Genomic DNA, 288,358 nt, shown 5'->3' on the forward strand with positions numbered 1-288,358 from the left:
TCATTAGATATCCATATTGTCTATATTACTGACTCAGTAATCCAGATATAGGCCAAAAATAGGTAAAAATCGAGGTTGTCCTTGTTTTTTACTCATATCTCAGCCATTTGTAGACCGATTTTGCTGATTTTAAATAGGAAACTTCTCGAAAGCATGTCCGACAGAATTATTAAATATTTGGATGCCGAAGATATCTGGGGTCTTCAGAAAATTTATTTCCACATGAAGGTGAAGGGTATAATAAACAAGATATTAGCAATTTGTAGTACGCACTATTTCCCATTGTTGCATGGAAGCCCTACTTTGTCTTTACTACAATTTAGCAAAGGCACAAACCAATATAATCAAAGTTGGCTACTATTGTCATCAAGCTTCCCTAGTGGCTAAACTACGGTGCACAATAGTCTAGAAACTTTTTGTTTGAAAATAATTCGGTATCTCGGGAACTATTGCAAATATCGTAACGAAATTTCACAAGGACCCCAATTCGACAACGAAACTACTTTTCTATAGAAAACTGTCTAGAGAAGACACTTTTCTATAGAAAACTGTCTAAAGAAGACACTTTTCTATAGATAACTGTCTAAAGAAGACACTTTTCTATAGAAAACTGTCTAAAGAAGACACTTTTCTATAGAAAACTGTCTAAAGAAGACACTTTTCTATAGAAAACTGTCTAAAGAAGACACTTTTCTATAGAAAACTGTCTAAAGAAGACACTTTTCTATAGAAAACTGTCTAAAGAAGACACTTTTCTATAGAAAACTGTCTAAAGAAGACACTTTTCTATAGAAAACTGTCTAAAGAAGACACTTTTCTATAGAAAACTGTCTAAAGAAGACACTTTTCTATAGAAAACTGTCTAAAGAAGACACTTTTCTATAGAAAACTGTCTAAAGAAGACACTTTTCTATAGAAAACTGTCTAAAGAAGACACTTTTCTATAGAAAACTGTCTAAAGAAGACACTTTTCTATAGAAAACTGTCTAAAGAAGACACTTTTCTATAGAAAACTGTCTAAAGAAGACACTTTTCTATAGAAAACTGTCTAAAGAAGACACTTTTCTATAGAAAACTGTCTAAAGAAGACACTTTTCTATAGAAAACTGTCTAAAGAAGACACTTTTCTATAGAAAACTGTCTAAAGAAGACACTTTTCTATAGAAAACTGTCTAAAGAAGACACTTTTCTATAGAAAACTGTCTAAAGAAGACACTTTTCTATAGAAAACTGTCTAAAGAAGACACTTTTCTATAGAAAACTGTCTAAAGAAGACACTTTTCTATAGAAAACTGTCTAAAGAAGACACTTTTCTATAGAAAACTGTCTAAAGAAGACACTTTTCTATAGAAAACTGTCTAAAGAAGACACTTTTCTATAGAAAACTGTCTAAAGAAGACACTTTTCTATAGAAAACTGTCTAAAGAAGACACTTTTCTATAGAAAACTGTCTAAAGAAGACACTTTTCTATAGAAAACTGTCTAAAGAAGACACTTTTCTATAGAAAACTGTCTAAAGAAGACACTTTTCTATAGAAAACTGTCTAAAGAAGACACTTTTCTATAGAAAACTGTCTAAAGAAGACACTTTTCTATAGAAAACTGTCTAAAGAAGACACTTTTCTATAGAAAACTGTCTAAAGAAGACACTTTTCTATAGAAAACTGTCTAAAGAAGACACTTTTCTATAGAAAACTGTCTAAAGAAGACACTTTTCTATAGAAAACTGTCTAAAGAAGACACTTTTCTATAGAAAACTGTCTAAAGAAGACACTTTTCTATAGAAAACTGTCTAAAGAAGACACTTTTCTATAGAAAACTGTCTAAAGAAGACACTTTTCTATAGAAAACTGTCTAAAGAAGACACTTTTCTATAGAAAACTTTCTAAAGAAGGCACTTTTCTATAGAAAACTTTCTAAAGAAGATTCTTTTTTATAGAAAACTGTCTAAAGAAGACACTTATCTATAGAAAATTGTCTAAAGAAGACACTTTTCCTTAGAAAAATTTCACTTTTCTATTGAAAACTGTCTACACTTCTCTATTGAACACTGTCTAATGAAGTCACTGTCTAATGATGACATTTTTCTAAAAAAAAAAAAAAACAGTTTAAAGATATTTTTCTATAGAAGACTTCTTTCTTATGGAATGAAATTTTCTATAGCAAACATGCCATCGAAAACACCTAAATAAATATTTTCTTAAAATACAAAATTATGTGCTCATTGGAAAACTCTTTAATTGTTTTATAAATTCTTGTAATGAACTGTCACTGGACATTATTCCTGGCTGCTGCTACTATGTGGTTTGCATTTTATTAAATTTCCAACAAAACAGTATCTATCCTATTCATTTAACAATATAAATACACACATTACTTCAACATTTATTAATATTTTTTTCTTGTATTTTAATTTATTTTATTTATTATTATCATCATTATAATAATAGTTTACAAATAGGATTTTCGTGTAATTAGTATATACTATTTAACTTGCACAATAAAAGTGTAATTTTAAAGAGGAGGGGATCATTTTGGGGGGAGGGCAATGAAAATTTTGTAAAATTTTCGTTTTATAACTAAAGTCAAATCATATTTCACAAATTAAAAAAAAAAACAAAGGAAAACAAAAATTTTACAAAATGAAAGACAAAAAATATTAATTAATTATATATAACACATTAAAAACATAATTCTTATTTCGTTTATACACATTAAGAACTAAAATACAGGTAAATGAAGACGAAAAAAAAGCATTTAAAATGAAATTATGATATAAAAAAGAAAATTTTCAAATAAAATGTTAAACAATTTTTAAAAATAAAACGTATACAACTAAATACTAAATATATGAATAAGAATTTTAAAAATTATAAGAAAAAATCGAAAATTGAATTAACGATTAAACTAAAAATTAAATTTAGAGACATGTATAAAGGGTATACAATCAGTTTTTACATAACAATTCTAAATAAATGTTTATAATCTTTAATTAAAATAAAAAATATATATATAATTATGTATTTTTGTTTACTATCACAACAAAATTGTTTTCGTCAAAAAAAAACAAGAGTTTGAGATATAAACTCTGAATTTAAGTAGTGCTCTGTTAGAATGAGGAGGTGATACTATTATTTCATCTATATTGTTTTTCGCCACTACGTTTATGCTCACGACTGTCGCCACGTTTGATGTACCAATTCTTATTGTCCTGATACTTTTGTTCATTTTCATTACGCAATTGCTCTCTATGCTTCATATACTTCTCTTGCCATTGACCGCTATTACGTTTTTGTTTATTGTAACGTTCCTTGGAGTGATTTTCTGGGGAATTTTCCTTGGAGTCATCAAAGTCTTTATTATAAAGCTCTTTTGAATAGTCTTTACGATATTGCTTTTCTTTGGAATTGTTGTTATATTTATCCGATTTCCATTCTTTCCGTTCTTTGGAATTGTCGCGGGAATTGTCGGGATTGTGATGGTGTTTTTTAAATTCGTTATTTGATTTATTTTCATCTTTGCCATAAGATTTTTTGTATTCTTTGTTGGTTTTAGAGCTGTCATCGTATTTCGAGTGTTTATGTGGTTTAGGGGTATAGGCGTCTTCTGTTGTCGTTTGGTATTTCTGATATTTTTCTGTTGGAGGAAGATTTTGTTTGTAGTCTTCTGTTGCTTGATAGATGGGTTTATTTTTAATGAATTCTTTTCGTTTTGCTTCCGTGGGCACCTGATCTGTGAAAACATCTTGTAATTGCTCAAAGGGATTGTCTTGGAAACCTTGTAATTCTTCTGCCACCTTCTCAAAGGTTTTAAAGGCTTCAGACTGCTCTTTAAGATCGTTTACAACATGGCCAAATTGGTCTACTATTGAGGGTTCATTGGAAGAAGATTGTTCCATGCACATATTGGCAATTTCCACAAAAGAGCCGTCCGGACATTTATAGGGCCTTCTTAAGTCTTGTTTGGTAATGTCTACCGGTTTGAGTGAATCGCCATTGCCAGTCCAGGCTTTAAAAGTTTTGCTGTCTTTATATTTAGCCTGTTTTTGTTGCTGTGTTTGCTGAGGATCATTGAGAGTAGACAAATATTTCACTTGTTTATTGAGTAAATCAATTTCGGCTCTCATTAAATTGTTTTGCAACTCCATGTCATTGACTTTTTGTTCCAACTCCCCTGGCGAACCAGAAGAGCTGCCCACACTGGCCAATGGCTGCCAGGTGGGGTGGACAATTTTACCTATTAAGGCCAATATGGCTAGACCCACACCCACATAGAAGATGCCTTGTAAACCGCGCTTTACAAGAGGCGCAAAACCGCTAGTAGTGGCTACAGTTTGTGAGGCTTTTTGTAAAGCCTGAGAGTCTGTTGCAGCTGTTGAAGATCTACGCCGTTGACGTAATTGCTGCTCAGCAATTGGTTCTGGAGTTTGTTGCACTACCAAAGGTGTTGTTGTTTCATTTTCCATTTCCTCTCTCAGTTTGTTTAAAATAGAATCATCCATGTGATCACTTAGAGAGAATTTAAAATTCAAGTCATGCAAATGATCTCTCAGATAAGGATGAGGCGATATACGGCCCACACTTTCGCTTTCACTTATAATGGAAATGCCATCAGAGAAATCATCATTGTTGCTATCATTTAGAGAACTATAAAGAAACAAGAAAAGATGTAATTAGAAATTAAGTAAAAATTGTGTTAAAATCTATATGAACAACTCACTCTTTTAATTGTATTTCTTGCTCATTTATCTTATCTTCCTCTTTGGAGTCTTCTTCCTCATCGTTATCACTATTTTTTAAAATTTCCACACGTTGTCCTTTCAATTCCTCATGTAGTTTATTAAGCTTTTCTTTGTCATTTACTAAAGTCCAGGTTTCAAAAGTATCAGAAGACTCGGTACTGGCCTCATCATCAGTTGTTGGTGTTAAAATATTTGTGGCAGCAGTTGTTGCTGTTGTAGGAGTTATTATTAAAGTTGCTAAATTAATTGGCTTGCTTGACTCCTCTGTGTCCTCCTTTTTTCTATCCATTCTGTTGTAATTGTTGGGGCTTTTGCAAATCCAAATGTATGTATTTTAAATCTAAAACAAAAACAGGAAATAAAAATGTTTATAAATAAATTGTTTACAAAAATAAAAGTATTATCTTATCTTATTATAAGTTATATATTTTAAATGTTAACTATTTATCATGACTACTCTACCTCTTAGATAATAAATAAAAAGATTAATAAATCTGTGTGATGATTTTGATGTTTGTGGCGAAATAATTTCTAGTTTAATGCAAAATTTATTTAAGATAATTTTTTGATTTTTGTTTTTAATATTTAAAGAATTTTCTTTGTTTCTTGTATGATTGTATTAAATACACGCAATTTTTCTTTGGCTTGTTGTGTTGTTTCCTTTGTCAACGTTTATCCACTGGGCCTAAAAATGTGTTGTTAGTTTATGATGTGTTCGTGTGGATGCCTTTTTTAAAAATAAAATTTTCAAAAAAGAAAAACACATTTTTATTATTTGTTGTTTTGTTTGTGGGAGGTATACAATATTTAAGAGATGCCAGATGCTACCTATTTATGAACAAAATATGAATGACGTATTATGATATATACCGTGTGACAAAAAATATTTGTGTTAACAGTGAGTGTGAACAAAAAAAATTCAGTTTTTAAAAATATTTATGACATTTTACCAAATATATGAGGAATATCAAAAAAATTTTAAGAATTTTACTAAAAATATTTTTCAAATCTTTTTATGTCAAGAACGCCATTTAGTAGTTGTATGCACCGATACTTAAGTATGCTAAAACTGTTCGCGTAAATAATTTTTATCATTGCGCACAAAAGTAAGGTGGGTTTTAAGTTGAAAATTTCAAAATTATTTTATAAAATTTAATCGTATTCTTACATCGGGATCTAAAATCAAAAAAATAATTAGATTTTTTTCACAATATAAATTATCATCTATCACGAAATTATTTACAGATATTTTATTACGACTTTTATTAAACATCTAAGGAAATAAATTGTAAAATATTGCAATTTTTTAAAAAAGTGCATAAAAGTTTTCAATTTTGAATAAACGTCCATTCGATTCGGAGGTGTCTTTTATAAGGAAATTGTATTTATGCGATATAATAGTCTAGCTCAAAGATATCTGTGAATGGCGTTCGAGAAAGCCATACATTTTCTAACGATTAACAACTGAATCGTTTATTTCAAAAAACAGTTAAGCAACAAAAATTCCAAAATTGAGTTATTGTGCGATAACTGTTTTATAAAGGTAAATGCATCGTTTAATTAAAAAAAGAAGTAAATACTGTCCCTATTATGGTGAAGCAAGCAAAATGAAGCAGATCAATAAAAGATTTACAAGCCCTAAATTTTTAAGCTTTAAACGATTATAACGTTAAGAGATGAAAGATTAGTAACTTAAGATTCTGGATTCACAGTTTTAATTTTTGATGGTCTACCGATGTGTCACTGAATTTCATAGTTTTGAAACCAAAATAAAATTACGAGATTACGATTTTCTCGTAATCTCTTACCACTATGGTGAATGGTATAAAAATAATAAATTCATTACTTTGCAGGTATTATAAAAACTCTGTTTTTAAATAATTTTATTTACCAAAATTCAGTAATCCTCGTTTGCTACAAAATTAGTAAATGAAATAGGTTTGCATTGTTCAATATTTTAAATGTTTTAATTATTTACACAAATATTATTAAATTCAAACCAACTTTTTTTCTCTAAACATTTAAAAAAATATTCAATATCTTTTTCTTTATTGCAATTGTCACTAAACTAAGTGCTTTGTTTTTGTTTAATAATTTCAATAAGAAATTTCTTAAGAGCCGACCGACAACATACGTGTACAATTTTTATATTGTTGACAATAAATACTTGCAAGTGTATTGCAAATGATTATTAGAAAAGATACATATGTAGATACTTATTCAGACAAAAATATTACGTGTACTTTAGACCTAAATAAAAGTATGATGCCTGCTCCTCCTGTTGTTTGTGTGTTTTTGCATTTTATTTGAGCCCCAATTAAATCGTAAATTGTGTATGAAACATACAAGTATTTCACAATTATGAAGAATTGTTGCATAGTGCAAGATTATTTGCAGGCTAATAAAGACAAAATGAGATTAAGATATTTGAATTTGAAAATTTTTGCAACGAATAATCGAATTAAATATAGAATATAAGATTTGTATAAATAAAAAAATAGACTTAGCACGTTTGCCACAATACTAACTTAGCACTTTTATATACCACAGTATAACTACTAGAAAAATCGAATTAATTGTAAATTATTGTTTTGTATTAATATCTAAATTTTCATAACAACTGGACTTAACATGTTTCACAACTAATCTAACGATATATATTTTTGAATATATTCTAAAATCCATTTAATCGTTTCAACAACAAACCGGTTATCGCTAGACACTAAAATGAAAATGCATTTATGCAGTTTATATTACACTCAATATGTATTTAAATCACAACACTTTGTGCGGTTTTTAAATTTAGCTGAAATTATTTACAAAAGAGACTGTACAAAAATATTAATAGACCATCAATAAATTGTCATAATGCCAATGTAGATACTAAAACCAACAAAACAATATTTAAATGTTTTAACAGAATGATTTACAGGTGAGATAAAATAAAAGGCATTTAAAAATTTTGGTTTTTATGGGATTTTTAGAAAAAACTTAAAGATTATTTCTATTTGAGATAACATGTTATATAGAGAGCCTCAAAAGTGAGTAAACACCTAATCATAATATATTAGGACATTATGACAATATGACCAAATACTAGACCGTGTGAATACCCCATATATATATAACAGTAAATGTCTTATATATTTAAAAAATGATCTGATCATTATGGGTATAATTGAATAGTGCTTCAAATACCTCTTATATGATATATAATATGAATTTATATGACAGTACATCTTAAAATCTTGATATACAGAAAAAGTGAATCTAGCGAAGCCGGTGTTTGATACACTCAAGAGTTTTAAGTCCCTGTGTCCAACGTTGGACCTTAATATACAGAAAATATGAATACTAACAGAACAAAAATTATGAAAATATAAAGTGTTACTGGGATGTTGATTTGTTCCAAAAGAAATTATCAAAATAAAATATTGAAATAACTGTTTTCCATATCGTTTTCCTACATATTTTTTTCTATTTCTGTCCTCTTGCTTGCAGAAGTTTAAAAGTTTCTATTTCTATAAATGTATTTTAATTAAACTTTTATTAATTCTTAAAAACGCTGAAATTTACTATATTTTAATAGTATACCTATCTAAATTTAGCTTAGAAATATACAGTGCCGGGCTTAAATATTCACACTACAGACAGATTAAATTTTAATTTCCATATTTTTTAAAGGACAACAACTTATTGAAATATATGAAAAAACTAAACATAAGATTAACTAATGTTTTGAAGTTCGATTTTAAGCGGCCAAAAATGAATGGGCCATTTTTTTTTTGTGACGTCAGCTCCAATATTTTGTCATTCTTGTAACAGGACTTCTTTAAGTAGAGTCTTACTAGTAATATGGTGCTTTCCTACACGTCTGCCCAATTCATCCCATATAGGTTTTATGGCATTAATGTCAGGTGATTGCGGAGGAGTCGGCAGAATATGGGAAACATGATGCACTTCCATATTCGGACATCATGGGCTTCAGATTTCTTGGACGGAATACTGTTCTCAGATGAGAGTATGTTTAATATTTTTCTATCGGCCGGCAGAGTAACTCTTTTGAAAACGGCCAAACACTGAATTGGAAAAGAACAATGTAGTAAACACTGTAAAACATGACGGAGGAGGGTCATGTTGCGGGGTTGTATGGCTGCATCTGGTGTAGGAAATTAATAATAATTAACTTAATCTGCCGAAGTTTTATTAACTGGGTAATAATTTTATATTGAATTATTTTAATCTACAATTTTACACACAACTGTTGTTAAAATGAACAACAATTTTCACATGACTTACTAGAACAACAACAAAAACAATTTGACAAAAATGAAACAGAACCCACAAAAGTCCTTGTGTAAATAGATCAAAAGACCTACAAATCAACACTTCTTTTGTGCTTTATTTTTATAATTACTTGTGTTTTTACAGTTAATTAACATTTCACTTTTTTCTCATTAAAAAATTGCAACAATAACAAAATTTATTTGTTGCTTTTTTTGTTTATTTTTCCATTTTCAACAGTTTGTTTTATTCCATTTAAAGACACTACTATCTACTTGTATTTATTATTATTGCGCAAAAAGAAAAACAGCGATAGTTTTTTTTATAAATTGTATTAATTATATTTTGAGCTTGTTGTGTATTACGCGAATTGTTTTAATAATAAAATTTAACCTACCATAAGCACTGAATACTGCTCAAAAACTACGTCAACTTTTTGTGCACAATTTATTTAACGACAACGACAGCCACAAACATTTAGAAAATGAAAAATGTTTTTATTTTCATCTTTTTCGTGTGTTTTTGCTATTTTTGTAGTGTTATTTTTTTTTTCTTTTGTGAATATGAAAAATGTGTAGGTGTGCGTTTGTTTGTTTTTTTTACTTGTTGTTTATTGTATAACTCTACACCAGTGATGTTCAAAAATAAAAATGAAGATGTATTGGTGAGAGAGCTACCCAGCAAACATAATGTCAAACACTTAAAATAAGAACAAAATAAAGAATGTTTAGATTTAGAATTTTTGCCAGATATAACCAATTTATTAAATGAATGTAATTTAAATTTTAAGGAAATAAAAGAATATACATTATACGGCAGAAATTATCTCAATTTTTTTTATTTATTTCTGACTTTGTTGTTTTGTGTTCAATTTTAATTGAAACGCGTGTGTTTGCTATGCTTCGTTCAAAGACCAACCAACAACAATGCTTAATGAATTTTCGAAAACTTTATACTCTTTTAAAGAGAATAAGAATATGTGTGTTGTTACTCAGCGCGAAAGCACAATGAAATGAACATCATTGCTCTACACACAGATGTTAAACATGGCATTGCCAGCTTGAAATTTGTTTGTAGTGGAGAGTTTTTTCAGTGTTGCTAGACGCAAAAAATTAGTTTGAGTAAAATATGTAGAAAAAAGTAAAGATTGAGGTAAATGTAGCTTTATAATGTGTAATTGTATGGATTTTAATAATAATTATTATTAAATATTAGGGTTTTCAATTAATCGGGTTTCTGGTTTAATCGGTTAATCGAGCAAATAATTAATCGGGTTCTAGATTTATTCGGTTAATTTAAAATTATTCGATTAACCGAATAATGTCTATTTTAATTTTAAATTGAAAATAAAACGAATTTTGTGTACAAAAACATAAAAAACAAACAAAACATAACAATTCAACCAAAAAATAATATCAAATATGATAATTTAGATCCTTTTTGTATACAAATTTGATTTTTTTTAGGATTTTAGTCAGATCTTCTGAAATAATCTTTTTAAAAAAGAATATAATTTAATTTTTTCCTTTTAAACGATTTTTTTCTTTAGATTTAATAAAACTACTTAGAAAAAATTCTCGCGCTGGTTGTAGATGTTGGAGAAATCGAAAGCATGATAAATAATATCCAATATCTCAGTTTTTTTTTAGTTTTTTCTAGCATATCAAATCTTTCGTTATACCATTGGTGTCATTTTTGGATTGTTTTATATATTGAATACTTTTGATATTTTCGTTTAGTTTCGTTAAGTTCTGTACATGTAAATGCAAACAAAGTTTCAAATACATGTAAATTAAAATTCGAAAAATATCTAATTTTAATTTGAAATTTGTATTTGAATTGAAATGGAAAAATAAATGCAAAAAAATATGTTGAAGTGTAAAAAAAAGGAATTTCGGTTAATCGGTTAATCGACACAAATTAATCGGTTTATTTGTTATTTGAAAATCGGCAATTTTAAATTATTCGAACAGTTAACCGTCCAAAATTAATCGGTTAACCGATTAACGGTTAATCGATTGAATACCCTATTAAATATTGAAAATAGCTAAAAAAAAATACTTTTAATAAAAAACATAAAAAACATATAAAAAATCAAGGAAAGAAATAGAAAATAAGCTAAATCCAAAAATTGGTATTTAAATATATATAACGAATATTCGGTATATAAAATTATCGAAAGTAATATTTTATTTAAAGAAATTATAAGGTACTGTAAATAATAGATAACAGATTCGTATTGACGTGCTCTTTCAGTTTTATTTTCTGACGGGAAAAATAAAACTCCTCAAATAAGTTTTTTTATGACGGCTATAAAAAAAACTCCTTTTTAAGAGTTTCATGCGAACTTTTATTTTAAGGTCGCAAAATAACTGTTATAAAATAAGATTAATGATATCACTTATAACCGTTACGGTCCCTCGAAATTATATTCAAAGTGCGTAATATTGATATTGATGTTTAGCAAATTCGTTTTTAAATTAAAACTTGTAAAAAGCCAAAAAATTATTTTTCAAGAAAAAATCTTTTAAAACTTGTCCATTTTTAATGTAATTTTTTTATTGTAACAAAGTTCTGAATACGTTGTTAAATCTCTACAAAATATTTTATTTATTTTTACACATTTTCTACCCACAAGTCTACAAAATTATTCTTCCTTTTCCCCCTTTTTTATAAATTCACTACTCGGCCATAATCGTATGATCAAATATTTGATTATTTTATTTACACAATAAATAAATTTGATAAATTTTATTATGGCATATCGAAATTTTATTTTATAAAAAGGGGATTTTGCATTTTATAAGTTACAGACAATCATCAATCGCATTGTTTTATTCTAAATCTATTATTTCATGTTGCTTATTTTCAAAAAGTACATTATTTTACCTTGAACTTATTTACTGTGTTTTATTTTAAATACAACAATCTAATTAATCATGCAGTTTATGATTTGATAAGAGATACGTCTGATATCAGTTATAAATAATTTTTGTATGTGCATATTTAATAGAGATAAAAAACTAAATAAATATTAAGTTTATTTAGCACATCATATAGTTGGGAATTAAACTTTGTGTAAATGAAACAGAATTTTGCATTATATAAATAAAATACCCCTAGTTTATTTAACTTAGCAGATATTTAAAATGAAGATAATAAAAATAAAGTTATATAGAGTTTATCAGTTACTTGAAGTAATGAAATAATTTAAAATAATATGAAATTAAACTTAAATACAAAAAAAAACTTATATACATATCTAATTATTATTTATTAGACTTACCCCCAGTAACACGAAGTCTGGTTATGTATTAACTAATAGTTATACTGACAGTTTTCATACAAACATAATTTTAACCGACAGTATAACTGTTAGTTAACGCCTAACCAGGCTTCGTGTTAATGGGGGTTAAAAGTAATGTTAATAATACCCCAAAACATTCTCTAAAATTTAAATATTTCATTATTGACATAACGCCACTGTTATCTATGTATGTAAATAAGTGGTTCGTGACTAAGATAAATTGAATGGCAACACTAGTTAAATACATCTTATATGATTTATGCTAAATCTATGGCAGCATCACAAATGGCAACATCCAAGCAGAGCAATATGGCCGAATGGATAAATTGTAATAGAATATAATAGTGGAGACAATTAGCAGTTATGCAAATTTGTGTATTCTACTTATCACAGTTGTACATTTTAGTAGTATTTTTGAAAAAAAAAATAAATAGGGAATAACGATTAGTTTTTTTATTTAGAAATATATGTACTACAGTGAGCAGAAAATGTAAAAGTAGAACTACAATAAAAGAAACCCAGTTTTATTAATATGTATATCGTTATACCAAAACTTTATTTAAAGTAAATAACAATGTAACAAAATTGTATTTCGAACATTGGAGATTTTTATTAGTAAATTGGGAGCAAACAAAAACCTATAATAATAATTATTATTATGTTTTATTATTAAGTGGATAATAAACATGCTTAAGTTTTAGTTGTTTTGTTTTTAAATTAGTTTAAACACAAAAATCATTATTAGTTAGTTAGTTAGTTATTTAGTTTTAAACTTAAAAGTAAACATAGCACTTGATTTTTTATATTGTTAAATTAAACTGTTTAATTGTAGTTTTGTTTGTTTTTTGTATTTTATTTTATTTATTAGTAACTATACTACTTTCTAGTGTTGCCCACTAAACGTGCCATTTTCAGCCTCAAATTCCTTAACAGTGTTGTACGTTTTAACTCACCATTTTGTTGTTGCTTCTCCATGATTCTTTGTACCTCGCCCGCCTCGGAGCCGCTCTCCCAGTCGAAAGCGGGACTTTGTCTTCGTACTGTGTTGGATGTGCAAATTTCTTGTATTTGTGGTTGTTGTGGTTTATTGTTGTGTTGTTGTAATTGTTGCAGAAAATGTTGCTGATGTTGTTGTTGTGTTGGTGTAGTTGCCCTTATAATGGGCGAATACTGACGTTGTTGTGTTGGAATGTTGTTGCTGTTTAGCTGCAATGGTGAATGTTGTGGTTGTGGTGTTTGCTGTAGCATCATTATTGTTGGTGTAGCACGATTTTGCTGTTGTTGTTGCTGCAGTTGTTGGGGACTTGACATCACATAAGACTGTTTGAGAGCGTAACGTGGACTAATCTGATCTGTTAGTAGTCCAGCCTGCTGGGTGTGTTGTAGTCTCTGATGTTGTGGTGTCCAATAGATTTGACTCACTTGTTGACTTGAACTACGATCAAGTATCAATGGAGTACTACGACCGTCGTGCAAACGGGGACGTATTATTTGATGCTGCTGCAGTTGTTGCGGTTGCTGGTGCATAACCGGTTCCCTCACCGTTATATAGCCATAAGAAGCACCAGGCATATTTTGCAGCTGATGTGGTCTTATGTATTGCGGCTGGGCGTACAACTCATTCTGTGGATAGGCTGTAATTATTTGTGCTGGTTGCAATTTGTCACCATCTACTAGTATGTATTGTGTGGGTGCTGGGGAAAAGGCACTTTCGGGTCTCTGTAAAGTTCCTTGTCTAATGTATACAGGTTTCAATTCTGGTTCTCTCCTCACCAAATATTGGGTTGGTTGGCCGCCAGCTGTTACTATAGAGCGTTGAGGAATTTCATACAATTCCGATTGATTGGATTGTAAACTGCCTCGTTTCACCACATGTGCATAAATGGGTGAATTGGTGTTGGGATCAGTTATAATTTCTTGGGCAATAGGAACAAAATGTCCACCCCCGGTGGCTGTTGGCAAGCTGTGCATACGTTGTGGCACCTGGGGAGCTGCATACATTCTAGAAGCCGGCCTTTGGTGTGTCTCTACGGATACATAAGAAACCGGTGAGAGATCTGTGGTTTGTTTCTCATATATAGATTGTAGAGGCGGATTTGGCTGGTTTGTGGGTGTTTTGTTGAGTGATTTACGACAAAACTCTTTAATTTTCTGCAATATTTCATCTCTAGTCAAGAGGCCGCCAATGCGTCTTGTTGGCTGTGTGGCCTCGTCTTGTTTTCTTCTCAATACCACCGGAGTTTCGGGAGTCTCACTTTCGTAGCCTCGTTTGGTATTGGCCTGACCTTGGATCATGCCATCCAAAACACTTTGGCAGCGTGTGGGAGTATTTTGCAATACTTGTTGTGTGTTTAAAGGTTCAGTGCCCACTATAGGTTTACCGTCTATAATTTTCACCTGTCTGTTGTTGGAACGTATAACTCCTGAAAAGGTATTGCGCTGAGGAGAACCTCGTGTAAAGCTGCCATCGTTTTGAGGTGCTAAACGTACTTGGGAGCCTCCTGGTAAATGTTCATAAATATTTTCCAATTGCTTATCGGTCATTTGAGGTTGGCCCATAGTACCTTGTTGCTGTTGTTGTTGCTGCTGCTGTTGCTGCTGCAACTTCTGTTGTTGCTGCATTACTCTGAAATACAACTCTTTATCGGTTTGCTCTTTAATGGCTCTTAGTTTCTCCCATTCTTGCTGATCTACATAGACTCCCAACTGTGAGGCTTTTTTGGGTATGGATGAAATGGGTGAAATAGTTTTGGTTTCCCCTAGTCTGGGTATTTGACCCTCTCTAATGGGAGTCGAAGTCATGACCGGACCCTCATTAACCGGAAATGAGGTTTCTCTCAAATTTTCCTTTGTTCGAGTACTAATGGGTGCTGGTGCCAATAAAGTATCTCCCGTTACACTATTAGATCTTTGCTGTTGCACACGGGCAGCGTTTCTTCTTAAAATCTCATTGCGATCCATGGACGATGATCGGGGAAATACCTGTTGCCGGTCAGCAGTTTGTGAAGTTCTTTTGGGTATCATACTCTGGCGTTCCAAAGAACGTCGGAAATTCGTATCATTCTTTTGCGTATTCTCTCTGGGTAGAGTGTATAAATTGTTATTAACTGTGGTAGGTCTTTCGCTTAGTACCGTCTTATGATTGGCTTCGTGCTTATTCATGCGCTCCCGCGAGAGTGTTCGCCGAGGAGGCTTGGCTATGGTCTTAATTTGCAATTCCTTACGTCTTAAGCCTGGGGTTAAAGTAGGATTATGGGCTTTATTGGCTGGGGGATTTTCAGTAGAACCATTGTTTTCATTATTTTCAGCATCGGTTAAAGCACTTGAAATGGATACGGAAAGATTATCCCCACTGGCATAACTTTTGCGAGATCTTTCCATTTGCTGTTTCAATTCCAAGGCCTCTGCCGGACTTAATAGATTGCCTGTTTTTGGTCGGCCATGGAAACTTTGACGTTCCAACACCACTCTTTTAATGGGTTTCAAAGAGCCATTTTCTTGATAATTATTGGGCTTATTAAAATCATACACTGATTTGGGATTGGGTAAAGGTTCTTTAGGTGTGGTTTTTCTTCTCGAAGCAAATATGCTATTGGCCAATAATCGCTGAAACACTGAAGGTTTGCGATTATTTTCCCCACCGTCTACACTATCCAGACCATGTGAGAAGTGTATACATTCTGGCTCAGCTTTAAAGCTGATCTGTTTAATAGCAGTGGCTTGCGGTTTGGTATACATGTTTTGGGCACCGTTGGGTATCTTTTTGGGTATTAAGGTTAGACCTTTTTTCTCTAGATATTCTTGAAATTCTTTCGACTTGATGGTATTGGTAAATGTACCTTGGGGTGGTGGAGAAGGTTCTCGACTTATGTTACCTTCCTCACTTTGGGGCATTTTATCTTCTTCGCTGCTTTTCAGTTGGCTCATCATATTATTGTCATCACTGGATTCACTTTTCGTTAAAGGTTCTTCGATTTCATCTAAATCATCATCTGATGAAATGTGCAATTTCTTGACTCTTTCATCAAACTTCTTGGCATTCTTGCTCACCTCCAGGGGATTATAAAGGCTGTCTTCGAGATCGGTGCCTGTTTTAATTTTCAAGTCAGATAGCTCAGGATAGTTGGGCTTGGAGCATTTCTTAAATGCCAAGGGCAGTTTGGGATGTTTAGGTTCGGATTGTCGATTTTTTAAATCTTTAAATCTATCGCGTTGATGATCTCGGGCTGGCTGTTGTAACTTCTTTGGTGGCTTTTTTAAAGCTATTTCTCTTAGTTCTTCAAATTTAATTCTGGCTAATACTGTGGGATCATAGACGAAATATGGATCGGGATTTTTAATGTACGTTTTGACGTACTTCGATTGTTTTAAGACCTCTTCTGTGGTAACAAACTCATCAGAGGGCGACTTGATGATGCCGTTACTCTTGCGATTATTAGCCTCGTTTTTCAAGCGTTCTCTTTCTTTCTCCTTTTCCCGTTCACGTTCTCTTAGCTGCTGGGTAACTGTTTTACGCACACTTAAGGTAGAACGTTTGGCTGGCACCGGAGGTGGAGTTTTCTTTTCCTTTCTCTTGGCGTTACCGTTACTCAAATAGCCGTTGGTTTTGAAGGGATTCTGTTGATCCACAATTGGTTCGCCGGTAATAAATTTGCGTATCTTCTCATCGTTCGGATCAAATGAAACCGATTTTTTCAATTTTGTCTTTACCTCTGGCTTGTTGCCACCGTCTTCCTCTTCTGTGGTATTAAATGAACGATCTGTGGCATCTGTATCACAGCCTTCATCCAGTGAACTGTTGCGCAAACAGCCGTTACTCTTGAGATTTGTTGTCTGCGATTCGTTGAATGAGTTGCGTTTATTTGTATCTAACGATTCTAGTGAAATACTTTTGAGGGGATCTTTAAATTTATTCGATAAATATTCGTTACTGCTCGTTTCTATAACCGTACATAATGATTCTGTGCTAACATCATTGCTGACTGGTTCTGACATGACGCTTCGAAGGTGTGTTGTAGAGAATTGAAAGTGTTGCTGGGAGATACCGATAGAAGTGGAAGTAGGGTTGCAGAAGGAGGAGCAGTTGAAGAGTTTGTTTGGCTTATAATGACGTGCATTGAATCTTCCAAATGTATTCGTATTTCCTGTGTGTGAGAAGCTGTAAAGAGTGGCAAAGAGTTAATTTAAGTTAATTTGAAAATGTGTTGATTATATGCAAGCATATGATGTGGAAATTATTGTAATAAAATTGTTTTTTTGTGCACAGTAGTTGGAGAGTGAGCAAAAGTATATTTGAGTTTACAAACAGAATGCTTTTGTTATTGGGAGGACACAAACATTTTCGACAAGGTATCGGACCATAACCGTTCCCAATCTATCAAAACATGGTTCTGTATGATCATACAAAATTTGAAGTGGCTCGAATTCGCTTTAGTTTGCCTTTTATCGAATTTTTTTAAATTTGTTTGATCGAAATGATTTGTTTCCTTCCTATTAGCTTTTCAAAATTTCAAATATTAGACTGGAATATTTTTGGGGGTAAAAAATCGTTTAACTGTTATGATTTTCCACAATTTCATTATATTCTTAATTTGGTACTACAAACTAAAACTGACAGATAATTTATACAATGTGTTCTTTCTTAGTTGTGAGCTTAATTGTGTAAAACGTTTTGGAACTATCTTCTCACCTCCAAAACCACTGTAACAACTAAAAGATTTTCCCGATATAAATCGCAAACTAAATGCAAAGAAAATAAATAATTTGAAAATATGTACAGATGTAAAAACAAAGAAAACTAAAGACAAAGAAGAAAATGAAAGAAAAAAAGCAAATAACTTACTTTAATATTGTTTCCTCTTAATTTCTTTTAACATGCCGTTATTCCATTTACCAATCATTACAATTATTAGCGGCGGTTGTTTTTATCTCCTCAAACAACAAAAACAATCATCATCAGCATCTGGTAAAGTTGTTGGAATAGTACAAGAATTGGTTGTTGCTTTAGTTGTAATAGCTGCTTGATCTATGAAACCATTCAAAATCTCTAACTGAGTTGTCCACAATTGATTGTCTGTAATGAGAAGTGGAAAAAAAGCGAATAAACGCAAGAAAACAAATTAATTTCGTTATATTAGGAATTCAATTTTCTTGTAGTAGTTGTGTTTTAATGTTGTTTTTCTTTTTTTATTATTGTTGTTATTTACATTGAGGTTTTATTTAAAAAAATCTATGAGCATAATTTTCATGTCTTTAAATAAAATTTACACTACATTACACTTTGTCACCACACAATTTCGGTTGCTTTGTAATAATGGGAGTTTTTACAATAAGTATACAAATTTAAGAAGACTATTACACAAATATGTAAATAAATTTATGTCATTGACTCTGTTAACAGATAATTTTTGTATAAAATCCTCAAAATGGAAATGAAAATCCTCAAAATTGGCAAAATCTTTTTGAAATAGTCCAAATATCGGAAAAAATACCGACCGCAAATAGCTGGGACATATGAAAAAACGAAGAGTACATCGATTTTTGATTTACTAACCCCCATTTTCTCAATATCTGGTTATTTTTTTTATCGTGACTAGGGTTTTTATCCCGGGAATTCCCGGTACAAATTTCCCGAGAATTTTGCCAATTTTTCACTACCCGATTCCCGGGATTTTTAGTCGGGAATCCCGGAAATTAAAAACTGACAAAAATTAATAGAAAACAAGTTAGAACTCTATTTTTTTCACCAAAAAACTGTGAAAAGTTTTTTACAGTTTTTTGCTTATATTTCGGCAATAATAGACCACTTACTATTATTATTTATTTGGGGTTTTTCATATGAAAATTTAAAAAGAGAATTCATTTTTTATAGAATTTATTTCTTATTGAATCATTCTAATTTCTTTAAATTTTGTTATTCAAATCCATAACAAAATAGCTTCAAAAATTTATTAAATTATTAAATTTTTCTTCAATTCAAATCTAGTACAAAAAGGCTTAAGACAATTTTTTCAATTAATTTTGTAAATGATTTGATTTAACAAAAATGTAATCATTCAAAGTTTGAATAAATTCTGTTATTAATTAATTTTAAAATGAATTCAGTTTAAACAAAGGCTTTGGAATGAATTCAAATTTTATTAATTAATTCGAAGCTCTGATATTTAATAATTATAAGTTTTTATATGAAATTTGGCTATAATATTCCTAATTTACAGTATTATTATATATTTCGGGAATAGCCGGGTACCCGGGAATGTAGAAAAAAATTTCCCGATTCCTGGGAATCAAAAAAGGTCGGGAAATTAAAAAACCTAATCGTGACGATAAACTAACAGTTCTCATACAAAAAAAAATGTTAATTGGAGGTTTATCGTTACGAAAAACGATAACCAGATATTGAGAAAATGGGGGTAAGTCAGGTACTTAGACAATATGGATGGATTAAACCCTTCATCTTCGTGCGAAGGGTATATCGTCCCCTCAATAAAACAATAGTGTATAAGCATATACAACATTATTTTTTTATTGCATAATAAGAATCTACATAACTGATTCTATATGTGGTCAACATTTGGTGAAATTCTACTTCTACAAAGTGGGTCAAAAGATCAATTGAAATATTACTTTTGATCCAGATGTCTATTAACACAAAAATTTTAAACTGAATTATTTCGAAATGGCAAAAAAATTATACACTATTGTTTTATTAAGGGGACGATATACAAGTTTGTCATTCCGTTTGTAATTTCCACAATATAATTTTCCGACCTTATATATATAATGTCCTGTGGTTCCTATTGGGAACAAAGGACCCGACCCTATAAATTATATATATTCTGGATCCTTATAGATAGCGGAGTCGATTAAGACATGTCCGTCTGTCTGTCTGTCTGTTGAAATCAACTTTCCGGAGCCCCAAAAAGTCTTACACACACTATTCATACATCAAAAAATCGAGAAAATCGGTCCAAAAATGGCTGAGATATAACAACAACCTCGATTTTTGACCTATATCTCGATTACTAAGTCATTAATATAGACAATATGGATATCTAATGATAGACATTTCTAAGACCTTTGCAACGACGAATATAAGACCATAGTAAGTTGGACCTATGGGTCAAAATCGAAAAAAATATTTTTTAACTCGAATTTTTTTTTTCACTAAAAGTTTTTTTTCGCTAAATATTAAAAAAAAAATAAAAAACAAAAAAAAAATTTTAAAATTTAAAAAAAAATATTTTTTAACCCGAATTTTTTTTCGCTAAATATTTAAAAAAAATTGAAAAAACAAAAAATTTTTTTAAATAAAAAAAAAATTTTGAAATTTAAAAAAATAATTCGAAAATTTTTTTTTCCAAAAAATTAAAAAGCAATTTTGGAAAAAAAAATTAATTTTGTTTACCTAAAAATATTTAAAATTTTTATTTTGAAGTATAATTTGGTGAAGGGTATAAAGATTCGGCACAGCCGAATATAGCTCTCTTGTTTAAAATTCAGTTCTACAATGGGTCAATAATTTCGGGAACTTAAATTGCCGTAATAAAGAGTCTTCCAAATTAGCGGCCATATTGCTGAAGCTATATCTGTATGCCAATCAATGGTAGAATCATTTTTAGAACTGAAATTCCTCTCCAAGACACCCTCCCGAAGAACAATTTGTAAAAACTACAAAAAATGGAAAAATTTGGATGATACAACTTATTTGAAAAAGAAATACATATCTTGAAAAATATCGTCTGTTATACTGGAATTTTCTTGTAATTCATTGCTAAAAAGCAGTAAAAGCAGATTACAGGAAGCTATTAAAGTTAATATTGTAATTAAAAATCTTTTTTGGATTTCCAAAATAAACTTAAAACCAATTATGTTAAGTATTACATTATTAATGAGCTTAAGAAGACCACACAAATGAGGCGAAACTAAATTATAAACTAAAATACGAAAAAAGCTTATGCCAGACTCAAAGAACTTCAAAAAAAATTTACCTAAAAACCAAACATTTCCTCATCTATAATCATCTGTAATGAAATACAAGCATCCTCTAATTAATTGGTCTACCGCAGTCTTACAAACGTTTAAAATTTCCCACAATTGAAGTTTTACAAAAACTTAATCTGAAAATAATTATTTTCCCTACTTTTTTTCTTCCAATATGTATAAAATTAGGTCACTCTACTACTAAGTACAAAAAATACTCAAATGATTTTTTTTGTAAAGCTTTGAAATAATTCTACAAAGAGTTAAAAAAATTTGTTTGGTTTTCTGTTTCCCCTGTTTATTAAGTTCAATTTTCAATATGACGATTCATGACGTAACAATAAATTTATAAGAATGAAATGGAAAAAATTTTTTCTTTCCCTGTTAAGAAAATTTTCACAGATTCTGGAGGCTTAAAATAATTAACACTTTCATGTCATGGTGTTAATTGTAGTAGTTTTGTGTTTAATATTTCACATACTCTGATTGTTGCCACCACAATTATATTTGTATCTATTTACATCATCAATAAAGACGACAAATAGTACTAGTTTTAAAAGAAATGCAAACATAAAATCATATTACTAGTAAAATAAATAAGTTTGATTCTTCTTTTGGTTTGGAAGCTCTATTATTTGGAGCTACAGTGGTGAATAAACCTTTAAAAGTGGATAATAAATTTATAATTTCAATGTGTTATTTAGATTTTCATACCTGATCTTCACTAAGGAATAAATTTTAAAACTGCAGTGGACTCTAAGGTTAAAACTGCAGTGGACTCTAAGAGTTTCGTACTTGTTGTACGAAACTCTTGCTAACCTTACCTACGAGGTGTCAACATGTCACCAACGATATATCAGAATCTTTGGATAGATATGAGATATATGAAGGGAGATTTTGCAATACAAATCACTGATCGTTGAAAATACCCTTCGACGATCATTTAATTCTTTGCTGTTTAGTGATCACTTTACTAACCACCTTTTCTTTAGTCTTAAAAACATTGTTTATTGTCATCTATTGGCATTTTGCTAAACAATTAAATTTTTGGGAAGTTATCGTTTATGTTTTGTTGCAAAACTTTGCCGTCAGGGTGCTCTGGTTAGATTAATATATTAATCTGAATATAGTGTAAATATCAGTTTTTTTAAGAGACTTTTACGCATTCAATAAAAAGGAACAGAGTGTTTATTGTTCATCAAATTCAGTGTTACTTTGCTATTTCGTTTTTTTCATAATTATTGTTAATGATAACCGCCACGGTGGTTAGTAAACTAACCACCCCACTCCACAAAAAACCTTGGGGTGGAATAGGGTGGTTTTTTATGTTTTGATTTATGTATTCTTACTTTTTATAATAAACTAACCTTATTTTAAACCTATACGCATAAAACCGTGACTGAAACAGTTAAACCAGACAACAATTTTTCAACAAATCAGAAAGAAAATAAATCCCAAACTAAATATGTAATTCATCATTTTGTCTGCTTGTTTCTAGTCAATATAAATTCATACAAAAATATGCATACAATACATATTTCATAATCCTAATGAGGCATTTAATAAGTTTTAGTTAACGAGATTTTTATATACAAAACATATTTGAATTATACGGACAAGATACTTGTAGTAAGAAACAACAGTTTCATATTTATGCTTTGTAATACTTTAAGATCTTGAATCAAAGGAACAAAAAAAAAAAAATAAACAACAGCAACTGATTAAAGTCAAAGATTATAAAATATTGTCTTAAGCCATTCAGTACATTTTGACTTCCCTCATTAAAGCTGAAGACAAATGAAGAGAGAACAAAAATTATGTTTGATGATGATGATTTATTACACACGCCTTAACTGGCTTACAAAAAAAAAATAAAAAAAAGAAACGTATAAAATTATATGTGAAATATTACGTGTAGAAGATCTATACATACTTAAAAATTTATATGAACAAAATGAATGATACAGACTGTCCAAAACAAATAGTTGCCTTTAAATAATGATCGAGTAAACGATTTAATAATACCTTCGAACATTTGAAGATCGCATTCTAAAATAACGAGCTGGATCTAGAAGATCAAAGAATATTTAAATCTAGAAATAATATACAAAATTTTAGAAAATAATTTCCCTTCTGTGTTTCTAAGAACTAAGTACTCAAGACTGTATACAGTATTGAGCAGGTATTATAAATTGTATTTTATTATGGTTATTATTTCTCCTAAAAAATTATTAAAATAATATTTGTGACAATTTAAAATATTAAAATCGACAGTTTTGAAAAACTTTTGCTTGACTACTTTAAATAAAGGGAGATTTTGGTATACATTTCACTGATCGTAGAAAATACCCTTTAACGATCATTTAAACCATGACAAAAATTTTTCAACAAATCAAAAAGAAAATAAATCCCAAACTAAAACTTTTATTTCCCATAAAAACTTCTTCATTAACAATCTTTATGCCAACATAAAATGGCAATAAAGAGTGTAGGTCAGGAAACTTCATTAAAAAGTCAACATTTATTTTTCTGATTATAAATGAAAACAGAAATAATAATAATACGAAAAAAAATAAACACTATCTTACGATATTTGTGCCAATATACTTAAGTTTAGTCGTGAGCTCAAATAATCGCACTTATCACACAAAACGCATTTATTTCATATGACGATCATATGAAATTCATTACATTTTCAAAGTCTCATTTCAGCAAAACGTGTGACATCATGAAGTGCAAACTCTACAAAAAAAAAATAAATTAAAAAACATACACACTTGATGATTAATTTCTAAAGAGGGTTAAATCAATATGGCAAATACTCAAACCATAGAGAAATACACATAGATCCGAAAGTATAAAAAAACTCAAACAAAAACATTACTCAAAATCATTACATGTAAAATCTTTTTCACATATTTCTGCTAATACATTCTCACCACTTAGATTTTTGACAACTGAGTTAGGTCTTTGACAGGAGAGTTTCCGATCCGTATGTATTTATCTATGACTCAAACATGGTAACATAGAGACGAGACGTAATTGTCAAAAACCTAAGTCTGTTGTCAAAAACCTAACTCTTGCAACAACAAAATACATACATGCTAGTCAATGTATTTTGTTATTGTATTAGACATATGATTTATTGTAATTTTCTTTGACAAATCGTAGTGTCTCGTCTCTATGTATAATTCTCTATGACTCAAACGTTCAAATATATTTCTCACATTTTACTTGCAAACTGATAAAAAAACATAATAATAATTCATATAAAATCGTATGATATCAATATTTATTTATAAACAATAGCAAAGCAGCCATACTGTCCTCAGTTTTCTGCGAATTGATAATAATTTGTATTGATTGAAAATACTTGTTTGTATAAAAATCAGATAAACAATAAATATTCTATAAAACAATCTTATCTATAGAGCGATAAGGATTTTGTATGTTATTTCTTTCATTTGCACAATAATTTGAACAACAGCCAATAAAATTTGGCAAATAAATAAATGTTGCATTAATGAATGGCAAACAAGGGTGTTGTAGCCGTTTTTATCACAAACAATTTATGTAACTTTATAGATCATTGATTGTAATCAGTGTCACAATATAATGCGTATTACAGGCGTATGTATTTAGATAATATTTTATGTATTTATTTAATAAATATATTCTTTCAAAATCTTTACAGATTTAAAAAACTTTTTTTCAAAATAAAAATCACTACGTTACCTTTCTTTTCAATGACTACTTCATACAAACTGAATTACTTAGAAGCAGTTTTGTATAGACTGACAAATGAGGCCATCAGCGCAAGAGTGGTGTAACCCACAATTTTTTTGTTGCTGTTCTGGTGTTACATACAGTCCTTACTCTACCAATATCAATACAAAAGTGGAGTAAGCTACCTTTTGTTATTCAAAAGCATATGGAGCTGAAAAAATCGTCTTTGCACTGAGCATAATATAACAATTTAATGTAGCAAAAGTGGTGTAAGTTGAATATACCACTAAATAACAATTTGATACAAATAGATTTGAAATATTTTTTTTTAAATCTGTTACCCCCATTAGCAATAAAAGCTTAACTTAGAGTTAATTGAAAAATTCACAGTTTAATAAGACATAAGTAGCAAAAATAATGAAACGTATGTATTTCAGTAAAAATTTTCAATATTATGACTTATAACACTGTAAATTTAATATTACATACGGAAAAATCGATATATGTACATTAGAGTTCATTTGTGACCAAGTAACTTCATTTGTTTTTCGGGTATCATAATTTTTCTGATATTTTTGCGTTCTTTTTTTTGAAAATTTTCACGCCTTGTGGTGGTTCAACTCACCTAAAGATACGGATATTGAGCACATTTTTCTGTAGAGCAAAAACGGTTGAATATATTATAAATATGATTTCACCAGTCGATTCTGCATCAAAAATTAATGCAATTGATATTTTTGAACCTTAAAAATAGTTCCAAACACATAACAGGGGTCGCAAATCTCATTAAAAGAATTTTAGAAAAAGGCATTTTAAGCTTATCAAAACCAATATACCAATATTTTCATTTTATCACAATCCATTAAAAAGTTATGTGGCTTTAAAAATGATTTGTTAAGGCAAACACCACAAGGAGTGAAAAAAGCCGCAAATCAAATTTTTGAAATTAACTATAATGTACATACATATTTCTAAAATCATTAATATCTCTATAAATAGGCGTTTAAATGGAAAAATTCTGTGATCACTCATATTGCTAATCATCTGAATTTTCTAAGAAAAACTCAAGATTTCTGACATCGTTAATAACTTTGTAAATAAGCGTTTAAATGGAAAAATAAGCTTAATCTGTGATCACTCTTATTTCTATTAAACATTTATATTTTCTATGAAAAACTTGATATTTCTTAAATCGTATATTACTTTGTAAACATGCGATTAATACAAATACAATAAATTAAAATTGTAAATAACTTTGTAAATATGCGTTTAAATGTAAAAATAACCTGAATCTTTTCGTTTGAAGACCAAGAATTGGATCCATGAAGATTGTTGTAAAACTCAGCAAGAGCTTGCAAAATTTGGGTGCTACTCAAGCAACAAAAGCAGGGAAATTGAGTACCATACTAATTGAAGCCGAGAGACCTTGAAAGAAGATTTTGCATGTCCGAAATGCTGCTTGACCTCTATAAAAGAATAAGAGATCGTGTGTGAAGCCCGCCCGACCCGCCGAATCGACACCAAAGCCAAATAAACATGGTGTTATGTATTTGGTGAAGCTAGAATTGGCTGAAAAATACCCAGAATATGCGCATAGACATGAAACCGTAATATTCCATCATGACAACGCTCGGCCATATGTTGCAATATTTGATTAAAACTATTTAGAGAAAAATGGTTGGGAAGCTTTGCATCACCCGCCTTATAGTTAAGATCTTGCCCCATCAGACTACTATTTCTGTTGATCGATGCAGAATGCTCTCTCCGGGATACGCTTCACTTCAGAACAGAATATCCGAAATTGAATTGATTCGTTTTGACCTCAAAAGAGCAGTTGTTTTGGTGCGGAATCTATATGTTGCCGGGTAGATGGATAATCGTTCAACCCTCGGAGGTATAGGGATTTTTGGCGCTAAACGGTATAACCAGGTCTGTGCAGACTTATATGGGATTTGTATGGAAATGTATAGTCAGATATCGTAAAAGTGTGTGTAAATTTTTTCATTCTAGGAAAAACAAAAATTTAACAACAAAAACACATTTTAATACATCTTAGGTAGCTACATACGCTATTTTATTTTAAAGTGATATACACCGGATAAACCGGTTAACCGTAAATCGACATTTCAAATAACCGGTTCGCAAAAAACCGACATTTCGAAGAAAAACCGGGTTTTCGGTTAACCGGTTTATAAACACTAGAACTGGTTATGTCGTTTGAACCAAAATATTTGAAAATCTGGATTAAACCGAATCCGGAACCACAATCGGTTTGATTTTTTCTCACTGTGCCCGGCGAATGTTGCTCCAGGAAGTCATGAAAGGATTTGTCTCTAACACGAAAAACAATAACGTTATACACACTTTTATATGCGAAAGGTAAATGGAAAAATAAGCTCAATCTGTGATCACTCATATTTTTATCCAAAATACGATATTTTTTTTATGAAAATCTCAACATGTATTAGTGAAAGTAGAGACCATACATAGTAACACTGCATCTTTAGTTTTTATACCCATCACCTTCGTGAGAAGGGTATATATAAGTTCGTCATTCCGTTTGTAATTTCTACATTTTTCATTTCCGACCCTATAAAGTATATATATATGGAGTCGATTAAGCCACGTCCGTCTGTCTGTCTGTCTGTTGAAATCAATTTTCTGAAGACCCAAGATATCTTTGGGATCCAAATCTTCAATAATTCTGTCAGACATGCTTTCGAGAAGTTTGCTATTTAAAATCAGCAAAATCGGTAAATAAATAACGGAGATATGAGCAAAAAACCGTTACAACCTCGATTTTTGACCTATTTTTGATCTATATCTGGATTACTAAGTCATTAATATAGACAATATGGATTGCAACGATGTAGATAAGGCTATAGTAAGTTGGACCTACAATGGGTCAAAATCGGGAAAAATATTTTTTAACCCAAATTTTTTTTTCATCAAAAAATTTTTTTTGTCATACATTTTTTTTCCAAAAAAAAAAAAACAAATTAAAAACTAAAAAATTAAAAAAAAAATTTTAAAAAAATTTGGAAAAAACTTTTTTAAAAAAAATTAAAAAACAATTTCAAAAAAAAGAATTTTGAAAAAAAATTAAATTTTGTTTACCTAAAAATATTTAAAAAAATGTATTTTAAAGTATAATTTGGTGAAAGGTATATAAGATTCGGCACATCCGAATATAGCTCTCTTACTTGTTCTTAATCGGATCAGACGTCCTTTAAATAGACCTTGAAATTTCAAAGGATTGAATTGGGAGATTTATTACCAAAATATATAGATTCTGAACCACTTTACATTGTTATAGATACATTTAATTACCTTTTAAACTTTAAATCCAATGAAACTGACTTTCATTGTTATGCTTTACTTTAACATTATCAGCTCAATTATGAATAAAAAATCCGCGGGAATTTTGTTCCCTTTTCCCATTTTGCCTATTCATATTCAATGTTGAAATTGGGAAAAGGGAAATTTCGGATTTTTTATTCATAATTGGGCTGTATATCTAGTAGGGTATTCGAATTATTCGATTTTTTTCTTGTTCGAATAAAACGAATAATTCGAATAAGAGATTTTAACTTGTTCGAATAATTCGATCACACGTTTAAAATTAATCGAATTATTCGAATAATTTAAATTTTTTTAAAAAAGTAAAGAATCAAGTTTTGATGTCGGTTTTTTAATATTTTATTGTTAAAGAAAAACAAAAAAATAACGTTAAAATTAACAATTCAAGTATTGATAATGTTAAAAAACATTCGAAAACAAAGTCCATCATTAAATTTTCATCAGAAATATTCAGATCAGATTAACTCCCGAACAATCTACAAAACAATTGACTAGCAAATCCTTTAGTTTCCGTTTTGGAGCTATGCTTTAAAAAATTTGAGCTAGTTGGACATGATCCTGAATTCAAATACAATATAAACGTATTAAGAATTTTTTATGTCGTTCATTAATTCGGGGTTTAAATTGAGTAACTAATTCTTTAGTAAATTAATTATTCACTATTTCTAAATTATTTATAACAAATTGTATTGTACATCAAGCTCTATCAACGTTGCCGAATCTTTGCTTAATAAAGTGGTCTTGGGGAATTACACAATAAAGGGAATCTGTCCAAAGTTTGATATCATTGTCAGTGAACGTGGCTGATTTGAAGTCAGGCAGTGCATTGACGCATTTACAAATAGGCAAAAAGTTTATTACCATGTTAGACAAAGATGTTCTAAATCATGTATATGACGAAGTCGTGCAACAAGATGTTAATTTGCAATATTTGTGTTTATCATCGATTTATTAAATATTTTGCAACACTTACGTACGCGGATAATAACATCACTTATATACATATATTTTAAGATCATGGCCTTCATCTATTTCAATGTAATCATTATAAATGTCATCCTTAATATCACATTCAACTCCACTTTAATCTAAGTTAATATTTTGATTATTAATTACGATTCGTCTAATATTTCGACAGCTAAATAACAAATATTTTATTCCGTACCTTTTATTTTCATTGGTTCAAGTCCTAAGTTAAAAATGTTTAAAGATTTGTTTTTAGAATTGTAACTTCTTGCAGTAATATTTATATATTTATAGAAGGAGCTATCGGAACATTCATCTACAGTGGTCGAAAGTCCCTTTGTCTTTAGTCATTTGTCGAATTTCAGAAACAATGCAATTTTTGTGAGTCATTATTACTTATTTAAATTTGAAATTATGAAAAATTTTAAGCAATTTAATAAATTTAAATATATATGAACATTTATTCGTTTTATTCGATTATTCTACATAAAATTGTTCGAATTATTCGTTATTCGAAAATGTCCATTTTTAAATTGTTCGAATAATTATTCGAAAGAAATTATTCGATTAATCGAACGATCATTAGTCGAATGAATACCCTAATATCTAGTTTACTTTGAAAAATTCAGTTCCAAAAATTGGGCATAATATAATTTAGTTTATGATAAGAATAGACAATTTTCATGGCAAGGGAGTTGAATTTTAAGCGAAAATTATATAACTTGAAAAAATATAGAGAAACATAATGAGGGTTTCCTTAGGCTCTTTCGAATTTATTCTATTTTTTTAATAGAATATTTGAATTTCCAAAACGGGCAACAATTTTAGATACTATTATGTGTTTCAAATCATTACTATTATTCTTTTACCAGCCCCAGACTTTATGGGCAAACTTCTTAGAAATACAAAAATTGGTTACAGTTTTTTGTTTTCTTGGGAATTAAGGGTTTTTATTGTAGACTTTACATTAGCACACCTAAGCCTTTATAACTATAATGCAGTTCAGTTCCAAAATTGGACCTAATATTAAAAAGTCATTGGCAAGGAAGTTGGAAAAATATACACTTTTTGCTTACCATTGTTTTCCGTAAAAATTCATTAAAGCAAAAATAATTTGCAGTGGTTTTTTTCACAACTTCAAAATGTTAATATGTAATTAAAATGAATGCATTTATTAAAACATTTTTTATAACAATTTTTTTGTTGGTTAAACCAAAATAATTGTGGTCTAAAAATTTTTAAATAATAGAAGAAAACTGAAAAAGAAAAAGCTGTTGCACATGCGCCTAACCAACTGAAAAATAAATTTTAATAACCGCACCAGTACAAAGTTGTAAGTAACTAACATTTGCCATATACGAATAGTGTACAATAGTTACTTAGTATTTGTGGTGCACTGGTGTTTTAAATTTGTTTATTGGTTAGAAAAAACTAAAAATAAAAGACTTTTGTTTGAATTTTCAGTTTAGCCATAATTTTCCGTTAAAAATGTTTATAATAAAGATCTCCAGAGAGAGAATATCAACAGCTACAAACAATTGAACGACCTTTCACTTATTGTTATAAAATGGTTTTAGTGGCTCCCCTGTTAGTTTATTTTTGGTTTGGAGTTTAGACTTTAGACTTTTTTTTTAAACCGTAATTCAGTAAAGCTATTAGTTTAGCTAGTTTTTTTTGTTGTTGTTGTTGCTTCCTTTTTTCGAGTGCATCCAGCAGATACATATAACGGTAATTTTTTTGTATTGTGGTTTAAAGATTAGGTTAGTCTCTTGTATAGTGGCTGTTGGTTGTTTCTGTAATTTCATTTAGTTTGGCTTGTGTTGTTGTTGTTTAAAATATGTAACATTCATTTGAGTGCATTTGCGCTGAAGTGCTGCAGATGAAAACTATAAAGCGCATCTTTCATCGGGTCGCTCGATTAAGTTAAACCGGTTTCAAAGTTCAAAACTACATACAATAGAATTATGTATAATAGAACACTGAGGTAAATAATGATCATGATCATCATTATTATGATCATTTGTTTATGTGGTAGAATGAAAAACCTAACTAAATTGCTTATTCAAGCATTTTTAGACTTAAATGCATAAACAAACATAGATACGAGATAGATAGATAGATAGATAGACGTAGTAGGTAAATGCTCTTTCAGTTAAGCTATTAGAAGTTAAAGTGAAGTAAAAATATTGTGGTTTTATGTTTAAATGTTATAAACGAAATGGAAAAAAAGAAATATGTATCTAGGTACATATAATAAAAATAGTAAGTTTACTTTCTTTAAACCACAAATGGAGAAAAAGGAGGCAAACAGTTATTGTTTTTGATACAGTACTTAATATATTAAGGGTATGCTCCTCCACATTTGCCCATGTTTCCGACAGCGCTTCTTCCTGAAAGTGACCTTTTCAAGTTTGGAAGTCAGAAATCTCATGAATTTTTTTAAAAACATTTAATTGCCATATATTAAAATTTATTACATAAAAATCGTGAAAATCAATCAAAAAATTATTTCCAAAGTTAAAATTCTAAAATAGGGAGAATCCATAACAAAACGGACAGAAAACTGCTATTTTCGGATTTGACATCTTCTATTTGAATGATATTTACCACACATATTACGGCTCCAAAGGCTTATATGAATTTATATGAAAAAATGTACTTTTAATAACGTTTTTCTTTATAACTTCTTAACTAATCGAGTCTCCATCGAAATTTTTTCGCACGAATATAGCAGAGAGTTTAGGTGTTCTCATACCGCATTCTTTATTAATTTCTAATACCGCGATCTTTGATATTTTTTACATTGAAATATATACTCCGAAAATTGACCTTTAACCTTTGGGAAGTAAACAATTTTATTCACACCATTTAAAGGACAATATCTTTGCCTTTAAAATGGAATCAATTATGCTGGTATTTGAGTAGTTTTAAAGTTAATTTTAGACAATTTTTAAAAAAAATTTCAATTTTCAAATCGCTAGATTTTTACATCGGAATGAGTTTCCATTGAAAAAGTCACTGATATAAGGAACATATTGGAAATATTATGTATGTGGTAACTGCTGTCCGTTTTCACATGGATCCTTCCAATACCCAAACTGGGATTATTGGAACATTGTACAAAATTAAACAAATTGTTTCATAAAAATCGATTTCTTATTGCAATAATATGGTTAAATATTGACATATTTCATTCCCAAATTATTATTTAAAATATTGTCGGAAAATGGGGAAATGTTAATGAGTCTTCTGCTTGAAATAATGAAATTGATTTTTTTTTTTATCAAAAATTTAATTTTTTAGAATTCCCAAAATGAAATTTAAAAATCCAACAATTTCCAATGCTCAAAAAAAAAACTATATTTTAAGTGCGACATTTATTACGATAATATAAAAAACTTTAAAAAAAATTATTCCTAAATTAAATATGAAAATACCCAAAATGGGATTTTACCAAAAAATTTATATTTTACAAAATATAAATGAGAGTTAAATGAGTCAATAAACTTGAATATTCTGCTTGAAATAAAGAAATAAATATTTTTTATGAATATAACGAAAAGTTTAGAATTTCTAAAATTAAATTTAAAAATCCCACAATTTCCAATGTTAAAAAAACTATATTTTAAGTGGAACAAATATTACGATGGGATTTTCTAAGCAAAAATTATTAAAAACATTAAAAAAAATGAATTCCTAAATTAAATATGAAAATCCCCAAAATCGAATTTTTGCAATGATCAAAAAAAAAAAATATATTTTAGTGGAAGATTTTTTACGATGGGATTATCTAAGCAAAAATTATTAAAAACATTAACAAAAATTAATTCCTAAATTAAATATGAAAATCCACAAAACTGTATTTTAAGAAGTAAGAAATGTTTTAAATTATTTAATTTTTACTAAAATTAAACAAAATCCGATTTCTTAATACAATAATATGGTTAAACATATAAATTATTTAATTTAATTTTTTATGAATATAACGAAATGTTTACAATTCCCAAAATGAAATTTAAAAATCCCAAAATTTCCAATGTTCAAAAAACTGTATTTTAAGTGGAACATTTATTACCATGGGATTTTCTAAGCAAAAAATTATTAAAAACAATCACAAAAATTAATTCCCAAATTAAATATGAAAATCTCCAAAATGGGATTTTTCCAATGTTCAAACAAATATATATTTTTAGTGGAACATTTATTACGATGGAATTTACAAGCAAAAATTATTAAAAACATTAAAAAAAATGAATTCCCAAATTAAATATGAAAATCCCCAAAATGGGATTTTCCAATGTTCAAAAAAACAATATTTTAAGTTCAACATTTATTACGATCGTAATTTCTAAGCAAAAATTATTAAAAATAGTCAAAAAAATTAATTCCCAAATTAAATACGAAAATCGCCAAAATGGGATTTTAAGAATTAAGAAAATACATACTTATGTAAATTAAAATATTTAATTTTTAATGAGTCTAGAATTTTCTGCTTGAAATAAAGAAATAAATATTTTATTTTTATAAAAAATTATTTTTTTTGTGAATATAACGAAAAGTTTTGAATTTCCAAAATAAAGTTAAAAAATCCCACAATTTCCAATGTTCAAAAAACTGTATTTTAAGTGGAACATTTATTACAATGGGATTTTCTAAGCAAAAATTAATAAAAACAATCACAAAAATTAATTCCCAAATTAAATATGAAAATCCCCAAAATCTGATTTTTGCAATGTGCAAAAAAATATATTTTTAGTGGAACATTTATTACGATGGCATTTTCTAAGCAAAAATTATTAAAAACATTAACAGAAATGAATTCCCAAATTAAATATGAAAATCCCCAAAATTTGATTTTTCCAATGTTCCAAAAACTATATTTTAAGTGGAAATTTTTTTACGATGGGATTTTCTAAGCAACAATTATTAAAAGCATTAACAATAATTAATTCCCAATTTAAAAATGAAAATCCCCAAAGTGGTATTTAATTTTTACTAAAATTAGATTTTTTTAATAAAATAACATGGTCAAATATTTAAGTTATTTAATTTAAAAATTGGAAATTAAATGGGGAATTAATTACTAAAATTAAACAAAATTCGATTTCTTAATAAAATAATAGGGTGATATATTTAAATTATTTAATTTCCAAATTAGGAATTAAATGGGGGGGAAGTGTTAAACGAATCAATCAACTAAAAAAATCTAATTTTTTAAGAATATAACGAATTCCCAAAATGAAATTTAAAAATCCCAAAATATCCAATGTTCAAAAAAACTATATTCTAAGCAAAAATTATTAAAAACGATCACAAAAATCAATTCCCAAATTAAATATGAAAATCCCCAAAATGTTATTTTAAGAAATTTAAAAAAAAAAAATATTAAAAGATATTTCATTTTTATTAAAATTAAACAAAATTCAATTTCTTAATAACATGGCTGAATATTGAAATTATGGGGAAGTTATAAATGAGTCAATAAACTAGAATCTTCTGCTTGAAATATTGAAATAAATAATTTATTTTCATAAAAAAGCTAATTTTTTGTAAAAAGTTTGGAATTCCCAAAATAAAATTTAAAAATCCCACAATTCCCAATGTTCAAAAAAACTATATTTTAAGTGGAACATTGGAGTTAAGCTAAATTATACGGAATGGAAAAGGTACTTTCTAATTTTATTAACGCTTTATTTTCACACTTGAATACCCTTAATACTGAATATTATTTCCATTCAAAGTTGCTTCATAAAAATGTCTGTATTGTTTTCCTCTCCTGTAAGTAAACTTCTGAAGTAGTTTTCTTAGGAATATTTTTATTTGTATCTGTATAACTTATGTTACCATTACCCACTCTAGTGTAAGTATTTTTTTTTTTAACAAATTTTGTAATTCATTTTCTTCGTCTCTTATTTTTTTTGTATATTTCATGCCAAAAATCATAAAAACAAATCTTTTTTTTTTTTTGTTAATTTTGTGAGTCTTTCAACAATGACATCACAATGTTCCAGGGAACATTGCAGTATTGTAAAATCCCTGTTAGATACATGTTCTTTTGGATGGTTGACTGGCTGGTTGGATGGATGAATCGGTTGGTTGTTTAGTTGAAGTGCATAAAAAGGATTTTGTTCACTTAAATAGTGGAACCAAATTGACTTTTCTTCACATTTTACAGTTTTATGGTGGATATTTTTACATGATGAGTTTTTGTTTTGGTTTTGTTTCATCATGTAGTTTTTAATTTTTTTAATGTTTCTACAACAACTTGTACTCTACAATTTTAAAGTTCAGATGTTGTAAAACTTTTTGAATATGTGTGTGGTCGTAAATTTGTTGTTCTTTTATTTTTGGTGTTTCAGTTAAGTTTTTTCAGTTAATTAAAGCTTTAGATAAGTTTTGTGACAAAAGCTACAAAATAAACATAATAGCCTGGGAAACTAATTTGGTGAAAAAGAGAAGTGATAATTGCGGCAGAAAAATAATGCTGGGAAATTATTTTCAAGTTAATTAATTAAAATAAAAAAAATAATAAATTTAATTAGATTAAAGTAGTTGGTAATGCAAATTATTATCATTATTTCTAAGCTAAAATTAATGCATAAGAAATAATTAGAATTTTTATTTTATACTTCTTGTGAGAAGAAAAGTGATTTTAGTTTAGTTTTAGCGCCATAAATGGGTTAAGGTTGATAATTTAATTTTTTTTGTTGCTAAAATCATTTTATCTTTTGACCACAAAGCAAATTTAACATGCACTACAATGCTTGAGTTATTTTTTTTACGATTTGATATGTAATGTAAACTTTTAACTTTATTTAATTTTTATTTTTGGCATTCAGTACATTTAAGGCTTTTTACAACCGTCTGCAATGACAACCAGACTAAGAAAACAAAACTGCTGGCTTAGCTGGATAAAGTGTAGAAAGCTTATTTCGTCATGGTTCTTGTTGTTTTTGTTTTCCTGTCATTATTTTCTTAATTTTACTGCAAATTTCATGACCATTGCACGCCCGTTTTTATAACAATAAAAAAACTAAAAAAACTTTATTTTATTTTTTTAAATACTACACACAATTTTTACTTATTGCAGAGTCAAGTCAAAATAAAAAAAAAATATATAAAGCACACAATAAACCCGAACATCATCAAATACTCTAAAACAGAACAGAAAAACAAAAAAATATTATGGGTGTGACTCACAGTCAGTATTGTTTTTGTTGTCTTCGTTTTTGCCAGTATTTACACTTAAATTTTGCTTACATTGGAAGCATAAAGGAGTTTTTTATTTGTTTATTTGGTCTTTTTTTTTTGGTATTTTTGCACGAAAGGTCTTTCAACTTCAACTTATTAAACATAATTGATTGAGACATGTATAGATTATGAAATTGGGATTATTGGCCCGAAAAATTCCGCCTATATTGACATTGCAATGCATTGGGGGAAATGTATAGTAAAAAGCTTTTTTTAATAGTAGTATTTTTAAACAGCATGACTAAACAAACTTTCCCTACAATAATTTGTAAAATGAGATTTTTTATTAATTACATGCTTTTAAAAGGTAAATAAGGTACCAAATAAAAATGTTGTTTATTTGCTGTATCACACAGTTATTTATACCTGTGTCACAACCTGTTGACATTTTCCACTGCGCCCAAAAAGCTGATGACACCCCCGAATATTTGATTAAACAAAAGCATAAAATCAAATTCTAAGAATAACTTTTCATTCTCCTACTAGTAATATTCAGTTTAATTAAAAACAGATTTTATATGCTCAAAACGTAAAGAGTTTTTAAAATTACTCTCTCCGAAGATGAATTCACCACTCCGTGCACTGAAAAAAGAAATTCATAATTGGAATGAATTTTGTAATAAATATTATTAATCGAACTTGACTTTTTTTTCCCAAACTTATTTCATTCAAAATAAGAACATGTTCATAAATATTATAAAATTTTACATGACGGAAATTTTTGCTTTTTTTACTTAATTTTTTTAATAAATTGCATTATAATTGTATTTTATAATGAATTAGTGCAAGAATATTTGCATAATAGCCATATATTGGCCAATATTTTAAGATAAAAAGGAGAATATCTGAAACTTAAAAATTATCATTAAACATAATAAAACGTTCATAAATATAAAAGCATTTCATCCTCTTAAATCAATTTAATCATTTTCGCGCTTTTTATATCATTTTGTAGCTGAAAATCATACAAAAAACTAAAAATTTTCCATGAAAAATTTCAAACATTTTTGAACAACATAAAAATAAAAATGTAATTGAAATTATATTTTTCAAGCCTTCTAGATTTTATTTCAAAACATAAAATATTAAAAAAATCATACTATTTAAGAAATTATTTATAAATGTTATGAATTGAAATCAATGAATTCATAAATACACAGAAAAAAGTTTCAACATAAATATTATGATTCGAATTCATTGATTTCAATTCATAACATTTATAAATAATTTCTTAAATAGTATGATTTTTTTAATATTTTATGTTTTGAAATAAAATCTAGAAGGCTTGAAAAATATAATTTCAATTTCATTTTTATTTTTATGTTGTTCAAAAATGTTTGAAATTTTTCATGGAAAATTTTTAGTTTTTTTATGATTTTCAGCTACAAAATGATATAAAAAGCGCGAAAATGATTAAATTGATTTAAGAGGATGAAATGCTTTTATATTTATGAATGTTTTGTTATGTTTAATGATAATTTTTAAGTTTCAGATATTCTCCTTTTTATCTTAAAATATTGGCCAATATATGGCTATTATGCAAATATTCTTGCACTAATTCATTATATAATACAATTATAATGCAATTTATTAAAAAAATTAAGTAAAAAAAGCAAAAATTTCCGTCATGTAAAATTTTATAATATTTATGAACATGTTCTTATTTTGAATGAAATAAGTTTGGGAAAAAAAAGTCAAGTTCGATTAATAATATTTATTACAAAATTCATTCCAATTATGAATTTTTTTTTTCTGTGTATTATATGTTGAAACTTTTTTCTGTGTGCGTTTTTTGTAAAACATTTTTTTTCATATCCTAATATTGGTATAAAATCAACTGATATACCTTGTCATTTACTATTAAAATTCAGTTCATTTATAACCTTATAAACTCGAAACTTTTAATTTTTGTTTTCGAAGTTTATGATTTTTTATAATTTCTTTATTTTAGCTTCAATGTATAAAAAAATACTCTCCTCGAAGAATAAACTACCAATCCGTGAGTTTTCTGTGACACATTTTTTTAATCCTAACAAGTATATTCCAAAATGTTAAGTTTACACACCTCAACCGCTTTTTCAGGCATCGAAAATTTATGACCTCTTAAATTTATTTTGATGTGGGAAAAATGGCCAATCCCTTCATGTTTGTATCTCCTATTGTTCTTGTTTAAAAAAATGCTTCTCCATATTTCTCCAAAGACTTCTGGAAAACAAATTGTACGATTACCAATTATTATTACCATTCTAAGTTACTGTATTGGCAGAAGAACGACAAGTCCGGGTTTTCCAAAGAAATGGTTCATTTTGACTTTAAAGGCCTTTTCACAACACTTTTTAATGCCTGTCTTACAAGAGTAAGGAGCAACTGTCGCATTTTGGAGCTCTTCAATCACTATCAGTTTTTGTTTTAATTTTTATAAAATTTTGATGGTAAATTTTTCTTAACACTTCAGAATATACAGTATCATTAATATTTTGGCTATAAAGTTATTTATAGTGCTGTAAAGTCAAAGGTTTATTCTTGTCATTTTAATATTAGAAAAATGTATTTTTTTTATTTTTGAATTGAAGTAGCCTGTTCTTTTTTCTTTAAAGTTTTTTTTTGCAAATTAGCACATGCTTTTATAAAACAGTTAGCAGTTAACCATTTCACGTAGTTATTACGGAGTTTTTGCTTGTTCTTTTTATATAAAAGTGAAGTGATTAGGAATTAGTTTTAAATCTATAGAAACTAAATTAAAAAAAGTTTGAAAGGCCAGAACAAATTAAAAGAGGCTATTAGAGGTTAAGTGTAAATTACATCTAACACTGTAAAGTATCAAGAGTAAGTACTATAAATTTCAGCTGCAATTATCTGCCATTCCAAGAACCAGAACGATTTCAGTCCCTTCATATTTTGCACATTTTTTTGTATTTTTTTGGTCAATTTCAAAAATAAAAATAAGTTTGAGAGTTATCTACGTCTATGCTGATTTGGTCAAACCATGTATTTGTATGTCGAAAATTTTTCAATGGATCATTTATATTATTTTTAATTATAAACCTAATTGAAGCCATTTTCAAAAATTAAATACTTTTATAACGTCAATGTTTATTTGGCCAACCCCTGTATGCAATTTCTATTATTTTTCGCGATGTATCAAGTGTGTTGTTCTTAAATGTACACCAAATTTCAGGTATTTACATGAATAACCTAATTTTACGATAATTTCAAAACGTCCTAAATTTGTACGACTATTTTTTCATTCACTTATGCTATTCTTCATTTTTGGACTAAATTTCATGCATTTACATGAATAAACCAATTTTTTCGATACTTTTAAAACGTCCATGATTGCTTGGCCAAACCCTGTATATGTAATCCCAAATTTTAATGACCAATTTTTTTTTCGATCACATACTTTATTCTTTATTTTTGGACTAAATTTCAGCCACTTACATGCAATTTATTTGATACTTTTAGAACGTTCAAGCTTTTTTGGCTAAACCCTGTATTTGAACATCAAAATATTTATCGATCGATCGGTTATGTTATTTTTAATACAAATACCAAATTTAAAACATTTTTATGAAGAAATAAAGAAGTTATTCCAAAATAATTGGCTCTGTATGTAATATTTATTGGAAGCTTTTTTTGAGCGAATGGCAAATTTAGCGGTAGCCTACTCAAAGAATTTGTTAACGCATAAGACGAAGCTATTAAAAAGCGTTTAATACCATTTTCAAATATATTCAGCCCTATTCCTTCCGAACGTGCGGATAATTTTTATGACGATATATGATGTATTTTCTGCTTAAGGGATGAACAGATGAGTGGTACGTTCCATACATATGCGGAGTAGTTGCCATTGGCAGTCGCAGACAGTCAGCGGTTACAAGAGGAGAGTCATTCGAGCTCCCACTAAATCCCGGGTTTGCCTGTGATGCTTGTATCATCATGGAGAGCAATTGCGCCAACCAAAAAAACCAATAACACAACCGACCACGGGCGGTATAACCCTATTAGCCGCATGTACTAAATTCCTGCAATTCCGGCAGCCCCAATACCAGGACCAGCCATTCTCCATGTAGGAGTTAAAAGGAAAAAATATAAAATATATATATTCCTAAAAACTGGTATCATTTCGAAACGATAACATAGTTTATATATTTTCTGTAAAATATCTTTAGGTCGAAATATTTTGGAATTGCCCTATATTGAAAGTAGGTAAGAATATATTTTCTATTAATCCCAAAATCACAGTCAATTTGTGAATATTCCATTATTTTCCTTTTATAAACAAAAAAAAGAAGAAAACGAGCTCTGCTTAATAACTACAGATGCAATGCAATTAAATATTTTAAATTAATTTTCAATACAACCTAAAATACAGTACAAAATAAATAAATTAAAATAGCATAGTGTGCCAAAAACCCAAATTCAAAATATTTAATTCGAACACAAAAGGAATTTAAATAAATTTAATCATCTAAGAAAAAAAAACAATTTTTAATTTCCTCTACCACAAACACATGCACAATAACAAAAACACACTTATACAATCATACACTCTTGTGGAGCAAGAAAACTTATACATATACAAGTGTTTGACATGAAAAACACTTTATCCACTAAAACGACAAATACACGATACGATACAATATAAAGGACCCCCTTGACATATGTAGGAAAAACTACGTACATCCAAACATACATACATACATAGATTGTATGAATAAATGCTTAAATAACAACAAATATTTTTCATTATTTATTTGTTTGTTGGGAAATTGTTCAACAAAACTTTTGTTTTGTTTAAATACATGAAATTATACCAGAACAAAATATATATGCCGGAAAAGAAATAAAAATAACAGCAACCACAAGTATTTTATAACAAAATATTATCTACTAGATACTCCTGGTACACAAATACAGAATGTGTGTTTTTGCAAAACAAAACAAAACATACAATAAAATAAAACAAAATCGTTTAAAATTCTTGTACAAATATATTCTCCAAAGACCTTTAGAGCCCGAAACTCGTTCAATGCTAGCTAGACGACAAAAAAGGCTAAATTGCTTTTTTTCATTGTATTGTAGTTATTTGGAGAACGAACGAATTTATAGAGAAGCGTTTGAAAAATAAATAATTCTAATGAAAAAAATGGGGTTGAAAAGCAAATCCCAAAAAACAAAATAATTGTGTCTTTTATTTTCTATTTGGGGTTTAAATATAAATGGGTGGATTGCATACTATTGGTATGACCATGAACATTGTAATGCAATCAATAGGAGGAAATATAGATGTGATTAAAATTATAGCAGTTGATTAAAAATGGAACAGAAAAATTGGGGATTTGCTAAGCATTAAACTTTAGCAGTTAAAGGAGAAGTAAATGTTCGACATAGTCACTTACGTGGGGTAAATTTTTCACGTTATAATTTTAGCATTTAATTTTACTAAAGAAATTTTTTTGTAATATTTTTTGGACTAATCGACATGAAGCTTTTTTGACTGATCGCCAAATTTGGGGGTAGCCAACTCAAAGAATCTTGCCTAGTACTAAGATGTGACGAACTTGATACACAAAAGAGTTATTGCACAGCATTCATACTTTCTTTAAAAAGATTCGGGTTTAGATCAGGGTTAGTCGTTCCGAAAATCAGCGAAACATGGTTGTCTGGAATAATGCTACATCTTCAAATGTTTTCCGCACAGACGATCTATCAGATATGTTCTGATGTGAACAACGACAACTTTTGCATTCAGAAATAAGGAATCATTATTTAATTTAACAAGTAAGAGATTTATATTCGGCTGTGCCGAATCTTATATACCCTTCAGCAAATTATACTTCAAAATAAAAATTTTAAATATTTTTCGGTAAACAAAATTTATTTTTTTCCAAAATTGTTTTTTTCATTTTTTGTAAAAAAAAAATTTTTCCAATTGTTTTTTTTATTTTTTTTTAATATTTATTGAAAAAAAATTTTTGGGAAAAAAAAATTCGGTTTAAAAAATATTTTTTCCGATTTTGACCCATTGTAGGTCCATTTTACTATGGTCTTATATACTACTTTGCAAAGATCTTTGAAATATCTATCATTAGATATCCATATTGTCTATATTAATGACTTTTTTTTTTTTTTTTTTTTATAAAATTTTTATTTATTTTCAATTATTAATCCATTACAATAGGTTACCTCAGCGCCAAAAGGCATTGTAGAGGCGAGTTGGCAAAATATATTAATTACAAAAATTTACAAAAAAATTACAAATATTTCTTATAAAAAAATAAAAAAAAATATTACAAATTGAGATCATTTATATCAAAAGTTCATTTATATGTTGTAAAATGTGTTCTATTAATAATTTTTTAAAAACTGAAATTCTATTTTCATCTTTTAAATTTTGTGGCATGTTATTGTACTCACGACTACCCATAAATTCTACACGCTGTTTAGTTTTTTCCAACCTGCACCAGGCTATTCGTAACTGTCCATTACTTCTTGTATTTATTGCATGGTCATTTCTCGTGAATTTAATAGTATGATATCCGATATTATGTAAGCATTTGAAAACATACAATAACAGCTGCATTTTATAAAGCCCATGTACAGGTAAGATAGTTTGGCATTTATCAACATATAATGAAATTGTTGGATATGATATTGGAAGATTATACACCACTTTGAGAGCTTTATTTTGCATTCGTTGAAGCGATTTCAAGTCATTACTTTTCTTATAGCCATATAAAATGGCTAAATAATTGAAATGGCTTTGAATTAAAGCATTGTAAATCATAAGTTTAGTTTCTTTATTAAACTTGTTTTTAAATTTATATAAAATTCCGACAGCTTGAGCAGTTTTTATTCTGAGATGATGTAAATGTTGGTCCCAAACAAGATTGCTCTGTATATTTATACCCAGGTATTTTACAGAGCTAACTTCAACAATTTCTCTACCTTCAATAAGTATTGAAAATTGATTATTATGCAAACTTGGCTTGAATCTTATCAATTTGGTTTTATTGGAATTTAAAACGAGTCTATTTGATTGAGCAAACATATATATTAAGGCAGCATCACGTTCCATGTACGCCTTTACCACTGTTTCGTGTTTGTATGGGTAAAATAAGCAAATGTCGTCAGCATACATGTATATTTTTCCAGTAAGATCAAGGTTATGTAAATCATTAATAAAAATTGTAAATAACAGTGGCCCTAGCACACTGCCCTGAGGAACTCCATGCAAAACAGGACGTAAAGAGCTTTTACAATCACCAATTTGAACAAATTGTTCCCGTTTGGCTAGATAACTTTTTAGTAAAAGCAGATCCTATCCATAAATGCCATAAAATGTTAGCTTTTGCAGCAAAATATCATGATCAATGAGATCAAATGCTTTGCTAAAATCATAAAAAATTCCAGCTACACCACTCTGCCCTTCATCCAAGCTTTTACAAATGAAATTTATAACATTTAAAACAGCTTCCTCAGTTCCACATCCTTTCCGAAAACCATATTGAAAATCGCTGAGTAAGTTGTTGCCATGCAAATACGATGAAATTTGGTTATATAAGATTCTTTCGAAAATATTATCAATTATGGATAATACAGCTATAGGCCTGTACATATCCGTTGATGACGCATTCTTTTCTTTGGGAATTGGAACTACTTTATGGATTTTCAATATATTCGGATAAATACTTTTATTTATCATATTATTAAAAATGGTTACTAAATAGGGTGTTAATTCATTTACACACTTTAATAAAACCTTTGGTGATATATTGTCATGACCACAACTTTTGTTCGGAGTCAACTTTAATATAATACCTCTCATTTCCTCTTGTGTTGTGTAATCAAAATTAAATCTTGTTTGGCACCGACCCAATGTTCTTAACGAATTAAAAGAATCCGTTGGCGAATATGGAATTTGTGATCTTAAAATCGATATCGATTGAACGAAAAAGTTGTTCAAAACTTCAGCTTTTTGCAAATCATCAGAAATTTGGTTGTCGTTGTCATCTTTTATGAGAATACATTGTTTTGAGGTTCTACCCAATGTTTCATTTATGAATTTCCAACTCTTTCTTGGATCTTGTTTCAAATCTTCTAAATTATTTTTGTAAAAATTGTTCATAGACTCTTTACATGCTTTTTTGATTACACAACTAATCCGCTTTAATATTTTCTTAATGTCTGCGTTATCTGATTTTATTTTTCTCAGCCTTAATAATTTCTTTTTATATATAATTAATTTTTTTAAATTTCCATTGATCCATGGCGTTATTTCATGTTTATAAGTCTTTTTTATTATTTTTTCAGTTGTAGAACTTCTAACAACATTATCTAAGCAGGAAATTAAAGTAGTTGTATCAGTGGATGGGTCACCCGTTTCATGCAGCAGTGGTAATTCAGCTTGGATATAGGCTTTGACACGTTCAAAATCACAATAAAGACGAGTTTCTTCCATGAACAGTTGGTTTTGTGTTTCTATTCCAATCCGACAAGAAATAATATTATGATCAGATAATTTGCATTCAACTGATTCTACATACGTATCACTATAAATGTTGCTATAAACGTGGTCAATAGATTTTCCACTTACAGGACGTGTTATCATATTATGGCAATTGATAAAATCGTAATTTGTAAGCAAATTAACGAGTTCTTCTGATCGCTGAAAATCCAAAACATCAATGTTACAATCGCCAACAAACAGACATGGACTACGGCCATAGCGAAGAAGCATATGTTCCAAAAATAACAAAAATCGATTGTTTTCACATTTAGGAGATTTGTAAAGACTTAAAAATTTAAGAGCCTTACCGTTGAACTTTACATTTTCTAACGATAAAATAATAGTATCCACATAATGTTGACTTTCACACATTTCAATTTTATATTTGTAACTATTGTGGATAAAAACAGAGGTTCCTCCATAGCCATCAGGTCTGCAACAATGTATGACATTATAGCCAGCAATATTGTACAGTTGAATTAAATCCTTTTCCAACCATGTTTCTTGAACTGCAACAATACTGGGTAGTCGAGGTAATTTTACAATTAAGCTTTTAAATTTATTAAATTTCTCAATTGAGGAAATACTTCGGATATTAATAGACGCAACATAAAAAAATGAACATGAAATACTGTTAAAATAGTTTTCAAAAGTTTTTAAATTATAAAAATATTGGTTTTTAATCATAATAAAAAAATAATAATTAGTATAAAATTGTAATAATTGATAAATACTTCATTATGGGGACACATAGACATCATCATCAACATCAACTAAAGCAGATTGCGATTTTCGGCCTCTCGGGTTATTTGTTGTAGCTTCTAGTAAAAAATTATCAACATCTTCTTCACTTCTAATAATTTTTGGCTTAGACAATTCACTTCGCTTGCAAAAAATTCTTCCACCAGTAGCATAAACAGCTCGATATCCAACATTCTTCAGGGTTTTAGCATAGTTTAACAAACTCAACGACTCTCTACTCAGAAAATCACTCACATAAACTGACGATTCTTTCTCCTTCAAATGGGGTTTAACTGACATCAACTTATCCTTTGCATTTTTTGAATTAAATTTAACGACAACAACTTTCTTTTCATCTTTTTTGACAGATGATTCAGTTCTCCTCTTTATAAAATATGCATCTTCAATGCTACTTGGCTGCAACTCAACACCAGCTTCTCTTGAAAGCTTCAAAATAGTTTCAACTGCAGATTGTTCATTTGGCGCAATTACACCACTTATTAAGCAATCATTTTTTACCCTCTGGTCATTTAGAAACTTGATAGATGTTTTCAGTGTTTGAACTTCAGATTTTAACATTTTGTTTTCTTTTACAACAACATCCAATTTCTTTTTGTTCTCAGCAACACCTTTAATTATTTCATCAAATTGCTTTGACATAAAGCTTAATGATTCTGTTAACTCAGTCAGCTGATCGAGCTTTTTTAACTCTGTTTTTATTTCGTTTAGCTCTTGTTTGATGGGACCACTATTGTTGTTGTTATGAGTATCACATTGATGACAAACAAATTCTTCTCTCTCATGCTTCAACAAGTATTCATATTTTGGTTTGTCTAATTGAGTACAAATTACATGGAAGTTTTTTTTACATCTATCGCATTGAATAAATTCTTCCTCTTCTTCCACATTTATGTTACATTGGCCACAAAGAACTTGATTAATTTTAAGGCTACGACGACCTTTTCCAGCCATTTTTCATAAATTTAGTACTTCACATAAACTTTTGATAATAATGCACAAAATATATTTTTTATTTAACTTATATTTATAATTAATTATAATTTTATAAAATATCTTTGTAAGGAGTTCAAAAAAATGACGTTTACGCTGTAGGGTTGCCAACTCGATTTTTCTTAGTAATCCAGATATAGGTCAAAAATAGGTAAAAAGAGGATGTTTATTCCTTATATCTCAGCCATTTGTGAACCGATTTTCTCGATTTTAAATAGCAACCGAGCCGGAAGAATTCCGGAGATATTGATGTATGAATTGTGTAGGTTATTTGGGGGCTTCAGAAAGATGATTTCAATCGACTTAATCGACTCCGCTATCTATAAGGATCCAGAATATATATACTTTATAGGGTCGAAAAATTATATTGTGGAAATTACAAACGGAATGACAAACTTTTATATACCCTTCTCACGATGGTGAAGGGTATAAAAAATTAAAAAAAAGATTTCTAGGAGGTAAAATTTACCACCATCTCTGTAGATAAAGGTTAAGTACTATAGGGATTTGACACTACCCTTCAGAAGTTTGTCATTACGTTTGTAATTAAGTAAAGGGTCTTCCAATAGGGACTTCCGAACTTTGACAGCTGTTAGCGGCCATATTGTTGAAGCCAAAACTGTGGAATTGGCTGTCATTTATTCAGTTTGTTTTGCCAAATCATCATGGAAGGATATGGGCACGCCAACAAACAAAATTGTAGAATTTGGAACGATACCAATCCACATGAGATCCAAGAGCGTCCCGAAAAAGTTACTGTTTTGTGTGGATTTTTGGCTGGCAGGGTCATCGGTCCATATTTCTTTGAGAACGATGTTGCCCAGGCCATCACCGTCAACGGCGAGCGCTATAGGTCGATGATTACCAACTTATTTTGCTCTCAATTTGATGGATGTTGTTTCAACAGGACAGCACTACATGCCACACAGCTCATGTCACATTGAATATTTTAAGAAAAAACGTAACCTTGGAGGTAATGTGTACTGGCCACCGAGATCGTGCTATTTGAACTCATTATACTGTTGTTTGTTAGATTTTCTTAAGTCTCTGGTCTATGCGAATAAGCCACAAACCATAGCGGAACTCAAAGCAAATATAACCCATGCCAAATCCAGCCTGTTTTATGCGCCAGAGTCATTAGAAATTCGGATTAGCGCCACCCAGCGAATTCGCGGTGGACATTTGCACGAGGTTATATTTCATACATAATGGCATTGATAGGCCTTTCAAATGAATAAAAAATGTCGATGATATCTCACTATGATTTGTTTTATTTAAATTTAAAGATATGTATATGAGGGCCGCAGTACAAAATGTACTTTTTCGAATTATTTTACAAATTAATTTTTTGGTATTTTTATAATATTTGGGTTGAAATCTTCTCGAAAAAATCGATTTTCAAAAAAGTACCTTTTGTTCTGCGGCTCCTCATATATTGAATTTCCAACATACAGACGTTGAAATTAACTTTCCGAAGCCCCCAAATAACTAATAAACATGATTGATACTTCAATGTATCGGGTATAGTCAAGGTTCGTATTTAAAATCGGCCCACAAATGGCTGCGTATGAACTGCCTGAATTTTTAAACAAAATATTTTTAGTTAAGCAAAAATATGTTTTCACCATAAAAGTATATTTTGTTGAAGGGTATATAAGATTCGGCACAGCCATGATTGCTATGATTTTGTCACATCTTCATGAATTCAATTTTACAATGTCTGTTTGATATCTCTCCATTTGTAAGTTAAAGTTAAAAACACATAAGTCAGACAAATTGGTTCACTAAACATAGTTTTTCTAATTTTATTCACAAATTTTATACCTATATAAGGTAAATTGTTTTTTTCAAAAAAAAATTTCTTTTTTCAATAATTTTTTTTAAATTTTTTTATATAACTTTTTACTTGCATTGTATATTATATAAACACACTTGTAAATCATTATAATTTTATTTTTTAAATTTATTTTTTCTTTTTCCAACTACCGCTATTTTAACAGCCTCCGCTGTATTCACAATGTAATCACTAACAGTACTGTTGAGTTTACGCTGAATTGTTGGCAATGTGTAGTAGACAAACTGACTGACATAAATTATGGTTATAAAATAACTACAATATTAATGAAAATGTCTAGTCAATGCGACACACTCTTAGACACAAACACACACATTCACTCACTCACATTTGCTTAAAGATTTTTACCACTTCCCCCTGCTTCGAGACTAAAAACATGTGGCGGCCTAAGGCTGTTTTTAACATTTTCTCTGTAAAACAATTCAAGCAAAAATTGCCTGAAAAGTCATACAATGTAATAAGGGTGAATTTTTAATGCTGCCACCAACAACTGCATGCAGCAAAAGCACCGTGCTAAATACATTAAATGCCAAAATTACCAAAACAACCCACGCACTACTAAACTCCAGAGTATTTTTGATTGTGATTTTCTGTATTTCGTTGCTAAAAGGAGTTTGTACAAAAATGAAACATACTTTTGGAAGGGAAATTCCTTTTTGCTTGACTACAAACTAAATGAGGGTAAACTGAAAAGTTCTTTAAAAATGTTTGATATAGAGGTGGGCTTCATTTCGTCCAGATTTCGTCTTTACAATATGTCAAACTTTTTTTTAGCTTTAAAGTGGAAACAAAAAATTCGTGCAGTAATCACTGCATTTTCATTTCAAAATAAAACTTCGAATAAAATCAGAGCCATTATGTATAAAACACATGTGTAGCAGCTCTTAAAAATGTTTCACATGAGCTGAATAATGAGAAAAAAATTGATCACACATCCTTAAGTAATGAATATCATCAAAACAGATACAGAGTACAAATCGACTGGTGACTATGGAATAAATCGTCTGTGATTTGGCGACTTCGGTCAAAATTTATCATGAGCGACTATTTATTTCGTAAAAAATATAGTCGCCAGTCGATTGGTATTCTGTATCTGTTTTCATAACAAATATATTTGATATATCAAATAACAACAAGTTGTCTGTAACATAAAAGTTGGCAAATGTCTAGTTTTTTTGAGATCACCCAATTTGGCCATTTCATATATGTGAATAACCCACAGACTCTTTTAAGCTCCCAAAGAGAATAACTTATTAGAAGAAGAATGATGATTGATCTTCTAAAATAGGGTAATAGTAGTGCTGGTAGAATTTGTCACATTCCACAATACAAATGTTTTGTAAACGATAACGAATCAAGGTTTTCAAGATGATGCTCCAAAGTATTTGAACGTTAAAATCTTATAAAATCCTCACATAATTCCAAAGAGCAGCCGAATGGTTGAAAAAGTTGACATGAAGATTGAACGAAACTAATCTCAAACAAGTAAGAGAGCTATATTCGGCTGTGCCGAATCTTATATACCCTTCACCAAATTATACTTTAAACATTTTTTTTTAATATTTTTAAGTACACAATTTAAAATTTTTTGAGATTGGTTTTTAATTTTTTTTAAAAAATTTTGTTTTAATTCTAAAATTTTCTTAAAATTTTTTGATGAAAAAAAACTCGGGTTAAAAAACATTTTTCCCGATTTTGACCCATTGTAGGTCCAACTTACTATAGCCTTATATACATCGTTGCAATGGACTTTGAAATATCTATCTATCATTTCTTTAAAAAAAATTCTTTTTCGAAATTGTTTATTAATTTTTAAAAAAATTTTTTTTTAATTTAAAATTTTTTTTTTTTTTGAAAAAGAAATTTTTAAAAAACAAAATTTTGATGAAAAAAAATTCTGGTTAAAAAATATTTTTTCCGATTTTGACCCATTGTAGGTCCAACTTACTATTATAGCCTTATATACATCGTTGCAATGGACTTTGAAATATCTATCATTAGATATTGTCTATATTAATGACTTAGTAATCCAGTTATAGATAAAAATAGGCCAAAAATCGAGGTTGTCCCGGTTTTTTCCTTATATCTCAGCCATTTGTGGGCCGATTTTGACGATTTTAAATAGCAATTGAGCCGGAAGAATTCCCGATATATTGATGTAAGTTATTTGGGGGCTACAGAAAGCTAATTTCAACATACAGACGGACATGGCTATATCGACTTCGCTTTATATAACGATTCAGAATATATATACTTTATAGGGTCGGAAAATTATATTTTGGAAATTACAAATGGAATGACAAACTTATATATACCCTTTACACTCATGGTGAAGGGTATAAAAATAAATATGGATTGTTTGGATATTAAAAAGATGCCCGCGTAGTAGATACAAGGACAATTTTTAATGAGATTGGGTCATAATTTTGCAACTATGAACCAAATACAGATCCATAACATCATAATAAAGACCATATAAGAATGCAAGAATAATTGATATTTGAAGGATTGAATGTTTGAATGTTTTTATGATTTTTTTAAGATCATGAAAATCATTATAGTCCGAATTAAATCTTAATTTTTTCAGAACCAAATCTATTATTCAGCCCAATCTCCAACAAACTGAAACTTTTAAATTGTGATCAATGAATAGATTTTAGGATTTTCATTATCTTAAAAAAATCGAATAATTTGTGGAGTTTACTCATTTTTGAGGATCTCTGTAGATACAGGTAACATTTTAAGCAGGGGCGTCGAATTTCCAACTGCTTGAGTTTTTACAAAATCTCTCAACGATTTTCTTCTGCATTTTCTTCAAACGAAAGTCATTACGATTTTTCAATACCACCGATTATTTTAAGATTTTAGCATGCTTACATTTTATAAAATTAATGGGAAACTACATTTTTCATTTGGGAGCAGGTAAAAATCACCATAAATGTGAAATTCCTAGCAAGTAAAAATCCGAATAAGGTGAAAATCAAATTGAATTAGCTTTTCAGACTGACCTCTACCATTCAAACACACAAACACTTACCCATACACATTAAATGCAGCAGACGTTTATTAAGTTTGAAAGAGAGCACACGTTTCAAACCAGGGGTGCATTTTATATTCGAACAAAATAACTTAGAGTGGGTGTGTGGGTGTGTGTAAGCGGATATTTCATCATCATAAAACAAATGTGAGTTTTTGTTAGTGTAAATACATGTTAAATTCAATTGATTTTGTTTTATTATTTTCTTACCTTCAGCACAAAGTACTAAATGTGTAATGTTGTGTTTTGGGAAAACTCCCTCCCTCAAGACTAGAGCAGAAAATTGAAATTTGCTAGACTAGAAATGTGTTGAAGATATTAAACCCGAAAAATGAGTTTGATTTTGGTAAAAGGCCTCCCCAAAAGACGCTAAAACTAAAATAAAGAAATATATTTTTGGGATTTAGCTTCATAAAAAAGACTTTACAGACAGTCATAGTACACCCACCATAATACGGCAAATTTACTAAAACACACAAAATGTTTCTTTTTTTCCCAATAAAATATTATAGACCTTGAAAAATTTTACAATCTCCACACAAATGCCTGGCTATTATGTGTGTGCATTTTTTTTCTTTTAAATTTGTGTCTGCAATATGTTTGAATTTTGGATTTTTCGTATTGGAAAATTTCCCTGAATTTTCTGGGGTGTGAGTTCTTTCATTTGCTTTTATGCATAAATAGTTTCCTTAGGATTTTGTTATGCTTATAAAAATCATATTAGGCATTAAGTTTTTCCAATGGTTATATGAATTTTACCCCATAAAATTATAGCAATTAGTTTTAGTTCATATTTATATGCATTTTGAGTTTTTCAAATGAATATAATTTAATTGCTTTTTGATAATCATGTATAATATGGCAAATTTATGTTTAATGACAGACATTTGTGAGCAATAAATATAAATAGAGTGTTAAGCATAGTTTTAATATGGAAATTAAAATCAGAATGGTGCATTTGCATTTGAAAAGTTCACACACAAGGTTGCTATATTTTTTCAAATATCAACTACTTAGTTGTCGTTAGTGTTTTATTAGTTTCATATTAACAGCAATAAAACAGATACCATCAGTGTCAGCATGATGACATTTCAGACTTTCAGTTTTATGCTTCGTTATGAGAACCTACTGAGGTTTTTGTATATTAGTTTCAACAAGACAAAATATGCATAATGGGAGTAGTACTGATTTATTCCCAATACTTGTTTCACAGAAATACAATCAGATATAAAGTAACTAATGTTAGACTTTGACTTTGCCATATAGTTGGTCAAATGTCAGTATTGCAGAGGCGACAGATTGTTAATTGTTACAAAAGGAGACAAAGTGAGGTCGATGTTAAAATTCCACTTTATTTTTTTTTTATTTTGTATGCCCTGTATGTATGTTCTATTCATAATGGTATTGGCCGCAGTAGAAACTAATGTATTTGAAGATTATAGAGAAGGATATAAGCTTTCAGACAAATAAACTTATAGCCACTTATGTTTGAACATAGGATGAGCATCAGGATGTTAAAACAGACCAGCAGTTGACCAAAATTTTAAAGCTAATCCTGTTTACAAATTTAGACCGATTTTGCTAAAATTATGACAATTTACCAATGAGCATATTACCAACATTTATTAATGAGCTGAATGAGAAAAATTAGTATAAAGTCAAGTTCCCTTTAACCGATTGAAAATCAAAATTTTTCCATTTATAAATCATTTTCACAGGAATTTTGGTCTATACACTGATTTTTAGTTGCTCAAAATATTGAAGACTTTTTTTTTGGAATAAATTGTACTGATATGTTGATTTGGAACTAGAGATCTTATTTAATAACATGTAAGAGAACTATATTCGGCTGTGCCGAATCTTATACATCATTCACCAAACTAAACTTAATTTTTTTTTCAAAATTGGTTTTGAAAATTGAAATTTTTTTAAAAAAAAAAAGTAAATTTTTTACTGCTACGGAAAGTTGATTTCAACATACAAACGGACATGGCTATATTGACTTTGCTATCTACAACGATCCAGAATATATATATGTACTTTGTGGGGTCGCAGATGAAAAATGTAGAAATTACAAACGAAATAATACTCATGGTGAAGGGTATAAAAAATCAAGATTTTTTCCATAATCAGATCTTCAATGTTTGCTCATAACTTGAGGGGTATTCCCATAAATAGTGATCCTCAAGATATTCTGCTGCCCAGCCTTTAATGACTCAATACTGAAACTTTTTGTTGCCAAACACTTAATGATAAGACATGTCTTTCTACTGCTGATTTGAGAGAGATCCATATATTTATTAACTCGATAGGTTAGCCATATACAAGGTAGCGCAAAAGTAATCCTCCTATCAGAAAATGCTATAAATTTTGCGATTGGCCCCTAATGTCAGTTCTGTTTTGACATTTGTGTAGTAAACACATGCGAAATACACGTTAATAAACAATGCTACGCTACACTGCTCCAGAACGCGGAATATTGACATCCTTAATCACCACCAAGAGGAAGATGATTTTTCATAAAAAAAAAATAATCATGAGTGATGAGGCCCATTTCCATCTTAGCGGGTACGTAAATAAGCAAAATTTATGCTTCTGGGGCACTGAAAATCCGCGTGTAACCCACGAAGAGCCATTACACCTGCTCAAAGTCACTGTATGGTGTGCTGTTTTCGTTGGAGGAGTCATCGGACCTTTTTTCTTCGAAGACGTCGCGGGCCAAACGGTTACTGTGAATGGTGAGCGCTACAGAGCAATGATCAACGAGTTCTTTTCGACGCAACTTGATGAATTTGGATTGGAAAACATGTGGTTCCAACAGGACGGTGCAACGGCACACACTGCACGTGCCACAACCGATATGCTGAAGGATGCATTTCCCGGGCGCCTAATCTCCCGTTTTGGCGATTTGCACTGGCCAGTAAGATCGCCTGATTTGACCGCTCCAGACTTCTTTTTGTGGGGCTCTTTTAAGTCGCGGGTTTATGTCAACAAGACTCAGACTCTTGCAGCTCTTAAAAACAATATCCGTCAAGAATGTGAGGACCTATCGCCGGAAGTTTTGGCCGAAGTGATGGAAAATGCCATAAAAAGAGCTCAAATGACAATCAACTGTGGCGGCGGCCATTTACATGACATCATATTCTCGACTTGATGTAAAAAAAATTAAAAGACCAAATAAAAATAATCCACAAGAAGAATCAAAGTTTTTCATTTTTTTTTTTAATTACAGCCAAAAAAAACATCGGAAGTTTACTTTTGCGCCACCTTGTATTTAAATAGATGGCGAATCTTAATGAATTTTTGTGGTTGGAATAACCACGGTTACAAGATTTGACAATTTATCGTAATTTTCGCGATTGACGATTTTGTCCCTAAATTTACAATTATTTTTGATCTTAATTTAAAGAATATAGGAAGGACATTTTAAAAAACAACAAAATTTTGATAATTTTCTATGTTTCTCCAATTTGTTTATCCCTTCCAAAAAATAAGATTTGAGGTTGAGGTCTTCAATATAGATATTTGTTTGTGAGATGATTTCATCGTTAGAGTTAAATCTCTTTCAAACCAGCCATTTCTTCAGGTTTGGCGACATGAAATAGTCACTTGGAGCTAAATCAGGAGAATAGGGCGGATGAAGGAGCAAATCGTAGCATAATTCATGGATTTTTGCCATGAAAACTGCACATGAGTGCACCCTTGCCTGATGAAAAAGAACTTTTTTCTTGGCCAAATGTTGTCGTTTTTTTCCTTCAAATCCTCGTTAAACCATTGACTGTTTTAGCCGCTTGAGGGTATTCAATATGGATTATGCCGCGTGCATCCCAAAAAACTGTATTGGTTGACAAACCCATTTTGGCCTTCTTTGTTGCCGATTCTCTACGAGAAATCCACTGTTTGGTCTCTGGTGTGTTGTGGTGGATCCACGGTTACGAAACGGCTTTACGGTTGAACAACGCCAAAAACTCCTGCGAAATTGTCACACGATTGCGTGTGAGGTCGATTGTGAGCAAATATCTGCAACCATCTTACAGAAAGCTTTCTCATACCCAAATGATCATTAAAAATTTAAACCACTGAGCCATGTGAGATACCTATGGTTTCCACAATCTCTCTGCACTTTCAATCTCCGATCGTCCAGCAACATATCGTGAATTTTTTCAATTGTTTCGGGTGTAGAGTCCTCAACTGGGCGTCCAGAACGTTCGGCATCTTCTGTGCTTGTTCGGCCACAATGAAATTAAGTAAACCACTTTTTTACCATTGAAATTGATGGTGCAGAGTTCCCATATTAATTATCCGGTTTAACCTTTGTTTGAGTGATGTTTTATTTTCCGTAAAAAATAATTCTTAATGATCAAACGAAATTCACTTTTTTCCAATTTCTCCTCAAGTCCACCGTGTGCTAACAATGGCTGTCAAATACAAACTAAATAACGCAGCTTGTTCAAATTTTGACAGGTGTCAACTGACAGATGCATGTTGACAGGAGATGTATTGCCCTTTCAGTTAAGAGGCGGGAAATTCAAAAAGTCAGGGTGTAATTGAACCGCTATTGTATGTTATCTATGGAAAATGGAGATTTTTCATATTTACGATTCTGAGAACTCACATCGATGATTTTTTCTTAAAAATTTTACGATTTTGTATCCAAATCATTCGGTATCTATGATCTTAACACTGGAACACAGATTTGGTGTAGCAGATCGTCCACGCTGAGATTAAGGCGATGGGAACAACGGAAACTACTTAAGCGACAAATATATTGAACTAATGAAATAGCTAATAAAAATGTCGAATATATAATGATTCTATATCAGCTAATAAATAACACATTTCTAGACTAATTCTAAGTAAGACAGGCGGTATGTAGTAGTCGTTGAAAAATATTTTATTCAATAATTGCGAGACATTACTAATTTATTTGGGATGTTATAACTGATGTCTTTGTTCTTGACAAATATTTGAGAAAATTATATGTATCATTCGATTTTAAGGACTTAGTTTTGAGTGTAAGCAAATTTGTAAAATAAAAACTATCTGTGAATACCACAATTATTGTTCATTTTTATTCTTAAACTTTTTAAATAATAAAAAATAATTTGATTTGCTTGTTTTCATACATAGACATTAAAAACTAGACTTAAATTGCTTTTCAACAACCCCCACACTACAAAGAGCCACAAAACGCAAATCAAACAACCCACAAAAGAATTACATTACTATCATTATTATTATTATTATTGGCTTGACCATGGTAATTATGCAAATTTCAAAATCATTTGTAAACTGAATAAACAAAATACATACAATATTATTTTCAAACTATGCTAATGCTAATATGTAATTCTAATAAAGAATAGAAAATTCGAATAACTATTGTTTGAAACATTTCTATAGAGAAATTCTAAAAGAATAAGAATTGATTTAGCAAAAATAGAAAAAAAAATAAACAAAGTAGACAACAATGACACCAAAAAATAAATTGCCAGACAACAAAAACCAAATTTATGAGTATAATTTACAATTTACATACAGTTTAGACATAGTCAGTCATATTGTTGGTATCATAATGACAATAATCATAATGAAACTACTAGCAGATTTACTTGTAGTAACTATGTATGAATATAAATACTTAATACCACTCATATGTTGTATTTATTATTTATTTATAATAATTTCGAATAAAAAAAAAATTCTATCTAAAAGATTTCTATTTTATGTGTGTTACAATGGCGCCATTATAAACATTGACTGCATTGTAAATCAATTTAAAACACACATTAAAATACTGAAAATTTTTATTTTTAACTCTTTCTATTTCAATATTTAAAACTCTTATGTTTTTTCTCTGGCTTGTTTTTCCAATGTATGGAGAAGTACCACAATTTATTGTATGTAAATGTCGATAGTTTTAAAGTTATTTTTTTTTGTTTTTTCTGCAATCAGTTTGTGTTCAATGGACAAAAAAAGTCATTGAAAAAATATTTACTGAAATGGAAACTCAGTAGGAGCAGTTTTAAGCAGTTGCTGAAATTGTATGTATCATCTGTAGAATTGCGTATGAATTGTATGAATTTGTTTAAAAATTTATATTGTTTTTTGTCACATACCCAAACTCTATTGAAACTGACACGATTTTACGATCGAATAAATTTTATCTTATTCTTTGGCGAAAATACATAGTTTTGTTTCTGTCTTTGAAAGCAAACAAAATGGTTTTTCTTGGCATAAAGTTTTACAAAAATTACACTGGAAAGGAAATGTCGGTGAAAAGCTAATACATAATGAAATCAAAATATCATGCAATAAGCTGTGAAAGATTTAAAAAGAGAACATATTACATATTTGTCCTAAGTATATTAAATATGTAAAATTCAAGTTAGATCTGAATTTGCCGCAATTTGTGCAGTATCAATATAAATAATTAACAAGTAAGAGAGCTATATTCGGCTGTGCCGATTTTTATATTCCCTTCACCAAAATATACTTTAAAATAAAAATTTTATATATTTTTAGGTAAACAAATTTTAATTTTTTTTCAAGTTGTTTTTTCGAAATTGTTTTTTAAAATTTTTTTTTAGTTTTAAAAAATTTTTTTTTTAGTTTTTAAATTTTTTTTTTAATATTTAGTGAAAAAAATTTTGGTGAAAAAAAAATTCGGGTTAAAAAATATTACGTCGTTGCACAGGTCTTTGAAATATCTATCATTAGATATCCATATTGTCTATATTAATGATTTAGTAATCCAGATATGGGTTAAAAAGTAAGTCAAAAATCGAGGTTGTCCTGGTTTTTTCCTTATATCTCAGCCATTTGTGGACCGATTTTCTCGATTTTAAATAGCAACCGAGCCGGAAGAATTTCGGAGATATTGATGTATCATTCGTGTATGTAAATTATTTGGGGGCTTCAGAAAGTTGATTTCAACACACAGACGGACAGACGGACATGGCTATATCGACTCCGCTATCTATAACGATTCAGAATATATATACTTTGTGGGGTCGCAAATGCAAAATGTAGAAATTACAAACGGAATGACAAACTTATATATACCCTTGCCACTCATGGTGAAGGGTATAATAAAAATATTTTGACAGTTGAGAATTTTAAATTAGTAAACATGGAGCATTACACGAAACAATGTACGAATCATTTCAAAAATAATGAAAATTTAGAGCAAAATCTAAAGAGAAACTAGCCTCCGTTTTGAATATAAATTTTGACACTAAATAGTCCAAATCGTCAAAGTGTCTGCTCCAAATCGTCCAAAAAGGCACTATTTTCCATAGATAACATATATTTTTAGTGAATTATTTGTCAAATTAAATTATAAAGTCTAATGCAATTTTAGCGAAAAGAACTAGATTAAGGTTTCTGTGCAAACGATGAATTGAAAAACAACTTGAACAAAAACGTAAACATTTTTCATAAAATTCGGCTCTTCGATTGAAGGAAACTTGAATTCAAGTCAAACATTAAAATGTTAATACATTTGAATTTAAGCCTTGAATTAAAATGAAATTCAAGTCGAAAAAATACATTAATTCCAGTTTTGAAATATACGTTAATTTAACCTTTGAATTAATGTGCAATTCAAGTCGTAAACAAAATACATAAAACAAATCAAACACAACATTAATCTTTGATTACATATTTTTATTTTGGAAAAATAAATTCACATATTTAAATTGGGATCGGAATATAAGTAGTTACATTTAATACTAAAATTTGTCTTTATTTCTGGTTTTCTGGGAACCTTTTTAATATCCACTTTAGATATTAAAAAGGTTCGGCAATTAGTGGCCTTTGGCTGGAGATGTTCGATTCTGTGTGATGTGCAAAAAATCAAATAATTTACTGAGAATCTTTTAGATTTTTTATTTGACTTGCGTATAATTTGCTAAGAGTCTTCCTTATAATTTTTAATTTTGCTTGATAATTGCGATTCTGATTCTTGTTACTTTTAGTTATTTGTTTGACAAAAACAGAAAATTTTAAAATTGTTCCATCAATTTATGACATGAAAAGTGTTTGCAAATGGAACTAAAATTCAAGTTGATTTCCAATTAAATTTCCAATACTTGAATTTAATTTTTTTGGTGGTTATTGGGTACAATTCCGTCTGTCTGTTGAAATCCACTTACAGAAGTCCCGAAATCCTGGAAAATAGATTTTTTACTTTTTTTTATATTTATCAGCATAGAAAACAAGTAGATAGGTAACTGAGAGCCAAAAACCTAATTCATGAGAATGTATTGCATGTATTTTGTTTTTGTATAACCCGTATGTGTGAAAAGAGAGTATTTTTTTCCGCTCTCCTTCCGTTCTATGCGTTTATTTTATGTTTATCAGGATTACTAAGTCATTAACATAGATATATAATGGATATACATTTCAAAGACCTTTCCAACGACGTATACAATATAGAAATTCTGACCAACAATGGGTTAAAATCGGGTTTGAATCTTTATGTTTAAGCATATTTTGGTGAAGGGTATGTAATGCTCAGACAAATATAACTCTACTACTTGTTTAAATTAAAAAACTTATTCTCAAATATAAAATAAAATAACAACAAAATAATTGTAAATTTGTATTGAAATCGTATAATCTGTTTGGTGCGGACAGAGCGTTAAACAATAAGCGTTAATAATAATAATTAAAAAAATCAGAATGAGACATTTCCTGGTCGTATACTCACTCATTTCGGTGATCAGAATTGGTCACCTAGATCGTGTGATTTAACTGCATTTGATTTAATTTTATAGGGTTATTTCGAAAGCCGAAAGTCTGTGAAATCAAGCTCATAACCCGAACATTGAAAGAGGAAATTCAATGCAGCATCAAGAAAATTCAGCGACATTAATGCTAAATGGTCATGGAAAATATCGAAAAAAGTGAGTATGTGCCAGCAAAGCCATGGAAGGCTACACCATACATAACCTACCCTTTAGGATTCAATATAAAATACTAATCCAAAGAAAATAAACTGTGTTTTCTATTTAATTTAAGCCTTGCGTAAGTTATGGGACACCCTTTATACACATTAAATACCGAAATGTAGTGTTAATGTACTACTATTGCAAGAGAAATTTAAAGAAAATAAATGTTTAAAAATTATAGAATTATACTTTGAAAATTTAAACAAAAATCATAGAAAACTGATAAAATGCCTAATAAATTGTATTTTCAGTTAGTATGAAATGCAAAAATCCAGTTTTAGAAGAAAATTTTAATGTTGAAAAAATTACCAAAATTGTACTGAAATATTGTTTAAATTTTTAAAATAAATCCCAATTATAACTTTTGAAGCCATGTATTTCAGGAACTTAAATACTGCTAAATTTGAAATAGTACCAAATTCTACGACAAGAGTTTCTTTAAATTTTATTGATTACTACCTATATAAAACCCTTATTATGAAATTTTTTTAAATTTAAGAAATAATGCCAAAATAGCACCAAAGATTAAAACACAAACACACCGACCATATTATATCCTACACTAAATAATTTTTTTTGGTGAGTGATTTTTGAGGAGGGAGCAATGGGATGGGAGCAATGCCCAATTATATATGAAACTTATTTTTATTAAATTTTATTTCGATTGCAATATTTTTATGAGATTTATGATAGTTAAAGTGAATTTTGGAAGTGGGCCTCATTGATAATTTTGTATTCCTGATATTTCTATGGTACTATTGTTAGCTGAATTTTAAAAAAGTACCTAAATGGTACCAAATTTTAATAAACTATTTTTTATTTATTCTAAACTAAATAAATACCAAGTATTTATACCCTACACCACCATAGTGGGAAGGGTATAATGCGTTTGTGCAGATGTTTGTAACGCCTAAAAATATTGGTCAAACACCCACCTTAAAGTATACCGATCGACTTAGAATCACTTTCTGAGTCGATGTAAACCTTGTGCGCAGAGTACAGGTCGCAATTTTGAAGATATTTCAATAAAATTTGGTACATATAATTTTTTCGGCCCAAGGATCATGCCTACTGAAATGCCTACTGTTGTTACCATCGGTCCATAATTAGTCATAGCTACCATAGAGACCCGCTTCCGAAAATCACTTTAACGTGCATAAATCGCTTAAAAATGTCGGTAGATACACCAAATTCAAAATAAATAACTTTCATACATACTTTCGTGTGATTTACACGACCTAATTTCATGGTGATCGGTCCATAATTGGTCATAGCCCTCATATAACTCCACTTCCGAAAATCACTCAAAAATATAAATTATTGAAATTTTAAAAGAAAAATGTTTTTGCTCTATTACTTTGTGTAGGGTATTATATGGTCGGGCTTGACCGACCATAATTTCTTACTTGTTTTGTTATATGAAAGTGTACATAGTACTAAATTTGGGAAAAATGGAACTTTTACTTAAATAAAAATCTATCAAAATGCTTGTTATATAGTATTTTAGAAACACTGATAATCCATTTATTACTATTCAAATAAGGTTTTTACTATAATTTTGCCTGAGTGTTGCTCAAACAATTTTCTCATTTGTTTTTCTAATGAAACTTCTTTATTTAGCAAAAAAACAAGAATTCTAAACAAAAGTTCAATTTCCTCTAAACAAAAGTTTACAAAATTTCTTTAGCTCAAATCAGTCAGTCCATCAGTTTTTAGCTGCAAACGGAAAAGGGAAATGAAGTTTTAAAATTGATGTTGTTGATTTGATACGTTCATATAGGCTTAATATTTATTTGAAGCTGAATGTTTGTTTCTACATATCATGTACATTTCAATGTATCTATTTATGTGAATCGCTTCATTTTATGATTTCTGCTTCGATTTCATTGCTTTAATTAAAATGTTATTACAATTATGAGGCATTATTAAATATGCCCGTTATGATGATGGTGATGATAATGATGATTATTATGTATTGTTTATATTACATACTGCATTATGATGCCATTACCAAAGAAAATTATACAAACAAATCATCGTCATCGTCATCATCATGCAGCAATCATAACAATGACATTTTATTTTCAAAACATACTTAAACTTATGCAGACATTTAAATGAAAACCAGATGGCAATAGTTTTGAGTTGTTTTTTTTTTTAATTGAAAACTATGATTTGTTTTTCAAGCAATAAACATAATAGAAAAAAGTATAAAGGCAGATTAAACGAATCTACTTTGATTAAATAAGAATTTAATTAAAGGACCCGAAACTGTATTCTCCTAAATCACTTTACACTAAACTGTGAATCCCCTACAACCATTAACATTAACTGTAATTTTATGTTAATCAATGGCCCCATACAAACTGTGTTTGCCAAAAATTAAAACCAATTTCTATACAAATTTCTTTTTCTTAGCCAAATCAATTACAATATTGACACATTTACATAACCTCAAACCTTAAGATACAAATTTAGCTTTGATTTTCTTTTTACCCACGATTTAAGGTGCAAAATTTTGTTAACTATTTCTAACCTATTGTACATATCAAACCATTTTCCCAAGCTTTTTCAATTCATTACAAACGTAATTTGTATTGATTGATGATTTGATGATGACGATGGCGACTTTGAAGACGATTACGTTGATAATGTATAAGTGATTGATTTTGTTCAATTAAGTTAATTAACTTATTTCACAGTATAGTAGTTTATTTTATTTACGCCATTTATAGTTTTGTTACACGCGATTTTTAATGTTATTTTTAGATATTTATTGACTTTGCTTTTTTCCAAAGAACACTCTAAGTGTCTTTTGTGTTATAAATGAATAATTTATATGGTCAATAAATTGCAAAATGTTAGATAAATAAATAAGCGATTATGTTTAAGTTTCGTTAAGACATGCATTAAAATGTGTTTGGTTTTAAATCGAATTTATTTTGTAGTTCAAAATTCTCGCTAAATTTCCAACTTTGAAAAAATTATTCGAATAATCGAGGAACAAATATATTTTTTATTCGAATGAATAAAATTTTTCAATTTATAATAAAAAATTATTCCGCTAACTGTTGATTAATAGAACGGTCGAAAAATTCTATGTTCAAATTATAATTAAACAATTAACAGAGCTCTATTCGGCTGATCTAAATCTGTTATACCCTTCAACAGAGTATACTTTAAAAAAAAAGATTGAAAATATTTTTCGGTGAAAAAAATTTCTGTGTGAAAATTTCTATTTATGTTTTTTTTATGAATATTTTTTAATTAAATTTTACAGATTTTTTTACAGAAATTTTATATAGATTTTTCTATTGAAAATGGAAAAATAACAAATTTTGAAAGTTGTTATCTGGAATCCCGCAATTCCCAAAAGAGTTTTGAAAAATCCCAAAAATTGGATTTTTATTTTTTATACCCTTTACCTTCGTGAGAAGGTGAAACATAATCCTTATAGATAGCGGAGTCGATTATGCCATGTCCGTCTGTCTGTTGAAATCGACTTTCCGAAGCCCCCAAACAACTTACATACACGATTCATACATTAATATCTCCGGAATTCTTCCGGCTCGGAGGAAGGAATAAGGAAAAAACAAGGACAACGTCGATTTTTGACCTATATCTGGAATACTAAGGCATTAATATAGACAATATAGAATCTAATGATAGATATTTCAAAGACCTTTGCAACGACGTATATAAGACCATAGTAAGTTGGATCTACAATGGATCAAAATCGGAAAAAAAAATTTTAACCAGAATTTTTTTTCACTAAAAGTTTTTTTAAATTTAAAAAAAATATTCGAATATTCCAAAAAATTATAAAAAAAAATTTTGTTTACCTAAAAATATTTAAAATTTTTATTTTGAAGTTTAATTTGGTGAAGGGTATATAAGATTCGGCACAGCCGAATATAGCTCTCTTACTTGTTTTACTATAATATCCATACCAGGGGCGGAGTTATCGAAACCCTTTTCAAAATAATTAGAAACATATTTGACCATCTTAAATAGGTTACTATATTTTGATATCGACTATGAGATTTGATAATTTTTGATCTGAAGTTGAATTTTAAATAAAAAATGGGCGTTTTTTGGATGGACCTCGATATTAAAAATTTTAAATTTTTTTTCATTTCGATTATTTGATGTAAAGTTTGCTTTCCACAAAGTACAAAAGCAGTACTTTTTTCAAAACACTAGCGAAAAATCGATTTTTTTTAATTTTTTAAATTCAAATGGATACAACTTTGGACTCAGTCATTATTATTAAACAATTCATTTTTTATTTAACAAATACATTTGTTGTTAGATAAATAAAAAAAATTAAAAAAATTGGGAAATATTAGGACCTTATCAAAAACGTGGAGTAGGGTGGTAAAAATTTTTGAAATCAGAACACAAACGAAGAAGTAGGATCGTTTTAAAAATTAAACATACCAGAGGTGTCCTACTTTGGGGACCCTGACCGGTGGTTCCATGAGGTACAAATTCAAAATTTAAACTCGACAACACATTCTATTTTTTTTCTATACCACTTGGCGACACCGATTGGGAATTGGACAAATATTTCGGGCAATGATGTCCTTATTAATCCTTAATGATTTTCGTGAATATTTATTTTAAGAATGCAAGTTTTCCCGAATAGAGCTTATTAAAAAATAATCTCTACATTACTGGTGTTCATAAATACCTTTTAAAATATGATATTTTATCGAATTTTCTTACCTGTAAGAAGAAAAAGAAAGAAAAAATTATTAATTATAATGAAATTAAAACAAATTAATATTATTTTTTTTTAAATATAAAAAATTCCAACAAATATATTTAGCCAGGGTTGTATTTTTGCAACCTTTACCACCATTTATAGTACAATTATTTTGATGATGAAAATGTCTAATCATCTTAATATACATATATACGAATTAATTTATGTCTGTTTATTTATTTGTTTATTTTTTTGTGACTTATAGGAGCCAAACCACTGGACCGATCCTCTTGAAATTTTTACTGTATGTTTATGGGCGTGGCACTTCCCATGAAAAGTAAATAGATATTATGGAATATCGGGTGAATCTGGTGAACTATTATTGTGAAAGCCGCAAAACTTCGCGGGATTTAAACTTGTTTGAAAATGGGCGGGACTGTATTAGTGGGCATGGTACCTATCATACAAAGTAAATAGTTATTTTCAAATATCTTGAGTACTATAATTGTGACTTCAAAGTGTACACGATTCAATTTCTTATCACTGCATGAGGTTTAACCAAAACTTGGAGGGGTCGGAATAGGGGTAGAGTCACCTACCATACAAATAATGTTTTTATTTCTAAATATCTTGAGAACTATAATTGCAAGATTATTCAAACAATTTGTTTGTACTTTCAATGGCAAAAGCATGGTTTAAAATAAAGAACTAACAAAAAACGGGTTAATATTTTGTTAATTTGTGCTTATTTTAAAAACATACATATATAAAACAGTATCTAAAAATCAAGAAATTCCTAAAATTTTGTTGTTTATAAAATGCAACAGAAGGACATAATGACTTCCTTTTATTTGTAAGTATTCGATTAATAAAATAACCATAATATTGCAGCAAATGCCTATCACTTTTATCACAAAATAAATCGTTTATTGTATAAATGTCCTAGTTTGCTAAAAAGTGACATATGTATGTATTTGTTAAATTTTTATATAAAATAAAAAGTCTCTTTTTATCCTTTATAAGTATATTTAACATTTTAATATCCCAGCAGTTTTAAAAGCCCTTTTAGACAGTCTAATAACATGGCTGACTCCAATTTATATATTTTTGAGTTATTTCACATAGAAATTGGTTACTTTATACATCCTAGGTAATCTAGCGTGAAGTCAATTGTCACTTTGGTGCCTCAAAGTAATCTAGAGTGTAGTCAGTTTAAATTTGTTTGGTCTAGTGTGAAGTCAATTGTCGCTTAGTAATCTAGGGTGTAGTCACAATTATTTTACCCATAAGAAGTAGTCTATTGGAGAATCAATTGCCAGAAAAATAATAATACATTTAAACAATATCCTTTAAAATACATATCCCTGAACTATGTTTGTTATAATTTTAATAATACACCATAATGTAAGGCTGCTATTCGAATTATGTTAATGCTATCGAATTATATTATTGCTCCTTGTAGTGTAAAGATAAGTCAATTGGTTACTTTATACATCCTAGGTAATCTAGCGTGAAGTGAATTGTCATTTTGGTGTCTGAAAGTAATCTAGAGTGCAGTCACTTAATTTTTTCTAGTGTGAAGTCAATTATCTCTTAATAATCTAGGAAGTAGTCACTTTAAACTTCACTTTAGTTTAGAAGTTATTTAACCCACCAGAAGTAGTCTACTGGAGGGTCAATATTCTTTAACCAGTGTTGAACGTAAATTATATGTAACACCAATATTCCAGGACAGTCACGCAGAACTGCTGGGATAGTATTTTTTTTTACAATTCATAGTAGTCGTAGTCGTACAACTTACGGATAAATTGTATTTATTTGTATATGATGTATTTATGTAACGTTCAACCCTTTTTTTCTGCTGTTTTACAATTGACAATTATAAACAATGTCAAAGTCTTGAGTTTCTTTTGAAATTTCCACCCACAGTTTAGACAATTCTTTTATTTTCTTTATGTATTTTTATTTATTTTTCCTTATTTTATGACATTTAGTATACAACTTATAAAGGGCACAATAAAATGTATGTATTTAACTATAACAGTTGAAAGCACAGTTACCAATACTTTATTTATTATTCTGTGTATACGAACAAAAAAAAACATAATTTAGAGTATGGAAAAAATAATGAAAAACACACTATTAAATCAACAAAATTGAATACAGTTTTACAAGGAATGTAATCATAAAGAATTATAAAAAAAATCACAATCTTGAAATCTAAACTTGAAAGCTTATCTATATTAATTTTTCCTTAATCGATTAAGCTTTCAAGTATTGTGACTATTGTTTTTAATATGACAGCTGTAGAAATAACATTCTAAAAGCTTCTTTATTGTTATTCAAAGTTTTGATGCTATAGCATCGAAAGCTTCAATATTTATTACCATTTATTTATTTTCAGGACTTTTATTAACTCAACTCCTTTAACACTCTGCTAATTGGGGAAATCCATAAACAACAACAGTTGGGTGTTTTGATTAAATTACTTGTGGCATGAAAACAAACAACAACTACAAAAACAAGACACGAATGAAATCAAATCGTACAACAAAAAAAAAACCAAAATGTATCATTCTTTTCTACTTGTTTAAACCAAAGGAGCACGTGGGCTTTTCAATTCCATTCTTTTCCCTGGTCTTTCATTCAATTTGTCAAAAATTTAACACAACAAAAGAGCTAGTCGTCGGTTGCATTGTAAATTACTGTGCAGCACACAACATACAACTGTTGCAGCTACATGAATGGTGGAGACATGGACAAATCTTAAGCGGGCATAGCATGCGCTTGAGCCATAATTGAGCAAGAACTGTGTGAGTGTGCGACCACCAACAATAACAAAACACTTGAGTTTGTTTTATGGGCCCCAGAATAATGGAACTACTACTACAATATATATTCTGATTGTTTTGTTCTTAATCTTACAAATTGTATGGAAAATATGATTGTTTTTATTTATTTATGAAGTATAATTTTTGTTTGTTTTTTTATCATTGTTCGGGGGTGCACTTAAGATTCATTAAAGCATACCTATACATACATATATAAATAATTCTTTAATGTAGTTTGTTTTTTGTTTATTATTGAAATTTATCATAAACAAATATCAAAATAAATTATTAAACACACAAACACAGAATATTATGGATTATTTTCAATATTAATGCAAACCTGACATCACATTTCGAATTCCTCATACATATTAGAATTATAAAAACTTGTTTATTTAACGTTCAAAGTTCATACAATTTTAAGACTAAAGAATTTTAATTTTTTAAATACTTTTTTGAATACACTTCTAACCAACTAACTCCAATATAACTCTATGCACTTTGGCAAAAATTTAGTTCTCCCACTGGAATTACCAAAAGTGTAACTCGTCCTTAACCCGCAAACTTTAAAAAGCTAAAAAAAAATTGTCGAATAATTTTTTTTAGGGTAATTATGACCCAATAAACTCAGAACAGCCATCAGAAACTAATTTGCAAATAATGTTTAAGAACCAGGTGTAAAAAGGTAAAGAGTGCCTCAGGGCATTGTTGCCGGTTTAGGTGTAAAAAACATTAAAAAAACGATTTTATTGATAAACGATGATACTCATAAAAACAAGTAAGAGAGCTATTTTCAGCTGTGCCGAATCTTATATACCCTTCACCAAATTATATACTTCAAAAAAAATTTTAAATATTTTTAGGCAAACAATTTTTTTTTCCAAAGTTTTTTTTTTAATTTTTTGGAAAAAAGAAATTTTTGGAATTGTTTTTTTATTTTTTTAAATTTAAATTTTTTTTTTAGTTTTCTAAATTTTTTTTTAATATTTAGCGAAAAAAAAAGTTTTGTGAAAAAAAAATCGGGTTTAAATTTTTTTTTACTGATTTTGACCATTGTAGTATCTATACTAATGACTTAGTAATCCAGATATAGGTCAAAAATCGAGGTTTGACCTATATATATATATACCCTTCTCACCAGTGTTGCCAATTTAGCCCTTTTTGGGCTAAATTTCGAACTTTTCAATCTTGTTTAGCCACAAAAAAATTAATTTAGCCTTTAGCCTTTTTTATTTTCATTTAGCCATTTTTATGACTAAATCAAAACTTATATATTTACTCTAACGATCTGAAATTTTTGCTGTTGAGAATTAGTAAAATTCCAAAAAATTGGAAGGGATATTATGACAAAAATCAACTAAAAATGTTGAACCAGTAAACAATTTAAGCACATACAAATTGTTGGAACCTGCCATACATTAAAAAAATGCCATAACTAATACAGAGAAAATGGAAGTTATTTGAATAAAAATTTTTAATAAATATGTTAATGTTTTACGCGCGGGTCCGGGCGTTTATAAATTCATATATAGGGTTAAAGAGAATAATTTTAACTTTATCTGGGCGATGTAAATATAGTACTTTAACAAATGTAGTATACCGTTTTCAAAGACTACAATCCAACCAATTTAGAAAGACAAATTCAGTTCATTATCGATAATAATTTAGCTATGATCATTTTGATCTGATCAAATATAGAAAATTAACTTTTTTCCAAATTTAAATTAAATATTTATGTTTACATATTTTGGCTACCTTAGTGTTGATATGTTTGCTAACTAATGGCAAAATTTATGTTTTTGCCAATGAAAATCAATTCTGTCCGGCGACGTGTATAAATTTTAGAATATTTTTTTTCTGCGTGAGAGGCAAATATGCCATATATTCACTTATCAAAATATTCTACATCGAAGTTATCACAAAGGATTACTTTATACATAATTTGTCTTTCATATAAAAAAATTTGCCTATGAGCATTTTGCAGGCCATGTGATAAATACGAGGCTTTAAAAACATCGGCATATGATATACGTGTGGCCCCATATTACGTTATTTTAAAGTTAAGGATCAACATACAGGAATAAATATTCTTATTTTCTTGCACTTGAACGTGTATTATATTCATACATTTTTGTTTGTCTATTCGGCATACCCAAATGTAACATTCTAAGTTGTTTTTTGTGTCAATGTATGTATTTTTTAATTAAAAATGTTAGCCCTTTTTAGCCCATTTTTAGCCTTTTTTCTAAGTATTTAGCCCTTTTTGTTCACCATGAATTGGCAACACAGCTTCTCACGAAGGTGAAGGGTATAACAATTTTTGGCATTTTAGCAGCATAAATGAAGATCGCATTTTGAGCAAACACACTTTGTTTGCAACTTTTTACATAGTTTGCACCATCTTTTTTGCATAACCAGATTGGAAAGTGGTCGATATTGTCATAACGGACATCATTCCTGGCTTCTTGTGGAGTATCAACTGATTATGAGTTAAGGTGGATAATTGAATTTGTCTGCGATCTCTATCTGCCATTTATATAATTTTTTATATATAACAAAATATATAAAAAAAGTAAAAAACTACTAAATATAACACGTTGATAAATTTAGCCGCAACAGTGCCCTTAGTTGGTGTTTCGTAATGCATGCCTTGAGGCACTCTTGGCATAGACAGCCAATCAATGTTCAATCAAAATTTTGAAGCTGCTCAAAAATGTTAAATTCGCTTTGGTTTGTATTTTATCGAGATTAAAATTTTAAAGAATGTTGTAAAATCGTTCAATTTAAATTGAATTCCGAGCCAATCGAACTGCTCATCTTTTGGAGCAAAGAACGAATCAAGAAAATTCGGATACTCTGTTCCAAAGTGAAGCGTATCCCAGAGAGAGAGAGAGAGTTCTGCATCGATCGAAACAAGTAGTAGTCGGACGGACACAGTCTGGACTATAAAGCGGGTGAGGCAAAACTTCCCAATTACTTCATTCTAAACTCTTTTTAACAGATATTGCAACATGTGGACGAGCGTTGTCATGGTGGAATATGAAGGTTTCATGTCTGATCACATATTCTGGGCGTTTTTCGGCCAATGCTCGCTTCAAACGAATAGATTTCTTCAAACCAAATACAGAGAATTACCTTAGTGCCATGGAATCATGGAATTTCGGCTGGTTGGCCGAACTTTACAAACTTATGCTTCGAGTTATTGTAATGAATTAATTTTGCATCACATGCAATGATTTTCTTTTATAGCGTTCAAGCATAATTTCGAACATGCAAAATCGTCTCAAGATCTTTCGGCTTCAATTCGTATGTTACCCAATTTCCTTGCTTTGGATGAATCCTACTTCTCGCAAATGTTTTGAAATTGCTGTTTTTACAATAATCTTCATGCAGTAATGCTACCAATACTTGGTCTTCAGAGTTTTTTGGCTACCCTGGGCGATCTTTGTCTTCCGCGTCAAAATCTTCAGCTTGTGCTTCAGCGGCTTATTTTTTTCAACGCTTTGTTGACACAAAATTCGACATTTTCGAAGTAAGAAAAACTTAGTTGTTTACACTATAATTTTCTAATTAACTAATAATAAATGATAGATATGTATCCTTCAAAAAGTCATATAAGTTATTAAAAACAAAAACCTCGTTCTAAAGATACGCCATCAATTATAAATCCCCCATTTAGTAGTCACAGACCCACATAACTATATATATTTTGGATCATCATAAGATTCTAAAACGATCTAGATATGTCCGTCCTTCCGTCTCAAAAAATAGTCTCTGTTAATAAGGTTTGTTTTTCGGTCCCCAAACAAATGTTCTCCGGGAATACTGTTTGAGCAGTCATAAATATGTTGATTATTCAACAATCCTGATAAAATTTTGTACAAAGTACTTTAAATAATTCTGTAAATTATGGCGAAAATCGGGCAACATTTGTCCCTATACAAGGTCCCCCTTAGAAAATGACTTGAACAGACAATTGTCTTAAAATAAGTAATATCGTGATGAAATTGGATATAAACAATTTTTATATGAAGTAAAATCTTTCTACCAACCTTTGCGACGATCGGTCTATAATTTATCCTACTCCACATAAACCAAACTAAAGCGAATTTGGAAATTCTGGAAAAATATCGAATTGGGAAGAGTAATGGTTCAAAAATATTTATAAAATAATTCATATAATAAACATTGTTTATTTAGAGATAAAATTAAGCATTAAAACAAATTCTTGTTTTTGTTTGTAACATTGCTTTTTGCATTCTCTTAGAAATCACTTAATTAAGCGTTTGTGTTTGTGGGTTTTTAAGAGTACACTGATGTTGTGCATCAAATTTAATGTAGTTGTTATTGTTTGCATACAGTTTTTTTTTTAAACAAGAGAAAAATGAAAGTGGTTTTTAGTTTTATTTTAGAAGAGCCTTTTTATTATCAGAGAAATTAAAAGTGATGATGATGATTATGTTTTGTTTTATTTACAAACAAATCTAAATGTGTGAAACATAAAAATAATATTATGAAAAAACTAATTAGAATAGCAAAATACTTTTTTAAACGAAAGGTAATCGTTTCGCACGTAATTAAAATTTTGCACAATTAAAAGTATTTTAAACCGGATATTAGGTGAGCGAAAAATGTTGTGTATTATTATATAGAAATGTTTATTTAACTAAAAATGTAATACAAAATCAAAAATTTTAGAGACTTTTAAAATTTTTGCAAAATTTTGTAGAGTTTATTTATAAAAATTTTGTAGAGTTTTATCTTAAGAATCTGGCGGTTATTGTTTAAAACTTTAGTTTTTTAATTAATATTTTCAAAGTTGTAAGCTTAATTCCTCATTTCAATTTCCCTAGCTTTTTTAATAACTCTAGGGAGCCCCACAATAAAATTATATAAAATCTCATTATGCCACTGTGACAGACATAATTATTGTTTATTATGGTAATTATATTTTCTAAAAATGTTTATAATGACAATTGTTTCTTCATTCATAAATACTCACATAATGTCACAGCAGTATGTGCTGTACAGAGTACACTCAGCCAAATACACATAAACAATTGTGTATTGTGGTTGTAGATAGATAGATAATAAACAAAAATACTAAAATTGACGTTTCGAAAATGACAATTAAAAAACATTGACTTTATGTAACTGACATTGAGTGTAATTGTTTAATAAAATAAATAAATAACAAACAAATAAAAATTTAATTTTTTGTTTGTTTTAAATATTATCTGTTATTACGTTACTGTATTATTTTTGTGAATGAAACTTAGTTGTTTCATTTTGTCTATTATCTTTAAAACAGGCGGTATTTAAGTTTTTCGGGGTAAAGGTAACATATTTTTGAGCAATTAAAAGTATCATGTAGTATGAATCACTTCTGATACATCAAGCTAATAACTACATTGTTATAAACATTAGAGAATAGACATAGATCGGAAAGTCACCTGTCAAAGACCTAACTCAGTTGTCAGAAACCTAAATGGTGAGAATATATTAGTAGAAAAAACTATGTGAAAACAAAAACTACTCTCGTATGTGTTATTATTTTGAGTAATTGTTTTGCTTGAGTTTTTTTTTTCTTGTTTCCGCTCTATGTTTCTCTATGGTAATAAACATAACAAACATCCTCAGAAATGAACATGATAAAGGCATGCGTGTCGCTAAGCCTTAGATCAGTGGTCGGCATAAAGAGAAATTGGAAATTATGAAATGCTGTTTCTTCCTCTGTTGTAATATAACCTCTTTGGGTTTTTTTAATGAACTTCGATGATATTCGTGTTGTTTACTGTTAAATAAGGATTATGCTCGGCACGTGTCCATACCGATCGCTATCCTAGATACAACGAATACATGAAAAATAAGCTAGGCGTGACGTGTTTTCATTTTATAATGCCCATAAACGGTATGACACACCTAAAAGTGCCATAGTGCTGAAAATACTGAAATAATATCTTTGAAAATGTCGAATTTTGTGCCAACATAGCTTCATATGAGGAAAGTTTTGAAAAAAATTGCCGCTGAAGCACACCGAAGCTTATGGTGAATATGTTCCATTGGTTTCAACGTGCGAGAGATGGTTTGTGAGGTTCAGAACTCGTGATTTTGACATGGAAGACAAAGGTCGACCAGACCGGTCAAAAAAGTTTGAAGACCAAGAATTGGAGCCATTATTCCATGAAGATTGCGAAACTCATCAAGAGCTCGCAAAATCATTGGGAGCTACACAAACATCAATTTCGAAATGTTTGCTAGCAGCTGGATTCAATCAAAAGCTGGGTAATTGGGTAAAATAGGAGACCTTGAAAGATGATTTTTCATGTCCGAAATGCAGCTTGAACGCTATAGAAAAATATCATTTTGCATCAAACCATTACTTGCGATGAAAAATGAATCCATTACGATAATCCGAAGTGTAAGAGATCGTATGTGACGCCCGGCCAACCTACCGAATCGACACCAAAGCAAAGATAAATCTCTGTGTTTGGTTTGAGTAAAATGGTCCTATCTATTATGAGCTGCTGAAATCTGGCCAGACCATCACAGGAACCTGTACCGAACGTAACTGATTCGAATTTGAAGCGAACATTGGCCGAAAAACTGCCAAAATATGTGGCCAGATATGAAACCTTGATATTCCATCATGATAACGCTCGCCCACATGTTGCAATTCCTGTTAAAAACTATTTAAAAATAACTATTTGATTCGATCGATGCTTAACAATGTCTCTGAAATATGCTTCACTTCAGTGCAGAGTATCCGAAATTGGATTGATTCGTTCTTGGACTCAAAAGATGAGCAGTTATTTTGGCTCGAAATCCATATGTTGCCAGAAAGATGGGAAAAGGTCATAGGTGACAGTGATCAATACTTTGATTAAGTTTATATTTTACTAAAGTTTCAAAATAACAACTAAAAACTTGAAAAATAAATTTTTTTATTTTTAAAATATTTCTACTAAAACTCGAAACTTTAAATGTGCAACCTTAAACGACATTAGATTTTTAAATCAAGGTGACAAATTTTAAATCTTGGGAGCAACGAAAAAGTGCAAATTAAGGGCCAAACAATGTCCATGGATGCTGACCATTTTCAGATTGTCAAAACTTTCATGAAGATTAAGACAATTCTAACTAAGCTGATCCAGAGGGGGCGAAATAGGAATTTTCATATAAAAAATTAAATGAAAAGAAAAGTGTAGAACAAATTTTAATTTTCCGCTCCCTCCAAATGGTTGATCTAGATCCGCGATTGCTAATATGAATATTAGAATATTCGATAAGGTTTATGAATTCAACAAGTTCTAACAATGGTATAGGTTGGATTTTTGTTTCGTTTAAAAAAAAATTTTGTCAAATGAACTCAAACATTATGATATACGACATTTCACGAACTTGGAAAAAGAGGGATACAATAAAAAATGCATTTAAATTAATAGAATTTGTTAGGGCATTTACAATTCGATATGGTTTTACATCTAATGAATTATATTTCTCTCTTCACATTGTTCAAAATTGAATATGATGACGATGCCCTTTTGGACTTAATACGAAATTTTAAAATATAATGATTTGTTTATGTGAAAGACCAACTATATCAGTGAATAGTTTAAATTTTACATAATTTTTGTGGGGGGACAATGTATTAAATATTTATTTTATAGTTTTCCGAAAAATAATAATAGTCAAAATAATCATTTACACTTCATGTATTTCATTACAAGTTGTATATTAAAATTTACCAAAACAAATGAACAAATAATGACTGTCTGTCTGTCGGAATATGAGTTGTGGGACATAAATACTGAAACGAATCTGTGTTGAGTTTTGTGTATTATTTTTTTTTCTCATTTTAATTCCCTTTGGTGGCATTTAACACAAATTTATTTTTAATTTCAGTTTTCAATTCAGTGTGTTAAAAATATAAACAAAATACATATTAACTTTCATATTTGGTGGTTTTTTGTTACAAGCTTTAAAGCCTCCAATTTCATTCAGCTTCAAATACAAATATTCATTCATTGATACGAATATTGGTACAAATAAGTATTTATGAGGCGTGTATTTAAGTATCTGTGTCTGTAAGTATGTATCTCTGTTTTCTGTATTGTAATCGATGAAAAGTACTTTGCTACTGCTATAGATCTTCTTAAATTGTTTGTTTTTTTTCTTTTATTTGTACATAAAATGTGTTTGTGTGTTTTTTTTTCTTCTTACCACACATTTTACATATAATTTTTCTTTGCTGCTATTGTTGTATATTAAAAATCGATAGTGCGGCAATTGTTGCGACCTATTTTTTATATGTATTTATTATTTGTTGTTGTTTCTGCTGTGTGTGTTTTTTTCCAAGTTGTTGTAATATGGTTTTTGACTTTGTTTCGGCTCGTTTAAATAACTATAACGTAAGTAAAATGTACTATAATTACATGCACATTAGTACGTGTTCGTACGTACTGTACTATAGTTTATTTTGTACTTTTAACTGAAATTTATTTTATAGATGTAATAGATGTTTTGTATTTCTAAGACTACAGCGCGTTGCTGATGTTGTTAAAAAGTGTTTAACAACTACAAAAGTTTTAAAATTGGGAAGAGTGACCAGCATTGGGCTCTTAATGAAAGGCAGTGACCGGCACTCATACCTGAACATGACCTGTAAACAACGAAGCTCGCAAAAATCATGAAATAAGAAATAAAAATCACAATCCAGAGCTAGTCAGATTACAACAGAGAAAAAAGTGCACAAAATGTTATCAGAATCTATATTCAAATTATATATTTATGCCGACCGCTGCTATAAGGCAGGTTCTTAAATATTACAATAAAATTGGGTATGAATAAAAAGGCATTTTTTGAAATTTGTAAACAAATAGTAGTGGCTGAAAGCCGTATCTGGAAAATTTGATGGCTGGAAATGTATTCGTTGGTCAGTTTTCTATAATATAATAAATATCATCAATAGGCTTCTCTTTAAAAAATGAGTCAAGAGATACGTATGTATTTTAGATATTAAATCCAATTATTGAAGAAAATTTAAGAATATAAAAAAAACTTGGAAAACTACCTAAGTGGGTTAGAAGTCTTGCTGAGTACATTATTCTAAAACAATTAAGAGAGCTATATTCGCTGTGCCGAATCTTATATACCCTTCACCAAATTATTTTTTAAAATACAAAATTTAAAAAAAAATTTCAAAATTGTTTATAAAAATTTCCAAAAAAAATCATTTTTTTTTCGAAATTGTTTTTTTTTAATTTTTTTTAAATTTATTAGTGAAAAAAAAATTTTTGGAAAAAAAAATTCAGATTAAAAAATATTTTTCCCGATTTTGACCCATTGTAGGTCTAAATTCCTATAACCTTATATACATTGTTGCAATGAAATTTGAAATATCTATCATTAGATTTCCATATTGTCTATATTAATGACTTAGTAATCCAGATATAGATCAAAAATAGGCCAAAAATCTAGGTTGTCCCGGTTTTTTCCTTATATCTCAGCCATTTGTTGGCCGATTTTCTCGATTTTAAATAGCAACCGAGTCGGAAGAATTCCCGATATATTGATGTATCAATCATATTTGTAAGTAATTTGGGGCTACGGAAAGTTGATTTCAACATACAGACGGACATATGGACATGGCTATGTCGACTTCGCTATCTATAACAATCCAGAATATATATACTTTGAGGGGTCGCAAATAAAAAATGTAGAAATTACAAACGGAATGAAAAACTTATATATATCCTTGCCAATCTTGGTGAAGGGTATCGACCTGTAACTCAGTCGATTTTTGTCTGACTTTAAATTTGTTTGGAAAGAAAACTGATAACGATTTAAAATGACGTACAGGGACATAAAGTCTAGAGTGGTCAAATCGGGCGGTCTTCCCGGCCTTTGCAAATTGTTAAAACGAAATATTAGGCTGCCCCAATATTCACTGATTTTAGTTTTGTATAGCTATGGCGTCCTCCAGAGCAGAAGGCTCAACGACAGTTGCATTATAAATACATCATGACTTTGCGTGGATGTAATGGAACTTAGTCAATGATAAAGGTAGTTTTAGTGCCCAGAAGAGCAAATTTATGTAACAATTTAGATGAATATACCCCTCGATGCTCATAATAAATGTTTACCGAAAATTGTCCTCTGCTACGTTGAGAAGAGAGTGAGTGTAGTTTGGATTCGAATGTCGGTTTGTCGTCTTGTATTCTGTTTCCATAGAATGATACATTGAAAGATACCTTGTAGAACAAATGCTTAAGAAATATTAGAAATTATATTAAAATCTTTAATCGAGACCTTTTCCTAAACATAATATTTATAGAGAAATTTTGAAAACAAGAATATCTGCGATCCTGATCATAGAATTGCTATGATCTACATAATATAAGAAATATCACTATTATGAATAGCATGTGAATAGATCAGATGGCGAAACACTTGGCTCTAAGCTAGGCTATTAGATTACTCGCCAATGTTTCACGGATGAGAAGGGACTTCAGAATTCTCAAATATTTTGGGGGAAATGTCGATTGGATGATATCGTTATTTGAAATTGTAGGATTATGCCAGTTAAAATTATCTGATGGATGGAATTCAAACATTTCCGAGTTTAATTTAAAAATATTCGCATTCAAGTCTAGTATCCATCGATTAAATTTTAAGATAGTCCTCTAATAATAAACCGATAGTATACTCCATAATTATTTAGCTTATCAAATACTTTAGATTATACAGAGAGCCATTTAAGTGTAATGCTGACATCCGATCCGGGAAATCAATTCTACACAAGCTAGTTTAGATGCTCCAATCATCAAGAATACGATATGGTAATTCGAAACGTTAAGAAATACATCCTAATTAAAATCTATTGCGAAAGAGAAGAGGCTAAGCCACTCTTATATCAGCAGCAGAAGTATTTACAATGAGGAGGAATTGTAGAAACTATATTAATAGGATCTACCGAAGATAACTACTTAGAATTGACGGTCGACGTACTACGCTTATCAGCGCTTAGATTCTGCTTTGGCTAGATGATGATTTGTTGTGGAAAATTTAGTTCCGTTGGTCCAATCTTCAAGAATACGATATAGTAATTTGAACCATGAAAAAAGACATCCTAATTAGAGTCCATTGCGAAAACTAAGAGGCTAAGTCACTCTTTTAATAGCAACAGAAATATTCACAATGAGGAAGAATTGGAGGATCTTTACTAATTGGAGCTTCTATTTTGATTCAGTTGGATGATCTATAGAGGATGACTGCTTAGACCTGACGGGTAGAAATACTACGCTCATCAACACTTCAATTCCGCTTTGGCTGGGTGATGATTTATTGTAGGCAGAAACGATATTTTAACTACTTTGCCACTGATCGGAATTTGGTAGGGGGTAGAAGAACTGGGTTATTCAGGTCTTCAATTCTGTATTGATGGGATATTTTATCGAGGATGGACTTTTTGTTAATACATACCAACAGGGAATCAAAATGGTTTGAAATGACAGGGAGTGAGTGAATCAGATTAGTACATCTCCATGTTAATACAATAACTCTAGGGAAGCACAATGGAAAAAGTAATGTACAGATCAAAATGTTACCTACATTTATCTACACAGTTATTCAGTACTTAACCAATAAGCACTAAAGCCTTAAAATTCAAGCACTTGAACATTTCGTTTCAAGTTGACTTGTATGGAAATATAATTTTATTTTAAACTTTAAAATTATTTGAAAAAATTAAGTATTTTTCAAACAAAAAAAGAAATGACTTGAATTTATGTTTCCTTTTTACTGGAGAATGCTATTGAAATAAAGTCTAATACAACTGTAATTCAATTGCTTGACTATATTTCAAGGCTTGAATTACACTTGCTTTCAACTTGAATTCCAGTAAAAATGCTTATTGGATACCCAAAGACTTAAAAATTCAAGCGCTTGAACATTTTGTTGGAAGTTGACTTGAATGCAAATTTAATTATGTTTTGAACTTGAAAATTATTTGAAAAAATTAAGTATTATTCAAACAAAAACATATGGCTTGAATTTATGTTTCCTTTTCACTGGAGCATGCTTTTGAAATAAAGTGTAATAATTCAATTGCTTGACTATAATTTAAGCCTTGAATTACACTTGATTTCAACTTCAGTTCCAGTAAAAATGGTTATTGGATAATTAGTTTAATTTCCCATAATAGTTAGGATATATTTATTGCTAAAAAATCTGGTCACCCTACAATTAACATACAATCTAATCTAATGAAGATTCAACTAATGGCTCCTCTTTAAGTTTGTGTTTTTTTTTTCACCAACATTTCTTTTCTTTTTGGTTGTAATTTTCCAAATGAGCAGCATACAAATGAATGACTGAATGAATGTAAGTAAGTAAATCAGTTGCTCATTTGTTAGTGGCGTATGGGCATATTTAAAATTTTTACTCGTATTTAGGTTGTTAAATCAAGCCACCGTAAGTTTACGTACAACACTGCTGCAGTGCACTACACATTTTGTGCGGTGTGTACGTGGATGCGTGTTTGTGTGTGTGGTTTATTAAGTACTTTCTTGCAACATTATGCTGCAGCAGTTGTCTATGAAAAAGCAATATAGTTTCTATTACTACACGTACTACAAACTACTTATACTGCTGCTGTTCATGTTACTTTGCCATGTGGCTGCATTGTATGTGCACCACCATTGAAACGTGATATATGGGGGTTTCTATTTTCATTCCCTTTCTCTCATAGCAATATAAAGTCTTAATAAATTTAACCACACTTTAGATGCAGTGATTTGGTTTTGTTTTCTTTATGATTTTATGTTTAAATATATGAATACTGCATATTGCATATTCGACATGTATGCTGCGTTGTATTAGTTTTTTTGTTACTAAATTAATAAATTATCAAGATAGTCATTTGATATATGGCTTCTTTACAAAATGACCGCAGTTCCATAATTCATTTTATTTAAGTTTTTTAAATGTTTATTTCCAAATATTGTTATTAGAATGTCTTTTTTAAATGATTGTTTATTTGACTTGCATGCATGTTTAGATTTTCATTTTATATCTCTATTGCTGTTGACAATTGTATCAAGATTTTAGTAAATTAATGGCTGTAGTACTTTTTAAACTATAAATTTTCAAAACAACATAAAATTTTGTGGTTGTAGGTTTATCATAAAATTGGCATCTTCGTTAGCATTTGTTGAAATGCAACCCTTTTATTAGTGACTAATTTATGGTGCTATCGATTTGTGTGTGCTGTTTTTGTCTTGCTGTTTGTCATTGAACTTTTGATTATAATTATATTATCGCTTGGCATCTGTCTGGAAAAAGAAATACAAAAAAATTCAGTTCTTTTGTCCAAGCAACTTTCATTATTCTAAAGTTCTTTTTGTATGTCAAAATGCATTTCATTTAATGTGATGTCATTTCCCCTAAACAGCTGTTGCAATGGAAGTCATATAATTTATTTCTTTACTGTAAAGGGAATTTGCAAAATGTTTTCTAATAAAATAGCGAAATATTCAACTTGCAGCGTTATATTGCATGTTAAAGTAATTTAATCATTTATTTAAAACCTTGAACTCTTGAACTTTTGGTTTTATTCAAATGCAAGTTTTCTAATATTTTAGGATAAAGTAGAGTTTTAGATTTAATAGCTTTTAAATGTGACCTTTGTTTGCCTTTTGGCCATTTTTCATTGAAATCTAATTTAAAAAGTTTAAGAGTTTTCAATAAAGTTTGATGTTATACATGTTTGCTTATGTATTTCCTTTTTGTTGGCTCTAAAATTTATTTTAATAGAAACTTTTCAAATCAATATTTGTCCAATTGGAGCATAAACTAAAAGGCTGGTTTGAGTTGTAATTTCAAAAATTATTAAAATAATGTGAACAATAAACTAGAAATTCTTGGAGTTAAATGTGAAACCTTAATGCTTTAAATAGAACTTACAACCTGACTTGTAATTGAATAATTCGCATCTTTCATTTGAAATAGAGTTAATAAATGTTTAAATTATGTTTATAACAACTTAAATGATTTGCCTCTTAAGATTTTATTTACTGAAATCGAGTTATTCCACACTTCAAACATGAGCAGAACACTTCCAACACAGTCTTGTGTCTTTACTAGCTTGTCTTTGCTAGCTTGCTTATTGTGTCTTAGCTAAATGAGTTTAAATCAGGGAAAGGCAACCTATACTATTGCATTTTACGACTGTATTAGTTATACACTCTCTCCGCTCTCACCACGAATCGGTGTTGCCAGTAAACTTTCGTCTCTTTTCCCCAATTAAAAATGTAAAATCTCATATTGTTCATCATACATCTTCAAAAGTTGGGACATTTTTTTTTCACTGGCAACGCTGATTCTTAAATTGTGCGATAAAAAACGATCAAACAACCTGCTTGTTTGAGTTCTCAAGCTAGACTGATTAAAAGTTGTTTATTTCTCTACAATGCGTGTGCACACGTACGTAAGAGAAGAGTAAATGAAAAACGCGGCGCCCATGTTTTGCCTTTCCCTGGTTTAAATACACAATGGCGTTGCTCAATGCATATTCACAGCTAAGCTCTTTGAACTTGACAGTTAATTAAATTTCAAATAACAAGATACTTAGAACACATTAAATACACTTGGCTCAAAATAACTGGTTTTGATCTTAGTGGAAATCTAGTATTTTATTACAAACTATTATAATACATTTTTCTTTTCAATCTCTTTAAATTATTCATTATAGTATTTTAACATCCAGATAATCTATGACTACTATTACCTACAGCTATGTTGGAAACTAATACTTATTTATTTTATTTAGCATCGAAATATTAGCATATTTAAACTAAACTTTCCAATATATTATAGTTAATATTTTAAACTAAAAAACCCCACAATGGGTTAATTTTATGCGTTTTCTTGCCCACTAAAACTGTTATCGATTTCAATTGTCTCCGTTTTATTGTTCCGATGATATCAATCACATAAAACAAATTTTATGACAACATTAAAATAAATCACTAGAAAATATAAAAGAAAAAAATCACTACAATAACAACTACACATTGTTGTCGTGTCAAAAGATCTGTTATTTATAAGTAGTTTGAAGTCTTAGAAAAAGATACAAACAACAAAAAAAAAACAAGAGATTAAACGTAAATACAACCCAAACATCACTGTAAAGTCACACATGGAGCTTGTTAAAATAAAAACTAGATATTTTTTTTTACAGAAATAAATGACTATTAATAAAAGTGATCATGAGACTTACACGACTTATAAGTGATCTCCCTACACTAGAGTGTTTAAACAAATCGGGTTTTTGGGTATTAATAGAAAGAATAGAATTATTTACAGACTTTATAGATGGTAGTTCGTAAATCAGAACTAACAAATTTGTATGAAGACGTTCATGAGGAGGATAGTTATGGGAGGATGAGTCTGAAATATTGGACAAACCGATCAAGTATTTAAATTCTAAATATATTTCAACGAAGCTCTCATAAATGAGTAAAAAAATGTTCAATAGTTGAAAGAAACACTCAATAGATTTAGATTGTTTGATGTGTTATTTATTTGTTGCCGTTTTTCCTCAAGGCTAACAAGTAATTATGAACAATTAAGTCTTTTCTTGGCTCTATGAATCCCTGATCTTGTTTGGATCTATACAATAAATCTTGGAAATGTTTTCGTGGCTGTTCCCCACAATAAAATTTCATAAGTCTGAATTGCTTTTAAAATTATTTTATATGGAATTTTTACAATTTTGCTTATAGGGTCCACATTTCCTTCGAGGCTGGGAAAATGCATTGGCGATAAATAGGGAACAAGGTGCTTTCCGATTTCTGAGAAAAGTCACCCTTTCGCCCAAAAAAACAGCAAAAATCTACAATTTTTTTAATCCTTAAATTGAAAATCGTTTATATTTGGATTCATAATTGATATTGCTCTGAAATCTTTTGTATATTATTGGAAATTTAGTTGTCTAATTAACTAAAAATCGAGTCCATTCCGTACAAAATTACTCCCTATATTTTTAAAAACCCGTACCAAGGTATGGCAAAATTTAAAAATTTTAATTTTTAAATGCCTGTAACTCGGAAATTATAAAAATCTTTGAAATCGGATGGGAATCATAAAATGGCATGTGTTTAACTTTCGCTACAAGTTTTAACTGTAGGTGTTAATAGATGTTTTAAGTTTATCATATGGTTGGTATTGATATCAATATTGACTGATATTAACATTAAGGTCCTAAATGTCCTGGTTTATCCGTTATACCAAATTAAATTTTTAGTCCTGGAAGCTTATCCTGATGCCCCCAATGATTTTTTTTTTAAATATTTTTTATTTTTGTATTTCCCTAATATGTTTCTAAGCATTCTAAATCATTTTTATTACAAAATTATAGTTTTTACAAATTTTATATGCAAAAAATCGAAGGCACTTTTAAAAAATAAAAATGTTGGATTCAAAAATCTATTTTCACACATTTTCAAATTGCTATCAATCGAACACGAATAGCGATAATTCAATGAAATAAATTGTAAACATCTCTAAATATATTCCAAAAATAGACCCAAAAACAATTTTTTAAAAATATTCATAAATGTCGAAGTTATATGCAAAAATCTAAAATGTATCCATATGGATACAATGTAGCGAAAGGGTTAAAAATTTTACATGTCGAAGGTAACCTACTTTGAGCCACCATAGCGCCGCCCCTGGAGCATTTTTAGGGTCTAAATTTATAAAAACTTTTGATTCTGCGACACTGTGCAGGTGTATATGAATTGAAAATGGTACTGTCGTTGTGGAGTTTACGGTATTAAGCCCGCGATGTCCTCAGTTACAGCATTTTGCGGCAGTAAGTAAGATATTCGTTCATTCTGGTAAATTATTATCTAAACGAAATAATCAACTTCTTCCCTACGCGAAATCTGTAACTTTCACCAACGAAGTCATTGTCAATACTCTTCACATCCTGAACGAATCTTGTCATCATAATCGATCGGATCGAAATTTCGAATTTGAATCACTCACAAATGTTGAGGATCCTCAAAATTGCCCTGCATTCACGCACAAATTGTGAAATAGAAACAAGATTTTCAAAACGATTACCGCTAGCACTTGGGGTATCTATAAAAACCCTTCTTGGTTATCTAAAAGACGATTGGTCGGTCAGTGGTGAATTACTTTGCAGTAACAAACCCAGTGGTGAGATATTCAAAACTGACAAAATGCTGCCTTAGGATCTGTCACATGCATGAAAATTACTAAGGAAGACCATCAACACTAGGAAGCGAAAGTTCTCCAAATTATGTTGACAAAACTGATCTTCCAGGGATGTCATCGTATCAACATCTTACAATTGGAGTCTCCCCATAGGCATGACAAGAAGGACTTTCGTATGTAAAAGGGGAACATATGGAGCTATGTGCAGAATCCATTGAATGGGAGCTAGTTATGGCATGTTCATAGTGACGCCATCGGGAAACCGCTGGAAAGACGTACTTAAAGAACCTGCATCGGAAAACAAGAGTAGTCTGGGATGGAGCAACGTTGTTCATAGATCGAACCATAGGGTACAACTAGAGGCGCAACTGAGAGTAAGCTGAGAGTAACAATAATTATTCTCTTCACACGTATTTGTGATATGTGAATTCAACATACTTGTGAGAGTATTAAACACATCAGAATACTTGGAATTTTAACTTTGATTTTCCGACTAAATAGAGACCGAACCACTTTATTACACTTCTACACAATATTTGGCAATTTTTTTGAATACATTGCAGGACACTTTTATTTCCAAAACATATTAATATGAAACAAAACATATTGCTCAAATGAAAAAAAATATTTTTTATTAATTTTTGACACTTAATTTTATTGTGGTAGAATTTAATTTATAGAACAGAGTTTCTATTTTCGGTATTGAAAATAGAACAAAATTTAAATAAATTAAAATTTATACATTTTTATAGAACTCTGTGTGTTTGGTGAAAATTAAAAAGGCACCAATACAACCTCAAAACTATGTACTAATACATTCTCACGACTTAGGTTTTTGGCAACAGACTTAGGTTTTTTCCCTCTCAGTAACGCTTCTATGGATATATTATTCTATGGATCGAACCATCTACAAATTATGCAAGGGTCCTCTTTCCAACCCCACATATTCAACACCCCAACCAACCCTACTTTAATTTGGCAAATGAATATATAGACTGACTCGGTAGAAGAACAATTCCATTGGCCTAACCTCAATGAAGAACCGCTTAGAAAATTCTATTCTGTGTTCTCGGAATTGATGGTATATCTATGAATATTGTTCTAAGATGACATACACAAGTAGAGATCAAGTGGATCCTGGACAGATTTCAGTATGCTCTCCTCGTGCATTGCAAAGGTCTTTTCTGATATGATTTGGGGGTTTCACTGTTTCCTCAGATAAAAATCCAATATGAAGTTGCTCAATATAATACTATCAGCCAAATTATGAAAAAAAATTCTCGGGAGTTTTTTCCCTTTTCTCATTATTCCTATACAAATTCTATGTTAAAAAAATGAAAAGGGACAAAACTCCCGGGGAATTTTTTTCATATATGGGCTGTATGTTCCTAAATCAAATAAAAATTGCATTGTGCGGGAAAGAGAAAGAAAGGCAGAAAAGACATCGATAATAAAATTTATTTTTATTTAACTCGTTCAGGAATAAAGTGTGGCCGACGATAAACAACCTATGTGCGAAGTGAAGTAAATACATCTTTAGGTACCCCATAAGAACCATATAGTATTAAAAGGCTTTTTATATCGACAAACCACTTTTCTGTATTTCAAAACTGTGTGTTACAAATCTGTTGACATCAACACTCCAACTGTTAATCCATGCGGTAGAGTACCGAAAACATGATTAATTATCAAGAATAGACATTAAAGAAAAAACTATATATAAAAAAATATAATTGAAATACAAAAAAAAAAAAAACTTGGAAAATCTGTGGGCGTTTAAAGTTAATCTATAGACAGCAGTTTTTTATTCTGACGTTTAACAATGATCATGAAAATGATATTTAAACTTGACATTTTACAAAACACAAACAGAATCAACTACTAAAAAAAGGCGCACATGTTTAATAGAACATTTAAATTTAAACAATGATTTATAGGGAGTTGGTTTAAAACATATTAACAAAATTAAGTATTTACATTTCTTGTGATGTGTGTATTTGATATTTTATTCATTTATATATTTAATCGTTTTTTTGTAAACATCTGTCCTAAATCAATATTTGTTGGTAAATGTCATGCCTTGTTTAAATATTCCTTGGCAGATAAACAACTGTTTATTTATATATATAAACAATTCAATAGTGTCATGCCATGGAAAATTGATATATAAACAATGATCTTTAGGGAGTATTTGGGTTTATTTAGGAAATACCCGCTGTGTTTTTTTTTTTGTGTACCTTTTCCAAACCCTGTTTATTATTTAAGGGCATAGCAGGAATGCTTTGCAAGTTTAGTTCAGTAGTGTTCATGACCTGTTTTAAAAGTTTAAATAAATGTGTTTGTTTTTTTTTCTATTCTGGTATTGTTAAAATAAAACTCAAATTATTTTAATTTTTCTTTATTTCATGTTTTATTTTCCTTTCGTAGAGGAAAACAAAAAACTTTCAATGAGAAAAACTTCCTGTTTAGTTCCGCAAAAAAACTTTTGCATTTTAAGAAATCATGAATGTTTGCTTGCGAATATGTGTGTTATTATTAAGGGAATTCATGTCATGAAGCTATGGCTTCCCATTAATTGGTAGAGGAGTGTTACTATATATGTAAATCGATTCGATAAAGATCTTTAATGGTTCAAATCGAAATACGGACTAAGCTTCAATACCAGATTTTGCTTTAGCAAGTACTTAAGAGAAACTGATTTGATTTGCTTCGCCGAAATGATAGTTATGCAACAACATAACGTTCGTTATCAACAGCTACACGAACGTTATGTTGTAAGTGTGCCAAGCATTATTTTGTAGCCTATGAATCTTCTCCTATTTTCAACTGAGAATGAGGTCCTCTATTTTAGACAGGAGTCAAAGAGACAATCAGCTATATGGCTACAAGCTGGAGATTGTTCACCTATGTCATAAAATACTCAGTATTCCGAGAAAATTATAATGACTAATTTTTCCATAATATTCATTTATTGATTTTTTTGGAAGAAAATGCCAAGTTTTCTATCAAATACTGTCCAATCACATTTCAATAAGAATAAATTTGGACAATCGAGTTTCTTGAATTTCGAATACTTTGGTTTCCAAATTTAAGAAGATGATTCTAAAACTGACAATATCGTATTGGTAATATAATTGGCAAGTACTAGAAAGTTTGAGGAAGAATTCACCATAATTTATAAGAAGAAATGTGGTAAATTAAGCTCTAATAATAGTTCCTTTTCCATCTCCCGATTGGGCTTTGAATATGCAGGAACATTTTGAATTAAACTCACTATAATTAGAGTTAAAACTGTAATCAACTATTTTATAGAGCAAAGGAAATATACCATTAGACTCAAAGTTATGGCAGCACGGTATCCAATAAACTTTGCATTGATTTGTGAAAGAATCATCTTTGAAAATAATGGCATGTTTCGACAGCAGATTCCCAGTATACAGTCTTTAAATACTACTGAATGAATGTATATGATATGGAGAGACATTCTAGTTTGACACCCAAATAATCTATGATTCTCATCCAGTGGTTGAGCTTGGAAACGAGATGCATTAGTGCACGATCAGGCAGTATGATTTAGGAAGGATTTTGTTCCGATATTCCAGGCATATTGTAATGAGATGGGGACATATAATCTATGTCAACTGTGATGAGATTTCACTGATTAGAAATGTGACTCGGATTATCGTCGCTGAGATTGCATGAGATCATTTCTTCATGGAAACTAATGGTACAATGATAGTTCTATTAGATAGAAGGCAAGACAAGGCCAAATAAGTGGCGCTTGTTAAAGATGTTGTTGGAATATTGTGTCATTGATTCCATAAAATTACTGCTATAGAAATTCTCGCAACGAAAAGAGTACGGAACCTAAGCACTTTGTAACTCTCCTGCTTTTGAGGAGCTTAGATTCGAGATGCTGAGATCAATAGATTTGTGTACGATCAGACAGTTTTATTGAGGAAGGATTTTCTTTTAATATTCCAGGAATACTTACTTTCGAAATGTGTATAAGATCGCGGAGATCGCATGAGATCATTTCTTCATGTAAACTAATGGTATAAGGATATATCTATTTGATTGCATAAGGCAAGGCGAAATAAGTGTCGCTTGTTGAAGATGATATTGAAATATTGGACCATAGGGTAACATAGAGACGAGACGTAATTGTCAAAATCCTAAGTCTGTTGTCAAAAACCTATCTCTTGCAACAAAAAAATACATGCTATTCAATGTATTTTGTTTTTGTATCAAACATATGATTTGTTGTATTTTTATTTGACAAATCGGAGTGTCTCGACTCTATGTGTAATTCTCTATGTACTGGACATTGATTCCATAAAATGACTGCTATAGAAATTGTCGCAACGAAAAAGAATACGGAACCTAAGCACTCTGTGTCTCTCCTGTTTTAGAGGAGCTTAGGTGCGAGCTGCTGAGAAGAATAGATTTGTGTACGATCAGACAGTTTTATTGAGGAAGGATTTTCATCTAATACTTTAATTAATTGGGACAATATTCTAGTTTGAGACTAATTTTGACACCGACTCATAACGTTATGTTTTGCAACTGTGATGAGGTTTCACTGAATAGAAATGGGACTATGAGGATGGATGCTTATATCATATAAAACGCTTTCTTCATGGAAGCAATTTTATTATACAAAACATCTAATCAACAGAGGCCACTTGTTTGGTTTGGTAATTGGCATTTCAGACATATTTCAAAAAATTACTTCTACTGAAATTTTCACAACGCAAAAGAGAATAAAATGACATCAAAATATGCTGTGAATCTCCTGCTCTGGTGGAGCCTTTCTTAAATATGCAGAGAAAAACATTTGTGCACTAGCAGACAGCTCTATCGAGGATGATTATTTAAATGATATTAAGGATCATTTTGACACCTAGTCTTAGCAATATCTTTGGTTGATGGGGTTTCACTGAGTAGAAACGCTTTCTTTATGGAAACAATTTTATTGTACAAGACAATAGAGGTCACCGTTCGGATTCGTATCATAGAACTGGATCTTCCATAAAATGACTTCAACAGAAATTGTCGCAATGAAAAGAAGAAGCGTATGACACCCAAATACTCTGGTGGAGGATAGGGTTGAAATGCTTATAGAAGGATTTGAGCACGATCAGACAGTTGTATTGAGGAATAACGTTGGAAGACGAGTTCATGCAACGTTCCGATTTCGCGACAATAGTATCTACGCTCCGGAGGACAAGACTTTCACGCAGCCAAATATTGCCAAACAACGATTTTTTATTTAGGAAAGGACTCTCGACAACAGTTGGACTATTACAACTATTTTACTGAATGCAAATTTTCAGTGAAAACTTTTTAACTGATTTATTTCGAATATCCTTAATAAAATCTTCGCTCAAGAGGGATGTTTTGTCGTCATTTAAGTTTTACGATTTTTCATAAAATTTGTATTTCATACGTAAAGTGAAGAAATACAGACGGGAAGGAAGAAAACAAAAAGAAAGAAATGCTTAAGTGAAGTCAAAGTGAGCATGTGGTGTTTACACAAAAGTTGCGCCAATAACAGGCACACAATAGCAAACACTCAAAAAAAAGCTACGTGCAACACGCACTTTTTTTGGAAAACAAAAAAATTAACAAGCAGACGTAAAAAATCATAAGCGAACGCACAAACGTTTAGTAGAGTACGAAGTAGTAAAAAGTAAGGAAGGAAAGAAAGAAGCAAAAATAAAACTAAACTACTTTGCATACAAAGGTGTTGCAACAATAATAACAGAATAAAAAATCTTGATAAAATCGTGGTTGATATTGCTGAGACTGTTGTTGTTGATGGTGTTCTCCTTATATTTCGTATTGTTGTTGATAATAATGAAGACGATATATTGCGTTTGGTGGCTGGCTGACTGGTTGGATGTTTGTGTTTACTCGTATTAAACGATTATAATGTTCATTTGTTTATTTAAGTTTTTTCTTATTTATTTCAACAATCGACCCCAAACGAACAATCGACAATTCCAGCGACCATTAAAAGGACGGGGGGACAGATAGAGAGACAGACAGACAGACCAAGCAGTCTGTTTGTCTGGCTGGCTGAATGTTTTCACAAAGAGCCCACTTGAGTGCCAAATAAATGCAACCATATTTCATGTTTGTTTTTATATTTCTGTTCGCATATCGCAAATCCCTAGAGGAAGTTTCATTTTACTCTGACAACAAATAAAAAAATCCAAAAAAATATAAAAAATTATGAACAAGAAGTAAAAAAAAGTTGCAAGATCTAGATAAAAACCAAAAACTCCGCATTACACCTTTCAAGCCAAAATGTAACGAAATGAAATATAAGTTACAGTCGTAATCCACCCACAAAAATAAACAAAATTATTTCAACATTTAAACTAAAAATTTCTTTTTTTTTATAAAAAAACCATGAATTTAAATTTCATTTTCTTTATTTCTTTCTAAAAATTTGTTTATAGAAAACGTCATAAACACCTTTATATTTTTGTTGTTGCTGCTTGATGTTTGCAACAGATTTCTTTCTTGGCAATTAAAATTGTTTCATCAGTGTTTCAGTTTTTTTTCTATTTTTTAATTTCGTGTTGTTTTTATTGCTGCTGCTTTTCTGTTATAGTTACAACAATCTACAAATTAACCAAATGGAACAATTTCCCATTAAAACAAAAACGTTAAATGTACTGTGTTTTACAGACCCAATTTTTTTTATTTATTTCTTGTTGTTATTTATGTTTTTGTTTTGTTTTTTTTTGATTCCATAGTGTAAAACGTGATGAATGACAAAACCCACATGAAACTAAGGTGCAATTTACACCATTGAAACAAAGACTTACTCAAAAAAAAATGAAAAGAATTAAAGCCATAATAAAAAAGTGAAATGGGTAGAGAAAGGGAAACCTATTTTATAAGTGGGTGCCTGGTGAATATGGGATATTGAGGTTTTTGGAGAATTATTGAAGTTTATATGTAGGAGACTTTTTTTTCCATAAATTAAGGCTTGCTTAATAGCCTTATATTTTAAAATTTTAAACTTTTAAAAGTTTTGCAAATGGTACCAACTGTTTGTTTTGTTTTTATATGTATGAAGTAAACTTGTACACGTCGACGAATCGGGGTACTCTAGACTTCTTAATAACAAAATTGCGTTTCTTAGGCATTAACAATCCACAATCCAATCCTCGAGTAACCACCGTTGCAATTCACTCAAAGTCACTTCATTTACGAGTATGCTGTTTGTGTCATCGGGTGTTTTTGCTTGTTTCTGTAACTGTTGAATGATACAGATCCATGATCAACCTCTTGTGACTGGAGAAACTGTGGTCGCAACTGTACGGCACAACCACACACAGAGCTCGTGCGGATCGGCTAATGTCTTATTTTTAAAATCTATGTCCTAACCACATACTCTGGAAACTCTCTAAGAGAATATCCGACAATAGTTCAACAACTTATTGCTCGAAAATCACGACAAAATGATTGAAAATGCAGTAACAACCACCCTAACTGTCAGTAACAATTTCTTTAGTAAATTGTCATACATAGGTTCCTAAAGAGTCTAAAGATACTTTAATCTGGATAGTCACAGAGTTCAAAGTTGCCATCTCTTCTTCGTTGCAACAACTACAGTAGGTATAATTTTATGGATCTAAAGATGCTTCCTTGAATGTCAATTAAGATGGTGCATGCCATGTACAAAATACACGTCGGCGAATCAGGGAACTCTAGACTACTCCAGAACAAATTTGTGTTTCTAAGGCATTAACCACTCTATCCACTAATTATTCGCGAGTAACAATTGCATTCACCCAAAGTCACTTCATTTATACCGTTTGTGTCATCATGTCTTTTTCCTGTGAATGTTGAATCGAAGAATATACTTAGTGAACAATGTTATCAATGCCATCTAGTCCTTAGATAAATCTCCCATAACTCCCATAATCTCAACAAAATCTTTTTTTACAATTTTAACTTTAAATATTACGCAAAATGTACAAACGCAGGTTATTCAGGTTACGCAGGATATTCCTTTAGGATTGAAATCCAACAAATCCAAAAGGGGTTTTTCTTTTAAATAAGGCAGAATGAAATCATTATTGGATTCCGTCTTGAGAAGATAAGAATACTGGTTTGTATATAGAAAGATAAGTATAATGGTTTGAAAGAGCAAATTTTAGCAATCTCTTATCTTTATATCTGCAAGTGCTATCAAGGAAGAATCTTAGAACTGGTTGGTTTAACAGATTGTTGGACTAGAGGATTTATATACCAGCTGTTTGCTCCCTGAGTATCACAATGGGATCAATCATAAAATGTTGCTGGCCATGGAACCTATCCTATCTACTAAATACTTCACTTTAAACTTCTGGATAATGAATTTTGATGTCTCAATTTCGTGAATATACCATATTTGCTAAATTAAATTATTGCTAGGAAGTCAGTATAAATTTCATTCCATCTAGTCGAGATAGAGGAAGAGGAGATATTTTGTATTAATTTCACATTCGTTACAACGGTATTCACTTTCTATATTCCAACATCTGAGCGATCTTAGTGGTAATTATAATCGATGTAATAAAGTATTCATTGGAAAGTGGCCGCATGTTTGTCAAATATTGTTAAAAGAAGCCAAATAATCGAGAATTCTAAAGTCTTACTGTTCATGAAGTGTTAATAGCCGGACAATGTTTTTTGCTTCTTCAACTGCACTTCAATCACCTATATAACTATATCTAAACGAAACTGGAAAATTTATTGATCAGTGCATCATACACTATTTTGAAGCTCCTCAATCTTGTATATGAGGTAGCTAAGAATCTTATGGGTAGTGAGTTGTATTTAATGGTTATATTGATACTAAAACGGAACATGTTGCTATAAAATTCAGGAACTTTGTGATCGATTGGCCGGCCAGTTGATCTTAGATAAATAATGCTTTATTAGACTACCTCAAAGTAATGCAAACGGTAAGTAGTAGATATTGAAATGTATGGTATTCAGTAGTTGCTGTGTAAATAAGGTAATCTCTTAAGTGCTTTTTAAGAATTCAAAATAAAATCATCGAAGCTGCAGTTGAATTGATTGTTAAAATTAAATTCATTGATTAAAAATTAATTTATATACTATTTGCATGAATTTGTAATATTCATTCTGAAACAAAGTATTTTTATACCCTTCACCATGAATGACATGGGTATTTATGTATAAGTTTGTCATTCCGTTTCCAATATCTACATTTTTGATTTGCGACCCCACAAAGTATATATATTCTGGATCGTTATAGATATAGCCATGACTGTCTGTCTGTTGAAATCAACTTTCCGTAACCCCCAAATAACCTACATACATGATTCATACCATTTAAAATCGACACAGTCGGCCAATAAATGGCTGAGATATAAGAAAAAAACCAGGCCATCCTCGACTTTTGATCTATATCTGGATTACTAAGTCATTAATATAGACAATATGGATATCAAATGATATATATTTCAAATTCCATTGCAACGATGTATATAAGGCTATTGTAAGATGGACCTGCAATGGGTCAAAATCGGGAAAAATATATTTTAATCCGAATTTTTTTTTTCCAAAAAAAATTTGTTGGTAATAAATTTTTGTACACTAATAAATTTAAAAAAAAAATTAATAAAAAAATTAAAAAACAATTTCGAAAAAAAATCTTAAGTTTTGTTCTCCTAAAAGTATTTAAAATTTGTATTTTAAAGTATAATTTGGTGAAGGGTATATAAGATTGAACACAGCCGAATATAGCTCTCTTACTTGTTTCATTTTTTTTTCGCAAAAATTATTTTAACACTGCAATTATCTATTGCGTGCCTAACATGGAACATTTCATGATTAAGTATAAAAAATGCACACATATTTATAAATTACCGTACACAAATATGTCTCTATAATTTGTTTTACTTTCAGTCATTTAAAGTTTTACAATACATAATATTTTAAGTTCATTTCTTATGCCCTGTTGTCTTCAGGTGTATTTAACCGAAAATGTAAACAAAACTAAGGGTAGTTTTCCCTAAATGTTTTACACATTTTTTATTATACGTCTTTTGAGGACGCTGGTTTTGCTGTTTTATTTTAACATTACACAAAATTATGCAAAAGTATGTTGTAGTATGGTATTGTATTGTTTTGTATTTTTTTTCATTCATTTTCAAAACATAAAAGTATTAATTAGCCCACAATATGTTCGTTCTATTTATGCATAAACATACACTCGAATTTATACAAATATTGTGAGTAAAAGTAGAATTTGTGATAAAAAGAATAATGAATTAGAATTGAGGAAACCCCCCATTTTTTTTAATTTTTTGTTGTATTTGTGTAATGCTGAATGAAATTCCCTTGTTACAACTGGCTGTATGTTAGATGTTTTTGTTGCTATAGATTTGCATAAATATTTTATGCTTTGCTCTCTCTCTCTCCCATTTTTTCTCTTTCTTTACTTCTCCATTACACACATGTTGTAATTTACATAATTTCATGTTATGTTTTTACGATTTTTTTGTTGTTAAATATGTATTTGTTATTATTAATAATTTTAACTAATTATTGGTAGTTCCTTGTTTATGTTTGAATTTCTGTTAGAAAAATATTTACAAATACGTTTTTTCTCTAAATAAATTTATAGAAATTTTATGTAAAATTTTGTTATTTTACACATCTAATTACATATTTAATGTTAAGCAATGTGTATAAATTTATTTATTATTATTATTAGTTACAGTTGGGTGGATTTCCATAATAATTGGGACAAAGTTTACATATTGATAAGAATCTTTGGTTTGTATAGAGAAAACTTTGAAATTTGTGTGTGTTTTTAATTTAATTTGTCAATTGATCATGTTAATAAATCACTGTTTAATTTCGACATGTTGTAAATATTAATTAACCAAAGGTTTTTTATGTCACTGGGTCGAATCTGAAATGCGAGTCTATCTTGGAATAATAAATCATCAGTGTATTCAAATTAGAAACCATTCAACAATTGTTTCAATTCAATCACACTTTGTTCAATTGGTAGGAATTTTCATTTTATACCAGGGACCGTAAATATAGTTTATCCAGAAAATTTTGAACTCATTATTTTTCAACGTAAAAATAAAAATTTGGGAAACTGTTAAAAATATAGTTTCAATTAGCAGTCATAAAAAGAACTCATTTGAAGAGTTTTATTTTTCCCGTATAAAATAAAATTATTTGAGGAGTTTTATTTTTTCCCTCATAAAGTAAAACTCATTTTTCACTTCAGGAAATAAGACTCATTTCGTTTATTTTCTCCGTTTTCAGTATCTTTCTTCATAGAGTATATCTGGTGTAATGTGTATAGTAATTTATTTGTTTAAGAAAAACAACAACATTTTAATAATAGGAATCAAACAATATAATTTAAAATCGCACTTGTTTTTATTTCAGTGACAATTTAATGATCTGACCAGCGGCAAGCTTTAGGTGTTTATTTACATAAAATGAGTTTTACATTCTGTCGGGAAAAACAAATTCCATAAATGAGTTTTATTTTCTAACGGGAAAAATAAAACTCCTCAAGTGAGTTTTATTTTATGACGGCAAAATAAAACTCCATTTTTAACCGTTTCATCTTAAATTTTATGTTTACGTTGAAAATAACTCTTTTAGATGGATTTTTATTTTTAAAGTTGCAAAATACAGTGAGGCCTCGATTATCCGTGATTCGATTAACCGGCAACATCAATTAACCAGGATAGAAAATTTAAATATTTTTGGATCGATTTAATTTTTTTTCATCGATTAACAGTAATTACCTCTATTATCCGGGATTCTAAGCATAATTTTTTTCGATTATTTTTGAACAATCAATTTGAACAATGTGAATAAAACGAAAATTCGGAAGCGTATACAAAAGTAGATTTTGCTGTTTATGAATGCTTCCGGAAGGAAAGATTTAAAGAAACTCCAATTTCTGGATTAACAACGAAGAAAAGGCTAAAATATTTCACTCAAAATTAAATAAAAAAACAACTTTGTATTCACAAACTTAATGCAGCTGGAGAAAAATATGCAGCTGATTATATAGCTGCTAGAATTTTCGTGGAAAAATTAAATGAAGTCATATCAATGAAAAAACTCTCCAATGAGATAATGGAGATTAAACAGACATTTTTTGAAATTCTTTACCTGAGAGAGTTTGCCTTAACGCTGATAACGTTATTGTGAAAATTTGTCCACCAAATACGACGATATTGATCCAACTAATGGATCAGGGTGCAATATAGAGCCGTAAATGTCATTACCGAAAAACTATATGTATTAAAAAAACTACTGAAAATTGGTACTCAATTAACCGGGAAAATTTATTATCCAGAATGCTCCCGGTCCCGACCATTACGGATAATCGAGGTCTCACTGTAACTGTTAAAAATAACTTTTTTGATATAACTTATAACCGATATGGTCCATGTTGAGTTGCAAGCAAAATCGTTAAAAATATTTTTTAACCAAATTTTTTTTTCGGCCCACAAATGGCTGATATATAAGGGTATCCTCGATATTTGGCATATTTTTGATCTATACTGGATTACTTATTCATTTATATATACAATATGGATATCTAATGATAGCTATTTCAATGTCCATTGCAACGATGTATACAGTAATTTGGACTTACAATGGGTCAAAATCGGGAAACATATTTTTTTAGCAAAAAAAAAATTTTTTGTCTTAAATTTTTTTTCACTAATAAATTTTAAAACCTTTGGAAACAAAATTAAAAAAAAATTTAAACTTCAATTTTAAAAACAATTTAAAATTTTTTTTTTTTAATTTTGTTTTCGTAAAAATATTTGAAATTTGTATTTTAAAGTATAATTTGGTGAACGGTATATAAGATTCAGCACAGCCGAACTTGTTTAATTCATTTAACCAATATTTAGTCATAAATACTGACCTTTGACCTATAAATTATAAACTAATCCTGCCACACAATCCTGTAATTCTCTGTAATTAAAAAAATCTTAAGCTATACAAAATTAATTATTTCATTTTAATCTACTATCACCTTGAGTTTGCCAAATTCTCAAATTTCTTTAAAGCTTCGCCATTTTTATTACATTTTGGGTTCATTACACTTTTGTTTTAATGAATATTTTAATTATTTGAAATATAATTTTTCGCCAATTTGTTTTTTTTTTCTCTAAATATCATATAATTTATTATTGTGTTTTTAAATGGTTCATTAAAAAAAAATTGTGATAAATGTTTTTAGTTTTTTAATACCATAGAGGAAGCCTTAAAAACAGAGTTTCGTAATCATAAAACATAAAAATTTACTTGATGATGATTTTGCAATAATTTTTGTTAGTTTGTTTTCTGCCAAAAACTTCAACATCTTAAAAACTTTTTTTTTCCAAAAAATGTTTAATGTATTATATTCATTACCTCATCTCAGAGGCGTGACCAAGTATTTCCTTTTACTTAAGTAATTCCGCATTTAATATTTTGTTTATAAAATGTGTGTGTGTTGTTTTTTTTAAGTTTTTTCTCCTCATTTCAAACCCGTATAAATAATAAAACATCAAATTAACAGCCTAAAAAATACGGCATACAACAAACAAATTCATTGAAATTGGAAAATAAAGCATACAAATTTCAACAAAAAAAACTGAATCGGAGAACAAAATATGCGTGTTAATTTATTGTTAACGAAAAATTGTACAATTTTTAAATTGTTATATTGTTTGAAAATGAAAAGATGTAGCAGAAACAAAAAAATAATTATTTAAAAAAGTGTAATAAGTATTAAAATAAATAACTAATAATAACAAATGCCTCTAGACAAATGTCATAATTTTAAGGCCAGTTTAGCGGTAGACATTTAAGCTGGTTTTTATGAGAGCAAGAGAGGTTTAAATTAGTGGTTCTTTAGTTTTCAGAAAAACTCTCTATAAAGATTTAATTTGTTTAAGTCCTTTTTAGACTAGTGAAACATCCATGGTATAACCACACTTTAAAAAAAACTACACACTACAACTGGTAGTTTTAATAAAAAAATATTTTAGTACTTAAAAAAAACCAAAAAAAGATTATTTTAGATTTTTAAAGAAAATAAGCACTTATGAAGAAGTACTTTATTATTAGCAGAAGTATTTTAGTACTAAAAAAAAACATAAATTAAAAAGTACTTTAGCACTCTTAAGAAATAATACTTTAGTACTTTAAAAAGAGGACTTTAGTACATTTAAAAAAAGTACTTTAGTATTTTTATAAAAAAGTGTTAAAAACTTAAGGAAAAATTACTTTTAATAAAAACTACTTTAGTAGCAATTTTAAGAAAAAGTACTTTTATGTATTTAAGAGAAAGTACTATCCAGCGAATTCATTTCAATATATGGGAGTTCATAAAGTATCACTTTCAAAATAAAGTACTAAAGTTATTACGAAAATAAAGTACTTAAGTACTTTAAAGAGGAAGCAGTTTGGCAGCTTCGAGAAAAAATATTTCGTTTTAACCTTTTCAAAATGTTGGTTTATTTCCTTTAAATAAACCGAATACTTTTGACTGCAAATAAAAGCCGTTTAGTAGTTTGAAAATTGTAACAACTCTTTATTTATTTAAAATGTACAACAACAGAATTAAATAGTCGCTTAGTGTTTTTTATAAATTCGCGGAAATACAGACACACTTTATAATGTACACGAATTCACTTGAAAAATACAGCACACTTTAAGGCACTCAGTTGATGTTTATTCGAATAGCGTCTCTGATAAACTCACTAACGACTGCAACCTCTGCCACTATTTATAACACTGCCATCTGCACTTAATATTGTTCTTTAACTGTCAAAGCTCATATATTCTAGAGCTTTCGAATACACACGCCATCTCTGGTGAACTTTCTGCAATGTTCTGTAACTGTCAAAGCTCGTATATTCGAATATACGATTCGCAGCAAACATTCAGCTTTGCCATACCTATCAATCAATGATCAACTCAAAGCTTTTATTCAATATTAATAATGCCCACAGATATGTTACAGTTTGAGAGGCCCTGCTGTTTGAAAGCATTATGCAACTTTAAATCAGCCGTTAAAATCTTTATATTTGAATTCAAGTACAATTTCGTAACAATTTCATACTTCTTTTACAACAACTGTAAAGAAAACGTACTTTCATAAGAAAATTTTTACTTTCAGGAGAATGTACTTTTAAGAGAAAGCAATAAAGAACCAAACGGAGAAACTATGACTTAAAAATGGGGGATTTTTTTTTCTCAAATTTTTAGCATTTATTTAGAAACATTTACACAATATAAATTTATTCAAAGTATTGGCCATTGTTAGCTATGACCTTTTCCCATCTTTCTTGCAACATATGGATTTCGAGCCCAAAGTACGGCTCATCTTTTGAGGTCAAGAACGAATCAAGATCCAAAGTGAAGCGCATCCCAGAAAGAGCGTTCTGCATCGATCGAAACAAATAGTAGTCGGACGGGGCACGGTCTTGACTATAAAGCGAGTGAGGCAAAACTTCCCAACCTTTTCATTTTAAATACTTTTTAACAGTAATTGCAACATGTGGCCGAGCGTTGTTATGATGGAATACACTGGTGCATATTCCTATAGACGCACTTAATTTGTTTCTTTATTTTTGTTATATCTTTGTTGTTCTCATCCAAATGCAAAATTTAACTTTTTTAATAAGAGACAACTTAACGGTACTTTTTTGAAAGTAATTAAGTTTTTTTTCTTATTCTTGTTGTTTGCCTTAATTATGCGATCAAATGTTCTTGGTGCTATTTTAAGTGGAAGATTCTAATAATAATATCTCAATTTACTGCAACTTTTACTATTTCAATCAATAAATTTCATCACTTTTAAAGATGCCCAAGGGAACTTTTTTGTCCGATCAAGAAAAGATTGAATTTAATTTTTTTCACGACCAAGGATTTTCCAATAGAGAAATTGGAAGTAAAATCGATCATTCGGAAAGTGTGGTGCGATATTTCTTGAAGAAAGGTCAAAATTATGGAGTTCGCAAACCTACAAAGGGAAATACAAAACTAACAAGACAACTTAATCTAATAAAACAAGAAGCAACCCGCAACAAATTGAATTCCACACAAATAAAGAATAAATTGTATCTTCCAGTGACTTCCAAACACCTTGGACACATTTTACGAAACGATGAAAACATAAAATGGAAAAAGCCGAAATGTAAACCAATGCTAAAAAAGCACCATAAAGAAAACCGTATAAAATTCGCATAAAAATATGTGAAATGGACAGGTAAGTGGAAAAATGAAATTTTCTCTGACGAAAAAAAATTAAATTTAAACGGTCCTGACTCATACTCATGCTATTGGCACGATTTGAGATCAAACGATGTTCGGATGTCAAAACGTAATTTCAGTGGTGGCAGTGTTATAGTTTGGTCAGCGTTTTCTGCAGTTGGCAAGTCGAAAATATGTTTTGTTCCGACAAAAATAAATAGTGCGATTTATAACGAACTGTTGGAAGATGATCTTCTCTCATTTATGGATGAAAAAATGGATGAAGATTGCATTTTCCAACAAGATAATGCTGCAATCCATTTTTCTAAGCAAGCGAAATATTGGTTTAATGAACATAGCCTTCCTCTGTTGGACTGGCCGGCTTGTAGTGCGGACTTAAAGCCAATGGAGAACTTGTGGGGATACATGGCCCGTAAAGTGTATGCAAATAATGCCCAGAATGAAAGCATAATGACTGTGACAGAGCTGGAACTAAGAATTAAACAAGTCTGGGAGGAAATTTATTCCAATCTGCTTAAAAAATTAGTGGAATCAATGCCAGACCGTATTTTTGAAACAATCCATAACAAAGGATCATCCATCATCCAGTGGCCCATAAATTAAAGTTCGTTAATATTAAAAACCCTTAAAAATAAATGTTAATCTCGAAAATTAAGTAAAAAAAAATAAATAAAGTACAAATGAATTTTTTTTGTAAACAATTGAGGGATTCAAACGGTCTCCTATTAGGTCGTATTGTCATAATGTCGTAAAATATTTTTTTAGTTCAAACAAATTCTTGTTGTGCTGCATACAAAAAAAAGTGTTATTTTATGACAAACCAATAAACATAGTTCAAAAAGTCTTATTAGTTTATAGCTTTTTGTTTGAAACCCAAAAAAAATTTGTTTAAACTAAAAAAATATTTTACAACATTATGACAATACGACCTAATAGGAGACCGTTTGAATCCTCCAAATATTTTATGTGAAGTCTTAACTAATTTAAAAAACAAATTTGTAGCCCCCTAAATATGTTCATGTTTAATTTTTACAATCTTTTTTAAAAAAATTGTTTATTACGGTTTCATGTCTGGCCGTATATTCTGGGCGTTTTTTGTCAAATACCCTCTTCAAAGGAATCAGTTGTGTTTGGTACAGGTTCACTGTGATGGTCGGTCCAGATTTCAGCAGCTCATAATAGATAGGACCCTGTTACTCCCCCTAAATACAGATAATTACCTTAGATCCATGGATATTTTTGGCTTTGGAACACATTCACTGTAAGCTATGGTGAGCTATCAAATCACAGGATTAATTAAAGCTAGGTTAAACTGCTGCCTATAAAACCGTTACCTTAATATGATTATGTGGTTTTTGCACACAACCTCAAAATACAATTGTTTTAAGCCACTTAAAATAAAACTACACTCTCAAAACAATTCTACACCACGCACCAACACACACACTTGGGAGACTTTGTAAAGCTTCCGTCTAAACTTGGGCTGTTTACAATGTATGATAAGTCCAAAAAAAATTTAAATTACAATTGAAATTAATTTAAACAACAACCAAGAAATACCGAAAAAAGACATCATATTCATGTACTTTTTGATTTTGAACAAAAAGCGTTAAAATTGTTTTAAACATTTATTTTATATAAAATTTTTTATGTTTGTAGTTTTATTTATAGTGTTTTGTACGTTCACATCAAAGTCATAATCAACATCAGCACGATACTTTACGATAGACGACCAGAGCTAGTCATGCCATTATTTTACATTTTTATAGATAAATAAAAGCTGGCACACAAACGGACAGACGTTGGAATACATTTTATAAATATTTGCGTAGAATTTCAAGTGTTTAAACTTAACCTTCAGTGTTGGAGCCGCCGTCATTACACTGACTGCTGGTTGGTTAGTTGGTTGGCTGGATGGTGTACTTGAACTACACGCAATTTAAGTATTATCTTGTAAACAGATGAATAGACAGATACTTTTTTTATGTGAGCAAATAAATAATTAAGTTTGATCATAGAAATATGATAGATATTTAGTTTTAAGATCTGCTGGATATGCGTAATACACAAAAATTATAATTGACATTAATTTAGATCAGCAAATATTTTATTAATTGAATATGATATTTCTTTAGTTAAATGTGGTAAAAATATTTAAAAATAATCTAAAAATTTTAAATAATAAAACTTCCAGAGTCAAGTTTTTGTTACATTTTTGACATAATCAGTTAATGAGGTATTTTTCCAAGTACTTTATCTAAAGTACCATTAATATGAGTGCTCACATTTAATTAAGTTCTGCTCAAGAGCTTTTTACACAATGTGTGTGGCTCAAATTTAAATTAAACCGAATTGTAACAGAAATTTGTTTTATTTGTTTCAATAAAAAAAACATACGCTTAAAACGTGCACAAAACTAAAATTGAAACAAAGTTATTTCATTTTAAAACCACCATAATACCAAAATACCTTTAACGTAAAAATTCCCACTTGAAAGCCAAAAAAACGAAGAGAAAAAACTACTTGACCTTTTGGCAGAAAGAAAACAAACAATAAAAAACTTCAACAACATTGTTGTCTTTCATACACTCAAACAAAAACCGGCAGTCATTGTTACAGAAGGAACCAGCATACATATTTTTTAAATTATATTATTTACTGCGTATTTTGGAAACAATCAAAAACAGACTTGAATTTCTAGAAAGTATCTTATAAGTGAACACGTGGAATAGCTTTGAATGAGAAAAACATACTCAAGTGTCTTATTTTTAAAGTTTTTTATATCTTTTAGCATTTTTGTGGTTTGTTTCTTCTGTTTTCTGTGCAAAAAAAATGTACATAAGAATAAAACAAATGTTTTTTAGTTGTTGTCATTTCTTGGATTTTTCTGTAAGGAGGTGCTGCTATTAACGAAATTATAAAAAAGTACTTTTTGTTGTGTGTATTTGACAGTTACGAATTTTAAGTACTTTATGGTATTAGCTTAAAGTTTTAAAAATCTAAAAACTTTAAGCTTAAGGATTTTAGAATATTAAGTGATTGTTTATGTAATTTTTTGGATCTTTTTGAGTTTCATTTTAGTTCTCAATAATAAAGGGAATTTCAACAGATAATTGGTCATTTATAAATTATGGTATTTTTAAAAGAAAAGCCAACAAAAGTTTATTAGTTCATTCAAAATGAAGTAGGTACTTTTATATTTTTGAATAAGTACCTTAGTATGGTCAAGAGAAAACATAATACATTTTTATAAAGAAATAGTAGTTTTATTCATTTAATAATTTGTTCGTACTTAAATTACTTTTCGGAAAAGTACTTTTTCTTAAAGGAATTTTAAGTATTTTTATGAAAAATTACATCTAAGAAAAAAACAATTATTGTTTTTTAGAAAAAGTACTTTTATGAAAAAGTGCTTTAGTACCTTAATGAAAAAGTTATTTAGTACTTTTAAGAAGATAAAACTTAATACATTTTTTATAAAGAAATATTACTTTTATTAAAGTACTTTTATAAAAAGTACTTTTAGGAAAAGTTACAGTTTCTGAAAGTAATTTTAAGTATTTGAAAAATTACTTAAGTATTTTAATGAAAGAGTTCTTAAAAACGTTTAAAAAAATATCTTTAGTGTTTTTTTAGAAAAAGTACTTTAGTAATTTTATGAAAAAATAATTTAGCACTTTTATGAAAAAGTACTTCAATAGTTTCATAAAAGTACTTTAGAACTTTTAAGAAAAAGTATTTTTTTTCATTTTTAAGAAAAAGTATTTTTTTTTCATTTTTAAGAAAAAGTACATTTTCAGAAAAAAGTACTTTATATTTTTAAGTACTTTGATGAAAAAGTACTTTAGAACTTTTAAGAAAAAGTACTTTTTTCACTTTTAAGAAACTATATTTTTAAGAAAAATTACATTTTAAGAAAAAAGTACCCTTAAGTAAAAGAACAACTTTTAGGAATAAGTACTCAAGTACTTTTAAGCAAAATGTAATTTGGTTAATTTATTAAAATGTTCTTAATATTAAGTATTTTAGTACTTTTAATACTACTAGGAGAAAGTACTTTATTACTTTTAGTAGAAAGTAGAAAGTAGTAATAAAACGTAGGAGAAAGTACTTGAGCATTTTTGTAGAAGTATTGGGTATCTCGGCTTCAATTCGTATGGTCCCCAATTTCCTATCTTTTGGATGAATCCAGCTGCTTGCAAACGTTAGGAAATTGCTGCCTTAAAAATGTATCTTTTGAATGTGGTTTTTGTATTTCCATTTATTCTCACTTAGTTATTGTAAACAACTTTTTTTTTGCTTCGAAAATGTTGAATTTTGAGCAAAGAAAGCGTTATATGAGGGAAATTTTGCTTTAATTTGAAAAACAAGTGCCGCTGAAGCACACCGATTGCTCACCAATGCTTATGGTGACTGTGTACGATTGATGGTTTGTTCGATTCAAAAGTGGTGTTTTTGACATGGAGGATAAATATCGCCCAGGCCAGACAAAAAAAAGTTAGAAGACCAAGAATTGGAGGCCTTACTACATGAAGTTGTTGTAAAATCAACAAGAGCTTGTAAAATAATTGGGAGCTACTCAGGCAGCAATTTTAAAACGTTTGCGAGCAGATGGATTCATCAAAAAGCAGGGAAATTGGGGACTATACGAAATGAAGTCGAGAGACCTTGAAAGACGATTTTGCATGTCCGAAATTATGCTTTAACGCTATAAAAGAAAATAATTTTTGCACCGAATCATTACTTGCGAGGAAAAAGAGCCATTACAATAACCCGAAGCTTAAGAGATCGTATGTGAAGCCCGGCCAACCAGCCTAATCGACGCAAAAGCCAAATATCCATGGCGCTATGGTAATTCTCTGTATTTGGTGGGATTAATGAGCTGCTGAAATCTGACCAGAACACAACAGGGAACCTGTACCGGAAGCAATTGATTCGTTTGAAACCGTAATATTCAATAATGATAACGATAGACCACATGTTGCAATACCTGTTAAAAAGTAATTATAATGAAGTGGTTGGGGAAGTTTTGCCTCACCCGCTTTATAGTCGAGAACGTGCACCGTCCGACTACTATTTGTTTCGATCGATGCAAAATTATCTCTCTGATATATACTTCACTTTGGAACAAATTATCCGATTTGGCTTGATTCGTTCTCAGCCTCAAAAAATATACTTTATTCTGAGAAACATTTTCCATAATTTACTTAAAGAATTTGACATTAAACAAGTAAGAGAGTTATATTCGGCTGTGCCGAACCCTTCATATTATAGGTAAACAAAATTTAGTTTTTTTTTTTTGATTTTTTGTAACAAAAAATTTTGAATTGTTTTTTTTAAATTTTTAAAATTTAAATTTTTTTTTAAATTTAATTTTTTTTTAATATTTAGCGAAAAAAAAACTTTTGGTGAAAAAAAAATTCGAGTTAAAAAATATTTTTTCCGTTTTTGACCCAACTTTCTGTATACGTCGTTGCAAAGGTCTTTGAAATATCTATCATTAGGTATCCATATTATCTATATTAATGACTTAGTAATCCAGATACATATAGGTCAAAAATCGAAGTTGTCCTGGTTTTTTCCTTATATCATTTGTGGACCGATTTTCTCGATTTTAAATAGCAACCGAGCCGGAAGAATTCCGGAGATATTGATGTATGAATCGTGTATTTAAGTTATTTGGGGGCTTCGGAAAGTTGATTTAAACAGACAGACAGACGGACATATCTTAATCGACTCTGCTATCTATAAGGATCCAGAATATATATACTTTATAGGGTCGGGAAATTATATTGTGGAAATTACAAACGAAATGACAAACTTATATTTATTTGGGGGCTTCGGAAAGTTGATTTTAACAGACAGACAGACGGACGGACATGGCTTAATCGACTCCGCTATCTATAAGGATCCAGAATATATATACTTTATAGGGTCGGGAAATTATATTGTGGAAATTACAAACGGCATGACAAAAAAATAAGTAAAGTTCTGACCTTAATAGAATTTGTTTAAAATGTACACTTTTTGACTGTATTTTGTACAATATGGAAAATTTCAGTTTTTATAATGCTCCCTTAATTAATTACACTTGGAAGCGGTTTGTCTGTGTTTTTTTCTGTTTTAATAATAGCTTTTGTTATCTTGCTTACATTACATTACTACATCTAAGAAGCTCTTTTTTCGAACTAGATGTAAACAATATTTTTGTCTTCTAAATGTGTTTATTTGGTTATTTGTCGTTTCTCTTACTTTACTTCTTAGTTGCTTTGTTTTTGGTAAAAGGTACCATACAACTAAAAGATTAACCATTTTACCTCATATAAATCTGATTTTAAGAAGGAAAATGTACATAATGATCGACCCACATGAAAGTATTTTTATGGCTTTATGTTTATCTCACTTTAAAAAACTTCAAACATTATAATTCACGCTTTAGAAAGAGAAATATTGTCCCCCAAAAACAATTTCTTGTATATGCAAAAAGTTAATGAACCCTTATAAAAAGTCTTGTATTTAAAACTCTTTTCACAATTGGCGGCAAAGTTATTTCAGCCGTTATTTTATTTTATTTACTTTATTGTGGTTTTTGATTTTATTTCTTTTTCAACATAAAAGTTTTGATCTGTATATAATTTTTACCTGCATTTTATGAGTATGATGATGTCTGCTCTTATCATTTATTGTGTGTTTTTGTTTTGTTTAATGTTTGCCATAGCAACTTTCTGTTTCTTTTAAGCGAAATGTATATTTTCGTTTCTCTGTTTCTGGTTCCTTTATACAATTCGTTTTCATTTCCAAATATTTACTCCATTATTCCAATTCATTTGAAATGTATGTTCACGATTTTTTCTCTGTAAAAACAACAATGCACGCACGAATGAACGTATTTTTAGCACACGAAAATTGCAGAAAAACAACACAATATTATTATTATACTTAATTTATGATTGAATAATTTTCGAATGAAAACATAATCAAAAAGAATCAAGAAAAAAATGTAAGAAAATAAATAAAAAAAATTCATTGTAATTTTTTGGTTTGACTGAGCTTTTTCAATAGTTGATGGCTGTGGGCTGTTTCTTAAAGGCCTTAATTTTAGTTGTTATTATAGGAAATTATTTATTTTAATAATTGAGTACATTACAAACCATTTACGCTTTAAGTAATGGTCATTTGGCACATTATAATTCTGAAATTTTATTTTATGAGAGCACAAGAAACAAAAGATACACAGCAAATTCAATGGAATGCAAAATCTCTAATTTCTTTCCCTTTTTATTATAATTTTAACGAGTTTTTCTCATATTAGTATTGTGTACATCTCTGAATTGTCGATCTCTTTCGGCCTCTGCTGGCTAAGAGTGCCGACCACTGCTTTAGAGAATATTAAAGAACCAACTACATAAATCAATCTTAATGAGCACATTTCATTTATATTGAGGATGTTGCGCACGATTTCTAGGTGTGTTAAATAATTCTATTAAATTATATTAAAATGCCACTCTGTTTTTACTATTTTCTTTTGATTTTATCTATTGAAAACATTGAACTTTATAAAGCCGCAAAATAATCTGGATTAATTTCAAGCAGAATATTATATTCAGTCTGTAATCATGGCGTCTAATTTAAATTGTTTTCCAGTTGTTTACATAACAGCAATACTTGTTTTTGCGGTTTTGTTTGGGTCATTAATGCGATTTTAGTTATTTTAATATAATGAGGGATATTCACTTTAGAGGGTAAAAGGAAAAATATTTAATAAGTTGGAAAATTAACTGAAATTAGTAGATTTCTCTTAGCTGCCAGTACGAAGTGTTCTGATATGTTATTGAAAAATTTGAACAATATAAATTTGTTCAAAGTATTGGCCATTGTTAGCTATGACCTTTTCCCATCTTTCTCGCAACATCTGGATTCTGAGCCATCAGAACTGCTCATCTTTTAAGGCCATCAACGAATCTATTCCAAAGTGAAGCGCATCCCAGCGCGTTCTGCATCGATCGAAACAAACAGTAATCGGACGGGCACGGTCTGGACTATAAAGCGGGTAAGGCAAAACTTCCCAACCACTTCATTCTAAATATTTTTTAACAGGTATTGCAACATGTGGCCGTGCGTTGTCATGTTGAAATACTAGCTTCAAATGAATCAATTACTTTCGGTATAAGTTCCCTGTGATGGTCTGGCCAGATTTCAGCAGCTCATAATAGATAGGACCCTTTTGGTGCCAGCAAATTCAGAGCATTATCTTATCGCCATAGATATATGGCATTGCTGACGACTCGACTGGTTGGGCGGGCTTCACATACGATCTCTTACGCTTCGGATTATCATAATGGATGCATTTTCCATCGCTTAATTTATAGCGATGCGATATCTCTCAGCTTCAATAAGGTACCCAATTTCCCTGCTTTTGGATGAAACCTGCTGCTCACAAACATTTTGAAATTGAGCAGTCTCCAATTCTTGGTCTTCAAACTTTTTTGGAAGTCCTGGGCGATTATTGTCTACCGTGTTAAAATCACCACTTCTGAACCGAACAAAAGTCGCAGTGCATTGAAAACGATGAAACAATCGGTGTGCTTCGGACACTTTTTTTCAAATTAAAGAAGTAAAGTAAAACTTCTAGCATATGACGCTTTGTTGGGGCATAATTCGACATTTTTAAAGCAAAAAAAAACTTTGTTTTTTTACACAATAATGTTCAATAACTAAGTGAGAATAAATTAAACCGCGTTCAAAAGATACCAATGATACCCCTAGTGTAAAACAGTATTTTCTATAGAAAATCTTGTGTATAACAGTATTTTCTATAGAAAATCTTGTGTATAACAGTATTTTCTTTAGAAAATCTTGTGTATAACAGTATTTTCTATAGAAAATCTTGTGTATAACAGTATTTTCTACAGAAAATCTTGTGTATAACAGTATTTTCTATAGAAAATATTGTGTATAACAGTATTTTCTATAGAAAATCTTGTGTATAACAGTATTTTCTATAGAAAATCTTGTGTATAACAGTATTTTCTATAGAAAATCTTGTGTATAACAGTATTTTCTATAGAAAATCTTGTGTATAACAGTATTTTCTATAGAAAATCTTGTGTATAACAGTATTTTCTATAGAAAATCTTGTGTATAACAGTATTTTCTATAGAAAATCTTGTGTATAACAGTATTTTCTATAGAAAATCTTGTGTATAACAGTATTTTCTATAGAAAATCTTGTGTATAACAGTATTTTCTATAGAAAATCTTGTGTATAACAGTATTTTCTATAGAAAATCTTGTGTATAACAGTATTTTCTATAGAAAATCTTGTGTATAACAGTATTTTCTATAGAAAATCTTGTGTATAACAGTATTTTCTTTAAAAAATCTGGTGTATAGCAGTATTTTCTTTAAAAAATCTGGTGTATAGCAGTATTTTCCATAGAAAATCTTGTGTATAACAGTATTTTCTATAGAAAATATTGTGTATTTTCTATAGAAAATACTGATTTTCTATAGAAAATCTTGTGTATAACAGTTTTTTCTATAGAAAATCTTGTGTATAACAGTTTTTTCTATAGAAAATCTTGTGTATAACAGTTTTTTCTATAGAAAATCTTGTACATAACTGTATTTTCTTTAGAAAATAGAAATGTTTCGATTTAATAAACCTTCAGTCTCTCTCGAATACCCCTAATACCTTTTAAATGTTTGCAAACTCCTCACACCACAAAACAGTAATAAAAAAACACTTGTAATTTCAGTTTTTTTATATTGTAATTGAAACAGAAAACAAACGCAATTAATTTCAATTTAAATGATCTTGTAATATAATTGTAACAAAACAACAAAAGAAACTATTACAAAGTTCCTAAAGGCGCGATAATAAACCAACAACCGATCAGCCATAAAAGTGAGAAATTGTTGAGAAAAGTTTTGTAATTGAAATAACAACTTTTTATTACACTGCATATAGTTAAGAGTGTGTGTGTTCAATTACAGTAATGCGCCTTTTGAAATGGAGCAAATTAATGCAATCTTGGCAACTGTAACACGAGTACTTGAACGAGTATGTGCAAATTTATCATAAATATTTTTGAATTGATTGAACGAACGATTGAGTGGCTGACTGACTGATCGATTGATTGATTGACCGACTAACTGATAGCTGAATGTTACAGTCAGTCAGTTGTTGGTGTTTGGCATTCAAAAAGTATTAAGTTTTCTATGAAATTTTATATGCTTTTGAGTGCATAAATATTCTTAAATCAATTTATAAGAAATGTTCAATTATTTATTTATTGTTAAAAGGTAGCAATGCATTAAAATATCTTTCAGTAAATTGTAAAGAATTTTAATAAAACATAGAAATTCCTTTAATATTTTATGAAAATGATGACTCCAATGGAGTCACTCCATATAATTGACCATGATGTATGCATTCATTTATTCATCATTTACATTCATTCTCTCAGTCTGGTCTGTATGAATTTCATTACATCAACCAAATAATGTTCTAAATCTTTTTGATTCTTACGAATATTTTAATGTTGATGTTTCTATATTATTCAGTTCTCCTTTTTTTATTTTGTTCAAGCATTCAGATAGATTATTTGCATAACTGGTTTTTGGCAATTTCAGTAATTGAAATTGCTGTTGAATTGAAATGCTGTAGAAAAACGCTTGTTTATTCCATTGAATTTGTTTTTCGCAAACGTATAAAAATATTTTAATATGTACACTTGAAGAAATGCTATGTCGAAAATTTAATTTGATTGAGGAAAATTATTTAATGATCTTGAATTGGATTGTAATTTAATAATGGCAAAATGTGCAATTTTCATGCAAATTATTTAGATAATGGTTAACAATTTGTTTTAGTATTTAGGTCAGATGCAGTTGCGATTTTTTGTTTAAAATGTGAAAAATGAAGATAATCAGTGATTTGTTACTTACATGATATTGTGGTAAAAATATTGTGATTATTTGAGAAAGTAGGCTTACCTGGAAATAGAGAAGAAATAAAATTGAATTAGTCAAACAGTTTCAAATAAATAATCTTAAATAATAAATAGTACTGCAAGTAAAAGTTTTCGTCGAAATTAATAATAAAACAAATAAAAAAAACATAGTTATTCAAACTAAAAATTAGGGTTTTTGTAAAAAATCGGTTTTCTAATGGAAAATTAGTTTTATAGTGAGTTTGCTAGTGAAAACATTTTCAAGTGAAATTAATTTGCTTTTGTAACAAACGGTTTTCAAGTGAAAAAATCAGTTTTCTAGTAAATAATAAATATCTGCAATAAATATTTTTCTAGTGAAAAAACGTTTTTCTTTAAAAATTAGTTTTCTAGTGAAAAAGATTTTTTTTTTTGAAAATTCGGGTTTATAACGAAAATTTCGTTTTCCAGTTTTTTGATTAAAAAATGATTTTCTAGTAAAATAAATGGTTTTCTAGTAAGAAAACAAATTTTCGATGAGAAAACTGTTTTTAGTGTATTAAGAATGGGACCTTCAATTAACACAACGAATCTCTCAGTCTATACGGACCGTTCTAGAAAGGGAGATCGAGTTGTCGAGGGTGTCTACATTCAGGATACGGAATTAGGTTATCTTTTAGAATTCCAAATTAATGTAGTATTATTCAAGCTGGAATATCTGCTATTAAAAGGGTTACTAACTGAGCCGCAATAAAATCTCTGACTGGTAAGTACAGCTCATCGAACATAGTACAGGAATGCCGGGCATCCTTAAATATGATGGCGAGACATTCAACAATCGTAGTTATTTGTATGTGGAGATATTTTGGGCCATGATGCCTGACGGAGACATAGACTTCTATTGCGGCATTCCGTTATATAAATGCAATCAGCAAATTGGTTACTATGAGCTCGATCAGACAAGTTGGGGGGTTCACACCACCATCTGTACCATTACCAGAATGTTATGGCCCCAACTAAACCACTAAACACTGGCGGTGATAAACGGCCACTGCATATTTGACCAGACTTCTGTAAAAGCTGTCAGAATGAAGAGGAGAATGAGACCATTTTTTATTTCCCGACATTAGGGGGTATACGCATCTGGTTTTTGGGACATCGTTCCTTCAATAATCTTTCTAAACTATCCAACATGAAGTTAGAAAGCATCAATATTTTTATTAGGAATAGCAATGGGCTACTCACACCAGACACGGGAATCTGCACGGGGTGACCTAGTATGCGTCATATGACTGGTGCAAACTATTCTCCGTACTTCTCTTGTGATCTCCTCCTTCATATTTCTTCTTCTACTCTTCCCTTTTCATCTATATCTGTCCCTCTTTTATTTTTTTCAGGTAGCACCTACTGCATAGACTCAAGTGAGCTGTTCTCTTTCCTGTCTCTACCAGACGGCTGCCTGTTAGCCTAACCTAAGGTTTCTCCTCATCCATTTGGGAACCGATTTTTGACATATTTTCGAAAGTATTTCTCAATGAATTTGTTCAAGCAAGTAAATCCAGATTGGACTAAAGACTCTTCCCTTTTCATCTATTTTTGTCCCTCTTTTATTTTTTCAGATAGCACCTACTGTATAGACTCAAGTGAGCTGTTCTCTTTCCTGTCTCTACCAGACGGCTGCCTGTTAGCCTAACCTAAGGTTTCTCCTCAGCCATTATTTTTGACCTATTTTCGAAAGTATTTCTCAATGAATTTTTTCAAGCAAGTAAATCCAGATTGGACTAAAGACCAAAACCATAGGGCTCAAGCTTTTGATGTCTGGTATGAGGAAACGAAGATGAGTACTCCAACAGGCTACTATTCCGTCTGCTCCAAGCGATCACCATTAGCTCTGGAACTTTAGCATAGGGGAAGGTCACTGAGGCACATTGTTGGTGGAACAAAATGACGAATAAATCTTGAATAACGATGGCCTCATTCAGCAGAGAGGAATTTCCAAGAAACAGTAACCACAACACATGATCGTTTCATTACTGCTAATCGACTATCCATAATACGACCACACTTTCATCAGAAGCAGCGGGTCTCACAGAAGTACAAACTCTAAACAACCAATATGTTTAGCAGTAGAGTTGTAATGAAATCGTAATCTGCTAAAAACTAAAGTTACAGTTCTTTAATTGATCTTATCATTTTCCCATTGACCAATCTGCTGATATCGCGATTCAACTGGACGATTCTTGGGTCATTTGATTCGTTAGCCGAATGAGAAAAAACTGAAAAATTATAAGATCGCAACATTAGTTTAAGAGTAGACCAGTTAGAAGGACTATATCGTAAAAATCCAATTTATTTCCTTACAAAAGCATTTTAAAATTTTGAATTAAATTTCAGCGTTGTAGTTTTATATGCAAGTTAACTTTAAGTGACCCACCCCATTCCTTGAGATCCTCATTAAACACAATTAATATTCCAAATATCACATTTAAGATCATTATAAAACAATTTTAAATGCAAACATACTTTCTTTTGTAATAAATACTTTAGCACCGACAATTCTATTACTTATTTCAATTTCACTCACTCATCTAAGTCATTACAAAGAATATTAAACAGTATTTAACATGAATCTCAGCATATCAATGAGTTGGCAACTCTGCCAAAGCACACTTTGATAGATTTTTTTATGGCACTCAATCAAAATGACTGTGAAAATATGATTTTGCTACTAGTGATTGCCCTACAAAACATTAAGAGTAGTAAGCGCAAAACATTCATGCATTTAAACTCTTGAAGCTGAAGCTCAATGTGGCCTCAAGTTACTCCCTGAAAAAAATATAAAAAAATAAATGAAATGAAATGGAAAAAAGCAGAACACACAAGATACTTTTACGAGTTGAGAATAAAAAAACAAACTGTCAGCTGTAAAGTAGTTGAGGAAAAAGGTATAAAATGATTGTACTACAAACAATCTATAAAATGAAATAAAAACCCAGTAAAAAAATATACGAGAACTTACAATAAGGGAAAATGTAAGAGTACCCAGCAGTTCTAGGGGACTGTTTCGAACTGGTGATTTTACCTATCATTTAGGGTGACAATTAGTTACATAACTAGCTAAGTGACTAGCAGGGGGTCAACTGACCGTTATTGATTACATAGAGACTGTCTAATAGCTGGTATAAAGTAGTAAATTCGTAGGAATCACATACCGGTTACATCGAGTCAGTTACCTTACAGCTACTTGATCAGCTTCATAACTAGTTATTTTAACACGAGAGCTAATTGACCTCAAATACTCAGTTAAAAAGACATCTCATAGACAATCCAATAACCGATGGCTTGTAAACAAACCTTAATCCGAAAACTCTCCAATAGATAACTTCTGTTGGGTAAAATTAATACAGTAAAACCTTGATAATGCGGATAATTGACCCTAATTCGGATTATCGAATTATCCGGACTTTTCAATTTTTAAACAATGTTCGAAAATTCGAAATATATGCCAAAATTTTTCTTTTGGCATATATTTATAAATACCGAATAAAATTTCATATTTGTTTGTTTTTTCTTTGATTTTAGAAATTCGAACATAGCTAATTTTAAGAAGAATTTAAAATTTTCTGATTTTTGTTAATATTTTTGAAGCTCGTTGCTAAATTTTATGTTTGTGGACTATGTTCGAAAATTCGAACTTAATTTCGAAAATTCGAAATTCATGCCAAAATGTTTATTTTGTCGTACTGATTATTAAAAACAAATAAAATTAAATTTTTTTATAATTTTCCAGTATTTAAGAAATTCGAACTTTGAAAAGTTCAAGTAAATTTAAAAAATATATTATTTTTAAAACCATCAGAAGCTAAATTATTTAATCTTGTAATTATTTTACAGCTTTTTGCATAACTTTCCCTTTTTAAACAATGTTGGAAAATTCGAACATACATACTTTCTTAAGTACATACAGTACAAAAAAAACTTTTAAAGTGACTACACTCTAGATTACTTAGAGACACTTAAGTGACAATTGACTTCATGCTAGATTACCTGGGATGAATAAAGTAAACGATTGACTTCTTTCTTCACCACAAAGAGCACACACGTTTCAAATAACCCAAAATATATAAAGTGATGTCAGATATAAGGGATATATGTACATATATGTATTTACTATTTGCTTAACTGCTGCAATTTGCCTCTAACAAGTTTACTGTAGCTCATTTGCCTCTAAAAACTAACAGTAATTATCCAGCAACCTTTAATTAGCGAATTTAACACTGGCTTGTCTTAGCTAAAGAGTCTGATGATACCTTCTGCACTACCATTCGCTAGAAGAACCACTAGTAAATGGCAAAGATTTTCTCACTCTATTATGAAATAAGACTAAAACGCAGACTTCTCTAGAGGGATGAACTTTTCAACCATTTACAAAAAAATTGCGTTGCAAAACCTCCCTAAGTACATGAATTTTCAAGTATTTCCCTTTCTACAGCCATGAAACATTTTGGGATCAGTATAGGTATTTATATTTATCCATATTTTTTTCCCCTTACACAAAATTTAGAACGGGTTTGCGAAATTTATGATAATTTGAGACAAAGCGACCAACTAAACTGAATATTTAAATAATAAAATATCAAAAAACAAACATAACAATAAAATACAGGCCAGAAAAGGGGAAATTTGATTTGATTGCAAAGTTGTTGTTGTTATTGCTGCTATTGTAACTATTATGTGGATTTATATGATGATATTGTTATTGTAAATCAACCAAGTGATTGTTTTGCTATTGTTGCAAAAGTACTCACTCGCATTGTATCAACAACATAGAAAAACAACGAAGACAACAAACAGCAACATGGTCTAACAAAAAAAAAAAAAAAAAAAAAGAATAAAAAAAGAGGTGATCGACTACTTGTATTGAATTTATTATATGGATGGTTGGATGGATGAATGGCTGAAACGTTTGCTTGCCTCACTAGTTTGTTTGTGCATGACATCTGAGAAACTGTTCAATGTCCACATGCATGGAGTCGTATGCAATGATGATAGTTTTACTGGCCGTATGACCAAAGTACCTATAAAACTAACCGGCTGTTTTTTTTTTTTGTTGGCCAATGCTTGCTTACTTGTCAACATTAGTATTGTAGTTTTTCTGTTGTTGTTCATTGTTGCAGGGATTGAGTGATAGATTGCACTGTTTTTTTATTATTATTTTTTTAGTTTTTTTTTTGAAAATAGATAGTATGTCAGTTATGCCATTTGAATTTTTAGTTCAATATTAACAACAATCACAAGCATACATATATTGTACATGTAGTAAATTTGAAAAACTACGACACAATTCAACTATTGACCAACAATCATCATCAACAACATCATCATTATTACCGTCATCAAGCATGTAACATAATATTTGTAAGTGACTTTAACAGAGTTTCTTAATGGGTGCTTAGATTGTTACAACAAATAAATAAAACTTTCTGTAAGCCTTTGTAAAAACACCGCCAACAAATTGAACTGGAAAGTACATCCTTGGGAATAATCCGGGGGATTCCCTTTTTAGGCCTTCTAAAAGGCATATCTACTCATTCTAAAAGATACAATGCCTTCTCCCAGAATATGTTCTAGAAGGACTTTGTTTCTCATTCTAAAAAAATTTAATATGCATTTATAATTGCATTGCAAAATAAGATCCAATTAATTTCAAAATCCAAACATGATCGGTTTTGCAATTACTCCTATATGCGATAAAAAATTATCAGAGATTGAGGGTCTTAGTCTTTTATAACATTTGATGTTGTGAAGTTCGCGTAAAGGATTTTTTTTATATATAAATTTACACACGTGATACTTTAAAGTCCATTCTTCAGGTTTTATGCTGAATTCATTAAGAATATTTCCCCTTATTAACCTCATAGAGGCTTGCTTCAACAGACCTTAATTTAAGCCTTCGTTTTTAGGTTTTTTAACAAGAAATAGCATTGTAGACATTATATAAGGCATTACACGGTAGGTATCCTTACATTCCTTCAAGGGAATACCTTCTAACATGACTTTTTAAGTAGGACTTATATTATCGCTCTAACAGAAGCGAGTATGCAAGGAGTATGCGTGTGACACGAAGTGAAAATTGAAACGATTTAGCAATGCGGCTTGTTGTCATTGTATCTGCAAAATAAGGACTTCAGGAAGGTCTCTTTACTTCGCCTTTTTCCCGCTGGGTCATGATGTGTAAACTACTGAAGATATATCATAGACAGTTTAGCAACATAACCACGTAAAACAACTTTGAAGCCCAATCAATACACCCAGCATAACCTGCTGTCAATTGTTGAATAAATTCTTAATAATTTGTCCAGTAATTATGTTTGACAAAATAAAGAGTCGATGCACTAAAGATGCACTTCAAGGGTACATATCTGACAATTTGTACAGTGTAAACAACTTTTTTTTGCTTCGAAAATGCTTCGAACTTTGTACCAACGAATCGTCATATGCTGGAAGTTTTGCTTTACTTCTTTAATTTGAGAAAAGTTCCGCTGAAGCAAGCCGATTGCTCATCAAAGTTTATGATGAATGTGTTCCATCGGTTTCAATGTGCGAGAGAAGTGGTGATTTTAACAAAAATCCTCAGGCCAGCCAAAAAAGTTTGAAGACCAAAGAATGAAGGCATTGGTCCATGAAGCTTGTTCTAAAACTCAACAGGAGCTGGATTCATCGAAAAGCAGGAAAATTGGGAAGCCAAGAGGCCTTGAAAACAAATTAATTTTTCCACCGAATCATTACTTGCGATGAGAAATGGATCCATTACGATAACCCATAGCTTAAGAGATCGTATGTGAAGCCCGGCCAACCAGCCGAATCTACATCAAAGACAAATATCCATGGCGCTAAGGTAATTATCTGTATTTGGTGGGAGCAAAAGGGTCCTATCTATTATGAGACCATCACAGGGAACCTGTAACGAATGCAACTGATTCGTTTGAAGAGAGCATTCGCCGAAAAACGCCCAGTATATGAGGCCAGTCATGAAACAGTAATATTCCATCATGACAATACTTGGGCACATGTTGCAATACCTGTTAAAAAGTATTTAGAATGAAGTGGTTGGGAAGTTTTGCATCTCCCTCTTTATAGTCCAGACCTTGTCCCGTCCGACTACTATTTGTTTCGATCTGTGATACGCTTCACTTTAGAACAGAGTATCCGAAATTGGCTTGATTCATTCTTGGCCTCAAAATATGAGCAGTTCTTTTGGCTCGGAATCCATATGTTGCCAGAAAGATGGGAAAAGGTCTTAGCTAACATTGGCCAATACTTTGAATAACTTTATATTGTCCGAATGTTTCAAAATAAAAGCTAAATATTTGAAGAAAAAAAATACCGCATTTTGAAGTCCTACATCCAATCTATAAAGAGTATACAATTGGGACATGTAGGTTATATGGCAAAATTAACGGATCTAAGGCGATGACCATTCACACGAGGTCTACCTAGTGGCAATACATCCGAAGAAAGTCACTATTTGATAGGCTGCCGGCCCGTAGCATCTTTGTCCTTTGAAAACAAATTACATACTGTCAACAAGAAGCTTTATTAATCGACGTATTAATATAATGTGGTTGTGAACAAAAAGCGCACCACTAGACCAGACTAACCACATTTATGTTAAAATTCGTTGTTATATGGAGAGTAGGTGAGCGGGCACATAGAGAGGAGACATTTTATATTCAAATCGGGTGATATTTGTCTTGATCCCTACTCATCTTACGTACTCAGTCTACTATCAATTTCGATGGCAAGTGTGGAAAACATATTCTATGGGATGAGGCATAAAATGTTGAGAAATTTAAACGAATTTTAAGAACAAGTCTTTGTTGGATTCATTTCTAAATTTAAAGGAATGAAAATAGATACATATGTAGTTTAATTTAACCCTCTTACCTGCAAGAGTGCCTCAAGGCATGCATTACAAAACACCAATTATCTCAAAAAGTTTATATATATTTTTTTAAAATTTAATCTGTAACTAAAGTACAGATTTGTTAACATTTCCCTCGAAGGTCGAAATGCATTCTGACTTTTAGTTTTTGTTCTGTCAGCTGTTTTGTGTGTCATTTTTTAAATTAAAGTTTTACTAACTTTTAGTCGCCCGATCTATTCGAAATATTTTTTATTAGTCCTATTTTATTAGTTTTTCAATAAAATCGTATCATAATTATTGTTTTTCACACCTAAACCGGCAACAATGCCCTGAGGCATTTTTCACCTTTTTGCACCTGGTTCCTAAACTTAATTTGAAAATTAGTTTCTGATGGCTCTTCTGAGTTTATTAGGTCATAATTACCCTAAAATTATTCGACAATTTTTTTTTAGGTTTTTTAGGGTTAGAAAAAAACGTTCACAGTCTACTGTCAGTTTCGAACGCAAATCGGGAAACATACACTATGAGATGAGGGAAGGTTTAGAAATTTAAAATAACTTAATTTTAAGAACATCTTTTTGTTAGAAAATAATTTTTTTTCTATAAAAAAAATCGATATTTTTGTTGCAGAGAAAGATGATCGTGCTCATAATTATTTCAAATTCCCTCTCCTTAAAAGGCCAAGGTTTGTCTACCTCTGCTTTCATAATAATATAAATGTGTACATATGTATGTAGCTGTATATAGTGTAAAGCTAAATGTTCACTTTGATTTAAGCATAAAGATTGCATTCAACCTTTATTTCCATGGAATTACAGTTGCAAAGTTGAACAAAAGTTTCGAAAAAAATACAGAAAACTTTGCTCGTAAATCTGTTTCACGTTTGTATTCATATAAAATGCAATGCAAATTCATTTATATTCTTGACAATATGAAAGCATGTCAAGCTAATTGTTGTGTTACCATTAAGCAACAACAATAATAATAATTTCAAAAACACAAAATCTGTTTTAGTGATTTGTTTTTCTTGCAAATTAGACAGACAACAACATTTCTTCCCCTGAAAATGTATGCAACATGTTTTCATTATTTGTTTGTTTTTAAATAAATTTAGATTATATTTTTTGTTATGCAAATTAATGTCAATTCTTTGAGTATACGAGTAATAATAATGATAATAATTTGTATACGAATTGTGTAATGCAATTTTTTATGCAAAATTATTTCACAATAAAACCAAAAAAAAAAAAAGTGAAAAATACTCAAACAATTGGGGTTGCAGAGAACACTTACGGTGAACAAACACAAAACACATCTGCTAACTAGTTTTGTACACTCGAATAATTCTTGATGTTTTCTATGCTTCAGTTCTTTAATTGTCAAATTTTGCAAATGGCATCTTGACGCCCATTTAAGACGACAATTGGTCGATTCATTTGCATTATTCAATATGGCTTATTATGGTAATATTTTGTGTATTGAAAAACCAGATAAAATTTGCATATTTTGCAAAAATATCAAAAAAAAAATTATTTTACAAAATGTGTTCATATAAAACGTAATTGAACAATGTGTTGCTGTTATTATTGTGTTTGCTATATTGCATTTAAGGCATTTATGCACGTATTACTACTTGTAAGAAAAATTAATTTACAATAAATTCACTCACATTCACACTCTCTCACTCACTTACTCACATTCTGTCACATGTGTGTGTTAGAGTGTGTGTCACTTTTGTTTGGCGGCTGTTAAACATCAACACTCGGGTGTATCGATGTGTGATTTATAATGTGCACCCCTTGTTCTTGATACATACATTTGATAGACAGACGGACAGACAGACACACAATCAATCTTAGGGAATTTATCATTGTTGTTGTTGTATTACAAAATGTTATTCAATGCTGAGGTGACCATGTAAATTTGGTTTGTTTAAAATCATTATCACAGATCATTAAAATTAATTTGAAATAATTATTTTAAAATAAAAGGAGGTACATGCGCCACTTTAATGTACCCCCCTGTAAGAGCAATTAATACTTTGAAATAAACTATCATTTCAGTAGTAATTTACCACAGAGAAAGTTCATCTCTCTCCTACATCCTGGAGACGTTGATCGAATTGTGCGATTAATAGCCAAATTTGTTTACTACTCACGCAAATTAGCAACTGATGCCAAACAGCCCAGTAAGCTGGAACAACTATGGAAGGAGAAGTGTAAAAGAATATAACCAAGCGATCTCAATATTCCAAGGTGAAGATAATTCTTAATATTGGGTGTATGACTTAAAAATTAGGGATTTACAATAGATGGCGTATCTTTTGAACGCCGACTGTCTGTCTGTTGAAATCAATTTTCTGAAGACCCCAGATATCTTCGGGATTCAAATCTTCAATAATTCCGTCAGACATGCTTTTGAGAAGTTTCCCATTTAAAATCTGCAAAACCGTTCCACAAATGGCTGAGATATGAGGAAAAAACCAGGACAACCACGATTTTTGAATTATATCTGGATTAATAAGTCATTAATATAGATAATATGGATATTAAATGATAGATATTTCAAGGACCTTTGAAACGATGTATATAAAACCATAGTAAGTTGGACCTACAATGGGTCGAAATCGAAAAATTATTTTTTAACGCGCATTTTTTTTCACCAAAAAAAAAAATTTAAAAAAAAATTTTGAATTTAAAAATAAATTTAAAAAAACAAATTTTAAAATTACAATTTGAAAAAAAAAATTCCAAAAAATTAAAAAAAAAATTTTGTTTACCAAAAAATATGTATTTTGAAGTATAATTTGGTGAAGGGTATATAAGATTCGGCACAGCCGAATATAGCTCTCTTACTTGATTATTTATTAATTTATTCTCACTTAGTTATTAAACATTATAATGTAAACAACAGAGTTTATTTTGCTTTGAAAATGTCGAATTTTGTACCAGCGAATCGTCATATGAGGGAAGTTTTACCTTACTTCTTTAATTTCAAAAAAGAAAGAGCCGCTGAAGAACACCGAATGTTCACCAAAACTTATGACAGATGTGTATCATCGGTTTCAACGTGAGAGAGTTGGTTTGTGAGATTCGGAAGTGGTTATTTTGACACCGAAGACATAGATCGCCCTGTCCAACTAAAAAAGTTTGAAGACCAAAAATTGGAGACATTACTCCATGAAGATTGTTATAAAGCTCAACAAGAGCTTGAAAAATCATTGGGAGCTACTCAAGCAGCAATTTCAAAACATTTGCGAGCATCAGGATTCATTCAAAAGCATAGTAATTGGGTACCATACGAACTGAAGCCGAGAGACCTTGAAAGACGAGTTTGCATGTCCGAAACTATGCTTGAACGCAATAAAAGAAAATCATTTTTGCACCGAATCATTTCATTTGCAAAAACCGGCCAACCAGCCGAATCGACACGAATGCCAAATATCCATGGCGCTAAGGTAATACTCTATATTTGGTGAAAGCAAAACAGTCTTATCTATTATGATCTGCTGAAATCTGACCAATCTATCACAGGGAATCTGTACCGACGACCAGAATATGCTTCAAGACATAAAACCGTAATATTCCTTCATGACAACTCTCGGCCACTTGTTTCAATACCGGTTAAAAAGTATTTAGAATGAAGTACTTGGGAAGTTTTGACTCCCCACTTTATATTCAGACCTTTCCCCGTCCGACTACTATTTGCTTCGATCGATGCAGATTCGCTTCACTTTGGAACAGAGTATCCGATATTGGCTTGATTCGTTCATGGCCTCAAAAGATGAGCAGTTGTTTTGGCTCAGAATCCATATTTTACCCAATATAATACCAGTATTGATGCAAATGTTGCCATTCGAAAGATCGCAATCATTTTGAACTTGTCAAAAACCTATACTTAATTACATTCTGGACTCAAAAGAAGACATGATTCTCAAGAAGACAGCACTAAAATTGAATAAATGATTCTCAGTAATCTGAGGTTCCGTTTAGCTAAGACAGTTGCATTGTAGCGCACAATAATACTGTTCTACAACATACCAAGAAGTGGCGGTAGAGTGCATTGTCAAATCCTGAAGTATCTGATTGATTAATAAATTTCCACTTCATTTTAGCTAAGACAGCATCTTGTTTTGCCCCACCTCACGAGAAGATAATTAGCTGGCCTTCGATTGTGGTATAACTCAGCAAAATCCAGTGCTGTAGGTGTCAGCTTGATACCTCATATAATTTTTAAACATTTGGACAATTTTAAATGATGGTAAGGGCTTATTCATATTACATTCACAATTCTCCGACCATAGTTGGATAAAGTATCCAAGACGTCCAATCTAAAATTGTTCTCGAAAATATGGAGGAGTCATTTAGTTAAACTTTAACTAAGGAATTTCGAAATGTAAATGAAGTTGTTTGAATTACAATGTTTGTGAAACAATGGAATATTAAACAAAAGAGTCATAACAATCCAACGCGAAGACTATTTATCATATTTAGCCATCTCTTTCCGAAGATTATCTCTCCTAATTTTCAAAAAGAGACTCATAGAGAAATGGTTGAGAAGTACAAGCTTTTCTCAAATCCAACCCCCACCAATAGGACGGATCCTAAATAATATCATTGAGATAAAACCATGTTTAAAGATTTTTAGCGCGGATACATTAATGTTGAAAATCTTTATAATTTCTTGGATATAGAGCATATTCTAACATTGGGGTCATTTAATAATATATCCTTTAGTTGGAGATTTCAATTATGTTATATATTGCAAAGGCCAGAGAATAAACACATAGAACGGAAGGAGAGAGAAATATCAATGGAAAAAACTACTCTCTTTTTACATACAATAACAAAATATATTCTCATGAATTAGGTTTTTGGCTCTCAGTTACCTAGCTTTCTACCATTGATCCTTAATTAAGACTCACTTTTAGGGTAGATAGAATTAAGAGCATTGATTCCATTTCTCGAAATTAGTCTCATGGGGAGCTGACGATTTTCTCTCCATTACAATCAGAACCAGAACTTCATTGTATTTTGCAGCAGACATTTCAGAGAGTGAATAGCTTTATCATACCCTATACAACATTCAAACATTGCATCTCTCTTAGAAGTGTTCCTACCATTCAGTTGCCTGGATATAATCTCTTGAGCAGCTGACAATATTCTCCCCCTTAAAATCAAAACCAGGATTTCATGGCATTTTGACTAATTCAGAAAGCGAAAAGTTGTATCATCTCCTAGTTATACAAACATTTCAACTTTGGGTATCTCTTAGAAATGTTCCATTTAGTTGGAAACACCGAAAAGATGTTGTCATTCCCATGATTGATAAATTAAATTATAGTAGTGTCATTATTCCTTTGGAAAAGATCAGCTATGTAATTATAAGAAAAGTACTCGAGGTTTAACCGCTCTTGGAAGGATTGGCAGATGAGAATTGTACTTTATATTGATGAAAGGATATAGAGAGCTTTCTGAAATTTGCATAATAATAATATGACAGACTTCCGGAACGTATAAGTGTGTTTTAATAATGTGAAATTTAGGAAATACTGACCAAACATAAGAATATTTCTTCTAAATGCATAAATATTATCATTAAATTTGTTGGTTAGATGTTCATTGTTTTTTTTAAAGAATTCTTCTATTAAGTGTGAACCAAAAAACATCTGAACTTAATAGTTAGCTATTGAAATTGCCCGCAAAAACATAATCAAAAGTGTTGTAATACTCTTGTAATCAACTTTAAAACTGTGTATTTCTTATGTATATCTTTAGGTCATCAAATGACACTCACCGTAAGTGTCATAATATAACATTATTTAGCTGTTGTCAACGTTCTTGCAAAACACATTGTTGTGCAGCAATAATTCTCATTCCATAAGAAAAAAGAAACTGGTACAATGACCCCTGGTCACCTTATAATACAAAACTGTAGTTTGTACCTCATTTGATATTTCACTTTTTTAATGGTTACATGAACTGAGAGCTATAACAACGACGATGACGATGTACGACGAACGACGGTACGGTTCAAACAAGTGACTGCTGCACTCTGTATTAAACGTAATGCAAGAAGCTTGAAGCTGTCAAATTCAATTGTCAATTAAGCTTTTTTTTTAAACAATTCTTTTTTTTTTTGTTTTTGATTCATTTGGTTTTCCAACGAGTAATTACTGTAAAAATTTAATAATATTTATGATCTCATCTGATGAAGTTTGTTTGGTTGACAAAATAATATTAAAAATAGAAAAAGCTAAAGAAATATAGAGATATTAAATTAGAGATAGTGTCTTAACTTTACTTAACGGCATCAAATGTCAACTAAACCGTTTATTTGTAATCTCAAAGACATAATTAACTCTGCTCACACTCATTTACACTGGCAGTCAGTCACACGCTCATTTAAGCTTTCAACGACAGAAGTGTATCTAGCTGCTATTAATATAGAAATCATAAGAAAAAAGTTCATACACTTAGAAAAATTGGGGTATTAAATGAGATTTTGAAGAGATACTTCCTAAGCACATGGGGAAAAAGAATCCAAGAGGTTCAAACTACTGATACCTAAGATTTCAAATAATTGTCTTTCAAAAATATAGACTGCCCTTTCTAATAACATTTACTCCTACTGATATCTTTATTTTTGTATGCTCAAATCATGGACTGCATTGTCGAAGTGCTTTGTTACTTAAACGATCATTTACTGAACATTCGGGTCTTTCAGTATGTTTTCGTTAATGTTGGGACCAAATAGTGTAGATTTTGAAAGATCTTGGATGTCCCGATAGACTAGACAACCGTGTGTTGGACTATCAATCTGAGGGTTGCGGGTTCGATTCTCACCAGAAACTCTGGGTGTATCTGCAGACAAGCAAAACGCTTCGCAGTTTGTGTTTATTTAAAAAAATCCACTATAAAACCTCGGATTATATAATTTCCGACTGCACTGCCCCGATAGACTAGACTATCGATTGCTGGACTATCAATCTGAGGGTTGCGGGTTCAATTCCCGCCAGAAACTGTGGGTGTATCTGCAGACAAGCAAAATGCTTCGCAGTTTGTGTTTATTTAAAAAAATCCACTATAAAACCTCGGATTATATAATTTCCGACTGCACTGCCCCGATAGACTAGACTATCGATTGCTGGACTATCAATCTGAGGGTTGCGGGTTCAATTCCCGCCAGAAACTGTGTGTGTATCTGCAGACAAGCAAAACGCTTCGCAGTTTGTGTTTCTTTAATAAAAATCCACTATAAAACCTCGGATTATATAATTTCCGACTGCACGGCCCCGATAGACTAGACTATCGATTGCTGGACTATCAATCTGAGGGTTGCGGGTTCAATTCCCGCCAGAAACTGTGGGTGTATCTGCAGACAAGCAAAATGCTTCGCATTATTTAGGTTTAATCTACGATAAAACCTCGGATTATGTAATTTCCGAAGGCACTGCTGATGTGGGGTCTTGTAGGGCAACAATTCAGGTCTTCATTCCCAACCTGAATCTGTTGTGATGAATTAAAGAGCGACAGTCAAATTCACCTGAGTCATACTCTCATTTTTCTAAGTGTATCAAATCTTAAAATTTGACATGATTTTTGTGCGTTTTGTTTTCTGTTTGTTTTTTCCACTCAACTACGACTATTTCACATTCCTAAAAGCGGCGCCAGATTTAATAAATTTGTGTTCATAAATTAAATTTATTTTATTTCTGTTTCTTTTTTTGTATGTATTTAATCGAAATTAATTTGAAACTTTAATAAATTTAATAATAAAAAAACCAAAAATAAAAAAAATATAGAGGAAAATGTGTGTCAGTGAACCATTGGAAACCGGTACCGGCATTATGCTGACTGCCTGCCTGTCTTTCTGTTTATTATTATTATTTTTTAATTTATTTAATGCATTTTTAAATAAGACCCCGCTAGCTATTGAATAATTATTGAATCATAATGCTTTTTTGCCAAAGCAGTTGTTTCTTTTTACCTTTTATGTCTTGTTGGCTGCATGATTTGGCTTGGCTTATGGTGTTTTAACTCGCTATGACTTTATTTGGTCATCATGTCGTGCTCATGCACTTGAGTCATTCGCAGACTGGTAGAAAAATAATAAAAAAAAACAATAAAGAAAATCCACAACAACCTCAACGACGTAAAAAAAAACATTAAATAAACAAATGACAATTAGTTGGACATTTTAGGTTTAGGAAATACCATAAGTATCATTGAACGTATTTTGTGCGATTTTCTATATATTTTTGCCTTGATTATGCAATTGTTTTGTGTTGCTAAAGATTTTCTCCGCCACCAACGTAACTACTACTGAGGTTTCTTTCTAGTATTTATTGTCTTCATTTGCTGTTCAGTTGTTACATGTTTCTGTGATGTTTTTCTCGTTGCCACTACATGTGTTTTGGGGGTTTTGTTAAAATATAAAACACTTGTTCATTGGAAAGCTATGTATGTAGCTACTAGCTAGCTCTTTGAAGACAAAAAAATATGGAGGCTTTTCAATTGCGTGCAAATAATTGTTTTCATTAAATATAGTTATTTGCTGTTGTTACTGCTGCTGCTGTTGTTATTTTTACTTAATCAGATTTAATTAATATTTTTTGCAAAACTTGTATTTCCTCACCTGAGGGCTGTATTATAATTTTGTTGTTAAATTGCCAACACTATAAACTCAAAATTATGAAACTATAATCGTTAAATTTTAGTGTGTCACTTCAAGTCTTCTGTTCATTTGTTGACATGTACAATATTATACCTCAATCAGAAATTATGTCAATTTTTTTAATGTGTTTATATAATTGTTAGATTAAAAAGCAGTTCCAAGAAAGCGTCATATGCGGGAAGTTTTGCTTTACTTCTTTTAAAAAAAAATTTCTGCTTATGGTGAATGTGTTCAATTGGTTTCAATGTGCGAGAGATGGTTTATGCGGTTCAGAAGTGGTGATTTTGACACGGAAGATAAAAATCCCCCAGGCCAGCCCAAAAACGTTGAAGACCAAGAATTGGAGCCATTACTCCATGAAGTCTTTTGTAAAACTCAACAAAAGCTTGCAAAATTATTTGGAGTTACTCAAGCAGCAATTTTAGAATGTTTGCGAGCAGAAGGATTCATCCAAAAGCAGGGTAATTAGGTACCATACGAATTGAAACCGAGAGGACTTGAACGATTGACGATTTTGCATGTCCGATTGAACGCTATAAAAGAAAATAATTTTTGCACCTCAATCATCACGATAACCCGAAGCGTAAGAGGAGCCCGGCAAACTAGCCGAATAGACACCAAATATCCATTGCGCTATGGTAAGGCTCTGTATTTGGTGCGATCATAAGGGATCTATGATCTGCTGAAATATGGAAAGACCTTCACAGGGAACCTGTACCGAACGCAACTGATTCGTTTGAAGCGAACATTGGCCAAAATTTGGCCAGAAATGAAACCGTAATATTTCATTATGAGAACGCTCGGCCACATGTTGCAATACCTGTTAAAAACTTTTTAGAATGAAGTTGTTGGGAAGTTTTACATCACCCGCTTTATAATCCACACCTTGCCCCGTCCGAATACTATTTGTTACGATGGATGCAGCATCCGAAATTGGCTTGATTCGTTCTTGGCCTCAAAAGATGAGCAGTTATTTTGGTTCGGAATCCATATGTTGCCAGAAAGATGGGACAAGGTCATAGCTAAGAATGACCAATATTTTGAATAAACTTGTATTGTACAAATCTTTCAAAATAAAAGCTTTCCGAAGCCCCAATTTACTTGCAAACATTATTGATACATCAAGTCCTGGTTTGATTGCTATTTAAAATCGAGAAAATCTAACCCACAAATGTCTGCAATTTTTTTTTACCTATATCTCGACACAATATGATATGAATATGATAGGTATTTCAAAGACTTTTACAACTACACAAAATTTCGGGCCGACAATGGCTCAAAATCGAGAAAAAAATTGTTTACAAAAATTTTGTTCACCAAATATATTTTTAAACAAAAATCGTTTCCAATAGTTGATCATCGGCTATCCGGTTATTTTCTAATACTTCTTATACCCACCATCAAAAATAATATATATCCTGGGCGATCATAATATTATAAGCCGATCTAGCTATGTCCCTCCGTCCGTCCGGCTGTCTGTTGAAAACACAATAGGGCCCAAACGAAAGGAGCTAACTGGATGAAATACTTCACGAATACACTCTGTTGATTATGCGGCAATCTTGAAAAAATTGTGCACAAATTAGTTCTAAGTACTCAGAAATTATACTGTAAAGTATGGCGAAAATCAAGCAACATTTATCCCTAGTCCCCATACAAGGTCTCCCTCAGATAATGACTTAAACATTTATAATTATCTAATAATAATTAATATCGTGAAATTGGACTTAAAAAAGTTTATCTTTTTACCAACTTTTGTGAGGATCGGTTCATAATTGACCCTACCCCCCCTATAAGCACTATATTAGAAAAATATTTTATTGTCAATAAATAATTTATATATAATGATATTAAAGTTATAAGAAACTAATTACTCTATCAAATTCTATACAGTTCGGACCATAACTGATTCAAATCCCCTCAGTCCAAAACTATATATTAATGGTGGGTATACAAAATTCGGCCCAGCCAAAAATAAAACTGTTACTTGTTGATATTTAAATTTACTTTTTTTATACCCTTCACCATAAGTAGCAAGGGTATATCAGGAGCCGCAGAACAAAAGGTACTTTTTCGCATCTTATCAAAAATTGTTTTTTTGTTATTTTTATAATATTTGGGTTGCAATCTTCTAGAAACAATCAAGTCAGTAAAATTTTTTTAATTTTTTTTACTAATTTTTACTAATAAAACGTACAATTTAATTTTGTTTTTAACAAAACGTACTTTTTTTTATTTTTTAACAAAAGTTTTCCAATATTAAAATGGTTTTATATCAAACATCCTTAACAGTTAATGTGGTGACTTATGGCAGTTAGATGTATCTATTGATAAGTATTAAACTTGTTACAATTTCCAGGATCATACTGTTTTATAAGGAGGCGAAATAAATAAAAATCATTTTCCCAAAAATTTAAAATGTGCCAAAAAAGTACCTTTTGTTCTGCGGCTCCTCATATATCAGTTTGTCATTCCTTTTGTAATTTCTACATTTTTCATTTGCGACCCCACAAAGTATAATATATAAATTTAAAATTTTTTTAAAAAAAAATTAATAAAAAAAAAATTTGAAAAAAAAAATTCGAAAAAAAATTTGAAAAAAAAATTCGAAAAATTTTTTTTTTTTTATTTTCAAAAACTATTTTAAAAACTAAATTTAATTTTGTTTTGTTTACTCTTACTTGTTTTATTTTAAAAAGAATTGAAATTGATTCTTGAAGACACATTTTGTATCTTATTTCATAGAAGTTCTGAGAACTAGACAATTTCCCTGTAAAGAAAATGGGATCTATGTTTTATCGATGTTTTGTTTTTAGTTAAAACTGTAAGTTCATATTAATTCAACAATTTTCAAGAGTTATTGAATTCAAATTTTTAAGGACTGTAGTAACCATTTTATAACCCATAAAAAGTTTAAATTTTTTAGGGTTAAATGTATACAACAAATAGTTATGCAATTTACTTTGTTATTATAAAGGGCACCAAGACTTATTGTTTTAATTACATTTAGGTAACTCTGTCCCTGTAGCTAACTATGTTAATTGCACAAATTTTACACCATATATTAAATTACATATTTGACTTCATTTTAGCACTTTGAAAAAAAAAAAACTGAACAAAAAACATAATGAAACTCGTTGCATTATTATGACACCTCCAAAAATGCAACAAACACACGGACACACCAAAAAACAATATAAATTTTCAGCAAATGTAGTTCAAGTCATAATTTTTTAGCACATTTCAAATTGGCGGCTGCTTTAAATGAGTTACTAACAATATACAATATTTTTGTATTGGAACACCTAGTGAGAGTACGAGCAAACATGGTCTCAGGTCATTTTAATTAGCTTGAAAGCCAGAAAAAATAACAAGTTTACTAGAGTGGTCATAATGCAGTAGTCAACAATATTTATAACAACTGGAAACCAAAAACCACCCTCATAAAGACAGAAAGTTAAAGTAGCAAAAAAATTATTACTTGGAGTACTCTAGTTTCAAAAACAATGTTTTTTTGCATTTGAATAATAAAGAAAAAAACAAATCATACATCAAAGAGCCACTTCTATGAATTGATCAAACCTCCCACGTTTTTTTCTTTCTTTAAACACGATTTTTAAAGACCAAAGTTCTTGTACAAATTTTTTTTTTAATAATTTTTTCTGTTAAGTTTAAATAAAAACAAAACAAATTTTATTTGAATTATTTACCTTGTTGTGTTTATTTGCTACGCTTTATAAATTTCCGGATATTTGAAAAATACAGCAACAACACTCAAATGCACAATAACAAATTTTTGTTACACCGTTGCTTTTCGATTATAATTTTCCAATAGAATTTCCTACCAGCATGTAAGTAACATCCAATTCCTCTTTTTACCACCTTCTTTCTTCCACTTTTCATTGTTAAACCAACATTTATATAGTTTTGTTTTTATTTTTTTATTTTATTCAAACTTTAATTTATTGATCTTGTTGTTGTATAGTTTTTATTATTATATTTTTTATTACAACTCAATTCAAATGTTAATGTTTAAGAGAGTGTGTGTGTCACACGTAAGCGTGTGTTAAGGTATTCGTGAGCGTTTTCTAACAGGTGTTTTGTTAATATTTATCCCAACCAAGTTTCAAAAACAGCTATAATTTTAGTCAAATACAAAATACTAATATATTCAAGCTGAATTACAGTTTTTGTTCATTCATTTTTTCATTTAGTCGTTCATTCATTCATTTAATCATTATCATAAATTTCTTGTGTTTAATAAATATGGAAATTCATTGTTACTTATTTACAACAACAAAAAGAACAAACGTTCATTCTAAATAAGTTTTTTATTGTTAGAACAATATCTAATATTTATTTACATACTACATAGTTATATATACAAAATTGTTGCTAAAGTACATGATTATCGATTGCAATTGTTATTTTTTTTTAATATTTTCCATAATATAGCTCTCTAAGTGTGTATTTCCTTTATGTGATAGTGTTTATCTATGTGAATTGATGTAGTTCGGACATGACCCTTGAGGAAAATTTGAACTTGAAATGTGGTTACCGAAATTTCGAAATAGCAATATTATTTATAAACAGAAAATTAGTCCGAAGATACAAGAATGTTCACTAGCGCACTGTGGTAAAAAAAGAGGAAAATAAATCAGTAACTTCTAAACCCTTAGTCCGATTTGAATGAAATTTGACATGCGCAAAGAGCAAGTGTTTTCGATTTTGCGTTCCGATTTAACAAAATACACATATATAATCTCCTCGTCGAGCACTATCAATTATCTCTTATAGCTTACGAGATATTCGCATTTAAAAATTAAATTGTCAACATTTTTACCCATCCTACTCCAGTTTTTTGATAACATCGAATGCAAATATAAAAATAAATGTATGTGTCAAACAAAGAAAAAATTTGTTTAAAAATAATGACTGAGTCCAAAGTTAATGCATTTGAATTAAAAAAAAATTTAAAAATGTGATTTTTCGCTAGTTTTTTGGGAAAAACTTGTCACGTAAAAAAAATAAGGTAGACATGTTATATATCAATGGATAGGGGATTTTGTATATAATAAAATAAATATAACTTTTGACAATTGAAAAATTCATGGAATACTTTTTTGAAAAATATGACAAACAGCTTTTTATTGAGTTTCTTATTCATACCAGGGTCGAGCCTATTGGAACTCTTTACCAAATAATTAAGAACACATTGAAACATCTAAAATGGGTTACTATATTTTGATATCGTCTATGCGATTTGAGAATTTTTATCCTAAAGTTGAATTTTTCATAAAAAAGGCGATTTTTCGGAAAAAAGTACTTTTTATACCCTTCACCATGAGTGGCAAGGGTATATATAAGTTTGTCATTCCGTTTGTAATTTCCACATTTTTCATGCGACCCCATAAAGTATATATTATTCTGGATCGTTATAGATAGCGCAATCGATATAGCCATGTCCGTCTGTCCGTCTGTACATGTCCCCAAATAACTTACATACACGAATGATACATCAATATCTCCGAAATTCTTCCGGCTCGGTCACTATTTAAAATCAAAAAAATCGGTCCACAAATGGCTGAGATATAAGGAAAAAACTAGGACAACCTCGATTTTTGACCTATTTTTGACCTATATCTGGATTACTAAGACATTAATATAGACAATATGGATATCTAACGATAGATATTTCAAAGACCTTTGCAACTACGTATATAAGACAATAGTAAGTTGGACATACAATGGTTAAAAATCGGAAAAAAATATTTTTTAACCCGATTTTTTTTTTTATCAAACATTTTTTTTTGTCATAAATTCTTTTTCCAAAAAAATTAATTAAAGAAATGTAAAAAAAAAAAATTTGAAAAAACTTTAAAAAAAATTAAAAAACAATTTGGAAAAAAAAATAAAAATATTTAAAAAAACAAATATTTTTAAATATAATTTGGTGAAGGGTATATAAGATTCGGCACAGCCGAATATAGCTCTCTTACTTGTTTTCTTATTTATCGCAAACAATTTCTAAGAGGAGATTTATACTTTTTGAAAAGCTAACTTTTCATCAAATATTTTAAATGAAAAAAAATTTAAAAATTTTTGATACCAATAAAACTCCTATCGCATAGTCGATATCAAAATATAGTAAGTTTGAACTCAGTCATGATTTTTAAACAATTCTTTTTGTGTTCGACATAAACATTTGTTGTTAGTCCAAAAGAAAAATGGAGAAAATCGGGAAATATTTGGATCTGCTGTTATCAAAATCTAGAGTAGGGTGGGTGAAAATGTTTAAGTTTTTATTTTAAAATACGATATCTTTTTTCTTGAAATTGGAACAAAAACGAAGAAATGGGATAGTTGTAAACATTTATCACACCCTAGGTGTCCTACTTTTTTGCCCATGAGGTCCTAATTCAAAACTTAAACTCCCCTCTTCATGTATGTGAAATTTCGTTAAAATCGGGCTAAGCGTTTAGAAGTTTTTATTCCCTTTATTTCCCTTTTTTCTAAAGAGAACATGGATAATAATACCATGTTAAATAGATTATTTTTATGATCAGCTGTTTATTGTGATTTTTGTTTCTTATAATTTTAATGAATTTCGTTGACATTGGTATTATTTACAGGTAAATAACCGATTTTGTTCTGCTCCTGGTGGCTATGAATGCCGCACCACTAGCAAAAATATTGATGCGATTGAAAAAAAGGTCTAATGGTTGTAGAGTAGACCTCATAACCATATTGTTAGAATTCTTCGGGATTTACAATATATGGCGTATCTTCTTTTGAACGCGATTTTTGTTTTTAATAACATAACCCTTCAAAATTACATATAATTACATATCTACCGTTTATTCTCACCTACACGCAGAGAAAAAACATGGTTGTGGTAACCATAAACTAAGAGCAAATATTATGATCAGATTTTTGCTTGTAGTCCAAAACATATTATGATCATTATTAGTATCATAAAATATCATAATATGTTCCGAAATAATCAAATTATGATAAAAATCAATCATAATATGTTTTGAAATAATCATATTATGATATAAATCAATCATAATATGACCCATAGTCATCATATTTATGACCCAATTAAATCATATTATGATCCAAAATAATCATATTATTATTAAAATTTATTTTTGGAAATACAAAATTTTAATAGGTTTTAGTTTTAAAGTACTAAATTCACAATTAAAATATTATTGATTAAATCAAATTTATTGTTATTCGCTCTAGGAGAGTTAAAGATAATATACAAATAAAACTATAGAGCGAATGGGAATTACAGACACTCAAAATTTACTTGTAAAAATAACATAGCTTAGACAACCACCAACACTCTCAAATGGTGGGAAAACAGACAATTAAAAGTAAACATATTTTGTTTGTATTTTAAACATATTATGACTACATTTATTATTATTTAGTTGTTGTAAACATATTCTGTTAACATCTTAAACATATTATGACTACGCGTATATAAACTTAACATTTAAAATAATATGTTTACCTAATTATCATTATTTAGTTGTTCGAAAACCATATTCATATTTATAATTGCGATGAAAATATAAACGTTTACAGTAACTATAATATTGTTGAAATTAAATTAAAACAATAATTATATGTTTACGACAACAATAGATTGTTACAGAGAACATAGTATAGTTGTCGTAACCATGTCCAACCATGTTTTTTCTCTGCGTGTAGTTATTGAACATTATAGTGTAAACTACTAAGTTTTTTTGCTTTGAAAATGTCGAATTTTGTACCAACAAAGCGTCATATGCGGGAAGTTTTGCTTTACTTCTATAATATGAAAAAATGTGCCAATGAAGCACACCGATTGCTCGCCACAGCTTATGATGAATTTGTTGCATCGGTTTCAACATACGATAGATGGTTTGTGCGGTTCAGAAGTGGTGATTTTGACACGGAAGACAAAGATCGCCCTGGCCAGCCGAAAAAGTTAAAAGACCAAGAATTGGAGGCATTACTTCATGAAGATTGTTGTAAAACTTAAAAAGATCTTGCTAAATTTTTGGGAGTTACTCAAGCAGCAATTTCAAAACCTTTGCAAGAAGAAGAATTGAAGCCGATATACTATGAAAGACGATTTTGCATCTTCGAACTGATGCTTGAACGCTATAAAAGAAAATAATTTTTGCACCGAATCATTACTAGCGATGAGAAATTAATCCATTACAATAACCCGAAGCGTAAGAGATTGTATGCGAAGCTCGACCAACCCGCCGATTTAATCGACACCAATGCCAAATATCCATGGCGCTAATGTAATTCTCTGTATTTGGTGGGAGCAAAAGGGTCCTACATATTATGAGGTTATGAAACTTGACCTGTCCATTACAGGGAAACTGAAGCGAGCATTGGCCGAAAAACTCCCATAATATGCGGTCAGACATAAAACTGTCTTTGACCTTAATATTTCATCCTGAAAACGCTAAGCCACATGTTGCAATACCTGTTAAAAAGTATTTAAAATGAAGTGATTGGGAAGTTTGGGCTCATCCGCTTTATAGTTCAGACCATGACCCGTCCGAACACTATTTTTTTCGATCGATGCAGAACGCTCACTATCTGTGATACGCTTCACGTTGTTATATAGTATCCTATATTGGTTTGATTCGTTCTTGGCCTCAAAAGATGAACAGCTCTTTTGGCTCGAAACCCATATGTTACCAGAAAGATGGGAAAGGGTCATAGCTAACAGTGGTCAATACCTTGAATAAATTCATAAGATGATATTTTTCGTCCCTTTTTGTTTGCTTTTGAGGCAACTAAATATACTGCGATTACAAATATGGGCCTAAATAAGTCATTACTTTGATGTGACTTAAATAACTTATTTTTGCTGCTTTTTTAAGCATCTAAAACGCCTTCATCTTAACTGTTTCCAATAGAGCTTAAAACTAGCATTTAATAACAAGTCATCAATACTTTTAGCAAAGCCCTGCTTTAAATTCAAGTAATTGAAGACATAAAATCCCTTGTTTAAAGTGCGACTCGTATTATTGAACAATCAATCTTAGATCCGCTTTGTGTAAATAGGAACTTTGACCTTAAGACAAGTTTCCTGCATTAAAGTAAAATGATCGTTTGTTTCCTTCACGACAAAATCTCGTATTTCCTATAAGGCTTTGTTGGGAAGGTTGTTGTTCGTTGCTGCTGCTGCAAAGTGCAGGCAAACTTAAAATGTTTGTTTAATGCGCAAAAATAATAAAATTTATTTACGTTTGTCCGTCAGTCAGTCCGTCCATAGTGGGCAAACAGAGAGTATACTCAACGTAGGCACTTGTATGATGATTACGAGTACATCATGTCTGTCTGTTTTAGTTTGATATTGAATGTTTGATGATGATATTTTTGCATTTTGCTAAAAAGCGCTTACACTATTTTTTTTAACTATTATTTACTTAAAATGGTTGTTGTTGATTTGTTTTATTCTTATTGATGTTGATGTAGTTGTTTTTGCTATAAATTTCGTAATTGTTATTATTGTAATTGGTTTAGCTTGCGCCACAATTGACTTGAATTGTGTGTTTAGCTGTTTTTTTTTTGGTTTGTAGCTTTTTTTTCTACTTTATTTTAATTGATTACACTTAATTTTTTTCTACTATAGAGCTGCTGCTTGCGGCAAAACTGTAATTTTTAATGGACATAAGATACTAACAGTGAAAACTGACCGGCTTTAAGAAAATAAGATTTTAATATGACGCCATTCGTTATTTTAGCAAAATGTTTGCGTTTATTTATTAATTTCAACTCGACATCATGGCCAAACTTATCACACAAATAAGCTTTTGGGATAAATATAAAAAGAAACAAATAAAAATAAGTGAACGTGTAATAAAATGCTTTATTGTGCGTTTCATATTTAATTGAAATTATGAGAAAAAAAAGAAAGAAATTTTTAATTTTTATTTTTTGCGTTAAAAGTGGGCTTTATTTTAAAAAATACATATGTATGTAAGTTTATTTAAATTGGAAAGTGGTTCATGGTCAAAATTAGCATTTTTAATAAGTCTAGTCTAGAAATTGTAATGAAATTAATTGTTGTTTATATGTGTTATTTAAATAATTTTAATGTTATTTTAAATGTTTGATGGACTGAAAAATGTTGAATAGTCGATAAAAACTGATTATTTTTATACCCTTCACCTTCGTGAGAAGGGTATATATAAGTTTGTTAATTTCCACAATATAATTTGCAGACCCTATAAAGTATAAATATTCTGGATCCTTATAGATAGCGGAGTCGATTAAGCCATGTCCGTCTGTCAGTCTGTCTGTTGAAATCAATTTTCTGAAGACCCCAGATATTTTCGAGATCCAAATCTTCAATAATTCTGTCAGACATGATTTTGAGAAGTTTCCTATTTAAAATCAGCAAAATCGGTCCAGAAATGGCTGAGATATGAGGAAAAAACCAGGACAATCTCGATTTTTGACCTATATCTTGTAGTGATGGTCGTTGATTATTATTTTTTAAGCTTTGTTGATTATTATTTATTATACTTTGTTAATTTTGTTTTGATCAAGTAATATTTGAAAATTGATTATAAAAATATATTGATTGAATTAAAAAAAATTCTAAATTTAAACAAAAAAATTTAAAATAACAATTCAAAAATTTTTTATTTCCAAAAAATGAAAAAACAATTTTGAAAAAATAATATTTAAAATTTATATTTTAAAGTATAATTTGGTGAAGGGTATATAAAATTTGGCACAACCGAATATAGCACTCTTACTTGTTTTTGATTCTATTGATAGATTATTAAACAATTTAAATAACAATTCGAAAAAAATTGTTTCCAAAAAATTAAAAAACAACTTTGGAAAAAATAATATTTAAAATTTGTATTTTGAAGTATAATTTGGTGAAGAGTATATAAAATTTGGCACAGCCGAATATAGCTCTCTTACTTGTTTTTGATTCTATTGATAGATTATTAAAAAATTTAAATTTTCTGGATTAATTTTTCCACAAATTTCAACTTTGCTAACCCATAAGTAGGCACCTAAAAGGCGTAGAACCATTTTCAAACACTCACTTCATAGGTTGATAAATTATCTATCATATGCCTTTTAAACTTTTTGATTATCTCATTTGGTTCAAAAGTTATGATTTTTGCAACGAAAAAACTCAAATGGTGCCACTGTACTACGTGTAACCGATCGACAAAAGTCAAAATGTCGACTTTTTGTTTTAACTATAGAATCCTAATAAGTACATTCCATTCTCAACAGTAATGTACTTATTGGGCGTATTACTTAAAAAATTCGGGGTTTTTTCTTATTTTTAGCTTCTATTTTGAAACATTTATACAATATAAATTTATTCCAAGTATTTTTCATTGTTAGCTATGACCTTTTCCCCATCTTTCTGACAACATATTGTTACGAAATTGTACTTGAATTCAAATATAACGATTTTAAGGGCTGATTTAAAAGTAGCATAAGCTTTCAAATAACAGTGCTGTAATAGCAAACTGTAACATATCTGTGGGCATTATTAAATAAAAGCTTTCAGTTGATTTGATCGTAAGTTGGCAACGATGTTTGCTGCGACCGTATATTCGAATTCGTATATTCAGTTAAAGAACATTGTAGAAAGTACACCACAGATGGCGTATGTATTAGTAAGATCTAGAGTATTCGAATTTTGACAGTTAAAGAACAATCTAGAGTGCAGATGGCAGTGTTATAAATAGTGGCAGAGGTTGCAGTCGTGAGTGAGTTTATCAGAGACGCTTTTCGAAGAAACATCAACTGAGTGCCTTAAAGTGTGTTGTGTTTTTTTCAAGTAAATTATAAATGTATAAATTATAAATTGTGTCTGTATTTCTGCGAATTTACAAACGTGTATAAAAAACATTGAGTGACTATTTAATTCTGTTGTTGTACATTTTTAAATAAATAAAGAGTTGTTACAATTTTTAAACTACTAAACGGCTTTTATTTGCAATCAAAAGTATCCGGTTTATTTAAAGGAAATAAACCAGAGTTTTGAAAAGGTTAAAACGTAACAATATGGATTCCTAGCAAATTTCGGATACTCTGTTCTGAGGTCTGGTCATATTTCAGCAGCTCATAATAGACAGGACCCTTTTTTCGATTCGGCTGATTGGCCGGGCTTCAAATACGATCTCTTATGCTTCGGGTTATCGTAATGGATCCATTTTTCATCGCAAGTAATGATTCGTGGCAAAAAATATTTTCTTTTATAGCGTTCAAACATAATTTCGGACTTGGAAAATCGTCTTCCAAGGTCTCTTGGCTACAATTCGTATCGTACCAATTTCCCTGCTTTTGGATGAATCCTGCTGCTGCTTGAGTAGTTCTCAATGATTTCGAAAGCTCTTGTTGAGTTTTACAACAGCCTTCATGGAGTAATGCCTCCAATTCTTGGTGTTCAAACTTTTTTGGATGGCCTGGGCGATGTTTGTCATCCGTATCAAAATCACCACTTCTGAGCCACACAAACCATCACTCCCGAGTTGAAACCGATGGAACACATTCACCATATGCTTCGGTGAACAATCGGTGTGATTTTTTCAAATTAAAGAAGTAACGCAAAACATCCCGCATATGACGCTATGTTGGTATAAGCTTTTACATTTTCTAAGCAAAATAAAACATTTCTAAGACAGACTTTCCTAGCAAAACTTGAAATCAGGAAAAATTAAAAACTACAACACAATTTTTCATTGAAATTGAGAAAATTCCAAATGGATTTGAGAATTTCAAATTAAAATTGAGAAAAATTCAAATGAAATTGAGAAATTCCATTTTAAATTGAGAAAAATCCAATTAAAATTGAGAATTTAAATATGAAATTGAGAAAATTCCAAATTCAACAATGTCGTAACATTTGACTCGAAAATGTATAACTTTAGTTAGGTCCTTTGAAGGTAAGTTTAAAAATCAACCGTAATAATTTATATTAAAAATCGTACATACAAATTTTAACTATTCAAACTCAGAACGTATTGTACGTAAAATCTTATGTGACAATACCCCTTGCCTCAGTCGTCTACGTGATAGTCAGCAATACTTTTATGATTGAGTCCCTATTCACCAATGATCAACCCTATTGAAATAATTTGGTCCAAAATTAAAAGAATTGTGTAGTCAAGAATGAATATACTAACCGTAAATCTTCCTAATGCAGAAGAACAGAGGATTTTATATCTTGAATAATTAATTAAAGATTCCAAGTCCTGTATAAATACTGAAGATTGCAGTAGATATGACTTTTGGTCAATAACACTACATATGGGCAATTCCACGAGAATCGCTACCATGACTAAAAACACAAAAACCCTTGAAACTTTTTTCAAGATGATTTGAATAGGAGAAAACACTAAAATATTACTATATGAAAGTATTTAGATCATATTACAACATTTTAAAGACAAAAATAATAGTTTAAACAGATTATATTTAATTTTTTAATGTTTTAGGCTAAAATTGCGGTGAAAACTAGGCTTCCAATTAGCTTGTAGTATGAAATTAGCTTGTAGTATGAAATTGTTTATTGAAACCGAATGTATATTTTCTATTCACTTTTTTTATACACATATTTACAGAATATATATTGTTTTATTATAAGAGAAAAATCTGTCACGTATGGTATGTCACGTACGATATTAAATTTTATTTATTATAAAATCATCAAAAGATTGTTTTTATTTAAATATGACGAATTGTAAAGGAAAAATATTTCGTTTAATATAAGAAATAAAAAAAAAATAACGCCTCTCACGATTCGAATATTTTCGCATATTTCTACATGTACCTCAAAATGAGTTCCGTTTTATGTCACGTATGATATACCCTTATTTCGCTCAATATTTGGGACAACAATATTTCGAAAGAACTTTTTATTATTTTAAAATATAGTAAGTACCCTCTGAATGGAACATAAAGACCAAATTATTTTTCAGATACTCTTATTTTTGCAAAATCTATTCCACTCTATAGGCGTACAAATGTCACGTACGATGATATGGAATTGCCTATATGTTATTTGTTGCATATTTGAGGATCCGAAGAACAAAAAGTACTTTTTCGAATTTTTTTACAAATTGATTTTTTGGTATTTTTATAATATTTGGGTTGAAATCTTCTAGAAAAAATCAATTTCCCAAAATTTTTAAATTTTCAAAAAAGTACCTTTTCTAAAGATGAATTTCTCAATTTCATTTGGAGTTTTCTCAATTTAAAGTTAAAATTCTCGATTTAAATTGCTGGACATAAATCTATATAAAAAATTCAACAATAAACGATTTTACTTTCAATTCTCAGCTAATCCAACCCTCTTTTATTAAACTATCTTTAACTGAAATGGTTTATCGACACACTCATTAAGTTCTCCAATATAATTAAAGCTTTTTATATCTGCACTTATAATATTCTATACCAACTAACCAACTTTAATTAACTATTCAAATTCATAACAAGTTTAAACAAATTAAAGTAATTTGTAACTGAAAAAAAAATCATGTCAGCACTTAATCATATTTTCCATTTTAATATGAATAAGTAATATTAAATTAAATGAAAAGAAGGAAAGAAAAACCAACTAAAATAAAATAGCTACTCATATTGCACAGCTACTGAAAGCAGACTGTGGTGTGGTTAATTTTTGATTGATTACCTGAGTTTTATAAACAAATTAAAATGAATATGAGTATGAATTTGAAAAGAATATAAATGCTTGTGCACAACCATTAGCTATTTATCTATCTATCTATAGATTCATAAATAAATAAATAATAAAGAACAAGTATTTAATATAAACAATATTTGTAATAATTATTTGTTCTACTTTAAAACACACAAGCAAAACAAAACAACAAAAGATTGAACAAAAAAAAAACACAGAAACATTGAAAAAATATTGAAAAACATAAAGTTTTGAAGTACGATACAAGAATTGCAAAACCACAGTTGTAAAGCATTCATTACATTCATCTCACAAATAGAAACAGTACTCGTACTTACTACCTACTCCTCATAGTTACACTGTGCGTATCATAAAACATAATTTTTTTTTTTTAAAAAAAAGTATGGGAATAAATATGATGAATAAGTGGAATGAGGAGAACATTGTCGCCATTGGATGAATGGTAATGATGATAACAAAAAAAAATATGTTTGTTCTGAACTATTCGTATTCGTTTAATATAAAGATAGCAAAGCAAAAGGTGTTGCTCAAAGACGTCATCATCATCATCAGCATTCTGTAGCTGAAAGCTTTGGCACATCATTAATTACTTTCAATATTTCTGTATTTTATGATGAACTGACAATATTGCTGATGATTATGATGTTTAGAATGATAATTTGTTCTATAAATATTTCAAAAATGTGGTTTTTTATATTTCTTTTACTGTTTTCATACCGTTTTTGTTACATATTTCTTTGTGTTTTGTTAAAGAACAAAAAAAAAATTGTGTTGTACCTTGTTACACGTATGACTGTTTGTTTAGTAACTGTTTAGTACAAAATTCCAATAGTTTTTAGTTTTTTTTATCGCCATTGACATGTTTTTGTAGTATTTCGATATTTTAGTGCGGAATATGTAGTTTTTTTGTATTTGTTGCAGTTATCAATAAGTGTGTAATTATTGTTGTTTAGTTAGTTGGGAAACATGACATGCCGATAATTGCTGAGAGACAAGACAAGCACAATGATAAACAGCTAGAGCAATATAAAATATTACAGGTATTTTGCAAACAATTACTAAAAATGTAGGCACTAGAATTCAAAGTACATATTTTAGATCATTTCATCTAATTAGGACAGAAAAATTGGAACAGGGATTCCAATAAACAAGTAAGAGAGCTTTATTCGGCTGTGCCGAATCTTATATACTCTTCACCAAATTATACTTCAAAATAATAATTTTAAATATTTTTAGGTAAACAAAATTTTTTTTTCAGTTTTTTTCATTTTTTATAAAAAAAATTTTCGAATTGTTTTTTTTTTTAATATTTAGCGAAAAAAAACTTTTGGTGTACAAATCGGGTTAAAAAATATTTTTTTCCGATTTTGAACCATTGTAGGTCCAACTTACTATGCTACGTCATTGCAGAGGTCTTTGAAATATTGTTACGAAATTGTACTTGAATTCAAATATAACGATTTTAACGGCTGCTTTCAAATAGCAGTGCCTCTCAAACTGTAACATATCGGTGGGCATTAATAACGGTCGCAGCAACGCTGTTTGCTGCGACCGTATATTCGAATTCGAATATTCAGTTAAAGAACATTATAGAAAGTACACCACAGATGGCGTATGTATTAGAAAGCTCTATAATATACGAGCTTTGACAGTTAAAGAGCAATCTAGAGTGCAGATGGCAGTGTTATAAATAGTGACAGTTTATCAGAGACGCTTTTCGAATAAACATAAACTGAGTGCCTTAAAGTGTGCTGTATTTTGCAACTGAATTCGTGTACATTATAAAGTGTGTCTGTATTTCTGCGAATTTATAAACGTGTATAAAAACATTGAGTGACTATTTAATTATTTTGTTGTACATTTTAAATAAATAAAGAGTTATTACAATTTTTAAACTACTAAACGGCTTCTATTTGCAATCAAAAGTATCCGGTTTATTTAAAGGAAATAAACCAACGTTTTGAAAAGGTTAAAACGTAACAATATCTATTATTAGATATCCATATTGTCTATACTAATGACTTAGTAATCCAGATATAGGTCAAAAATAGAGGCGATTTTCTCGATTTTAAATAGCAACCGAGCCGGAATTCTTCCGGAGATATTGATGTATGAATCGTGTATGTAAGTTATTTGGAAGCTTCGGTAAGTTGATTTCAACAAACAGACGGACAGTCAGACAGACGGACATGTCTTAATCGACTCCGCTATCTATAAGGATCCAGAATATATATCCACAATACAGATATTGGAATATTCCCAGTAAAAAAGCTTCATTGTCAAGTAATTGTTTAAAATGGTCGTCGCATAGTGGCAAGTGACAAGTGACGTTGCAAATATCAAAAAATTCATGTGCCCCTAAAAAATTGTGAATAAACCTATTTTACAGGAAATTGTCCAACGATTTCAAATATGCTACTATTATTACAATTAGAAGATATAGCCCTTCAAAGTTGACTGATTTTCAGTGTTCAAAAAAACAGAAAATGTTTAGGTAATTTGGTTTTCAGATACAGTATTTCGAAAACTAGGTAACGGATCGTCATTGTTTTTGATTCTATTGATAGATCGATCTATTTATTAAGAAGGTAAATCAATATTTACTAACTATCCATTTTTTTCAATATTTGTCAAATTTGATGAAAAAAAATATAAATTTCTATATTTGCCATATTTTCAAGATAAGTTCTTTGATTATTCCTTTACCTAATGCAAAAATGTCCAGCTGCCCGTCCTTGTCCTATTTTTAGCTAGAGGTAAAATTTTGAAAAAAAAGACATGGTTCCATGGTTTACATGCATTTTTGGGCAATTTATGTCATATAACCGTGAAAAACCATTAGATATACCTCCTTTATTGATTGGTATTAAAAAAAATTATATTTTACAAAAAATTTAAAAATTATTATTTTTTTTTTTTAAATAATTTTAAATTTTAACCCTTTAAAAAAAATAAAAACTCAAAAATTTTAAAAAAATATTTTATTTTACTTCCCATAAAATTGATTTTTCCACAAATGTCTTTGCTAACACAAAGGTAGGCACCTAAAAGACGTAGAACTCTTTTCAAACACTCATTTCATAGGTTGAACAATAATCTATCATATGCCTTTTACATTTCTTAATTAACTCATATGGTTCAAAAGTTATGATTTTTGCAACGAACAAACTCAAATGGCGTAACTGTGCGTTGTTCGCATTTGAAAATTTAACTTTCAACATTTTAAGCCCCCCTACTCCAGTTTCCCGATTTTTTCCATTTATCTCTTATTAGATTAACTACAAATGTATGTGTAAAATAAAAAAAGTATTGCTTAAAAATAATAACTGAGTCTAAAGTTATATGGAAAAGATTTTTCTCTAATTTTTTTTGAAAAAAAACTTTTTGTCATTTTAAGTTATCTAATAAATGTCTAAGAAAATTTATAAAGAATTTATACTTTGCATCAAATATTTAAAATGAAAAAAAAAATAATAAAAATTTGCGGTACCTACGGGACCAGGTCTATCCAAAAAAAATGCATATTTTCTTATGTAAAATTCAACTTTAAGGAAAAATTCTCAAATCGCATAGTCGATATCAAAATATAGTAACCCATTATAGATGGCATAATATGTTCTTAATTATTTTCAAAAGGGTTCCAATAAACCCGACCTTGGTATGGATTATATAGCCAAAGAAACTAAATAATCCAATTTTGGGATTTTTCAAAACCTTTTTAGGAATTGCAGGATTTATGATAATAAATTTCAAAATTTGTTAATATTTTTTGCATTTTTTGTTTGTTTTTATAATTAATTTAATTTTCATGTTTACAATCAATAGTTTCTCGAAAATAAAAACATCAGACCGAAAATCCTTTCAATGGCGGCATTTCAAAAGGGGAATTGAAAAAATAAAATTGCTATTTTTTCAAAATTATGAAAACCACCACTGTTTAAAAAGTCTTTCTGTTTTTGGTCAATAGTATTTTCTGTTTGTAAGAGATTTCTGGGGAGGGTATTATGCGTTTGTGCAGATGTTTGTAACGCCCAAAAATATTACTCTAACACCCACCTTAAAGCATACCGATCGACTTAGAATCACTTTCTGAGTCGATTAAACGATGTCCGTCCGTCCGTCTGGTCGGCTGGCTGTCCATGTAAACCTTGTGCGCAGAGTACAGGTCGCAATTTTTAATATATTTCTATAAAATTTGGTACATATAATTTTTTCGGCCCAAGCCTATTGAAACTGGCTGAAATCGGTCCATTATTTCACCTAGCCCCCATACAAATGTCCTCCCGAAATTGGACTTTATCAGTCATAAATGTTTAATTTATACATGTATCTACACAAAATTCGCTCCAAATAAGTTTTATATATACAAAATTCATGTCACCAAATTTTCTTACGATCGGTCCATAATTAGTCATAGCTCGCATATAGACCCGCTTCCGAAAATCACTTTAACGTGCATAAATCGCTTAAAAATATTGGTATACACACAAAATCCAACATAGTTAACTTTAATATAGTCATAAATCACACGACCTAATTTCATGGTGATCGGTCCATAATTGGTCATAGCCCCCATATAAGACCCACTTCCGAAAATCACTCAAAAATATAAATTATTGAAATTTTAAAAGAAAAATGTTTTTGCTCTTTTACTTAGTGTAGGGTCGGGCTTGACCGACCATACTTTCTTACTTGTTTTTTAAATCAAATCGATCTTAAATGTATTTTATCATAATTAATTTAATTTCATTGTTCTTAAAATTTTTCAAATTTGTCGATTATAATTAAATTGTTTTGTTCTAATTTCTTAATTGATGACAATAATGCAATACCTGTATCTTGAGAATTCGTTCAACTGCTGGAGTTAAACTGAACCATCGTGTCGGCACTTGACGAAGCATTTCGCTCCATTCTAGTTCACACAACTTGAACATTTCTTTTAGATTTGAAGTCTTCTTTGTTAATGAGCTAAATTCATTAAAAACCTTGATTACAATATTCTCTATATCGAGTTTAACAATTTCAATACATTTTTAAATGCTTTATTAATGATATGACACAATGATTATGTTAAGCTCAACAAAAACACTCTTTTTTTATTCATTTTTTCACAAAAAAAAAAAAACAGTACAAAGTGTGAACAACAGTACATTTCCGTATTGATTTGGGTGTTGTGAATAAAACAGTACAATTGAAAAAATCAGTACATGTACTGTTAAAAACAGTACGTTTGGCACCCCTAGTTCTGTATGAATGGATGTATGTTAGAATGTGAAAACTACTACTGAAGTTGTTTGGACAAAGAGGGAATTTGGTGTAACATTTTCAGTTCGACAGCCGTTTCTACAAAACCGCAGACTAAAGTATCTTGGTACAAACTAAAAATGGACTGGGGTGTGTCTAAATGGGTCTTTTCAGAATCTTTTGAAGGTTGGTTCCCACAAGAGCCATAGGAATTACAAATTCGTCTTACGTTTCCCAATGGACCTTAAGGCCTCCGTGGAGTATACTCTCTAGTTTAGAGCGATCCATGTAAGCTAATCTGTAACCTAACCATATTTACTTGTTTTAACGCTTAATCAATGACCTTGGAAGAAATTAAGACTCTCCCAAATATGGGGATTTGCAGCAATGATGTAAATACAAAATTAAGGCATTGTTTTAAATTATAAAAACTAAGAATATTTGGAATATTTAGTAATACAAATTGTATTTGTATTCTATAATTACAATCGCTGTAGTTGTATATAAATGTGCTTATACAAGTTTTACATACATTTCGTAGTAATAAAATATTAATTCTATTCATTTTAATATTCAAGATTAAAAACACTTGAAATCCCCCTTTCACTTAATCTTTATTTTGAAACTATTCACTACAATTTTGAAATATAGACAGAAACTGATTAGATTATTTCATAATCGTTTTGTTTGTTTGTTTTCAAATTGGTTTTTTTATATACTCAACGTAATTCAAGTTCAATTACAATTAATAATTGAGTTTTATTTTTAATCAATATACATAAAATATTGAACTCATATTAATTGAATTTATCAATGAAAATTTTCTGTGTAACCACCTTGAACCTCTAGAATAGAAACAAATTTATAAACCACAATTATTACCAACGATATCTTATCGTGTTGCCACTAATAGTTTGTTTAATAATAATTTATTTATGTGGGCTTAAATGTTTTAACATAATTTACAGTAGTGGACAATATTTTTTTCAGCATATGGGCAATTCCACGGTAATCGCTACCACGACTGAAAAAACAAAAACCCATAATAAAATGTTACTATGTGAGTGAAAGTATTTAGATCATATTACAACATTTTAAAGACAAAGATAATAGTTTAAACTGATTATATTTAATTTTTTAGTTATGTTTTAGGCTAAAACATAACGCCTCTCACGATTCGAATATTTTCGCATATTTCTACATGTACCTCAAAATGAGTTCCGTTTTATGTCACGTACGATATACCTTTATTTCGCTCAATATTTTGGACAAAAATATTTCGAAAGAACTTTTTATTATTTTAAAATATAGTACCCTCTGAATGGAACATAAAGACGAAATTATTTTTCAGATACTCTTATTTTTGCAAAATCTATTCCACTCTATAGGCGTACAAATATCACGTACGATGATATGGAATTGCCCATATGATCAACAACAATTCAGGGGAAAGAGGTTTCTAAAATTTTAAATTTGTTAATAAAACATTTAAACAAGATTTAGATGTTAATTAAATTTATGGAAATTTTTTCATTACATGAATGAATGAAAAATCTGTAGCTGCTGTTAAGGTCAGTTTAATCTTATTACAATTTCTATTTCCTCAACATATTTAAATAATCATTCTATTTCTATTTGAAATTTTGTTTATTTTTAGTTTGTTATAGAGAAACAAATGTTGGCAGATGTTGAGAATTAACAATTGTATCATCACAAATCACACACTTTATCTTTACATTTCCATTCCCTTGGTAAATTATTACTTTATAATGTAAATCGTTTGTATTTAAGGATTGATTTGTCTCTATTTTATTTTTTTTTCTTTCCCCCCATTAAAATTGCCCTGATTTCATTTCACACTTTTGTATTTTTTTGTTTTATTTTATATTTTATAATTCTGTTGTGTTAATTACATGATTTTATACCAAATTAATTTGGTTAACCTAAATAATATTTTTATTTCTTTTTAATTTTCAAGTTAAATACAATGTTATTTGTAACGAAAATTTTGTTTAATTTTTATTTCTGTCTTTCTTTATTTTCTTGTGTTAAGCATTTCACTTTATAGAGTAAACATTTGTGGAAGAATTGAAGAATTGTTAAGTAAAGAAATTTAAATACCCCTTTTTTTGGTTGTTCTTATTTGTTAATATAATGAGGAAAAGCAACAGGGTGATGTAAAAAGCCAGAGAGGTGCTGTATAGGGGGTGGTTTTAGGGGAAACTAAAAAAAAATGTTTTAATAAATTTACAATTTTGAAAAAATTCTAAATAAAAGTTTGAAAGAGGTAGATACACCTGCTTAATTTTGTAAATATTGTTGAATCTATTTCTTTTGTTTTTAATAACTTATATTATTCAGTTATTGAACATTATAGTGTAAACAACAAAGCGTTATATTCTGGAAGTTTTGCTTTACTTCTTTAATTTGAAAAAAAGTGCAGCTGAAACACACCGATTGCGCACCAAAGCTTATGGTGAATGTCTTTCATCGGTTTCAACTTGCAGGAGATGGTTTGTTCGGTTCTGAAATGTTTTTTTTTTGACACGGCCAGCAAATAAAGTTTGAAAACTAAAAATTGGATGCATTACTCCATGAATATCGTTGTTAAACTCAACAAGAGCTCGGAAATCATTGGCTTCTCAAGCAGCAATTTCAAAACGTTTGCGAGCAGCAGGATTCATTCAAAAGCTTGGAAATTGGGTACCATACGAATTGAAGCCGAGAAACCTTAAAATACTATTTTGCATATCCGAAATGATGCTTGAACGCTATAAAAGAAAATCATTTTTACACCGAATCATTGATTGAGATGAAAAATTAATCCATTACGATAACATGAAGCGTAAGAGATCGTATGTCAAACTCAACCAATCATCCGAATATCCATGGCGCTAAGGTAATTCTATGTATTTGATGGGAGCAAATAGAGAGATGCTGAAATCTGATCCGACCATCACAGGGAACTTGTACCGAGCGCAACTGTTTCGTTTGAAGAGAGCATTAGCTAAAAATCGTCCAGAATATGCGGCCAGACACGAAACAGTAATATTTCATCATGACAACACTCGGCCACATGCGACCGACTACTATTTGTTTCGATTGATGTAGAACGCACTCTTTGGGATACGCTTCACTTTGGAACAGATCGACCTCTTTCGTTCTTGGTCTCAAAATGTGAGCAGTACATTTATGTTTATAATAAACTGCTATCAGATTATGATGTGATATCATCCTTGATCATGACACTGATTGCGAAAAGATATATATGATTACAGCAGTTAAGTGAATGGTAATATAGTTGCGGCATCCACAAGATTGTCAAAAAAGCTTGTGATCATGTCACAACTATATTTTTTCTCAGCGGTTATTTCAGAGAGAAATGTACTAATTTATAAATTTAATGATTCAACGATTCAACTATCGATTAACTTTAATCCCTGCGGAAGTCAATGAAAAGGGCCTCACCATCCTTGGAAGCCAAGGAATTGGTAAAATTATTACGAATGTTTAGCAAGAGAATTTTTAATTGAAGACTGTTGGAAAAACACACGATCATGACAGTATACGTTCGACTCTACTACCAAAGGGTAGTAAAACCCTTTGTAGAAAAACTTTGATAAATATTGCTAGTGACAAATTAGGAGTTTCTGGAAGTTATTCTAAAAAAAGTAAAAAAAAAAAAATTATTCTTCCTATATTTTTTCCAAAAAAGTGCACGAAAAAGCAATTTTTTGGGAAAAAAAAATGTTAACAAAATTTGTTTGGCAGACTCTTAGCTACTTTATTGCCATATAAAGTTAAGCGGTATCACCAAGTCTGAATTAGCTGTTGGCTAAAAACTGATGACACCATTTTTTGAGGGCCACTGATTTTCAGAATTTTTGGGGCCCATAAAAAAAAAGTTGGTCACCAAAATGGACAAACTGAGTATAGGGTTTTACTAACCTTTGGTAGTAGAGTCGAACGTATACCGTCATGATCGTGTGTTTTTTGCACTGTTGCACTATGTAATTGCTGCATTATTCACAAAAAATTAATTTAAAATTCATTTGAAACTTATTTTTTTGTCTGTGACTTATAGGAGCCTAAACCACTGGACCGATCCTCTTGAAATTTTAACTGTATGTTTCTCTATATATGGAAGGAACAATAGGCTATTTTTTTGAAATTTCAAGTGGGCATTGCACTTCCCATACAAAGTAAATAGTTATTATAGAATATCTGCAGACCTATAATTGTGAAAGTCTTCAAAGTTTATGTGAATCAATTTCTTATAAGTATATGAAGTCTAACCAAAATTGAGACAGATCCGAACAGGGAGTGTGTCACCTCCCCAAAGTATATAGTTATTTTTGAATATCTAGAGCCTAGTCTAAGACCCACCTTAAAGTATACCGATCGACTTAGATCGACTTTCTGAGTCTGACTTTCCGTCCGTCTGACTGGCTGGTCGGCAGGTTGTGCTGTGGCTTAATTGGTTAGCGCGTTTGATCATTAAGCATGATATGGTATTTGTGGCCTGGGTTCGATTCCCAGACGCTGCCAATCAACAAATTCAGTTTATAATAATTATTAGTTTACTAAGAACTAATATTTATCACAGCACCTTCCTTCGGTGGTATAACACTAAAACGCCACCGAAGAAAAGGTTGTTGGCTTGACTAATGCGCCATCTCACCACCAGAGGCTCTGCAACCTGCACTAATAACAAATATAACGCGCAATTGCAGATTTGTCAATTAAAAGCTTTTCTCCTCCTTTCACCACCTTTTCTTCTACACTATATCCCCTTTCCAAAGATATTAACACAAATATGCCTATATTAATTACCTGAGTGTTACTTCTCTTTTTAAAAAAAAAAAAAAAATTTTACATATTACTTTTCAAGCCTGTTGAAACTGGCTGAAATCGGTCCATTATTTCACCTAGCCCCCATACAAATGTCCTTCCGAAATTGGACTTTATCGGTCATAAATGTTTAATTTATATATGTATCTCCACAAATTCCGCTCCTAATAAGTTTTATATATACAAAATTCATGTCACCAAATTTTCTTACGATCGGTTCATAATTAGTCATAGCTCCCATATAGACCCGCTTCCGAAAATCACTTTTACGTGCATAAATCGCTTAAATATGTTGGTATACACACAAAATTCAACATAAAAACTTTCATATAGACATAAATCACTCGACCTAATTTCATGGTGATCGGTTCATTATTTGTCATAGCCCACTTCCGAAAATCACTCAAAAATATAAATTATTGAAATTTTAAAAGAAAAATGTTGTTGCTCTTTTACTTAGTGTAGGGTATTATATGGTCGGGCTTGACCGAAATGACTAATGCCAAAAATAATGGTTTATGATTAACTACATATCATAGACAAATCATAGTTTTGTTTTCTGCTTTAACTTGAGATTTTGGTCATGATCGTTTAGTTAAACCTCGGTTATAAAACATAAGAAGCGATTTTTTAATAAGTTTGTCCTACAAGTGAATTTCATTTCACTTGCAAAAAATCAAATATTAAGAAGGTAATATATGGAGTTTAAACTAAATTTAACCTTTAATTAAAAGGAAGCAAATGCTTAAAACTAAATCTAACTAACCAGTAAACATTTCATAAATTTTTACAAGCATCTAAGAAATATGTTGAGTTAAAATCATTGCTTTTGTTTTCTCGCTTACAATTGATCTTGTATGCCCTTACACAACTGCATTTAAGATGCGCTTTTTTCGCATTGCTCGAAAAATGCATTTTTCTTAAGTGCTTAAGTTATTCAATTTTTTTATGGATAATTTCATAAAAGTCTGGAAAGAGTCCTAAATTCTTTACTTAAATAGGTAAATTTAAATCTCTGTCCCTTAAATATTTTGCTATTTGCTACGCTTTTTGTTGTTGGGGGGCTTTAACAATATTATCAAACATTATTTCTGTACTTAACTCTATTCTGTCTGTGGTCGGTCTTGTTGGTTTTCAGTTCTCGTTTTTTTTTTGTTTTTTTGGTGTAAATTGAATCTATTTGTTGTTTGGTTTTGGTTGGAATGCAATTTGTTTGTTTAGACAAGACACAAGTGTTTCTTCTTTAGTTTTCTACAAAACGTTTTACTATTTAGAACACACTCTTTAAAACAGACGATAAATACCAGTACGAGAGTATTTAGGTTTTAGTGTTTTTTGTTTATTTAAACAATTTTTGTTTTGGTACAAAATGTGATTTCAATATTTTGTAGTTTTAAAAAGTAAAATTTAAAAAAAAACTCAGGTTTTATTTTATTTTATACAACTATGAACGAATAATATTTACCTTGATGATGTTGATGTTTAATAATTCCAACAAAAGTATTAAAAAATTGAAAAAGTAAACACCTGATAACGGTTGGTTACTGGCAAATAATCGTTTATTATTTTTGTAGAGAGTGAGAGCAGAGGTACCAAGTTGAAATGGTTAACAAGCTATAAAAAGTGTATAAATTGCTTTTGTTTTTAACGTTGATAGATAGCGCTATTTGCTAAGTATGTAGATTCCAAAAAAAAAAAAACGTTGAGCAGCCAAAGTGGTTAACAGCCAAAATTGCAAAATTTTTTCTTATGATAGTTAGATATATAATTCCAAGTAGAGAAATGAGCAAAGTTTTATTTTTTTTATTTTAAGTTGTCACTTGAAACTGTTTCACTTTTATTTTCTATTTTTTGTAACAATTAACTTTTGTTATGGTATTTTTACTCTCTTAATTTTCTTTGTTGCAGGTAATTAAATTATAAAAAATGAAATTTCTTTTTTTATGGTTGTGCTCTAAAAACTTTGATAATTTTATTATATTTAATTTCTGTTTTTTTTTGTTTTATTACACTTTAAACTGATTTTATTATTTGGAATTTTGAAATTTTCTTAGTAATATTTAATTAAACACGTTTTAGTTTGTTTATATATATTTTTTTCATTACAAATTTGTCAAATAATTGTTGAGCTGTCAAAAGATATGTCAAAATTTGACAGTCTACTTAAATCACATTTACAGGGATGTTGACATTTACACAATTTACACTCGTTTAATAGGAAAACAATGTTGTTGTTGCTGGTTTTATTATTTTGGTTTTAGCATTTAACAACCCCCAAAAAAATTTAATAAGAAATTTAAACACTGATTAACACTTTTTGGTTTTCATTTAGGGATTAACCACCGTTTTAATACAATAGTTAACTCAAACTTTAATTATACAAAATTATGTTTATGCAGCTGCTTTAATCACTTTTCATTTAATTTTGTTAAATTCAAAAATTACGTTTGAATTTTTATTTTTTTTTTATAAAATTTAGCTCTTTTGAAATAAACGTTAAAATAAACTTTTAGTACCTCGTATCTTTTACTTTATTTTTCAAAACTGATTTGATTCGCTTGTACAACCAACCGGCTCAAGTTCTCGTTACTAACTAAACTTGCCTACAATAGTGTCTGTTTACATTTAGCTGTCGTTTCAATTCGTGTATCTTTCAGATACTTTTCTGCCTGTTATTGTATTGTTGTTGTTGTGTGTGTTCACAATTCGACCAGCTGTATTTCGGTTTGTTTACTTTTTGTATTTCATTGTTGTTGGTTCATTTTGTTGCCATCAAAATGAACCCCTCTGGTGTCAAACATGCGGCTTTTTTCCATACAAAAATCTAATTGGATTTTCTCTTCAGCTGCCTCTCTCTCTGTTATTGTAATAAAGTGTTCATTTCTGTTTTACATTCTCACCGGTTTTTTTTTTTTTGTTTTTTTGTTCATTTAAGTTTGTTATTAATCTTATGAAGTCATAAAATTATTATTGTTTTACCTCTCGCTTTTGTATTTTGTATGTAAGTAAGTATGTATGTTTATTTATTTTTTTGTTAAACCTTGATCGTTTATTTCAATTGTCATTCTCGTGTGCTCGTTATTGAGGTTCCTGTGACATATTTATGTCTTTAATCCCCAACGTTTGCTTAGCACACTCACACCTATGATATGTTGCACAGTGTTTTGGGTTGTTATTTAATATATTTAAGAATATTTTTTTAATTTCCTGAAAAAACTTGTTAAGCACTTGCAATTACTGAACTTACTTTTCAATGACTACTTCTTACCATGTGAATTACTTAGAAGTAGTTTGGTAATGACAGACATATAATCTTACATATAAGTACTTTTTTATTTAAATCTGAATTAATTCATAATAAAATTCATTCAACCGTTGAATAATTACATTTTTGTTAATTTAATTTCTTGAAAATTGTTTAGCCTTTGAAACTTTGAGGTCCATTTAAAAGGACATCAGACCCGATGAAGAAAACTGAGTGCTTTACTAAGTATGATCTCAACTTTCGTGTACGTGTGTTATAAAACACACTATTTTCAAATCAAAAAATCATATGGACTTTTGCACAGTAAAGAACGCGACATTTGTACACTTTTTAAATTAAACAAGTAAGAGTGCTATATTCGGCTGTGCCGAATCTTATATAGCCTTCACCAAATTATACTTCAAAATTTTAAATATTTTTAGGTAAACAAAATTTAATTTTTTTTCCAGTTGTTTATTTTAATTTTTTGGAAAAAAAAATTTTCGATTGTTTTTTTAAATTTAAAATTTTATTTTTTTAAAATTTTAAAAAAATATATATTTTTTTTAAATTTAAAAAATTTTTTTTTTGAAAAAAAAATTCGGGTTAACATTTTTTTTCCCGATTTTGACCCATTGTAGGTCCAACTTACTATGGTCTTATATACGTCGTTGCAAATGTCTTTGAAATATCTATCATTAGATATCCATATTGTCTATATTAATGTCTTAGTAATCCAGATATATGTAGGTAAAAAATAGGTCAAAAATCGCGGTTGTTTTGGTTTTTTCCTCATATCTCAGCCATTTGTGGACCGATTTTGCTGATTTTAAATAGCAAAATTCTCGAAAGCATGTCTGACAGAATTATTGAAGATTTGGATCCCAAAGATATCTGGGGTCTTCAGAAAACTGATTTCAACAGACAGACAGACAGACAGACAAACAGACGGACATGGCTTAATCGACTCCTCTATCTATAATGATCCAGAATATATATACTTTTTAGGGTTGGAAATGAAAAATGTAGAAATTATAAACGGAATGACAAACTTATATATACCCTTCTCACGAAGGTGAAGGGTATAAAAATAAGGAAATCTTAAATTGTGCTCAAGATTAAATTTTTCGGTAGCTTTTTAGTACGAATCATCCTAACCACAAAAGGCCTAAAGTCGATTTTAAGTCCATAAAGTTATATAGTCTGTTATAGTTAGGCTGAATATGTTTTGTCGTTTTGTATTGGGTGTATGACTTTCTGGCAACATATGGATTCCGAGACAATAGAATTGATCATCTTTTGAGGCCAAGAACGAATCAAGCCACTTTCGGATACTCTGTTCTGAATAGTTGTTGGACGGGCAAGGTCTTGAAAACTCCCCAACCACTTCTTTCTAAATACATATTAACAGGAATTGCTATATGTGACCATGCGTTGTAATGATGGAATATTACGGTTTCATGTTCTGAGCGTTTTTTTTTGTCAATTCTCTCTTCAAACGAATATGTGATGGTCTGGCCAGATTTCAGCAGCTCATAATAGGTAGCTCCTTTTGTGGCAGGGCTTCAGATACGATCTCTTACGCTTTGGGTTATCGTAATGGATCCCTTTTTCATCACAAGTAATGATTCGGTGCAAAAATGTTTTTTTTATAGCATTCAATCAGCATTTCAGACATACAAAATCGTCTTTCAAGGACTCTCAGCATCAATTCGTATTTTACCAAATTTCCCTGCTTTTGGATGAATCCTGCTGCTAGCAAACGTTTTGAAATTAATGATTGAGTAGCTCTCAATGATTTTGAAAGCACTTGTTGAGTTTTACATGAATCTTCATGGAGTGATGCCTCCAATTCTTGTTCAAACATTTTTGGCTGGCCAGGGCGATCTTTGTCCTCCGTATCAAAATCACCACTTCCAAACAGAATAAACCATTTATCGCACGTTGAAGCCGATAAAACATATTCACCATAAGCTTTGGTGAGCTATTGTAAATCCCGAATTTTTAAGTCATACACCCAGTAGTTTCCCCATGTATATGAGTACTCGTTTTTGATAGCATCTAGAAAAATGCAAAAATCAGCAAATAAAGTGGTTTTCTTTTAGCTGTTTTACAACTTTTAGTATGATTTAGCACGTGACATATTTAAAGCGACATATTTTCCCGTCACGTTTCTAATAATTCTTTTAGCTGTTTTAAAACTATTAGTATGATTTAGCAAGTGACATTTATAAAGCGAAATATTTTCCGTCACGTTTGTCATAAGGAGTAGTTCAAGTAATTTCAACAAAAGCTGAGTATTTTTTTTATTTTTTATTTATTATTGCTACATTAATTTAAAATTGTTTACTGGTAAAACATTTTCTTACACAAGATTTTCTACTAAAGATTTTTTATAGAAAATACTCAAGATTTTCTATCAAAATAATGACGTGAATCGAAAAATTTACCGTTTTACATAAAATACTGAACATTATTTAAAAGTATCTACAATACATTTTAATTTTTTTATTTTTCTTTAGCATAATTTTGTTCAATAGCTTTGGTTTTGGCAGATACGACCAAAACTTCTCTTTTTCTTGAACAAATTTTTGTTTTCAATCGCGCAACTTTTTCTGACTTTTAAGTTATTTTTTCCTTTATTCTTTCAGCTTGCTATTTGTTTATGGCAATTATGATAGCATTTCACTGCGTCTTCTTAGCAACATTATACTTTAGTGGAATTATTTTATGTTTTCCCAAATACCTCATTGTTGCTTCCACAAATTTAACCCATCTTTACATTTGTTTTTAAAAAATGCACTTATAACGAACGCGACACAGTTCGAAAAGTAAAATAAAATGTCCAGTACGATTATTATATGCAGTATTTTTTCATCCATTTGATAGAACGATTGCGAAGTACTGATAACCAACTATAATTAGGGATCAGAACTAGACAAAATCATAAGAAAAATTTACTATTAATCAAGCTATGTTTGGTTTGGTTTCTTTTCATATTCCGTGTCCGTCTGACCCTCTGTATGTTGAAATCAAATTTCCGTACCCTTCAAATAACTTACATATATGATTCATATATCAATATATCCGCTATAGACCTGGTTCGGTTTCTATTTTAAATAAAGAAAATCGGACGACAAATGGTTAAGATATAAGTAAACAAAAACAGAACAACATCGATTTTTTACTTGATCTATTTTTTTTATCTATATCTGGATTATATAGTCTTAATATAGACAATATGGATATCTAATGATATATATTTCAAAGACCTTTGCAAAGGCGAATATAAGTCCATATTAAGCCTGACCTATAATGGTCAAACTCGGGAAAAATATTTTTTAACCCGAATTTTTTTTCTCCAAAAAATTAAAGAATTAAAAAAAAATTCGAAAAAAATATTAAAAAATGAATTTAAAAAATTTTTTCACTATAAAAAAAAATATTTTTTAACATTTAATTATTATGTGTTTAATAAAAGATAAAAATAGTTTCTTAAATAATTTCATTTTAAGAAACTATTTTAATTTCAACCCTAACAAACAATATAAATTTTGTATTATTATTTTGTAGCCACCCTAAACACTGTGCAATTCATCCACTTCCTTCCTCTTTTGCATTGTTAGTTAAATCTTGAAAAATTTTCTTTCACACACACTCGTTTATACAATCATCTATCTGAACATACAAACTGGAAAGGAAATATCATTACAATGACAATTATTTGACAATAATTCTTGTACGAAACATAAATCAAAGTAACGAAAAGTAAAGAAGCGTAACTGACCATGTAGTATGACAAAAACAGACACATCGAACGAACTCATACATACATAAATACATGGTCCTTAAACCAAACATTTTTTTTCTGTATGTTTCGATTGCAAGATAAAATTATTGTTATATTTGTAACTTGCAAGCAAAAAGTAAGGATGTTTAATAAGAATGTTATTTTGTATGTGTATGAAAATGAATTTAAACAGTAGCAAAGGAAATGACAATTGTTACACTCTCTGTAAAGAAAACATTATTTCAATTTAACTTTTTTTCTTTAAATGTCATAAAAAATGTAATGTGTGTGATGATTTACCAACAAAATTTTGGAAATTTTATTACCGTGTTAAGGTATTTTTATTTAACGTTCTTATTTCATTTAACCGCCAACTACTTTTTATTTATAACTATAAAAATTAATTTTAATTGTTTTATGTGTTGTTTAACATGAAGTTTTATTGACAATAAAATGATTTGACATTTCTGAGGTTGTCAAATTTAAAGAGGCATAGTTACTTTGTTTTCTTATTTGTAACATGAAGCTTAACTTTATTTTGGAACATTAAAATATCACGGGAAATTCGAAATTGTTTTCCTGGTTCAAATAGTATAAAACTATATACAAATTTTATAATTAATATATTAGTATTTTCCAATATGGGCTACCGTTACCTCTAAGCTGTCGTTATCCTTAAAATGCCTTTTCAGCATGACTTCAGTTCCGTCTAAAATACCGTCGCAGACATAAAATACCTTTACCGTTATTCTAGTTCAGACATTATTTGTAATAAAATACGATTTTTATCAAAAATTCGACAAAAAAACCGTTACTGCATCCCATAACTGTTTCGAATCGAATTTCAGTAAATTTTTTTGTAATTTCAGTAAATTTTATGACACGTTTTTAGCGGTCAGTTTAGTAGAATATCGTTCCAAACATACAGTATTGGCCATAACTAAAGCACCCCCTCAATGAATTTTTTTCACATGGTATTTTTTTGTATAAAATCAAAGTTTTAAATATCTATTATGTACTATTTTCTTTTGTTAATATGTTTAGTATTGATAAACAAATACTTTCAAAGTTAACCTTTCTATAAGAGGTAACTTAAAATCAATAAATATTTTAAGGTAGAAAATGAAACGGACAAAACTAAAGCACCCCTTCAAGGATATACTATAAAAAATTTTAGTTAATTTTTTGTTGAAAATCCTTTGTTTTCGATGGCACAACAACATCTCTTGGCATAGAAGATAATATGTTTTTATGGCGTGTTTCGATATTCTTTCCCAGACTATTTTAACGGCATGAAATAAATCATGAAAATTTCCGATCCTTATTTCAACAATTTTCACGATTTATTTTCATATTAACAATGTGCCACAAGTTCTCAATAGGATTGAGATCGGGAGATTGACCAGGCCAATGAAGAACTTGAATCTTATTGCTGTGTAGCCAAGTCTTACAAACTTTGGAGGGGTGCTTAGGATCGTTATCCTGTTGGAAGCTCCCTATAATTGGCATCTCTTCACTGGCATAAGGCAACATTACAGCTTTCAATACATCACGGTACATGAACCGAACCATAATCCCATAAATTTTATGATTTGGCCCAAATCCTTGACCAGAAATCAACCCCAGACCATTACATTGCCTCCTCCATGTTTAATTGTTCCTTTTCAATACTTAGGATTCAGTCTTCCTCCTTTTGGTCTGCGTACACGCCTTATTTCAGCGGAACTTTTTAAGTTGTATTTGGATTCGGTAGGGAACAGTACTGTCTTTAATTTTTGGACACTCCAGTCGATGTGGGCTTTGGCAAATTTCAGTCTAGCTTTCTGTTCTTAGCTGATAGAAATGTTTTTTTTGCTGGTCGTCAGCTGAATAATCGGGCTTCTACTACTCTTCTACGGATTGTTCTTTCGCTAACGCATAATCTTAAACTTGTTCGTACTGGAATAGCTGATGCTGTATGATCTTTTTGTATTGCTCTTTTGATCAAGGAATCATAATATCGTGTTTTATTTCGCGAACGACCTCCAAATGCACCGGAGATTTTCGAACAGTCTTAAAAAATTTTGAAACGAGCCTGGAAATAACTGATCTTTTAACTGAATATTTTTTACTAAATTCATGTAGTGATAAGCCCGTCTTCCAGTCGTCAATAACTTTAATTTTAAATTTACTGGAGTACTTGTTCCTTGTCATTGTTTTTTCACAATAAACTGTATAAAACTTAAATTTTGCACACTACGTCTTCCTATATTTTTATCTTTTGGAATTTTTAAGTCCATTCATTGTGATTCCGGATAATTCACATTGCAAATATGCAGTACCGAGTCAAATTTTTAAACATCTTATAAGAGGGTGCTTTTGTTTTGTCCGTTGCGTTTTGAGTTTTTATATGATTTATCATTTTAAATTAATTTTTAATAAAATTATCTTTTACTAAATGAATATTAAATGAAGTACATGGCCGAGGAACTACAGCCTTAATAGAGTACGCAGATGGTGGCAACATGGATCCGAAAGACTGTCTGAAGGGAGTGCAGGTTTTACAGATGGAGATAAATACACGATCTGGTAGTATAGAGGAAGCTGATACTAGGCTGTCTTCCATGGTGATATCACTAGAGACTGTCACACTGTCTCATCTGTCGAGAGTCTGGAACACCTCAAGGCTGTGAAATGTACTTAACTTCATGGTAGTGGGAGGCTGTAAAAGAGATCTACCTCTTCTAATGTATGAAGAAGGTTAGGATGTACTGGATACTGTAACGTTGTGGATATGAGGTCACGTTCGAGCTTGTGAGACAATGTTCGAAATGGACTTGTAAGTGTGTGATACAGATATAAGACCTCCAATCCGTCACTACAATACGACAAGTCTGAACGGTACTGGGATGTTAACAACCAATCCCTGGATTCGCGCCTGTAATATTATATGGCTGGGAAGACGATCATGCGATATACAGTAGTATACTGCTACTGGTTATAGACTGGGTATTTTCTTCTGATTAATTATAGGAATCAAATTGATAAATATTGGGACTATATGAATAGATCAGCAGGGTCTTACAATAGGGAGTTCCTAACTTTGACAGTTGATAGTAGCCATATTGTTGAAGCTTCATCTGTCTGTCGTTTACTCAACAACACGTGCAAATAATAAAATGGTTTTATCAAAATGGCTGTTCTGTTCGTGCAACCTTCCTAGCTCTTCAACCATTTAGCGTATAAACGCCTTTCTTAGGGAAAGCATTTGGTTGATAAGGCCGAACATGCAAATTGAACCTCATAGCGACCCAGCAACTGTTCCATAATGGTCAGCGTTAGTTGAATTCCTTGAATTCTTAAATTTTCCTCTCCTCTTACTCCTTCAATTTCTATCTACATTATATCTCTTGCTAACTTCACTTTTACTCAACCTATAGATTTCCCTATTCTTTTACTTCTACTTCTCTTTTTCTTTATCTTCTATTTTTCCTCAGGTACAACAAAGGGAACGTTCAATGAACCCAAGTGAGCTGTACGAGTCGAAAGATTTTGGACGGCTGCCTGAATACCTAACCATATTTCTTTGAGAACGACGATGGCCAGGCCATCACCGTCAATAGTGAGCTCTATAGGTGGTTGATTGTGAACTTCTTTTGGCCTGAATTAGATGAAATGGACACCAACGACATTTGGTTAAAACAGGACGGCGCTACGTGTCACACAGCTCTTGTCACATTGGACATTCTGCACGAATGATTTCAGGACAAGGTCATCTCTCGCGATGTAAACTGGCCACCATGGTCTTGCGATTTAACCCCGAATAAAAAAGTCGACATTTGTTTTCTTTAAATTTTAATATAGGAAGCTCTTAATGAAAGATCCTTTATTTCTGACTAATATCGCATTTAATTATGTTGCTATTGTTATATTTGTTTCTTCTAATCATTATTTTCCCAAAGGGATCATTATGGACCCTAGTACGTGAAGTACAATTCATCCTAACCTAAATAAGTTAATTCATTGCGAAACTATCGTTTGATCATACATGGCTCTGCTTTAGACACTCAAACTGTTTATTCAAAATTCATAGTGTAAAGATTGCTTAATGATGATGAAATCTGAGTTGAACAACTGAGGAGCGTTCAGGAAGTTTTCAGGCAACTGTACACCAAGTTATTTATAAAAGCTTCTATGATTTAGAGTAAAGAAGAATTTGATAACAATATAAGATTTTTGGATATCCAAAGGACTTCAACATCATTTTGCAAAATTGAATACAGACGAGAACACAGATAGTGTAAATATGGCTTTAAACCATTGAATTTTTTCTTAGAGGACTTATGAAGTTATGGCAATGAAATTTCGTAGTTTAACTAAATAGTGTATAATTTTTCATAAAAATCGTCTTACTTTGTAAGGTAAATAATGCCGCCACACTATAATAACATCAAGAATTTAATAAAAAATCCCCCCCTCCCAAAAAAAAATAAAAAAAAACACATAAATTGTATTTTAATTCCAATAACAATTTTTAATTAAACACTTGTTAAAATATTTACGATCATAAAAAATAATTATTAAATAAATATCAAAGAAAGTTTTTGTTGGGTCTCATAAAAACAATAAAAATTTCCAATATAATTGACACACAGACACCACAAAATCATTAATTCTTAAATAAAAATTATTAAAAAGAAGAACTCCATAAATATTATTAAACATGATAAATTTAAGTACTTCAAGTTCATGAAAGTCGCTGCTGCAACTGTTTGTTGTTTGCTACTTAACCCTATCTCTAACTGTTGACAAATCTCAAATTTAAATGTTTTTGATTAAAAAATCATTTATCTCAATTGTTTGTGTTACTTTTTTTCTAACAGTCTATTATTTTCTTATTATCTTGTAAATAGGTCATGAATAGCAGCAAGAAGATTTTTTCTTTCTAGATAATTATTTCAATTGAACAATTTTCTTAAATATTTGTATTTATTATTCTAATAAGAAATTTTTCATCTTGGTTTTTTCAATAAAAGTTATGGGAAAATTTCTGCAGCAGGAAATTTAATAAGCAAATAAAGGCAGGCCACTTGAAACACAGGTAAGTCAATATTTATTTACTCTTTTAAATTGCCTTTCCCTTTCCCCTTGGTTTGTTTGCAAATATTTTGCTTGTTTTTTTTTTGACTTTAACCCAAGGGCATGAGTTTATGGTTTTCCTTGGAGTTTCCGGCAAGGAAAAGAAATGTTTTTCCCACATAATTTGAAAGAATTTACGTCATACTGGAAATGATTTGCAAATATTTAGATATTACAAAACGGCGATTTTAAGCAAGGCATGGAAACTTACTGTAAAAAATTATATATATTTTTTTAATTTAATGTATTTTAAGATAATTTGTTATTTATTAAGTTTTATTTCATATATTTACACTTTTAATTACAAAAAATTACCAAGAGACATTTTAAATCCGTTAGTGCTCGAGTTGCCAACAGTTGCATTTAGCTGATCTCATTTGGTACCTTTTTGTTATTTACCCATTTTTTGTCCCCCTTGAAGTAATAAAAATTTTAAAAGTAAAAAAAAAAAAAATTTATAAAAAATTATAAGAAAAGTACCAAAAAAATGAATAAAAAGATTCAAATTTCCAATGATTGATGATGATTTTTTGTTATAGGAAAAAAACATTATTGTTTATAAGTATCAAAGGATTCCAAAGGTACCCTTTTTAACCACAAACAGTGGAATTTCTAAAAAGTACCAAACACTGATCTTCGTTTTTTAGGATAGATTAAGATTTGTTTTAAAATTTAGCCACCAGGGGCCGAATGCGATCGACAATTCAGATGTATACAACGTATGTAAAAAATTCATTAAACATTTTAAATTTAAAATTGCGTAAAAACACTAAAATACATTTATCAATGTCTCATGATCTGCTTGTGCCGACCACTGATGTAAAATAGTACCAACTTTATCCCCTAAACATAGAATATTAAAAAAAACCTCTTAATGCATCTACCTGAGGTCTGATGTTCTTACCGATTTCTGTGTAATGATCCAAAAATGGAACAATTTTAAATTTCTTGGATCATTTTTGGATTTGTGTAGTTTCTGTGTAATTTGTTTCCAAGAATATTTCTGTAGAAAGAAATCATACATATTTCCTTTTTTAATTAATTTTTAATTCTATATTCTTCGAATTGAAAACGAAAAATTTGCTAGATAGAATATTTGGTTGGTGGCTATCGGGACGGAATGCTACAAACAAGAATTTTATTAGAGTTAATAGAACTGCCCAGAGATAGTATTTTCAGATCAGGTACTAGAACTAAACTCTGATATTGTGGTATCTAATAACGTCAATCAGGTTAATTTCAGTTACCTCTAATATAATATTTCCTAAGAACCTACATATATATATCCTCTTTGCTAAGGATCCGCAAGATTACGAAGGTACTCCTAGAATAATTGAATGTGTATCGATTATTTAATGACTCTCTAATTATATTGGGACCTTGGAGGTATCTAATTTTCCCAATTATATATTAGCTCTTTGAAGAAAGTGTTTTAAGACTCCAGTTTCAAATGTGCTAAACGACAAGATATAATACCAGAGAAGCTATTTTGGAATACAAGTGAATGAAATGGTTAAATGAGTGACATTTCATGTTTTAATTTTAAAATAATCATTACTTTTGTCAGGAGTCAAATAACTATTATAGATATGTTTGTTTTCTTTGAGATTCAGGAAGAATTTCTAATCCAAAAGCAATATATAATTCATTTTCTGGACTTAAATTCATCAACATCCATTTAAATGTTTTTATACCTGATTCGTTTAGGAAGGAGCTAAAAGTGGCTACTATTTTGCTAATTTCAGCATGGATCCTGATTTTGTTTAACTAATTAATTGATTTTCTTCTCTAATTTTTTTATTAAATAGACTATACCACTTCTTCACATCTGGTTTTTCCTAGATTGTTCGATTTGAATATTTAAATTTAAAAAATTTTTTAATCGTTAGCAAAATTATTGAACTTTCATGAAAACAAACAACAAAGATTATTTTTTATTTAAAAATAAAGTTCTTAACTGTTTGAGCATTCAAATGTCATGCTCAGACGATTTTGGGGTTTTTCAACACCCCTCATCGTTCCTTACATAGTCTTTCTGATCTTTCGGACATAAAGGTAGAGTACATCAATGCCTCTTACAGGAATAACTATTGGCTAATCAGGCCAGAAACGGGAATCTCCACGGAGTGACCTAATTGACTGGTACTTCATATTCTCCTCTCTTTTTTGTCGGACCTCCTTCTCTTCACTTCTTCATTACATTTGACTGTCCCTTTTTCTTTTCATTTCTATCGCAAAGGGACCTAGTGAGCTGCTCTCTTTCCTGCCTACACTATGCGGCTGCCTAAAAACCTAACCTAACACCTGGGAGAATCCATATCAAAACGGACAGAAAACAGCTATTTTAGGATTTGTCATCTTCGATTTTAATGAAATTTACCTCACATATTACGGTTTCAAAGGGTTTCACAAATCAATGACTTTTTCATCGGAAAGCCATTCTATTTCAAAAATATCTCGATTTGAAAAATTTGTTAAAATCATCTAAAATTATATACACATAATTGCGCATAACTTTGAAACTACTCAAAGACCAGCATCATTTTTGATTCCATTTTAAAGCCAAAGATATTGTCCTTAAAACTATGTTAATTAAAGAACGAGAGCAGTGTTTACTTCCAAAAGGTTAAAGTTCAATTTTCGGAGTATATATTTCAATGTAAAAAATATCAAAGACCGCAATGTTAATAATATCGATGGAGACTCGATTAGTTCTGGAGTTATAAAGAAAAACGTTATAAAAAGTACGTTTTTTCATACAAGGATTTCCCTTGACCGTGAAGCAATATCCGGGTTCATTTTATAAGAAACTAACTGAACGTCCCAGCAAGGGCAACACTGCTCCTGTTAAAATCCATATTTGAAATCCAGTTTTAATAAGCTGCGTTATTTAGTTTGTGTTTGACAGCCATTGATAGCAGACTACCGCGTGACTGGAAAAAAGTGTGCACATTAAGCATTCGTTTTTGCGGAAAAAAACATAATTGAAACTAAGGTTAAGCTTGATTAATACTATGGGAACTCTGTACCATCAATTTCAATGGTAAAAAAGTGGTTTACTGAATATTGTTGTGGTCGTGCATGTTCAGAATTTGCCGAACGTTCTGGACGAGGTCTAAACACCAGACAAAATTTAACAAATTCACGAAATATTGTCGACCGATCGGATATTGAAAGTGCGAAAGCCACATGCCTAAGTCGGGTATGATCAGTGTGGCGTTTGTTCACAATCGATCACAAATGCAATCAATCAGAAATGTGACAACTTCGCAGGAATGTTTGGCGTTTCCTACAGCAATATGAACTAGTTTTTGCGCCGTTTCGTAACATTCGACGAAACCTGGATCTACCACAATACACCAGAGATCCAACAGCAGCCAAAACAGTATGTTTCTCGGGGTGAATCGGCGACAAGGTGGGTTTGTCAGCCAATAAAGTCATGGCGATCGTTTTTTGGGATACATGCAGTATAATCCACATTTACTATCTTCAAAAGGGTAAAATTATCAATGGAGAATATTATGCCAACTTTTTATTGGGTCCATTTAATGACCCAAAAGTTCTTTTTCACCAGGATAATGCAGGGGTGCACACATTCGCAGTTTCCAATGCAAAAATTCATTAATTAGGCTACGAATTTTTCCTTCCCTTCACCCTATTTTACGGATTTTGCACCGAGTGACTATTTCTTGTTTCCAGACCAGAATAAATGACTTGACGGAGAGAGATTTGACCCAACGATGAAATCATCTGACAAACAAATACATATTATGATGACCTCGACAAATCTTAGTTTTTGAAATGATTAAAAAATTGGACAAATTAGTATAGAGCTCAAATGAGACTATGTTGAAAAATAAAATTTTGTCAAAACTATGTGTTTCATTTAAAAAGTCAGGGACTTATAATATGGCATTTTAACGGTAACTGTAGTCGATTTGAAAGAGATAATTAGGGGTAACAGTAGCTTAAGAGGAACTGTATTAAACCTTCGTTTTTTAAGAATTTTCCTCCACGGGACGTACAGTAATGTAAAAAAGTTCCAAAATTTTACAAACATTAAACACCAACGTGATTTTTTTGTAATTTTTAAACTAAAAGCCCCCAAATTATCTTAATTCATGCTTAAACTTTCTTTTGCTCTCTCTCTCTTCTCTCATTTTCTTACAAGATTCTTGAACAATTTAAAACAGAGTTGCATTTGTACACTTACCTTTTTTACAATCCGTTGCTGCAATGCAACCGTGTGCATTAAGCCACCTCATTGTGACTGCGGCTGTATGTATCAGTATGTTTTACTTCATTTCTTTTACGTTGGACTTCATTTGTTTACTTTGTTTTGATTTTGAAATTTTGATTTGATGATTGTTGCACTAACAAAACAAACAACAAAAAAATGCACAAATGGAAAATACACAAAAACACACACACACACTAACTTACTTTGAGATACATGCACAACAATAGTAATAACAACAAACAATCACTGCATTTTGATTACAGTGCACGGTAACCAAATATATTCCCACACAAACAATATTTCGTTTGTTGTTGTATTTTTTTGCTTAGTCAACACTAAAATATAACACAACTCTACAGAGATGGAAAAAATCCGATACAGAGTACAAATTTAAACCGGTTCCAATTTGAGTAGAAGTTTTATATTTGTTTGGTTTTTTTGTTGTTGGTGGTTTTCGATTTGTTTGTTTTTGGTTTGGTTTTTACTTCATTTGAACGAACCACAAATAACGACAATACGATCGATGCGTTTTTGTTGTTGTTGCTGTTGTGTTGCTGAAATTTTTGTTGTTTCTTCTTACAAAATTTTGCGCTTCCGTATACACAGAGAAACAGCCAACACACTACACGAAATTTCAAAGATTTTTATCAATAAAACTTGATTTTGCTTAATACTTTTTCAATTAATTAATAATTAATATTACCCATTGATACACATTAATTGATTTAATTTACACTTCATTAAAAACTTATTTAATTGAATAGGCAGAGATATATAGTATTTTTGTTTTAGTTTTTTGTGGTTTTTAAAAGTTTTATTTTGTTTTTTCATAAAAATGTATCTTTTAGTTCGATTTTATTTGGAGTTTATCTTTTCCAGTTACACTGCACGTTGTTGCCCGTGTTTTAACTGCAAACCTGTAGAATGCTTAAAGCAGACTGAATGCTGAAGTGAAGCTTTGATCTAACCAAAATATTCGATACTTAAACTCATACATGTACAATTTTCAAAATCATACAAACACACATGTATGGCAAATAAAGACTGGTTTTTCTGATCTTTGTTTTTTTGTTGTTGTTGTTGTATTTTCTTTATTCTCTGCTTTTGTTTTGTTTATATTGTTGTATAATATTTAGAGAAGAAGAAAGAGCTTTAGATGGGATCATTGGGGAATATGGTAAATGTGGTACAGTGCTGTCAATTTGTGAAGGGGTATCTTAAAGATACATACATATATTTCTTCTTCCTATTGGATGTTTGGATATTAATTTGATTATGGAGTAAACAGAAGCATCACATTAGTACTTTTCGCTTATAGTCCACAACTACTCTACAATTTTTGTGGACTATAAGCAAATTAGGACTATAACCCAATTTCTTTTTTAGCCACTTTATGGATTATAACTCAATCCTGATATAATACACATTTTCGACTGTATACAAATTATGTAATTTCAATAAAATTTCAATAAAACCACTTTTTTAAAACAAAATATAAGTTTATCTAAAATATAATCAAATATTGATTTAAATAAAATCAATAGTTAAAACAAAAACCTTTACATATTGTACTTGAATTCAAATATAACGATTTTAAGGGCTGATTTAAAAGTAACATAATGCTTTCAAATAACAGTGCTGTAATAGCAAACTGTAACATATCTGTTGATTTGATCGTAAGTTGGCAACGGTGTTTGCTGCCACCGTATATTCGAATTCGAATATTCAGTTAAAGAACATTGTAGAAAGTACACCACAGATGGCGTATGTATTAGTAAGATCTAGAATATTCTAATTTTGACAGTTAAAGAACAATGTAGAGTGCAGATGGCAGTGTTATAAATAGTGGCAGAGGTTGCAGTCGTGAGTGAGTTTATCAGAGACGCTTTTCGAATAAACATCAACTGAGTGCCTTAAAGTGTGTTGTGTTTTTCAAGTAAATTAGTGTACATTATAAATTGTGTCTGTATTTCTGCGAATTTACAAACGTGTATAAAAAGACATTGAGTGACTATTTAATTCTGTTCCGTTTGTAATTTCTACATTTTTCATTTGCGACCCCACAAAGTATATATATTCTGAATCGTTATAGATAGCGGAGTCGATATAGCCATGTCCGTCTGTCAGTATGTGTGTTGAAATCAACTTTCTGAAGCCCCCAAACAACTTACATACACGAATGATACATCAATATCTCCGAAATTCTTCCGGCTCGGTTGCTATTTAAAAAAACTCATATCTGGATTACTAAATCATTAATATAGACAATATGGATATCTAATGATAGATATTTCAAAGACCTGTGCAACGACGTATAAAGACCATAGTAAGTTGGACCTACTATGGGTCAAAATCGGAAAACATATTTTTTAACCCGAATTTTTTTTTTCACCAAAATTTTTTTTACTAAATATTAAAAAAAAATTATAAACTAAAAACAAAAAATTTTTAAAATTTAAAAAAAAATTTTAAAAAACAATTTCGAAAAAAACAAATGGAAAAAAATTTAAATTTTGTTTACCTAAAAATATTTAAAATTTTTATTTTAAAGTATAATTTGGTGAAGGGTATATAAGATTCGGCACAGCCGAATATAGATCTCTTACTTGTTAAATAAAGAGTTGTTACAGTTTTTAAACTACTAAACGGCTTTTATTTGCAATCAAAAGTATCCGGTTTATTTAAAGGAAATAAACCAGCGTTTTGAAAAGGTTAAAACGTAACAATATTATTATTTATTGTAATTCAAATGCTTTAAAAGCTTGCTGTAATCAAACACAAGGTAGATATCAATTTCTATATGAAATATAAATTGCGAATTGTTGAACGTTTTTAAAAGAATTCTGTAATCTTAGATTGTTTTTTTTAAAGAAGATTTTACAATAAATAATTCTATTTTCCCGAAGCCACATCGTCCAAAATATCACCATCACTCAAGATTCCGTGACAAATAAGTTCGTCATCAGAGTGGACTATACGAAATTTTTTCTACGCAATATTAGTTATGCATGCAAAGAAAATTTGGCATTTAAACTAAAATGGACTATAGGCGAAGTGGACTTTAGAACAAAAAATTTTTATGAAATGAAAAACACCTTTAAGTTAATAGGACTGTTTTAGGACTTACATCCGTTTTTGGCCTTTAAGCGGAATGGACTATAAGCGAAATGTACAGTTATTAAAAATGGTAGAAGCATCAGTGGAATAACTATGACAGTTACTAAGTTTATTAGATATAACAAATAATTTCATTTGATTTTTATGCCTTTTTCAAAAAGTTAGTTTTTTAATTACACTGTCCAACACCATTTTTGGAACAGACCTAAAATTCTGAAAGGGCATGTTGAGTAGATCATTTTTGTTGAATAAACTTATAGTCCAGCTGGTCTGAACTTTTTTTTACAATGAGTCAAAGTTTTAATTTTTTACTAACTGAAAAAATTTTGTAAGTTGATGTCTGAGATAATTCTTATTGTCAGAGTTATATTGTGGAATTTTATGGGGATCATTTTGGAAGATTTTAGCCCTCTATCTCCTCTATTTAGGGGTCAATTTGACCCTTTTTTCGAGAAAATCAAAAACAGTCCTTTCAAATAGGACATTTAAGGATTAAAATGTTAATTGTTAAAATGTTAATTTTTCCGAAAATACAAAAGTAGTAAATAAAGCCCTTTACGCTTAATTAGCAAAATTAAAGGCCACCCCGGGTCTTACATTTTAAAAAAAAAAATCTCCAAAAACCCAAGTATGATCCGAATGATCATACTTGGGAATATGTAAGTTATCTCTTTTAGTTCAAGAGATATTTAACTTTATGTATTTATTTTTTTTTAATTCTGCTCGATCTTTTTTTTTGGTTTTTTTTTTATATGTCAGGGCGAAATTTGTTTATAAAATATTGTTACGAAATTGTACTTGAATTCAAGTATAACGATTTTAACGGCTGATTTAAAGTTGCATAATGCTTTCAAACAGCAGTGCCTCTCAAACTGTAACATATCTGTGGGCATTATTAACATTGAATAAAAGCTTTCAGTTGATCATTGATCGTAAGTATTGAACGCTGTTTGCTGCGACCGTATATTCGAATTCGAATATTCAGTTAAAGAACATTGTAGAAAGTACACCACAGATGGTGTATGTATTAGAAAGCTCTAGAATATACGAGCTTTGACAGTTAAAGAGCAATCTAGAGTGCAGATGGCAGTGCTATAAATAGTGGCAGTGGTTGCAGTTGTTAGTGAGTTTATCAGAGACGCTTTTCGAATAAACATCAACTGAGTACCTTAAAGTGTGCTGTGTTTTTCAAGTGAATTCGTGTACATTATAAATTGTGTCTGTATTTCTGCGAATTTACAAACGTGTATAAAAAACATTGATTGATTATTTAATTCTGTTGTTGTAGAGTTTTAAATAAATAAAGAGTTGTTACAATTTTCAAACTACTAAACGGCTTTTACTTGCAATCAAAAGTATCCGGTTTATTTAAAGGAAATAAACCAACGTTTTGAAAAGGTATATATTTCTATATTTGCGATAAAACTTCGAATATAATAAAAACAACTTGCTGACAATTATCTCGTTCCTATAAAAAGTTACACGCATCCAAATTAAGTAACATGTAAAAATGGCCGTATTTATTTTTCGATAAAAAAAAAATTCAGACCAGCTGGACTATAAGTTTATTTTACAAAAATTATCTACTCACATGTCCTTTCAGAATTATAGCGTCGCTATTCTGTTCCAATTAAAAAGTCTCAATTTGTTGGACAGTGTTATTATTTAAAATGTTTTAATATTTTTGAGATAATTTCATATTTTGAAATGGAATACATACTACACCATTTCCAATTGTATGTCAGAAGTTTCTAATTATATTTCATTTAATTGCTGAAAACAATTAGAAACTACTGAAATACGATTGGAAATGGCGTAGTTTGGGTTTGAAGGCATATGAGGGTGGGTCAAAAACTCGGTGCCTTTTTGAATGAATCATAGGTTTTTGAATAAAAAATTATTTTATTTTTCAACATAGTCTCCTTTGAGCTCTATACACTTTGTCCAACTTTTCTCCAATTTGTTTATCCCTTCTAAAAAATAAGATTTGTCATCAAAATAGATATTTGTTTGTGAGTTGATTTAATCGTTGGAGTCAAATCTCTTTCCGCCGATATATTTCTTCAGGTTTGGAAACAAGAAATAGTCACTCGGGGTTTAATCCGGAGAATAGGGCAGAAGAGGGAGCATTTCATATATTTGTGTACTCTTTTGTGCACCCGAAAGTTTTCTCATACACATGGGATCATTCAAACACCATTGACACCACTGAAGCATGTGAGATGCCAATGGCTTCCCCAATCTCTCGTACTTTCAATCTCAGTACGACATAGGATGTTTAGGATCTTCTACTACTGTATCCGAAAATGTCGAAATCGAAGCAATTAACTCGTCGCATTGTAGTATATTGAGTGTTACAGCTATTGATAGCCGAATAACATATATAATCGGATTGCGTTTATTATACCCAGTAACAAGTCATTAGTTAAACTAGAGCCCAATAATTTATTTAATTTGATTGTATTAAATAGCGTGTTTTAGCCAACAAACGACCGATTAAGAGCCTAAGAATTGATTTTACATACAATTTGTTGTTCCCAATAACACGAAGTTGGTCGATCAAGAGCCGAACTGTTTATATGCCTCGCGATTTTCAGAGCATTTATATTGTGGGGTCGTTTTTACAACTCTCGTTTTTAGATAGAGGAGAAAATTAACATTATTCGGCCAATACTTTGAATAAATTTTTATTGAACAAATGTTGCAAAATAAATGGTAAAAATTTGAAAAAAAACACGCATTTTTAAAAATAAATAAAATTAAAAAAATCTATGCAGAAGTGTTTTTTTTGTATTTTCCAGAGCAAGATGTTCTTTTTTATAGTTTTTGATTAAAAAAACACAGTATATTAAAACTTCTCGAAAATTACAACTAACTACCCTAGAAACAAAGTGCTTCTAATTTACAAGCGTCTAATGTATACTCAAACTACTAAACATTAAAAAAACAAGTAAGATAGCTATATTCTGCTGTGCCGAATCTTATATACACTTCACCAAATTATACTTCAAAATAATAATTTGAAATATTTTTAGATTAACAAAATTTTTTTTCCAAAGTTTTTTTTAATTTGTTTGGAATTTTTTTTTTTCAAATATTTAAATTTTAAAAAATTATTTTTTTTTTTTGGTTTTTAATTTTTTTTTTAATATTTAGCGAAAAAAAACTTTTGGTGAAAAAAATAAAAATTCGGGTTAAAAAATATTATTTTCTGATTTTGACCCATTGTAGGTCCAACTATGGTCTTATATACGTCGTTACAAAGGTCTTTGAAATATCTATCATTAAATAGCCATATTGTCTATATTAATGACTTAGTAATCCAGTTATAGGTAAAAAATCGAGGTTATCCTGGTTTTTTCCTTATATCTCAGCCATTTGTGGACCGATTAACTTAAATAGCAATCGAGCCGGAAAAATTCCGGCGATATTGATGTATGTAAGTTATTTGGGGGCTTCGGAAAGTTTATTTCAACAGACAGACGGGCGGACATAGCTTAATCGCCTCCGCTATCTATAAGGATCCACAATATATGTATATACTTTATAGGGTCGGAAAATTATATTGTGGAAATTACAAAAGCAATGACAAACTTATATATACCCTTCTCACGAAAGTGAAGGGTATAAAACCTTAAATGCCACCACCACACAATTAAATATTTAACTACTACAACGGAAATTAAACAAACATCTAACGGTCAGTAGCAAATTACTGTTAAATATAGGTATAATACAGGTTCTTGAACACACTAATATCTTATGTACACGGCTTAAGAGTTGCCACTTAATATGGCTGGTTTGTATCTTCAATATTGTAAAGTTTTCCATATTCACCACCAGGTGTAACCACAAAAGAAATCAGTTTCAGTTTGTAATGGCTAATTTATGCAAATATTTTTTTAAAACACAAAAAAACATCAAATTTGTTTAAGTCTTAATAAGCTCCAGAGACTTACTTGTTGTCCCTTTGAACAAACCAACCACAGATCAATCAAATCAAAAATATTCAAATGAATTTCTTACACGTCTAGACACTGTCGCTTTGTTTAAACTAGTCGTGTCTTCTGGTCATCACTAAAAGCTACTGCGTTTTCCTTGAATTTTGTTTATTTTTTTTTTCTGGCTGATGTTCATCATGTCTAATGTGCCAAAGATAATTTGCACAAAATTTGTGCCAAATTATGCACGATCCCTTTTGGGTGTAAGAAGGTTTTTTTTTAAATATTTATATAGCTCATCTAAGCTTTTGTTTTACTCTCTCCTCTGTGTGGGTTTTTTCTTCAACCAACTTGAGACTTTTAAGCCTTGACCCTAAAAGCAGGGAGTCTAATTCAATATGCCTGTTGGTTGTTTGTTTTTTATGTTCGTTAGTCTTTTTTTTAGATTTTTTTGTGGTAGTATGGCCTTCACTATCGTTTTAATGACTTTAATGATGGTCAAATTTGCTTAAATTAAATGAAAATTTAAAATGAAATTATTAGTTGAGCTGTTAAATGGGAAATATTAGTATTTTGTGAGTCTGTTTTATTTTTTTTGTGATTGAAATTTTATGCAAATTTGTTATGGCTGATCGATTTTAGTGATTTTTTTAAATTGGTTAAAATTAGCAAGGCTTTTGGATTTTGCGTAAGGTTGCCGTTATGTTTTAATTCAAATTTGATATTAGCATATTGTTGAAAGTATTATGCATTTGTAACGGCTTAAAGCAATGATCTCACGCATATATGTTAGTCAATTATTATGAAACACTTTCTAGAAACATTTTTTAAGTCGATTAAACGTTGTCCATGCAAATGTTGGTGCATGTGAATCTTTTAATTTTAAATCTTAGTCTTAAATTTATTTTTAACAAATTCTATTAACGGAATGTATTGCTTTTATGTATAATCCTTCATCAATCTACATTGTGCTCTGTGCAATATCACAAAATATTCCCACGGCCCAAATTATAGCTCAACATAAAATTACTTGTTTCTAAAATTCAAATTCTATATAACTGACAATCATAATGAGCCCCCAAGATGCAAATGCTGGCTGGCTGGCTGACTTGACTGACTGCATACATTCCACATACCACAAGTATGCTGCTGCAGTCCATGCAAATAACGAACGCATTTAACATTATCACTCAAATTAAGATGCTGGCAAAAAAAAACACAAAAACATAACCCCATAATAATAAAAATCAAATTGATTAGTTGCTTTGAACATTGGTAACACACTGATCTACCAACAATTGAAACTAGCAAATCAGAATTGCAGCAAACTCTTACTCGTCGTAGTTATAAATAAATTCTGATGTGAATATTCTAAGAATTTCTTTTGTAGCTCCATAAAAAGAGAATATAAGCCATAAAGTCAAAAAAGTCAATTCATTGATGCTTCTTAATATTAGAGTTTGGTGTAACGAAATTGGTTATGCTTCCAAAATAAAAAAACGAACAGATCGCACAACTATAATTTTAAAATCAGTTTTACTTGGCGTTGCCAGCTTTGTGAAATGTTTGAGATTTTTGTTTGGATTTTCTTTATGAATGAACAATTGGTAACATTGTTGCTGTTATTGAAACAATAAGCAGAAAATCTGTAACAAAAAGCGTTAAAGCCGTAGATCAATGCTTGGTTAAGTGAGCAACTCCCTTTTATTAATTGTAATTACTTAAATGAATGGCTTCTGGTCTTTCCACATTTGCGTACGATGAGAATTTTTACTTGTTTTTTTTTTGTTCACTTTGAATTTGTTTTACATTTACTTTTTTGCGTTTTTTGTTCATGCAGTTTGCTTGGGTTAATGCTGATGTTGTGGTGCTTGATGGTGTTTGCGTTCTTGGTTTTGGAAAATTGATATTAGGATGACCGCTTGCTTGTGATTGTTGTAGATGTGGTTTGTTTGGTTGAGTTAAAAGAGGATCACTTAATTAATAAACGTAATTCCCAAGATCAGTATAATCCTAGATTATATTGATCCATAGACCCCTCTCAGATACTAAAATCAACCATATCCTCAACATCCTTTATAGTAATCAGATCATTTCAAAGAAGTTTTGTCAGCTTCGGGCATTTTACTATTATCAACGGGATCATACCCTCCAAGTCTTCTGGATTCTCAAATCAAAAAGAGCATAGAAGAAATGAAGTGTGTTGATATCTTTCTCAAAACATAATCTGCAAATCTTCACTAAGAAATATCTAAGAACATTATGTACTGTAATGTCTTACATCTTAATTCAGATTTTCTTATGCCTCCTAGTATTATCTTCAGTATTATACTCTCCATAGATTCCCACAAGGATTTCATCTGTATACATCTCTGGGAATTATTCCACATTCAGTCGAATGTGTCTGAATTTATGTCATATTGAATGAATGCCGGTATCAATATCCTCTTCGGTCCATGTTATTTGTTTACGTCGAATATTATTGTGATTTTGTAGCCATCACAGTTTAGATTAAGAACTTGTAGCACTCTCCGACAATGGTTGACTTCTCTCTTCTAGTATTTACATTACTGCTTCAGACACCGAAAATATTACAGTTTGAAAAAATGCTAGTTTATTTCTTTAAGCCGTTGGTAAATACTTCAATAGCTTCAATATGATTCAATGACACCCAGCTACATCTTGGGGGAATGCTTGCGGTGATCTCATTGAACCGATGGACGTTAGAAGTTTTCAAATCAGTTTCCCAGATACTTTAGAATTACTCTTTGAAATATCAAATATTGCCCTCAATTTAAGGCAAGTGATTTTTGGAGTTGTGTTGCCAATGTCCATCGTTATTGTTAATATAAATTAATTGATTTAAATCGACTAGAAACGAAATTGTTTAAAATTTGATTCCTCGCCGACGAAATCCATTTTTAAGTGCATCAATTTCTATTTATATTTATAAATCGAAAAGGATTTAGGGAAACCTTTTAGAGCCACGATAGATTACTTTGAACAGAATGGTTAACTCAATCTACCCATGAATGCTACGTTATTTTCACCATATAATCTTTACCATATCCTCTATGTGATGCCTCAGGGATTTCCTATCCGAGCCCCGTGTACATTTTTTAATGGATATGGTTCCTAACTGTATCCATTAAGAAATGTTTATCCCTAATGTAATTAAAAACAGAGAATCGACACTCGAATCTAAATTATTTCGTCCGGAATGTTTCATGCAATTCGAATTTCTTTGATGGTCTTCCATTTCTACGGCTTCCTAGCGGGTTCGATAGCTTGCCTTGTGACATCTTCAACGGACTTTCGTAGAGTATGCCCAGTGCAGCGCCATTTTCTTTTTTGGATCTCGACATGTACATGGTTTTGGGAGGTTTGGACCCATAGCCTTTTATCTGATATCATAACTGGCAGGAATATTTTAAAATTTTCCACAGGCAGCGATTTATGAAGACCGGTAGCGAGTTAACATCCTTCTGAGTTGCATTCCACGATGATTTTGTTCAGGAATTAAATATGGTTCTTTCTGAAATATGTGCTGATCGCCATATGGGGTTTAAGATACCAAAAAAATGTTTACCAGCTTTTATTCCGTTTCTTACGTTGTCTGCAGAACCACCTGTTGTAGACAGAAGACTTTCGAGATATGTGAACGTTGATACGTCTTCGGGATTCTTATCGTTTTTTGCGAATGTTCTGTTGTTAGAAGAATTAATCCTCATTGCTTTAGTTTTGTCAATATTTATTTGTAGACCAGCCTTAGCTGCTTCAGTTTATACTGCATTGATCTTAGCCTGCATATCATTGAAGTTGTGGGATAGTAGACATATGTCGTCGGCATAGACGAGATCTTCTAGCCTTCTGTTGTATCCCGTCGGTATATAGATTGGCTCCTGGATTATTCATTGCAATAGTACTTCATCGCATGTTTCTCATTGATGAATTCTGAAGATGCAGTTAGTACTGGGATTCTATTACACCTAACCATGGTATTGTTGCTCCTTTGTAGAATATTCAGTGCTAAATGTTGATCGATAGAATTGAGAGAGTGTGCCCAATAGCCAGTTGAAAAACTATTTCGCATTGCACCATAAAAGCTTATTCAAAATTGTCTTTGCATTTTGTGAAGATGTTTTATTTTATACTTCTTATAAGTGATCGAATATTGATGTCCATTTAGCCACTAAAGCGTATGCCGTTTTTGGACATAGAATAATCAGGTAGATACAATAGGCCATCTTGGTCTCATGTGCTATTTAGAGCCAACAGTTCTTCCACAAAAAGTACAAAATCGGCCCGGTACTACTCCAAGATATTTGACATATTTCCTTGATATGAAAAACAAACTCCGCATATTTCGGAATCTAATATTGTTCCCACTTTTCCCAGGGTTTAAATTCCACATATTTCTCTAGTCCAGTGGATGAATGTGTCAAGTGCTTCCTTTGCCATATTATATAAAAATTTGTCTCCTAACAGTAAAGCTGTCTAAAATAGAGGGGTTAGTCTAATGAAACCTGATGCAAGGTCTAGCAATGACAAACATTTGTTCCTAGATAGGGAAGCAAACTATTTTCGAACGTGTGAATAGCGATTCTGTTTCCGCGATATTCTCATCGTTGTAGACAAATTACTTTTCATCTAGCTTTGTCTTCAGGTGTTGAAATAGTTCTAATTCTGTATGATTCTGTTAGATAAAATATAATTTCAAGCTAATCTTATATCTTATCTAATATCAAGACTAACAGAATCTCTCATTATGTAATAATTAACTTGCCCTGCCAGTTTAGTAGCACCTAAAGCTGCTTCGTAAGGTAGATTGCAGTTATAACTTACATATTCCGTATTAATAAGATTCAATTCCTTGGTAACTCCCAACATAATCAAATAACCAACTTTCAAAAACCCTGGTCACCTCAAATTTCTGGATAAAAACTGCATGCAGCTTATCAAACGGTAAGTCGGCTGGTTGGCTGACTGGCTTTCAATAATACACTCAGTGGTGTAAGCAGAAAAGAAAGCCTAATACAAATTGGTCATCAATGATGTCCCATCGTACAACAACCAAACCACACATACGATACGATAAGACAAACATTAAATCATTTCCATATTTCTATGGACATCATCAGAATCAGCATACTGAGTACATCAGAACGAAATCAAGAAACATTATTAAGAAAAGAAAATTTTCTCAGGCTTTAAGGTAAAGAGGATACGAAACAGAAAAAATAATAATAAAAAAATAAAAAACAAAACGAAATTAACTGTGTGGCATATCATTAAGTAGCTGCTGCATGATTGGTTTTTTTCTCGCTTTGAACTTCTTACACTTGGCCACATGATAAGAAGATATTGGAGGCTAAAGTAGTAAATCTGCAAGTTAGTACCAGTAAGGTGGATCGATGGTTAGGTGGCTGGCTGGCTGGTTGGTTGGATGGCTCAATGGATTGATGTTTGTGGATATAGTACAAGTGGTATGTTTATGACCACATGAGATTTACAAATTGTTATGACGTCTACTTTGCCATACGGACTGTCCCGTACTGTAATCAATATAGCAAAAAACACACCACAAAATCCCAAAAAAAAACCAACAACTTCAATTGTCTAATGAACATTTTGTTTTTCTTAGTTCTGTTTAAAAACCAAAAAAAAAAAAAAATAAAGAAAAAAACATCTACCCAAAGCATAAGGCTGTGATTTGGTTTGGGTGTTTATGCTGTGTCCTAACCTCCCAGTACTAGTACAATATTTGAAAAGTAACCGCATCCAAATTATTTTAATGTTTCGTTGCAGCTACTGTCAGGATGCTACTGTTTTAAAACTTTTCATTTCATGGTTTCCTTGTCTTCATCTTATTTGAATTTCAATCTTTTTTTCATTTTTTTTTTGTTTAATTTGATGACTGTAATTTACGCTTAGCATCTTTGAACACTTTTTATGGCATTATTTATTTTTTTATTTTTTACTTCTGCTGTTGTTTAGTTTTTGGGAATACATAGTTATTTGTTCCTGTCGCCTTTAATGGTCGGTCTCTTGATGGGGATTTGATTTGTGTTTTGCATGCAAGTGGCAGTAGAAGTAAGTAGTAGTAGCCAACCAACCGACAATCATTTCTAACCACATTACCATATCCCGTGATTGATCTGTTAGTAGTGCTCGTATGTGAATCTCAAAATTACAATTCACTTAAGTTGTATGAATATATTTAATGAAAAATCTGCTTAAGGCTGTATTGGACTTATTTTCACAAAAATAAGTGGCACTCATTTTTGGCATTATTAATGAAGTGTAAGTGGGATAAAAGGAGTCTTCTAATAATTGTTATGTTACCACAAGCTTATTTATTTTTATTACGCAGTATTCGGATAATGTAGTGTAAAATTGTATTACTTATACTTATGTATATGAGAAATTTGGAATGTAATATTGTTGCTAGTTTATAGATATAAGTAATCCGATAATAACATTTTATTTCTGATCCCAACTGATCATAATGCTGAAGATTTTTAATTTGAAATTACCAGACATTTCAATGCGCTTAAAGGAGTACATAGGATGTTGTTTTCGATTGCAGTTCACTGTCTGCTGTTTAGAATCTCTCAAAATAGTCATAACCGCAAGGATCCGTTCTTTCTAATACTCTATTCTTTATTTTAATAAACGATCTTCAAAAGCAAACTACCAACCATATCTATTCTTTTGTAGATGACAGCAACATTTCCATTCATATTCAATCAATTACAGACCAAACCTGACAATCACAAAAACATGAATGATTCCCTTAATCGGGACTCTGAATGGGGTCACTTTTAATGCTCGCAAGACTCAGTTTTGCATGTTGAAAGAAAAACGAACGACATACCCTCGGTTCATCTGTATTTATGGGTGGCGTAAATATTGTGGAATCAGACGCTCTTGATCATCTGTGCATGAGACTACAATTTGATGTCCGCTGGTCTTCAAGTGTCTCGGATTTATGAAACGGTGTAGGAATCAATTCACTCCATATCCGACAGAAAATGGAATACAACTCCCATTTATGGGCCGGTGCTTCAAAGTCTATTTTATCCACCGCGTAAAAGAGAGGTCGAAGTGGGGTATCCAACTCTATTGGTTAGTTGGAGCACCGACGCAATGTGGTATGGGTTTCACTGTTCTTTCGGTACTGAATGTGGTCTGATGAAATTTGGGAACTTGTTCCTGATACACGCAAGAACACATCCCTTTGTGGTCGTTTGGCCAATGGACCGCACAACACTCTACCTTCTTTAGGAAAGTTCAATTCTAATGTCCACAAACACTACTCCCTCTTTCCTCCCCCCCATAACCTAACTCTTATGAGAGTATAAGACTCTTATGAGAGTATAAGACTCTTATAAGAGTATAAGACTCTTATGAGAGTATAAGACTCTTATGAGAGTATAAGACTCTTATGAGAGTATAAGTCTCTTATGAGAGAATAAGACTCTTATGAGAGTATAAGACTCTTATGAGAGTATAAGACTCTTATGAGAGTATAAGACTCTTATGAGAGTATAAGACTCTTATGAGAGTATAAGACTCTTATGAGAGTATAAGACTCTTATGAGAATATAAGACTCTTATGAGAGTATAAGACTCTTATGAGAGTATAAGACTCTTATGAGAGTATAAGACTCTTATGAGAGTATAAGACTCTTATGAGAGTATAATACTCTTATGAGAGTATAAGACTATTATGAGAGTATACAACTCTTATAAGAGTATAAGACAGTAGATTGAGATTGAAAGGTAGTCTGACTATAAGACAGTCGTCTGAGTTTAAGATGGTATTCTGAGTTTAAGACGGTAGTCTGAGTTTAAGACGGTAGTCTGATTTTAAGACGGAAGCCAGATTTTAAGACGATAATCTGAGTATAAGACGGTAGCATGAGTATAAGACGGTAGTCTGAGTTTAAGACGGTAGTCTGAGTTTAAGACGGTAGTCTGAGTTTAAGACGGTAGTCTGAGTTTAAGACGGTAGTCTGAGTATAAGACGGTAGTCTGAGTATAAGACGGTAGTCTGAATATAAGACGTTAGTCTAAGTATAAGATAGTAATCTGAGTATAAGACGGTAGTCTGAGTATAAGACGGTAGTCTGAGTATAAGACGGTAGTCTGAGTATAAGACGGTAGTCTGAGTATAAGACTGTAGTCTGAGTATAAGACGGTAGTCTGAGTTTAAGACGGTAGTCTGAGTTTAAGACGGTAGTCTGACTTTAAGACGGTAGTCTGATTTTAAGACGGTAATCTGAGTATAAGACGGTAGTATGAGTTTAAGACGGTAGTCTGAGTATAAGACGGTAGTCTGAGTATAAGACGTTAGTCTAAGTATAAGACCGTAATCTGAGTATAAGACGGTAGTCTGAGTATAAGACGGTAGTCTGAGTATAAGTCGGTACTCTGAGTATAAGTCGGTACTCTGAGTATAAGACGGTAGTCCAAGAATATGTCTTCAGCTGTTTTTCTGTTTCCAACCATTTTATTTCTCTCAGTGCTCTTGTATATTTACTTGTAAATTGTAATAAATTATTAATACTTCAACAAAATGTCAAAATTTAAATTATTAAATATCCCCACACACATTAACAACATTCAAGGAACTACAACAGCAAATAAGTATAAAATAAAAAAATATAAAAAAAAAATCCATTTCAACCAATACAAAACAAATTCAATATTCGTATAATGTAACGAACGGATAATTAATACCGGTAACTTCAATATTTAAGTTACAAAAAGAACAAAGTTGTCGTAATGACCAATAAATTGGCGACTACTTTTTAGTTTGTATGTTTTTCTACCTTTTTTCGATTTTTTTGTGGAGCAACGAAATGAGGGTTACCAAAAAAATTACAGTGTCACATGTAGTTAAGGATACAGATGCTATAGTACTTTTAGTAACAAATTGGCGAGCAATAAATTGAACTAAATCGGTTTTAAAAGGTTTTTTAATTTTAGTGTTTTATTTTGAAAATAAACTCTTAATATTTTCATCAGGAATTGAGTCCCATATCTAGTTCATTCCATGTCTCCGGAATCATGTGAATAATTTCTAAATTTTGATATTCAGCATCTTCATAATAATAACCTGAAAAGTTGTACTGAGATCAATTAGAATAGTTTCCTGTAAATTTCCAAAGCTAAACTGGTAACAAATGCAATTCCTTATGGGAACTGCAATATTTGATTAGCTAGATCTATGTTGTCATAAAGACAAAATGTATCTGTCAGTTCCTCTGGATTTTAGTTCCAATAATGTTGAGAAAATTCAATCAGTCAGCGTCGTTTAAACTTTTAAAAATTGTGACTCTTTGATCTTTGGATGATCACTCTAAATGGAGGATCATTCTGTAATTAATTTTTCATGGATTTTTTCCTCAATCTGTAGCACTACATACTAGTCACTCTGTGGCAACACATTAACGTTTTTGTTTTTGTGGAAAGTACCTACATTTGTATTCCGGATAAATATGAACATGGGCATAATTTTGTAATGGTGATTGCGTGTTTGAGTATGTTAAGGATTGTCAACCATGCCTTGCATCAAACAACATACACACAAACATTTAGGACTCTCAACAGATTCAATACCACAAACAACGGAAACATATTCGTGTCATAACTACAATAACAACGAAGAATATTGTAAAGACGTAACGACATTTAAGACATTGAAAAAGATGACGACATGTTTGAGACCACAAAACAACTGAGAACAACAAACAACATGCATGTTTCCTTCGTTGTACTTTTAATGGGCCACACGAAAGGACACCCACTTTCAGCCTGTCAACCATGTCATTCGTTTCTTAATTTTTTTTTTGGGTAATTTTGAAGTTCTTTTTTGTGTAGTTGCTGGAGCATTTGTGGCGTCTCTGGTCATGTGAAATGGGTCTGTCATTAAATACGAGACATTGTGTTTTATTTTTTTTATTTAAACCATCATGAAATATTAAAAAGACCATACATAGTTTTAAGCCTTTTTAAATAGTTTTAGAATTAGTCTTTATTTAGTCAAGGTAAAAAAGGGTGTTTTTTTCTCATTTTGTTTGAGCAATTTATACGCAACGTCACCAATCTAGTCGGGTCTATAAAACAAAATGTCAAACTTATGTTAGTAATAAACTTATATGTCCGCCTGTCTCTCTGTCTGTCCAACGATTTGTGTGAGTTTATTACTTAAATATGCAATTTTACTTTTCGATAGAGGACTAGAAGTAAACGGCCGTGTGTATTGTTAATGGAGTATGGGCGGAGCTTTATAATTTATGTATCCTTTTGAGTAAACTGTCAACCTATGTAGGTATTTATACAAAATATTTATGTATTTAGGTTTCAAAGATAACTAAATGAGTAAAAAAACGCAGGAATGACAATCCGTTTTAAAACAAGTGTGCTGTGATAGTGTCAATAAGAAAAATAAACATTGCGGTGGCAAGCATATAACATAAGATCCATTCACTAGCGGAGATTCCCGAGTATTCTCAATTCTGTTAAACATCTGTAGTATTTGAATATAAGACGGTAGTCTGAGTTTAAGACGGTAGTCTGAGTTTAAGATGGTGGTCTGAGTTTAAGACGGTAGTCTGAGTTTAAGACGGTAGTCTGAGTTTAAGACGGTAGTCTGAGTTTAAGATGGTAGTCAGAGTTTAAGATGGTGGTCTGAGTTTAAGACGGTAGTCTGAGTTTAAGACGGTAGTCTGAGTTTTAGACGGTAGTCTGAGTTTAAGATGGTAGTCTGAGTATAAGACGGTAGTCTGAGTTTAAGACGGTAGTCTGAGTTTAAGACGGTAGTCTGAGTTTAAGGCGGTAGTCTGAGTTTAAGACGGTAGTCTGAGTTTAAGATGGTGGTCTGAGTTTAAGACGGTAGTCTGAGTTTAAGACGGTAGTCTGAGTTTAAGACGGTAGTCTGAGTTTAAGATGGTAGTCAGAGTTTAAGATGGTGGTCTGAGTTTAAGACGGTAGTCTGAGTTTAAGACGGTAGTCTGAGTTTTAGACGGTAGTCTGAGTTTAAGATGGTAGTCTGAGTATAAGACGGTAGTCTGAGTTTAAGACGGTAGTCTGAGTTTAAGACGGTAGTCTGACTTTAAGACGGTAGTCTGACTTTAAGACGGTAGTCTGAGTTTAAGACGGTAGTCTGAGTTTAAGACGGTAGTCTGAGTTTAAGATGGTGGTCTGAGTTTAAGACGGTAGTCTGAGTTTAAGACGGAAGTCTGAGTTTAAGACGGTAGTCTGAGTTTAAGATGGTGGTCTGAGTTTAAGACGGTAGTCCGAGTTTAAGACGGTAGTCTGAGTTTAAGACGGTAGTCTGAGTTTAAGACGGTAGTCTGAGTTTGAGACGGTAGTCTGAGTTTAAGACGGTAGTCTGAGTTTAAGATGGTGGTCTGAGTTTAAGATGGTGGTCTGAGTTTTAGACGGTAGTCTGAGTTTAAGATGGTGGTCTGAGTTTAAGGCGGTAGTCTGAGTTTAAGACGGTAGTCTGAGTTTAAGACGGTAGTCTGAGTTTAAGATGGTGGTCTGAGTTTAAGACGGTAGTCTGAGTTTAAGACGGTAGTCTGAGTTTAAGACGGTAGTCTGAGTTTAAGATGGTGGTCTGAGTTTAAGACGGTAGTCTGAGTTTAAGACGATAGTCTGAGTTTAAGACGGTAGTCTGAGTTTAAGATGGTAGTCAGAGTTTAAGATGGTGGTCTGAGTTTAAGACGGTAGTCTGAGTTTAAGACGGTAGTCTGAGTTTAAGACGGTAGTCTGAGTTTAAGATGGTAGTCTGAGTTTTAGACGGTAGTCTGAGTTTAAGATGGTGGTCTGAGTTTAAGGCGGTAGTCTGAGTTTAAGACGGTAGTCTGAGTTTAAGACGGTAGTCTGAGTTTAAAATGGTGGTCTGAGTTTAAGACGGTAGTCTGAGTTTAAGACGGTAGTCTGAGTTTAAGACGGTAGTCTGAGTTTAGGATGGTGGTCTGAGTTTAAGACGGTAGTCTGAGTTTAAGACGGTAGTCTGAGTTTAAGACGGTAGTCTGAGTTTAAGACGGTAGTCTGAGTTTAAGATGGTGGTCTGAGTTTAAGACGGTAGTCTGAGTTTAAGACGGTAGTCTGAGTTTAAGACGGTAGTCTGAGTTTAAGATGGTAGTCAGAGTTTAAGATGGTGGTCTGAGTTTAAGACGGTAGTCTGAGTTTAAGACGGTAGTCTGAGTTTAAGACGGTAGTCTGAGTTTAAGACGGTAGTCTGAGTTTAAGACGGTAGTCTGATTTTAAGATGGTGGTCTGAGTTTAAGATGGTGGTCTGAGTTTAAGACTGTAGTCTGAATTTAAGATGGTGGTCTGAGTTTAAGACGGTAGTCTGAGTTTAAGACGGAAGTCTGAGTTTAAGACGGTAGTCTGAGTTTAAGACGGTATTCTGAGTTTAAGATGGTAGTCTGAGTTTAAGACGGTAGTTCGAGTTTAAGACGGTAGTCTGAGTTTAAGACGGTAGTCTGAATTTAAGACGGTAGTCTGAGTTTAAGATGGTGGTCTGAGTTTAAGATGGTAGTCTGAGTTTAAGACGGTAGTCTGAGTTTATGACGGTAGTCTGAGTTTAAGACGGTAGTCTGAGTTTGAGACGGTAGTCTGAGTTTAAGACGGTAGTCTGAGTTTAAGATGGTGGTCTGAGTTTAAGATGGTGGTCTGAGTTTAAGACGGTAGTCTGAGTTTAAGACGGAGGTCTGAGTTTAAGACGGTAGTCTGAGTTTAAGACGGTATTCTGAGTTTAAGATGGTAGTCTGAGTTTAAGACGGTAGTCTGAGTTTAAGACGGTAGTCTGAGTTTAAGACGGTAGTCTGAGTTTAAGATGGTAGTCTGAGTTTTAGACGGTAGTCTGAGTTTAAGATGGTAGTCTGAGTTTAAGACGGTAGTCTGAGTTTAAGATGGTGGTCTGAGTTTAAGACGGTAGTCTGAGTTTAAGACGGTAGTCAGAGTTTAAGACGGTAGTCTGAGTTTAAGATGGTGGTCTGAGTTTAAGACGGTAGTCCGAGTTTAAGACGGTAGTCTGAGTTTAAGACGGTAGTCTGAGTTTAAGATGGTGGTCTGAGTTTAAGATGGTGGTCTGAGTTTAAGACGGTAGTCTGAGTTTAAGACGGAAGTCTGAGTTTAAGACGGAAGTCTGAGTTTAAGATGGTGGTCTGAGTTTAAGACGGTAGTCTGAGTTTAAGACGGTAGTCTGAGTTTAAGAGGGTAGTCTGAGTTTAAGACGGTAGTCTGAGTTTAAGACGGTAGTCTGAGTTTAAGACGGTAGTCTGAGCTTAATATGAGACGATAGTCTGTATGTTGGCTAATAACCCTGAAAATTATCGGTCATTAACAATTCGTTCTGGACTTTCCAATGTTATGGAAAGTATGGTAAACTACCATCTGGTTAAACATTTGGAGTTGTTATAGATGGGATCTCATCAAACGAGTTCAAGATAAATTTTGCGGTACCGCAATGCTCCGTTATTTCTCCTACTCTATTTCTTATTTTTCTAAATGACCAACAACAGACCATGTCGCTTCATATGTATTTATGGGTGGTATAAATATTTAGGAATCAGACGTTTTTGATGTTCTGGGAATGAGAATACAATGTGATGCACACAAGCATTCAAGGGTCACGGATTTCGATGTAAGAATTACTTCACTCCATCTGATCTCCTCACTATTTTCAAAATCTATTTTGGAGCTTCTCCACCGCGTACATGAGAGGGTGAAGGTGATTATTGGTGACAGCGGGGTATCTTTTCTGTCATTTGCAATGTAGGAAAGTTCAAATCGGATGTCCACAAACACTACTCCCTCTTTCCTCCCTCCCGTAAACTATTTTCCAATACAATGCTTTGCATGAGTAGGGGTCATCCCTTAAGTGCTGGTCCAAGAGCGAAATACAAAGAGGAAGTATAAAACTGAAATGCTAAAACCAGTGAAAAAATTAGAACATTGTTACTCCCTGAGACGTTGGTTAGAGAACTCTGCAAGTTTCCTGTATCATTTTGCAAATAACCTGAACATTGGGTTGCCATATAACTTTTTGCTTCACCCCTTTACATAAAATTTCATAACGAAATGACTTTGAAAACCAAAGGATAAGGAAAAGTGACCCTTTGATTTTGTTACGTTGGAATAACCAATGTAAATTCATTACCCAAAAGTCCTTTTGGTAAACTTTTGTTCAAATCTTGCATAATTTATGTGAAATGATTTTAATATTTCTAATCTCTGTTGTTTATACAAGTAGTTAAACACATAGTTCTGGTTGTGTAATTCCGTCATTGAGTCTTATTAAATATTTACATAGTCTTGTTTGTTTAACCAATTCATTGTTGTTTGAAATCAAATATTGAATATTCAATGTTATTTATCCTTTTCTATTTATTATTTTACTACTGCTACCCATTTTGTTGCATCCCATCTCTCCCCGTTAATTATGTAACAGGATATTTCTATGTTCGTTTACTCTTTTTTTTGATTAGTCACTTCTACATTCATTTGTTGTTTCTTGGCCATTGAATTCCTTAGAGACAAAACCAATATTGGCATTGATATGTGGAAATAAATCAATGAATATTTTTGGTGTTATTGAGGAGAAACTTTTGACGAAGACTTATTTTTTGTAGTTTTTGTAAAAATGACAGGAAATAAATTTCGATGTAAGTGTGTGTGCGAAAGGGGTGGTTAATTGAAAATTGGTTTGGAAATTTTTAGTAGATTAATAAAGTATATCAAATAAAACTATGCAATTTGCTGTTGGAAATCGATGGATATTTAATAAATTAGTATGTCCTTCTTAATCCCATAGTCAATTTAACCCCTAAAACTTATCTAATTTTGAAAAAAAAATAAAATAATTTTTTTATATCATTTATTAGTCCCTTATCAATTTTGCCACGTATTTTCATATTCTTTTTGATATGAATTTCTGCAGAAAATTTATCGTTGACCAAAAACTACTTAGTTTGCTTACGTTTTGTTAATTAACGAGAACAAGAAATAAATCAGTTCGTGGATTATGTTGTGGGTTTATTTATTACCAACTCTAGAACTTAATAAATTAAAGGAAATGCCAAAATTGACAAATTTTTAAAGAAGTTTAGGAAATAATTCTCTTAACGCTGTTTTTTAAATGTAAATATTTCTTTATTATCTTAGAAATATAATTTTAATATTAAATAAGCTTATTTTTAATATAAAAAACTAAAATATCTTAAATAGTGAATAACTTTGTAAATACTACGATTTTAGAGAAAACAAGGTCAATCTGTGATCACTAATATTTTATACCAAAAATCGATTTTTAATATAAAAAACTGAAATATTTTTAATCGTGAATAACATTGTAAATACTGCGACTTTAAGGAAAACAAGCTCAATCTGTGATCACTCAAATTTCATACCAAAATTCGATTTTTAGTGTAAAAAACTCAAATATCTTAAATCGTCTATAACTTTGTAAATACTGCGAATTTAGGGAAAACTAGCTCAATCCGTGATCACTCATATTTCATACCAAAAACCGATTTTTATTAAAAAAAACTCAAATATCTTAAATCGGTAATAACTTTGTAAATACTGCGATTTTAAGGAAAACAAGCTCAATCTGTGATCACTCATATTTCATACCAAAAATCGATTTTTATTAAAAAAAACTCAAATATCTTAAATCGTTAATAACTTTATAAATACTGCGTTTTTAAGGAAAATTAGCTTAATCTGTGATCACTCATATTTCATACCAAAAATCGATTTTTATTAAAAAAAACTCAAATATCTTAAATCGGTAATAACTTTGTAAATACTGCGATTTTAAGGAAAACAAGCTCAATCTGTGATCACTCATATTTCGTACCAAAAATCGATTTTTAATATAAAAAACTCAAATATCTTAAATCGTTAATAACTTTGTAAATACTGCGATTATAAGGAAAACAAGCTCAATCCGTGATCACTCATATTTCATACCAAAAATCGATTTTTAGTATAAAAAAACTCAAATATCTTAAATGCCAATAACTTTGTAAATACTGCGATTTTATGGAAAACAAGCTCAATCTGTGATCACTCATATTTCATACCAAAAATCGATTTTTAGTATTAAAAAACTCAAATATCTTAAATCGTCAATAACTTTGTAAATACTGCGATTATAAGGAAAACAAGCTCAATCTGTGATCACTCATATTTCATACCAAAAATCGATTTTTAGTATAAAAAACTCAAATATCTTAAATCGTCAATATCTTTGTAAATACTGCGATTATAAGGAAAACAAGCTCAATCTGTTCTCACTCATATTTCATACCAAAAATAGATTTTTATTAAAAAAACTCAAATATCTTAAATCGTCAATAACTTTGTAAATACTGCGAATTTAAGAAAAACAAGCTTAATCTGTGATCACTCAAAATTTCATACCAAAAATCGATTTTTAGTATCAAAACTCAAATATCTTAAATCGTTAATAACTTTGTAAATACTGCGATTTTAAGGAAAACAATCTCAATATGTGATCAGTCATATTTTATACCAAAAATCGATTTTTATTAAAAAAAACTCATATATCTTAAATCGGTAATAACTTTGTAAATACTGCGATTTTAAGGAAAACAAGCTCAATCTGAGATCACCCATATTTCATACCAAAAATCGATTTTTAGTATAAAAAACTCAAATATCTTAAATCGTCAATAACTTTGTAAAAACTGCGAATTTAAGGAAAACAAGTTCAATCTGTGATCAATCGATTTTTAGTGTAAAAAAACTAAAATATCTTAAATCGTCAATAAATACTGCGATTATAAGGAAAACAAGCTCAATCTGTGATCACTCATATTTGGTACCAAAAATCGATTTTTAGTATAAAAAATTCAAATATCTTAAATCGTCGATAACTTTGTAAATACAGAGATTTTAAGGAAAACGATCTCAATCTGTGATCACTCATATTTCATACCAAAAATCGATTTTTAAAAAAACTCAAATATCTGAAATCGTCAATAACTTTGTAAATACTGCGATTATAAGGAAAACAAGCTCAATCTGTGATCACTCACATTTATGTAGGCAATGGAAGTAAATTTAAATGGAAAAGAGTTATAGGAACGAAGAAAGCAGAAGAAAGGGAAACAATGGAAAGGAACGATGTTAAGAATAATATTTCAAAACTGTTTAACACTGAGTAAACTTGATCATATAAATTGCGTGCTGCTAGTGCAAATGTAGTATGTGTGATTTCAAAGGTCTCCCTAATAGAAGTGCATTCATTGCATTTGTAATTTAACATATCAATTTATTTATGCATACTTTAGCTAAAGGCAATAAAACCATTTCTTATATGTCACGTTATTTTCAAACAAATATTTCATCTTTAAATCAACTCCACACAAAATTAATCACTCCATACGACGACTGACTGAGTGACTGGCTGCATACAACCAAAGATTTTTTACTTTTAACTCTTTACAAGTTTTTCTTCACATAACCTCTAAAATGTTTTAATATGTATTTAGATGACAACTCAATTAAGATGACGATGGATTACACGACTACATGCAATGAACAGCTAAATTTACATATGCTAAACAACATATAAAACAATAACAACAACTAAATACTACACAAAACAACAACAGCAAAAACATTTAAACAGCAATGGCTAGACCAAGCTGCACAGACTCTGCCACAACTTAGACTAAAAGACCAACTAGGCTGTGAAAGGAAAAACTTACTCAGTCGTACATTTGTAAGAAGAAAAAAAAACAGCAACTTGCATGTTACTAGTATTGAAACTCAAATTCACAAAACCACCCAGAAAATATGAAAATGAACATTAAAACAACAGCAACAGTAACAACAACAATAAGGAAAAAAGTGTGGTAATAATATTTACTTACACATTGTTGCACCAAATGCACACAAATACTTAAACAGGTATAAAAGAGAAGAAAAATTTACAAACAAAAAAAAATAAATAAAATAAAAAATTAACTTAAAATGGTGATGATACCACCAAAGTGAATCATGGTAAATGATGGTGATGATGAGCTTATGTTTTTCTTGTTGCAAGTTTCGGCTGATGAAAAAAAACGCAAGTGCGCGTATCATTGCCGCAGGGTAATATTAGCGCCTGCTTTGCAAATATAGCAACACTTGTGCTTTTTTTTGGTGTGTTATTTTTCATTTGAAATAAAATCGTAAGCTGAGAGTTGCCGGATAAGGGAAATATTTGAATTCTGAATTGAATGTATTTTAAATTTTAATTGAAATTATAGTTTTCACTAGATTTTGCTTAAGAGGAATGTACATGGCCAATTGAATTCGTCAAGTTTGTATTTTTTTGAGGTGTAAGGTGTAGCTAATTCGATCACGAATGCGATAAAATTTATACTCATTCTTGGAATATAATATTCTTGGTGTAATTTAGAAGCTATGCTCACAGTAGTTGTATGTTCCTTTTACTTCTCGAGGGAGTTGGTTCCAATAATCTCGATCGTCGGCTCGTTGATTGACTTCATTGCACTTCATCCGTAATCTCGAAAGCTCTGTTGTTAGTTCTCGCTTCCAGATATGAGCTGGTTTCCCAACTCGTCTGCTTCCCTGCGGGTTCCAGTCTATGAATTTTTTGATAATGTCATCGTCTGGTTTTTGGAGGGTGTGACCTATCCAACTCTTATCTGCTTTCTGCTTCTGGTGTGGCTTCATTCAAAGCTGGTTATTGGCTATTTTTACAGGCCAGAAAATCCAGAAGATCTTCAGGAGGCATTTGTTCTAGGTCTCGCATCCATGCAATAAAGTAGATTTTATGTTGAAATTAAATAATTTTATTTTGGTTTGTTTCGAAATATGTGGCGAAAGTCGCTCCCCGCGACTTTATATATCTACTGCTTAGTCGCCAGTTGTATCTATTGTGCTTCCCAGATAGCAGCAGGACTTTACATATTCAATATATTAGTCAAATACGAAGGAATGGCGATCTGTTACTATTGATCCGAAGCAATTTTGTTTTGGGTATATTTATTTGGGATCTCACTGATGGTGGAAATTTTCAACTGCATCTCTGAGAAGAAGTGGCTAAGTTGCCTTTTGCATCACAGCCACTTCAGTTTTAACTATGATCTTGCTGATTTCTGAGTGATGGTAGAATTGTGGAGAGTCCTTTGTTTATATGTAATATATAAAAGAGTAACGTTACTGACTGACTGACTGACTGCCTGACTGACTGACTGATTCATCATCGCACAGCCCAAACGGCTGAAGCTAGAATCACGAAATTTTAACTGTGGGTTCTTCCCTCCCCAAAACGATCCGATAAGAAGGGATTTTTGGAAATTCGAACGTTTAGGGGGTAAAAACGGGTAAATTCGGTAACCTTATATCTTCAAAACTAATAAAGATACAAAAAAACTTAAAATAGCATGTTACTCCATTTAAAAAATAAGCTGACAGGTGTTTCGTACTTTTTAGAAATTCGAAACTTTTAGGGGAGAAAACGGTAAAAACTGTATTTTGGTACTTTTTTTGCACCCTATGTATCTTTTAAACCAATAAACATAGAAACAAATTTTAAATCGTATTCTTTAACTAACAAAAAATAAAAAATATAAGTTTGGTACTTTTTGGAAATTCGAACCTTTAAGGGATAAAAATTGTGTTAATTTTTGGTACTTTTTCATAAAATATGTTTTTCTATAATTTGACATAGACATACGAATATTTTATTATGAGCTCCCACCACGTTACAGAAATTTATTTGAATGAAATTGTACCACCTCAATGGGGATAAAAAAGGTACCAAAAAGGGGATAAAATCGGGAAAATACATTATATTTGAAATTATTAAGCCAATTTTGATAATTTTTTTAACGTTGGTTCCTGGATTCATACAAAAATTAACTAAAAGGGTGTTATTTGGAACTCGAGTACCAAGGTGTATATTGGGCCAAATCCGGGTAAACAGTTTGGTACTTTTTTTAAAACATATTTATTCTTGTGCACATTAACACAGATTTTAATATTTTGATACATGCCTGTAGCATAAACAATTTTGGCAAAATGGAATATTTTTAAATTTCAAACTTGAGGGGTGTTCAAGTAAGAAAAGGGAAATTGGTACTTTTCTCCTAATGGTACTTTTTTAACATTTTAAATTATTTCAGTTATCGACATTAAAGTTAGCTGATATGTATTTGAGTGAAGTTGGTGTTAGGAATAGCGGATAATATTTAGGTACCAAAATGTGTGAACTGTACTATAGGTACTTTTTTGTTCATATAATGGTACTTTTTTGAAATTTCTATAATAATGGACTTAGAAACATGAAATTAAGCATATATGGTCCTAAGTAAGTGATAATTCTAGGGGGAGACTTTTTGGTACTTTTTCTTTATTCGATTGGTACTTTTTGTAATTTCTTCACCAATGAACCTAGAAACATGAAATAAAGTTTATATGGAACCGAGTGAGTGGGAAACCACAAGTGTGGGTTTTTTGGTCCTTTTTCTATATTCTAATGGTACTTTTTTGAATTTTCTTTAACAATGGACTTAGAGACATGAAATTAAGCATATATGGTCCTAAGTGAGTGAGAATTCTAGGGGGAGACTTTTTGGTACTTTTTCTTTATTCGAATGGTACTTTTTGTAATTTCTTCACCAATGAACCTAAAAACATGAAATTAAGACCGGAGTGAGTGGGAATCTACAAGTGACTGCTTTTTGGTACTTTTTCTATATTCGAATGGTACTTTTTGAATTTTATGTAATAATGGACATAGAAATATGAAGTTAAGCATATATGGTCCTAAGTGAGTGAGAATTCTAGGGGGAGACTTTTTGGTACTTTTTGTTTATTCTAATAGTACTTTTTTGAATTTTCTATTACAATGAACTTAGAAACATGAAATTAAGCATATATGGTCCTAAGTAAGTGAGAATTCTATGGGGAGACTTTGTGGTACTTTTTCTTTATTCGATTGGTACTTTTTGTAATTTCTTCACCAATGAACCTAGAAACGTGAAATAAAGCTTATATGGAACCGAGTGAGTGGGAAACTACAAGTGGGTGCTTTTTGGTACATTTTCTATATTCTAATGGTACTTTTTGAATTTTCTATAATATAATGGACCTAGAAATATGAAATTAAGTGTATATGGTCCTAAAATTCAAGCGGATACCTCATGGTACCTTTTGTTTATTCTAATGGTACTTTTTTTTAATTTTCTATAGCAATGGACTTAAAAACATGAAATTAAGCATACATGGTCCTAAGTGAGTTAGAATTCTAGAGGAGACTTTTTGGTACTTTTTCTTTATTCGAATGGTACTTTTTGTAATTTCTACACCAATGAACCTAAAGCCATGAAATTAAGCGTATATGGACCCGAGTAAGTGGGAAACCACAAGTGGGGGATTTTTGGTACTTTTTATATATTCTAATGGTACTTTTTTGAATTTCCTATAATAATGGACCTAGAGTTTCCAAAAAATCGAAGAATTTCAAAACCGCGGTTTCGGTTTTAAAAAATTAAAAACCGATCGGTTTCGGTTTTGTGATAATTTATTAAATCTTAAGTATTATAGTAACAAAATTAGTTGATAATATAGGAAATGATATACAAATCTAAAATTCAAACTTGACGGGTTATGGTTTAGTGAATGCGAATTTAAAAGTGATAATCAATGGTACTATTTCCTTATTGCAATGGTACTTTTTGAATATTTTATAATAATAAACCTAAAAATTTTGCATTTTCTATAATAATGGACCCAGAAATATGAAATTAGACATTTACAATTAGATTCACAAAGTGAGACTTGATAGTACTATTTCTTTCTTCTAATTGGGGTGGCGAAGCGCACCGGGTCAGCTAGTATGTAATATTTGTTTATCGTGTTTAACAAGGTTATGCTTCTCCAATTATTTCTATTACTCAAATCATCTTTTTTGGGAAGATTTTTGATGACTCAATCATGCAGATCGCCAGACAATGATTCATGAGCCCAAAATGCTTTAATAATGGGTTCCAACATTCGTGCACTGGTTACTCGGTCGGCTGTAAGCAGTTGTGGAGATATATTATCCAAACCAGGAGATTTGTTTGGTTTGAGAGATCTTATCGCTTCGCTAATTTCACCTAGTTGAAATGTCACAAATACATGTCCCTTACACTTTGTTAGAAGTTCCATTTGCGTTTATCTCTCCGCGCACTGCGTTTTACCTCAGAATTAAGGCGGTGGCATAATTCTTGTTCGCTTTTTTCCACCTTACTCTGCTGGATTAAGTTCCACGTAACATTACTAATCCATTATTTTCTAGTAGTAGTTTTGAACACCAGATATTTCTCTGCTGCCTTAGAGAAGATTTCCCTGAGATTCGGTCATGTTCGGATTTCACTTCTACTTGGGACGTATTCCGCTAAGGAGGTGCACGATTAATGAAATTCGAACTGAACGGGTTTAAATTCAACCTCCAAGACCAACAAAATTGTAGGTAACCAATTTCGCAGGAAAGAAACTTCGACAACAGTGGAACTGATACAACAACAGCGACATTCCATTCGACTACTCCAAGTCTTTAACAAAACCTTTCCGAAGCACAAATCAAGATATTTACTCTCTTCACGTCTATTTCCAATAGATCCATCAGGTTTCGAATCTTCGATCCGCTAGGGCAATGCAGTGGTGGAGAATATTCTCATTATGCCGACATCTACATAAGTCATTATATATAAGCATTTATATTCTATAGTGGACTTCGACAATCAACGATCAGTGATCTCCAACATTTCGCAGTTGAGCACGTGAAATCTTTGCAAGAGCCATCAATCGATGGCGAAGTCACACAGTTATTGGTGGCGTCGTGGGGCCATACTGTCTGCGTGAGTCAACAAAACCTTATCACATGACACATTTCTTCATGTAGGATGCTGAAATTCTTGAATATCCAAATTTGTCTTCTGAAATTGCATAGTACTCCTCCAGTGTACAACATTGGTTTAAGAGCAGTATAGTACATCTTTGTATAGGAAGCTGGCCTCTATAGCGACAAGCAATGAACAGTGATCCCCTTGGTGGTCTCATGGGCCAATACTGCCTCCGTGCTAGCATAGAATTTAACTTGAAACCAAAGTTTATAGAAAAATAGCGGAATGCCTGATTGGATATCCTGTAGATACTATAATAAATATCAAGGTTATTCTGTATAAATCTGCATATACTCTCTTTCAGTCTAATTTATAGCAAAATACAGGTAGTTGAAAGACACACTCATTCTAGCAGATGCTAATCCTTCAACATTTATATATTTCTTCCTTTTACTCCTGCAAGGAGCAAAGGGCCGTCACAAGATTATTCCCATAAGTTCAATCTGATGCACGATGTCGAAAAAAGGTTTGATTGTTATTCAGTAACGAAGCTAATATAACCCAGCCTTTAACTAGCAAGTAAGAAATAGTTACTCTAATTTTCAAGGAGAGTCGTTTTTATAAAAATGTTTAAACTTTATTTGGATATTCGCAAATTTTGAATTTGTCTGCAACACTTTGAAATCTCTCCGGCAACACCACATAAAGAAATTTTTATGAAATCTCTTTTTCGCGCGCTATTTTGTTTATTCGAACATGAGCTTTTAACCAAAATGAAAATGTTTTTTATGTTAAACAATAAACCATTGAACACAGATGCTTCACAACTACAGTTGGATTTTTTGTGCAAACAAAAAATGTCGATGTGTTGTTTTTTTATTTTTTGTGATGCTCCTCTTGCTACAGTACTTTTTAAGATGCCTCCATACTGCATGTGATCATGCGCACACGGTTAAGGCTATAATGGCAGCAGCAACAACTAAAGCTTAAAGAACAACAAGTAATTGAGCCGCATTTGCAACAAACTACAAACAAAAAACAAAAAAAGTGCCGAGCAGTGGCGGTTTTTTTTTGGAAAAATGAAGATGAAGTCAACGTTAGTGCGGTGCACATTCAATGTGCATACATTTACTTATAAAACATTAATTATTTATGAAGTATTAGTGTAATTATTCAATTTACAAACGGTTGGCGCTCTCATATTCAGTCACTCATTTTGATCATGTTTCAAACACGACCATTAAAGGCTGACCATTTGGGTTTTCTAAGGAACTTTAGGGAATTTCTTTTTTTTAAGTAAATAGTTATATATATGAAGACATTATTTCCAAATAAATAGAATAGAACTTCAAAAATATTTGAAAATCTTAAAAAAAATAATGGACCTGATTCAGAAACATAATTTAAAATTATTTGACAACTGAGTGATTTTTTGTAATCGTGTTACTGAATCAGGATCTATGTGAAAATATGGGTTAAGTTAATGAATGATCTTCAAATTAACTTTGCTTTCTTAACTAATTCAATCTAAACACTCCTTGAATAAAATTTCTTTAACTTAAATTTAGATTTATTCACAATTTGAATTAGAAATAGATTTAGTAAATTTAAATTTTCCTTAATTATCATAAAAATCTGGTCACCTTTTATCTCTTATACTCTTAGATTACATCAAATGATTCTCTGATTTTTCTAGTGCGTGCAATTGCGTACCCGGGAAGACCAGAAGCTAACGTTACTTACTCATCATGTAAACCTGTTAACGCGTACGTACTTGCATCCCAATATACGAAATCTGCCTCCAGAAGTTGCTAAGTTTATGTTTCATCTCTAAATAAGTCATCATAATCATACTTACCTCTTGTTTTTTATTTTTTTGTTGTTTGGCCGGAACGACTTTGGCTTTCATTAGTAGTCAGCCAGAGGTTCTTATTTAAATATTAAATAACTATGTAACTATATATAATGTGAACAGAGTGACAGAACATAATTGTCTGTTTTAGCGCAAATGAGTTTTAAATGCCAATATAATTACTTTACTAATAGAGACCTAAATAAGACATTTTATTATTATTAGGGAGGCTATACGCACTGCTAAAATAAATTCGTTCTTCCCAACAGATTCAGGCTACCTATGAAGCCAACTATTCTATTCGGTGAAAGATCAAATACGTCCCCCGGAGCCATAAGACCCCTTCCGAGCCATTTAGTTCTGCATATTTAAAGCATAGAACATGTTCAGATGTTTCGGCATGAAGTTCACAAAACCTTAAATATTCATTCTCAACATTACCTAAAATAAACTGGTGATACTTTAAATCACAGTATCCGGTGAATAATAAAGTAAGTCTTCTCAAGTCACCCTTTACGAGAGATAGCAATGACTGAGATCTACATTTGGATATGGTGAACCGTTTGGACTATCTAAGTCCTGGTAAATTTCCCCAAAATCGGGTAAATTCCGATTCAACCCAAGAACGAATACATTGCATAGAGTATCCACGTGAGATGACAAATAAACGAGCGTCAAGCACCCCTGTTGTCCAGACAATCGACGCGCTCATTACCAGTGTGACCTTCATGGCCAGGTACCCAGCATAATGTGAGTTTAAGGATGTCCAGTAGTTCATAACAACTCCAGACCTCACAACAACTCCTGATAAGGTTCTAGTAGCCTGGCTATCCGACATAACAAATATCCTATTATTAATGTATCTCCTTCTTAAACATTCATTGGAGCATATAATGATGGCGTAAATTTCCGCCTGAAATATTGATGAAAATGTGCCAGCCCCAGTATCAACATTAGCCTGTTTGGAAACTTCAGTAAACCACACTTGATCGGAATTATCCCATTCAGGTATAAGGACCCTAAACTTCTGATGTAACACCAGAGTTTGTCTGATATCAATAAATAAGATAAAAAATAATACATTACTCTGATATGGCATTAGAAAATAGTATATGGAGGAGTAAATACCCTATTTGCGCACTAGTTTAGTCTTGTTCCTAACTAGATTCGTAGTCTTCCAACTACAAATTTTGTATTAGCAAAATGATCTGTAATGAAATGCTTTATATTTGTCCCTAAGTAGAATAACAAGTGTAATGATAACCTTATCACATGCCATATTTCTTGAATATCCAAATTTGTCTTCTAAGTTTTGTATGGAACTCCTCCAGTGTAAAAGACGTTTAGTATATCTTCATATATGAAGATGGCCTCTTAACCATTTGAAGCAAAATGGTGTACAATAATTGAAAATCGTTCAAACACAAATTGGATCTATGCTCTAGAACGACCCTAGTCTAACTCGGTCAAAGATTGTTAATTCAGTGCAGAGAAGCCCATTTCATAGCAGAATTGTGCAAGCTAACCACACACATATTCTTATTCTCTTTGATTTAGTAATCACTGAGACAGCGACGAATGAACATACTAAGCGGTTGTATTACTATTTTTTTTTTAATTTTTGTTCATGATCACTGAAAGAAATATTTGGATTGTTAAATAAATTTCGAACTTTAAAAAATCATTGAAGATTTGTCCGGTTTTTCACCTCAATTTAAATTTTTTTTCAGTTTTGAAATGATTTTAATCAAAACAACGTAATAAAATAAGAAAAAAAAAATATTTTACTTATTTTAAATATTTACAAATTTGTCGAAAATGATTAATATCGAACTCTCCATTAATGAGCTATGATAATATGTCGCCGACAATTTGTTGACTTGATTATTATTAACAAATAAAGCCTTAAAAATATCGGCATCTTTTATTTAGTTCAATAAAATTTTAACACAAGCACAGTTTTAGCTTAGGACATCTCTGATTCAGTGGCAACTGTAAGTTAGGTTAGGCTAAATTGGCAAAGCTACTGGGATCCAAGCGTAGATCCCGTTATAATAAATTGTGTCTATTGGATCATTCGTACTATGTTTTTGTAAAAATATCGCGATTTGAAAATTGAAAAAATTGTTAAAATTGTCAAAAACTGTATACACATAATTGCCCATAACTTCGAAGCTACTCAAAGTCCAACATAATTTTTGATTCCATTTTAAAGGCAAAGATATTGTTCTTTAATTTTGGAAGTAAAATTGTTTACTTCCAAAAGGTTAAAGGTAAAATTTCAATATAAAAAATATCAAAGATCGCGGTGTTAAAAATTCAAAAAGAAAATGGTATGTGAACACCTAACTACCTCTACTATATTCGTGCAAAAAATTTTTTGATATGGATTCTCCCCATAGTCTTACTCGATCAAAGATTGTCAACTCACTGAAAACTGTAAGTTAGGTTAGGCTAAATTGCACCATTCGTCCTATGTTTCTTGGCCACCCTCATTCTCTAAACATCCTGTTTTTGTAATGAAGTTGAGAATCTTAACCCAGTCAATTCAAAATAGAGAAGTTTTGTCAATAAGTATTTATTGACAAACATTCTACGTCAAATGCGAGACATTAACATTGAATGTGCTCAGTTGTCTCTTCATATCCTTCATCGTTACAGATTATACAGATGTCATTTTAAGGGATTCGTTACCTTTAAGTGCGTTCACGCAGATGTCAGTGTTTATTAATAACCAGAATTTCCTGGTCTCATTACAAATTGATCTTTTTTTTACCCTCAAGATAGGAATGTCTATATCACGACCGAATACGTTCGATTTTAAGGTGATGTCGGATTTCGTAAGTTCATCAGCTCTGCAGTTTCCTTTAATGTCCTCGTGTCAAGGAACCCATACGAGGGTGATCCATGAATGCCTCGCTATATCCTCTAGAAATATGCTGCATTAATTACATACCTCTGTGGTATCACAAAATATATGGATATCTCTGCTCGATATCCTTTCATACTGCAGTTTTTCCGCGGCTTCTTCTTCGGCTTGAATTAAACTCGAAGTAAATTTAGTTAAATATGAAATATGACAGCATGACAGATGTATCAAATGGAAAAAACTCTCAACAACAAGACAAGATTGAAAAACCTGCACGTGGTACGTTACACAACATGAATATTTATTAAATTTTACGAATGGTGTTTTAAGGTCAACTAGGAGCTATTTGTTAACAACTTATCCAAGTTTAATACCGAGTAAAAATTAGTTCACCTGACTAGCAATTGGAAGATGAGGGATTTGGCGTATATCTTGAATTCAAAGAAAGTAGTAGACAAAGGGTTGGTAGTATTTATTTTGAAAGTATGGGACACATACCTACTAGACTTCCTAATGTGCGTACAAAGTCAGACTGTCATTTTTAAATTAAATAGGAGTATATTCAACAGTATCACTCCTTACCATTTTGTAATGCTACCGACTCAATACTATCAGAAGATCGAACCACAAAGCACGATGACATTTCAGTGTACTGAGAGTATTGTCATATATCCTGGAGTGAATTGATGCATTGATTGATGTGAAATGCATAAAAGTTTCCAGGTTTCTTAAATATTGTTAAGAAAGAAGAAAACGGGTTCGCAGCCTAATATAAACTACTGAAAGCTAATTGCACCTCTTTCCAGATCAATCGAGGAGTCTCAAATTCCGATTAAAGGCTAGTGATGTTGGTGTTTCAATGATAAGGCGACTCTAACACTTCCTCTCTCCTACAATCATGTACTTGAAGATATACACCGGCAGATTCTTGATCGATCGTCATTGGAGAGTGTAACATATCTCTGGGAGAGATGGTTGAATTCTTCTTTCAGAACGACTTATTGATATATGAATCCATGTGGCTTAAGTCCTTGCATATTTCTATATCAACCTCAATTATTAACTATTTTCATATTAGAAAAAATAAAGACATTGTTCATTGTAACTATAATTCGCTATTATCTAAAATCCAAATCCATGTCAAGTCCATCCACACTGCGTCCTACAAATTTTGTTTCAACTATTTTCCATCACACTGTAAATGTCTAATACATGATATTAAAAGGTTGGTTGTTTTGCATTAAACTTTCATTATACAGACGCTCCTACTAAGTAAATAATTGATTTGTATGATGCGTGTGAATTTCTCATTTCTTCAAATGTACGGGAATAAAATTGGTAGCAACAGCACTACAAAATAAAACAGCTTGTAACATTTATGTTGCAAACAGCAAAAAAAAAACTGAATAAAAAAAATTAATATTCCAGTAAGAAAAAAATAAATAAAAAAAAAAAACACAGAACAACAAGCAAATCATCATCATAGACGTCAACTAAACGAAACAAACAAATGAATAAGGAAAAATTATGAAACATGTTGCAAGTTCATTGAAATTGCAACAGCAACAACAACCAACTTAATTGAGTTGGAATTTTTATGTTTTTCTGTTGTTGGTTTTATACATATTTGTGGATATAGCTTGTTGTTGTTGCACATATTTTGTTGTTACTGGTTGTATGAGTGCTTGTTATTATTATTATTATTGTTGCAAGTAGTCATTCATACTTGTCTCGTAGGCAGTTTAGTTCGGTTCAGTTGGTTACTTGTTGCATTTTTTTCTTCTGTTCATTCCTTAATTTATGCAAATTACTGCACATGCGTGTGAACACATGCTTCCTCTGCATCGTATGCGTCTTTGATGCCAACATCGTCGCCGTTTTTTTTATATTCATTATTTTTTTTGTTTAAAGTATTGTAATAATAATGTTGCCAGCAGTGTTGTTTGTATATTTTTTTCGGTTTATTTATTTTGTTGTTGTTATTAAAATTTAATGATACACTATATGAAATTACTTCAATTATCACAGTTTCAATTTCTAATGGTTTGTTAACTGGTGGTGAAGTTATCAGAGCAATATTTAAGGAATTTATTTAGAGCCATTTTCGCGGAAACAATGATCTAACATTTCTTTAAAATACAAAGATTTTGTTTTAAAAAACTCAAAGGACTTAAATCCTAGTAAACAGATGCAAAGTGGTTCAGAAATGTTTTTTTTAAAATAATTCGGTATCTCATGAACTATTGGAGATATCGTTATTTCAGAAGGTTGGAGCTAGGGTGATCGGCCCGGTTTTTAATAACCGGTTTTTTTTGGGTAAATCGGTTTCGGTTTTTTTGAAAAGCTCACATTTCGAATATCGAAGAAACCGGGTTTTTCTCCTCGAATAACCGTATAATATCAGCCACTCATTTTAGAAAAAACTCAATTTAAATTCCAAAATGTGTCAAATTTGACCCGAATATCGTAAGAAAACAATAGCTTTGTTATTTACAAGGGGTTATCATACAAATATAATGTTCAGCAAGTACACGCAGAGAAAAAATATAATTGGGCATGGTTACTGTAACCATTTAAATAGTGTTACAAGATTTTTAACTATATTATAGTCACAGTAACTATTTACATGATTGTGGTAACCATAATATGGTAAATTTACGATTCACATATATATGGTTACAGTAAACAAATATATGTTTGTGGCAACCATATTTATGATGAATAATTTTATCATAATATGTTGTTCTCAGATTATGATAAGCCTTAAGCCGAGAGCAACATAATATGATAAGTCCTTCATCATATGAATGGTTGTCACAAACATATATTTGTTTACTGTAACCATATATATGGTTGATACAATCATGTGAATCGTAAATTAACCATATTATGGTTACCACAACCATGTAAATGGTTACTGTGACTATAATATAGTTAAAAAAATTGTAACAATATTGAAATGGTTACAGTAACCATGCCCAACTATATTTTTTCTTTGCGTGTATGATGAAAAGAGAAGGATATATGTTAGTGCTACCAAAGCTCTGAAAACATTTAACTTAATTGTACGTAACAAAAATTTAAGATTTTAGATCCAGGTCAAATTTGACCCAATGACCTTAAGTGCAAAAAATTTTATAGACATTTTTTTTGCAGATTTGTGTTTCTAAAACGTGTATATTTGAAATTAAATAAAATTCATAAAATATCAAAAATATCAACCACTCACTTTTAGAAAAAATTCCATTTTAATATCAATATGGATCGAATTTGACCCGAAGACCTTGTGAACGTTAAAAGAGTAATCAAAATTAGAATTAAAAAATATTTAAGCGTTTTAAAAAGGCTTATTTTTTGTAATTAGAATACATGTATATTCTTTAGCATAAGTATAAGATCTTTAATATAAAATAAAACTTATTTTCTTCTTATTTCTAACGAACACCCTAGTTGGAGCTGATGAATATTCGAGTTGATTTACTGTTTTTCAGCTTCCTATGCGTAATGGGGCCAGTGGGTGGCCCCTCAAAAGTGGTCACCTCAAGTCCCACATTTTTTTTAAAATATATTCAAAATGATCCGAATGAAATTTTAAATATAAATAGTCCTTGAGAAGATCTACAAAAAATAGCTTACATTTGTCGGTTATCTCTTTTAGTTCAAGATCTTTTATGGTTTTATAGATATGGCGGGACTAGGGAAGGTCGAAATTTGTTTTTAAAAATACCAGCTATATTTGCTATACAATTTTTAATAAATTAAAAACAACTTTTTACAGTTATATCGTCCCTATAAAAAGTTACATGCATCCACAGTTGGAACGTTTTTTCCCAAAAAAGTTGCTATATTTTTTTCTTTTGTAAACAAAAATGTTCTTCCTAACTAATTTATATACGATCGGGAAAGAGAGCTTAATGCAAAAACGTGTAAAGTAAAATTGGGCTCTCTTAAATGGAAATAGTCACCACCAGACCTACCCAAACTTTACCAATTTTTTTAAAACTAAATTTAGGTTTGAGTAAAAAATTCTAAAAGCACAAATCACCTTTCTTCAAAAGGGGCTTCATATTTGTATAACTCTATATGTTTTTTAAATAGTTACAACGTTTTTTTTACTATCACTCGGTAAATAATTTCACAGTGGTCACTTTTCAAAAAAAACTCAGTTTTAGGAACACATTTTTCCCGTTTTAAGAATTTCGGTATTTTAAAACAAATTATAGCAATAATTGTCTATAATCTATAAAAGTTCTTAATTTTGTTACGATATCTTTAACTGTTAAAATTTTACATTAATTCAAATTTTATATTTTTCTTCAGGGACAATCACAATATTATTTTTTTAGTTTTTAAGGTAAATGAAGTCCGAAATATTTATAAAATTATTTCGTTTTACTAAAATATCAATCTTCAAGTCCTTACAGTTTCAGCATTACCAAATACTTATATAAAAAGCTCTAATTTACTCTTCAGAAGCTCCACTAACGTTGCCTCCTTTGAAACATTTTTAAGTTTTCTCTTACATTGCATTCAGCCTAGGAAGCTGGAAAACTATAAATCAGCACCTCAGATCGAATCTTGTGAAATTTCGTTACGATATCTCCAATAGATTCTGAGATACCAAATTATTTTCAAAAAACGTTTAATTCCAAAACCACTGTATACATACAATTTTTAGAAAATGAGCGAATTCACTCAATTGTGAATAAATTCGAAAACAATCCATAGCTTTTTATGAACGATATCTCATTTTGTTGCTATTTATGTGGCTTTGCGATAAAGTAATAAACCTGAACATTTTTTGACGTTTTCGATTTTTTATGATTTTTTTAAAACAAAAAAATTAGCTATTTTCACGTAAAATTTAATTTTTTGCTTCAGTTTGTTATTATAACTCCGAAACTACTGGGCCGATTGAAACGCAATTTATTTGAAAATTTGTACATAGCATGGGGAAATTGTTTTCAAAATTCAATCATTCAAAAGAAGAACATAACTACTCAATTTTATGTACATCAAACAAAATACAAAAATTTTGTGAAAATAAGCGAATTCACTTAATAGTGAATAATTTCAAAAAGAATTAATCGATTTTAATGATCGATATATAATTTTCTTGTTATTATATGTGACTTTGCGATAAAGCAATAAACCTGAACAATTTTTGACGTTTTCGATTTTTTATGATTTTTTTAAAACAAAAAAATTTGCTATTTTCACGTAAAAAATATATTTTTTTCTTCAAATTGTTATTATAACTCCGAAACTACTGGGCCGTTTAAAACGCAATATATATGTGAAAATTTGCACATAGCATGGGGAAAATGTTTGCAAAATGCAATCAATCGAAAGTAGAGCATTATCTACTCAATTTTATGTATATCAAACAAAATACTAAAATTTTGTGAAAATGAGCGAATTCGATTAATGGTGAATAATTTCGAAAAGAATTAATCGATTTTTATGATCGATATCTCATTTTGTTCCAATTACATGTGGCATTGGGATAAAGCAATAAATCTGAACAATTTCAGCCGTTTTTGATTTTTCATGATTTTTTTAAAACAAACAAATTTGCTATTTTCACGTAAAAAATATATTTTTTGCTTCAATTTGTTATTATAACTCCGAAACTAATGAGCCGACTAAAACGCAGTATATAAAAGGTTATGTAAATCTAGATTTTTCTAAGTTTATTTTGATAATATCGGACTAACCCCTTTTGAGTTATCATTAATTATGTGGAGAAACGTCTAACAAAATTTATAATTTTAATTAACAAATTTTTAAAAAAAATCTTTTCATAGAATTAGAAAATTTTAACCATATTTGTACTACTGGAACCACAATACATAAAAATTGTGTAGTGATTTAAAAAGCCTCTGAATTTTTTTTCGATTTTGTTGCCCTTAAATTTCCTATCAAAAATCGTTTAGAATGACAAAGTAAAATAGCTGAAATTACTAATAACTCGGAAACTAAGACCTTTAAAAGGAAACAATGATCATCTATTAGCGCTTTACTTGAGTTTATAGAAGAGAGGGGAGAGGAGATTGGAAATATTATCCACTTTTTTCCTCCCTCTTGCTTAAGTAAACTTGAGGTGTGTGAACCAGCACTTACCAATAACTGAACTCGAAAACTAAAGAACTTGGGAAACTCAGAAATTTATTTTAATAATAGAAAGCTGTTAAAGCATTTAAAAGGAAAACAATGCATATCTATATTTTCATATTTCCTATTTCCCACCAAAAATTCGAAGAAAATCATTCACGCTAAAAATCTGGAAACTAAAGATTCAGCCATGTTTATGACCTCCACGATTGGTATTTTGGGAACACAGAGATTTTGCTTTATTTTTTCTTTAATTTTCACATGATTTACTGCTGCAACAATATCAATTTAGTCCAACTGTTTGGATTTAAATGAAAAATGTTCACACCTCTTGCGTTCTTGAGATCTCAAACAAAAAAAAAGAAAAAAAGAAAACCATTTAAAATATGAATGAATAATTTCATCTGTTTTGTAACCTCATTTAAAGCACAGCGGTGGATTTTTGATAATACTTTAATATTGAAATAAAATTTATGTTTGTAAAATATTTTGTCGCATTGAACAACAAACAAAAGACACAAATCAAAGAGAAGCCACAAAAAAAATAAAAGAAGAGAAAACACAGCAGATATTGTGCAACATGTTAGTAAATAATAAACACACTTGCAACTTGCAACACAATTTTGATACTGGTCAAATGTTTCATACACATTTGGACATTTTATAAGAATAAGAAAATAAATTTCAGTTTTGTTGTTGTTTGTTTGTTTGTTTGTGACTCTTGTTGTGAGCTTAATTTATAATTGAGTCTCCATAAACAAATGTTGGGCATTGATCATTTGTGTACATCCTGTCGTCAGATTCATTTAAACTGGAAGATCAGTACCTACTTACACACTACAAGCAACTTAAAGTGTTTTTAGTTGGCAAAATTCGGTAAAAAAAGCTACAAAAAAAACTTAAAAAGGCACAAAAATGATTACATTTCACGCAGGGCTACAAAAACATTTTGCTTGCACCTTAAGTCCTTAAGTTCCTTAGGTTCCTCTACCAACCATTTAGTTGGTAATGCTTAAAACCAACAACTCCATGTGTTAAGTTTAAGACCATGAACCGTTGCCAATGGCCTGAGGCGCCAATGTCTTAAGCACCACAGGGGGTTCTTAGTTTAGTTCAGCTCTTTTTTGGTTTTTGTTCACCTCTTTAGGTTGTCTTTTTCGGGTTTTAGCTTTGGCAGATAATCTAAACTGTTGAGTGCATATGTCCATGTGTTAAAGAACTTGAAAATTGCATCTGCATCTTTTTAATGTCCACGAAACAAGAACGGCAAATATGTATTAGGGAGGTTTTACTTTTCTTTTTCTTTATTCGAAATTTGGATAAGTTAGGTTAAAATTGAGTCAAATTTAATACAAATGTTTGGGCTAATCCAATTTTGTTTCACTTGCAAATACATTTTCAAACTTCATATAAGATATGTCAGGTATTAACATTATCCGATTTGATTTAAATTTTCAGAGTTCGACTATAATATCAAGAGTCACAATAATCTGACCAGAAATCTTTGAAATTCCTTGAAATAAAATTTCATACAAGAAAAAGAAAACACCCTAATAAGTGTGTTTGTAAGTCTGAATGTATTTGATCCTTGTCGTTTAAGGGATTTTGGTCAACCAAACTAAATTATGAATGTTAATAAGCCGTGTTTTTCGTTTATTTTTTTTATTTGTTTTGGTTGTTAGTTTTTAAAGAACATGATACTTGTAATTATAATGTTGATATTTTATGTTAGAAACTTTTAATTTAGTCAACTGGCTGTATATTTTAATGAGCAGTTTTCTTTTAGCTGGCAGATAAACTGACTGAAATAATATAGTAATATAACACAGGGCAACAAAATCGAAAAAAATTTTTAGAGGCTTTTTAAACCACTACACACTTTTGATGTATTGTGTTTCCAGTAGTACAAATATGGTCCAAATTTAAAATTCTATGGAGAATTTTTTTTTATTTTTTTTTTCTAAAATTGTAATTTTTTTTTAGACGTTGCTCCACATAATTTATGATAACTTAAAAAGGGTTAGACCGATATTATTGAGATAAACTTAGAAAGTTCAAATTTACATAACCTTTAATCCGTTTATATATTGCGTTTTAATCGGCTCAGCAATTTCGGAGTTATAATAACAAATTTAAGTAAAAAAATATATTTTTTACATAAAAAGAGCTAATTTTTTTAATTTCAAAAAATCATAAAAAATTTAAAACGGCAGAAATTGTTTAGATTTATTACTTTAACGCAAAGCCCCATATAATAGCAACAAAATGAGATATTGTTCATAAAAATCGATTGATTCCTTTCGAATTTATTCACAATTAAGTGAATTCGCTCATTTTCACAAAATTTTACTGTTTTGTTTGATATACATAAAATTGAGTAGTTAATGTTCTTCTTTCGATTGATTGAATTCTGAAAACATTTTTCCCATGCTATGTACAAAGTTTCACACATATATTGCTTTTTAATCGGCTCAGTAGTTTCGGAGTTATAATAACAAATTGAAGTAAAAAATATATTTTTTATGGGAAAATATCAAATTTTTTTGTTTTAAAAAAATCATGAAAAATCGAAAACGACAGAAATGGTTTAGATTTATTACTTTATTGCAAAGTCACATGTAATAGGAACAAAATGTGATATCGATCATAAAAATCGATTGGTTCTTTTCGAATTTATTCACAATTAAGTGAATTCGCTCATTTTCACAAAATTTAACTTTTTTGTTTGATATACATAAAATTGAGTAGTTAATGTTCTTCTTTCGATTGATTGAATTCTGAAAACATTTTTCCCATGCTATGTACAAATTTTCACGCATATATTGCTTTTTAATCGGCTCAGTATTTTCGGAGTTATAATAACAAATTGAAGCAAAAAATATATTTTTTATGGGAAAATATCAAATTTTTTGGTTTTAAAAAAATCATGAAAAATAGAAAATTTGAGAAATTGTTGAGATTTATTGCTTTATCGCAAAGCCACATGTAATATTAACAAAATGGGATATCGATCATAAAAATCGATGGATTCTTTTCGAATTTATTCACAATTAAGTGAATTGGCTTATTTTCAGAAAATTGTATGTGCGTACAAGCGTGTACTTTGAGTGTAAATTTTACATGTCTTTTGTTATTGTAACAAAAATTTTAACAAAAACAAAACACAAATAATTGTGATAGAGCAATAAATCAAAACAATTTCTGACGTTTTCGATTTTTCATGATTTTTTTAAAACAAAAAAATTTGCTATTTTGACATAAAAAATATAGTTTTTGCTTCAATTTGTTATTATAACTCCGAAACTACTGAGCCGATTGAAACGCAATATATATGTAAAAATTTGTGCATAGAATGTGGAAAATTTTTAAAAATTCAATCAATCGAAAGAAGAACGTTAACTACTCAAAAAAATTATGTAAATCAAACAAAAAACTAAAAATTTGGTAAAAATGAGCGAATTCACTTAATAGTGAATAAATTCGAAAAGAATCAATCGATTTTTATGATCGATATCTCATTTTGTTGCTATTACATGCAGCTTTACGACAAAGTAATGAACATGAACATGTTTTGCCGTTTTCGATTTTTCATGAGTTTTTTAAAACACAAAAATTAGATATTTTCACTTCAATTTGTTATTATTACTCCGAAACTACTGAACTGATTAAAACGCAATATAAAAACGGATTAAAGGTTACATAAATTTGAACTTTGGTAAGTTTACTTCAATAATATCGGACTAACCCTTTTTGAGTTATCATAAATTATGTGGAGAAACATCTAAAAAAAATCCACAATTTAAGAAAAATTTAAAAAAAAAAAATTATCCATAGAATTCAAAAATTTTACTATTTTTATATTTAGGTAACCATGATGCATCAAATCTATATAGTGGTTAGTGAAGCCTCTTTTTGCTGTTGACCTGTGTAATTTAAATAATAAAAAATTGTGTGCCTTTAGCTAACAGCTAAGAATTTGCAGCCAAATTTACTTTTAATCTTATGCAAACCGACTGACATACAGATATAATCTAAAAACTACATCAAATATTTTGTTCTAACCAACTAAGGAAAAATTAAGTTCCATTCAAAAATAATCTTCTACAATAATTTTTCTATCAAACATATGTATGCATCTACTTTAATCAATACAATAAAGTGATGTATTGTTAAACATTTCAACATTTATTACAAGGTAATTTATCAAATCAAGGATAAACCAATGTCCCCTTTGAATATTCCATACAAATAACAAAAAAGGACCTTTAAAAGGACCTAAACTGATAAGACAAACTAAAGGAAAATTTAAAAGAAAACACCCTTTACAGGTTGTCCAACTACTTTACCAATAATAAATGGGTTTGCACCTTTTAACAAAAGCACCAGTAATCCATCTCAAATGTCCATTTCAAATAAATATAAAATGAAGACAGCCAACTCTTGCAGTATAAAAAAGAAAATAAAAATCTATTTTGCATCACTTCAAACAGAGACAAATGTTAGGTAATCCTATTTCAATACAATGATGAGTTAGATCAAGGATACAAAACAAAAAGACAAGCAAATTTAAAACAATCTTTTTGGAAAACCAGAAACTTGTAAGAAATTTTCTGAAGCGTTAAAACCATAATGTCAAAAAGTTTTTTGCCAACATCTTTAAAAGTCCAGGTTTTATATTAAAAAAAAAACCATATAAAATCCTTTCATGGTCAAAGGATATTTAAATTGACAGGCGTAAAAAACAAAACTACACATGCACATTCTACCATAATCGTTCTTACAACATGTAAGTTGTTCCCAAAACGAAATCTAATAGACCTTAGCAATGTCAAAAGTATAAACATGAGCTTTTGTTGTTTTACGCACCACACAAACCTTGGATACGCAATGTTGCATTAACAAAAAAGGGTTGTATTGTTGTTTCCCTACTCTTTGTTTTGTAGTTACCAACAGGGCGGACACTTACTTACTTGAACATTTCTCCACCCATTATGTTTCTAACATAAATTTTTCCTACCAAAACATTTGAACACTCTTAACAAATCTTCTTATCAGTTTGTGTTGAAAATTTTTCTGATGCTAGTTTTATAATGATGTGTAACAAAGTTAGTATATTTAAGTTGTTTGATAAATTTGTAACAGAAGATAAAAATCTAAATACTATGGAACTTAAGGAGCTATAAAACTAAAGCTAAACTTAATATAACTTTACTAAGATAATTGGATCTTTGTTCCGGAACAATCCAAGACTCCCTCTCCTAAAAAATTAAAAACAGCTGACAGTATTATAATAGTGAACATTTCAATAAAGAAACCTTACAATTTTGATCTTTAATTAAACTCAGTGTTTCTGAACAGAATACATTTTGCTACTCAGATATGTAGATATGAATTGTTTTTTAAGCATTTTCTAAGCAACATTTTTTTTATGCCCACCAAGAAAAAGATGCGGGATATATTTATTTTGTCATTCCGTTTGCAACACATCGAAATATTCATCGCACACCCACAAAAGTATATATATTTTGGGTCCTTATGAAATTCTAAGACGATCAATCATATCCGTCCATATTTCCGCCTGTTGAAGGCACCATAGGGCCAACTGGGAAGTACACCTATCCCTCCATTTACACGATACTTTTTTTACACGATTTTACCTCAATTTACACGATTTTTATACCCTTCACCTTCGTGAGAAGGGTATAATATATAAGTTTGTCATTCCGTTTGTAATTTCTACATTTTTCATTTCCGGCCCTATAAAGTATATATATTCTGGATCCTTATAGATAGCAGAGTCGATTAAGCCATGTCCGTCTGTCTGTCTGTTGAAATCAATTTTCTGAAGACCCCAGATATCTTCGGGATCCAAATCTTCAATAATTCTGTCAGACATGCTTTCGAGAAGTTTCCTATTTAAAATCAGCAAAATCGGTCCACAAATGTCTGAGATATGAGGAAAAAACCAGGACAACCTCGATTTTTGACCTATTTTTTACCTATATCTGGATTACTAAGACATTAACTAGACAATATGGATATCTAATGATAGATATTTCGAAGACATTAGCAACGACGTATATAAGACCATAGTAAGTTGGAACTACAATGGGTCAAAATCGGAAAAAAAAAATTTTGAACTTCGGAAAAAAAATAAATTTTGGTTACCTAAAAATATTTAAAATTTTTATTTTGAAGTATAATTTGGTGAAGGGTATATAAGACTCGGCACAGCCGAATATAGCACTCTTACTTGTTTTTTTAAATATTTTTAGCAAAAGTTTCTGTTTTTCAGTAAATTATCAAAAATAATTATTTATCTACATATAATATATTTGTCACAAATGCACAAAATTTACAATATTAGATTGTGTAAAGCATTTTGCATTGACTTAACTGCACTCAAATCTGAAAATTGGGAAATCATTTTTTAAAAATTAGCCAAATATTGAAAGAGTCCTCGCAATTCAGAGATACATTCCACAGGGATATTTATAGTTATTTTAAGGAGGTTTATAAGGACTTAAACACTAAATCAACACAGCTTTAATTACAAATTATATTTCAAATCTCTACGAACTGATGTTATCTCCAATTTATCAACTATCGGACCAGAAACCAATGAAAAATTATCTAGTGAGGAAAGTGATATGTCGCCTTCAAAAAAGAACGATCAGTAGAAAAAGGCAGTGATAAAGAATTGATTGTAAGTTAGGACTGTTACATACTATAAATAATAGAAATATATTTCTAATTGTTTTTTAAATGAACTGACATCTTTTTTATGAATTCCGTTTATTTTGTTTTATTAAATGCTTTAACTACAATATATACTTTACTTTAAAATACATGAATGTTCTACACAAAATGTATAAATTTAGGCCCTAATTTTGTAAATCACGTCACAAAGTGATATTTATATGGAAAGCAAAAACAAAATTTCAAAAATTTTAAAAATTTGTTTTTGTTTTATATACAAATTCTTAACAGAACAAACGCACGAAAATTCAAGCGTTGATTTGCCTTTCATAATTTGAAAATTTTGTATATAAAACAAAAACAAATTTTTAAAATTTTTGAAATTTTGTTTTTGCTTTCCATATAAATATCACTTTGGTGATGTGATTTACAAAATTAGGGCCTTATTTATACGATTTCTCATACAAAAATTGTTCGTGTAAATCGAAGAATAGGTGTACTTGGATGGCTGAATTTTTTCTCATATATTCTTTGTTGATCAGAAATGTTTGGTATTGAAAATGACAAAATCGATCAAGTAGATCTAGAAGTAGAGTTATGGAACAATTTGTAGGACAACCTCCAAAAAATTGATATTTTTAAAACCTTTTATTATTTTCTTTAAATTGCATGACTTAAAAGTGTGGAATTTTTAAAATTTTTTGCATTTATTTTGAAACATTTGTACAATATAATTTTTTTTCAAAATATTGGCCATTGTTAACTATGAGCTTTTTCCCATCTTTCTGGCAACATATAGATTCCGAGCCAAAAGAACTGCTCATCTATTGAGGCCAAGAAAGAATCAAGCCAATATTGGATACTCTGTTCCAAAGTGAAGCGTATCCCGGAGAGAGCGTTGTGCTTCGATTGAAACAAATAGGCAATGTCTCGACTATAAAGCCGGCGAGGCAAAACTTTCCAAATGCTTCATAATAAATACTTTTTAACAGGTACAGCAACAGGTCACCGGGCGTTGGCATGGAATATTACGGTTTCATGTCTGGTAGCATATTCTGGGCGTCGGCCAATTCTCGCTTCAAACAAATCAGTTGTGTTCGGTACAGGTTCCCCGTGATGGTCTGCTCAGATTTCAGCAGTTCATAATTGATAGGACCCTTTTGCTCCCACCAAATACAGAGAATTACCTTAGCACCACGTATATTTTTCTTTGGTGTCTGTTTGGCCGGGATTCACGTACGATCTCATATGCTTCAGGTTATCCTAATGCAAAATCGTCTTTCAAGATCTCTTGGCTTCAATTCGTATGGTACCCAATTTCTCTGCTTTTGGATGAATCCTGCTGCTCGCAAATGTTTTGCTCTTGTTGAGTATTACAACGATCTTCATGGAGTAATGCCTCCAATTCTTGGTCTAAAAATTTTTTTGGCTGGCCTGGGCGATCTTTGTCTTCCGTGTCAAAATCACCACATCTGAATCGCACATACCATCTCTCGCACGTTTCAAGCTAAATATGACGATTCTTTGGTACAAAATTCGACATTTTCGAACTGTGTTATGATTTTGTTATGATGATTTTTATATTGGGTTCAAATGATAATTTATTTTCTCTATAATAGATATTATATACGGATATCCTCATTAGGGTGGCACTTAATAAACGAAAGGTGAACATTAGTAAAAAAAATCATCCTGAAAAAATTTTAGGTAAATCGGTTTTGCCGCAAGCCCTCTGAAGTTTTGAGATGCATTTACAAGGGGAAAAATGCATTTTTTTCAGTTTTTGTAAAAATTTTGCCATTAAAAAATTACTTTTGTAATTTAATTTAAAAGAATCGAAATGTGTACGTAATTGTCGTTCTAATGAGATATCAAAAACAGAAATTGGTCAAAAAATTTTAAAGTTATTAAAAATTCGCCAGGCCATTAACGTGTCTCAAGCAACTAGAACAAGAAATGTAGGAACAAAATTCACATATTTTGATAAATATTGAAATAAAAGCTCATTTTTACTTAAAATATATCCATATTTACTTGTATATGAGTTTTTGTCTTCGTAGGATACCGTTAAACTATTCTTAGGTATGAAGAAAAAAATAAATTTTTTTTAACGGCAGCTTCAAAACTCCATTTTCAAATTTTTAAAAATTTTGTTAAACAAATTTCAGAATTGGGATCTCATTGGGATTTATTAAGAATATAATAGGGAATAAAAATGTGAAAAAATTATGAAAACATCTCTTATAGTTTTTCCGTACCTGGGATTTAAATTTTGAAATTTTCGAGAAATACCAATTATTTGGAAATTTTTAGGTCAATGAGGTCTACTTCTTTACTCTTATGAATTTTAAGTAAAACCTATTGAGAATATTATATTCCAGATAATTCTAAATATACTCTGAAACTTTTACTAAAATTGGAAAACGTTAACCCTTAAATCGTGAAGGTCAAAGGTCAAATTTTTCAATATTTGGAATTTCTCTTGGAACGATTTCGAAATGTTGTATATTTTTGGGCCGATTTTGATGAAATTTAACAAAAATATAACACAAAGCCTAGTATTTACAAAAACAGCAGAAAAATTAAAATTAACCCTATATAGCACTTGGTGTTAAAATGACACCAAACTTCTAAAACCATAAAAAAATTATGATTTTAAAAGTTTGGGGTCATTTTAACCCCAAATGTCATTAAACGTTAATTTCCATTCTTGTGCCGTTATTATAAACCCTAGAGTTTATGATATATTTTTGTTAAATTTCATCATATTTACGAGAATGAACAAGATCCTTTACTTCTGGCCCATCATTTTGAACAACTTTGAGATTAATTTTGTAGGGTATGAGGTTACATTAAACATGTAGGATCACTACACCGCGGTGTAGTGATCCTGGTAGAATGAATGCTTTTGTACGGGTTACGCCATGTATAATGATCTTGTGGGTCCAGGGATATACATCTGAATGGGAATGATATCAATTGCTTTCGATAACACTACTATACAAAATAAAATTTGTGAGAAGAGCTCCTTGTATAAAACATCTTATTTATATCAATTTATATCAAGATGATGCCAAATGTTAAAATAGTGCTTGTAGAATTCAACTGAGTGTTTTAAAATGCTTAAGTTAAGCTTAGTTAAGCTCTTAGTTGAGTATCATTTGTTGTATTAATATTTTATATTAAAGTTGGTAAAATATTAAATATTTCTTGAAATATACGAGAACAGGTCAATGAGTTTGTGACCTTTTGAATGAAACACAGGTTTTTGGATAAGAAATTGTTTCATTTTTAAATGTCCAATGTATCTCCAATTTGTTTATCCCTTCCAAAAAATAAGATTGTCAAGGTCATCTAAATAGGTATTTGTTTGTTCATCGTTGGAGTCAAATCTCTTTCCGCCGAGCCATTTCTTCAGGTTTGGAAACAAGAAATAGTTACTCGGAGCTAAATCCAGAGAATAGGGCGGATGAGGGAGCAATTCGTAGCCTAATTAATGGATTTTGGTCATGGGAACTGCACATATGTGCGATAAGCTTTTTCATACCCAAGTGATCATTCAAAATTTAAACCACTGAGCCATGACAGATGCCTATGGCATCCACAATCTCTCATACTTTCAATCTCCGATCGTCCAACAACATATCGTGAATTTTTTAAATTTTTTGAAGTGGGCGTCCAGGACGTTCGTCTTGTACGGTCACAACGAAATTCAGGAAACCTCTGTTTTACAATTGAAATTGAATGTACAGAGTTCCACACAAACCAAATGATGCAGCTTATTAAAATTTTGTTGCCTGTTGACAGGAGAAATGTTGCCCTTTCAGTTAGGCGGGAAATTCAAAAAGTCACGGACTGGAGTATATTATGAGTACTGGTGTTGCTTGCAATGTGGTTTCTATTATTAAGCAGATTCTCATCATATCTAAATGAACAAATAGTTTGATTTTAAATCTAACAACCGAGATATTTTCAGAAATGAGGCTCATTTTCATCCAAATGGTTTCGTTATTCGAGTAGAGTAATATTCACTTATAGAGTTCAAGTTAAGTTCAAACTTAACTTGGTAAAACAAAGGGCTGTACAAAAGATCCCTCCGGGTTGTGGTGATAAAGGCTCCTTTAATTTAATTTATTGATTCTTGTTATATCCAATATATTTTTTGAAAAATAAGATCGAAGTGTATTTTAATATTCAGAAATGTTACAGTATTTCATATTCGACCCTTATGATTTTAAATTTTCATATTTGTGTTCAAGCTTTTCATTTTTGCCTGACATCAAGTGGAAAATATCGATTATATTCATACATATTTATGCATGTATGTGTGTATAAATTTTTAACATGTTTAACCTTTACCTAACTATTGGACTCTTTGTTTCTCCTGCTGTTGTTCTAAGTCTAACTGACACATGACTGTTGTGCACAAAAGCAACATTCATGTTTTGTTCCAGATTACCATGTCAATATTGTATTTTGTGCGATTATTTTGTTTCAACAATTTCAGTTTTATCGATTGAATTGTTGGGGAATTTTTTTTGCTTTTATGTGAACAACAAATTAAGTAAAATAAAAGGTTATTTTCCTGCATAAATTCATAAATTTTAAACGACACAGGATGAACTGTCTCTTTCTTCACCTATTCAGAGTGTGTCAAATGAAGTCATCTTCATGTTTTCAGGACATTCTAAGGATTCGTTCCACATATATATCTAGACTCAAGGAGCTGCATTTCAAATTCAATGTAGCTTCCTATTTCCTTCTTTTCTTTTCTGTTAGCCCCCAATACAATTTTCTGTGCTACAACATTAGGCTGTATTAAATTTCCCTCCAATCCTAAAAACACTAATCAATTAAGTAAAACATTACTTTTTAACACAACTAATCATGTTTCTTCCAGTCTGCAACTCTTACACATATCGAGACACTGATGACCTAGACAAGCAATCAAGTGAACTCCTTCCTGCGTTTCAAAAAATCCTTCATATGATGAATCTGCTGCAGTTTTAAATCAATTAATGTTAACAATTAAAAGATTTGTACAATTCGTTGGCTGCGTAGCCACAGAAAATGTATTCCTCTATGTTGGTTGCACTCAGATGCGTAGTGGATGCAACCAAATGTTCATTTTTACTCATCACAACATGCGGTAGGTCGTTTCGCGATTCAATAACACACTTTTCCCTGTAACTTTAAACAAACTGCATTCAGTAACAACAACACCGGCCGCAAATAAACAAAATCAAAATGTGAAACAAAACAGCTACAGGATCTCTTTCTCTACTTCATCTGAATGTCCGCCTACTTGTGTGTAAAGCGAAATGTTCGCCTGTTCGAATGTTTATTTTGGTCAGTCATCATCAGTTGGACTGTTGAAGTGAATTTTATTTAGCATCTTCTTCCTTTAGTAGTACTACAGCCTGTTCAAAATAAAAGCGAGCAGGAAAAAAAAACTGCATGAAACATGATCATAAAATATGTTGGTTGAAAATTTTCGACAACTTTCTGACACCCCAACACACCACCACCAGCAGCAGCAGCAGCAGCACACAACATCCTAACAACTGAACGCATTGCACTCAAATGCATTTTACAATGAACATTATTTTCTTTGAAAAGTTTTCGGTTTATTTTGTTTTTTTTTTTTGTGAAATGTTATTTGATACGTTAATATATCATAAATTGTTAAATACAAAATTAAAACTCTGTTAACTTGAATGTATTGATAGCAGTTATAATTTAACAATTTAATTGAATGGAATATAATCTTTAAATAAAATTTGCACAATAGAGTTTTTCGGTATTCTACAAAACTGTTGTTTTCAAAGGAAGTTTATTTGAAATTTATTTTAAAAATATGATTAAACAAACAAATTATAATGTACTCGCAGTAGCACACCTACATACTGCTTTCAGAAAGCTTTTCTAAATTTACTGTATAAATAATAATCAAAATAATGAAAAAATTTTGAATTTTGTGGCAACAAAACGTCATATTTGGGAAGTTTTGCTTTATTTCTTTAATTTTTAAAAAAAAGTGCCGCTGAAGCACACAGATTGCTCACCGTAGCTAATGATGAATGTATTCCATTGGTTTGAATGTGCGAGAGATGTTTTCTGCGGTTCAGAAGTGGTGATTTAGACACGTAAGACAAAGATCGCCCAGGCCAGCCAAATTCATTGGAAGCTACTAGGTTGATCGACCCGGTTTAAATAACCGGTTTTTTTGGTTAAGTCGGTTTCGGTTTTTTTTGAAAAGCTAACATTTCGAATATCGAAGAAACCGGGTTTTTCTCCTTGAATAGCCGGTTTTTTTAAAAGTGTGTGTTTTTATGAGTTTTCGTGTATTAAAAACTTTAAAAATATTTAAAATCCAAAAAACTTTTTTAAAACAAATACTCCAACTATTTTCGAAGACTTTTTATATAAATGTCACAAGCGATCTGTACAGCTTCAAAACATACTCAATGCTTTGTTAACTACATGTCCTACAAGTACACTGAGAAAGATCATTTTCAAATTCTAGCTTTATAAAAACAAAAGAAAAAAATTGTGATATTTTTTTGGCCAATTTATGTTTCTAAAAACCTAACGTAGTTGTTGACATTTGCAATTAAATAAAATTCAGAAAATATCAACCACTCCCTTTTAGAAAAAAATCTAATTTAATTTCAGCATGGTTCAAATTTGATCCGAAGACCTTGTGAAGGTTAAAAGAAATAATCAAAATTGGAATTAAAAAGTTTTTAAGCTTTTCAAAATGCTTATTTTTTGTATATGATCTCATTTTTGTTGTGTTATGTTTTTCCATGAACTGTTTTTGTTTTAATAACTATTATTTTAATAAATAAATCTTTTTTTCTTCTTATATCTATGCGTTTCAATATTTTTACCATAAAAACCGGTTAACCGGTTATTATTAAAAAACCGAAACCGATTTATATTAAATTGCATTTTTTGGAAGAAACCGAAAACCGGTTTCTAAAAAATATCGAAGAATCGATCACCCTAGAAGCTACTGAAGCCGCAATTTCAAAACGTTTGCGAGCAGCATGATTCACCCAAAATCACGGAAATTGGACCCGAGAGACCTTGAAAGACGATTTTTCATATCCGAAATGACGCTTGATGGCTATAAAAGAAAATCATTTTTGCAAAAATTTTTTCATTACTTGCGATGAAAAATTGATCCTTTACGATAACCCGAAGAGTAAGAGATCGTATGTGAAGACCGGCCAACCAGCCGAATCGACACCTAAGCTAAATATCCATGACGATAAGGAGCTGCTCTGTACTTGGTGGGAGCAAAAGGGTATTATCTATTATGAGCTGATGGAATCTGACTAGACTATCACAGGGAAGTATCGAATGCAACTGATTCGTTTGAAGCGAGAATTGGCCGAAAAAAGCCCAGAATATGAAACTGTAATATTCCATTAGAAATGTAAAAAACAAACATAAAACCATTTTTGTCTTGTCTTGTGATCAGAAATGATCGTCCTTTTTCATTTGGACTACTATTTATCGTCTTAAAGCCACGTTAATGTTTTAGTACATTTCTTTTGGTGAATAATTGATTTTGTTTTTTTGGTGATCTTATCTGGTGATCAGAAGTAATCGTCCTTTTTGATTTGGACCACTATTTACCGACTTATTTTTTTATTTCTTTTTAATTCATTTATCGCTCTTTTTTCATATTAATCCATTTTGAATTGAAAATATAAGTGATCACAATTTACCGTACTTTTTCCATTTGAACTACTATTAAACGACTTTTATCTACGATTATATTTCAATGAATTTTCATATGAAAAATTGATTTTGAATTGAAAATATAAAAGATCAAAAATTATCGTAATTTTTCCATTTTGAACACTATTTACCGACTTATAGCCACTTTTATATTTTCATATGAAAAATAGATTTGGCGTAAAAGTATAAGTGATCACAGACTTATAGCCACATTTATATTTCAGTTAAATTTTATTTGAAAAATTGATTTTTGATTGAAAATATAAGTGATCACATATTATCTTCTTTTGACATTTATACCATTACATACCGACTTATAGTTACTTTATATTTCAGTTGTTTTTCGTATGATAACTCGATTTTGGGTTGAAAATATAACTGATCACAAAAGATCGTCCTTTTTTCATTTAGGCCACTATTTACCGACTTATAGCTACGTTTATATATCAATTTATTTTCATATAAAAAATCTACTTTTATTTGAAAATATAAGTGATTACAGATTAGTGTCCTTTCTCCATTTCTACCACTAATTTACCGACTTATGACCACGTCTATATTTCCGTTGATTTCCATATGAATAATCGGCTTTATTATGAAAATATAACTGATCAAAAATTATCCTCCTTTTTTCACTTGGACTATTACTTACTGACTTATAGTAATGTTTATATTTTAGTGAATTTTCATATGAAAAATTGATTTTGGATTGAATATATAACTGACCACAAATGATCGACATTTTTCCATTTGAACCACTATTTACCGACTTATAGCCACGTTTAAACTTTAGTTAATTTTAATATGAAAAATCGATTACGAGTTGAAATTATATGTGATCGCAAATGATCGTGCACTTTTACAGACTTATAGCTATGATTATATTTCAGTTTATTTTCATATGAAAAATCAATTTTGGGATAAAAACATAAGTGATCTTATAAGTAGTACTTATAAAAACTTTAGACCATATGAGTAGAATGTCATTGATTTTGTTTCGCATTTGATCCAGTAAGGATCTTAATCCTATATAGTGACACAATATCCATCTCATCAAGGTGGAATAATGGAAAGATATGTTATGATTGTGATCATGTGCAGTATCTCTCCTGTGCATACTATCAAACAGATGACCATAGATCAATGCATGTTTGCCAGTTAGTCAAAAAGATTACCTTTTAAAGGATTATAATCAAAAAAATTATTTTGAATTTAAGAAAAAAATATTGTTACGTTTTTACCTTTTAAAAACTTTACATAAAACATGTTCTTTTAATTGCAAATAAAAAAAATTTGAAACAACTCTTTACTTATTAAAATTTACACAACAATTTAAATAGTCATTCTCTTTCAATACACACACTTTAAAAACACGCTTTATAATGTCCAAGAATACACTGGTAATACAGTTGGTATTAATTCTAAAAGGGCCTATGAAAACTGACTGTCTGCAACTTGCTCTTACATTTTATATATACAGTGCCATCTTCTAGATGTTTCGTGAATTATCTAATGGACAAAACTAGAATGTCATATATCTAGAGCTTTCAGCAGCCTCAATTTGAATGATAGCAGCTTTAACTTGGCAGCACTATGCTTATAAGTATCAAGTATCTATAATTACAGCTAAAAAATTCGGATGTAAGAATTAAAAAAATCAAACGATTGGCAAAAATTCATGTCACAACAAAACATATTATTCTGCATGGATAATAAATTGATAATAATAAGTAGCTTAAAGAGTGTTTTAAGGTTGCTGATGATGATTGAATCAAGAGTGTAGGCCTATGGATATAAATGTTCGGATATAGCAATATGAGTGTCTAGATCTATTATCAATTTTGTAACAAATAAATATTGTTACGTTTTTACTTTTTCAAAATGTTGGTTTATTTCCTTTAAATAAACCGGATACTTTTGATTGCAAATAAAAGACGTTTAGTAGTTTGAAAATTGTAACAACCATAGAGAATAGACATAGAGCGGAAACTCTCCTGTCAAAGACCTAACTCAGTTGTCAGTAACCTAAGTGGTGAGAATGTATTAGTAGAAAAAACTATGTGAAACCAAAAACAACACACGTATGTGTGATTATTTTGTGTAATATTTTTGTTTAAGTTTTTTTCTAGTTTCCGCTCTATGTGTTTTCTCTATGGTAACAACTCTTTATTTATTTAAAATGTACAACAACAGAATTAAATAGTCACTCAATGTTTTTTATACACGTTTATAAATTCCCAGAAATACAGACACACTTTATAATGTACACGAATTCACTTTTAAATACAGCACACTTTAAGGCACTCAGTTGATGTTTCTTCAAATAGCGTCTCTGATAAACTAACGACTGCAACCTCTGCCACTATTTATAACACTGTCATCTGCACTCTAGATTGCTCTTTAACTGTCAAAGCTCGTATATTCTAGAGCTTTCTAATACATACGCCATCTGTGGTGTACTTTCTACAATGTTCTTTAACTGAATATTCGAATTCGAATATACGGTAGCAGCAAACAGCGTTGCCATACTTACGATCAATGGTCAACTGAAAGCTTTTATTCAATGTTAATAATGCCCACAGATATGTTACAGTTTGCTATTACAGCACTGCTATTTTAAAGCATTATGCTACTTTTAAATCAGCCGTTAAAATCGTTATATTTGAATTCAAGTACAATTTCGTAACAATATGAGAGAAAATTTCCTCACTTCAACTTTCTTATTAAAAATTCAAAAATAAACATATGAATGTATGTTTCTATTAATATTTCATGTCAATTCGATCCAAAAAAAAACTCACTCCTCTAAAAATAACCAATAACACTATGCAACAAATGAAGACTTTTGGAAAAACACAAGATCATGTCAGTATAGGTTCGACTCTACTACCAAAGGGTAGTAAAACCCTATACTCAGTTTGTCCATTTTGGTGACAGATTTTTTTTTATGGGCCCCCAAAGTTTTTGAAAATCAGTGGGGCCTCTAAAAAAGGTGTCATCAGTTTTTGGTTAACAGCTAATTCAGACTTTGTGATACGGCTTAACTTTATATGGCAATAATATAGCTAAGATTCCGCCAAATAAATTTTGTTAAAATTTTTTTCCAAAAAATAGCTTTTTCGTGCACTTTTGTTGAAAAAATATAGGAAGAAAAAATTTTTTTTTTACTGTTTTTAGAATAACTTCCAGGGACTCCTAATTTTTCAATAACAATATTTTGCAAAGTTGTAGCTACGGTAAATCTGAATAACTCTTGTGAACATATCAATGCAATCCGAACATATCTAGGCATTCTAAATGGCTGTCAAAAATCACTTTGTAGCTTAAAAATTTTAGTTTTTTTACTATTTTTTGACTCTAAAACAAAAATTTTTTGTTAAAAATGTATGTTCGACGTTATACTTCTCTATTATGAGGGAATAACGAAGAATGGACGAATCATCGGTATGATCCGGGCGTCATCACTTTATCCAATCTTGATCACGCAAGACCGGCTTGATGCAAGATATGAAAAAACATCAAAATTTTTGAAAGTGGGCAAGGTTTGTGGAGCTTCTGAAGAGTAAATATAAGCTTTTTACATAAGTTTTTGATATCGGTGGAAACCTTCTGACTTGGAGATTGACATTTTAGTGAAATGAATAAATTTTGTGTTTTTTCGGACGTATTTTAGCTTAAAAACTAACTATATTATAAAATGGTGATTTTCCATCAAGAAAAATAAAAACTTTGAATTAATGTAAAATTTGAACAGTTACAGACATCACAATAAAATTTGGAAGTAATATAGATCTAAATGTTCTTAAGTCAATGGCATCACTAAAGTTGCCATTCTTTGTTTTCTAACATTGAAATTCCTAAAACGGGGAAAATTTGTTCCAAAAACTGAGTTTTTTTTTAGCAAATAGCCCACTTTGATGTTATATACAGTATGATAGTAAAAACGTTTTGTATGTAATAAACAATATATAAGGCTATACAAATATGATGAGATTTTGAGGATCGGTGATTTGCTTTTTTAGAATTTTTTACTCAAACCTAAAATTTTGTTTCAAAATTGGCCAAGTTTGGATAGGGCTGGGGGGTAAAATGTCCGCTTAAGTTAGTCAAATTTTACTTTATACGTTTTTGCAATAAGTTCTCTTTCCACATCATAAAAAAATGTATATGGCCACGAAGAAATTTAGTTTTTTATAAAGGAAAAAATATGGGGAGTTTTTTGGGAAAAAATAAAAAGATGCTTCAACTTTGGATGCGTGTAACTTTTTATAGGGACGAAATAATTGTTAGGTTTAATTAGGTTTATTTTATTTTCTTTAGAATTTTATCGCAAATATACGTCGTATATAAAAAACAAATTTCGACCTTTCGTAGGCCCATCATATATAAAATACAAAAAAAAGATCGAGCAAAATTTAAAAAAAAATTAAACTTAAATGTCTCTTGAACTAAAAGAGATATCCACAGATAAAAGCATATTTTTGTAGACCTTCCAAAGGACTATCTACATTTTAAATTTCAGCTCATTCGGATCATAAATGCCTTTTTGGCGATTTTTTTTTAAATGTGTGACATTGAGGATCCATTAACTGATCCCCATTCCGAACACCTCAGCCGAGTAAATAATATAGCATAACATAGAAGTGTGGACTTGATCATACTATTTTAACAAAAAATCTTTGTTTTAGCGTAAAAAAATTGAAAAAACGAAAATTGTTAAGGTACAAAGTGATCTTAATGTGCTATTTAGAGTGACTACACACGTTCAGAATGCATTGATATGTTCTCAAGAGTTGTTCAATTTTACCGTAGCTACAACTTTGCTAAATATTGTTGGTGAAAAATTAGGAGACCCTGGAAGTTATTCTAAAAAAAGTAAAAAAAAAAATTTTTCTTCCTATATTTTTTCAACAAAAATGCACGAAAAAGCTATTTTTTGGAAAAAAATTTTAACAAAATTTATTTGGCGGAATCTTAGCTATATTATTGCCATATAAAGTTAAGCCGTATCACAAAGTCTGAATTAGCTGTTAACCAAAAACTGATGACACCTTTTTTAGAGGCCCAACTGATTTTCAGAAACTTTGGGGGCCCATAAAAAAAAATCGGTCACCAAAATGGACAAACTGAGTATAGGGTTTTACTACCCTTTGGTAGTAGAGTCGAACCTATATAGTCATGATCGTGTGTTTTTTTCACTGTTGCACTGTGTAATTAATCATTCAAATCTTTAACAATCTACAATATTTTAAGTCAATTGTTCTCAATATGACAAAAGAATACGAATAAAATTAATGATTTTATAACGAAAAAACACACGTAATTTATTAAAAATCACCAAGTCACAAACTACAACAAGTTTCTAAAGGGAAATTCATCTGCTGCACAGTATTGAATTTATGATAAAAACAAATCATCAATTGACAAAACGATGGTCATCACCCCGAAATTAAGAACAAAATGAAAAAAAAAAACAGAAATCAACATCATTATCCCAACAACAGGACATCACATTTGGCACACTCAGGCATAAAACGGACAAAATTGTTACAAAATCAAACTGCAGGCCTTTAAATATAATTTGAACAGTGACAGCAAAATAATAAAACAAGAATTGTATGGCTTTTGGGTTACATGCAGTGACAGTATTGTATTGTATTGAAAAGGTGTGTTGTATGGATATTTTTGTGTAATGGATTAATATTTATTTTGAAAATTTTTACACACATTCTACAAGTTTCAAGATTAAATGATAAATATGAACAGATACATATATCTTAGTTACAAAGATCTTGAAGATAACAAAAAATTGTTATAAATTTGTTTTAAATAAACAGGTGAATTTGTTGGTTCTGTTGAGGTTGCGTTTTTTTTTGTGTTTAATGGAATATTATTTATCGCTGTGTTAATTTATTCACGAAAAAAATTCTAATTTGTGATAATCTACTGCTTTAATTTGTATTTAATTTTATTAACTGTCTCATGTTATTATACAGTATTTCTAATTTTTATTATTCGCGTAAAAAAAACAAAACAAAAATTATCTAAAACACATGCCATGAATTACCGCGATTGTTGCTGTTTGAAGTTTTCAAATACTTGTGTGTTGTACATGATCGCATAAACTTCTAATAACCTTTTGTTAAATGTACCATATAATTAGAAAAGACTACAACAACAACAAAAATGTGTATGATGTATAAAACGAATATTTCTTGTTGTTAGTGAATCATTTTCTAAAACCCTGTCATTACCGCATTTATCTTTGTCTCGCAATAGAGAGGGTTAAAGGTGTAGTTTTACAATAATATCGAGCCCTTAGCGCCAAATTATCGTAAGCGACATTTTCTAAATTTTGTTTTTATTGCAGAAATTAAAATTTTATGGACCGACTGATGTTTTAGCGTTCTCAGAATATCAAACTTGTTAATAACTTCAAAAATGTTGGGGGTAAGATTTTATCGTAAATCATTGTTTACATTTTACAGTAAACGAATTTTATCATAAGCGGCACATAGAGGTATAGAAAAAAAAGAAGGAAATAAATCTGTAACTCTAAATGGTTAGATTGGCTTGAATGAAATTTCACATGCATAAAGAAGAAGTGTTGTCGAATTTAAGTTTTGAACGTGGACCTCATGGGCCCACCAGGGGCGCGACCAAGGCTCCTTAAAGTAGGAAACCTCGGGTATGTTACACTTTTAAAAAGATCCTATTTCGTTTCAGTTCCGATTTAAAAAAATTGCACACATAGCATCTTCTTATCGAGCTCTACAAAAAACCTCGTCGTACCTATCAATTATCTCTTATAGCTTAGGAAATATTCGCATTTGAATATTATATTTTCAACATTTTTGCCCACCCTACTGCAGTTTTTTGATAACAGCGTATCCAAATATTTCCCGATTTTCTCCAGTTTTCCTTTATTAGACTAACAATACATGTATGTGTCAAATAAAAAACGAATTGTTTAAAAATAGTGACTAAGTTAAAAGTTATATGCATTTGAATTTAAAAAAATTTAAAAAGGAGATTTTTAGCTAATTTTTTGGGAAAATTAACATTTTTCTTTTTAAGTTATTGCAAAAAATTTCCTAGACGATGTATAAGTAATTTATACTTTCTGAAAGCTAAGTTTTCATAAAATATTTTAAATGAAAAAAAAATTAAATATTGTTGTTACCGAGGGGACAGGGCTCATTCAAAAAAACACCAATTTTTTATGTAAAATTAAGATTTAGCGCAAAAATTCTCAAATTGCATATTCGATATCAAAATATAGTAACCGATTTTAGGTGGCCCAATATGTTTCTAATTATTCTGTAAAAGGTTCCGATAACCTCGACCCTGGTATGGATATTATAGCCAAAAAACTAAAGATTCTCATTTTTGGAATTAGCAAGGGTGTCTGGATCTTCTAATTAACTACCACAGTCCTTGTACAGATGCAACGGATCTACATATGTAGCTGTATGTAGCTGTAAGCCTCGGTCTTTTTTATTAATTTTAAATAAACTTATTTTAAGCATGTAACTAAACTGTGTCAAGTATAAGTCAAACGTGTATAGTATTTATTGTCATACAACTTCTACCCATCAATCTATGATGTTATTTTATAATTTCGAAATCATAAATCCCGATTATATGACAAAATTCATTAAACGAAAACATAAATTTAAATACATGAATGTATCATTAACAAAAAAATCCCCCCAAAAATAAAGAAGACAATATCAGTTGAAGTCCAACCCAAAGATAATCGGCTTAAAAAACTACTAAACAGCTTCTGAATACAAAACACATCACAAATCAAACATTAAGAAAAAAAATCACAAAAAAACATTCCACAGCAGATAAAGGTAACGATCATAAACATCAAATCGAATTTAAAATCTAATCAATCAAAATTATTTGTCACTTATTTAACATTTTTTTTTTTGATTTTATTTTAGTTCAAACATCAAACATATACGACTATTTATGGCAGTCGTAAAGTGTTATGACAAAATGTTGGACGGTCCCAACAAAGATTATTTTGGTATCACAAAGATCATATAAAAAAAATGAAAACAAATAACAATGACATTTAAACAGAAAGATGAGTAAAGCAGGGCGGAGAGTGAAAAAATAGTCATTTATTATAAAAAAAAATCTCATAAAATTCGTTAAGGCTTTTTATGTTTCTGTAACTACTTGACAATTGAACAAACCATGACAAAAGTCATGAAAGTAAATCCCATTAAAAGGATTTTGACACTGACATTTGAAAATACTACATATCAAATATATGAAAATTACAAAACAATTACCAACAAATAAAGTAGTTGATGTAATGAGAGTTGGCATATGGAAAAGAATGATCACAAAGATCATTAAATAAAGTTTAAATCAACACATTTATTTTTAATTATGTTTGAGATCTGTTTTTTTTTATTTCTAACAATAATGTCTCTTGGCTTATGAAGATTGTCTGTTATAATTAACGAGGGTTGTTCGAACAGTTTATTGTGAATAAGTTAAGTGTTTCATAAAATTAACTGATCACTACATCAGATTTCAAATACGTTATTTTTAGCTAGGTGGAAAAAAGGTTAAAAAAGTAGCAATATGTCCAATTTGCTGACAGCTTACTTCACTCAGAAACACACTTTATACAGTCCTATTTATTAGGTTCAATCCTGTACAATGCGGAAATTGTCAGGAATTTGGACACACGAAGAACTACTGCACTTTACGAACTGTATGTGTTGCATGCGGAGACCTGCATTCTTCAACAGAATGTGATATTATAAAGAAAGGTCTCATTAGAAAATGCGCAAACTGTGGAGGCGATCATTCTGCTAACTATCGCGGGTCCCCAGTTTACAAAGTATTGTTGAAAAGATTGAGAGATAGAAAAAAGGGGTTAAGAGGCGAAATAGTTGAACCAGTAAATCTGAATAATAAGGAGGTTCCAGTTCAGTCCATACAAGAGCTTTTGAGAGCCCAGAACCAAATGACCAAATACTCTTAACAAGAAAATGAGTTTTTTAAAAATTTGTTTCTGGAACGCAAATGGCTTGAACCAGCACAAAGCTGAGATGTCACACTTTATCAACGAAAACAATATAGATGTATTGTTAATATCGGAGACTCATTTAACAAATAAATATAATTTTCATATTCCAGGTTTTATATTTCATCCCACGAATCATCCTGATGGTAAGGCACACGGTGGTACTGGTATTTTAATTAGAAATAGGATAAAACATTATATATTATATATACCCTAGAAAAATTTTCCAAAAACTATTTGCAAGCAATATCCATTTGCTTAGAATGTGGAGTTGGAGATTTGAATCTAAGCTCAATATATTGCCCCCACGATTTTCTGTGATTAAGGAACATTTTGAAGAATTATAGATGATCGTTTCCTGGCTTGTAGTGACTACAACGCTAAGCATACATATTGGGGTTCCAGATTAATGAATCCCAAAGGCAGAAAGCTGTACAGGACTCTAGTTGATCGAAAAAATTGCTTAGATTTTATATCACCGGGTCAGCCAACTTATTGGCCTTCTGATCCTAGAAAAATACCTGATCTAATAGATTTTGCCATATCAAGGAATATAAACAGAACTCTATTACTGCAGAAATATCATATGAACTATCTTCTGATCATTCTCCCGTTATACTACACTACTGCCGCCAACTTACTTACTTGTACTTATTATACACCTCTAACTTGCCCGAGTCCGAAGAATTAACCATTTCCACCTTTGCAGATGACACTGCAATTCTTAGTTCTCATGTGGACTTAAATGTAGCATCTAGAAACCTTGATAATTATCTCAAGCACGTGGAGACGTGGTTAAAAAATTGGAGAATACAAGTGAACGAAATTAAAAGCAAGCACATAACGTTTTCACTTAGGAGAGGAAATTGTCCACCAGTGATACTAAACAGTGTGAACATCCCACAGTCTGACAACGTTACATACCTTGGCATTCATTTAGATAGACGTCTTACTTGGCGTCGGCACATAGAAGCCAAGCGGCTCCACATGAAACTAAAAGCTTCTAATTTACACTGGCTAATCCACCACCAATAGAAATTAAGCCTTAACTGCAAAGTCATCCTGTATAAGACAGTCTTAAAACCAATTTGGACATACGGAATCCAATTATGGGCAACAGCAAACAATACCAGTATAGATCTTATACAGAGGGCACAATCTAAAATTATTAGAACCATGACGGGAGCTCCATGGTACATAAGAAACGAGAACATCCACAGAGACTTAGATGTACCCTTGGTCAAAGATGAATTCAGAAAAACTCGTGAAGCTTATTTATCAAAATTACATAATCATCCGAACCCGCTCGCAAGGATACTTACAGTAACTCAAGACAGCTCAAGGCTGCGTAGAGCTGATTTACCACTCATCTAATTTTCCAAATATGATTCTCCACTGAGAGAACAATAATTGTTTAGTTTTAAGATTTAATTACATATTGTAAGGCCTAGAAATTAAAGGCAGGAATAATATTATAATAAACGTATAAAAAAAAATATATTTTACCTTAATTGTAGGTCTTTTACAGTCATATTTTAGCTTGAATCGGAGGTCCTTATAGAGTCATATTTTAGCTTCAATCTTAGGTCTTTATACAGTCATATTTCAGCTTGAATAGGTGGTTCTTATACAGTCATATTTTAGCATCAATTGTAGGTCTTTATACAGTAATATTTAAGCTTCAATTGTAAGACATTTTACTGTAATTTTTTTGCTTCAATCTTAGGGGTTCATACATTCTTATTTTAGCTTCAAGAGTATATCTTTATACACCCATTTTAGCTTCAATCGCAGGTCTTTATACTGTCACATTTTTGCTTTAATCGTAGGTCTTTATACAGTCATATTTTAGCATCAATTATAGGTCTTAATACATTCATATTTTTGCTTCAATCGTAGGTCTTTACAGAGTCATACTTCAGCTTCAATCTTAGGGTTGTACAGTCATATTTAAGCTTCAATCATAGGGGTTTATACAGTCATATTTTCTCTTCAATCGTATCCGTTTATACAGTCATATTTTAGCTTCAATCGTAGGTCTTTAAAGAGTCGTATTTCAGCTTCAATCTTAGGTCTTTATACAGTCGTTTTTTGGATTCTATCGTATGTCGTTAAACAGTCATATTTTAGCTTCAATCGTAGGTCTTACTACAGGCATATTTTAGCTTCAATTGTAGGTCTCTATACAGTCATATTTTAGCTTCAATCGTAGTTCTTTGTAGAGTCATATTTTAGTTTCGATCTTAGGTCTTCATACAGTCATATTGTAGATTTAATACTGCTCTTTGTACAGTGATATTTTAGCTTAAATTTTAGGACTTTATACAGTCAAATTTTAGCATTAATTAGGTCTTAATACAGTGATATTCTATAGTCTGACTGTATAGATTTCGATTCCCGCTAGTGAATCTGATAACCTTCAACCTGGCTATTGGTCACACTGTGGTCGCTAAATTTCGTTATAATATAAGTTCCAACTGTACAGTAGCATAACATTAACACAATTTTGCATATTTATTAACTAAACTTATCATTTGATCCTCGTACAATTACCAAAAAAATCTTTTTGACCACCAAAGTGATAATCATAATCCGTTACTTGGGATACAGCAATATTAAATCATCATGTCGCTTGATCATTTATTGACTTTGATTTATTATTTAATAAATTTCTTCGAGTGTATGATGTTTGACGTTTTTTTGTCTTTCCCTTTTCGTGTACACGCGCATTGTTTTGCAAAATTCTAGTTTTTAATCTTTTTATGATTTCAAAAGTTTACTAGAAGTGTTTTCTTATTTTAGGAGAATAGAGTGTGAAGAAAACATTAATCATTTATTGATACAGTAATGATTTATTTATTATTTTTATAAACACATTTTAAATTGTTAGGTTTTTTTCTTTTGGGCGAGATTGTCAATTTTCAATGGTCTTCTTATTGATAAAAAAATAAATATTAAATGATGTATTTTTGTAAACAAAATGTGTCAACATTTTCAACTTCTAATATTAATGATTTTAGTGAAAGGTGTTGAGATGCTTCTCAAAAATTAAATTTTGACAATTGGAACAAAAAAAAGCTATGCTTGAAACATAGGAAAATACAATTAAATAAATATTTGGTCGATTCACAAGGTCTCTTATCATGTCATATTGACATAATGTCCTAATATTTCACAATGGTTTGAAAATGTTGTTATTGCCTTTCAGGCAAAATATACTACTCTGTATGCCATGTTTGTATGACGTGATAGGAGACCTTGTGAATTGCCCAATTGTATTTTTGTAAAACTGTTTTATTTAAAAAAAGAAAATAATTGTTTTTATATACAACTTAATTCTAAGCAATTTTCTTAATACAAGTTCTTATTTAAATGAACATTTATTCAAGAAAGTACAAGAATAATGCATTATAATATATAACAATAGCAACATATTTACAATTATAAACATAAATATTTTAATAATGGCCTTTAAATAAACAAACAAACAAACAATTAAAGGCCAAAAATAAAACATTCAAGCCTTAACAAACCTTAAGCACCTCTAAACAAGACAAACACCAGCCAGCCAAAAACTACATTGTTGAACAAACAATCTGAAAAAAAAATATAAAAGAAAGAGATTTATTAAAATGACGGCCACAAATCGAAACAAATCAAAAAAATACCCTACAACTATTGAGACTCCAAGACAGTCAGATATAGATAGACAGACAGTCTGCTGAATGATAAATTAGAAGACATTTTTTTAAATCAATTTAAATGTATTTGTTTGGTTGGCAACTGCTTACAGCCAAAATACTCTCATACAAAACACTCAAGCCAGACAGACAGAAGGACGGAAACACCAACATTAAGGAATCCAAAAACTCAAAGTTTATTTAACAATACAACATAATTTAGAGACAGTCACTCACTCACTCAGTCATACAATTTAAATAAGTTTTTGCTTAATATCTATACAAATCAAAATAAATTATTAAAAATATTGAAATTTTTAAATTTTTCAGTTGTTGTTGTTGTTGACCTGGTTTGATAAATGTTTGTCAATAAACCTTAACAAAAGCACGAATAATGGCCATGTTTACACAGTAAAACTTTTGTCTGAATAAATTAACCATGAAGTTGATAAAAATAACTACCTGATGGCTGTATGTAGTTTCCTTTAAACAGAAACCTGTGAAAAGTATGATTTAAATCTTAAACTTGTTAATTTATTTTCGAGAGTTTTTTCCTTTTGGCCAAACTTAATGACACATTCAGCCATGGGACAGTAAAAATATGAAATTATTATTTAATAACTGTCTGTCTTTCCGTCTGTCCGTCTGTCTGTTCTTGCCCTCTAAATCCTTGCTACATCAACGCATAATCCACAAATTTCATAATTTTTGTGTGGTCTCTACAAATTATCTCACTAAGGAACTGTGATGGATTTCTCTTGAAGAACCCAACCTGTCAGTGTATATAAAGAAGAAGATGAAGGTTCCTCTGAAGCTGAAAGATTTTAAGAAAAAAAAAGAACAGCAACCAGAATAAATGAAATAAATCAGTGCAGAAAACTAGTTTGCTCGTCTTCTCTATTAACGGATGTGATAGTAAGTGTTGTCATTGCAGGGTATTTATGTGTAAGAATTCATTTAATGTCCAACAAATTAAGACTTTTTGATTGGAACAGAATAGCGAGCCTATAATTCTGAAAGGGCATGTTAAGTAGATCATTTTTGTGGAATAAAGTGGGTCAAAGTTTTTATTTTTTGATCGAAGAGAGCATTATACTAACTGAAAAAAATGTTGTAAGTAAATGTCTGAGAGAATTCTTATTGTCAGAGTTATATTGTGGAGTTTTATGGCGATCATTTTTGTGGAAGATCTTAAACCTCTATCTCCTCTCTTTAGGGGTCAATTTAACCCTTTTTCGAGAAAATCAAAAAAAATCCGTTCAAAAAGGATTAAAATATTCTACGAAAATTTTTTTCGGAAAATTTCAGTGAGAGTCACCAAAGATACCAAATTTATAAATAAAACTTTTTATCGACACCAAAGCCAAATATCCATAGCACTGCTTATGCTCTATATTTGGTGGGAGCAAAAAGGTCCTATCTATTATGAGCTGCTGAAATATGGCCAGAACGCAACTGATTAGTTTGAATATACTGGTTGATTATGCAGTTGGACTATTATTACTATTTCCATTCCTAAAATCATCCTCGCATAACAATATTTACCTCAATAATGGCAACACTTAAACATATTACCCTGTGTCAGCAAGAATTTACGTTGCACAGAAATGTTAAATGTTGCAAAATGACATTTTGAAAAATATGCACACATATTTAAAAGATTTTTTCTCATTTAACATTATTCTGTCTCTCTGTCATTTCATAAACTAAGAAGTAAATTATTAAAAAAAAGAATCCTGCTACAGGTTTCTGGACATATGTATACACGTGCGCACACTCATTCTCATTCTAAAAACGAAAGTCATACTGACAGTTGAAGCTGTCATTTCATGAATATAACATGTTTAAACATGACAATTTTAAGGCTTCAAATAAATTGTTAAACAAAGTTTTATAATTTGTTTGGTTTGGCTTTAAGCTAACTCTTACTCATTTTTACACTAAACAAATTAAATACAAAATTATTGGTTAAGGTTAATATAAATCCTAAAATATAACCCCTTTTTTTTGGGAATGTTAGACATTTTCAAGTGCCGTTTATTAAGTGTGACTCCCCTCGTTTTTTTTTTTGTGTTATTTATATCTTTTTTTTTGTAAAGAAACCCTATAATTTTCGTCTACCATTTAATTGTGTGTTTTTTTTTCATTTGCCTTTAATATAATTATTGTCACAAAACTTTTATTTAACCCTTTTATAAGTAATTTATTTGGCTTTTTTATGGCTGTTTGTTGGAGGACTTTGTTGTATGTTTTTTCTTTATTCTTTTGCTTCTTTAATTTTTCTAAGGAAACACGCCATTTTTATGCAACTTATTCTTCGTTCAACTACCTGTAATTATGGCAAATTGCTTTGCGGCATTTAAAGCAACTTTGTCATGATAGTTTGCTGGTGTCACTGTAATTTTGGTGTTTTTTTGTTTTGTTTTAATTCGAATAAGTTTTTGGTTTGTTTTACAAAATATCCTCATTATTCAGGGGCCAAAGTTTGAAAAGTCATTGTAATATATTGACACGTAGACTGTAGGAAATATTTGAAGGGTAATTTTAATGTTTTAAAGATTACAGGGAAATGGAAGACTCTTTCATGGGTGAAATGTTGAAGCCACTATTTTTAGATTTTTGGAACCTTGACCAGTATGGACAAGATGTTATAGAAAATGGACAAGATATCCGGCCCTTAACTGAAAGGGCAACACTACTCCTATCAACAGGCATCTGTCAGTTGACTCCTGTCAAAGTTTGAACAAGCTGCGCAATTTAGTTTTTGTTTGACAGCCTTTGATATCGGACTACCTCGTGACTTGAGAAGAAATTGGAAAAATTGAATTTCGTCTGCTTATTAAGAATTATTTTTTGCGGAAAAAAAACATCACTCAAACCAAGGTTAAGCCGGATAAATAATATGACGACCTGCACCATCAATTTCAATGATAACAAGTAAGAGAGCTATAATCGGCTGTGCCGAATCTTATATACCCTTCACCAAATTATAGTCAAAAATATTGTTATTTAAACAAAATTAATTTATTTTTTTTTAATTGTTTTTTAATTTTTTTAAAAAAGTTTTTTCCAATTTTTTTTTTAAATTTTTTTTAAATTATTTTATTTAAAAAAAAAAAAATTTTCAAAAAAGAATTTATGACAAAAAAAAAATTGTATGAAAAAAAAATTCGGGTTAAAAAATATTTTTCCGATTTTGTCCCATGTAGGTCCAAATTACCTACAATGACCTTATCTACATCGTTGCAATGGACTTTGACATATCTATCATTAGATATCCATATTGTCTATATTAATGACTTAGTTATCCAGATATAGATCAAAAATCGAGGTTTTCCCGGTTTTTTCCTAATATCTCAGCATCCGAGACGGAAGAATTCCCGATATATTGATGTATGAATCATGTATGTATGTAAGTTATTCGGGGGCTTCGGAAAGTTGATTTCAACATACAGACAGACGGACCCTTGCCACTCATGGCGAAGGGTATAAACAAGTGGTTTACTGAATTTTGATGTGGTACGGCCACAGCACGATATATGCCGCACGTTCTGGACGTCCAGCTGAGGTCTCTACACCCTAAACAATTGAAAAAAATCACAATATGATGTACGCCGATCGGAGATTGAATGAGCCAGAGATTGTGGAAGCCATAGACATTGCACATGGTTCAATGGTTTAATTTTGAATGATTATTTGGGTATGAGAAATCTTTCCGAAAGATGTCAGCCAAAATCGAATGAACAATTAATAAACAAAAGTTGGATTTTTGACAGTCTCAGACCCACAATTTGGTGAACATTTGGTGTCATTTTAACCCCAACAGCCACTAAGGGTTAATTTCCATTTTTGTGCCGTAAATAACATTTTGCTATCTTTCCATTAGAAATTTCAAATATGTATTGAAAATTTTGAACTTTGACCTTCACGATTTAAGGTTTAGCGTTTTCCAATTTTAGTAAAACGTTCAGAGTAAATTTACAATTATCTGGACTATAATAATCTGAATAGGTACTTAAAATTCATAACAGTAAGGAAATTAAGCTCATTCGCCAAAATATGGCCAAATAGTTTGTTTTTCTCGAAAATTTCAAAATTTAAATCGCAGGTACGGAAAAACTATAAGAGATATTTTCATAATTTTTTCATATTTTTATTCCCTATTATATTTTCAATAAATCCCAAATAAGATAATAAAAAAATTCTGAAATTTGTTTAACAAAATTTTTAAAAATTTGAAAATGGAGTTTTGAAACTGCCGTTAAAAAATTTTATTTTTTTGGTCATACCTGCGAACAGGTTAACGGTATCCTACGAAGACGAAAACTCATATACGAGTAATTATGAATATATTTAAAGTAAAAATGAGCTTTTATTTTAATATTTCTCAAAATATGTTAATTTGTTCCTACATTTCCACGTTAATGGCCTGGGGAATTTTTAATAACTTTAACATTTTTCAATCAATTTCTGTTTTTTATGTCCCATTAGAATGACAATTACGTACACATTTCTATTTTTTTTAAATAAATTGCAAAAGTAATTTTTTAATGGCAAAATTTCTACAAAAACTAAAAAAATTGCATTTTTCCCATTGTAAATGCATCTCAAAATTTCAGAGGGCTTGCGGTACGTCTTAACCCCAACCGATTTACCTAAAATTTGTTTAGGATGATTTTTATACCATTCACCTTCGTGAGAAGGGTATATATAAGTTTGTCATTCCGTTTGTAATTTCCACAATATAATTTTCCGACCCTATAAAGTATATATACTCTGGATCCTTATAGATAGCGGAGTCGATTAAGCCATGTCCGTCTCTCTGTCTGTTGAAATCAATTTTCTGAAGACCCCAGATATCTTCGGGATCCAAGTCTTCAATAATTCTGTCAGACATGCTTTCCAGAAGTTTCCTATTTAAAATCAGCAAAATCGGTCCACAAATGGCTGAGATATGAGGAAAAACCCAGGACAACGTCGATTTTTGACATATATCTGGATTACTAAGTCATTAATATAGACAATATGGATATCTAATGATAGATATTACAAAGACTTTTGCAACGACGTATATAAGATAATAGTAAGTTGGACCTACAATATTAGTAAGTTTTTTAACCCGAATTTTTTTTTTCACAAAAAAAAACTTTAAAAAACCAAAAAAAAAAATTTTCAAATATGAAAAAAAATTTAATTTTAAAAAATTTAAATAACAATTGGAAAAATTTTTTTCCCAAAAATAAAAAAAAACAACTTTGGAAAACAAAAATAAATTTTGTTTATCTAAAAATATTTAAAATTTGTATCTTGAAGTATAATTTGGTGAAGGGTATATAAGATTCGGCACAGCCGAATATAGCTCTCTTACTTGTTTTACCAACTTTTGTTTATTAAGGGCCACCCTAGTACACACATGTGCAGTTTCCATGTCAAAAATCCATGAATTAAGCTATGAAATGCTCCATCTACCGCCCTATTTTCCGGATTTAGCGTCGAATGGCTATATCTGAAGAAACGTTCAATGAAATGTGAGATGAAATTAACTCACAAAAACACCTATTTTAATGACCTCGACAAATCTAATTTTTTGGAAAGGCTAAACAAATTAGAGAAGCATTCGACAAATTGTTTCCAAAACCCTGTGTTTCATAAGTCTCATATTAAGACTTAATTCGGAATTGTAGAGCAGAACAAGTTTATAACAATATTACAAAGTTTTCCTTAAACTTGTATCTAAAATTCTCTTTCCCCCTGTAAATAATAAAAAACTAATTTCACCAAAAGAAACGAAAAAAAAAATTCTGCCAAATTAATTCCAAAGTGTTGGGCTGCACATAAATAAAATAAAAACAAAACAAACTGCTTAATAGAAATCGCGTGATTTAAAATAATTTTTATACAATAAATTATAAAATAACAAAAAAATAAAAATCCAAAGAAAAATCTACAACATTTGTCAAATTTCCACACAAACCAAAGTGGCACAAACATACAAAACAATGACACACAACAAAGTTTGCAAATGCTTTTTTTTAAATGCATTTATTCAGCAATAAAAAAATTATTTTTTGTTACCAAAAAAAACCAAAAAAAAAAAGAAAATGGGGAAAAAGCGTTAAAGTGAAATCAAGACCAAAGTCGGCATAAATAAAACACTTAAAAATATAATTTGAATATTACAACATTTTCAAACGAAAGGATTCGATTCACTACCAAGAAACAAAAAAAAAAACAAAATATTATTGCCCACAAGACATGAAACTAAAAGAAGTCGTTACATTTTCCAACAAATGTGTGTGAGTGTGAGCAGTGGATTCGTCTGTGGGTTACAGAACATCATTGTACTGCAAACACTGGTAACAACAGTAACAGTTCAATAATAAATAAAATCCATAATTTACATACACTCACATGTGCTGCAATGCATGGTTAATGTACAATTGTACAAGTTGCATGTTCCTTACCTTCTTAGTTTAGGCTGTTTTTTGTTTGGTTTGAGCCCATAAGGAAATCAAACATTATCATCATACAAACAAACTATACAACCAATAACTAACCACTTCAGTAGACCCTTTTGCTTACTGTCTTGGTTATAGTTTGTCTTGTTTTGGTTGCCTTTTTAGCTTTGTGGACGTCTCCGAAAACAGGGTCACATACATGTTAGTTAGTTGTGTAGTTTTGCTCCCGATTTAAAGACTTTGAATATGGTTGTCTGTTTGTTTGTTTGTTTGATTATTTTTTGTCATTTGAAGTCTTTGGTTATGGAATTAAGTAATGCTGCCAGGTGGAAGTTAAGCGAAATTGGTAAAGTTCTAATATCAGGAGTATTTCATTAGTTTAACTTTTATTTCGGAAGTTAGCTAAACTTTTGGACAATTTATCCGGCTGGCTGTCCGGGATAAGTTTAGACGAGATAAGCACACCTATTAGGGGATTTAATAGCAGCCTGGCTACAGTTATGGATTCGATTATCTTTTTAGCTGATGTTTCAGAGAAAACAATGGTGAAATCAATAGTAAGTCCAAATGACATGAAAAAAAAACTGGATTTTTTAAATTTCTAGCTTTTATTTTGAAAAATTTGTACAATATAAATTTATTCAACATATTGGCCATTCTTAGCTATGACCTTTTCCCATTTTTCTGGCAACATATGAAATCCGAGCAAAAAGAACTGCTCACCTTTTGAGCCCAAGCAAATAGTAGTCAAACGGGGCAAGTTCTGGATTATTCTACTGTTTTTAACATGTATTACAACATGTGGTCGAGCGTTCTAATGATGGAATATTACAGTTTCATGTCTGGCCGCATATTCTGGGCGTTTTTCGGCCTATGTTCGCCTTAAACGAATCAGTTGCGTTCGGTACAGGTTACCTGTGATGGTCTGGCCAGATTTCAGCAGCTCATCATAGATAGAACCCTTTTGGTCCCACCAAATACAGAGCATTACCTTTGCGCCATGGAAATTTGCTGGTTGGCCGGGCTTCACATACGCTTCGGGTTGTTGTAATGTGTCCATTTTTCATCGCAAGTAATGATTCGGTACAAAAAATTATTTTCTTTTATAGCGTTCAAGCATTATTTAGGACATGCGAAATCGTCTTTTAAGGTCTCTCACATTCTGTTCGTATGTTACCTAATTTCCCCGATTTTGTATGCTTCACTTTGGAGCAGATTATCCGATACTGGCTTGATTCGTTCTTGGCCTCTAAATATGAGCAGTTCTTTTGACTTGGAATTTATATATTGCCAGAAAAGCTAACAATGGCCAATAATTTGAATAAATTTACACCCAATAAAATCTAGTTCAGGAGTCCTTGGTGGGATTTAATTTAAAAACTTCAGATTCCAAAGTCATTATACCCTTCACCATGAGTAGCAAGTTTGTCATTCTGTTTGTAATTTCTACATTTTTCATTTGCGACTCCACAAAGTATATATATTCTGGATCGTTATAGATAGCGGAGTCGATATAGCCATGTCCGTCTGTATCTTTAAATAAACTTTCCGTAGCCCCCAAATAACTTACAAACATGATTGATACATCAATATATCGGGAATTCTGCCGGCCGGTTGCTATTTAAAATCGGCCCACAAATGGCTAAGTTACAAGGAAAAAACCAGGACAAAACAAAAATTTGTTTTGGTGAAAATTTTTTTTTTCACTAATAATTTAAAAAAAAAAATATTTTAAACAATTTAAAGAAATAAAATTTTGAAAAAAAATTAAAAAAATTAATTTGGAAAAAATACTTAAAAACAATTTTGAAAAAAAATATTTAAATCTCAATTCACCCTTTCCCAGCGATAGCAACAATTGAGGTCTACTTTTGGACAGAGTAATTAACCTTCTTGACTGTGTAAGTGCTGGTAAATTGCCCCAAAATCGGGAAAATTCAGATTCAACTCAAGTACGAATCTACTCAAGTAGAGTATCCATGTGGGATGCCAAAGAAAGGTTCAGGGACTATGAATGGGCGTTGGGCACCAATTGGCCAAATAATCAGCACGTTCATTACCAGCGTGGCCTTCATGGCACATGGTGAGTTCATTCAAATATGTTCAGCAGTCCATAACAACACCAGACCTTACTTCATGTGATGATAAGGCTCTAAGACTCTTCTCTTAAACATTCATTAAAATATGGCGTAAGTTTCTTCCTGAAATATAGATGGGAATGTACCCATTGGGATACCCCTTTGAAAATTGAGCCCATAAATACCAGCCTCAGTGTCACCATTAGCCTGTTTGGAACTATCGGTAAACCACACTTGATCGGCATTATCCTGTCACCATCTCTGATTTATCCACTCATCCCTTTTAGGAATAAGGACCCTAAACTTTCAAAGTTGGTGACATATAGTCTGATACTGCAATACTAGGATCATTACTAAAGATGCCTAGAATGCGCATGTGCCCAACCACATCGACAGGCTGAATGGTATATAAGATTCGTCACAGCCGAATATATATATATTCTTTTTATCTGCATATGTATATCAAGATTACAAAGTCATTAATATAGACAATACCGATGCTTAATGATAGACATTTCAAAGACCTTTCGGAAGACGCACAGTGGCGCCATTATAGTTTTTTCATTGCAAAAATCATAACTTCTGAACCAAATGAGATAATCAAAAAATTTAAAAGGCATATGATAGATAATTGATCAGCCTATGAAATGAGTGTTTGAAAATGGTTCTACGCCTTTCAGGTGCCTACTGCAATGTTGATTGTGGAAAAATCAATTTTATGGGAAGTAAAATAAAATATTTTTTATGTTTCTTTTTAAAGGCTTTTATGATTTAAAATTATTCCAGAAAAGATTTTTTGAAAAATAAATTTTGGTTGGTTTTTCACGGTCACATGTCATTTTTGAAACCGTGTCTTTTTACAAAATTTTACCTCTAGCAAAAAATGGGGCAAGGACGGGCAGCTGGGAATTTTTGCATTAGGTAAAGGAGTAATCAAAGAACTTATTTTGGAAATATGGCAAATATAAAAATTGATAGTTTTTTTTATTTTCCTTCAAATTTGAGAAATATTGTAAAAATGGATAGTTGGTAAATATCGATTTACCTGGACAAATACAAAGCAAACAGTACAATTTTTGTTTATTCTTTTCTTAATAAATATATCTATTAAAAGAATCAAAAATAATGACGATCACTTACACCGTTTTCGATATATTGTATCTGAAAGCGGACCAAATTACCTAAAAATTTTCTGTTTTTTTGAAAACTGAAAATCAGTCAACTTTGAAGGGCTATATCTTTCCCTCATTTATTCGAATAATTTTTATTCGAATGACAACCCTAAGCCTAATACTAAGAGGCAAATTTTGTTATCCACATTTCTCTAAACCATTCGCGAAAAAGCAAATAAAGTAACAACACTAATTCCCTTCTATTCAAAGGTCTGGCAATGTATTTATTGGATTTATAAACTTTGTTGATAAAAAAAAATTTATTGATTTTACTTATTATTATTTAACTTTCTGGGATTATATTTGTTTCCATTGGTATCGTTTCCATTTGGTATCTTTAAGCCAAACAAATATTTAGATATTTCCTTTTTTTACAACTTTCATCACATGTGTGTAGTTGTTGTTGTTGTTGCTGGCAAAATGTTGTATTTTATAGATGTAGCATCTACCAACAACAGCTACAAGTACAAACCGAATGACAAGAAATTATTAATTTTTTTGCACAACAAAATATGTTGCTTGTTGCTGCTGCTGATGCTGCAAACCATAAAAACAAAAACGAATGATGAAAACAAACAAATCGAATAGCAACCGACAATTCAGTTTCATTTCTTATCTCTTTCTCTCTCGCTCTTGCACTGTTGCCGCAGAGACAGTTTTTAACAAACTCAATGTTGTTGTCATCATCAACATCATTTGGTCATTTGGTTGTATCAAATGCACTCAATGTCCAGCAATAAACATATTGAATGTTGCTTCTTTAACGGCTGCAAGTTGTTGTTGATTCACTTCTGCTGAAGAAGAGGAAAGGAGCGGAGCGGAGGGTTACAATAAACAAAGTACTTGTGACTTTGTAAAGTTGGCGACGAGTTTGCGCAACATGCTCTCACGTTGTGTTGTTATTAACGCGAACTGTGTTGGAGACGCCACAAAGCCGCCGATTATGTTTATTCTTAATTCTTTCTCTACTTAAGCTTTGCAATACGTACTTGTGAAACTGTTTATATTACTCGTATATCCATTTCAGCCCCTTCTGCAACCATATTTACTGGGTCTTATGTGTGTTTTTGTCCAAGTACCCAAGTACATGATAATTCCGTTTCTTTTTTCTTTCCCCATCTTCTTCCCATCTTTCTTGGATTTATATCTATGTGATGTGATGATGGTGGTACGTGTTCCGTTCCATAAACTTGTGTATTTTCTCATACATTTTATGGCATTTGTATCTTTGAAATAATATTATTTGCAGTTGTTGTGTCGTTCATGTTCAGCAATGAATTGCAATTGAATAAATGTTTTTCTGTATTGTCTTTATATTTGTATTTATGTAATTTTTTTTTTTCTCAATTTCCATTTCATTTATTTGTTGAAGTTCTTTACTCGATGTCCAGCCGGGCTAAAATTGTTTTGACTTAAATTGCATGAAATCTCATTAAAGTGGGGTTTTCATGTGATCAAACATGGCCAATTGCTTTGATAATGAATGAATGAATGCCTTGCACTGGGGTGCAAATATAAAAAAAAGAAATTATTGTATGAAATTGAAAATTGTTTGCAGAAAAAACGAAGTTATAAATTGATTAGTAGCATTAATAAAGCGCCCTGGGAATTTGTGGTTTTAAAACATTTTAAACTACATGCGATGAGGATTTGACATCTAAATTTGACAACAAATCTAAATGAATTTGTAAAACTACTACCAAGGCGAATTTATATAGGTGATTCTATAATGGCGAATTTAGTGGCATTGGAGCGAATTTATAACTTTTTTATATATAATGAGTTGGACATTAACCTAACATTCACAAGTGAATACAAAATTTATGAATTTGCTTCAATCTGCCAGAATTAAATGTGCCAGAAAATTTGTACATAATTTTCAAAATATTTAATCGTCCTATTCCATCTGATTCCTATTTATTTTAATTTTGCTAGGTCCATTATTACAGACTATTCAAAAAGTACCATTAGAATAATGAAAAATTTCCTTTCGCTTAGGTCCATATCGACCCCTCAATAAATCAATAGTGTATAAGCATATACACCATATATATTGCATAATAAGAATATACATAACTGATTCTATATGTGGTCAAAATTTGTTGAAATTCTACTTCCACAAAGTGGGTCATAAGATCAATTGAAATATTACTTTTGTTCCAGATGTCTACTAACACAAAAATTTTAAAGTCAATTATTTCGAAATGGCAAAAAAATTATACACTATTATTTTATTAAGGGTTTTAAGATTTATTACAAAAAAAAATACAAAAAGTACCATTCGAAAAAAGAAAATGTAGCAAAATTCTCCCCCTGTAATTCTCTCTCGTGATCATGTTTCTAAGTCAATTGCTATAGAAAATTCAGCAATTATTATTAGAATAAAGAAAAAGTACTAACATTAGAATAAAAAAAGTACAATACATTTTCAAAAATTACCGTTAGAATTAAAAAAATAATTTCATAATGTCACTACATAGCATAATGTTTCATTGGTGATGAAAATAAAAAAAGTACCATTCGAATAAATAAAAAGTACCACAAAGTCCCTCTTTGAATTCTCACTCATATAGAACCATATATGCTTAATTTTATGTTTATATGTTCATTATTATAGAAAATTCAAAAAGGTACCCATGAGAATAAAGAAGAAGTACTTCATGGTACTTTTTCTTTGCCCTTGAATTTTCACTCACTTAGGACCATATACGCCTTATGTCATATTTCTATGTCCATTATTGCAGAAAATTCAAAAAGTACCATTAGAATATAGAAAAAGTACCAAAAAGCCGCCACTTGTGATTTCACACTCACTCGGGAGAAGAAATAACAAAAAGGTACCATTCGAATAAAGAAAAAGTACCAAAAAGTCTCCCCCTAGAATTCTCACTCACTTAGGACAATATATTCTCAATTTTATGTTTTTAAGTCTATTGTTATAGAAAATTCAAAAAAGTACCATTGGAATAAAGAAAAAGTACCATGAAGTATCCGATTGCATTTTCACTCACTTAGGACCATATACTCTTAATTTCATATTTCTAGGTCTATTATTACAGAAAATTCAAAAAGTACTATTAAAAAAAAAAAAAATTACCATGAAGTATCCGATTGAATATTCACTCACTTAGGACCATACACGCTTAATTTCATATTTCTAGGCCCATTATTATAGAAAATTCAGAAAGTGCCATTAGAATAAAATAAAAGTACCAAAAAGCACCCACTTTTAGTTTCCCACTCACTCGGGTCCATATAACATTTATTTCATGTTTCTAGGTTAATTGGTGATGAAATTACAAAAAGTACCATTCGAATAAAGAAAAAGTACCCCCCTAGAATTCTCATTCACTTAGGACCATATATGCTTAATTTCATGTTTCAAGTCCATTGTTATAGAAATTTCAAAAAAGTACAATTAGAATAATGAAAAAGTACCTATAGTTCATTTCTCACATTTTGGTACCTAAATATTATCCCCTATTCCTAACATTAACTTCTCTCAGATGCATATTATCTAACTTTAATGTCGATAAGTGAAATAATTTAAAATATTAAAAAAGTACCATTAGGAGAAAAGTACCAATTTCCCTTTTCCTCCTTGAACATTGAAATTTAAAAATACTCCATTTTGCCAAATTTATTTATGCTACAGACATGTCTCAAACGATTGAAATCTGTGTTAATGTGCCCAAGAAAAAATATGTTTTAAAAAAGTACCAAATTGTTTACCCAGATTTGGCCCAATATACACCTCTTCACTCGTGTTCCAAATAACACCCTGTTAGTTAAGTTTTGTAATAATCCAGCAGCCAATGTTAAAAAAATTATCAAAATTGGCTTAATAATTTCAAATATAATGTATTTTCCCGATTTTATCCCATTTTTGGTACCTTTTTTATCCCCATTGTGGTGGTAAAATTTTATTCAAATAAAATTCTGCATCATGGTGGAAGTTAATAATAAAATATTCGTATGTCTATGTCAAATTATAGAAAAATATATTTTATGAAAAAGTACCAAAAATAAACACAATTTTTATCCCTTAAGGGTTCGAATTTCCAAAAAGTACCAAACTTATATTTTTTATTTTTTGATAAGTAAAGAATACGATTTAAAATTTGTTTCTATGTTTATTTTTTTAAAAGATACATATGGTGCCAAAAAAGTACCAAAATACAGTTTTTAGATGTTTTCTCCCCTAAAAGGTTCGAATTTCGAAAAAGTACGAAACACCTGTCAGTTTATTTTTTAAATGGAGTAACATGTAATTTCAAATTTCTTTGTATCTTTATTAGTTTTGGAGATAAAAGGTTACCGACTTTACCCGTTTTTACCCCCTAAACGTTCGAATTTGCAAAAATCGCTTCTTATCGGATCGTTTTGGGGAGGGAGGAACCCACAGTTAAAATTTCATGATTCTAGCTTCAGTCGTTTGGGCTGTGCGATGATGAATCAGTCAGTCAGTAACGTTACTCTTTTATATACATATATAGATAAACTTTCTTTAAGAATATATAACAATTTTATATTTTTCTTTACGGAGAACATTTTGGTATTAAAACATGTCCTATTTTTCGGAATGTTTTTATATTTATACAAATTTTTTAATATGAAAAAGTGCAATATTTTTGAAGGATGGAGTTTTAAAGTGGCATTTTTTTAAATCTAATTGAGATATTGACTTGTAAGACTAAAAATTAACCTATCTAAAGAAAATAAAAATACTTCGGAATAAATGTGGATCAAATTGTTCCTAATATTTGCAATCCTATTACAATTTTGAAACAAATTTTAGTTTTAGAATCTAAATCAGCCTGTTAGAAATTGCAGATTTATTTCCAAAATATTTTGATTCTGCCATGGAAAGTACCACGTCCAAATTAAATTCTCGTTCTTACCAATACTAGCGAATGCAATTTTGAGTGCAACATCTCTGATTTCTATCTAAGTCAAGTTCTGATAATTTCACAGTTTTGTTTAAAATATATGGCAAGCTTATATGCTGAAGGTCTTTTGCATTAGATTCGTCATATTGAATTTCGAATTAAGGCACAAGACGCTTACATATTTTTAATAGAAGAGTAATTATGACAAGTAATTATTGTGATCACTTTACAAAATACTCCACATTGGATCTGTTGTAAATTTTTGTAAATCTAAATTCAGATTCTTATGTATAGACCCTGTGTGGTCAATAGTGACAAGTTTAAAGGGACTTCAAAATCCATTATAAATTCAATTGAGGCAAACTATGGAAAACCCTTCAGGCTTTTATTGTTCCACTGATCTACTTTCATTTCGCATTGGAACGATTAAAACAAAAAAAAACTATGATAGAAAATTTGTTACGCAGTGTAATAATTAGCCGACAGCAGCTAATATTAATATTACTAGACGAAAGTCTAAAATTTAACCTGAATTTAAAACAATTTAATTTTCGCACCGTTGTAAATCAGCATTATAGTTTAATTAAACTAAAAAAAGTCTTTCACATAAAAAATGCTTTCCATAAATTTGAATAAAACAATTTAGTTTTACAAACACAAAAAATAATAATAAATCAATTTAAAAGCTAAGATACAACAAAAAAATAACTATCTACCAATCACACGCACTCTAAAAATGCGTAGCGAGATGAACAAAAAAAACTTAACTAGTGACGAGTCATTCGAAAATAATTATCCATCAAATAAAAAAGCGAATACTGGGACAGCAAAGCCAAAAAAAGAAATATAAAAAAAAACTGATTCAAAAATATAGGCTTATGAAAGATTATGAAAGTAATTTATCAAACAGAGCGCCTGCTGTTCATCATCATCGTCATCATTGTCTTGAACAACAAACAAGAACAACATTTTTTTCTTAATCAACATTATGTTGTTGTATTGATTCGTGATCGTCGCCAACTTTGAGAGGTTGGCAAAGACACCAAAATCAAACAAAACCACCAAAAAAAAAACTACATACAAAGTCGATAACAAAACTTAATCAAAGATCAGGGACAAGATCATCATCGTCATCATCATGTGGGGTGGGAAAAAAAGGGCCATGGCTATGTTGGGCGGGAGGGGGTATCAGAAATAAGTCTTGTCTTCAACATGAATGACGAACCGCCATGTAAACTGATTGACGATGTTCCATAATGACCAAATCTTTGTGTACTCTATACATGAGGAGGTTTATTTTTTTGCTCTTTCATTTCGTTTGCTTCACGTAATGGAACGTTTGTCAAAAAGCCAATCAAAGTAACATACTGGGAATTGTATGTGTGTGTTTAAAATGTATTGAAAAAGAAAAAAAAGTTAAAATAAAAGAAACTTGAAGCTGTGACGAATTACATTGTGATGGTCCAACACCACAAGGTGGCAATCTCTCTCTCCAAATAATGTTTGGCATGTATACTCCTGTTATTGGTTGGTCGATTTAGGCCTACTTTCAGTGGAAATCAAATAACACACGTTTATGTTTAACCCTTAAATGTATCAATGGGTTATTTATTGCTTTCATTTGTTTCTTCTTGTTTTCCTTATATGACTTATACGACTGCCTCGATTTTTTAATTCGTTCACGTCAGTACTTCCAATAATATGAAAAATAGTTTCCTCCTTTTCACGGTACCAGCAGTAGGGTGGCCCTTAATAAACGAAAGTTGGATTTTTGCAAATCTCACCCCCCCAGTTTGGTAAACATTGGAAAAAAAATCATCCTGAAATTTGTTTAGGTAAATTGGGGTCATTTTAACCCCAAGTGTCATTAAGGGTAAATTTCCATTTCTGTGCCGTTATTATTAATACTAGACTTCATCTTATACTTTTCTTATGTTTAATAAGAATCGAACCAAAAATAAATAACATTTCGCTATCTTTAAATTAGAAATTCCAAATATTAAAAAATTTGACATTTGACTTTCAAGTTTAAAGGTTTAACGATTTCCAATTTTAGTAAAACTTTCAGACTGTATTTAGAATTATTTTCACTATAAAATTCTGTATAAATTTTACTTAAAAAACAGTAAGGAAATTAAGCTTATTCGCAAAAGTGGTCAAATAAGTAGTTTTTCTCGAAAATTTCTAAATTTAAATCGCAGGTAAGGAAAAAGTATATTAGATATTTTCAAAATGTTTTCGTCTTTTTATTCTTTATTATATTCTCAATAAATCCCAATGAGATGACACAAAAAATTCTGAAATTTGTTTAACAAAATTTTAAAATGGAGATTTGAAACTGCCGTTACAAAAATTAAATTTGTTTGGTTATACCTGCGAATAGTTTAACGTTATCCTACGAAGACAAAAACTCATGTACAAGCAAATATGGATATATTTTAAGTAAAAATTAGCTTTTATTTTAATATTTCTCAAAATATTTTAATTTTGTTCCTACATTTCTTGTTCTAGTGGCCTGTGACAAGTTAATGGCCTGGCGATATTTTAATAACTTTAAAATTTGTTGACCAATTTCTGTTTTTTATGTCTCATTAGAACGACAATTACGTACACATTTCTATTTTTTTAAATTTAATTGTAAATAAGTAATTTTTAATGGCAAAATTTTTACAAAAACTGAAAAAAATTAATTTTTCCCCTTGTAAATGCATTTCAAAACATCGGAGGGCTTGTCTTAACCCCAACCGATTTACCTAAAACTTTTTCAGGATGAAGTTTTTACCAATGTTCACCAAAATGGGGGGGGTGAGACTTGCAAAAATCCTACTTTCGTTTATTAAGGGCCTAACTAACAGTTATATTACACCGTCCGACAAATAGAGAAAAAATTCGTTAGACACGAACCGAATGATATACGTCTGAAACTATAAATTTAATGGAGAAAATCTGTGTTTTCAGTTTTTCATTTCGTGATCCTGTGTCCTTTTTTAAGGACTTCAAAGTTTCAGAGGAGTACATTTTTCAAAAAATATTTAAAAATACTCCTGCTATTCCAACAATCACAAATTGTATGCCAAAAGAACAAGAAGAGTTGTAAAATATTTTGTATTATCTTTATTTTATCCTGTAAGGATCAAAAGATGTCAAAAATGTCCTTTAAAATGTTTATCCTTTAATATCCTTTTAGATTGCCAATAAATTCCTTTTAAAAAAATAGTGCGATAAAGACCAAATAGATCTTAAAGGACTAGACCCAAGCTTTCTTTTGAGCAAAAAAAAATTTAAAAAAAGGGCCCATTTTGGAAAAAAAGTTCGATTTTGAAAAAAAAGTGAAAAATTTCATGTTTTGAGTTACAAAACATTTATTTTGAAAGATATCCCACTCGCATCCTACTAAGCCAGCAAATAGTTCTGAAAGGAAAATATCCAAGCTTTCTTTTGAGCAAAAAAAAAAATTAAAAAAAGGGTCCATTTTGCAAAAAAAAGTCAAAAATTGCATGTTTTGAGTTACAAAACATTTTTTTTGATAGATATCAATCTCGCATCCCACTAAGCCACGAACTAATTCTTCAAGGAAAATATCTAAGCTTTATTTTAAGAAAAAAAAGGGCCCGTTTTTTTAAATATTTTTTTTCGAAAGATTGAAGAAATAGCAATCTAAACTATTTGGAACACATTTTGCTAAGAACAATAGGTAATTAGTTACATGGATGAGAAAAATCACATGTTTGGCCAAAATGTCAAATTTTGACCCCCTCTAACTCAGAGAGTTCTGGACCGATCTTGTTGAAAAATTCTGTCTGAATTACTATCCAATAGTGTAAATTCATCCCGATCGGAAGACATCGATTTTAAAAGTTGGTTCACTTGACGTGAAATCCCCCATATATAAAGGTCAAATTTTTATTTATTTATTTATTTATTTATTTTTAAATCGCCAATGAAATTACAATTTCTTACAGGCTAGCATAATTCTTAAATCTTAATTAAAATGTATTTACTATAGTATAATTTAAAAATACAAAGTTTAAATGTCATCAGTTTAATAAATAAATACACCGTTTGATGACGTTAGGATCAGTTGAATAGTCAATAAGATGATAGAAGTTATTGAATTGAGCACTAACTCTACGCATTGGATCAAAGTTTGCATAATTTGAACGGAAATATTGGATCTTAAGTGGGATATAATTCCTTGTTGGTCGATTTGGAACTATGAATTCGATTTTACTAAGTAGGAATTCCGAATTAGTTGTTCCATTCAGTAAATTAACCATGAATGAGATATTCATATATATTCTTCTACTTTTTAGAGTAGGGAGTTTTATGAGTGCTAATCGACTTTCATATGATGGTAAATTAATGTTTGAATTCCATGGGAGTTTGCGAAGGCAAAATAAAAGAAATTGTTTTTGGACGGATTCAATTTTCCTTATATAGGTATCGTATTGCGGATCCCAGACAACACTAGCATATTCTAAAATTGGTCTCACAAGTGACGTAAACAATTGCTTTGTGACATAAGGATCATCAAACTCTTTTCCCCAGCGTTTGATGAAACCTAATACCCCTTTGGCTTTGTTAATAGTTTGTGAAATGTGAGAGTTAAAACAAAATTTATTATCAAGTAATACGCCAAGATCAAGGAATATCTCAACTTTATCAAGTTGATGATCATTGATCGAGTATCTACAGATTACTGGACTTCGTCTGTAGAATGTCATTTGTTTACATTTTTTCAAATTCAGATCCATTAAATTCTTATTAAAATATAAAACAACATACAAAATACTGTACCAACAGCCACCTTAAAGTATACCAATCTGCTCAGGATCACTTTCTGAGTCGACTAAGCAATGTCCGTTCGTCTGTCTGTCCATCCATGTAAACCTTGTAAACAAACTACAGGTCGCAGGTTTGGCACAAACCTTTATATTGCCCCAAGGTCAAAGGCTATTGAATTTGGTTGGAATCAGCTCATTATTTATCCTAGCCCTCATACAATTGGCCTATTTGAAAATAGTTAAGCTCTCATAAATATCTTAGTTATAAATATATTCAAACATAAAACAATTAAGTTTTATGTAAGCCGAACTCTCACTACCAAATTTCGTGACGATCGGTCAATATTATTACCTAGCTCTCATATAAGCAACATTCTCGAAAATGTCATTAATATACATAAATCTCTGAAATATGTCAGTATTCAAACAAAATTCAACACAAATATGTATCATATATTAGCAATTCATCCCACCAAATTTTGTGACGATTGCTCCATTATTAGTCATAGCTCCCATATAAGGCCCACTACCAAAAATGTGTGTATTCAAAAAAGATTCAACACAAATAAGTTTCATATCAAAAGAAAATTCTTTATAATCATATACCCGGTGTAGGGTATCATAAGGTCGGGCTTGCCATTTTACTTGTTTATTAAACAGTCTTCTTCGTTGCTTTTCACAACGGATTTTGTTATATTTTTTTCGAATGTTAAAATAAAATATAAAAAATCAAATAATTCAAATTTAAAATATTTTTTAATGAAATTTTGGCATGTGGTATTTAATATTTGGATCTTTAACTCACTATTTTTAAAAAAAAAAAAATGTTTTAAATCTAAAAGGATATTCAAGGATAAAAATTTGAAAGAACATTTTTGACATATTTTGATCCTTAAAGGATAAAATAAAAATAATACGAAATATTTTACAACTCTCCATGATCATTTGACACCAAACTTGACATAGTAGGATGATCAGAAGTATTTTAAAACATTTTTTTAAAAATGTACTCCTCTGAAAATTTGAAGTCCTTTTAAAAGGAAACAGGATCACGAAAATAAAAACTGAAAACATAGTTTTTCTCCATTTAATTTATTTTTTCAGACGTATGTATATCATCCGGTTCGTGTCTAATATTGAGAGTTGTACGGTGTTATCAGACTTGATTTGTCCTTCTGGATTCTAGTGCTAAAAATGCTCCCTAAAAATGTCTAAAGATTTCTCTTTTAATGGGCACAAGAGGCATGTCGATTTGAAATATTCAAAGCGGATACACAGATTTGGTTAGTATTTAACGTGTTTTCATTGTTGAACAATATTTCAGAAACAATTCCACAACCTGTCTCTGTTTCGTGCAGATTTTGGGCTGGAGGTATCATTGGACCATACATCTTCGAAAATGAGATTGTAACAGCGACAGTTACTAATAGAGTTTAATATGCGTAAAATCATTTTACTAAAATGGATGATATTGTTATAGACGACATGTGGTTTCAACAAGACGGTGCCACAAGACTTACAGCCGTGAAACAAACTCTCTCGTTTCGGTGATCAGAATTGAACCCCAGATCTTGTGATTTAACAACATAGGATTTAATTTGATTAAGTATATAAGGTCTATGGAAGAATTTCTTCAAATGATCTTCCCGATCATTTATGGGTTAAATGCGTAAAAAACCATGAGCTGAACAAAAACACTTCAATATCTGTGATCATGGCCAATGCACACAGTCGGAGTGCAAATGAAGTTTGTAACAACAAGAATAATAATAATGATGCTCATCATAATGAAGATCACTCGTATAGTGATATAAATATATTTCAAAGCAGCAATCAATAGATGGCCAACAAACTACCAGACTACAAATAAATGATGATGGCAAATTCATTGGTTTTCTCAACTTCTTTCTTTTTTTTGGGTTGTTCATTACACGGGAATTGTTTAGTTAATAGAGAAAAAAGAAACATACGAATATTGATCGAATATTTGTTTGTTTTTTAATATTTTTTTTATATCCCGCTAAGATTTCAAATCTAACTAATTTTCTTATTTTTTGAGCCAACAAATTGCTAAGCCAGAAAAACTGTTTTTTTTTTGTTCTCATCAATATGTGGAGTTGGGAAATTAATCTTTTTGGTGTCCATTATGAACACACCACAAAAGGACACCTTTAATGTGGCAAAGATGTCTGGGGCATGCATGCATTATTCTGTAAATACTTGAATATTTGTTGGTCTTCAATAAATTTCATTGTAATTGGAAATTCAATTTCATACAGGTATAATTTGTTTAGTGTTTTAATCAACTTGTTTCTCATTGTTTTCATTTTGAAATAAAATAATACTATGTTTGTTGGATTATTGATTGCGAGCGCCCTGTTTGAGCCTCTTTTTATTAAAGTTTCTTTTGTAGTTTTCCTTGTTGCTTTAATCCATCATTATGCCATCAATTGTGGCGTGTTTTTAGCTGCTTTTGTTTTATGATGTCTTGATTTATTTTCCATAATCATTTGTGGCTTTAATCACCACCTGAATTGTTGAAAATCGTGCGTAAATTTTTAAAAAACAAAAACCGACATTTATTGTTTGTGGTAATAACATGTACAATTGTCATTTAAAATTATGTGTACAACAGGTTTAATTTTCAAGATAATTGTAAAAAAAAATCCTTAAAATTTGAAATGGTGTTTAATCGTGAACGTGGGAAGAATGATGTAATGAAGGGTCCTTTAGTAAATGATAAAGGCATTCTTTGGATGGTCTCTTAATATTACGATTAATATTACGTTTAGTTTAACAAAATCTTAGTTTAAACCAAATCTTTAACATCTTCATTGGTTATTTAAGTGTCTTCTAAACGAATTATAAATTGTATTTATAACTCTAATTTTGTTTAACTTTCTAAACTAAGCATTAAAGCTAAAACAAGATGCTAAATTTTATTCCAAGCTAATTAGCATAAAATTGCACTCATTGGATTTGCAACAAAAAAACACTGACTTAACAGCAACCTGGCAAACATTCAAGCTGTTGCCTCAGTGAATTAAAGCATGAATGGGAGATACAAATTCTGGTGTGGGTTTCAAAGGGTGCGTCTTGAGTAAATTTACTACGAGACGACGACTACTACATCTACTACCAACCAACCATTCAACCAACTACTGAAGAAGGATGGCAGCCAAAACAAACTACTCACATTATTCCCAAAACACACACCAACCAACCAACTAACCAACCAACTCTGCAACAAAATGTTTTAAAGAAAACAAAAAGTCGACTAAACCTGGCTTAAACTGCAAGTACGAACGAGCATTATTTGTTTTAATGCGGCAACATAATCGTAAAAACACAATTACGCCTACACTCAACAGTTATACGAGTATTCTCATACCACTGATGCTGCTGTTGCTGCTGCAACAAATTTTAGTGCAGCACGTTGCCAACACAAACTATTTGTTGTTTCTGTTTTTTTTTATTTTGCAGAAATTAAATGAGTATGTGAACTTATTGGTCGGCTGAATTGTTGGAACGGAGGCTTAACATACATATAAATATTTATTTCCAGCAGTTGGCAAAACAGATTCTCTGTCGGAAGCTGTAATGGGAGTCATTGTTGGTAGACAGCGGAACATAATATTCATTAACCTTTTGCTCATGAATGTTGCAAAAAATTATTGTTATTATTACTCTTCTTGTTGCTGTTAATGTTGCTTTTACTGCAGTTCTGTAGGTGATTTTTTTTTGTTGCTATTATTGAAAATGTTGTAGTGATTGAAAGGAAGAAAGTTTTGAGATATTTTTTTACAATCTAAGCTAATAATAGTTTGACATTTGATATGGACGATTATATAAACAAGATTAGTCTTTAAAACAAATTTTAAGGGAGGTACTTATACGAAAAAGCCAAAATTAACAAAAAGGAATTTAATATATGTCTCATAAATTATCCTGACCTGTATTATTTATTAGATTTTTTTGTGAAAAAATCACAAAATATGAGTTATATCCAGAAAACTAGCTCAAATGTGATCACTCATATTTCAACCCAAAAATAAAATTTTTAAGAAATAACTTAAAAAGCCTTAAAAGACAATAGCTCAGTAAATATGTGTCATATAAAGAAAATGAACTCGATCACTCATATTTTCACCTAAAAATCAATTTTTTATATGAAAAACTTTAAATTGTGAAGACAAGCTTAATCTTTGATCACACAGTAAATAGAAGTCAAATAAAGAAAACAAGATCAGTGTGCGATCACCAGAGTGTTACAAGATTGTATGGACCTACAGGACCTCCCCTGTTGAAGTATGTTCTGATAAATATTAGGATGATATGATGAAGTTAAGTATTGGCGCAACGGCTCTGAAGTTTGAATTTTTATTATTTTTGCATTTTAATGTAATAGAATCGAAATGTGTACGCAATTATTATTCTAACGAGATCAAAAAAAAGAAAAGATTAAACAATTTTAAAGTTGCTATAAAATTCCCCAGGAGATTAACTTCTCTCTGGTCACTTAAATATGAAATTTGGAAAAAAAAATTTTGTGTAAGACTTGCGGGAATGCACAGTGGTATGAGAAAAAAAAATATGGAAATAAATATGTAACTTCTAAATCCTTAGTCCGATTTGAATGAAATTTTACATGCGCAAAGAGGAAGTATTGTCGAGTTTAAGTTTTGAACTCGGACCTCATGAGCCCACCAGGAGCAAGACCAGGGGTCCCCAAAGTAGGACACCTCCATGAATTTTTTAATTGTCAAAAGTTATATACATTTTTGAAAAGTAGTCCTCTATCCATTGATATATAACATGTCTACCTTATGTTTTTTTACGTGGCAAATAAATTAGAGAAAACTTAACAAATCGCTTAGAATTAACCTAGCACTGTTATTTACATTCATAAAAATGTTATGAATTTCTATGTTAGGTAAATTCTCAGCGAGTTGTTAAGTTTTCCCTAATTAATTTGCCACGTAAAAAAACATAAGGTAGACATGTTATATATCAATGGATAGAGGAATTCATGGAATACTTTTTGAAAAATATGACAAAAAATGCTTTTTATTGAGTTTTTGCAGAGATAAAAATTTTTCAAATTGAAATTAAATTTTTATTTATGAAAATTGTTTAACGAAATTACACAGTTATGTCGATTTTTCTATTTAAAATGGAAAAATAAAAACAAATTCTGAAAATTGTTATCAAGTATTCCGCAATTTCCAAAAAAGTCTTGAAAAATCCCAAAAATGGGATGGATAACACCAGGGGCGGTGTTATCGGAACCCTTTACAAAATAATAGGCCTTTTTTGAGTGGAAGTGGTCCCCTCGGTATCAAAAATTATAAATTGTTTTTCATTTAAAATATTTGATGTAAAGTTAGCTTTTTAAGAAGTACAAATTCATTATACATCCTCTTAGAAATTTTTTAGATAACTTAAAAAGAAAAATCGCCTTTTTAAAATTTTTTAAATTCAAATGCACGTAACTTTGGATTTTGTCATTATTTTTAAAAAATTTCGTTCTTTATTTGATATATACATCTGCTGTTAATCCTACAAAAGAAAAATGGAAAAAATCGGGAAATATTTGGATCCGCGGTGATCAATAAACGGTCATCAATAAACTTTTCAAATGCGAATATCTCCTAAGCTATAAGAGATAGTTAATAGCTACGACGAAGTTTTATGTAGTGCTCGCCAAGAATGTGTAATTTTTTTGAAATCGGAACACAAACGAAGAGATAGGATCATTTTTAAAATTGAACATACCCGAGGTGTCCTACTTTTGGGAGCCCTGGCCCAGCTCCTGGTGGGATCATGAGGTCCAAGTTCAAAACATAAACTCCACCACACTTCCTCTTTGCTCGTGTGAAATTTCATTCACATTTCCCTCTTTTTTTTCTCATACCACTGTGGAATGTGGGATTTTTTAAAATTTTTAGTTTTTATTTTTAAACATTTGTACAATATTAATTTATTCAAAGCATTTGCCATTTTTAGTTATAACCTTTTCGCACCTTTCTGGCAACATATGGATTCCGAACCAAAAGAACTGTTCATCTTTTGATGCCAATCAAGTCAATATCGAAAAGAGAAGCGCATCCCAGAGAAACAAATCTGGACTTCATTTCTAAATAGTTTTTAACAGATATTGCAACATGTGGCCGATCAATGTCATGATGGAATATTAAGGTTTCATGTCTGGTTGCATATTCTGGGCGTTTTCGGCCAATGCTCGCTTCAAATCAGTAGCATTCGGTAATGGTTCCCTGGGATGGTCTGGTTATAGTTTAGCAGCTAATAATAGATAGAACCCTTTTGCTCCCAACAAAACACAGAATTACCTTAGCGCCATTGATATTTGCCTTTGGAGTCGATTCATCTGGTTGTCCGGGCTTCACGTACGATCTCTTACGCTTTGGGTTATCGTGGATCCATTTTTCATCGCAAGTAATGAAACAGTGTAAAACTGATTTTCTTTTATAGCGTTCAATGAACATTTCGAATATGCAAAATCGTATTTCAAAGTCTCTCGGCTTCAATTCGTATGGTATCCACTTTCCCTGCTTTTGGATGAATCCTGTTACTAGCAAACTGCTACTTTAGTAGCTCCCAATGATTTGAGTTTCTTGTTGAGTTTTCAACAACATTCATAGATTAATGCCACCAATACTTCGTATTCAAAGTTTTTGGGCTGGACTGGACAATCTTTGTTATCCGGGTCAATATCTCCACTTCTCCAACAGAACATACCATCTCTCGCACCACGAAACCGATGAACACATTCACATAAAGTTTTTTTTTTGCTTCGAAAATGTCGAATTTTGTGCCAACAAAGCGTCATATGCGAGAAGTTTTGCTTTACTTCTTTAATTTGAAAAAAAAAATGCCGCTGAAGCAAAGCAATTGCTCACTAAAGCCTATGGTGAATGTGTTCCATCGGTGTCAATGTGCGAGAGATGGTTTGTGCGGTTCAGAAGTACTGATTTTGACACGGAAGACAAAGATCGGCCAGGCCAGCCAAAAAAGTTTGAAGACAAGGATTGTTGTCAAACTCAATAGGAGGTTGCAAAATCATTGGGAGCTGCTCAAGCACCAATTTCAAAATATTGGTGTGCAGCAAGATTCATCCAAAAGCAGGGAAATTGGGTACCATACGAATTAAAACTGAGAGACTTTGAAAAAAGATTTTGTATGTTTGAAATGCTGCTTGAACGCTATAAAAGGAAATTATTTTTGTACAGAATCATTACTTGCGATGAAAAATGAATTCATTACGATAACCCCAACAGTAAGAGATCGTATGTGAACTAGCCGAATCGACACCAAAGCGAAATAAAAAATAATTAAAATAATTTCGTTCCCACAGCACCGAAAACAACCTACTTGAAGTTGTTTTCGTTCCGGCCCAAAATGACAGGTTTTTCGTTACTGATCGGTGCCGTCTCGTTCCCAATTTTCGTTGCCGATTTCTGAAACGAACTTTTTTTCGATGCAAAAGTATGGAATTTCGTTTTCGGTAACGAGCTTAAGAGAGCTATATTCGGCTGTGCCGAATATTATATGCCCTTCACCAAATTATATTTTAAAATAAATTTTTTAAATATTTTTAGATAAATAAAATTTTTTTCTAGTTGATTTTTCGAAATTGTTTTTTAAGGTTTTTTTTATTTTTTTAAATTTTATTTTTTTTTAATATTTCGTTTTTTAATATTAAAGTATGTTTTATTTTTTAAAATTTAAAATTTTTTTTTAATATTTAGTGAAAAAAAATTGTTGGTGAAAAAAAAAGGTCCAACTTACTATGGTCTTATATACGTCGTTGCAAAGGTCTTTGAAATATCTATCATTAGGTATCCATATTGTCTATCTTAATGACTTGGCAATCCAGATATATGTAGGTGAAAAATAGATCAAAAATCGAGGTTGTCCTGGTTTCTACCTTTTTTCAATTTTCTCGATTTTAAATAGCCGAGCCAAACCGGAAGAGATTTTGATGTATGAATCGTGTATGTAAGTTATTTGGGGGCTTCGGAAAGTTGATTTCAACACACAGACGGACATGGCTATATCGACTCCGCTATCTATAACGATCCAGAATATATGTACTTTGTGGAATAAAAACTCTAGAATAAAAACTCTATCTCTGATCAAGCAATTAATGTCTTTGTATTATTGGTGTGATTCTTAACTGAGTATTTAAAAGAGAAAACTTTTTAATATTGTGTTATTATTCTCCCATTGTTACATAATCCACTAAATAAATGTTTCATTCCCTAAATGTTGCCTATCGCACATACCCTTCCTAAATCTGCATGATTTGCTGCCGTTAGTGTGGTGTCGAGTTGTAGTGGGTTGGTGTGTTTTTTGGTAGTTGCATGGTATCAATTACTTGAACACTTGATTTCTGTTGCACTTTCTCAAATTGCATTAATCTCCAACACGAATTATGTCTAATTTTCTAAATCTTTTTCTATTTTGCTTTAAACCACCACTGAAAGTGGTAAAACTTTTTAACAAGGCTTTTCATTGTTTTAACAACCAAGGGGACCAAAGAGAGCAACAATAACAAAAGGTTTGAGGTAAGTAAGCATGATTACGACAGATTTTTAAGTGTTTTAACTACTTGAAGTCTAACAAAAATACCATGAAACCAACAACACTTTAACAACTTCAGCAAATAAAAAACAAAATAATAATTTAACAAACACTATTGGCAAGTTGTGATTATGATGAGCAAAAAGAGCCCTGCTGCTGGCACAACAAACAACAGCTTTAACTTTAGCAACCTTCAGTTTAAAGTTTTTTTGTTAGACAATACAACGTTTTGCGGCAATTTGCCTTAAATAATAATTAATTTCAATAGTGAGGGCGGAGGGAGTCAGTAGGAAACAAATAAAGTTTGCCTTAAAAAAAGAAACCAACAGCATTGAAGAAATGATTTATGTGATTTCAAACATGAGATATTGTCATTTACTACAAACACTATCATATTTTAAATTAAATTTTGAAAACGCCAAAAAACTTTATTTTATTTAGTACACATTTTGCAATAATTGTTAGAGGAAACGGAAAAGTAGTTTGTAGCTTTTTTCTTAAAAAATGCATTAGCACGTGTATTTTTTCTTAATTTGCTTGTATGTTTTAACCTAAGAGAGAAATTTGTTTAGTTTTTTTTTCTTTTTTGGAAATTCATCTCAAAACGAAATCATTTCTTAATGCCTCGAGCTATAATGTCATTTTAATTATTTGTCGTGATTAGTCTGTTTTGTCGAAGACAAACTCATTTAAACTGTGAGACTATTGCTATGTATTAAGTCGAATTGTAAATACCTTACATAGATATTTACTGGCTTAAGTTCAGTTCTAGTTCAGTTCTAGTTCAGTTCTAGTTCAGTTCTAGTTCAGTTCTAGTTCAGTTCTAGTTCAGTTCTAGTTCAGTTCTAGTTCAGTTCTAGTTCAGTTCTAGTTCAGTTCTAGTTCAGTTCTAGTTCAGTTCTAGTTCAGTTCTAGTTCAGTTCTAGTTCAGTTCTAGTTCAGTTCTAGTTCAGTTCTAGTTCAGTTCTAGTTCAGTTCTAGTTCAGTTCTAGTTCAGTTCTAGTTCAGTTCTAGTTCAGTTCTAGTTCAGTTCTAGTTCAGTTCTAGTTCAGTTCTAGTTCAGTCTAGTTCAGTTCTAGTTCAGTTCTAGTTCAGTTCTAGTTCAGTTCTAGTTCAGTTCTAGTTCAGTTCTAGTTCAGTTCTAGTTCAGTTCTAGTTCAGTTCTAGTTCAGTTCTAGTTCAGTTCTAGTTCAGTTCTAGTTCAGTTCTAGTTCAGTTCTAGTTCAGTTCTAGTTCAGTTCTAGTTCAGTTCTAGTTCAGTTCTAGTTCAGTTCTAGTTCAGTTCTAGTTCAGTTCTAGTTCAGTTCTAGTTCAGTTCTAGTTCAGTTCTAGTTCAGTTCTAGTTCAGTTCTAGTTCAGTTCTAGTTCAGTTCTAGTTCAGTTCTAGTTCAGTTCTAGTTCAGTTCTAGTTCAGTTCTAGTTCAGTTCTAGTTCAGTTCTAGTTCAGTTCTAGTTCAGTTCTAGTTCAGTTCTAGTTCAGTTCTAGTTCAGTTCTAGTTCAGTTCTAGTTCAGTTCTAGTTCAGTTCTAGTTCAGTTCTAGTTCAGTTCTAGTTCAGTTCTAGTTCAGTTCTAGTTCAGTTCTAGTTCAGTTCTAGTTCAGTTCTAGTTCAGTTCTAGTTCAGTTCTAGTTCAGTTCTAGTTCAGTTCTAGTTCAGTTCTAGTTCAGTTCTAGTTCAGTTCTAGTTCAGTTCTAGTTCAGTTCTAGTTCAGTTCTAGTTCAGTTCTAGTTCAGTTCTAGTTCAGTTCTAGTTCAGTTCTAGTTCAGTTCTAGTTCAGTTCTAGTTCAGTTCTAGTTCAGTTCTAGTTCAGTTCTAGTTCAGTTCTAGTTCAGTTCTAGTTCAGTTCTAGTTCAGTTCTAGTTCAGTTCTAGTTCAGTTCTAGTTCAGTTCTAGTTCAGTTCTAGTTCAGTTCTAGTTCAGTTCTAGTTCAGTTCTAGTTCAGTTCTAGTTCAGTTCTAGTTCAGTTCTAGTTCAGTTCTAGTTCAGTTCTAGTTCAGTTCTAGTTCAGTTCTAGTTCAGTTCTAGTTCAGTTCTAGTTCAGTTCTAGTTCAGTTCTAGTTCAGTTCTAGTTCAGTTCTAGTTCAGTTCTAGTTCAGTTCTAGTTCAGTTCTAGTTCAGTTCTAGTTCAGTTCTAGTTCAGTTCTAGTTCAGTTCTAGTTCAGTTCTAGTTCAGTTCTAGTTCAGTTCTAGTTCAGTTCTAGTTCAGTTCTAGTTCAGTTCTAGTTCAGTTCTAGTTCAGTTCTAGTTCAGTTCTAGTTCAGTTCTAGTTCAGTTCTAGTTCAGTTCTAGTTCAGTTCTAGTTCTAGTTCAGTTCTAGTTCAGTTCTAGTTCAGTTCTAGTTCAGTTCTAGTTCAGTTCTAGTTCAGTTCTAGTTCAGTTCTAGTTCAGTTCTAGTTCAGTTCTAGTTCAGTTCTAGTTCAGTTCTAGTTCAGTTCTAGTTCAGTTCTAGTTCAGTTCTAGTTCAGTTCTAGTTCAGTTCTAGTTCAGTTCTAGTTCAGTTCTAGTTCAGTTCTAGTTCAGTTCTAGTTCAGTTCTAGTTCAGTTCTAGTTCAGTTCTAGTTCAGTTCTAGTTCAGTTCTAGTTCAGTTCTAGTTCAGTTCTAGTTCAGTTCTAGTTCAGTTCTAGTTCAGTTCAGTTCTAGTTCAGTTCTAGTTCAGTTCTAGTTCAGTTCTAGTTCAGTTCTAGTTCAGTTCTAGTTCAGTTCTAGTTCAGTTCTAGTTCAGTTCTAGTTCAGTTCTAGTTCAGTTCTAGTTCAGTTCTAGTTCAGTTCTAGTTCAGTTCTAGTTCAGTTCTAGTTCAGTTCTAGTTCAGTTCTAGTTCAGTTCTAGTTCAGTTCTAGTTCAGTTCTAGTTCAGTTCTAGTTCAGTTCTAGTTCAGTTCTAGTTCAGTTCTAGTTCAGTTCTAGTTCAGTTCTAGTTCAGTTCTAGTTCAGTTCTAGTTCAGTTCTAGTTCAGTTCTAGTTCAGTTCTAGTTCAGTTCTAGTTCAGTTCTAGTTCAGTTCTAGTTCAGTTCTAGTTCAGTTCTAGTTCAGTTCTAGTTCAGTTCTAGTTCAGTTCTAGTTCAGTTCTAGTTCAGTTCTAGTTCAGTTCTAGTTCAGTTCTAGTTCAGTTCTAGTTCAGTTCTAGTTCAGTTCTAGTTCAGTTCTAGTTCAGTTCTAGTTCAGTTCTAGTTCAGTTCTAGTTCAGTTCTAGTTCAGTTCTAGTTCAGTTCTAGTTCAGTTCTAGTTCAGTTCTAGTTCAGTTCTAGTTCAGTTCTAGTTCAGTTCTAGTTCAGTTCTAGTTCAGTTCTAGTTCAGTTCTAGTTCAGTTCTAGTTCAGTTCTAGTTCAGTTCTAGTTCAGTTCTAGTTCAGTTCTAGTTCAGTTCTAGTTCAGTTCTAGTTCAGTTCTAGTTCAGTTCTAGTTCAGTTCTAGTTCAGTTCTAGTTCAGTTCTAGTTCAGTTCTAGTTCAGTTCTAGTTCAGTTCTAGTTCAGTTCTAGTTCAGTTCTAGTTCAGTTCTAGTTCAGTTCTAGTTCAGTTCTAGTTCAGTTCTAGTTCAGTTCTAGTTCAGTTCTAGTTCAGTTCTAGTTCAGTTCTAGTTCAGTTCTAGTTCAGTTCTAGTTCAGTTCTAGTTCAGTTCTAGTTCAGTTCTAGTTCAGTTCTAGTTCAGTTCTAGTTCAGTTCTAGTTCAGTTCTAGTTCAGTTCTAGTTCAGTTCTAGTTCAGTTCTAGTTCAGTTCTAGTTCAGTTCTAGTTCAGTTCTAGTTCAGTTCTAGTTCAGTTCTAGTTCAGTTCTAGTTCAGTTCTAGTTCAGTTCTAGTTCAGTTCTAGTTCAGTTCTAGTTCAGTTCTAGTTCAGTTCTAGTTCAGTTCTAGTTCAGTTCTAGTTCAGTTCTAGTTCAGTTCTAGTTCAGTTCTAGTTCAGTTCTAGTTCAGTTCTAGTTCAGTTCTAGTTCAGTTCTAGTTCAGTTCTAGTTCAGTTCTAGTTCAGTTCTAGTTCAGTTCTAGTTCAGTTCTAGTTCAGTTCTAGTTCAGTTCTAGTTCAGTTCTAGTTCAGTTCTAGTTCAGTTCTAGTTCAGTTCTAGTTCAGTTCTAGTTCAGTTCTAGTTCAGTTCTAGTTCAGTTCTAGTTCAGTTCTAGTTCAGTTCTAGTTCAGTTCTAGTTCAGTTCTAGTTCAGTTCTAGTTCAGTTCTAGTTCAGTTCTAGTTCAGTTCTAGTTCAGTTCTAGTTCAGTTCTAGTTCAGTTCTAGTTCAGTTCTAGTTCAGTTCTAGTTCAGTTCTAGTTCAGTTCTAGTTCAGTTCTAGTTCAGTTCTAGTTCAGTTCTAGTTCAGTTCTAGTTCAGTTCTAGTTCAGTTCTAGTTCAGTTCTAGTTCAGTTCTAGTTCAGTTCTAGTTCAGTTCTAGTTCAGTTCTAGTTCAGTTCTAGTTCAGTTCTAGTTCAGTTCTAGTTCAGTTCTAGTTCAGTTCTAGTTCAGTTCTAGTTCAGTTCTAGTTCAGTTCTAGTTCAGTTCTAGTTCAGTTCTAGTTCAGTTCTAGTTCAGTTCTAGTTCAGTTCTAGTTCAGTTCTAGTTCAGTTCTAGTTCAGTTCTAGTTCAGTTCTAGTTCAGTTCTAGTTCAGTTCTAGTTCAGTTCTAGTTCAGTTCTAGTTCAGTTCTAGTTCAGTTCTAGTTCAGTTCTAGTTCAGTTCTAGTTCAGTTCTAGTTCAGTTCTAGTTCAGTTCTAGTTCAGTTCTAGTTCAGTTCTAGTTCAGTTCTAGTTCAGTTCTAGTTCAGTTCTAGTTCAGTTCTAGTTCAGTTCTAGTTCAGTTCTAGTTCAGTTCTAGTTCAGTTCTAGTTCAGTTCTAGTTCAGTTCTAGTTCAGTTCTAGTTCAGTTCTAGTTCAGTTCTAGTTCAGTTCTAGTTCAGTTCTAGTTCAGTTCTAGTTCAGTTCTAGTTCAGTTCTAGTTCAGTTCTAGTTCAGTTCTAGTTCTAGTTCAGTTCTAGTTCTAGTTCTAGTTCAGTTCTAGTTCAGTTCTAGTTCAGTTCTAGTTCAGTTCTAGTTCAGTTCTAGTTCAGTTCTAGTTCAGTTCTAGTTCAGTTCTAGTTCAGTTCTAGTTCAGTTCTAGTTCAGTTCTAGTTCAGTTCTAGTTCAGTTCTAGTTCAGTTCTAGTTCAGTTCTAGTTCAGTTCTAGTTCAGTTCTAGTTCAGTTCTAGTTCAGTTCTAGTTCAGTTCTAGTTCAGTTCTAGTTCAGTTCTAGTTCAGTTCTAGTTCAGTTCTAGTTCAGTTCTAGTTCAGTTCTAGTTCAGTTCTAGTTCAGTTCTAGTTCAGTTCTAGTTCAGTTCTAGTTCAGTTCTAGTTCAGTTCTAGTTCAGTTCTAGTTCAGTTCTAGTTCAGTTCTAGTTCAGTTCTAGTTCAGTTCTAGTTCAGTTCTAGTTCAGTTCTAGTTCAGTTCTAGTTCAGTTCTAGTTCAGTTCTAGTTCAGTTCTAGTTCAGTTCTAGTTCAGTTCTAGTTCAGTTCTAGTTCAGTTCTAGTTCAGTTCTAGTTCAGTTCTAGTTCAGTTCTAGTTCAGTTCTAGTTCAGTTCTAGTTCAGTTCTAGTTCAGTTCTAGTTCTAGTTCAGTTCTAGTTCAGTTCTAGTTCAGTTCTAGTTCAGTTCTAGTTCAGTTCTAGTTCAGTTCTAGTTCAGTTCTAGTTCAGTTCTAGTTCAGTTCTAGTTCAGTTCTAGTTCAGTTCTAGTTCAGTTCTAGTTCAGTTCTAGTTCAGTTCTAGTTCAGTTCTAGTTCAGTTCTAGTTCAGTTCTAGTTCAGTTCTAGTTCAGTTCTAGTTCAGTTCTAGTTCAGTTCTAGTTCAGTTCTAGTTCAGTTCTAGTTCAGTTCTAGTTCAGTTCTAGTTCAGTTCTAGTTCAGTTCTAGTTCAGTTCTAGTTCAGTTCTAGTTCAGTTCTAGTTCAGTTCTAGTTCAGTTCTAGTTCAGTTCTAGTTCAGTTCTAGTTCAGTTCTAGTTCAGTTCTAGTTCAGTTCTAGTTCAGTTCTAGTTCAGTTCTAGTTCAGTTCTAGTTCAGTTCTAGTTCAGTTCTAGTTCAGTTCTAGTTCAGTTCTAGTTCAGTTCTAGTTCAGTTCTAGTTCAGTTCTAGTTCAGTTCTAGTTCAGTTCTAGTTCAGTTCTAGTTCAGTTCTAGTTCAGTTCTAGTTCAGTTCTAGTTCAGTTCTAGTTCAGTTCTAGTTCAGTTCTAGTTCAGTTCTAGTTCAGTTCTAGTTCAGTTCTAGTTCAGTTCTAGTTCAGTTCTAGTTCAGTTCTAGTTCAGTTCTAGTTCAGTTCTAGTTCAGTTCTAGTTCAGTTCTAGTTCAGTTCTAGTTCAGTTCTAGTTCAGTTCTAGTTCAGTTCTAGTTCAGTTCTAGTTCAGTTCTAGTTCAGTTCTAGTTCAGTTCTAGTTCAGTTCTAGTTCAGTTCTAGTTCAGTTCTAGTTCAGTTCTAGTTCAGTTCTAGTTCAGTTCTAGTTCAGTTCTAGTTCAGTTCTAGTTCAGTTCTAGTTCAGTTCTAGTTCAGTTCTAGTTCAGTTCTAGTTCAGTTCTAGTTCAGTTCTAGTTCTAGTTCAGTTCTAGTTCAGTTCTAGTTCAGTTCTAGTTCAGCAAAATTGCAAAACAAATATGTTTTGTACAAATCTGAATTCAGGCAGCTTGCAACCAACCTGAGACCCAACCAATATCCTAATTGCTAATATGTAGGGTATTTGAAACAAATTAACTTTATTGTTTTAACTCAATCATTAAGTCAACATAGTTGATGAATAATATTTATGAAAAACGAACGAAATCAACCACAACAACAACGACAACGAAGATGACGACAAAAAAACACAAAGATATTTTGTTTGCCCGAAGCACACGCAACTCCCAAAACAAAAATTTCGGCGACACGTTAATTAAGCTTCAAACATTTCAGACACACTAATTCACTCACTCAGTTCTACAGATATTTTTTACAGTATTTTTTTGTTGTTTTTATTGTTGGTTAACTGTAATGCAGTTAAAGCCAAAAAAAAAAAGAAGAAAATATCCCCCCTTAACACGTAAATCGTTGGATTTTAACCATAAATAAGATCAAGTCTCTGCGGCGCATGACAAACGATCATAATTTAACTCTTGAGGCCAACTTAAGTACATGTAGATCTATGGATCTTTTTGTATTTATATAAATACTTGGATGAGGCATACCTCCTCTGCTTATACAGTTTAAGAAAACGTATCTAAACTATGTTGTATGCCACATATATATTTTCATCAACAACCATTATTTTGATTTTCAGTTTTTAAAATCATATTGTCTTTGTCTGTTTTTTGTCTCGTCTCTTTATGATGCTGTTGACGATCTTATGTTTTTTTTTCTGATTTGATCATCATCATTGATGTTGATATTTTTTGAACGTGTGTGTCTTCTTGATGTTTGGAATCATATTTTTTCTTTTGTTCACATCGTCATCATCATGGGCGATGATGATGAGCAATGGTGGTAATTTTTGAGATATCATTAGTTATTTTAGATTTTTTTTTAATTTTTTATATTGGGCCAACATAGTTTTGGCTGACATGTGTTTAAGAGAGCGACGAGTTACTTTTGACAACGAATTTTGAGTACTCTGTAAAACTTTGTGGTCGATTGTTTGTGATGTTCAAAGCCAATTGATCTGAAATTTGTTACATTACAGGATCCTATCTTCAATAAAAATAATCACGAAAATATTTAAAAATATTCTTGCAACCACAGGAGAAATACAATGACAAAATATTCAGTCATATTTGGAAAAACGTAGAAATCACTTAATATTTCTACAAGCAACAGCGTTTTTAAGTCATACATCCAATATATTCCTGATTATTTGCAAACCAAAGCCAGCATTCCACCTATTGTAGGGTGATATTCAATGTGAAATGTATAAAAAATTATGGAATCACAAAAAAGTAATAATTTATATGCGGGAGATAATTATATGCCGCCAAAAAAATCCATCATAAAATATGCGTGCCTCAAAGATGTCTCTTGAGAAGCACTCTGAAACAGAAACAAAAAAACTAACAGACATTTTGTCGATTTTTTATATATTTTTTGCTAAAACACAAAAAATCATTATAAAAGATGATCTTTTGGATGTTGTGATTCGTTAAGTTTTAAGGTGACGTTCGAACAAAAAGCTTAAGAAAATTAACAACAAAATGTTTCTGTATACGAGCAATTTTTTTTTTCTTTAAATATAAATTTGTGTTATTTTTGCACTTTACCACATGATTATTATGATCATTATAAAGGAATGTTGGCTGATTAGTTGGTTGGTTGTTTGGTTACTTTGTGTTGAAAAGATTTTCGCTTTAAATCAGCTCATAACATACGGCAATAATAAATAAATAAATACCTATGCGCATTTGCAACTGTATTGTACTTAACTTTTATGTTTGTATAGGAGTTTAAGTTTTAGTAGCAGATTACAAATTAAATTCAATTGTTAAACCGCTTTAATCTTAATTCTAAGTTTCACCTTTTAATCTTGACTAGCTCGCTAAGTTAATCACTAGATTACAACAATGCCAATGCTCAGCTCAACTGTTTCTCTCTCTCCGCAGCTAACTAACTAGTTGTTGTTCTTGAACACATTTTAAACTCTATGATTAAATATTAATCATGTGATCTTGTGGACTAGAAATTTCTGTTCTAGATTAAATATTTTATCCGCTCGTCAAATGATTAATTTTAAAGTGTGTGTGTGCGACAGTTTGTGCTGTGTGTGTGTGTGCGGATCAAAAGAATCCATGGATTTTATAGTGATTATTGTAGGTTTGTGAAAATCCCAAGAATTGTTGGTTTTTTTCTTATACTAATACAAGTAATAATGAGTTTTGCTCTTAAGCAGGTAAATTTATGAAAAACTGTCATTTATTACCTGTGTTTGTTTACAAAATATTCTGTAGTTTAGAGTAACGATTTTTTGTTGTTATTTCTTGCTCTTATTTTTTTGGTGAAGAATGAATTTTTACAAACTGTTAGAGTTTGTCCTTTTAAGGACGGTAGTAAAAAATTGTTTGTTTTGTATAATTATTGCAATTATGTTCATAAAAGTTTGTATAAGGTACATGAGATCATTCATAAAAAGTAAGCATGAATACTTTTTTGAATTAACCTTCATTACTATTTGAGTTTTTTTTTCAGATTCAAGGATTTCACACATTTTCGTTTACATAAAAAAATAAAATTAACCTAAACAAGGTTATTTAGTTAGAAAATTTTATTTTGATTGACTAGGTATAGGAAAAGAAATTAACTCTGCGACACGGTGCGAAAAAAGGCGATCAATTCAGGGATTAAAGAATTAAATATAAAACATCATTACATAAAAAATAATAATTTCATAATTGGAATGAATTTTTTAATAAATATTCTAACATGACTTTTTTCCCTAACTATTTCATAAATATTATTGCCCAATTCACAATCGAAGTCGTAGCGTTGTAAGTTGTTTGTGAAAAATATTTTTCAAACAAAATTTTTGGAAACAAAAACAAAATATTAATAAAAAAAATTACGACATACAACGTTTCAACACTACGACACCAATTGTGAATTGTGCATATAAATTTTTTGTTTTTTTTTACAAAAATGTTTATGGTATTTTATAACAAATGGCATTACAATTCCAATCCGTAATGATTTAGTTCAAATATTTTTGTATAACAGCCCTATATTGGCCAATCTTTCAAGATTCAACAACAAAATCTGAAACGTAAAAAACGTTGAAGCATTAAAAAATTCAAAATTCGAATTAAAAAAAAATTCAGGCAAATTCGTGGATATTTTCTCATTTTGTAGCGGAAAATCATTTTTGAATCACATAAAAATGTAATTAAAAATATTTTGTTTTATTTGAGAACAAAATCATACTATTTAAGAAATTATTTATAAATAGAAATCAATCAAATCAAATCATACTATTTGTGTTAAAACTTTTTTCTGTGTAAAATAAAATTTTATGAATATTAGCCAGAGATCGAAAATAACTCGTCCATATACCAAAAAACCTAAATTATGATTTATATTTTTGTGATAAAAATAAATCACTGAAAATAACAGTTATAAAATAATTTTTATTTAAATGGTTTGGTATGACCTTTATTCGTTTTTGTTGTTTTTTAATGGTTTGGTGTGAGATAAACAATTCGCTTGTTCTTGTTCTCGTTCTTAATAACTGTTACTTTCTCTTTTATTTACATACAATAACATATTGTTAGTAATTTTTAACAAATTTGGAAATAATATGATAAATATGAAGTAATGAAGTCTGAGTAACAGAAATGAGAATTTGTTTTAAATTGTTATTAATGTTTTAAAAATTGTATATATTTATGAATTGATTTGCATCAAATGCATTTTTGCGATTTATTTTTCATGTTCGCAAATAAAAGTCACAAGCTGACCTTTACGAAAAAAATAAATTATAAATCACTCATCTAGATTAATTGTGTTTGTTTCTTACTGTTTCTCTCAACCCGTAACCTAAAATGTTTTCTAATAAATCACTCTCTCAGTGATATATCACAAAAAATTATTTTTAAATGTCTGCGAATGAGAATTTACCAATGAAATGAAAGTGAACCCGTTATTTTCGGTCTCTTATATTAACATCAAAAAAATAAGCATTTTAGAGTGTTTTCACGCTGACTAACAACCAGTTTTGAAGAAAACTTTTTTTCAACCAAATAATCAGACTGAGATAATTTATGTGAATTTAGTGCTGGATACACTTCAGCTCCTGAATATATAGTCAATCATTATTTTCTATATATTCAAATCCATCTCCCCATTTAGTAAATAAATTTTGGGACTATCAGTTTGAAATAAACGGTTCAAATTTTTTTTTATAAAAATAAAAATTTTTAGATTTCAAAAAAAAAAGGAAAACTTGACATATAGTAACACTGCTAACAACACACATATTCTCATTGGCCCATAATCATAGTCAAAAATAAAGTGCATTTTAAGAGAATTAAACTCGACTTTACTTAAGAGTGGACTTTAGGTCTATCATAGACAAGTTAAAGTATACTTCTGACGCTGAAGTCGACTCTAAATATAAAACTAGCTAAAGTTGTTTTTAACTCGTTTAACAACAGCATCTGCTGTTCTTCGCCGAGTAAAAAAGTTCGTCACAAAGTAAAAAATTGCAATTATTGAACAGTTATCAATAAAATTAGTACCAAAATATCGTAATTATGATATTAATCTTATATTTTCCATTTTTCCACAACAAACAACTTTCTTTCTTTAGATGTCCCGGTTACTTTTATTGTTTACGTTTTTTGGATTTTTTTTTTAATTTTGTATGTCAGCTGTTCAGCGTTGCCACTTGTCTGTTTTTTGTTGTATATTGTATGAAAACATTTTCTACATTTGCGGTGGCACCCAGTTAAAGTCGGTTCAATTTAAAACATACTTTAATTTTGACTATGGTTGCAAATTAATAAAAAGCAGGTTTTTGTTTTAAAGTTGTTTTTAAAAAGAACCGACTTTAGTGTTAAAAAGAACCGACTTTATTTCAAATCTAAACATTTTAATTCATGAAATTCAATATCTAAATTTTGCAGAAATTCTTTAAGTACTTCATAAAATGGTGCAATATTTGCATAATGCAGAAAATCGTTACTTTAGAGAAGAAAATCGTCAAATCGTTACTTTGCTATTTTTGAAACAAAATTATGATATATCGTCAAATCAGATAATATTCTCCGTCTGTTTTATCAATGTCACTGTGGAAAACATTTTCAATAGGAAATTCACCATCATTTTCAATATTACTTTCTTCTACATTACAATTTTTATTAGTATGTATTATTTATTAACACAAAAAAGTTCATATTTATAGCGCGGTTAATACATAATTGCGATTTTATCAATATTTCTCCACTATGCTTTCGCAATACGTGCGTTATATCTGAAGAATATAAAATAATTTTTTGGTATAATAAACCTGATGGACTTTTTTATAGACCTTCATGTCCCAGACTTATTTTTATTGTGTTTTCTTAACATTTCACAATTTAATATACTAAAAAATAGTAAAAATTAAAAGATTATAAATTTATCAAAAATTCATCAGTATATTGTAAATCTTTCGTATGATTCCTAAAATAATAAAATCCGACCACAGCTTTGAATACAGATACGTCATAGATATGAATAAATAAATATACAAACTTTGAAAAAATTTGTCACTTTTCAAAATTCAATATTGGCGAGTTTTCCTAAATTTAACAATTTTGGGTTATGTAAAAAAACTGAAGACCCAAGGTAAATTTGTGGGTGATGTTCGGTGTAATGAATTTATTATTTTAAAAAATGTATGTTGAAGTCGTTATTTTCAAAATTTTTATTTATTTCCTATGGGTTTTTTAAATATGTACATCTAAATTTCAAATATAATTTTATATATAGAAAAATATAAATAAATTGAAAACTACATTATTTTTGTGTAATTTATATACTTTTAAAATCTCTCGCAAAAAATTGTGTGACACCTCATATTTCTCACTTTTGCAAAAGCAGAATAAGTCATGTATGCTTGCCCTTGTAATAGCATTACCCAATACAAAATCGCTGCGACGCAGGTAAATTCTATTCGACCAGTGTTTTTAGAAGAAAATTAAGTATTATATGGGGGAGTTATGCTCAAAATGTTCATATTAATCTTATTGCAAACGTTTAATCTATGCACAAACATGTAATCTTGGATTAAATCAATATCTTGAATTCCAAAAACATTGACACTTAAGTCACTCTACTTATAACAATAATCTGTTAAAACACATATGCTTACTTAAACTGATCCACCATGATCTCCATGATTGTCAAATCCTAACACACTAATAAGTGGCTTTCATACGACAAGATTGCCAAACACGAAGCAACACAGCAGATCATCACTGTTGATCCTTTGACTTGGCTGGCTGGCTCATCCACTGAGACATGAAACATTAAAATTACCTAAAGGTAACGTCAACAAATCAAATCAAGCTGCCTGGCAATTTGTTGTTGGGCACAGAGCAACAAGTCTATAGTTAAATTATTATAATGCCAACAAACACAACAAACAGTCAACTTTTTGAGACACATAAGTATCACTAGAAATGTTGATGTTTTAGTTGTTGCTGTGGCAAACAACGTTTACGTTTTTTTTAAAAAAAAGGAGAAACAGACACAAACAACAATTTAAAATTTAAACTGTCGTTGTTTAGAATAATTTTTTTGTTGTTCAGCTTTTAACCAATTAAAGTGGTTCTCGTTCATATGAATGCGTTGATACACATTTTTTTCAAATGAAATCTGTCTGCCTGTGTGTTGGGGTGACGTTGATGCCGAGCCGGGCTTAAATGCGCAGCTTAAGGTAAAAAAAGTGTAAAATACACATATTGTAGTACATGCTGTACGAAGACATGTAGAACAACAAGTCAACCACCACCAATCGCATCATCTAGATCATCTTCAGCAATTTAAATTGGTTTATAAATTGTACCTGATGTATAAACAAATAGGGATGTAGATGCAGACTGGACAGAAAGAGCTTATTTTAAGTTGTGCAACAAAAAACGTCCTCATCGTCGTCAATTGTCGCAGAGCTACAATTTAGAATGTGTTTATTTGTTCTTTTTTTGTGGCCACAAGTTTAATGTAAAGGGATCTACCATTAAATTTATGGAAACTACATTTTTTATGTTTCCACCAATTTATAATCCAAATGAAGTAAAACGCCTACCTGCCAGATAAAAATCATGCGGTCATTTGTAATATAAAATTGTGATATTTCATTATCGTTCAAAAGATTCATACATATAGTAAGTATTTAACTATAGTAAGTATTCAAACTAATGTTTGAATTCCACTAGAGGGCGACACAATCAAGTAATCCGTCCTATTCTAGAAAACGCTCTTAGTATTTTTGAGACGATTAAACAAATACTAATGTTTCTAATAATTTTTCGGAAAAATGTTGAAGCTAAACAACAAATTCAGTTTGTATCAATAAATTTGCTTAATAGAAAATTCTATTCATTGATTTCCTTTTGCACATTTCCCCCAAAACCTTTGTCAATTTCTTGAACATGCAACATCACGCGTGTGGCATCAAAACACCACAAAATATGCCATGACAGTTATGACAAGTTTCCCTTAAAGTTATTTAAATTTTTAATTTCTTCATGCAATGGAATCGTGATTTAAATATGGGGAACTTCAATTCAATGGCAATACAGTAACCAATACTGCCACCATCTCCACTCTAACACAGAGGTTGTGGTAAAATGGAGACAATAAAAACGTTTTTTTAAAAGCAACAACAATTGTATTTCATGACAGCATATTGAAATCAACTCCCCTGTTGACGTTATGGTTGCATACAAAATGCAATACTGACAACAACGGCAACAACTTATAAAAACATAAATGAATGGCGAACAATTGACAGTTGTAAAGGTCAGAGATGACAATTCGATTATTAATTGCTATTGAAAAGCTATTAATAAAAATAAACATGGCAGACAGTGTTAAAAAATAGGATGAATAAAAAAGTATAGTAAATGTTAATGTAATGAAAGCAGAGTCTTAGCATTATAAGTTTTAATGGGAAATTTAATTTTTGCAAATAAGAATAATTTAAAAAAATCAACATATGTGATATGAAAATAGAAAAACAAGTAAGAGAGCTATATTCCGAATCTTTATACCCTTTACCAAATTATACTTCAAAATAAAAATTTTAAATATTTTTAGGTAAACAAAATTTATTTTTTTCCAAAGTTGTTTTTTCATTTTTAGGAAAAAAATTTTTCGAATTGTTTTTTTAAAATTAATTTTTTTTTTTAATTTAAAATTTTTTTTTTTGTAGTTTCAATTTTTTTTAATATTTAACGAAAAAAACTTTTGGTAAAAAGAAAAAATTCGGGTTAAAAAATATTTTTCTTCCGATTTTGGCCCATTGTTGGTCCAACTTACTATGGTTTTATATATGTCATTGTAAAGGTCTTTGAAATATTTATCATTAGATATGGATATCTAATGATAAATATTTACAATGACAAAAGGTACTTTTTTGAAAATTTAAAATTTTTGGGAAATTGATTGTTTCTAGAAGATTTCAACCCAAATATTATAAAAATACCAAAAACTAAATTTGTAAAAATATTCGAAAAAGTATATTTTGTTCTGCGGCTCCTCATATATATTCTGGATCCTTATAGATAGCGGAGTCGATTAAGCCATGTCCGTCCGTCTGTCCGTTTGTCTGTCTGTTGAAATCAACTTTCCAAAGCCCCCAAATAACTTACATACGCGATTCATACACCAGTATCTCCGGAATTCTTCCGGCCAGGACAACCTCGATTTTTGACCTATATCTGGATTACTAAGTCATTAATATAGACAATCAGCCCAATTATGAATAAAAATTCCCCGGGAGTTTTCTCACTTTTCCCATTTTTCCTATTCAAATATCCCGGGGAATTTTTTATTCATAATTGGGCTGATTGTCTATATTAATGACTTAGTAATCCAGATATAGGTCAAAAATCGAGGTTGTCCTGGCCGGAAGAATTCCGGAGATACCGGTGTATGAATCGTGTATGTAAGTTATTTGGGGGCTTTGGAATGTTGATTTCAACAGACAGACAAACGGACAGACAGACGGACATGGCTTAATCGACTCCGCTATCTATAAGGATCCAGAATATATATGAGGAGCCGCAGAACAAAAGGTACTTTTTCGAATTTGTTTACAAATTTAGTTTTTGGTATTTTTAAATTATTTGGGTTGAAATCTTCTAGAAACAATCAGTTTCCCAAAATTTTTAAATTTTCAAAAAAGTACCTTTTGTTCTGCGGCTCCTCATATGCTTTATAAGGTTGGAAATGAAAAATGTAGAAATTAAATTTTATACCTCTCACAAAGGGGAAGGGTATAAAAATTGTCGCAAAATAATTTCAGAGCTCCCCTTAAACAGTGTCGCTCTTTTTTACTAAATTCATTATGAACATAATAAATACCGCCTTAAAGTTAAACCTCCTACAATGTAACCAGTTTTACTCCATACACAGTTTTATAATGTTTAGATCAGGGAAAGGCAACCTATACTATTGCATTTTACGATTGTATTAGTTATACACTCTCTCCGCTCTCACCACGAATCGGTGTTGCCAGTAAACTTTCGTCTCTTTTCCCCAATTAAAAATGTAAAATCTCATATTGTTCATCATACATCTTCAAAAGTTGGGACATTTTTTCTAAACTTTAGATTGTACTTAATACTAAACAAAATGTTGAAAGATTATTCCCCAAGTGATCACTGTGTTGTCCAAATATGTTGAGCATCCGAAGCATTAATTAATTTCTTCATTTTCATGAATGAAGAAATGAAAGCATAAAATATCAGAGATTTCTGCTCTCAGGCATTTCTGCATTAGTCTAAATTGTTTAGCCGATTTAAATAGGAATAAATTTAAGCACTTGAACATTTTGTTGTTTTAAACTTGAAAACTATTTGAAAAAATAAAATATTTTCAAACAAAAAGCATATGTGTTGAATTTATGTTTCCTTTTTACTGGAGCATGCTATTGATATAAATTCAATTGCTTGACTATAATTCAAGGCTTGAATTACACTTGCTTTTAACTTGAACTCCAGTAAAAATAATTACACACACTCGCATGTTCTCAAATTACTGCATAACAATATGGAATTTATCTTTTTAAGGATCCTTTTTCTTTGCAATGAAACTACAACACTATAACATACATTAGGTAAGGACTACTAAATAATAGGTTTATTAAATATTATTTGCATTGTCCGAACAATTGTTTGTTAAACTATTGCAGAGCTACAGTCATGTATTGTATTTATTATTAAACAACAATAAAATACTAAAAGCGAAAACTCCAACATTTATCTTTAATTAACAAACTTAGTGCATATAATAGCCATTTTGCATATAAATACTGTTTTCCCATATAGAATTAATCGTCAAGCCAGTCTCTTGTTGTTCCAGACAACTACAACATTGAACTGGAAAATTATGAAATAATGAAAATAAACATCTGTCAAACAATTTATCAAAATTTAGCTTCCAATGTAAAATAAGTATAGACTAAATATTGCTAAATTTAATTTTTTAAATTTTCAAGAAAGTTAGCAGTAGAGTTGTCCATTATTCGAGTTTTACTTTAATCGAATAAAAGTTTATAATTTTCTTTTATTCGAGCGATCGTTTAATTTTTACAATTTTCTCTATTATTCGAATGAACTAAGAGTAAAAAATATTATTCGAATACTTTAATAAACCAGAAAATTTTTTGTTAAAAGTTAATAAAAATACGAAACTAATATAATATTGTGCATTTTAGTTATAGTTAAGCATTTATGAAATAAATGTTGATTGTTCAGTAAATTTTTATTTTTTTTTAAATTGGAAAGTCATTCTAATTCTTTAACATTTCCTGTATTTTTGGTATTCACAAGGTTATTTGAAGATAAGTTTACTAATGTTCTGATATTGGTCTGTTAGAAAGTCGTTTCTAATAAAATTTTTAATATAACCAACTTGGAATAACATTATACCCATTATACGATTAATCGACAATTATTGATCGAATAATTTGTTATTCTAAATTGAAAAATGCTATTCATTAGAATAAAAAATATATGTTTGTTCGATTATTCGAATGCCAACCTTAGTTAGCAGCTAATCATTCGCTTACTAATTTAATGAAGAGATATCGACCATATCTCACAGCTTGAACTTTGACAATAGAAAGGTTTCCTGCAATATCTCTAAGGTTGGCCACAAAAACGAATTATAAATAAGAATATATGATTTCGAAATCAGCGAGGACTAGAGTATTCAAAAACCGAAATCATCGTTTTCTGTTTGAAAATCCAACCGGTTTCGAATAATTTGTATTTTCGGAGAACTCTAATTTTTGGTAAAAAAATTGCTTTTTGTATTTTCTTTGCCTGCTTTTTTATCCAAATATATAGTAAAAACTAACAAATAACCAGTATATGAAAAAACAGTAATCAATTTTCGGTTCCATGACCGATTCAAACTGATTGCAACATAAAGTATTTCCTTTTTTGATATTTTGAAACATTTTTCTGATCTGGAGTAAATTTAATGCTCCACAGTTGGATCAAACTACAAGGTGGCGCAAAAGTAATCCTCCTATCAGAAAATGCTATAAATTTTGCGATTGGCCCCTAATGTCAGTTCTGTTTTGACATTTGTGCAGTAAACACATGCGAAATACACGTTAATAAGCAATGTTACGCTACACTGCTCCAGAACGCGGAATATTGCTGACTATTTATTTGACCAATAATCGGTCGGTGATTTTTCATCAAAAATAATCATGAGTGATGAGGCCCATTTCCATCTTAGCGGGTACGTAAATAAGCAAAATTTACGCTTCTGGGGCACTGAAAATCCGCGTGTAACCCACGAAGAGCCATTACACCCGCTCAAAGTCACTGTATGGTGTGCTGTTTTCGCTGGAGGAGTCATCGGACCTTTTTTCTTCGAAGACGTCGCGGGCCAAACGGTTACTGTGAATGGTGAGCGCTACAGAGCAATGATCAACGAGTGCTTTTTGCCGCAACTTGATGAATTGGGATTGGAAAACATGTGGTTCCAACAGGACGGTGCAACGGCACACACTGCACGTGCCACAACCGATATGCTGAAGGATGCATTTCCCGGGCGCCTAATCTCCCGTTTTGGCGATTTGCACTGGCCAGCAAGATCGCCTGATTTGACCGCTCCGGACTTCTTTCTGTGGGACTTTTTGAAGTCGCGGGTTTACGCCAACAAGCCTCAGACTCTTGCAGCTCTTAAAGACAATATCCGTCAAGAATGTGAGGACCTATCGCCGGAAGTTTTGGCCAAAGTGATGGAAAATGCCATAAAAAGGGCTCAAATGACAATCAACTGTGGCGGCGGCCATTTACATGACATCATATTCTCGACTTGATGTAAAAAAAATTAAAATACCAAATAAAAATAATCCACAAGAAGAATCAAAGTTTTTAATTTTTTTTTTAAGCCAAAAAACATTGGAGTTTACTTTTGCGCCACCTTGTATAAAAATTTTAAATTCTAAACTACTGATCCGATACTACGGTTTCATGTCTGGCCGCATTTTCTGCCAATGATCGCCTCTAACGAATCCATTGCGTTCGTTACAGGTTCCCTGTTATGATCTGGACGGATTTCAGTAGCTCATAATAGAAAGGATCCATTTGGTCCCATCAAATACAGATCATTACCTTATGGCCATAGATATTTAGCTTTGGTGTCGATTCGGCTGGGTTTATTTTATTTTCTTTTAAAGCGTTTAAATAGCATTTCAGATATACAATATCGTCTTTCAAAGTCTCTCGGCTTCAATTCGTATGGTACCCAATTTCTCTGCTTTTGGATGAATCCTGCTGCTGCAGACGTTTTGAAATTGCAGCTTGAGTAGCTCCCAACGATTTTGCAAGTGCTTGTTGAATTTGACAACAATCTTCATAGAGTAATGCCTACAATTCTTGGTCTTCTTGTCATCCGTGTCAAAATAACCACTTCTTAACCGCACAAACCATCTCTGGCATGTTTTACATGCATACATTCACCATAAGGTTTGGTGAGCAATCGGTGTGCTTCAGCAGCACTTTTTGTCAAATTATTGGCATCAAAAGAAAACTATGTTCAATAACTAATTGTGAATAAATGACAGATATGTTCCCTTCAAATGCCATATAATAACTTAGACAAAAAACGCGTTCAAAAAATACGCCATCTGTCGTAGACTTTGCTGTCTTCGACAATTTTGACCAGTGTTAGTCAACACTATAATTTTTCTTATCAAAACATTAAACAAAATTAATTTACTTTCACTAACTTCCTCAAAAATATCTATTAATTCATATATTCAATAAACTGAGCATTTCCATTTCATGTTTCTCTTTGTCTCTTGATCACAGTAATGAAAAATTTACGATGGTAAAAAAAGACCCAATCAATACTTAAATTGCATTTAAGATTTTTATCTTAAGCTTATCTTAAGCTAGAAGAAGAAATTCCTTTCAAGGCTATTATAGCATTAAATACTAATCATATGTATGGCATGAATATATTTTCATTTTGATTGTTATTTTGTCTTAAACCACAACAAATTTAACGAAATCAGCATGTACTAGCTCGATCGGCATAGAGGCAAGTTAAACCCACAAAAAAACACAACAATTTCAAAATCCAAAAACCACCAAATAGTCAGCTGAGTCAGTCACAATGTCCGCGTCAGCCACATCTACTTTAAACATCCACCTTCTGGGAAACAAATGACTTTCAGTAAACACCCAAAGAGATTTTCCATGGAAAATCACTACTTATAACACAACACACTCCTTTTACTCAAATACACAACAATCCACCCGAAGTTAGAAAGACACATAGACAAACAGACGGACAGACAGACCTACTGACAAATATATACAGCCAGACAGACAGACAGAGTTTTTTTCCTAAGCCTCGCTCGCGCTAATGCTATAGCTTCTGATGTTTAAATCGCAAAAAGTTGCCAGCAACAAAATTCAAAACAAAAGCAAATCAGTTGCAGCAACCAGCTATGATTTGGCTCGTTGTGTTGCTGGTGTTGCAAATACTGCTACAAGCAAATTAAGTTTCTATCTTAAAACAACACACAACAGCATTCATACAGCCAGCCAAACAGTGAGACAGCCAGCCATCGCAAACATATTCAGTCATACACTAGTTGTTTGAGATTTTGTTTGTAGAATATGCCACATTTTAGTTGAGAGCAAAAGCTTACAAAAAAAAATCTTTGTTTTTGACAATGCGTTTCAACGTCAACATCATCGTCAAAGATTTGTCGAGAGTTTGGCGGAATTTTTGTTCATTTTGATTTTTACGTTGTCGCCCATTTTAATGCCGCCGATAATCATCTGTGGGTGAATTACTACAATTGCAGTATTCACTTGATGTTGTAAAACCAAACTATAATACGCTATAGTTTAATTTTTTATATACACTCTCGATCAGATGATTAGAACCACTGGAATTTCTGTTTTAAGTAGGCCACTTTCTTAAGATTACAAAAATAACAAAAACATCATTAAAGTTTTATGCAACAGTAATTTAAAAGTCCTTTTCCAAAAAAAGACAAAATAAAATTAATTTTTTTCCGTTCATATGATTAGAACCACTTTGAATTTTTAAATTTTTTGCAAGAAGAAAAATATTACTTTTTAATAAACATTAGTGAAAAATAAGCAAGAAAAGTATTCTGAACATAACGGAAAAGGCCGAAATCGACGTTTGCCGTTCGCAAGGATATTCCTTTCGGGCCATTGCGCGGGAAATTGGGAGAAGTGACAAAACTGTGATGGGATACTTAAAAGATATTGAAAACTATGGAAATAATTATAAAGGGAGGATTCCAATCGCTTTAACTCCAAGAGAAAAGAAAAAAATCTTCAGGATTGCATCAAACTCGTCTCTTTCAGCAACAAAAATCAAGTCTCAAGCCGGTACCCAGACAAGTATCTCAACGGTAAAAAGAGGCATATTCGCAGCTTGGAATACCTGATATTAAAAAAAAAGAACAAAAAACCACCGCTGAATAATGTACGCAAAGAAAATCGACTACAATTAGCTATAGAGCATATGACATAGGGCATTAAAATAAGATAACATGTTAATGATATGCGTATTGTTTGGTTTTTATATAGTGTGCAAAATGTTTTAAATGAAACTGTAGAACTTTTAGGCAGATCAGTCATGATCACCATTTTTGATATTATTCAGA

At 30.6% G+C, this 288,358-nt stretch overlaps 2 protein-coding genes across 4 annotated transcripts; both read right to left on the reverse strand.

Moving 5' to 3' along the window:
- Positions 1-2,426: 2,426 nt before the first annotated feature.
- LOC135958392 (myb-like protein X) lies at positions 2,427-170,583 on the reverse strand. The gene is made up of 4 exons (XM_065509296.1): positions 170,532-170,583; positions 74,013-74,016; positions 4,720-4,761; positions 2,427-4,646 (listed from the first exon to the last, which is right to left on the reverse strand). The coding sequence occupies exons 1-4, from the start codon at positions 170,581-170,583 to the stop codon at positions 3,137-3,139; spliced, it is 1,608 nt and encodes a 535-aa protein (XP_065365368.1). The 3' UTR covers positions 2,427-3,136.
- Positions 5,001-170,683, reverse strand: LOC135957336 (myb-like protein O). 3 transcript variants are annotated; one of them, XM_065508064.1, is made up of 4 exons: positions 155,632-156,983; positions 18,175-18,405; positions 13,286-17,490; positions 5,001-5,081 (listed from the first exon to the last, which is right to left on the reverse strand). In XM_065508064.1, exons 3-4 carry the CDS (start codon positions 17,325-17,327, stop codon positions 5,023-5,025), a joined length of 4,101 nt encoding a protein of 1,366 aa, XP_065364136.1. In that variant the 5' UTR covers positions 17,328-17,490; positions 18,175-18,405; positions 155,632-156,983; the 3' UTR covers positions 5,001-5,022. The 3 variants fall into 3 exon arrangements, with proteins under 3 accessions (XP_065364136.1, XP_065364135.1, XP_065364134.1); XM_065508063.1 differs by lacking the exons at positions 5,001-5,081; positions 155,632-156,983 and adding an exon at positions 170,532-170,683 and having other exon boundaries at positions 13,122-17,490; XM_065508062.1 differs by lacking the exon at positions 5,001-5,081 and having other exon boundaries at positions 13,122-17,490.
- Between the last annotated feature and the right edge of the window lie 117,675 nt (positions 170,684-288,358).

This window comes from Calliphora vicina, chromosome 4 (genome assembly GCF_958450345.1).
Source record: "Calliphora vicina chromosome 4, idCalVici1.1, whole genome shotgun sequence".
In the NCBI taxonomy this organism is placed as follows: Eukaryota; Metazoa; Arthropoda; class Insecta; order Diptera; family Calliphoridae; genus Calliphora; species Calliphora vicina.

Coding starts and splice junctions, on each gene's coding strand:
- LOC135957336 (XM_065508063.1), bottom strand. CDS start 17,327: ATGTCAGAACCAGTCAGCAATGATGTTAGCACAGAATCATTATGTACG.
- LOC135958392 (XM_065509296.1), bottom strand. CDS start 170,583: ATGAGGTGGCTTAATGCACACGGTTGCATTGCAGCAACGGATTGTAAA. Junction 4,647..4,719: donor CAAGAAATACAATTAAAAGA/GTGAGTTGTTCA, acceptor GTTTCTTTATAG/TTCTCTAAATGATAGCAACA.